The following is a 232,372-nucleotide window of genomic DNA, read 5'->3' as shown; positions in this document are numbered from 1 at the left end:
TTGGGAGATAAAAAGAAAAGACTGGTAGGAGAGTGGGAAAGTAAGACAGAGAAAGTAAGGCAACCAATATAGGGTGCATTTTCAATCCAGTTACCATTGTGTACAATTGGGACTTAATCCCATGGGAAACTCTGGGAGCCAGTATAGAACATGCATCATAGTTTTACTCCACTACAAGGAGTAAGGGAGCTGGGATGTTCACACATCAACTTCCATCAGTCATTGGTTGAGAGCAGCTTCCAGGGAGGAAGAAATGTTATTTCCTCTGCACTTCTTGCCTCCTGTGTAAGTGACAAAGACAGAGTAGGGAATAATCAGAGAAAGCCATTATGCAAGGAAGTGCACATGCTGGCAGCTGGAAGCCAGGTCAGTATGCCCAAAAGTGGTAAGGACAAGTGGATATGGGCAAGGCAGTGACAGCATCTGCTGCAAAAACGCAGAAGATTTCTCATCACTTGTGAGTTAGCCTCATTACCGTAAATGAGGACATTCATTTAAATTGTAAGCACATGGGGCACCTGGGTGGCTCAGTTGGTTGAGCATCCAACTCTTGATTTTGGCTCAGGTCATGATCCCAGGGTTGTGGGATGGAGCCCCATGTCAGACTTCATGCTGAGCATAGATGGAGTCTGCTTAAGATTCTGTCCCCCTCCCTCTGCCCCTCTCCCTGACTTGTGCTCTCTCTCTAAAAAAATTTTTTTAATTGTAGGCACATGTGTGTGAGTTAAAGAAGTAAAATGCAGACAATATCTCATTCTGCTTTTCAGAATCGCCCTTCTCCCATTGCATATGATTCTGGGGGACGGACCATCACTCAAAAGGTCCATCTCCTCTGTGTCAGGATATACAAATGACCCAAGCAGACCGATCACTGTAGTCATTGTAGTAGCTACTGTTGGTGCCCCAGTCAGATCCGCTTTACTGGTCCGTGCTCCCATCCTCCAATTCAAGTGAGTATTGCCCACTAGAGGCTCACAGCTGCATTTTTCTTCAGAGAATTGCCCTTAGGAGGAGGGGGCTAATTTGGCTGGGATAGCATACCCTCCCACCACAGGCATTCCACATCTAAAAGGAGATACAAAGACAGCTCCTCTGTCTCACAGGAAGGTGGGGAAGACAATTCTGCAGGGTAGTTTATGTATCAGAACTTCCCCAAGAAAGCAGCTGGATCCTCACCTTTGCCTAGTTTCTTCCCTGACACTGTCTTGCTTCCCTCATTCTCTAACAGGATTTTCCTAAGAACACTCCTCAATTATTAAGGTGCAGGTCTCAGGCTCTGCTTCTTAGATGCCCAGCTAGCACCCATTCAGTGGGACACAATGATGGATTGGCCCAGAGGGAGACACATGGCCTCAGCAGAGCTCGAGCCTTTGTGGGCATCTCAGAAAAAGCAGATCTGTTTTTCTCTAAGATTATGAGCTATATGTAAGAGCATTATAGTAGCTACATGTTCACTCCCTAAAATGTACTTCACTCTACTTCTTGGCTTTGGAGGAAGGGAGAAGGAACTACTTCTTTCTCTTATTCTCAGTTCTACTTTGGGTGAAGGTGACTTCTTTTTGAATCCATGGGTGGACAGATGACCCACTCTAACCAATCACATTCTATGGCCACAGAAATTGTGTGGGGAAGTCTTGTGACCCAGTCAGAGCTATTGAAACATGGGTTAAGACAGGAAAATCTCTTTTCCCCCTGGAATGAGAGCCTCAAGGATGAGGAGGACTTAGGGCTATGAGAGAAGGACCTGCGTATAAAACCAACACAGCAGAAGGCAGGACATTGCAGAAGGGTGAAATATGTCCTACTTTGACATTATTGGAGCTCTTGGTTCAAGCTTCACTCAAAGACCGTCTTACCTTAGATTTTACTTCTTTGATTTCACATGCTAATGAGTTCTCTTTTTTGTTTACACCACTTTGGGTTAGGTTTTATAACACTTAAAACCAAAGCAATGATGGGGCGCCTGGGTGGCTCAGTCAGTTAAGTGTCTGATTTCGGCTCAGGTCATGATCTCATGGTTCGTGGGTTCAAGCCCCCCAATGGGCTTTGTGTTGACAGCTTGGAGCCTGGAGCCTGCTTCAGATTCTGTGTGTGTGTCTCTCTCTGCCTCTCCCCTGCTCATGCTCTCTCTCTCAGAAATAAAAAAACATTAAAAAAATTAAAAACAAAAATAAACCAAAGCAATGATGAAGTGATGACAGATGCAATGATGGCAAGTCTGCAGTTGCAAGAAAATATATTGCTGCCATGTGAAGAGACCAATGGGTGACAATGAAATCTATATATAAAAAAGAAAGAACTAAGAGAGGGAGAGAGAACAAGCAATTGTTTTAGCAATAGCTAAGCACCAGGAACCTGCCATTCCTGAAGCATATTGCTCCTTTTGGTTCTCAGTTGTTTGAACCAACAAATTCCCCTTTTTGGTTAAAAGAATAAGAGTTAAGCTTTATCACTTTCGAAGGAAAGAGTTTTGACCGAGACCTTTTTCTCAATTTTCCTTTGAGTCATTTTATTTTTTCTTTAATGAGTTGTAGGCATTCTTTATATATTTTAGACATTGATCTTTTGCCCACTGTTTACTGTAAATAATTTAGACCAATCCACCACTTGTCTTTCACTTTATCTATGATATCTGTCATTATTTAGAAGATTATAATTTTATGGGATCTAGATCAACGAGCTTAACCTATATCATTTTTGGATTATTAGACATGGTTCTTCGGTTGAAAGTGATGGAAACCAAACTCAATTTAGTTCAAATAAAAAGACAGTTTATTGACTCACAAAATTGGGAATTCCAGATGTATTTGGTCCTGAGCCATGAGTAGAATCATCACTCCAACAGTATCATGAGGATAATTTTTCTCTTAGTATATGAGTTCTCTGGCCTTCTTTCTTTTGAAGCTTCCTCTGCCTTGTTGGAAACATGGCCCACTCTTACATTTGATGGTTCCAAAGGGAGAGAGAAGGACTGTATGATGGATCAGGCATAGCAATCCCAGGAGAGCCTGCTAACCTGTTATGAGCACTCTGACCAATATGTATTACATATTGATAGCCAGATTAGTCATTCCAAACTATTCACAATGTGCTCCCCACAGGTTGTAAGAGTTTTGTAATGGAAGAATGAAGGAAAGGAAAGCCTGATACATATGCAGTAGCTACCATACTTATCCTTGCCTCTGTGTCTTGTTTGTGAAAACCTATTTCTCCCCAAATTGTATTTGTGTGTATATATATATATATATATATATATATATATATACATATATATATGCATGTATATATATGTATAAGTGTGTATGTATTTATGCCTTTTTAATTCTCTTACTTTTTACTTCTAAAAAAATTTGTATTTTCATTTTAGATCTGTATTCCATCTGGAATGTATTTATATTGATGGCATGAGGTACAAACCTAATTTAGTTTTTTCCCATATGTAAACCCTATTATCCCCAAACCACATGTTGAATAGTGTCACCACCAGTCAGAAATGACACATTCATGGGGCGCCTGGGTAGCTCAGTTGGTTAAGCATCCAGCTTCGGCTCAGGTCATGATCTGCAGTTCATGGGTTTGAGCCCTATGTCAGGCTCTGTGCTAACAGTTCAGAGCTTGGAACCTGATTTAGATTCTGTGTCTCCTTCTCTCTCTGCCCCTCCCCTGTTCACACTCTGTCTCTCTCTGTCTCTCAAAAACAAATAAATGTTAAAAAAAAATTAAGATGTGACACATTCATTACAAATTAAATTCTATATTTATGTGAGTCTGTTTCCCGAGTATGCATTGCTCCATTGATCTGATCTTCTATTCCTATGACAATACCACGTTGTATAAACAACAGTTAGCTTCTTGGGGAAGCACTACTTTTTACTTGGTACTAAACTTCTTCTAACAGGCATATTTTGGGCTGTTCTCTTTGCTCCTATTCTCCCTTAATCTGACTCTGCCACATTTTTTAAATGTATTCAATGACTTAAAATTTTATTTTGAATTGTTAATTTTTACCAAAGCAACAGATGAAAATGGTTTAAAAGTTCGAATAGCATCACAGAGCTCATAATGAAAAGTGAATTCCCCTTGCCAATCCCACCTAACCTGAGTGCTAAAATTATTTTGCCTGGTATTTATATCCTTCTTTCTTCTTTTCTTTAAAAAAGATTTTATTGGGGCGCCTGGGTGGCGCAGTCGGTTAAGCGTCCGACTTCAGCCAGGTCACGATCTCGCGGTCCACGAGTTCGAGCCCCGCGTCAGGCTCTGGGCTGATGGCTCGGAGCCTGGAGCCTGTTTCCGATTCTGTGTCTCCCTCTCTCTCTGCCCCTCCCCCGTTCATGCTCTGTCTCTCTGTCCCAAAAATAAATTAAAAAAAAAAAAAGATTTTATTATCTTTTTGAGTAATCTCTGTACCCAACATGGGGCTCCAACTCAAAATCCCAAGATCAAGAGTCTCATGCTCCACTGACCAAACCAGCCAGGCACCTCTGCCCTTATTTCTAATCATGCTTCTAGTGCTAATTTTTGACTTTTTAATAAATTAACAAACCAGAAAGAAGGAAGAAAGAAAAGGCCAAAAAGCACACACTGATCTATTTTGTCTGTTGTATCAGTTCCTGAGAGAAGTATGGTAAAATGGCTCGTAATGATTGTGGGCACAGCTATTTTTCCTTCTAGTTCTATTTAGCTTTTTGCTTTTTTTTTTTTTTTACTTTTTTTAAGTTTATTTATTTATTTTGAGAGAGAGGGAGAGGGAGAGAGGGGATCCCAAGCAGGCTCTGCACTATCAGCGCAGAGCGCCTGACACAAGGCTCAAACTCAAGAACCATGAGATCATGACCTGAGCTTAAATCAAGTCAGATGCTTAACCGACTGTGGCACCCAGGCACCCCTATTTAGCTTTTCATGTTGAGAACTACATTTGAGAACTACAAATGTAGAATTTTTATATTTTCCTGGCAAATTGAACATTTCACCGTTATGAAAAGTCTCTATTTCTAGAAATACTGTTTGCCTTAAAGTCTGTTTTGTCTGGTATGAATATAAGTACACTAGCTTTCTTTTGGTTAGTATTTCCATGGTATGTATTTGACCTTTATCTTTGTGAAGAGTACTGGCTAGGTATTTTTCAGGATGTCCCTCAGTTTGGGTTTGCCTGATGTTTGCTATTTGGGGAAGGATAGCACAGAGGTGAAAGTCCTTCTGGTCACATGATATCAGGAGACACATAATATCAACACAACTTATTACTGATGATGTGAACCTGGATCATTTGGTTAAGGTGTTGTCAGGTTTCTCCATTGTAAGGTTACTATTTTTCTCCTTTCCATATTGTATTATTTGGAAGTGAGTCACGAAGTCAAAGGGGACAGGGAAAGGAAATAAACTCTACCTTCTGCAAAAGAGGGAGCATGTCTACTTCTATTATTTGAAATTCTTCTGTGAAGATTTGTTGCTTCTCCCCCATTTGTTTATTTATTCAACCAATTTATTTATACAAGTATAAATGTGTATTTATTTTACACTTTGTGTTATAATTCAATACCACATTATTTATTTTGTTTACCACTTTTTTTCAGCTTTGGCCATTGGGAACTCCTCCAAGTTGGGTCTGGTGTCCCTTTGACATGTCCCATCCTTTGTTGTTACTGTAGTTTTTGAGCACTTCCTTAATTTCTAGTACTACAAAATGTTCTGGGTTCATTTTGTATTTTCCTTGTCCCGGCCCTAAATTTGGTCATTTCTCCATAGAGCCTAGGTTCTTACTGGAGAACGGTATTAGAAAACAAGATCTGGGCACTGAGTGTACTTGTTTCTCTTGGGGTGTCACTGCTCTCAGGATCTCTCAGCAAGAGTTAGAAAATATGTGTATATATACTAACCTGTGTAGGCACATATTTATTTCTAAAGTTCATCTTTATATCTATCCATCTGTGTACATATTAAACTAAACATGAATTCATGTTGATTGTCTGTATTTATACTTTTAAGTTTACTCATTGTGTTGGGTTCCTGGTGAGACCTTTCCAACTAGAACCCTGTGTCCTTTGATTGTGGGAAGTTGGATTTTCTCCTTGACAATTTCCTTTCCTGAGTTTCTCATTTCAGCTCTCTTTCTCTATATCTCTGTATGTCTTTCTGTGTGTCTGTCTGTCCCTGTCTCTGTCTCCATCTCTGTTTCTGCCCTTCTGTTTTTGTCTGTCTCTCTGTCTCTGTCCCTATTTTGCTGTCCTCTCTCTTCCTTTGTCTGAATTTAGCTGGTGTTTCACAGGTGTACTGGGCAGGTGCTTATTTGCTCACACACCCATTCCCTGCCCACCCCTCCTATGTTTGTAGGAAGCTGACCCATGTAGCTTCTCAGGTTCCCTTGAGCTATGAGAGGCCATGGCAGGAAACTGGAAGGTAGGAACAGGGTATTTCTCCCTGTTTCTCTCTGCTTTGGGTATTGTCTTTGGCAAGGGCTGAATCTCCTTCTGGGGCACCCCTACCATGAGTTCAGTTTCTGCTGGCAAATTCCAGCTCCTGGAGTAACATCACCTCTAGTAACATCTCTTGATACCTTTCTCTTCCAGTTCTGGTGATGATGGCAGGTTTGTGCTGGGGCTAAACCTTGGGCATCTCATTTGGCTCTTGTAACTCTTCTGCCACTGTTGTGTTGAATTCTCTAAATTAATATTATTCTATTGAACTACATTGCCTGTGATTGATTTCCCTATCTACATTTTGATACAAAGGGAAGAGAGGAATTAGGCTTCCTGAACTGTTCTTCTAATCATCGTAATTATTTTTCTCCTGTTCTACTTGTCTTTTTGTACTTTCTAGGGAGATTTTTGCAATGTCATCTTTTAAACTTTTAATTTTTAAAAAGGTTTCTGCCATAACATGTTAACATCTAAAATCTTTTTTTATGCTCGTTAAATGTTCCTTTTTTATATATAGCATTCTAATCTTGTTTCATGGATATAAGATCTTCTCTAATCTCTCTGGGAATATTAATTACAGTAGATTTCTATAAGTTTTTTCCTGCTTTTTGTCATTTTCTCTGTTTTCTCAAGTTCCTTTTTTTGTTGTTTCAGGTCTCTGATTTTCATGTTAGCAACTTTCCATGTTAGGTGACCTATGTGTGCCCCTCTGTTCATATGCACAATAACTGGAGCTTTGTGTTTGTAGGTGTTTGTGGTCCCCCCCCCCCAATGTTAATTTCAGTAGGTACTTTTCTCTGGGCTGGTCAGTTTTTCTAACAAAGGCTCTTCCTATCTTTTGCCTGTTGGCAGGAAGCATATGTGTGAGTGGAAGAGAAAGAATGGAGAGTGGTGGAATCTGTCTGGCTCAGAGTAGGGTGGATGATGCCAGGCTCTCTCCATTCATAACGCAGACTTCACTCCATTCCCCAGTGTCCACTCTAGCAGCCTCACTCTCTGCTGTGCCTGATCTCCCTACGGTGAGAGCTTTGAGGTCTAACCTTTCCAAATGGGAATTTCTACTTTCCTGGTAGAAAAGGACCCAGATTTTCAACTATTTTTTCCCATTCTAGCTCCAACCCTCACTCATGATATCAAAGCTATGTGGTATTTCCAGTCTCTGAGCCTTTCTGGAGTACTGAAACACAAATTGGTTTTCTTCTTGTCTCACTACCATCTACCTGGCACAACTGAGAAACTGACAAACTTCTGAAACCAAGAGATTGTGAGCATATATCAAAATTTTATTTAACTCCTTTAAGGAAGGAATCAGCAGGTTTAAAAAAAAGTGGTTTGCCAATGCTTGAAAAACAGAGGGGTGTGTGTGTGTGTGTGTGTGTGTGTGTGTGTGTTGTGTGTGTGTACACAGAGTTAGATTTAATGAAAGGAATTCCAAAGACAATTTGCTAGGTAAGATTCAAGCCTGGTTAACTTTCTACTGGGCAATAAAATTCTGTGTTTAGCTACACAACAGCCTATAACACCGTAGAAGCTACTGGTTTCTAAAGTTTAACGTATAGGACCATAATAGCTGTGGATCAATTAGATACATTGTGGTAATGAATTACATTCCCAGGACACTAGGTTCTACTTTCATTAAGCAGGGTTTGTGAAGGTGTTTTCTCAAGGTACCAGGAAGCAGTCAACCATAACTTTGCCCCATTTTCTCTTTCTCCCTTATGTCAGGTAAGAACATCTAATATATTATTGACATTGCTAGCCTGGCCTTGCCTGCCTCAAAGCCTGTTCTTTTAATCTTTTTGGGGTTTGTGCTCTTTTTTTTTTCAATTTACTTTTATTTTAGTGAGGTTTGAAAAGGAAGCAGGCAAAAACGCTTCAGTACAACTCCCTTTTTTTGATCACACATTTCTTTCTGCTCTCTATCTTCCAAGACTTTCTTGAAACACCTGGCCTGTTGGTTTTTCAGTTTCCAGATGCTGCTGTAGACTTAATACTTTCCCTTTCTCATATCCTTTCTGGATTTTATTCGGAGTTTCCAGCAGGAATGACAGTGTGTATTCATATATTCTGTTTGCTGGCTTGATCTAGGCCTTTTTCTGATTATATCAATGTTTGGTTTCAAGTATCAAAGAGCTCCCCGCCTTTGTGGATGGAAGCAAATGGTTCCCATTATGCAGAAAAACACTGCTGTAACATTGCAAGAATTAGTAGGTATCTTGTCTCCCAACCTCTTCACCCTCTTCGTACTCATTCCTTCCCACCCGTGGAAGACAGACTTTTGTTTGCTGGTATTCTGGCCAGTTTTTGGCTCAGAAGAGTAGCGTTTTCAAGTTTTAAGTGTATTGCCTTGTGGGTGCGGGACCACTGTTAACATAAACTGCTCAGATGGTCCTTTGGAAGGGCTTCACCGCAGCTTTTCAAACTTTAATGGGCATAAGTAGCACTAGGGGGAGCCAGTTATAAATGTAGAATCCCAGACTCCACCCCCAGAAGATGGAGAAGGTAACTTGGAATCTACATTTTATTTTTTTATTTCTTTATGTTTGTTTACTTTTGAGAGAGAGAGAGAGAGCGCACCTGCGCGTGAGCAGGGTAGGCACTGAGAAGGGGAGACAGAGGGTCTGAAGCGGGCTCTGCGCTAACAGTAGAGAGCCCCAAAGCAGAGAGCCTGATGTGGAGCTTGAACTCCCCAACCGTAAGGTCATGAGCTGAGCTTAAGTAGGCTGCCTAACTGACTGAGCCACTCAGGTGCCTCTGGAATCTACATTTTAAAGAGGGCCCCATGTCAAACTTGGGGCAGTACTAGCCTCAAATAATGCACCAAATGGGTTATAATGTATTGAATGAAAATATATCTATTCATCTATATTAATATTAACACAAAACACTTTAGGGGCATAGAAAGTAGTTTTTCTTCATAGAAGAATGCCAACTAGCCAATGTAGGGGGTATGACAAAAATGGGAAAATCATTTTATAAACATTCTAGTAATATTTGGTTCAGACAGGAATCATCAATGAAAGATAAAACCATTGCAATGAAAGGAGATGAGAAAAAGGATATTCAAAAAGTCTAAAAGTATTATCTTAAGAATATTTAGTAATTGCAGAAAGGAAACTTTACCATGGAGAGATCTGGTGGTCACTATCTTGACCAGTGGGTTACACCTAGCATCATCACTAATGTGACAAACTGACAAATGTGATACACTGAGGTAGACACAGGTCACTTACTACATTTATCAAAAATGTGAACCCAGGTTTATTTTTAAGAAAATCAGGTAGGTGTGCCTGAATGGCTCAGTCAATAAAGCATCCGACTTTGGCTCAGGTCATGATCTCACAGCTCAGGAGTTTGAGCCCTGGTACAGAGACGGCTTGGGATTCTTTCTCTCCCTCTCTCTCTCTCTCTGCCCCTTCCCCATTTGTGCTCTCTCTCTCAAAATAAATAAATAAACTTAAAAAAAGAAAAAGAAAATCAGGTAATATCAGGGCCCTGTGCGATATGATGTCATAGTGATTTTATTTTTATTTTTTAATCCATTTTATTTATTTTTGGGAGTATGAGTGGGGGAGGGGCAGAGAGAGAGGGAGACAGAGGATCTGAAGTGGGCTCTGCACTAATAGCCATGAGCCTGATGTGGGGCTTGAACTCATGAACCATGAGATCATGCCTTGAGCCAAAGTCAGCTACTCAACTGACTGAGCCACCCAAATGCCCCTTAATGTCATAGTGATTTTAAACCCAATGGCTTATTTAATGGACATGATCAACACTTTGAAACTTTCAGTTTCCTTCTACCACAGCCTCCCTCATGTTCTGAAAGTGACCAGGGGAGACTTCTGTAGTCCCCTCAGCATCCTCCATTCTCCCTCTGGAAATGTCACCATCCAGGTGTCTGTAATATGAAAAGAGTGAGCATGGTCTCTGACCTATTTCTTATGTCTTTGTTAAGTGTGTCCGATGCCACCGTCACTCTGTGCGAAAGCTGCTGAAATATATCTAGAGGGCACTTTCTTACATTGTGGTCCTAAGGGGACCACTTTAGACTTGCAGCATCTCACCAAGATTTCCTAATATTTAACCATCATTATATTCCATAAACTTGCCTGCAGTGTGTAATTCTTTGATTTATGGCTGATTTTGTAAACCAGTTTTTATTGTGATAAAATATACATAACATAAAATTTACCAATTTTAAGTGCAGCTTAGTGGCCTTAAGCAATCACATTGTTGTGCAGCCATCACACTATCCATCTCCAGAATGTTTTTTATCTTCCCCAACTAAAACTCTACCTATTAAACAGTATCTTGTCATTTTCCCCTCTTTCCACACCCTGGAGAGACTCTCTGTCTCTATAAATATGACTACTTGGGATACCTCAGATAAGTAGAATCCTACAATCTTTGTTTTTGTGTGTGTGTGTCTGGCTTATTTCACGTGGCATAATGTCTTCAACATTCATCTATCTGCTATAGCAAATGTCAGAATTTCCTTCCTTTTTTTTTAATGTTGATTTATTTTTGAGAGAGAGAGAGAGAGAGACAGAGCACGAGTAGGGGAGGGGCAGAGAGAGAGAGGGATACACAGAATCCGAAGCAGGTTCCAGGCTCCGAGCTGTCAGCAAAGAGCCCACCATGGGGCTTGTACTCACAAACTGCGAGATCATGACCTGAGCTGAAGTTGGACCTTAAACCACCTGAACTACCCAGGCACCACAGAATTTCCTTACTTTTTGAGGCAGAATCATATTCCCTTGTATGTGTAAGGATCTTTATGTTGGGGCACATAAGTGACTCAGTTGGTTAAGCGTCTGACTTTGGCTCAGGTCATGATCTCCCGGTTTGTGAGTTCAAGCTCTGTATCAGGCTCACTGCTGTCAGCACAGAGCCTGCTTCAGATCCGTTGTCCCTCTCTCTCTGCCCATCCTCCTCTTGTGCTCTCTCTCTCTCAAAAATAAATAAACATTAAAAAAAAAAGAGTATCTTTATGTTCATCCCAGAGCGTCCATGTCATTAGGTTTGATTTAGATTCTGAGATGGAGTTGGGGTGAAGATATTTATTATGGGAAAGAAGGAGGCAGAAGCCAGAAAGGGAGGAGGAAGAAATCAAACTGTGACACAGGCCAAATGAAGCCTTGCTGAATGAGTACTGCCTGGTAGAATGTGTTGGTTTATAGCCTCCTCAGGAGTTTCCTGGGTGTGATCTGAAACTGGCCCCCAAACATAGAGGACAGGGAGAGACCAAAGAAAGAGGCAGGCCACTCCAGGTTGGTGGTGGCAATTGTTTGTGTGTGTGTGTGTGTGTGTGTGTGTGTGTGTGTGTGAGGTATCCTCTGATTTTTTTTTTAATTTAAATTCAAATTAGTTAACATACAGTGTAGTCTTGGCTTCAGGAGTGGAACCTAGTGATTCATCACTTTCATCACTTACATATAGCATCCAGTGCTCATCTCAAAAAGTGTCTTCCTTAATGCCCATCACCCATTTAACCCATCTCCCCACCCACCTCTCTACAACAACCCTCAGTTTAGGTGTCAGTTTTAATAAGCACAGGGAACTTACATACTGGGTTTGCCTTGAGCAGCAGCAAGACAAGTAGATCCCCACACCTGCCTACCAACTCTTGAACGTTTATACAGAGGCCTTAACTGGGTTCAGTCACATATACCATGTACATATTCTCAACACCAACCACATCACTGTCTCAAGGCTATGTCCTTGGAGCAATCTCTGGGAGCAAGAAAGGCAAGTAGAACCCATAGTACAAGGACAAGAGAGGGGGGTAGGGAGGAGGAGCTTCTGATTGCCCAGGTCCAGCTCACGGGTCAACTAGTGGTCGTATCTTTCCAATAACCTTTCCCAACAGAAGGGCCCACATTAGGCCAAAAAAGCCACGTCTTTATACCTCCACCTGACTCAGTCGTTAGGTAGGCTGCCTCAGAGGGGCGTGACCTTGGAAGAGTCAGCTGTCTATAGCTGAGGCAGACCCTGAAACGAGCTGATGGCTTGCTGCTGACCATGCTCTCTGCAGCTGGGCAGCAAATCCTTCCTTGAAAAGGGATCTGGGCAGCAAATCTCCATGTCTACCACAATTCATCCATCTTATTGGGGTGGTGATGAAGATTTGATTTATTGCAGGAAATAAGCAAAGAGGATTGTTTTCTTTTTTCAGCTTTGGACATTCACAATAGAGTTTTGCTGCAAATCAGTAGACTTCAAAGCAAGGCATCGTCAAAAGGGAAATAATTTTCTAAATTCCTGTAGCTCTCATTTGACATATCAATAGCTACCAGATTGAAGCTTTACTTCCATAGTGTGCTTTCAAAACCTAGGCCTTGGCCTGAAGGTATTATGGAGAGGAAGAGGAAGCAGAGAGAGAATATGGAATGCATGGGCCCTAGTCTCTCCATTGTAGACTTTAATCTGAAGGAAGAGAGACAGCTTGAAAATTCAGCTAGGCCCCAAATGCAGGAGGGATCACTCCATTCCACATTTGAGGTTCTAGGAGAAAGCCACCACGTAGGATAGGAGAGTGATGCTTGAACCTGCTTGTGTTGGAGAAGTGGATAAAGTACACCAAAGATGGCTGATTGGACTAAAACGAACACTGGTCTCTAGCTTAGAGACCCCTCCTCCAGTTTCTTCTTCCTTTGTTTGCTGTGTGCGCGAAAACCCCCACAGATTATGGAGGCTGTTGGCTATAAATTACTCTCCCCACTTGCATTCCGGGTTTAGACCTTTGGAGAAACAGTCTCCTCTGAGCCCGCCGGTGTAAAATAAAATCTCCAATCCACCAAGATCTCCGAGTGCCACCTGGTTTTTCCGCCAGCGTTCCAGCCTGGTTCTGTAACATACTTGGTTCCCCGACCGAGAAACCCAACCGCACTGGCCCATTGTTGCCACTGGTTTGGGAGAACATCGAGGCGGTGACGGAATGAGGGATCACAAGGGAGAGCGAACACCCTGCCTAAATTTCGGCAGTCTTCTCTGTCCCCTTCAGGCCGGCCCGCTCCACCGTTCCCGCCAGACTCGAGGAGACTTGGCAGGTGAGGACCTGGACCGGACGTCCGAACCAGTAAGGCTGGGGCCCAATCTAGCCAGGCCCGCTCGCAAGAGTGGAAGGGGGACCTGATCACTCCCGGAGACGTCAGAAGTCTCACAGGTAGGGATTCTATAGTAGGGAATATAATAACCTCTGGTGTGTATGTGAATGTGAATGTGCCACTCGGTCTAGCTTGCCTGCCGAGTTCTATTCTGTGCCTCCACAGGCAGGCACGATTGGGGTGCCCAGGGGGCCACGGAGTGTGAGTGGGCCCGTCTGCGATTCCATGATGGATGGCACTCGGTCTGTGGTGATATCAGAACGTTTCTGATCATGGGTCGCAGGGCTGTGACCTGTGGGGCTGAGTGTCGCCTGGGTTCCTGCAGGACACTGCCAGGTGGGCATCTGGCTAGTCTCCTCATTGGAGGGGGCGCCCCTGTCCCTCTGTCTTTGTGACTCCGCCTCACGGGAGCATTGTGGGGTCGGGATGGAGCCAGGAGAGCCAGGCAAAGGTTTTAGCCGCTTTATCCGGAGACTCACCCAGGGAGCCAAAGAAGCCACCCACTGTTCCCCTAATGTTCCCCTCTTGATGACTCTTTAGGCTCCCTCCCCTCTCCCCTGAGCTTGAAACTCCTCCCCTGGCGGACTGGTCTGGCTGCTGCCACCGCCTCCAGGACGCTGCCTCCGCCGCCCATTTCTCCTCCCCTTCCAGGCCAGAAAAGCCTCCCCCACAAGGCCCCGTGGGCAGATTGCGCCCTCACCACAGCCAGGGACCGGCCTCTCCAAATGCTGGTCCACATCCACTGATATCAGAGCTGGGGGCTGAGAAGGCCATAAATATGCCCAGTTGCAAGGGGGAAAGGACATTAAAAAGAACAAATGTTCCAACCAGGGAAAGTCCCAAAAACCCAGCTGAGATCAGGAGGAACCTGGAGAGGGGGACCCTATTGGTCTAGCTGAGATAGACCCAGACTAAAAGGGGACACTCTCTCTCTCCCTGTTTCTCTGCTTAATAGATGTGAGGGATTCTCCCTCATTTCCCAGGTTAACAGCTATTAATGGAGCCAACTGTGGTTAGTCTACCTCCGGACAGGGACTTTAAGGAATATTCCCAAGCAGTTGCTGCTTCTGCCTTCCCCTCCCCCTCACGTTTCTGCACCAACTTGGGTGTGGTCCTATACCATCCTCAGTGGCTCAGGCACCATTGGTTCCTCCTCCCACCCTCCAAGTCAAGGAGAAAAGTGCACGTCCCCTCCCCCCCACCTTGGACCACCCATTTCAGATATCTCCACTGGTGCCCCAAATGAAAATTGACAATGGGGAAAAATTGATTGGCTTTTAGGTGGATGCAGATGAAACATATTCGATGTTTAAACTAATTTAAGTTGGGGCACCTGGGTGGCTCAGTCAGTTGCGCCTCCAACTTCAGCTCAGGTCATGATCTTGCGGCCGTGGGTTCGAGCCCTGCATCGGGCTCTGTGCTGACAGCTCAGAGCCTAGAGCCTGCTTAGGATTCTTTGTCTCCCTCTCTCTGCCCCTCCCCTACTCATGCTCTGTCTCTTCCTCTGTCAAAAATAAATAAAATTTTTAAAAAATTAAACTAATTTAAGTTTGTTGGACCTGTCTTTAAAGTTATCAGCAAAGGTCAAATAAGCTCATGTTATCTCTGTTGCAATTTGTTGATGATAGTTAATTTTGTCTGTCTCAAAGTTTTCATGGGTAATTGTTAAGATAACTTTCAAGGTCCTTGGTAACCTGAAACTTTCCAAATAGGATGGAATGCTAAAGCTTTGATTATTGAACATAGGTTTGTGTTTTTAACTTCTTATTGCTGAGAAATTAAGGCTATTCAGACCTATTGGAAAACATGCTTTGTACTTAATTGGTTCATGAATTTACCATCTAAAAAAATTCTGATGTAAACACCTCTCCATTGGTTACTAAGTCCTCAATTGGAGACTAAGGTTTTCTGAGTTAAAATTCTGATAAATGTACTTAAGACTGATGAAAATCAAGAAAGCAACTCTGTATGTAGGAAAATAGGAGGTATATAAGAAAGATATAAGGAATGGAAATACAGTTTCTTTGAGGGTAGAAGAAAGTAATTTTGTCCTAAATGAGAGTGGTTATTTGGAAAGAAATGGCTTTGGGACAAAATTTAGAAACAAAAGAAAGTTATAGAAGGTTAAGATGAATGGAATTTTAAAAGTACACTAGTATAAGGTTGAAATCCTGCTTTTCTCTCTGCTCAAATGACAAAGTTTTCTTGAGCTGTTGATCTGCTCTTGATAAGACAATGAAAACAAAGGTTTGTCCTCCAGAAAAATCAAAGTTTTAGGTCTCATCTCTATCAGGTCTTTGATTAGTTAAAACTTCTGAATGTTAAAGGAGCTAGGGTTTGATAACAACTGTATAATGCTATACATTCACCTTTGGGATCTTTTATTGCCACTTTGGTTGAATATATAAAATTGTAAGATTTGTAATGATCTGTAATCCTATTTAGGATGCACTTATGACTTCTGGGGTTTTAACAAACTTCTCAGGATTTAAATTTTTTTTTAACGTTTATTTGTTTTTGAGACAGAGAGAGAGCATGAACAGGGGAGGGTCAGAGAGAGAGGGAGACACAGAATCCGAAACAGGCTCCAGGCTCTGAGCTGTCAGCACAGAGCCCAACGCAGGGCTCGAACTCACAGACTGTGAGATCATGACCTGAGCCGAAGTCGGACGCTTAACCAACTGAGCCACCCAGGCGCCCCGTCAGGCTTTAAATGGTAAATGAATTCTTCTTGACCAATTAGGTCCTTTTATTTGGGATGTTAAGTTATTTGTAAAAGCTCTGTCATACAATGGTAAACCTTAGATTGTATTGCACAGGTAAATGTTGTAACTGCCCGAATATATGCAATTCCTAAAATTTTAATGTCTTGATATAAGGTCATCATTTAATATTCTGAATACTTGAGATGTTATGTGTCACAGAAATAACCGAATTTCTTTGTCAATTGCATCATAATGAACTCTCATCAGATCTTTTTTTTTTTTTTTAATTTTTTTTTCCAACATTTTTATTTATTTTTGGGACAGAGAGAGACAGAGCATGAACGGGGGAGGGGCAGAGAGAGAGGGAGACACAGAATTGGAAACAGGCTCCAGGCTCCAAGCCATCAGCCCAGAGCCTGACGCGGGGCTCGAACTCACGGACCGCGAGATCGTGACCTGGCTGAAGTCGGACGCTTAACCGACTGCGCCACCCAGGCGCCCCACTCTCATCAGATCTTTAACGATGTCTATTTCTGAGATTTTGCCATTTATAATTGTTCTTATTCCCTCACAAAACGTGTTTCTTCTTCAAGGAGATTATAAAAAGGACGTTGGGGATAAATACAGGTATTTGACATCTTTAAGATTAATACTAAAATGGGTAAAAATTTCCAGAATTAAAAAGCTGCATTCAAATTGAACAAGAATTAAGAACATGGGATTAAATGAACTAAGGAAGATTATAGTTTTGTGATTCTTGTTGAAAATATTGCTAGTTCCCTAATGTTTCCTCTTCCAGATAAGGAAGTTTCTCTTAAGATATCTAGGATATACAAAAATGTCATAAAGTATGCATTTGTAAACTGAAGCATTTATCTTTTCTCTCTACATAATTCCCCTGAAATTCAAAACTCTCAATGAGTATTCTTTCTTTCATAGCAATTACAATTGTTTGCATAAATTCAATAAGAATCTGTTCATCTTATAACAGGTCACCATTTGGAAATACTGGTTATTTTACCAAGGCTTTGACTGGAATGTCATATTTGAGGATGACATTCATAGACTCAGATATGACCAGACAACTTTAAGGAATTAGGGTTGGCTTTATAAAACATGGAGCCATAAAGCCCCTTGGAAATGTTGGTGCCTTGCTTACAGAGTTCCCAGGAGCCTCATCAGGTAAGTAAAGAAAGTCACTTCCTGGCAGGTGCAGGAACCTCAGGATATCTTGGGGACCTCATGAAGAGGAATTTGCCCAATTCTACAGGTATTGCAGGCCTGTCTTATGGCAAGTATTTGGCTTGGCTTCTGGCTTGGAGAGGCTACTAAAAGTTCAACCCAGAGATTCCTTATCAAAGGTTCCAACAAAGCAAACTTTGAATGATCCCCATGATCAATCGCTATTCTTGCTGAGCTTATGTAAATAATTAGGCCAGATTTGTTAAGACTGGATTTGTTCTCCAAATGCACTTGTCTCAATTTGGCTGTCTCTGGAAAGGGTGGGGGGGGGGGGTTAGAGAAAACAACTATGTTTCAACAATGCACCGTTATGGATGTTAAATTCTAGTTATGATTGCCTTTAAATGTTTGTTGTTTGCCTAAACTAGACAACTTGAGATAAACTTCAGAAAATTGTCACAGTATTTCATATATAGGCAATCTTCTGTGCTTGTTATACTGTGGGGATAATAATAAGACCCCATGGGCGTATGATTATTTAAACAACTGGAAAACAGGATGGATCTCTAAATATGCAACCCATATGTTCCCTAAACCTGGTCTGACAGTTAGCAGAAACCCGCCCCTTTCGAAGACTTGGAGGTGGATTTTACAGACATACAACCAAATAGAGGATTCAGTTTCAGGTATCACCCCATGGGTCCATCACTCCAGAGCTAAGAAGGCCAACTCAGAGGAACCCTCAACCTGGCGCAGTGATCCAGATCCAGTCAACCTGCTTAAACTGACCCTCAAAAAGACACTGGCCCCTGAGATCTCCAGCCCTGCTCCAGCAACACCCTGGAAGCCGGCTGGCCTGAGCATGGCAGAAGCTTGAGGAATCAACAGGTGGACCAAGCCCAGGGGTTTGGATGCAATCTGCCAGCCCTTGTCCCTTACTGGTGTCGTAGCCCTCATCTTACTTCTTACTGTTGGGCTGATAGAGACTGCACGAACAAGCTGGACATGGGACAAAAGGTGCATGCCAGGTCTCACATACCTCCTCTGGATGGGAGGATTATTAAGTATTGCCTGTATATTATGATAACCTCTCTCACCCTCACGACTGCCGGTTACCCACTTTGCCCCCAGGATTGTTATATGACAATATGACAATAAGGCGTTCAGTGCCTTCACCTCCCTCCACAAAGATTGCTACAAGGGAAAAACACCCACTCTCTGTCAGTCACCCAATGCCCCGAGGACTAAGTATTGGACCATAGAGATAACCCAAAATGTCAGGAACCCATGTTACAACAAGGGCCTCCAGAGAGGGAAGCTTGCTACACTTACCTTCCTCAATGAGGGAATCTCGGGTGGGGAAGGGATGCAGGACAGGGCCCCTCAAAAGGTTAGAAAGGATACCCAGGACAGGGTAATATAAGCCATAAAGGTGACCACTCCCCCCCGTAGCCTACCAAGGTTTGAGCCTTTTAGCCCTCAATCAGATGCTTACCAATTCCCCACGCCAATGTTGGACTAACACTACTCTACCAGTCCTCCATAAAATAGATAATCACACCCAAACCTGCTGGATGTGCAGCCGGAGGGCTTACTTAGCCACTCCTATCCCTTTGACCTGGGAAGCTCCTGAAAATCTCAAAACCAACACTTCTGTCTTAATTGGACCCCTGGCCACTGGGATCCATCTCACAAATGCCAACAGTCTAATCTGTATAGTCCCTGAAGGTATGAATGGTACCTCTCTATGCGGAAGAAATAGAACCTTAAAGAGGAATGCAACCCTGTGTTCAACCCCTGGGGTGTTCTGTGTTCTAATTCGGCCTACCGATGCTCAGAGACCAACTGGACTCAGATATGTTATTCCATCTTCCTAACCCCAGAGATACCCATATACACTGAAGATCAGTTCCTAACAGCCTTTAGCCCCAAGTCCCGGGCTAAATGGGCAGTCCTGCTACCGGTTCTGATAGGAGCAGGAATTGCAACAGGAATAGGAACTGGAATAGGGGGCACAGGGTCATCCGTAGGACTATACCATAGACTATCTCAAGAGCTAAATGACATGGAACAGGTGGCAGATTCTTTGGTAACCTTACAAAGCCAAATAAACTCTCTGGTGAGAGTGACCCTCCAAAATAGGTGAGCCCTCGACCTCCTCACTTCAGAAAAAGGAGGGACTTGCATCTTTCTGGGGGAGGAATGTTGCTATTTCGGAAACCAGTCAGGAATAGTTACAACTAAGGTTAAGGAACTCAAGGAAAGAATTCAACATAGACAACAGGAAAATATCAATCGATGGAAAGGATGGGATCCCACGGATTGGGCATCCTGGCTTCCTGCCCTGGTGGGGCCCCTCCTCTCCATAATTTTACTTGTATCCATCTGCCCCTGCATACTGAATGCCGTGGTACATTTTAATAAACATCTTTGGACTCACTTCACATGTTCCCACGTGAAAGTTTCTTAAGGGGGCACCTCATTGGCCCAGTTGGAAGACCTTGTGTGACTCTTCGTCTTGGGGTTGTGGGTTTGAGACCCCACGTTGGGTGTAGAGATTACTAAAAATAAATAAATTTTTTTCAAAAAAGGAGGTTTTTTTTAGAACTGGAATTTCTGGCTCATAGGGACATGCAAGCTTCTTCTGCTTTATTAGGTATTACTAAATTGCTGTCCAAGGTGGTTATATTAATTTATACTCCCACCAGAAGTGTATGAGAGTTTCCATTTTCCCATATTCTGGCAACACTAAATAATGTCAAGCTTTTATATTTATTTATTTATTATTTTTAATAATGTCAAGCTTTTAAATGTTGTTTTCCAAATTAATGGGTGTGATGGTATCTCATTATTTTAATTTTCTTCTATCTCATTCCTAATATTGTGAGCACATTTATGTATGTTTACTGGGTTTATGCATCTTTTTTTTTTAACGTTTTTTAATTTATTTTTTGAGACAGAGAGAGACAGAGCATGAGCAGGGGAGGGGCAGAGAGGGAGGGAGACACAGAATCTGAAGCAGGCTCCAGGCTCTGAGCTGTCAGCACAGAGCCCGACGCGGGGCTCGAACTCACAGACCATGAGATCATGACCTGAGCTGAAGTTGGATGCCCAACCGACTGAGCCACCCAGGCGCCCCTGGGTTTCTGCATCTTTGAATTGCCAGTTCTTTGTGCATTTTCATATTGAGAGGTTTGTCATTTTTATTGCTTTACAGAATTGATATACTCTGTCAGTAATATTCATGGCAAATATCTTCTCCCAGTGGGTGTCTCGCCTTAAAAAAAAAGTTTTATTGAGAAATAATTCACATACCATAGAATTCACCCATTTAAAGTGTACAGTTCATTGGGTTTTAGTTATAGTCACAGATTTATGCAGCCATCACCACAGTCTAATTTTAGAGCATGTTCATCATCTCTTAAAGAGATCCTGCACTTATTAGCAGTCATTGTTCCTTCTCCCTCTCCTCCCAGCCCCTGGCAACTACCAATCTACCTTTTGTCTGTATCAGTTCGCTTATTTTGAGCCTTTCATAAAAATGGTATCATACAATGTGAGATCTTTTGCAACTGTCATCTTTCACTAAGCTTAATGCTTTCAAGTTACATCCGTATTATAGCATGGATGGTTAATTTGGTTGTTTATACCATGTGTTGTACATATGTTTCAAATTTTTTATTTTATCAAATACATCAATCTTCTTTAGATTTCTGATTTTTGTCTTGTTCAAGAAATCCTTCCCTTTCCTTGAGTTATAAAGATATTCTCAAATACTCCCGTCAGTTTTTCATATTTGAATTATCTGTTTATTTTGTATATTATGTCACATAGAAGTTTAATTCTTTTCACAAGGGAATTCAGTTGTTCAGTGCTGCTTATTGAACAGTCCACCAGCTCCCCCATAGTTTGTAATGCCCCGTTTATTATACAATGAGGTCTCATGTATGTTTAGGTCTGTTTGCCCCTCACCATGCCATTATGATAGTTTTAGAGTGAATGTTAACTACTAAAAGCTTTATAACATATCTAACTATTTGGTAGGGCAAGTTCCCTCTCCTTTTTTTTTTTTTCATAACCAACTTTGCTATTAATGACATAGGGATCAGTTAAGTTCCATTAAAAATATCCTGTTAGGATTTTGTTGGAAATTGCATTTAACTCATAAGAGTATTTGGGGAAGAATCAACATTTTAAGGAGCATTTGAATAAATGTGGGATATATTATCTTGTAATCCATGTTTCATTTTGCTACTTTGCTCAGAAGTAAATCCTGAGATAAGAATTTAAGTGCAAGTACCTATTTTGGGAAATAATCCCAGGAAGAACCAGCTGGAGAGTAGGGAAGAGATTCAGGGCAAGGAAAGCAGTTGAAGTGCATGATTTCCAGCAAGTTATCACTGGGCAGCTAGAGCTTATCCTACTGAGGAACCTTGAGAAACGCCATGGAGTGTGTGCTTCTGAGTCATCCTACCTGAGGAGGGATAAGTCGGGATATTCATATAGCAACTCCATTCAGTCATGGATTGAGGGCTTCCAGCCTGCTGACATGGAAGGTGGGCAGACATGCAGGGAAGTGGTTAAGTGCCAAGGAGCACCAACAGCGTCTGGGAAGCTACCAAAGGGTCTTTTGAAAACTCAGTCTCCGGGCACCTGAGTGGCTCCATTGGTTGAGTGCCTAACTTTGGCTCAGGTCATGCTCTCACAGTTAGTGAGCTCAAGCCCTGCATCAGGCTCTCTGCTGTCAGCATAGAGCTCCTTTTGGATCCTCTGTCCCTGTCTCACTGTGCCCCTCCCCTGCTGGCCCTCTCTATCTCAAAAAAATAAACATTAAAGACAATTTAATGTTTTTTATTTATTTTTGAGAGAGAGAGAGAGAGACAGACAGACACAGAGTGTGGGTGGGGGAGGGGCAGAGAGAGGGGGAGACACAGACTCCAAAGCAGGCTTCAGGCTCTGAGCTGTCACCAAGCAGAGAGCCGGATGCAGGGCCTGAAGCCACGAACGGTGAGATCGTGACCTGAGCCGAAGTTGGACGCTTAACTGACAGAGCCACTGGTGGACACCCTTAAATAAACATTAAAAAAAGAAAAGAAAAGAAAAGAAAAAAGCACGTTTCTCCCTGTCTAAAGTCGTTTACTGTAGAGAACTCCAAGTTGGCATGGTGTATAGGTTTCTCCACACCAACTACCAGTTCCTTTCCTGCCTCACCCCACCATCTCCTTTTCCAGGAGGTCTTTTCTCTAGCCACATTGAACCACTATCCATCCGTTCCCTCAGAAGCTGCTGGTTTCTGTCAAACCCTCACTTCTCTGCATTTGTTGTTTTCTCTGCCTCTAATGCCCTTCCCTTTTTCTCTTCCTAGAAAACTCTTCTAGAAGGCAGTGGTTGGGAAATGGGCATTGGGGAAAGATAGAGGTAGAATCAAGACTGAGTTCTAATGTAACCAGCATTTGCTTTGCTTAGTGAACACTGCCAGATGACAGGATATAGAGAGCAGAGTATGAAGTTGGGCAGGCTTGAGGGTTTGCAAGAAAAGATGATGGAACATTGGGGAAAAATAAAAGAGGTTCAGGGAAGGCTGATGAGATTTGCTATCTGAGCTATGATGTTTTTCTTTATTGTTTCTCCATTAAAATTGCAAAAAAAATTATTTGTCAAGGGAAAAACCTGCTCTGATACTTATTTGGGAAAGTCACTTAATCTTTCTGAACCTCAGTTTCTTTATTTGTGTATAAGAAATATCTCTAATTCTTACCTTATAGAACTATAGTGAGATATATTAGTTATCTCTTCCTGCATAACAAATTTATATAGATTTCAAGAGAGGACAATACTGATCTATGACCAGTAAGAGCTAATCAGTGTTTGTCTGGGGCAAGGGTGGCAGATTTGACTGCAAAGGGGCCCCAGGGAACTTTGTATGGTCATGGAAATTTCCTGTATCCTGACGGGTGGGGGGGGGGGGTTGGGCAATGATTTACAACTGTATACATTTGTTAAAACTCATTGAACTGTGCATTTAATTATCCATTTTATTCTAGGGAAACTGTACCCCCAAAACAAAAAGATTATTGGGGAAAAGCTTTTCAAAAGATCCTCATTAAATAGATTGCATATAGTACCTCAGATCTAGGAGGTACTATGAGGAGAATTGCCAGATTTAGGGGGGCCCTGTTAAATTTGAATCATATCTAATTGTTTATGCATATGTACAATGATATAAAAGAAAACTATTATATGGAATACATGCTAAAAAGTAATTGTTATTTAAATGAAATAAATTATAAGTATCTAAATTATATACTTCTTCCTTTAATTATATTTTTTTGACCTTTTGGTTCTTTTTTAATAGTTACTTGTTTTGTGGAATTTGCTTATGAAAGTCCTTGCAAATACCATCTAAGTTCATTTCCTTTGTATCATAGCTTCTACAGTGGTCACATCTAACTTCTTTAGTTCTTTTGTCTATTGATCATTCATTAATGGAAAATATGTTCAACATTAGCATCATGAGCCAGTACACCGAACATGTACTAGGATAAAGTTGACAACCTTGAAAACTGCTCTTTAAATTTGGTTTCTTGAAGCCAATACCATCTTTCATGGCATGACTTGCTTTTCCATTCCTCAGTATTATGTTGTATCTCTTACTCAATAACTTTTTTAAATGTCCACTAACAAAACACAGCATTATTAATTTTTATTCTTTTCTTCTTCACTACTACACAAGGCGATTCCACTTGTTCCCAGGCTGTCAGATATGAGTATTTAGCAATATCCATGTAAAAAAATCAAATTCTTTGTAAGATGAAATCCATTTCAAAAAGTAGTCATGACAGGTGCTGTAAGAATTATCCACTTCAAGTTAGAATTTCTTTTTCTTTTCATAAGTGGTGTTGTCCCTTTTAAGAACAGTCTTGATACTTAAAGGGATAAATTTTTCTTCATCAGTCTTTCCTTTAATACATACAACAGTTCCCTTAAGCAATGGGGTGTTGCAATAACACTTTTCTTTTCAGTTTGCATAATCCAATTGCTAAGAAGATATTGTAAACTATGAACAAGAAATAAATTGGTTTCCCTTAATGGATTGTTTTTATTATTTAAAAAAAATTTTTTTTAATGTTTATTCATTCTTGAGACAGAGAGAGAGACAGAGCATGAACGAGGGAGGGTCAGAGAGAGAGGGAGACACAGAATCAGAAGCAGGCTCCAGGCTCTGAGCTGTCAGCACAGAGCCCAACACGGGGCTCGAACTCACGGAGTGTGAGATCATGACCTGAGCCGAAGTCGGCCGCTCAACCGACTGAGACACCCAGGTGCCCCTAATGGATTGTTTTTAAAGCCAGTAAGAATTTTGGGAGCTTTTTTTTTTTTTTTTAAGAATGAAAGATTCCAGTGCTTCAAACAGAGAATTCTCTCAACTCCATTTGTTAAAGAGAGCTAACAAGAGAAATGAAAAATACAAAATGCCAGCAAAATCACAAAATCCCTTAATTGTTCAGTTTGAATTGTACAAATGCTGGCATAAGAGAACAATTAAAAAAAAATAACAATTTCATGACAATTACATCAAAGAAATGGAAGGACATGTACTGCCATTTTAGCAGCCTTATGCACAATATAAGCAGGACAGCCAACAGCTTCCATAGAATCTTTCATGCTTTACCTTCAGCTTTGAATAGACAATGTCTGCACTTCGTGCAAACATCTACCAACATTTGTATTTGTATGATTTCCACCAAAAGCAGTACAATTTTCTTCATTAACTCCTAACTCAATTAGAGTCTGAACAAAAATTTTCTCTTGTGTCTGAAGTCTCGTTTGGAAGGGATTTTCTCAAAATAGCCTTACAAATGAGCCTTTTCACAAGAAGAGTATTGCACAAAGGAAAAAGTTTTCTGCATTGTCAATCATTACTTGCATCCATGATAATGCCATAAAAAGATGAACCATTTAGAGCTTTAATAATCACTACAACAGCAAATGGAGTCATTTCATTTTCAATTACTGCAGTAGATTTTTTGTCCTGGCATTTGAAATTTTGCTTACAGTTTTGGATTAGAAAATACTTCAGGTAGGTCAACTAATCTTTGACAAAGCAAGAAACAATATCCGATGAAAAAAAGACAGTCTCTTCAATAAATGGTGTGGAGAAAACTGGAGTGACATATAGAAGAATGAAACTGGACCACTTTCTTACACCATACACAAAAATAAATTCAAAATGGATGAAAGACCTAAATGTGAGACGGGAAACCATCAAAATCCTAGAGGAGGAGAACACAGGCAGCAACCTCTTTGACCTCAGCCAGAGCAACTTCTTACTAGACATGTCACAGAAGGCAAAGGAAACAAAAGCAAACATGAACTGTTGGGACTCATCACGATAAAAAAGCTTCTGCACAGAGAGGGAAACAATCAACAAAACTAAAAGCCTATGGAATGGGAGAAGATATTTGTAAATGACCTGAGAAAGGATTGGTAACCAAAATCTATAAAGAATTGATCAAACTCAGCACCCAAAAAACCCAAACAACCCAGTTAAGAAATGGGCAGAAGGTGTGAACAGACATTTTCCGAAGAAGACATCCAGATGGCTAACAGCCACATGAAAACATGCTCAACGTGATTCATTATCAGGGAAATATAAATCAAAACAATGATGAGATATACCACCTCACCCCTGTCAGAATGGCTAAAATTAACAACACAGAAAACAACAGATGTTGGCAAGGATGCAGAGAAAGGGAAACCCTCTTGCACTGCTGATGGGAATGCAAACTGATGCAGCCACTCTGGAGAACAGCATGGAGGCTCCCCTCAAAAAAATAAAAATAGGGGTAGCTGGGTGGCTCAGTCGGTTAGGTGTCGACTTTAATTCAGATCATGATCCTACGGTTTTTGAGTTTGAGCCCCACTTTGGGCCCACTGCTGTCAGCACAGAGCCCTCTTGGAATCCTCTGTCCCCCTCACTCTCTGCCCCTTCCCTGCTCATGCTCTCTCTCAAAAATAAATAACTATTAAAAAAAAAAAAGAAATGATGCTGAGACAACTGGATAGCCACATGCAAAAGAATGAAGTTGGACCCTGTTACCTCACACCAAATATAAAAATTAACTCAAAATGTACCAAATGTACTCAAATGTGCCTAAATTTAAGAGCCAAAACTGTTAAACTCTTAGAAGAAAATGTGGGGGTAAATCCTTGTGACCTTGAATTAGGCACTGGTTTGTTAGATCTGACACCAAAACACAAGCAACAAAAAGAAAAAAGAGATAAATTTGGATATCATCAAAATTAAAAATTTTGTGCTTCAAAGGACACTATCAGGAATGTGAAAAGACAACCCACAGAATGGGAAAAATTTTTTTTGCAAACCATATAGCTGATAAGGGACTTTTATCTAGAATATATAAAGAACTATTATGGGGTGCCTGGGTGGCTCAGTAGGTTGGGCATCTAGCTTCGGCTCAGGTCGTGATCTCATGGTTCGCGAGTTCAAGCCCCACATCTAGCTCTGCAATGACAGTGCTGAGAGCCTACTTGGGATTCTCTTCCTCCCTCTCTGCCCCTTGCCCACTCATGCTTTTTTCTCTCAAAATAAATAAATTTTTTTTTAAAAAAAGAACTATTACAACTTTATAAAAATAACCAGATAAAAAAGAGGCAAAAGCTCTGAACAGACATTTCTCCAAATGGCTAATAAGTAGATGAAAAGATTCTCAACATCGTTAGCTATCAGGGAAATGTCGACCAAAACCTCAATGACATACCACTTCACACCCATTAAGATGGCTATAATAAAAATATACATAATAATAAATATTGCTGAGGATTTGGAGAAATTGAAACTTGCATATATTGCTAGTGAGAATGTAAATGGTGCAGCTGCTTTGAAAAATAGTTTGGAAGATCCTGAAAAGCTTAAAGAGTTACTATATGATCTAGTAATTTTAGGCCTAGGTAATACACCCAAGAGAACTGAAAACATATGTCTCACTAGAACTTGTACATTAATGTTTTCATAGCAGCATTAGCTAAAAAACATAGTAAAAATGTGGAAATAACGTCAATGTACATCAACTGATAAGTGGATAAGAAAGACGTGATTTATCCATGCAATGGAATATTATAACCATAAATGTGAAGTTTTAATACATGCTACAACATAGATAAATCTTGAAAACATTATGCTAAATGAAATGTCAGTCACGAAGGACCACATAGTTATAATTCCATTTGTAGGAAATGTTGAGAACGGACAAATCCATAGAGAGAGAGAAAGATTCATGGTTGCCTAAGGCTGGGACCATTGGAGAGAAATGGGGGAATGGCTGCTTTAAGGTGTAGGTTTTCTTGTTGGGGCGATGAAAATGTTCTAAGTTTGGTTGTGGTGGTGACTGTACAAATTTGTGAACGCACCCATAGAACTGCAAAAAAAAAAAAAAAAGTAAAGAAAAAGATAATAGCAACCATCGCAATAACTGAAAAGGTTGTATTTGATAAATCCCATGGCTGTGTCCTTGAATTTGTCACAAGTCCAAACTCCTATCACTAATGGTAGCTGGGAGTTGAATCTTGAAAGGATTGTGAACTTCAGATTAAAAAAAAGAAAATTGAACTCAGTATCTGATGCAGAAAAAGATGAACTTCTCTGCCTGCAAAGGAGCTGTACTTGTAAAGCACAGCCTCCCTGAACAAAGCCAGAGGTGATCTTACATGTTTTGGGAAGCCCCGCGTTCAGGGATTGGAGGTATTTCAGAAGCAGAAGCATCCAGCTCCCTATGAACTGACTTCCAGCAGTGTTAGTGTGGTCTCTAAGGCAGCTGGAGACCCGGGTAACTTCTGAAGCTTGGTCACCCGAGCGAGACACTTGCTGATTGGCTGATGTCTTGAAGCGTGGAGCTGCCAATGATTGGCTGACTTTCAGAAGCTAGGGGCTGTCATTGATTTACTAACTTTCAGATGCATAGTTACCGGAGTGAAGCTGTTGTTGACTGGCTGATTTTCAGAAGCACAGCCACTGGAGTGAAGCAGTCACTGATTGGCTGATTTTCAGAGCTTGTGTTTTGATGTGAAATTATCTCTAAATAATGGTAGTTACTTGCTCACGACTCGAAACTTGAGCCAAGAGAAGTCCTTTTTTGAATAGGAATACGTACTTTTAATTTCTAGTCCTTTCTTTTGGTCTTCCCTCAGCTAAACCTGCTGGAGGATCTATAGGTATTATCCAGATCTTTTTATTTGCAGAGGTAGGATATTTCAACTAGAGTTACCATTTAAGCGATTTAAGCTCCAATCACCTTGGCGGAAAAATTGTTCTAGTATTTTTGTAATTGATTGCAAAAAGATGGATACGGGGCACGTAAGGCATCCTGACAAGTCAATACGGGACGCAAAACAAAATCGAAATATGTCCTGCATAAGTGAAACTTCTGATAACCCTAACAATTAAGTATTTCCCCCATTTTACACACGAAAAGACTGAGTCTCGGTGCGTTAGGTTTCTCATAAGGACAGGTCGAGCCAGGATCTGAACAGAAAGGGCAGGGATCCTCTGAGAACCTATGAGCCCCTGACGCCCATGCCCTGCGCACGAGTGTGAGCACACTGCTAACCTGAGGTCGGCTAGGAATCGGCAGGATGTTTGAAGGGAGGGTGCGCAACTGATTAGCAGCAGGGAAGGAAAGAGAAGCGAGGCACCGGACTGGGACATCTGGAAGACCGGGAGGAGAACCCGGGTAGTGCTTTAGGTTCTCGCGGCGCCCCGGGACCTGGCTGCTACAGCGGAAGGCTTCGCTGGAGGCCGAAGCCGGCAGAGTGGGGCGGGACGCGGTAAGGCCCCGCCCCCGGGCGCGTCCGTGTGCGTGGCTGGGGGCGCAGCAGAGTCCCACTCCATGATGCGGGATCTGAGGACAGGGCAGAGCCCTGGCGTGGAAGTCCTCACCGTAGGGACCGGCATTCCCAACGTCCCGCCGGGCCGCCTCGCAGCTTAAGGAGGGCGCGGCCCTGCGGCGGTGCGCCCACCCTCATCCCAGCGGGTGCCGACGCCCCCATCCACGCTCTGTGCGCGCCTCCGGCCCCGCCCCCGCCTCGACGTGCCCCCCGCGCGCCGCGCCCCCCGCCCACCCGGCACGCCCAGCCGCCCCGCCCGGCAGCCGCGGGCCTGGAGCTGCCCCGCGGGCCTGAGCGACCCTCGCAGCCGCAGCGTCCTCCTCCGCCGCCATGGACGTGTATCCCCCGCACCGGCTGGGGCTACTCCGCGGGCGGTTCCCCGGCGGCCCCGGCCGCGGGTCGCCCTCCGTCAGGTACGCGGGCCGATGCCGCAGAGGGGAGGCCGGGCTGGGGGTTGCGGACTGTTGGGGTCTGGCGACGCCTCCCGCCGCAGGGCGTGGTCCGACATGGCTTCCTTGCAGATGGTTTTCCCTAAACGGCTGCCAGAGAAACGTTTCCCCAGGAACTGCGCCGTGTGTAGCGGCTCCCACAATGGCTCCCTGTAGACGACTCCACAGCGTCTCCTCTATAGAGACCCCCTACTATGACATCTCCGCCTCCGTAGGTTTCTCCCAGAAAAGATTTCCCTGTGGAGAACCTCCGCAATGGGTTCTCTATGCGTAACTCATTTGCCTTCCCCTTGGAATATTTCCCCCAGAAAAGGTTATCTGTGGAGACCCCCCCCCCACACAGTATTCCCCTGGATATAACCCCCAATTAGGTTCCCCCAGAAACGACTTCCATATAAATCTCTCATACAGTAGGTCTTCTCTAGAGCCTTTCCCTTGACAGCCGCGTCCCTAAAGAGTGCCCCCCTCCCGCCCCCTGCATATACACACGCTGACAGCATCTTCCTTATTGCGCATTCCCCCACCTCCCCATGCCCCAGACTGCATCGCGACGCTCTCTCATTCCACAATAGGGAGCTCAGGTTGGGGGAAGGTGGAGGTCATTAGGCTCGCAGGAGAGAAAACTAACCGGACAAATAGGAAAAAGAGGCCAGAACTCCCGAAATTAGCGGACCCCAACCCCTGAGGAGTTGGCAGACCCCAAGCCCCTGAGGTTAGAGACCGAGCCTCTGGGTGCTTCGGGATGGAGATATTGGGGAGGGTCCCCGCCCCCTTTCGTTAAAGGAAGATCCATTTCCGATTTCTGCTCCCAGTGCCTTTGGGGCTGACCTTGATAGTCTGGGCATTGTTTGCGATGGAGCTGTTATGGGGCCGCCCGCAGAGAACGGAGATTGGAATGAAGGAGCATTTGCGGCCGAGATCGTTGAGAGGGAAGAAAGGAGAGAGAGCGGAATGGGCTTTGGGACTGCTAAACTGTCATTAAACCAGAAGAGCGATTTTTTGTTTTCCTTTTTCTGTATTTTAGCAGTTTAGCAAAGAAAATATGTTCCCTTGAAAGGAAGCTGTTAACTTATATGTTAAAATGGCTTTTCTTGTATTCTTGTTACGGTACTTAAAGCATTGTATTTTTAACTTTTTGCTCGCCAATCTGTTTTGTTTTTGTTTTGTTTTAACAAGAACAAATTCACGGAGAGCAAGAACTAAATCTTAGAATCCTGTATCTCTCTTACTTCCTGGCATTCCTTCCCCCACCCCAGCAACTAATGCACATTTGTTGAGTGAATAAAGAATGGAGGAGGTAGGGCTCGATACCCATTTGCATTTGGGAGTCCTAATTTGCTTCAAATTTGGCAGGTGACATTGTTGGAACTCCTGCTCTGCCCTTCAGTGGAATTCCTTGTGTTCCAAGTGTTTAGCTGCTTATGGTAACCATCTCCAATCTGTCCTAACATTTCTGGCAGCCACTTTCACTGTTAGAAAATATTTGAACTCTGTACAGAATAGAAACTGTGGAGGATACTTTTTTTTTTTTTTTAAGTAGGCTCCATTCCGAACAGTGGGCTTGAACTAGTGACCCTGAGATCAAGAGTTGCATGCTCTACCTGCTAAACTAGACAGACACTCCTGCACAGAATACTTTAGAATTTAAAGCAGCCATCCATTAAATCTAAGCTCTGTGTAGACATGGGGTTGATCCTAGATCATCTTCAGCTTAGGAATCTTGAGTCTTTGAAACTTTTAGGAGAAAAAAGCTTCTCAGTGAGGGGCGCCTGGGTGGCTCAGTCAGTTGATCGACCGACTTCAGCTCAGGTCATGATCTCGCGGTTCGTGAGTTCAAGCCCCGAGTCGGGCTCTGTGCTGACAGCTCAGAGCCTGGAGCCTGTTTCGGATTCTGTGTCTCCCTCTCTCTCTCTCTCTGACCCTCCCTGTTCATGCTCTGTCTCTCTCTGTCTCAAAAATAAATAAACGTTAAAAAAAAAAAAAAGCTTCTCAGTGAAATCCATCTCTAACTGCTGCCTTTCTTGTTTCTAGGAGCATGACAGTGCACAGCATTTTTTTAAATTAGTATTTTTATGTTAGATTAATGTTGTTAATCATAAACTCTGAATCTTAAGTGGTTTGAGTGAAACTTGTTAGTCCTCAGACAAAGGATAGTGCAAGGAACTGCAAGGCCTGGCTGTTCTATATACCTTTGGTAAAAGAAATTTAGTCAAGGTTCCCCTCCTTTATCCTACCTCCACAGAACTGAACATGCTTTTCTTACTCATTTAAGCCTTTTCCTGACTTTGGGCACTGAATGGCAGGTATGGGCTTAGCACTTTCCTGTCACCCATATTTGGCTGCTTTGCTGCACTCTGACTCCTGACTGATGAGAGAGGCAGGCCTAACTGGTGAAGTCACATTCCTAAAGACCCATAGATAGTACTTTGCAAGTGTGTGGTTCTCTTCTAGCAATGGAGTTCATTTTCACAGATGGAGAATAGAGATCAGGAGTTAAAATGATACTTAGAACTAGAAGCTTCTTTATCAGGATATGGTAGTCATCATTGTTGCCCATCAACTATTTTTGGCTTCCACCTCCTGGGCATGTGCTGCAATTATACTTGCTTGCCCCCTTGAAGTTGGGTATGGCCTTATGAGTTGTCTTTGATGAGTGAAGTGTGCTCAGAAATGGCAAAGCTTCTGGTGTGTAATTTGCCACTATCTTTCCCTATCTTATGGTGACTGTTAGTGCTTCAGCTGGTGGCTTGTCCATTAGTCTGGTACCCCAGAGCAAACCTCCAGGTAACCTATGTTTGACATGTAGAGCAAGTAGTAAACCTTCATTGTTTGAAGCCACTGAGATTTTGGAGTTATTACCAAGCAACCATCTTGACTTGTACTAAGGAACCAGTGGAAATAGCTGAAATATGCTTTCCTCTTTCAAAAATCTTTTTCTGCAGGGGCGCCTGGGTGGCGCAGTCGGTTGAGCGTCCGACTTCAGCCAGGTCACGATCTCACGGTCTGTGAGTTCGAGCCCCACGTCGGGCTCTGGGCTGATGGCTCAGAGCCTGGAGCCTGTTTCCAATTCTGTGTCTCCCTCTCTCTCTGCCCCTCCCCCGTTCATGCTCTGTCTCTCTCTGTCCCAAAAATAAATAAACGTTAAAAAAAAAAAAAAAAAAAATCTTTTTCTGCAGAGGGACCTGATCCTGCTCAGGACTTGTTTATTAGTTTAAATTTTACTGGTCTTTATACACATATCACCTGTGCTAGGTGTTGTGGATTCAGACAAGGCAGGCCCTGCCCTCAAAGAGCTCCTTTATAAGTGGAAAGAGAAATAGCAAAAATCATAATAAAGAGTGTTGAGAAGAAAAAGGGCTGAAGGAACAATAATGTTGGAAGGCATAGTCGGTTTTGAGCTCAACTGTTGGAAGGATGAGGTTGCCATTACCTATACTGGAAACACTGGAATTAGAGCAGGTTTGTAGAGAAAATAGAGTTCAGTTTTGGCTTTATTCATTTTGAGTTGCCTAATAGATATCCAGATGGAGACATTAGATCTGGAGTTGAGGAGAAAGACTGGGACTGGAACTACCATGCTGATGACTCCCACATTTTTATTTTATCTATGAGACTGGGTAGAGATCCAGGGAGTAAATGTAGATAGAGAAGAAGACCAACATCCAAGCCCTGGGATATTCCATATAGGAAAGACAGTGTAGAAATGGTTTCCAGTTTGGAAACCATAATGGACAGTGGGTTCCTACTTTTGAGATAGGAAAAAAATACAGGACAATCATGGAAAGTCAAATGACGGATACTGTGGATGAGCTGGTGAGACTAAGAATAGATTATTAGATTTGTTAACATGGAGGTCATCTGTGACCTTGACAAGAACAGGTTTGGTGCAGCGGGTTTAAGAAAAAATGGGAGAAGAACTGAAGACAGTGAGTATAGATAGCCATAATGATGTTGTTTCAAGGATTGAAGAGCAGAGCCCTATGGGTATGGCTATGACAGACAGCAAAATAATAGGGTGTGGCTATAAGGGCAGAGTAATAGGGCTGTGGTTGGAAGAGTGGAAGTGTTAGAGTTCTTTTTGGTTTTAGGTGGGCAGACATTATAATCCATCTGAAAATGTTTGAAGTTGATTAGTAATGATGGCGTACAGAGAGGCAAATTGGTGATTAAAGAGAGAGAAGGGAAAATTGCAGGGGTGAAGTCCTTGAGCAGGTGAGAGGGAATAGGGTCTAGGACATAAATGGATACATTGGTCTCAGACTAGATAGGTACATGGACAGTTCATCTTTGGTGAGTGTATGGACCCAAATGCTGGTGGGTTGGTGATTGAGAAGCTAAAAATCTTTAGGGAATGTAGAGAACTGAATGACCCAGAGGTTTGTAGGTATTTATAACAAGAAGGGATAGTGGAAGAAGGGATAACGGGTAGTTATTGTTGGATGACATGGAGAATCAGCCAAAATAAAATATAGCAAAAAGTTTAATTAATTAATTTTCTCAAAACCAGAAGACATGAGTTTCCAGATTAAAAGGACTCACCATTAGTCCAGCACAACTAATTTAAAAATATCCATGCCAAGGTAGAACATCATGAAATTTTTGAGCACTATAAAGACAAATCACATAGATAGGGTCAGGAATCATAGTATTGTAGCAAAATTGGAAACTAGAAGCTAATGGAGAAGCAGTGCCTTCTGAAGGAAAATGGATTCCTACCTAGAATTCTGTATCCAGGCATACTCTCAGGCAGATGAAGGATGAAGACATTTCATACATGCAAATTCTCAAAGTTTGACCTTCCATGCACCCTTTATTAAGAAGCCACTGGCAGGGGGCACCTGGGTGGCTCAGTCAGTTGAGCATCCAAGTCGATTTCAGCTCAGGTCATGATCCCACAGTCGTGGGATTGAGCCCCGCGTTGAGTTCTGCACTGAGCGTGGAGCCTACTGGGGATTCTCTCCCCCTCATTCTGCCCCTCTCCACCCTTCATGCACACGTAGGTGCGCTGTCTCTCTCTTAAAACAAACAAACAAACAAACACTGGAAGATGTGCTCTAGCAAAGCAGTCTGATTAAGGGGTTCCTGTTCTGGGGATCCTCTATAAGGGACTCATAGGAAGGGCTTTCTTTGTTACCTCTGGAAATTACCAAAGGGCTGGGACCATTTTGTATTACCATTTCCCACATTGCTTACCCTGGTACTTATATCAGTGTCTGGCACATAGACAGCATTCACTAAATATGAATTGCTGTTGTAAGCTATTGTGAGATATTGCTTGCATGAATTATTTATTGAATGAATAGAGAGTAATTACAGTTGAAGCTGTGGGCTATGTTAAATTTCAGGAGTGTTCAGAGAATGAAGAATCATATGTGAGCTAGATGGTGAGAAGTGGTTCACCATAGTGATGCTGTATACAGTGCACTTTAGTAAAGTCTCACAGAAACAAGTTACTTCTTCAGGTGATACATAGTGGCCAGTGGCCAATACACATGGTACTCTTGTAGTTTACAGATCTACAGAAGGAATAATTACTATTGTACACATAATCCTGCCTTAAGGAAACTCAGAATGCAAAGCAAGGCTATGACTTTGTATATCTGAAAATGCAAAGCTTTACCTCCTATACTTAGATGCTGGCCAGGGAGGCTTGGTGTGGTGTCTATAGAAGCAAAGATGGTTGTCTTATTTCTGGCCCAGAGGTAGAGGTCTGAGTATCTGTCTTTTTACTTGTGTCTAGGATGACTGTGTACTGAGGACTCTTATTTAGTGAATACTGTGGCATTAATAGTGCACAGTATCTTGATAATGTTTCCTAACTCTTGGGTTGTCTATGATGTTCTGATTTTTAGAGAAGGGAGTGAATGAGATGCAGATGCCCTCCAGAGTTACACAGCTTAAATTATTGTTGTTTTTGCCCTGAAAGTTTAAAGAAAAAGAACAGAAAAAGCAGAGTCTGCAGCTGGGGTGTTTAAAAATTTTATATGTGGGTGTCTCAGTCGGTTAAGCATCCGACTCTTGATTTTGGCTCAGGTCATGTTTTCACGGTTTATGGGATCTAGGCCTGAGTTGGGCTCTGTGCTGGGAATGTGGAGCCTGCTTGGGATTCTGTCTCTCTCTCTGCCCCTCCCCTGCTCATTCTCTCTCTCTCTCTCTCTCTCTCTCTCTCTCTCTCTCTCTCTCTGTTCCTCCCCACCCCGGAAATAAATAAATATTGGGTGGCTCAGTTGGTTAAGTGTCCAACTTTGGCTTAGGTCATGATCTCATAGTTTGTGAGTTCGAGCCCTGCATTGGGCTCTGTGCTGACAGCTCAGCGCCTGGAGCCTGCTTCGGATTCTGTGTCTCCCTCTCTCTCTGCCCCTCCCCTACTCACACTCTTTTTCTCTTTCTCTCTCAAAAATAAACATTAAAAAAAAAATTTTTTTTAATAAATACTAAAAAAAGTTTTATCTGTGATTTTGAGCCCCGGTTTGAGGAAAAGTCAGCTCACTTGGTATGTTTTTTATTTTCAACTTCTTATTTTGAAATGATTTTAGATTTATAGATGAGTTGCAGATATGGTAGAGTGTTCCTATATAGCCCTTATCCAGCTTACTCTGATGTTAACATCTTATGTATAACCATTTTCATTTATCAAAATCCTGGTATAGTGCTTTAGTTTACTAAGTAACTTTTGTTTACTTGGCTTTTAGTATTCCAGACTATTTATTTGAGTTTCCCCAGTTTTCCCACTAATGTCTTTTTTCTACTCCAAGATCCAAAGATCCCACATTGCATTTAGATTTGGCATGCATTTAATAGTCAAAGAAGTGAGGGAAAATAATTGTGGATGCTTTCTGAATGAAGACTTGTGAAACTGACTTTACAAAGAGCAGATTGTGTGAGGAAATGCTCAGAGAAAGCCAGAGAAGAGGAAGAAAATGGAAAATAAGATGTTGTTCCACTAGAGTATCATGAGAACAGACTTCCAGATAACATTTTCCATGTGTGGTAGGTAGCATTTTATGAAGTCCTTGAATTTAGTTTGTGGAGTATTTTGTACACCCTAGTTTATGAAATATGTATAGACATGAATTGCAAATGGGCACCAGTTTTAACCATTTTAGATAATGTGGCCTATCAGGAACTATGTTTGCTAGCTGGTCAAAGATGCTTAACAATAATGACTTAACTTGGGGGGTTATTTTTTCTTAAAAAAGATGTTTGTCTAAGGAGTGTAGGCTAGTCCTGGTATAAAGTCATCAGGGAGGGAACCAGGCCTCTTCTGTGTATTTTGGTATTTTTAGCAAGTGGATTCCATGGCTTCATGGTCACAAAATCGCTGGAAGAACTCCAGCTATCATGTCTGTCAGGCAAGGGGAAAGAGAAAGGACAGCTCTCCTAGTTAAGTTGATTCTTTCTTTTCAGAGAGTTTCCCCAGAAGCTTCCACATGATAGCTTCTGCATGTCTCATTGGTCAGCCCTAGAAGCAGAGGAACTGCACCATTGCTTGCCCCAAATAAAATTGGGGTACTGTGAGTGAAAAAGAAGGGGAGAATGGATATGGATGAGGTGACTGTCTCTCCCTCAGTGAGGTAGCATCCTGGAATGAAAGTTACATTACTTAGGATTACTAACAGCTTTGGTGAGCTGCACCAAAGTGCTGGGAGAAAATGAAGGTCATTTAAATAGTTGATGATGCCAGTGCATTTCTCGTTCATATCTTATGTGTGTATCTCAGTTTATCAGTGTGTAAATCACTTTGAGTTTATATCACTTATAGTCAGTGGTTAATCATGTTTTGACCATGACAGTGGTAATGTTGGCTTTGCTTTTTCCATTGTAAGTTATTGCTACAGCAAAGATACCAGTAGGAAATGACGTTTCTTGCGTTGCTACACATCCTGTCTTCTTGCCTTTCTTCCAAGTCTCAAGTTTTTTGTTGTTGTTTTATTCTGTGTTTTTTTTTTAAGTTTATTTATTTATAATGTTTATTTATTGGCGGGGGGGAAGGGCAGAGAGAGAGGGAGACAGAATCCAAAGCAGCCTCCACGCTCTGAGCTGTCAGCACAGAGCCTGATGTGGGGCTTGAACCCACAAATCGTGAGATCATGACCTGAGCCGAAGTCAGACGCTTAACCGACTGAGCCACCCAGGCACCCATAAGTTTATTTTTTTAGTAATCTCTACACCCAACGTGGGGCTCAAACTCAAGACTCCTAGATCAGGAGTCATGTGCTGCACTACTGAGCCAGCCAGGTGCCCCCTCAAGTCTCTAGTTTTGCAAGGGGAGTAAATAATTGCCACTTTAACTCAGAGCCAAGTTTCTTAAACCCTGGAAGTCCTACAATAGCTTCTTTTGGGGCACCTGGGTGGCTCAGTCGGTTAAGCATCTGACTTCGGCTCAGGTCATGATTTCCTGATTCATGGGTTCATGGGTTCATGGGTTCAGGCCTGCGTCTGGCTGTGCTGACAGCTAGCTCAGAGTCTGGATCCTGTCTTCAGATTCTGGGTCTCCTCTCTCTGTCCCTCCCGTGTGCACACTCTCGCTCTCTCTCGCTCTCTCTCTCAAAAATAAATAAAACATTAAAAAAAATGTGAAGAATTAATGAGTTGGGATAAAAGCTGTAAGTATTGAAAAGAGATAAAATTGCTATGATTTACTATTTGGAAAACTATGGTAATAGGTAAAACTATTAGAACTAATAAGAGTTTATCAAATTGTTTGAAAAAGGTAATGGACTCAAGATCACATTCAAAATGGGAACAAAAGCTGTAAAATATCTAGGAGTCAACCTAATAAGGAATGTGTAAAACTTATATAAATAAAAATATAAAACTTGACAGAAGTACGTAAAACAGGAGAGGAATGAATGGAGAGATATATCATGTTCCTGAGTGGGGAGCTCAGTGCTGACCAGATTGTATGATCACAATATAAATTCTTAGTGGGAATTTTTCTGGAACTTGACAAGCTGATTTTATAATTCATCGTAAAGAGAAAATGTTTAATAAAAGCCATAGACTCTTTGAAACAATGATAGAAGGACGTGCACTGTCAGATAAAAATATCAGATAAAAATAATCTATTAACAAAGTTCAAGTAATAACATAAAACTCTGATTATTGTTTTAAATGTACTATTTCTGTGAGAATAGGTAAATAGATCAAATAAAGATTGAAAATGTGGATCCAGCTTTATATAATAATTTATCATACACTAAAAGTGTCATTCTAGATCAGAGGACTAAAAGGAATAATATGTAGTCTTGGGACAATCATTTATATTTTGGAGGAAAAATACAGTTATATTCCTGCTTCACAAAAGTAAAAAAGCAAATTTCATAGGAATAAAGAGATAAATGTTTAAAATACACACACAAATAAAATGGAAAAATTGGCATTTTATTATTTTTTTAAATAATAGTGAGTGGGGAAGACACAAAAGGAAGACATAAAACTCCTAAGCCTAAAAGTAGAGTTAGGCAGATTTAGTTCTGTAAAACTTGACAGCTCCTGTGTGAAAGATACCATAAACAAAGTCTAGAAGTTTAGAGAAAATACTTGCAACATATGACCAAAACACAATTTTTAAAATATGATGGAATATATAAATTATTCAGACCCCCCATGACTAAACAGAAAATGGGTAATGAACAAGAATGGGCATTCACAGGGGTGACTGGGTGGCTCAGCTGGTTGATTGAGCATCTGATTTAGGCTCTGGTCATGATCTCAAGGTTCTTGAGTTCGAGCCCACATTGAACTCTCTACTGTCAGCACAGAGCCTGCTTTGGATCCTCTTTCGCTCTCTGCCCCTCCCCCACACGTGCACACTCTGTCTCAAAAATAAACCTAAAAAAAAAAGTAGGCATTCATGGAAAAAGAAATATAGATGATCAGTAAAACATTTGACAGCCTCTCTAGTGATTAGGGAAAAATGTAAATTATGATAATAACTCTAACTATTAACATTAATTGAAAAGTGATAACACATGGTTTAGAAAGTTGTGGGGAACAGGTATTCCGGTATATGTAGGTGACTCCTTTTAGAAAACAATTTGGCAAGATCTATCAAAATTTTAAATGCGGATACCTCAACTTGCCAGTGCTACTTTTTAGGTCTCTACCTTGCAGAAACTTTTGTACTTATGCCAAAGATGGATATAGTTATTCTTTTTTTTAAATTTTTTTTTCAATGTTTATTTATTTTTGGGACAGAGAGAGACAGAGCATGAACGGGGGAGGGGTAGAGAGAGAGGGAGACACAGAATCGGAAGCAGGCTCCAGGCTCCGAGCCATCAGCCCAGAGCCTGACGCAGGGCTCGAACTCACGGACTGCAAGATCATGATCTGGCTGAAGTCGGACGCTTAACCGACTGCGCCACCCAGGCGCCCCGGATATAGTTATTCTTTGAAGCATTGTTGCTATTGCAAAAATAACAAATGTCCTGAATGTTCATAGTGGCTAAAAAAAAGAATACAGTACAGCACTTTTAAAAATGCAGTTGAGGGGCGCCTGGGTGGCTCAGTTGGTTGAGCGTCCAACTTCAGCTCAGGTCACGATCTCGCAGTCCGCGAGTTCGAGCCCCGTGTCGGGCTCTGGGCTGATGGCTCAGAGTCTGGAGCCTGCTTCCGATTCTGTGTCTCCCTCTCTCTCTGCCCCTCCCCCGTTCATGCTCTGTCTCTCTCTGTCTCAAAAATAAATAAAACGTTAAAAAAAATTAAAAAAATGCAGTTGAGTTCTATGTACTAACTTGGAAAGATCTTAATGTATAATGTTAAGTGAAAAAAGCATGTTGCAGAGCAGTTACATATCTCATGATTATGATTTCATGTAAAAACAGTCCACCTCTGAAAAAAGCCTCACCCAAACTATGTTACTGAGAGATTCACACCAAATTGTTCACAGCAGTTTTCTATTATAAGGTGAATCAGATTGGTGTGAGGATTCACTTTGTAAAACAATCCAAACACAAAGCATACAGAATATAAGGACAGTATATTCATTAATTGTTTAATTTTGAAAATAAAAAAGTTAACATAACTTATGGAGAAAAAATGGGCAAAAACAAAATTTTCAGGTTTTTTTCCCTTCACTTCCAGGGACCCAGGATAATGAAATATAAACAGGAAAATATACCTGGCCATGTATATGGTAACTTGTAAAAGCAGTGACCAGTGAATTAACTGTTACATATAAACCGAAGATGGGAAAAATAGATGACTTTAGAATTCAGAATTACTGTTTTGTGGCAAACTTTATTGTCAGGAAATCACTGAGGGGTAGCAGAAAGGAAAAGTTCAGACTTAGGGTATCTGATGGTGGCTCACGTTCTGGGGTTGCAAATCTTTACTCAGCCTTGTGATTTTGGGTAAACTGCTTCTGTTTGGGTCTTGGCTTCTTCACTTTGTCAACTATCATGTCTAGATTTTGAGTCTGAATCCAAGGAAAGTTAGAAATAAAGTATAGCATACAAGTGGCATATTTGACATAAACCTCATTATGTTTTTGACATAACCTTTGACATAACACATTTGACATAAACCTCAGCATCTGCTGAGACTACAAGTATTCTAAAAGAGGAACTTTGTAAAGTAGTGGTGACCACAGGCCATCTACCCAGGATGTGCCAGCTGTGCTCAGGTAGACCTAAAAGCTAGAGGGCAGTGCTCTTGCCGGACTTGGTATATGTTTGAAAGTTTCTATTAAAAAAAAGACTGGTGGATATACAGCAAGGTCAGTGGTGAATTCTGGGGGTGAGGAACAATGACAATTTTAGTTACTTTTGTAATATTCCATTTTTTTTCATCAAAAAAAAGATAATACGTATTTTACATGTGGTACTAAGGTAGATAAAAGCAAGTATACCAAAATGTTAATAATAGAGACTAACTCTGGGTGCTGGGAATCGGGTGATTGTGGTTTTCTCTATACTTAACTGGGTTTTTTTTTAATAGGTAAGTATTTCAATAAGTGACAAGTTTAATGGTTTAGTGACAAATAATAGGCTATGTTCTGGTTAAAAATTAAATTTGGGAAGCAGGAAAATGTGTGGAGGAAAGAACAATTTAGTTTTACTCATTTGACAAGAAAAGAGATACTAATTAGGAAAATGTCTTACTCTGGGAAAAGGAAGGTCTTTCTACATTTTATATGCTTCCACTTTATTTGGCCAAGCTACTTGTGGAAAAGAAATGCTTTTTGCTCCTGTTCTCAGTATTGTCTTGGCTTTCCACAGCAGTAGTTGGGGAGCTGTTTGTTTCCTGGTCACATGACCTATTCATGCTTTTTGTCACTGGCTCGTTGTTAGTTTGAAAATCAAAGAGCTCTTGGTACCCTTGGCAGTCAGTCGACTGCTGTTCATTTGGGTTAGGAAATGGGCCTGGAAGCCCACCAACTTGATGAAATTGGTGTAGAGAATGATTGCAAGATTGGTCTTGTATTAAATATGAAAAGGTGGGGGAGAGGCAGATAATTTCCCAAGGAAAGAAGCTTTCTTACCTTTAATCTTGATTATCTTGCAGTTTCTGTTGTGCTACTTCTAAAAGCCCTAAAGTTACTCCGTGTGACCCTCTTACCTCCATCCCCAGATTTTTATTAAGAAAATGTTCAAATAATACAGTAAAGGTAAAAGAGTAGTAGTACAGTGAATACTTGATATACCCACCACTTTGAGTCAATAATTTTTAACATTTTGCCATGTATGTTATCTTTATTTTTCTTTTCTTTTCCTCATTCTTGTTGTCTGTTAAACCCTTTTCAAGTGAGTTATAGACATCATGACACTTCTAAGTACTTTCTCATATATCTGCTTTAAAAAAAAGGGGGGGGGACATTCTAGGTATAACCACAATAACATCTCACCTAAAAAAATTAATAGTAATTCCTTACTACCATCAAATTTTCTCAGATGTCTCATGGCTCTTTCTCTGTGTTTGTTTTTGTTTTTAATGAAATTAAGGTTTTTACATTAGATTATTATTATTTAATCTCTCACATTAGAAGCATTCTCCCTCTCTGTTCTTTTTGTTTTACATGACATTGAGTTTTTTTTAACCTAAGTTAAAAAAAATTTTTTTTAATGTTTCTATTTATTTTGAGAGAGAGAGAGACAGACAGACAGTGAGTGGGGGAGGGGCAGAAAGAGAGAGAGAGAGAGAGAGACAGAGACAGAGACAGAGAGAGACAGAGACACAGAACCCGAAGCAGGCTCTAGGCTCTGAGCTGTCAGCACAGAGCCCAACGTGGGGCTTGAACTTGAGAGCTGTGAGATCATGACCTGAGCTGAAGTCAGTCACTTAACTGACTGAGCCACCCAGGCACCCCCAATTTTTTTTAATTGTGGTAAAATAACTATAACAAAATTTACCATCTTAACCATCTTTAAATGTACAATTTAGCAACATTAAGTAATTCATATTGTTGTGCTATAATCCCACTATTCACCCACAGAATTGTTTTCATCTTATAAAGCTCTATACCTGTTAAACAGTAACCCCACCTCTTTCCCCCAGCTCAACACTACCACTCTACTTTATGTCTCTATAAATTTGAATATAGTAAGTATATCTCATAAATGGAATCGTGATATTTGTCTTTTTATGGATGGCTTATTTTTCATTATTATAATGTCCTCAAGGTTCATCCATGTTTTAGCAAGTCTCAGAATTTCCTTCCTTTTAAGATTGAATAATATTCCACTGTATGTATATAGCAGAGTTTGTTTATTCATCTATTGATAGATATTTGCTTCTACCTTTCGACTGTAGTAAATAATGTTGCTCTGAACATGGGTATACAAATATTTCTTCAAATCCTTGTTTTCATTTTTTTTTTCTATATATTCCCAGAAGTGAAATTGCTGGATTACAGGGTAATTCTATTTTTCATTTTTCCCTCCCCCTGCCCCTCAATTTTTAATTTTTGAGGAATTGCCATATCATTTTCCATGGCGACTACACTGTTTTAGGTTCCCACCAACAATGCCCAAAGGTTCCAGTTTCCCCACCATCCTTGCTTGTTGTTTTCTTTTTAATAGTAACTATCCTAATTTGTGTGGGAATGGTATCTCTTTGTGGTTTTGATCTGCATTTCCTTTATGATTAGTGATGTTGAGCTTCTTTTCATGTGCTTATTGGCCATTTGTGTATCTTCTTTGGAGAAATGTATATTCAAGTCTTTTGCCCATTTTGAATGTTTTTGTTGTTTTTTTTGCATGTGTATGGTTGAATTGTAGGAGTGCTTTATATGTAAGAGGCTAATATCCGGAATTATATATATAGCTTAACAATATGAAGTCTTCCAGTGTATGAGCATGGATGTATTTCCGTTATTGGTGTCTTCTGTAATTTCCTTCGGAATTATATATTCTGGATATTAACCTTTTATCAGATACGTGATTTGCAAATATCTCCTCCCATTCTGCGGGCTTGCCTTTTCACTCTGTTGATTGTATCCTTTGATGAACATAGTTTTTAATTTTGATAAAATCTAATTTACATATTTTTTATTTTGTTGTGTGTACTTTTGGTGTCATAGCAATAAATTGTTGCCAAATCCAGTTTCATGAAGTTTTTCCCATATGTTTTCTTCTAAAAGTTTTATAGTTTCAGGTTAACATTTAGGTCTTTTTTTCTGTTTTGAGTTAAATTTTATTTATGATGTAAGGTAATGGTCCAGATTCATTCTTTTGCATGTGGATATACAGTGTCTCCAAAGCCATTTATTGAAAAAATTGTCCTTTCTCAGTGCATGGTCTTAGTACCCTTGTGAAAAATCATTTGACCATGAGGATATTATAGTGAGTGAAATAAGCCAGTCACAAAAGGAGTTTATTTTTGAGTTCTCTGTTCTATTCCATTGTCAATATGTCTATCTTGATGCCAGTACCACACTGTTTTGATTACCATAGCTTTGTAGTTACTTTTGTAATTGGGAATTGTGTCTTTCGGCTTTGTCCATTTCAATATGCTTTTGACTATTCTGGGTCCCTTGAATTTTAGGATAGATTTTTCCATTTCTACAAAAAGCATCATTAGGGTTTTGATAGGGATTATGCTGAATCTGTAGATCACTTTCTGTAGTATTGACAGTGTAACAATAAGAAGTCTTCCAGTGCATGAACATGGATGTATTTCCATTATTGGTATCTTCTTTAATTTCCTTCAGAAATGTATGGATGATCCAGTTTCTCTGAATCCTTCCCAGCGTTTTCCTATTGTCACTGTTTGTTATTTTAGCTTTTCTAGTAGATACATAGTAATATCTCATTGTGGTTTTAATTTGAATTTCCCTAATAGATAATGATGCAGAACATGTTTTCAGGTGTTTATCTGCCATCTCTGTATCCTCTTTGAGGAAATGTTTCTTCATACCTTTTGCCCATTTTCTAATTGGATTTTAATTTTTTTACTGTTGGAGTGTTCTTTATGTATTCTACTTTGTCAGATATGCGATATGCAAATACATTCTGCCAATCTGTACTTTGTCTTATTCTCTCAACAGGGTCTTTCACAAAGCAAAAGTTTACAATTTTCATGAAGTCAAATTTATTGATTTTTTTTTCTTTCATGCATTATACTTTTGGTATCAAGTCTAAGAATTTCATCAGATTTTAAGTTCTGAATATTTTCTACTGTTACCTTCTAAATATTTTATAATTTCACATTTAAAATTTTAAATCTGTGATTTATCTTGAGTTAATTTTTGTGTAAGGTACAAAATTTAGGTTGAGGTTCGTGTTTTTGTCCGTGGATATCCATTTGCTTTAACACCATTTATTGAAAAGACTATCCTTCTTCCATTGAATTGCTTTTGAACCTTTATCAAATAAAGTTAACTGGCTCTGTTGTGTAGGGCAATTTCTGGCAACTCTGTTCTGTTCCATTGATCCTGTCTCTCTCTTAGTACCACTCAGTCTTGATTACTTTAGCTATGTAGTAACTCTTAATATCAGAGTGATTCCTCTCCCTATTTTTTCTTCTTCAAAATTTTTTTAGCTATTCTAGTTCCTTTGCCTCTCTGTGTAAGTTTTGGATTGATCTTGTCTGCATCTACAGAAAAGCTTGCTAGGATTTTGAAGGAATTGTGTTAAACCTATACATTAATTTAGAGAGAATTGACATTTATACTATCTTGAGTCTTCCAATCCATGAACACAGTGTCTCTCCATTTACTTAGATCCTCTTTGGTTTCCTTTATTACTGTTTTGTAGTTTTTAACACGTAAATCCTATACATGTTTTGTTAAATTTATATTTTGGTCACATTGTATTTTTAATTTTGGTTTCCATGTCTTTGTTGCTTCAATATAGAAATAGAGTTCATTTGGGCTTTTATTGTAAACTAGTGCAGAAAATGATTTTTCTGCATCATTGTGTGGTTTTTTTCTTCTTTAGCCTGTTAATATGATTGACTGATTTATCAGTAATGAACCAGCCTTGTATCCCTAGGATAAACCCCTCTTGGTCATGGTGTATAACTCTTTTTATATGTTGTTGAATTCTAATTACTAATCATTTATTAAAGGTTTTTACAGCTATATTCATGATGATATTGGTCTGTAGCTCTCTTTTTTGGCAGTACTGTCTCTGGTTTTGATGTTAGGTGGTATATGTGAACATCTTGATAGAAGACAGTGATAATGACCGCTAAGTCATGGAATGGATGAGTTGAGGAGTGTAAACATCAGAAAGAATCCAGAGGGTGGAGGAAAGCATTCAGGGAAGAGAAGTAGTGTTGTTTGGCTGAATATGGTTGCTTGGGTGAGTATAGGACATGCAGTGGAGCAGATTCAGCAACGAGTGGGAATGAAATCTAATTGTCCTAGATGGAACGCTTAGTGTTGGTTTGTGGAGGATCTTAGTTAATAATGAGGTAAGGCTGGGAATATGCCGACTGTAGGGAAAAATTTAATGGGAGTGTTAGGGAATGAATAGTAGAGGCACATCCTGAACCTGGGGGTGACAGGGAGAGACCTAGTGGAAGGATCAGTTTGATCCTTGATCACGTGATCAGTCTTGAACAGAATCAGTCTTGAGCACCTTTTTCTGGGACTACTAGGAAGGAGGAGAGGTTGGTATGGAGAGCATGGAGTCCTTAGAAGTGATATTAATGTCTGGGAGTGCCTCTTCTTATACTTTGGGAGGAGGGGATATCCCTAAGTCCACGGGAATAGACTTGCACAGAAACGGGAACAAGTACCCTTTGCTAACATTCTCTTTGGGGGTAGTTGTGATGGTGACTCAGAGCTTCATTTAGGTCCTTAAACCAATTTTTTGGTTTTAATTGTTTTTCATTTTTGTTTTTGGCAAACGATGAGGACCACAGTTAGGGCAGATCAGTGTGGTAACTCTTCTTTGATAATCCTCAAAAATGAGAAGTCATTGGAGGGCCCTTGGTTAGCTGCTGAGTCCCAGTCCAGCGTTGGCTCCATCCTCTGGTGAGCCACAGAGCCATGGACTCTCCAGTTTGTAATCAACAGTTCAGATTTAGGCTTCAGACACATTCTGCATAATCTCTTCCAGAAAACAGAAGAGAAGGGAGTACTTCCCAGGTCATGTCACAGTTCTGATACCAAAACCAGGCAAGGGCCAGTTTCCATCCCTTTCCTTTTCCTCTTGCCTTCATGCGCTGGCACTCAGGAGCTTGTTTCTGTTCTTGTTGCAGCTGCAGCCGACTCCGCCAGGTTCAGAGCATCTTGACCCAGAGCAGCAAGTCTCAACCCGATGGGATCCTCTGCATCCTAGGTCAGTGCTTTTAACAAGCTGGGGCAACTGGGCTTCTGTTCAAGGAAGATATTAATAATAGTGTCATTGTGAGATAAGCTTGGGTTAGTGTCCTTCTTCCAGCTCTTGTTCCCTTGAAATCTGTTGCTGTTTTAATGAGGTCAGGTGAGATATCAGTGGGATAAGGACCCACAACCATGAGGCAGGCACTTTGTGCAGGTTATCTCATTTCCCCTCACAGCAACCTTAAAAGGGAGCAGTGTAGTCCCCTTTTTTATAGAGGGGGATACTGAGACTCAAGGAGATGGAACAGACTTGCCCAGGACCATAGAGTAGCAGAATTGGACACTTATTTGTTCTCTAAGTTTTTTTTATTATGAAAATGCATCATATAATTTAAAAATTAAGACAATCCTCAAATGAAAATGAACTGAGCTTCCCAACCAACCAGATACCCAGCTTCACTCCCCAGAGATAACATTGTCAATTGTATCTTTTTTTAACACAAATGGAAACATTTTGTTTATACTGTAATTAACCTAATTTTTAAATTTTCACTTGACAATATATTTTGGAGATTTTTCTATATCAGATTGATCTTCTTTGTCTCATTTTCACTTATATCCATTGAGTCATGGGATTGGAATTGTTAGGTCTGGTGGTTTGTCCATCTACCACCGCAGTTTCTTTCCTAGAAGCAAACTGCCATTAGTTTGTTGTTTGTCTCTCCTCATATATTCTGTGCATAATTTTGTATTTTCACTTAACAGCACTTGCCTTAGCCTTATGAGAAGTAGTGTGCAGAGTAGTTAAAAACATGCACTCTGGAGCCAGGTAGATTTGGGGTTTGAATCCTGGCTCCACTACTAAGCCCAGAGGTTGGCAAGTCTCTATAAAGACACACTTGTGGTGGACCTGGAATTCCTGCCAGAGGTTTCAAATGCTTAAACAACATTCATTGGATCGCCTCTCTAGCTGCAGCCCTCAAAAGGGTGGGGGCTGTCTTTGCCATGAATTTACCTATGAATAAAACCACCTGTTTGTTACTGTATTTATGCTCTTATTTCATTTGGCTTCTGTGTCTCTCCCTTTGACATACCATCCCATCAAAGTTTTGTTTGTTTAGCACTTATGTGCTTTCTGGCACTATAAGGTACTCTAGACTTATTTTGTGTATTTCCTCCTCCAGTCCTAGAATCAGCCATTTCTCCAGGGAGCACTGGGGTTCCTTTTATTGGAGAATGGTATTAGAAACCAAGATCTGGGCTTTGGATACACTCTCATTACTAGATGTCACTGCTGCTAAGCCCTGGCAGCTGACAGAGTAACAAGATACATATGTGTACATTAAATGCAAATGTTATGTACCCATATTAAACTAAACATGAATTCATATTAATGTCTCCAGCCTAACCAATTACCACATAGATTTTTCTAGCTTCCCCCTTTTGTTTACCTGTAAACTCCTACTTCATCAGTGAGAAACTTGGCACCCATTATCCACCATCAGTTTACTTAATTCTAGTGTACATATTCAGCAACATCAGAATTGTTAACCTATAATACCCCATGAGAAACAACATTATCAGCTTAAGCACAGTGCCTACATATAGTTTCATTTGCCTTTAATTTTACATAGTCTTTTTCATGTTAACAGTTTATGCGGCTGGAATCCTTAGAGGTAGACATGCTGAAGCTAGGTCTGCCCAGGGGCGCCTGGGTGGCTCCGTCGGTTAAGTGCCCGCTTCGGCTTCGGCTCAGGTCATGATCTCACGGTTTGTGAGTTCAAGTCCCGCATTGGGCTCTGTGTTGACAGTTCAGAGCCTGGAGCCTGCTTCGGATTCTGTGACTCCTTCCCTCTGCCCCTCCCCTCCTCGTGCTCTGTCTCTCTCTGTCTCTCAAAAATAAACATTGAAGCTAGGTCTGCCCAGCCCATGTTTGTTTTTAACTCTGTAGCCCTTTAAATGTTGGGCTGTAGATAGCAGTCCATTCTGACTTTGATTCTTTTTCACCCCTCCCTTGGCTGAAGTTGAATGAGATAAACAGGGAGGGCTGTTCTCTTATAATCTCAACTGAGATGGGAGTTCTCTTACATTAGAAGTCCTCTGCCACAAGCAGTCCTGGGCCCCTCTGGTATAAAGGACCGTTACTTTCTACCTTTCACTTGTCCCTTGTCCGGATGACCATTGACAGTCTTCTTTTCCAGGCTCCAGCCATGTTTCTATTCTTGGAGGTCTCTCTGCTGTAACTCCTTCCTCAGTCTCAACTAGACAGCTACTGCCTTGCCTGTGAGACATTCCTCTTGCCCAGAGCCATAGCTCTGGGCTTTCATAGATACTCAGGAACCAGGCAGTAGTGAAGGCAGTGTTGTTTAATTTCCTTTTGTCTCTGATCCAGCCCCACTAGACTGTAAGCATCTTGAGGGCCGTTTGCAGTCATGTTCACCACACATTCCAACATCCAGTGCAGTGTAGACCTTGAGCCTGATAAATATTTGTGAAATGATAGGTGTCTGTGGTTCCATTCACTTGTCCTCTTTTTCACTTCTTTTAATTCTTTTCAAACCACCTTAATCTGTCTTTATTTGATACCCCATGTTTTGTTAAAGCTCTCTTTGAAAAGTGAATATTTTCTATCCCCCTATTCCAGCTGAATAGTATTCCACAGTATTTAACCAGCCACCAAAGGACCTAGACCATATTTTCTGCTTCATTCTATACTCAAAAATTGCTTTTTGGAAATTAATAGCTTCAATAATGTATATGGTTTAATTGTCTCAACTATATAGATCTTGAAATCCAAGTAAGAGTACTTGATGCTTCTTTCATAGGGTTGTTCAATTTGGTTCCTGGCACAAAACTGGTATGAGCTTCTGCCTTTAATCTAACCATCAGGGTTCTGCTGAGCAGGGACAAATTACTGAGACTTATTTGCTTCCCATAGTACAGTACCACTGATCAGAGCCTTCTTTGCCTTGCAGGAATCGATAGCAGGTACAATGAAGGCTGCAGAGAGCTGGCAAATTATCTTCTGTTTGGTTTGTACAATCAGAATGCAAGTGATTTTGAGAAAACAGGGTTTTCTGAAGAAGTTCTAGATGGTAAGTATATATAGTAGTAAGTAGTGTGCTCCTGTTGGTCACCTGCTGGTTGATACAAGACTAGTGACCAGTAGTTTTCAGAATATGTTTAATGGGTAAATTAGTTTTAGGGGGAAAAATACATATCAGTTAGATTTTATATTTTCTTGGCAAAGCACTAGTTTTCCTCTGAATTGCCCACTGCCTCTGTGTGCTGGGAGGTTCAGATTATGTGCTGTTGTCCTGTGAAAGCACATTCACTTGTGGGTAAAGGATGAGCCTGCAGGCTACTCCTACAAGGAAGACTTCATGTGGATCTTCAGCTTAGGAACAAAGGCTCTTTGTCCTGCTCCCTCTTTGGGAATTGTTTTCTGTGTGACTTTAATTCATGACGATGCCCATGACTACAATGGAGGCTTTCTGCTTACATTCCCCTTTCTTTAGCTCTGAGACACTCTCCCTGTGTTGATGCTGTTGTGGGCTGATGCCCAGGAGCTGTCTCTTATATCACATACTTAGCATCATGACTTGTTTGCCAGATGGGTCAGGAGACACAGGAATAGACAAATCAAACTGGACAAGAGACAGGCAGCTCTTGTGAAGCAGCTGGGGAGTGCATGAAAGCAAACATCTGATATGAAAGTAATCTTGCAGTGGATGTAGTGCAGTGGTTTTAAAGTGGGGGCAGTTTTGGGGCACCTGGGTGGCTGGTTAGTTAAGTGTCTGGACTCTTGGTTTTGACTCAGATTATGATTTTGTGGTTCATGAGTTTGAGCCCCCCATTGGCTCTGTGCTGACAGTGCGGACCCTGCTTAGGATCCTCTATCTCACCCTCCCTCTGCCCCTCCTGTCTGCATGCTCTGTCTCTCTCTTGCTCTCAAATTAAACTTTCAAAAAAAATTATAAAGTGGAAGCAGTTTTATTCCCCAAGGGACATTTGGCACTATCTGAAGACATTTTCAGTTGTCCCAGCTATTGTTGATGAACTGATGTTCAGTGACTGCTGAACATCTACAATGCACAGGACAGCCTTCCACAACAAAGAATGATCTGGTCTGAACTGTCGATAGTACCAAGGTTACAGAACCCTGGTCTACTGTTGGTGAAAATTCTTCTGTGGTAAAATCCTTAATAGTGTGTATCCTTATAGATTGATTAAAGATTTCCTTTTTATTAGGAAGTGCAGACAGAGCAGGCTTCACTTCCATTAAATTTCTTTCAATTTGGGGCACCTAGGTGGCTCAGTCGGTTAAGCGTTCAGTTCTTGATTTTGGCCCAGGTCATGATCTCATGGTTTGTGAGTTCCAGCCCCATGTGGGGCTCTGTGGTGACAGTGTAGAGTGGGCTTTGGATTCTCTCTCTGCCCCTCCCCTGCTCCTCCTCTCTCTCTCAAAATAAATAAATAAAATTAAAAAAATAATTTCTTTTAATTCAAATTTAGTTTCAGATTTTGATTTTTGAAAATGTTTCTTCATGCTGGACAGCATCTACTGGTTTAGAAAGAATTCATCTTGGCAGCTCATTTAGAGTTATAAAAAGACAGGTACTCATACCAGCCATACATTTCACTGAAGCCAAGGTTGCTAAGGACAGTATGGTACTGAACTTAAGGAAAGTTTAAATCCTCAAAGGTGTGCTTTTTTGTTTATCATTGTCTTTATCCTGTCACCTGGCACAATGGGTATTTATGAAATGAGCATTTTCTTTGAAAGAATTCTTTGAAGAAAAATAAATCATTAATGAATTAAAAGTGAATTAGTAACTTCATGTTTTAAATTCTAATAATTGGCAAACTGAGATCACTGGATCTAAGCATCTACATTTTTTTTTTGAAGTTTAATTTTTTTAAAGTTTATTTATTTATTTTGAGAGAGAGAGCACACAAGCAGGGGTGGGATAGAGAGAGAGGGAGAGAGAGAGAATCCCAAGCAGGCTCTCCACTGTCAGTGCAGTGGGGCTCAAAGCCACCAACCAGATCATGATCTGAGCTAAAATCAAGAGTTGGACACTCAACCGACTGAGCCACCCAGGTGCCCCTACTTTCTTTCTTTTTTTTTTTTTTTTTTTCAATTAAGTAGGCTCCATACCCATCATGGGGCTTGAACTCATGACTCTGAGATCAAGCGTTCCATGCTCTGTTGACTGAGCCAGCCAGGTACCCCTGTGCATCTACATTTTGATCTCTGTGAGAGGAAAAGAGGCCAACATGAAGGATTTATTAAAAAACAAAAGCAAAAAATTTTAATGACATCAGAGTCCTATGAGATTCTGAAAATGCTTAATTAGGCTTAGTAGCTGTTGCATTATTTCTTTTATTGGATCCTAATTCCTTGTGGAGTGTTACACATTAGTGTAGTGCACAGTCTTAGGAAACCCTCAGGCTCTCCAGGTGATGTCAGTCTCTCTTCAGCACACGTTCTACAAGTAATTCAGGGCAAGGCTCTTATTAGAGGGCCTGTGTGAAGAAGACCAACAGGGTGAGAGAGTACCCTTTTCCCATCTCTTGCCACCTTTTGACTTTGGTGCTTAACTAAGAGTCAGCAGTGAATATGCTGCACCATACTGCATTCCCTAGGATACCTGGGTCTGGTCAGGTGTGGAGCACAGAGTGATTTTTGAAAAATCAAAGGCCAGCATCCTGGAGCTTTATTTCAAGAGGCCACCCATTGGTGTCATCGGCTGCAGTCAGTATTCATCGGGCTTAGGTTTTTGTAGAATATTGGCTGTCACACTGTGTTACTGTGTTGGCATTGTCCTAAACCTGCTGCTTCAGGTGTTCCCTGCCCCCACGCTTCTCTCACTTCCAGCCACCTCCTGCAGCAACTTCCCTCGCATCATCTTGTTAGAGAGATGCCTGAGATGGCTCTGAGGAGCCATGCAGTGAGCTCTGCTTTTCTTTTGGAAGTATGACTGCTTTCTCAGTCTTCAAACTGCTTTAATATTCCTGCCCCATTCCATGACTCTTCTGTTAATTTACCTAAATTTATTCGCACTCTTGGAATTGTTTTATTTATTTGACCCAGCAACATCTGTGATTACCCCTTAAGTCTGTGAGCTGCTGAACTATTTATAGCAGCTTTGTCCACTTGCCTCTACTTCCTTCCTCCCAGCTTTTCCTGTGTACAGAGTTCACCCCAGTACATAGTAATGCTTCCCAGAGCTGAACAGTGACATCCTCAGGCCCATGATTGCCTTGAGTCAACAGCCAAGGGCTTTAGACACTGATGTCTGCAGGAAAACCATCACTGGCCATCGTTGGTGATATTTCCTGCCTCAGTGGTAGGCTGTGGCACATCCATTTGGTGTTTATCTCTGCAGCAAAACACCCAGCTAAGTCTGATACCATAGATGTGACTGTGTTGAACTTTGCAAAAGCAGAACACTTTGAAGGCTCTTCTTTTGACTTATTCTGTGCCTGCATTGTCATAACCAGAGGGCCACAATGATTGGAGCATCGCATGGGAACTAGAAAATCCTTGCTGTCCACACGTGAGTGTTCCACAGTCACTTTGAGGCACGTTGTCTACTTAAAGAATTTTTAGTTTAGAGTTTTGTTACCTTTTCTCTGAAATAGTTTTTTAATGGTTTTATTAATTAGGTGGACAGAAAATGTGCAAAAGAAATGCCTTTGACAATCTTGTGTTTTAAATTTGTTTTCCTTACAGATGTAATTATATTGGTAAAATCAGATAGTGTCCATCTGTACTGTAATCCTGTAAACTATCGCTATCTCTTACCCTATGTGGCACATTGGAGAAATCTGCATTTCCATTGCATGACCGAAAATGAGGTAAGGAGAAAAGATAGAACAGGCACTTAGAGACACTCTAAGGATATTCTTCAAAAAAAGTGTAGATCTGGACCGGGAGGCCCCTTAAAAAAATCACTTTGCAGGATGTGGTTACACAAAAAAAGTTACTTGTTTTAGTGGAACTTCTCATAATTCATTATGAGGCTACCTTATAGATAAATTGTATGCCTGACAGAGACAAAAAGGACTCTTCAGATTGGGACCTAGTCGTAGGCTTGTGACCCTAGCTTCCCGTCCTACTTGTTCATCACCAGCCTGAGCCCATTCTCTCAGAGGACTAGTGCCACGGACTGCCTCAGGAGAGTTTGATAAGCTTTGTGACGTTTCTGTGTTTGGATTTCTTGGTATTTGTTTTTGGGTTCTTTTCAAGTGTTTGGCTGGAAATCAAATTGGGACTTGAGATTTAGGATTTCATAGAAATTGTGACCTGATGTGGGTTAAAAACTCTTCTTTCTTTTTTTTTTTTTTTTAACGTTAAAGATGTTTGTTATAAATTGTAAGCAATCACTAAAATAACACAACAGACTTCTAATACAAGAAGAAAAATAGGATGGAATTGCAAAATATACTGATGTACAGTTGGCCCTTAAACAACATGGGAAGCACCCTCCTTTCCATGTGAGCGTTTGGGGAATTTTGGAGGCAAATGTTATTTCTTGCATTTAGGTATCTGATCTATTTTGAGTTGGTTTTTATGTGTGGTGTAAGGCAACACAAGAAGTTGGCTTTGGAAACACCCTCTTGGGTGCAGTCCTCTATAAATGTCATTTGCCATAACTCTGATTGATAAAATACCGAGGAAATGGGGGATTTTGCATGATGTCACCTCAGAGCCTGTTTTCCTTTCAATTTCCCTCTTTAGTATGAAGATGAGGAAGCTGCAGAAGAATTTAAAATTGCCAGCTTTGTGGACATGGTTCGAGACTGTAGTAGAATTGGCATTCCTTACAGCTCCCAAGGTGAGTATCTGACAGCAAGCCCTATTAGAACTTTGCTTGGATGATGTGTGAATCCAGTGTTTCTACCTCCCCCTTCCATTGGAGGCATTCACCTGGGAAACCCATTGATCTATTTTTACTAAAGGCAGAGGATCAAACAGAATGAAATTTGGGGATTTTTCTGTGCAAGCTGGTTACTTATAACTGTAGTTTCTAAAAAACACAGCAGGCCATCTATTCAGAAGGAAGAACTGATAAGGGATTTACCACAGTTGCCGGCTAGCTGTGCCATTTGCTACTGTATGTAGAGTATAGCTGTGGAGCCTCTTGGTAATAAGAAATAGTAGCTGTTAAAAATATGCTGACAGAGAGGCTGAAAAATGTGTAAAAATAAAGGAAAAAGTCAACACATTTAGCAGTACTTACATCTTATTTTTTTCTTAAACTTTGCACATTGGAGCTATTGCTGCAAGAAAGGAAAATTTTTGATTTGGTAATTTTCCCTTAAGGAAGTTGATTGGCTATGTTTCTTAAGGGTGGGAAGAGCCGAGTTTGGGGCTGTTAATAATTATATCTGCTAAGTGATGCAAGTCAGATGTAATAGGCCACTATTTATTCGTTAACTTACTTGCTTACTTAGGAAACCAGAGTGTGCTATACTATAGAGAAATCTGAATTTATGTAGCTTGTTATGGTTTGCATTTTCTTTGACTTTCATTTTTAATTTCTAGTTTTAATATCTAAGCATTTTATCTGTTTTACTTTTATTCTGCTAAATGTGACCGTAATGAACTTGTGAGAGATGCCTGGGTAACCACTTAAGATCAGGTTTAGACTGTTATATCCAGGATGGTATTTGATACATGTTGTTGTATTTGATTCCTCTAGGTCACTTGCAGATATTTGATATGTTTGTAGTAGAGAAGTGGCCAATTGTACAGGCCTTTGCACTTGAGGGCATTGGAGGGGATGGATTTTTTACCATGAAATATGAGGTATGTATGAAAGACAGTATGCCTGGCTTTTATCTGCCACCTGCAATCTTTATGAAGGACCCCCACATTGTGATTGTGCATCATTATAACTGAAAACCTAATAGTGACCTCTCAAGAGTATGGAGCAAGTTAAAAGACTTGAAATGGAAAATAGTTGTTGTTTAAAGCTGGTCCCCAAACAGAACTCATATGTCCTTTCTTCTAGGAGTTTCTCTCTGTCCTCCTTTCTCTCTTTTCCCCATTCTGATACCATTGTTCTTCCAGTCTACTCTTGTAGCATCCTAGGCTGAATCCTCTTATAGCTTTTTTTTTTTTTTTTTTTGTCCTATGTTATACATTTTCCACACATCCCTGTTCATGTATCCACCTGCCCTTGGTCTCTGGACTGGAAGTTCCTTGAGAACAAAAATAGTCTTTTCATTGTTGTGGTTTGTATCTCAGAAATTCATATAACTTGAGAACTATTCAAGAGCAATGAAAAGGACAGTGCAAAACTTTGTCTAAGTACAATATACTAGAGGAATAAAAGGGTTATCTTTTGTGTTAAGAACAGTATCTTTTATTTCAATATTTCTTTTATCTAGGAGATGACCCATAAATATTTGTTAAGTGAATTGATGAATGAGTCTGGGAGAGGGGGTCATCCAGAGTGCATATTAAGGAGGATGGCCTGGTAGGTTAGCAGCATCCCCAGAAGCATCCACGGGCCTCTAAAAGATCCTCAGTGAGATGACCTGCCCCAGCACAGAAATAGGGAGTGAGTATTGACATGCTCAGAATGGGGACATACTTTTGGGTATAGAGTAAGTGGGACCTTTGGAAGCATGACCCAGGGCTAATTGCTACCCCTCCTTTCCAAGAAGTAGCAGAATCCCTAGGAAGTGAGTGGGTGCTTGCCTGGTAGACTCCCTAATATGGAAAAAACATGGGCTATAGGGTTGAAGAGAAGCACACCACTTTGACTCCCACTTTTCCTGCTCCAAAACTGTAGTATTCTCACATTGACTACAACAGCAGAAGTTATTAGTAAACAAGGCTGTGGAAGCTGCTCCCGCTAGGAAGTAATGCTCTCTAATTTAGAAGAGTAAGGGCTTGAAGGGGGCAAGCCATAGGAGGTAGAGAGGAAGCTTAAAATTTTTAGCAATAATGCTAATATTTATTTTTAATTAATTGTATAAACTGGGCATTTATAGTGTCTCCTATATGCCAGGCACTGTTCTAAGCACTTCATATGAGTTGACTGTAATTCTTACAAAAGAACCCTCTGAAGTAGGTACTATTAGTTCCTATCCTACAGAGAGGTTAAATGAATTTCCCAAAAGCACAGAGCTAGTAGCTGGTGAGGGGCAGGGGTGGGGCCAAATCCAGAGGGTCTGGCTTCAGAGCCTGTGCTCCTAAGCCCTGTGCTGTGGGTAGATTAGCATGAAAAAGCAGTACACTGGGAGGTCGCAGGGTTCTTGCAGACCACATGTGGCAGGCCTTTCTGGCTCCTGCCTTGAGGAGCATTACACTGTGCAGACACATCCAAAAGACACAAAATCCCCTTCTAAAAAACCTTTACGAGGTAATGTAGATCTTTTCTGTAGGGTGGAAGAAGCCACACACAGCATGTAGTCGGGCTACTATAAGTCTTCTCTCAAGATCCCTTTCTCCAGATTCTTCCCTTCTTTGTAGTTGCTAATTGTCATTCTCTCCAATACTTTTCCTGTTGTTGTCCATCTCGTTCTCTCCCCCACCCCCACCCCAGTTCTCTTCCTTATCGGCCTTTAGGATATGGAGCAGTACTCCACTCTGAGTCACATACCTAAGGCCTGATAACTGTCTGAGCCAGAAATACTTTTGCGTCTTTTGAAGGTCAAGAGAAGGAGAACTACGGACACTAGAAACTTAATTTTATTAAAAATTTTGTTTTGTTGTATGTCCACGCCCAGAACAAAGTCATTAACCAAGAGGTTGCTATGTCCCTGGTGTAGTAGGTGCCAGCATGAGAGAGGAAACCAGATCCACATAACTTATACTTGGCATTTAGGCTGGATCAAACTCAGTTATGAGATAGAGAACTCTTCCTGGGAAGCAGCACAGGGAAGTTCCTCTGCTGGGGCTTTCCCTGCCTTCGGCTTCCTCCTCCTTAACTCTCCAGCTGCTGGAGCTGTGACCTAGTAAAGTAAATTTACATCAGCTAGCTCCCAAGCAGAGGATTCTAATAGCAAACTTCTGAATAATGAGAGTAACCATAGAACAAACATTCATTTACCTTTTTATGGACAGACAGATGTTCGTATTGAAAGGTAGAATGAAACTTACGAATAAGATTCAACAAAATATAGGAAGGAAACCATAGCATATTAGATGCAGAGATAAGCGTGCTTTTTAAAAACGGTTTCTCCAGGAAATAAAATAAAAATGAGAAAAAAGATGATCTCTTTTGTACCTGTTAAGAATGGGTAAATTGTAAAGAGACGCCTGGGTGGCTCAGTTGGTTAAGCGTCTGACTTCTAATTTCCACTCAGTTCATGATCTCAAAGTTTGGTGAGTTCAAGCCCCATGTTGGGCTCTGTACTGACTCTGCAGAGCCTGCTGGGGATTCTCTCTCTCTCTCTCTCTCTCTCTCTCTGTCTCTGTCTCTCTGCCTTTCCCCTGCTCATACTCTGTCTCTCTCAAAATAAACTTTAAAAATTAAAAAAGAAAAAAAAGAATGGAATTTGTAAAAAGAGAAATGATAGGTTAGGACACACAGAATTAAAAAGGGAGATGGATGACATGAGGAAATGTTATGTCTCAAAATTAATAGTAGAGTTAACGTTTGCATTTAAAATTAGAAATTTAATTCAGCACCCTCAAAAAATCAAATCAGTTGACACTTGAAAAGCTGTTCCAGATTACAGAGAAAGGGGCCAAATATATTAAATCAGTCTATTGGGATTTAGAATGTAAGGGAGTAGGGATCCTGAATAACCACCTGCTGGCTGTCTGCTCTCCCTAAAAAAACTTTCTGGTAGTTGACCAGCTCTGCTGAAAGCATGAAGCTTCCAATTAGCCTTTCCATTTTGAAATAAAAACAGGCAACCAAAGATCACCAGACATTTGCTTTAAATACCTGTAACTTTAAAGGAAAAGATCAAGATTTTTTTTTTTAAGACATTGGATAAGATCCAAAGATAATTAAGATATAGAGGAAAATTTAAGACCTAAAACTTCACTTCGGATGCCCAGACAAGATTTGGTGACCATAGAACAAGTGTTATGTTGTCATAAATTAACATGACGAAAGTAAAGCTCTGGGAAATTATAATTAATAAAATTAATAGAGGGGCTGGGAGGTAAAGTTAGGAAATTTTCTAAAAATGTAAAATTTAAAAATCAAGGAGACAGAATATATGAGATAAAAATGAAAAGACATAGAGAACTGTTCCAAGAAGTCTGATATACAAGTTGGAGTTGCAGAAAGTTAGAGCAGAGGTATCAGGAGGGAGAAAATTTTTTTAAAAGAATAAACAATTTCCAGTGATAAAGAGAATACAACTTTTAAATTAAATGACTTAAATATAAATGAAGAAGAAAAAACCTTAAATCTATCTATTCCTTTTTTGAACAGTAAGAATAAAAGACTATCACAGCTTCCAGAAGAAAAAAATAAATCACCTACATAAGACAATAGGAACCAGATTTCTCTCCTTCCCAAAACAACCCAACCTAACCAAACCAAAAGAACAAACAAGAAACAAAATATGTTTTCAAGACACTAGACATCAGACACTGAGAAATAGTGATTCCCTGAGAAATAGAAATAAACAAGGTCAGGGGCACCTAGATGGCTCAGTCAGTTCAGCAAGCAACTCTTGATTTCAGCTCGGGTCATGATCTCATGGTTCATGAGCTCGAGCCCCTCATCAGGCTCTGTGCTGGCTGTGCAGAGCCTGCTTGGGATTCTCTTTCTTCCTCTCTTTGCCCCTCCCCTGCTCGAGCTCTTTCTCTCTCTCTCAAGATAAATAAATAAACATTTAAAAAAAAAAAAAAAGGCAAGCACAGCCCCATGATTTCACTAGCTTAGTAATTTGAGAAAAATTTTCAGGCCATGGCATTGGGAGGGGGATACCCATGTGAATCCTACTGTATTTCCTGAGGTGAGAAGATGCAGTGAAGAGTCTGGTAAGAGAGCAGCTAGAGTACTAAAAAAGAAAATGCCCAGAGAGAGAACACCAAAGATCTGCCAAGATTTCCCTGCCCCTCCCCCCATCTCAAGTATTCAAGAGTATTGATCAATTCATCCATGTGTCAGGTAACTACCAAAGGCAAGAGTTAAACAAAAGACATCTGGGGGTGCCTGGGTGGCTCAGTCTGTTAAGTGACCGACTTCGGCTCAGGTCATGATCTCACGGTTTGTGAGTTCGAGCCCCGCGTCGGGCTCTGTGCTGACAGCTCAGAGCCTGGAGCCTGCTTCTGATTCTGTGTCTCCCTCTCTCCCTGCCCCTCCCCCATTCATGCTCTGTCTTTCTCTGTCTCAGAAATAAATAAACATCAAAAAAAAAAAAAAAAAGACATCTGAAAAGTAATCCAGAACAGTGCCTGATACATGCTAAGGTCTGGGAACAGTTAGACTGGAAAAACACATAATTCAAAGGGCACTGAGTAGAGTCCTCAGAAGGGTTTTGTCTCAGTAATGGGGAATAGTCACTCCTAAACTGAGCACTGCTCTAGACCTCCTAAAAATTCATAAAAGCAAGATCTAAAGGGATCAAACTGTTTCCAAGTAAATTAGCTGCATTCCAGAACAAAGCACAAGAATATTTATAGGAATACAAAAATACGTAGTCTCCAACAAGGTGAAATTCACAATGTCTAGCATCCAAAGATTATCCGCTTTACAAAGAAGTGGGAAAACATGACTGATAATAAGGTAATCATTCAAAATTGACCTAGAAGTGACAGAAATGTTAGAATTAGCAAAGAACATTAAAATAGTTATTCTAACTGTATTTCATATTTTCAAGAAGCTAGGAGGAAAATTGAACTTGTTGAACAGAGAGAGAAAATTTTCAAAAGACCCAAATTGAGCTTCTGGAGGTGAAAACTACATTGTCTGAGATGGGAGAGGTTTTAACAATAGATTAGACACTGCAGAAGAAAAGATTAGTGAATTTGAAGCTACAGCTAACTATCAAGGTAAAGCATGGAGAGAGTGAAGAGTCCAAAAGAATGGAAAGAGCATTAATGAGCTGTCAGTCAGGCCTGAGGACAGAATAAAGACATTTTAAAACAAAAAATTTTGCCTTCTGAAAAGATATTGGAGGGGCACCTGGGTGGCTCAGTCGGTTGAGCGTCCGACTCTTGATTTCAGCTCAGCTCACGGTTCGTGAGATTGAGCCCTGTGTTGGGCTCTGCCATGACAATAGAGAACCTGCTTGGGATTCTCTCTCTGCCCTTCCCCGCCCCTCAAAAATAAATAAATAAATATTTTTAAAAAAGCTATTTGAGGATGTACTCCAGTAAACAAGTGAGTTAATCAAGAAAGAGAAAAGTAAGCCCTGGAACCAAATCCATCATCTGAAAGCTTCAGGATGATAGCAAAGAGAACTCTCAAAGCAAAAGTTGTAGTTGCACAGCAAGCTTACATAACAGCCAGACCAGAATGAGGTAAGAAAAAGAATTATTAGATTATCTGATATGTTTAAGCCATTGGTTATCAGTCAAGATGGTTTTGTTGCCGCTTCCCCAACATCCCACCTCTGAAACATTTTACAGTGTTTGGAATTACTTTTGGATTGTCTGGGGGTAGCAGTGTTATAGGCATCTAGTGAGTAAAAGGCAGCGATGCTGCTAAGCCTCCTACAATGCATAGGGAAGTGCCTCACAGCAAAGAAATATCTGGCCCCAAATGATAGTAGTGTTGATGTTTAGAAACCCTAGTGTAAACATAGCTAATTGGGTGGGACAATTAGAAAAAACTTCAGGGTTGATTTTTATTTTAATCGCACAAGTGAAAAAAAATGACTCTGTCAGTAGCCCTAAGAAAAATAAAATTGGTTTAAGAATGCAACTAGGAGTATAGCATACATGTTCCTATAGTAAATAATGTATATATGATCTTAATGTTATAAACAGTAATTACTGGTATAATTAAAAAATCATGATATTAGATGATGTTAGGGTATAGGTATGTGGACAAAAAGTGTGAGAATAGGGATGGTTAATATTTAATTTCTAAATTGAGAAATCAAATAGTGATAGAAGCATGTTATATCAAAATTTGGAGGTAACTACCAGAAAGAAAATGTTAAAAGACTTGTGAGTGATTGCCTCTGTGACAGTGGAGGTTTGGAGAAAGATTGGAGTAGGCGATTCCCATGTTTTATTCTAAGCCTTTAGTACTATTTGATGTTTTTTAAACCATGAGCATGTATTATTTTAATTAAAAAACTTAAGCAAAGGCAAATAAATGTGTGTATGTACATATATATGTACTCATCATTGAAGATAGTCAAAAGATGTACCAAAGTTTCTGTAACGTTAGTTTCCTTGAGTTGGATAGCATTTATTAATATGTATTGGTTCTAATATAATTGATAAAAGTTTGATTTATTAGTCTAATCACTTAGTTTTCACCAAGATAGTCATTTCTGATAAATCTGATTGTTGTAGTGATATTGACTCAGTTATTTCAATGTTTTTGCCCTATGTTGCAGCTGCAGGATGTGAGTTTGAATCTATGGAATGTCTACAGCAAGATGGATCCTATGTCTCTGGAGAGTTTGCTTTCAGAAGTAAGGAGCCTAACTATATATTTAACTTATAAATATTACAGCCAGCTCACTTATCCACTAACAGTATTTGAAGAAATGCAAGAGATATTTTTGTCTGAACAGTTTCTTCCCAGATTGTTATCTTGAACTCCTTGGGAGCAGAAGTGGACCTGGAAAAGTGATACTGCCTCTTTCGCTGTGAGGAAACCTCACCTGAGGCGAAGCCAAAGCTGCCTACCAGGGTTTACATTTCCACCTAAAGACATTCTCTCGGTTGGGCTGGACTTTAGAAAAACAATACAGAGGATATCTTTTTGTATTCTTTCTCTGTGACAAAAAGAAAGCAAAGATGGGGTTTGGCTTAAACAAATTAAGAATTAGAGCAGAGGTCAGCACATGTAGGCTTTGTGTGCCCTCCATCTCTGTTAGAACCACTCGGCAGTGCTATTGTAGCCTGAGAGCACCCGTGGACAGTGCTTAAATGAATGGGGTTGTCTGTGTTCCAAGGAGACTTTGTTTACAAAAATATGTGGGCTGCCCACAAGCCATAACTTGTTGATTCCTGGATTAGAGGGTCGGCCATTAACTGTTCATCTGAACTTGGAAGAAAACATGAAGTTGGGTGGAACACTTTGCAGTGAGGAGCAACGGATAAAACTAAGGCTCTGGGAATACTTCCTGTGGTGAAGCAGCTCAGCAGTATCTCTCAGTGGCCATGGCTAGATATGCATAGAAGAAGAACAGTGTGTAGCCTTTTAATTAGTTATATTATTAAAACCCAATGAAAATAACAAAAATGAAAACTACAGACCAGTCTCACTTATCCATGTTGATGCCTGTATTTTAAGTAAAATATTAGCAAATAGAATCCAGTACCATGTCAGAGTATTCCCTGATGAAATAGAGCTTAACAAGGGTACAATATTTAGTTTAGTGTCAGGAAACCTATTAGTGTAATCCCTATACTAATTTTTCTCCTTGGAATGATTTGTGATGATTCCATAGGTGTCTAAAAGGCATTTGATAAAATTGAACAGCCATTCTGTTTAAACATTTCTAATTAAACAAATATAAAAGAAAAATAAAACCTGAACTTTTTAAATTTTTTTTTTCAACGTTTATTTATTTTTGGGACAGAGAGAGACAGAGCATGAACGGGCGAGGGGCAGAGAGAGAGGGAGACAGAATCGGAAACAGGCTCCAGGCTCTGAGCCATCAGCCCAGAGCCCGACGCGGGGCTCGAACTCACAGACCGCGAGATCGTGACCTGGCTGAAGTCAGACGCTTAACCGACTGCGCCACCCAGGCGCCCCTAAAACCTGAACTTTTTATCCTTTGAAGAGACCTAATCATCATCATCATCGATCTATGGCTAGCCTAATTATGGAAAAAAGTGAAAATGCAAAAACATGTAACATAAGAATGCAAAAATGATAAAGAAAATTTAACCACAAAGAAAGAGAGATAAGTAGTTTAGGAGTTTCTACAACTGTCTGAGACCCATACCCAACTTGCCTGCAGTCATTTGAATGTGAGGATGCCATTATTCACACATGGAGGCTAAATGTAGCATTGTAGTTTGGAGAACATTGGAAGCATCTCTGGAGCCCATTGAGAGGGACCACACAGAAGGACATTTTTAAGTTTGTTTATTTATTTTGAGGTGTAGGGTCGGGGGGAGAGGGAGAGCAGAGAATCCCAAGTAGGCTCTACACTGTCAGCATGGAGCCTGAGGTGGGGCTCGAACTTATGAACCATGAGATCATGACCTGAGCCAAAATCCAGAGTCTGGGGCACCTGGGTGGTTCAGTCAGTTGAGCCTCCGACTTCAGCTCAGGTCATCTCACAGTTCTTGAGTTGGAGCCCCACATCGGGCTCTGTGCTGACAGTGCAGAGCCTGCTTCAGATCCTCTGTCCTCCTCCACTTGTACTCACTCTCTGTCTTTCTCTCTCTCTCTGTCTCTCTCTCAAAAATAAACATTAAAAAAAAAAAATCAAGAGTCAGCTGTTTAATTAACTGAGCCCCCCAGACACCCCAGAAGGATATTTAAAAAAAATTTTTTTTCTTTAACATTTATTATTGAGAGAGAGACACACAGAGCATGAGCAGGGGAGGGGTAGAGAGGGGGAGACACAGAATCTGAAGTAGGCTCCAGGCTCTGAGCTGTCAGCACAGAGCCCGATGCGGGGCTCGAACTCACAAACTGCGAGATCATGACCTGAGTCGAAGTCGATCGCTTAACCCACTGAGCCACCCAGGTGCCCCCCAGAAGGATATTTTTAATTGCACCTGAACAGATGATGACATTTTTGGCTGAAGGAGCAGTAGTGGTAATCACCATGGACTATAGACTAGGCCCTTCCCTGGTTTTCTGACTTCCCATGAGCAAAGTCTGCTGAAGTTCAGACCCTACCCTCAAAATATTTTAATTTAGTAATTAACAAATGCACTCAGACCCAGACTGTGATCAATTGTAGATCAAAATTCCTTGGATCCCTATTTTAATGACCTGATAAAAGAAAAGATATACTTTTGTAAAGGTAAATATTACCTGCTTCAGTTTTTACTGTTCTTTTATCACAAAATGGCTGGCATGTGGTAAAAAAAAAAAAAATTAGAAGAAAATTTTATTGTTATCAAGAAACAGTCAAGAGAGGGCACCTGACTGGCTCAGTCGGTAAAGCATGCAATTCTTGATCTCAGGGTTTTGAGTTCAAGCCCTGCACTGGGTGTAGAGATTACTTAAAAATAAAATCTTAGGGGTGACTGGGTGGCTCAGTTGGTTAAGCATCCAATTTCGGTTCAGGTCATGATCTCATGGTTCATGAGTTAGAGCCCTGCATTGGGCTCTGTGCTGACAGCTCAGAGCCTGGAGCCTACTTTGGATCCTGTGTCTCTGTCTCTGCCCCTCCCCAACTCGTGCTCTCTTTCTCTCTCTCTCTCTGTCTCTCAAAAATAAACATTATTAAAAATTTTTAAAAATAAAATCTTAAAAAAAAAAAAAAAACCAGTCAAGAGAATTAGATCCAGATATTGAAATTAACTAATGGAGAATTTTAAGTAGCTAATAAAAATGCTGAAGAATCACGGCCGCCTGAGTGGCTCAGTCAGTTAAGTGTCCAGCTTCAGCTCAGGTCATGATCCTGCAGTTCGTGAGTTTGAGCCCTACGTCAGGCTCTGTGCTGACAGCTCAGTGCCTGGAGCCTTCTTTGGATTCTGTGTCTCCCTCTCTCTCTCTGCCCCTCCCCCGCTCATGCTCTGTCTCTCTGTCTCTCTGTCTCTCTCTCTCAAGGATGAATAAACATTAAAATAAATGCTGAAGAATCTGAACAAAAAGAGAACAGCATATATGAAAAGATGAGAAATTTCAGCAGAGACTTGAAAAGTAGAAAAAGAACTAAATGGAAATGCTAGAAATGAAAATACTATATCTAAAATGAAGAATTCATTAGATTGTCTTAACAGCAGCCTAGATACAAATGAAGAAGTGTTCTGTAAACTTAAAGATATATCAAAGGCAATTTCTCAACTGAAGGACAAAGAGAAGAGCAGCAAGGGGAGTAGAACAGAGCATCCAGTACCTGTCAAACAATGTCAGATGATCTAACATAGTATAGTTAGAATCCCAAAAGGAGAGTAGAGAGAAAATGCAACAGGAAATCTGAGTTGATACTAAGAACTTTCCAAATTGATAAAATCAGTCCACAAATCCATGAAGCTCATTGAACCCCAAGTGGGATAAAAACTACTATAGATATGTATAAAAATGACAATAAATTTGTACAGGGATCTCTTGTGGTGAGTTTACAAATGTCCTTAATAAAATTCAAATTCAACAACCAAAAGTATTTAAAAATGCTATTCCAGTCTTTGAGTCTCTAGAAAATCACTGAAAAGGGTGTGATCCATACCTATATTACTTTTTAAAAATTTGCCTTATGCCCCCTTCTCTCAGCTATTTCATAGCTTCCAAACTTCTCTGAAACCCTCTTTTCTCTCCACCATCCAAATACTTTTTCTGCTCATATTTATTTCCCCCTTTGCCAAGATTGTAATCTTAAGCCAGGATTGACATCTGGGCTTTAATTTCCATTGGCCAATCATTGCTGGCAGCTCTTTGATGGCCAGAGAATGTACAGCTCCATGCTTCCTGGTCGGATCCCACAGATCTCAAGAGGGAGAGTGCATACTCCTCTGCGAAGTGTATTTTTTTCTTTCATTTTTTCCATGAAATATTCTTTTTTCTTTTAAAGGTTTTTTGTTTTTTGGTTTTTTTGAGATAGAGGTGACCAGCGGAGAAGGGGCAGAGAGAGAGGAGGACAGAGGATCCTAAGTAGGCTCTGCGCTGACAGCAGAGAGCCCAAGGCAGGGCTCAAACTCACGAACTATGAGATCATGGTCTGAGCCGAAGTCGGACGCTTAACCGACTGAGCCACCCAGACACCCCTCCATGAAATATTCTTTACAGATGAACTGCACCAGTTCTCACAAACACACTAATTAAACTACAAGGAGGTGCTACTTTTTCATCTACGAAAATGCTAGAAATTTCTAAAAGACTAGATTGAGTTGCCACTTGTCAGAGTAAGAGTGAGGCCTTCAACGGAATAGGTGAAATGCCTGTCTTGAGTGAACATTTGGCATCCCTATCCAGCAATTTCTTTTTTTTTTCTTTTTAATTTTTTTTAACATTTATTTATTTTTGAGAGACAGAGAGAGACAGAGCATGAGCGGGGGAGGGGCAGAGAGAGAGGGAGACACAGAATCTGAGGCAGACTCCAGGCTCCAAGCTGTCAGCACCAGAGCCCTATGTCGGAGACTTGAACTCACGAATCGCGAGATCGTGACCTAGGCTGAAGTCGGATGCTTAACCAACTGAGCTACCCAGGTGCCCCCAGCATTTTCTTTTTTATTTTTTTAAATGTTTGCTTGTTTTTGAAAGAGCATGCTGCACTAGCGGGGGAGGGGCAGAGAAAGAGGCGGCAGAGAATCTGAAGCAACTCCACGCTGACAGTGGAGAGCCTAATGCAGGGCTTGAATTCATGAACTGTGAGATCATGACCTGAGCAGAAGTTGGACATTCAACTGACTGAGCCACCCAGGTGACCCCCAGCAATTTCGATTTAGTAATTTATCCTAAGAAATTAAAGATGTCACTGAAGAATGTTCACTTGAAGTATTGTTTATAAAAACTGTAGACAAAGTAAATGTCCAACAATAGGAATTTGGTTAAATAAAACTATTCAGGGGGCACCTGGGTAGCTGTCAGTTGAGCAGCCAGCCCTTAATTTCGGCTTTGGTCATGATCTCACAGTTCATGGGATCGAGCCCCACATCTGGCTCTGTGCTGACAGTGCTTGGGGTACTCTTTCTCCCTCTTTCTCAAAATAAATAAACTTTAAAAAAAAAATTATTTTTCTCCCTCTCCGCCCCTCTCCCCCGCATGCATTCTCTAAAAAAAAAAAAAATCTCAGCGGCCCATTATACTGTCATTTGAAATGATGTTTTAGAATTGGATTTGATATAGGGGTGCCTGGGTGGCTCAGTCAGTTGACCGTGTAACTTTGGCTTAGGTCATGATCTCATGGTCCTTGAGTTCAAGCCCCATGTTGGGCTCTGTGCTGACAGCTTCGAGCCTGGAGCCTGCTTCAGATTCTGTGTCTGCCTCTCTCCACCCCTCACTCACACTCTGTCTCTTTCTGTCTCTGTTCCTCCCCTGCTCGTGCTCTGTCTCCCTCTCAAAAATAAACAAACACTAAAAAAGTTTTTTAAAAATTGAATTTGATATAGAAAGATGTTCAAAATATATTTAGCAAAAAAGTAAAAGGTATTCCATCTTTGTAAAGTTTGTATGTCTGTGTCTTAGAAACTTTAGGTGATAGTCTTATTGGTCACTTGTTTTCATTTTCCCATTTTTATTGCATTGTGTAATTCATAAAAATACTTTTAAATATTTAAATTGAGCTTTTTTCCCCTCTTGGTCAGTCAGTATAGTGCCTTTGAGGTTTTTTTTGTTTTTGTTTTTTTTTTTTGCTTGTTGATTTATTAAATACATAGTCCTTGATCCCTGCTATTTCTTGGATACTGTGCTTATGCTAAAGTCACAGAAACAGGTAGACCTGGCTCCCGCTCATAACTATTTAATGGGCTCTTAGGCCAATAATAGCAGCATACTTTGGTAACTGCTATAATTGCAGTGGAACATAAAGGGTAAGGAAAATCATTCTTCCTGGAATTGCTTCCCAGAGCATGTGTGGTGATCAGAGATTTTCCAGACCAAGGAGGAGGCGGTATGAGCATTCTAGCCACAGGGAAGGAACCTGTCTGAGGCCCAGAATCATCTCCTATTCAACATTGAGAGAAGTTGTTCAAATGTGGCTGCTGTCTCCTTGCCTAGTCCTTAAGCCAGCTCAGCTTACCGGTGGTGCCATGGATATGGACTTTGAGCCACCAGAGAGCAGGATGCCAGTGTAGGGCCAAGAGTTCTGACTAAAGTTCAGCATCTTTTGCCACCAGCCAAGAACGAAGGCACACTGACATAGTCTCAGCATTTTCTGACCTTTGCTGTGTATCTGACCTTGATATCTATCTGGGCCTGTCTTCTGGATTTGACTTCAAAGAGTCTGAGCAGATAAACTTTCCCTTCTTCCACATCAAATGCAACTGACCATTTCTACCTACATACACAGTATCCATTGGAAAAGTTGGAGAATACTGTGGTGGAAAAAACAGGCTCTGGGTATCTCCTGCCTAGATATATTTCCACTTCTGCTCCTCTTTAGTATTCTATCCTTAGGTAGATCACTTTACTCTGAAGTGTCTCAGTCTCCTCATGTTTATAGTGAGCATAGAGGAATATAAGGATGTTAGGGTGTTTTAAGACTCTGTGTGTGTGTGCGTGCGCGCGCTTTTATGTGGGCATTTCATGTATAATGCTAGTTATTTTTAATATGAGAATTCATTGCATCTTTCATTTCACTCCTAGCATGGAGCTGAAAGCAGTATTTAATGATTCATTCTATCTTATTCTGTAATTAGTACTAACACACCTGGCTCCCTCAGGGAAATTTTTTGGAACAGAGTGCCCCATCTTTTTTCGTGTATCGTCTAAAACACATAGACTATCTTGGACCCTGGATCAGGGGCACTGATTGGACCTGATAGCAGCAGGTCAGGATCCCAAACTCAGGAGGTCTGGTTTACTGGGCCAAGGCACAGAGGTGGTAGGGTAGGACAGTCTGACCCAGATAATTGTAGATTTCCAGTTACAAATAGGCACATATTTGGGGTTGCCTGGGTGGCATAGTCGGTTAAGCATCAGACTCTTGATCTCGGCTCAGGTCATGATCTCGCAGTTCCTAAGTTGGAGCCCCTCATTGGGCTCTGAGCTGATGGCGCAGGGCCTGCTTGGGATTCTGTCTCTCCTTCTTTCGGCCCTTCCCCCACTTGTGGTCGAGCTTGCTCTCTCTCAAAATAAACAAACTTAAAAAAATATATATGCACATATTTTGTATATATACATATATATAATACGTCTGTAAAAATAGAATGAGAACATTTTCCAAAATGTTTTTCCTTTTAATTTTTTTAATGTTTATTCCTTTTTTGAGAGAGAGAGAGAGAGAGAGAGAGAGAGAGAGAGAGAATATGCGAGTGGGGGAGGGGCAAAGAGAGAAGGAGACAGATTCTGAAGCAGGCTCCAGGCTCTGAGCTGTCAGCACAGAGGGCTGGAACTCATGAGCTGTGAGATCATGACCTGAGCCAAAGTCAGATGCTTAACTGACTGAGCCACCCAGGTGCCCCGTATTTTCCAAAATGTTAACAGTGATTTTTGTTCTAGATTTTCTGAGTTTCTGTAATGAATGTATATTACTTGTATGTCTGTTTTTAAAGACTTTTTATTAACACAGACTCAGAAAAGAACATAAAACTAATATGTAATTTAATAAGTCATTATAAAGCAAAGCAACAGAGTCTTGCCACCCCAGAAGCAGTCTGAGTGCTTTTTGCCAAACCCATCACCTCTTTCCTACTCCCCGAAGAATAACACTATCATGAATTCTATGGCAATGACCCCTACTTTTCTTTGCAATTTTATCATCAAAATGTGCTTCCAAATGTGCTTCATGTATAATGCTAGTTACACTTTGCATACTATGTATACTATATACATAGTTTAACTTTGCCTGTGTGTGTGTGTGTGTGTGTGTGTGTGTGTGTGTGTGTGTGTGTTTACGTTTCTTTTAATCTATAGGTTCTTTTTGTCCCTACCCCCACTTAACTATTTATTAAGGAAATCAGATCATTTATTTTATAGTTATCCTCATTGGGATTTGTTGATCACATTCCTATCATGTAGTTTAACATTTTCCCTGTCTTCTGTATTTCCATATTATTGGTAATTGAATCTAGAGGTTTAATCAGTGTCAGGAATGATTTTTGGAGGGAAAACTACTTCTGAGAGGGTATTCTTTACAAGAAGTATATATGTGTAATTGAATCTCTTAATTTTGTGAACAGTCGTTGATGTACGGTCCTTAGGTCTTTAATTGATTAATTAGATCCTTAATTCACCATTGTAAAATGGTAGTATTCCAATTCTATAATTCCTTCTTCATTTATATTCTCTAAAGAGAAATAATTCAGCTTGCTATTTGGTTATGCAGTGGTGGAGTTCATGTGGGAAGAACAGGATAATTGTTTGAATTCTTGCTTTTATTTATCAATTTTCAAAATAAAGTTGGTTCCCAACCATTCCCAAAAGTAACCAGTTAGTTCTTTTTAATATATCTCATTTTGAATTCATAGATTTAAACCTATTTGATGTGTTTTTATCCAGTGCAGTTACCATCTTTGCTGATGTTCAGCTTGTTTCATCTTTGGGTAGTAGCTCACTTAAAGTTGGTTACGAATTGTTTTGACACAACCCTAATAGTCCTTGATAACTTCCTTGCCATATACTACAATAAGAGATTCCTGGGTTCTCTTATACATTTCCTGTCCCAGGTCTGGAATCGTCATTTCTCTGATAAGTTCTAGTTTGTTTGGGGAGTGGTATTTTAGCACAACAGTGTAGGTGCTGCGAATGCTCATTGGTACTGGTTTGGTCATTGTTTCTATATCTCTTCAGTGGATAGAAGTAGGAAATTCTCTGTGTGTGTCTTTCTCTCCATATGTATATACAAATATTCTCACATGTATACCTGATTTTTTTATCCCAAATTATATATAAAACATATTCAGAAAGCAGTATCAGCACTGTCACCCATGTGATTACTTAAAATAATTTTAGATACATATACACATATACTTCTGTATTTATTTATAAATAAAATATAGATCATCTGGGCAACAAGCAGCGGAGCCATTAGTAAGAATGTTGTTTACACTAAGAATTCCCAGCAGGGGTCCATTGTGCTCTATGCCTAGGGCCAGTGGACTCAATACCTGGCTAACACGGAGCCCATAGGTCTGAGTACTTGCTTATCCCCGACTGGGAGAGAAGAATGGAGGAGAGCATAAATCCAGCTAGTAAGTTTTAATGCAGCAAACAGAATGCCTGCTGTGAGCAAGGCACTAGGCCAGCACCAACATACAGACACTTAAACTGTGAAATGGGCAGTGAAGATAACTTATCTCAGTACAAATTATCAGCAACTTAAGAATAAGACAAGGATACTATTTGAGTGTCTTAAGCAACTCATAGATGATTTTTTTTTTTTTTTTTTGGTTAACTGATGATGTTTTAAAGGAAAGCCAGTAGCACAAAGCAATGTGTGGTGACTGGGAACCAGAATGAGTTCAGAGAGGAGGCTGAAAAGTAGCTGGGATGGGGAAGGAAAGAGGTTGCACAAAGAGGAGAGTCAACTGGGAAGGGCACACAGTTTCACAATCCTCCCACTGCCACTGGGGGAGGGTGTAAGGGAGGAGAGGGCTCTGGGCCACCCATGGCACCACCCAACTTCTAACTAAGGTCATCTAACTTGTCCTTAAAGCTCCACTGATGTGACCCTTTTGGCACAGGATGTACCATCTTTAAGATACATCATAAATAGGTCCCTCTTTCCAACAAAGATTGCTAAAGGCATTGCTAAGGCATTGGAGTGGCCATTACTGCCCCCCCTTTTTTTAAACAATTTTATTATGCTATAATTTATATACCATAAAATTTGCCCATTTAAATGTACAATTCAGTAGTTTTTAGTGAAATTTACAGAGTTGTACAACCATCACCATAATCGAATTTTAGAATATTTTCATCAACCCAAAAAATTCCCTTGTGTTCACTTGCAGTCAGTCTCTGTTCCTCATTCAAATCACTGATCTACTTTCTGTCTCTATAGATTGGCCTTTTCTGTATGTTTCATATAAATGGAGAATACACCAGGTGGTCATTTATATCTGGCCTCTTTCACTTGACATAATGTTTTTGAGGTTCATCTATGTTGTAACATGTATCTGTAGTTTGCTGTTAACTTTTTAAAATGTTTATTTATTGAGAGAGAGGGCGAGTGGGGGAGGTGCAGAGAGAGATGGAGACAGAGGGTCTGAAGCAGGCTCTGTGCTGACAGCTCAAACCTGATGTGGGACTTGAACTCAAAAACCATGAGATCGTGACTTGGGTCGAAGTCTGATGCTTAACCAGCCGAGCCACAACAGGCTCCCCTGCTGTTAACTTTTAAAACATTTAAACAGTCTGGTATTTTGAGATCTGATTCATGATTCTAAAGTACTTGAGATCTGATTCATGTTTCTAAAGTACTTCTTAATATAACCAAATGCATTATCCTTTTCATTTTCTTCATAGGATTTGGTGGCTTTTGAACATCAGTGGACTAGCTTCTTTGCTAATTTTGATACAGAAATTCCTTTCCTGCTGGAACTTTCTGAATCTCAAGCGGGTGAGGTATGTAAGGGAAGGGTCAAAGAGAAAGAAAAACCTGATTAACTTATTGTTTCTATTTTTGTTTTGTTAATTTTTTCAGAATACAACACTACTGATCCTAATATGTTTATTCTTTCCTTATGCTTTGTTGTATGCTGTATAGAAGTCTTTAACCCCCATGCCAACCTACCAACATCTATAAGGAAGTTGGGTGTTTGGTACCAGCTCCTATATAAGATGGATAGTCATTTTTCAGTGTCATGATACCTCTGTCAGCAAGGAATTCTATTGGGCAGTAGTTGATAAGCCTAGACATAATTTTCCACATGTGAGTAGCACACCTTTGTCAGTTGAGTGTCTAGGTAAATTTTTTTTTCCACGCAAACAATGATGAAGTTACTAGATTCAGGGTAAGATTCACTCCAGGAGTAAACAGTGGTATCTAAATCAAGAACCGAGGCATAGGCCAGTGCCCAAAACTAGTCAGTAAGAAGGATCAGAAGACAAATCTTGAGCTTGCACTTGAGCCTACTTTGGTTTTGCACACCAGTCCTCAGCTCCCCTGTGCTACACTGACTCCTGATCTTTGGAGCTGGCATTGACCTTTGTTGTCATGCATCTCACTTTTACGTATGTTATAAACGCCACCAACACATTGCTATTATTTTTGTTTAAGCAGTCAGTTCTCCTTTTAATCTCATTTTAATCCTTTCTAAGAAGATTTAAGTAATAAAAAAAAATCTTATATATTTGCCCATGTAGTTACTGTTTTTGATGCTCTTCATTCCTTTGTGACGATCCAGATTTCCATTTGGTATGATTTCCTTCTCCCTGAAGTGTCCATTAATATGTTCCATAGTGAAAACCTTCTGATGATGAATTCTTCCAACTTGTATAGGTCTGAAAAAATATCTGTATTTCACCTTCATTTTTGGGAGACATTTTGCCACATATAGAATTCTTGGTTGACCGTTTTTTCCTTTTTGTACCTGGAAGATGCTGTTCCACTGTCTTCTCACTTGCATTGTTTCTGATGGTCTGTTCTTTCGTGTTTATCTTTGTTCCTCTCTGTATAACTGTTTTTTTTTTCTCCTCTAGCAGCTTTTAAATTTTTCTCTTTTTTTACTGGTTTTGAGTTGATTCTGATGTGTCTCACTATAATTTTCTTTATGTTTCTTGCGCTTGGCTCTTGTTGAGCTTCTTGGATCTGTGGATTCATAGTTTTCATCTAGTTTGGGAAGTTTTTGGCCATTATTTGTTCAGATATTTTTTCTGTCCATCTTTTTTTTCAGAGACTCTAGTTACCTCTATATTAGGCCACATGAAGTAGTCCCACATTTCACCAGTGCCCTTTTTAGTTTTCTGGATTATTTTTTCTCTCATTACTGTGGTTCCTAGAGTAAAAGATACTCAAAAAGGTATATTCTGTGACATGTCACTCCTTGTTTCCTATCACCTCCTTCTCATTCACTCCCTTACTCCACCATTTTCCACCTACTCTACTACCAGTAGATAACAAATCTCTTCATTTCTGATTTGTCTTTTTTTTTTCTTTTGCACACATGAGCAGATACATGTGTATTTTCTTATGTCCTCTTGTTTTTTTCATTGAAGGGCAACATACGTGTAGTCATTTTCACTTTTTCACTTAACAAGAAAATATCCTGCAACTTTCTCCAAGTCAGTTCATTGAGATCTTCTCATTCTTTGTTATGATTCATAGTTTACTACTGTGTGGATTTGTAATTTATTCAGCCGTTCTCTTATGTGTGCTTATTTAGGTTGTTTTCAATATTCTGCCATTGCAAACAGTGCCATAGTAAATAACTTTGTGCTTATGTATTTTCATATTGTTGGAGGTTTGTATACCTAGTAATGCGATTGCTGGGTCACAAGGTAAGTGCACATCTAGTTGTGTTAGCTATTGCCAAATTTCTCTTCAGAAGGGTTGACCAATTTGCATTCCCACCAGCTGTATATGAGAGTGCCTGTTACATCACAGCCTCACCACAGGATGTATTGTCACACTTTTTAATTTCTCACCATCTCGTAGATAAGAAATGGTATGTCAGTATTATTTTAATTTGTATTTTTCTAATAATGAGTAAGCTTGAACTTTTTTTCATGTTTGAAGGCCACTTTATATTTTATTTTCATATGTTTTTTTCCCGTTTTAGTATTAGAACGGAACTAGAGGAAATAGTGATCGAATGATCCTCATAGGTTATTAGGATTACTTGAGACAATACATTTAAGTGTCTATCACAGTAGAGGTAAACCTCAGTAAAATATAGCTATTATTATTTTTTTTTTTTAATTTTTTTTTTCAACGTTTATTTATTTTTGGGACAGAGAGAGACACAGCATGAATGGGGGAGGGGCAGAGAGAGAGGGAGACACAGAATCGGAAACAGGCTCCAGGCTCTGAGCCATCAGCCCAGAGCCTGACGCGGGGCTCGAACTCACGGACCACGAGATCGTGACCTGGCTGAAGTTGGATGCTTAACCGACTGCGCCACCCAGGTGCCCCGCTATTATTTTAATATAGAGAGAGTTTTTACAGATCAGTAAGATCTGTAAACACCAAAACTCAAATTGATGAACATCCAGAGGATGTAAACAGTTAATTACCAAAGGGAAATCCAGATAGCCATTGAACATATTTGAATATATACTCTATTTCATTAGAAATCAAAGGAATGTATAATACAGCTGCAGTGAGGTACCATTTTTCATTTATCGAGTTGGAAAAAAATATTTTTAAATGGACATTTAATCGACAGTGCTTATGAGTTTACCCTGAGATAGGCACACTCATGTATGGTACGTGGAAGTGTATATTGATAAAACTTTTTTGAAAAACAATTTGGCAATATAGTTTTGCCTTTTTACCGTATAATTTCATTTCCATATCTGCTTTAAGAAAATAAAGCTGCAAATAAAACTTATGAAAAGTTGCTTATTGTAGTATTATAAGAAACATAGATTTCTAAGAATAGAGGGCTATTTAATAAACTTTGGTACAGCCATATGCTATGGATGTACCATAGAAAAAAGATAGGAAGAAAATTTACCAGAAAGTTAACAGTTCTTAGATTGTTATATTTTAAAATAAGCATATATTACTTACATAATCAGAGCAAGAGGTAAACAATAGATGTTTTTTAAGAGGATTAAAATTGCATTTTGAAATTTTGACCCTTTTTTTTTTTTTTAATTTTTTTTTTTTCAACGCTTATTTATTTTTGGGACAGAGAGAGACAGAGCATGAACGGGGGAGGGGCAGAGAGAGAGGGAGACACAGAACCGGAAACAGGCTCCAGGCTCTGAGCCATCAGCCCAGAGCCTGACGCGGGGCTCGAACTCTGGGACCACGAGATCGTGACCCGGCTGAAGTCGGACGCTTAACCGACTGCGCCACCCAGGCGCCCCGAAATTTTGACCCTTTTGACATAGTCCCTGCGTATCAATTTTTGGTTAAGTGTTTAGCCTAGCACTTTACATACCAATGCTGAGAAATACTTCTGTGCTTTCCTGAGAAACTTCTTTCTGTGTATTTCTAAGTTCTGTGGATTCTCTCTTAATGCTGATTTTAAATTAGTATGTTAGAATTAATGTATATTCCCTTATTAGTAATGTAGAAAAACAGGGGTGCCTGGGTGGCTTAGTGGGTTCAGTGTCTGACCAGCTCAGGTGATGATCTCATGGTTCGTGGGTTCAAGCCCATGTTGGGCTCTCTGCTGTTGGCACAGAGTCTGCTTTGGATCTTCTGTCCTCCTGTCTCTGCCCCAGCGTGCGCTTGCTCACTTTCTCTTTCTCAAAAATAAACATTAAAAAAAAAGAAATGTAGAAAAAAACAAATTTTTAATAGAAGGGAAAATTCCTACATGATTAGTATCTTGGACCATAGATGATGGTTGGTCCAATTTTGTTTCAATAATTAAATCATAAAATTTGACAAGAATTTTTCCTTACCTTTCTTTTTCTCTTGCAGCCATTTGTCTATTTCTGTTGCTGTTTGTTAGTTACTTGTCCCCCAAATTCATGTTGCTTTCTACCACATATGTCCTTCCATGTTCTTACAATAATCTATAAACACATCTCTCTCTCTCTCTCTCATTCTCTCTTTCCAATACACACATACACACTCTATACCTACACACATACATATATGAGAGATTTGTGATTGTTTTATAAAATTGTGATATAATACAGTGTTGGCTTCTTTTTTAGCCATTCAGAAGTTACTTCAGTCATGGAATGATCTCCAGCCATATAACTGAAAACAGGTAGGTTTCTTGGGGAAGAAAGGTGAATGATGTTAGAGAAATGGGGTTTAACAAGGGAAGTGGATGTGAGGGAGCATCTAAGTCCAGAAGGTAGAGTCAGGAAAATATAGACTGACTTTGGTCATCATAGGTTAAGAAATGCATACTCTGAAAAATCGTCCATTTCACTGCTTTTGTGTATATGTGTGTATATGTATGTATGTGTGTGTGTGTGTGTGTGTGTATGTATATATATATATATTAATATAGATTTATAGCAAACTAGTTTTTAAAACATTGTAGCTTGCTGAAATCTTAAGAAAGGAATTTTATATTCCATCCCTACCCCAGGAAAGCTAGGAAGTAGGATGTCCATGGGCTGGGCAGGGATCCTCATTTGTGGAGAGTAAAAGGGCTCTGGCAATAAAGGTCCAGCCCCAGGAAGACAAGAGAGTATCAGGGTTGCTGCATTTTGTTTTCTTGTGGTTTTTCCTTTAGCACCTCTCTTTGTCATGGTAATCCGGAGGGCCCAGCCTGGGATGGGATCAAAGTAGATCAAAGTAGATTTTTCCTCTCTTTTATTTCCTAATTCCAATCCAATGTGAAATGAGACAGATTACACTGGTTGAAGAGTCACTTAACTTGAATTAAGCTTCAGAAGAAAAATCAGTTATGTTTACTTTTAAGAGCCCCTGTTTGCCTGAAGCTTAAGGAGGTATTTTTAAGAGTAATACAAAGAAATGTAAACACTTTTCCACATGACACACACTAAGGGCAATTTAAAGAAAGGATCAGGGATAAAGGAAACTGTCTTAATCTGTTTTAGCTACCATGACAAAAATTCCATAAACTGGGTGGCTTATAAACAAAAAAACATTTATTTCCCACAGTTTGGAGGCTAGGAAGTCCAAGATCATGGCACTGTGAGATCCAGTGTCTGATGAAGGCCTGCTTCCTCATTTCACTATAAACTCATATGGCAGAAAGGGCAAGGGATCTCTCAGACCTCTTTTATAAGAGCCTTTTTTATAATACCATTCATGTGGGATCTGCCCTTATGGCTTAATCACCTCCCAAAGGCTATACCTCCTAATACCATTGCTTTGGGGGTTAGGATTTTAACCTATGAATTTTGTGGGGATATATTCAATACATAGCAGAAACTATTTTTTAAAAATACCCTTGGGGCGCCTGAGTGGCTCAGTCAGTTAAGTGTCCCACAGTTCGGCTTAGGTAATGATCTCATGGTTCGTGAGTTGGAGCCCCAGGTCAGGCTCTGTGCTGACAGCTCAGAGCCTGGAGCCTGCTTCGGATTCTGTGTCTCCCTCTCTCTGCCCCTCCCCCACCTCAAAAATAAATAAACATTAAAAAAATAATAAAAGAAAATAAAAATACCCTTTAGTCACTGACTGTTGTTGAGAACATATGACATACTAAACAAGAGAAACATGGTTAAAAAGTAAACCAGCCACGGGGATGCCCAGCTGGCTCAGTTGGTAGAGCATGGTCATGATTTTGAGCCCCAAGTTGGGCATAGAGATTACATTTTTAAAAAATTAAAATTCAAAAATAAACTAGTCATGGTCTTTGCCCTCATGGAGTGAGTATATAGTGTGGTGGAGAAATAAGACCTTAATCAAGCAACCTCACAAAAAAATATAATTACAAACTCTGGTGCCATGAAGGAAAAAAGAACTTGGTACTGTGAAGACCATAGCTGGGAGCATGAACTCCTCTGGGAGGAAATCTGAATGATGAGCAAAGATAATTAAGGGAGGGGCTCCTGGGTTGGCTGTCAGTGGAGCGTGTGACTCTTCATCTTGGGGTTGTGAATTCAAGCCCCACATGAGGTGTAGAGATTACTTTAAAGTAAAATCTTTAAAAAAAAAAAAAAGGGAGAAAAGCACCCTGAGATGAGAACATAAGAAACATAAAAGAGGATGAGTTTGGTAGGACATAGGAGTTGGAGGAGAGTGGCCTTTCGTGGAGCCAAAGAAGTTGAATGTAGATCATCTTTCACCATGTGAAAGATTTCAGTCCTCCTGAAAGTAACATAAAGGCATTACAGTCTTTGCATGTGTAAAAGGTTGTGCTCTCTGCATTGTGGAGAAGAGACTGTAGGAGAGCGAGAGTGGAAGCAGGGTAGCTGTGCGGAAGCATTCTAGTTGTCTAGGGAGGAAATGATGGCAGCATGGACGAGGCTTGTAACCATGTGAATTGAGGGAAATGGACAACTAGTGAGTTGATTGATTGGATTTAGAGGGTTAAGGAGGCCTAAGGGGGCCTCTCAGGTCTGGCTCAGTCCCTGGATGGATACTGATTTCAGGGGAACAGGTATAGTGGGGTAGATCATGAAAGAGGAGAGGAGAGGCAGATAGCTGAAAGTAAAACCCTAGGAATATTCTGAGGCAGATAGAAGAGGAGAATGGCTGATGAAGGAGACTGAAAAGCAACAGCTTTTGCAGGGAAAGAGTGTCCGGTGCTTCTGAGAGACCAAGGAGGGGCAGGCTGAAGGCTGCCTAGTGGATTGGCTATTTGCTATGTGAAAGTCATTTGGTGACTTTTGCAAGAGTAATTTGAGTGAAGTGACTGAGGGGGTCAGTTGAAGTGGGCTGAGAAAAAAGAAAGTAACAGCAACAACAACAACAACAACAACAACAACAACAAAAAACCACAAAAAGACAAGTCTAACCAAGAGAGGAGACAGAAGAAGGGGACACATGCAAGTCAGGTGGATGTGGTAGTGATGACATTCGTAGCCCTACTCTCCTCTTCCCATCCTAAAAGCTACTCCAAATAGTTAATGCCTCTGTTGTCTGCCTACAGTCTATCACAACTGCTATCATCCTTTAAAATTTCTGTTTCCACTAAAATGCTATTGTGTGAAACTGGATTCTTGCTCCATCTCTGCACCATGGACAGCAGACTTACAGAACTTTCTCCTTAAGAAGTAGGACAAGCTGAAAATATAAACCTGGCTTGGATTTAGTTATGTCCCTAAATGATCTCTATGGGTCAGTAGGAGGAGTCAGACATCTGGCATCCATTCCCACCAAGTAGGGAGTGTTAGGGGGGCTGTATTGACCACTTTGTTCAGACCGCAGGACACCACTCTGAAAACCCCAAGAACCCACTCACTGGGAAATTGTCCTGGCCAGGAATCTCTTTTCTTTTTTTTTTGTTTTTTTTTATTTTTGGGACAGAGAGAGACAGAGCATGAACAGGGGAGGGGCAGAGAGAGAGGGAGACACAGAATCGGAAACAGGCTCCAGGCTCCAAGCCATCAGCCCAGAGCCCGACGCGGGGCTCGAACTCACGGACCGCGAGATCGTGACCTGGCTGAAGTCGGACGCTTAACCGACTGCGCCACCCAGGCGCCCCAGGAATCTCTTTTCTAATCACATTTCTGGTTTGCCACTCTAGCCCTAATAGGCAGCCATTCGTTCTCTTTGGTAATCACTCCACACGAGAAAACCTGAACGCTGGCAACTTTAACTTCCCTTCTGAAGGGCACCTGGTACGCAGCACTGGTCCCAGTGGGAGCTTTGCCAAACACATGGTGAGTGGCTTGACTACCTGGTGTTTAATTGGTTTTATTATTAAATAGGAAAGAGGGGAAGTTAAGGGTAACCTTTCTGGTTAGTGTATTGATTTAACCTTGAACTTGAAGTTGTTTTGGAGTGAAGTGATTGCAAACTGACTGTATTTATAGAAGTACTAGGTATAATTTGAAAACATCATAGTTAATTTTTAAATATTTGAAGGAAAAAGGTTAAAAAAATACTTCCACAGACCAAACTCTTTAAGTTGTCATAGTAGTATTGTCAGTAGAATAAGAATTTTAAATTAAATTGGAAATAGAGTCATCCAAGCCTAAGTTTGTTTTGTCTTAACTGTTACATTTCAGGACATAAACCTTGAGGGTCACTGTTCTTGTATTGAGGGTGCCAGGGAGAAGACTTTTGCATTTGGTGGTAAATTGTCTACTATGTTCTTTTAAAGGAAACATTAGACTGAATTGTGAGACTCTAGTGATTGTAAAAGTCCATGGAATTTTGATTATTTTCAGAATGTTCCTGACAATCAGGAAAGCTGGGGAGGTAGGTACTATTGTTTAGTTTTGACTGGAGAACATGAGACCTAGTCTCTCTGGACTGAAACCTCAAATCTGTCTCCAAGCCAGTCAGGAACATAGGGCTGCTCGAATAGATATGCTGTCAGGATCTTACTGCCCTGTAATGGGAGGGCTCAGGCCTCATTTCAACCTCCCCCCACCCAGAGCACCCTTGGAATATACAGAAAATGCCAAATGGCATAGGCTTCTTTGTGTAATCTTATTTGTTGACTCTACATGTTAAATTAAAACTTAAGGAGACTAGCTGATTTCTGCCTCTGGGAAGATGGAGTAGACCTACTTCTTCCTATTCCTTCTGCTAAGTACAACTAAAAACCCTGGACACTATATATAAAAGAAACATAGGAAGGTAGAAGAAGTAGGCTGGCTGAGGACCTTAGGACCAAAGGGACAACATGGCAGTGAGTTTTCTGGGCTTCCTTTTTGCCTATATATCCCAGACTGGATATTGGAAAGCTGACAACCCAGAAATGCCAATAGGCACAGACCTAGAAAGCCCTAAGTAAAGCCTCTTTTCTCTGGTGGAAGGACTAGGAAGGGGACAGCCTAACAAGACAGAAAACTTTCAGGGTGCCTGGGTGGCTCAGTCAGTTAAGCGTCTTACTTCGGCTCAGGTCATGATCTCGTGGTTTGTGGATTTGAGCCCCGTGTCAAGCTCTGTGCTGACAGCTTGGAGCCTGGAGCCTGCTTCAGATTCTGTGTCTCCCTCTCTCTGCCCCTCCCCCGCTCATGCTCGCACGCACGCTCGCTCTCTTTCTCTCTCAAAAAATAATAAACATTCAAAAAATTTAAAAAAAAATTTTAGATAACAGCTATTCTATTCCTGCCAAACCCCTCAGAAAATATTTCCATCTACCCCTGCCAACAAGAGCTGAGTGAAGAGCCTAGATATCCACCCTTGCCAGGCTGTAACAGGGCACCATTACCTTACCCCCACCCCTGTCAGTATTAGAGAAGGCCCAGTAGGGGGCCATGACTTTCATCCCCACTGGGCACCAGTGTACCCTCCCTCCCCCTGCAGTATCAGTGGAGACAGGGGAGTCTTGGATGTACACCACTATCCAGCAGTAACGAGGTGTTCTTCCTTGGGGTGGTATCATTGGAGGCCAGTGGAGAGTCAGGACTTCCACCACCACTCAGCTATAACAAGGCCATCACTTACCCATAGTGTCTGTGACTCTCCCAAGCCAGGGTGGTGTCACTAGAGGCATACTGGGGAACCTAAACTCCTATTCTGCCCAGCAGTAACAAGGAGCATGTGCTCTCGAGCGTGCGCATACACACACACACACACACACACACACACACACACACACACACATACTCTGGGTGTCAGTAGAGTCTGTGTGGAGAACCTGGACTTAACGCTCCTACCAGGCGGTAACAAAGCAATGTGCTCCCCTATTCACCCACAGAAGCAGTGTCAAAGAAGGGCTACTAAAGTGCAAGATTTCAGTAAGATCCAGGGCAGACTTCCACTTTCGGTGCTAACACATAAAGAGCTTAGAAATCATCTCTCCCATCCTTACAACAAGAAAGCTAAAAAACCTAAAACCAACAACTTTTCTTGGGCTCATCAAAGAACTGAAGTCTCAAGGCAAATACACTCCAAGATCTAGAGGGGTGAGTCGAGAGAGTCACAGCCAATGTCTGCTTACCTGGAGCAGAAGCCACATGTAAATAACAATTTTGATGAACTCCTGGAGGCTGCGTATGGACTAGAGTGAGAGAGGAAGACGACTGCAGAATGTAGGGAGGGCCACACACACCTGTGGGTTTAATTCTTTCTGTACACCTACACCTACAACTGCTCTTCAAAACAATCTATTAAGTTTTTTTTAATTTTCCAAGTTCTTTGTAGAACTTTTTATAATAATTGGGGATCTTTATTTTATAAACTCAGAAACTTAATGAGGTCAAGGAACTTATATGAGATTTGGTCCTGGGATGGAGGTGGGGGGTCTGAGATTATGACCTTTCATCTTCATTCATCTCTTTTTCAGTGTAACATACTTACCCTTTCCACTTCTGTGCCATTTATGAATAATTTACAGATTAATCAGTGACAGGTAAAACATGCAAATCCAGATTATCTGAGTAGTTGTACATTATATATGTAAATTCTCTTGTACTGATTTCTTTTAATGTATCAGTAAATTAGATGTGAAATTTACTTATACAAATTTATGATATAATCTCAGGAAGCTGGTTTGAAACACATGGCATCTTTAAAAAAAACTTGAGTTAGGAGAAATTTGGAGTCCAGGGAACATGTTTTATTGAGGAAATATGTCCATTAACCAACAATTAGAAATATGTACATGCATTTTTATTTAGGATCATGGTAATATTGATCATGTTCATGATGGTGAATTACAGAGTAGTCATAACAAGTCCTTAATACAAATCTTTGGATTCACGGTGTTCACAATATTACAGAAAAAAATGCCATGCATTCTCTTGTGACTTCCTTAAACATTGGAGTAGAAGGAATATTTGTGTCACATTTAGCTATTTTTTTAATATATTGTGCTAATTTCTTTTCCTTTAGCTCCTATAGTAGCATTTTTTTGTTGTTGTTTTATACCTGATATCCTGGGAACCCTGATGAGATGCTGGATTTTCACAAGAGAAAAGGACATCTTTATCTACTTTTATATAAATGAACTAAACAAAGAAGAATAAGAATTTTTAAATCTAGGAAACTTATTTTCTTTTCTCCAAGGCCTGTGTATAGAGATGAAATACAAATGAAGATGGGGACCTGGGGAGCACCCTCTTTGAATTTATAGCTCCCCCACACATCTGCCTGTCATGTTGGCCAAGGTCCTCACTGTGAAAGTTCTAGACTATTAATGGAAGTCAAAATCCAAGCATATTTCCTCTTTTCCTTCTAAGATGTGAATTCATTAGCATCATGGGCTGACCTGACAGCAACCTCACAATGTAGCCAAGGTTAAAAACACACACACACACACACACACACACAAAATACCATTGGAAAAACAACAGCTAAACGTGACCTTTTCCTCTGTGCCTTTAAAAAATAATAAATCAGCTGTTGGTGAAATAAAATTGATTTCCATTAACTATACACTTTTCGTTTCTCTAACAGTACACACCTAAGTCCCTGCTCCTTTTTTACTCTTACTTTTTTCTGACATCCAGGTAGTACAGTGCGTCTCACCGAAGGGGCCCCTTGCCTGTTCAAGAACATACTTTTTCGGAGCTACCCACGTTCCTTACTTGGGTAAGTTCTTGTAAGTTATCATCTCATCAACTTACCTAATGAGTACTTTCTCCCATGAACTAGATAAAAGTGGACTCACAGTTTACTGCTTTCCTCAGGAGCTTAAGATACCCACTTTGTCAGCCTCCAACTCCCTCTCTGATTCCAGAAGGAGAGTTGATGTGCCTAACACATTTCTCAAAGAATGTATTTCAGGAGGAACAATTATCAGCTCAGGATGTATATAGTCTAACCATATGTGAGACCATGTGCTCAGTGTCAGAGGGAAGGCAAAGATGAGTAAGTCCTAGTAGGGGATAGCAGGAGGTGTGGGCTACAGTGGGACTTTGGATGACTCAGCCAGATGCCTGCTGTTCTGTGAGGAAGGACCATGGTAGAAGGCTACCTGTGGACTGGGAACATTCACAGGAGCAAGTGTTCCATGCTGCAGGGCCATACAGAAAGGTTAGGCCCACTAGAGCTGCTCTCCTTGCTAGGGTAACTAGAAGTTGCAGACATCCAAAGAGGTATAGAGAAGAATCTCTAGAATGAATGAGGATCTCAGCACTGTTCCACAGAGGGTATAGCAGAAACCAGGTTTTTACCTGGGTGTTGCCGTATAAGCCAGAAGATTCTGAAAGAAGCATGATAATTAAGGGTCAGCTAATTAAGGAAACAATAAAAGAGTCAGAACTGAGCCTACTTAATTATACCTCTTAATTAAGAAAATTAAAAGCAAAGGCAAAAACATTCCAGAGCCTGAAATTCCCCATGTCTTCTCTGGTGTTTAGTGGTGACAAAATCAGCGTCAGGAGTGAAGGACTAGGAGGATACCGGGCGAAGCTGGGTTTCTCTCTTGTGTGTGCTTGTACTGTATTTAACCCAAAAGAAAAAAAAATGTAATTCTTGACATCTTCAAATTACGAAATTGTAGTCTCCTTGTGAAATGTTTGCATGTCTTGTGATCTTGTCACACTTAATTCATGGTTCTCTTTTCACAGGTGATGAGAGTAAGCTGCCCAAGAAAACTGAACAAATGTAAGTCTTCATTTCTATCTTCTTTTTTCTTTTTTTTTTTAATTTTTATTTATTTTTGAGAGAGAGAGATACAGAGCAAGCGGAGGAGGGGCAGAGGGAAAGGGAGACAGAATCCCAAGCAAGCTCCACGCTGCCAGTGCAGAGCCCGATGCGGGGCTTGAACTCACAAACCATGAGATCATGACCCGAGCCAAAATCAAGAGTCGGACACCCAACCAACTGAGCCACCCAAGTGTCCCTCTTATTTTTTCTTTCTCAAAGTTGAGTTACTCTGAAGAAGTGGCTGTCCCACTTTGAGATCAGCAATGGGTGGGAGTGAGCAGAGTGAAGTAGTGAGCAGAGCTTTAGTTCCCAGCCCCTGTCCCTCAGCATGGAGTCCTGCTGTCTTTGATATGTGCTTCTCTCTCCAGAACTCAGAGACTTCCTCTCTGCACACCTATGCATTTCAATGGCCTGACTCTTCTATGTCTTCTACATAGTACATTTTTTATCAGAGGCTTTCCCACAAATGAAACATCCTAAAATGCATTGGGAGAATCTGTGAAACCCCATCTGGTCTGAGCAGTGTTTCCTCTGGAGTTGACTCTCAGGCTTAGGGATCAGCACTAGGATCTGAACTTAGGCTGTGCAACTTTAGAAAGGTCCTAGTGTTAACTTCTCTCCCCCCACATATAACAGGAAACCGAAGATAAGAAATAAACTCATTAATGTTTGTGTTAGTCTGCTTGGGCTACCATAACAAAATATCAGAGATTGGGTCGCTTAAACAGCAGAAATGTATTTTCTCACAGTTCTGGAGGCTAAATGTCCAAGTTCTAGGTCCAGCAGTGTTGGTCTCTGGTGAGGCCATTCTCCTTGAGTTGCAGACCACCACTTTTTGCTGTGTCTTTACCTGGCCTGTCCTCTGTGCTCTAGTGGAGAAACAGAAGTCTTTGATGTCTCTTCCTCTTCTTATAAGGATACCAGTCCTACTGGATTAGTGCTCTACTCTTACGATCTCATTTAACTTTAATGACCTTCTTAAAGGTCCTATCTCCAAATACAATCACATTGAGGGTTAGAGCTTCAATATGAATTTTAGAAGGAAACAATTCAATCCATAACAATGCTGAAACTATTGAATTCCAAAAAGGAATTTTCCTTTAAAAATACAAACATAATAGAGTTCTGTTATTACCTAGTTAAATATTCCAACATAAACTACTATGGTCTAGACAAGTGCTTCCCAAAGGCCAATAGTGACAGGCCACAGAGAATCATCTAAGGATCTTTTTATAAATATATGATCCTCAGGCTATAGTAGTTCCCAGAATTACCCCTACCCCTCTGGGGTAGGAAACACTAAACTGTATTGGAAAAAGTATAATGTGAGGAATATAGTCAGACTACAGAATATTTGGAAAACTGAAAAGAAAGTAAGGAAAATAAGATCGGCTATAATTCCTCCTCTTTGGCACTACCCTTTAATATCTTACTGTGTATCTTTCTGGGTTTTTAAAAATTCTACATTTAGGTTTTGTATAGTGGTAATTAACGTGTGTGAAGTTCTTTATTTTTTATTTTATTTTTTGTTTTGTTTTTAAGAGAGAGTAAGAGCAGGGGGAGGGGCAGAAAGAGAGGGAGAGGAAGAGAATCCCAAGCAGACTCCACAATATCAGCACAAAGCCCGATGCGGGGCTCAAACTCACAAACCATGAGATCATGACCTGAACCAAAATCAAGAAGACACTCAACTGACTGAGCCACTCAGGCACCCCAATGTGTGTGCAGTTTAAAAAAAATTTTTTTATGTTTGTTTATTCTTTAAGGGTGGGGGGAGAGAGAGAGAGAGAGAGAGCATGAGCAGGAGAGGGGCAGAGAGAGGGAGACACATAAACTGAAGCAGGCTCCAGGCTCTGAGCTGTCAGCACAGAGCCTGACATGGGGCTCAAACTCACGAATCTTGAGACGATGACCTGAGCCGAAGTCAGATGCCCAATAGACCGAGCCACCCAGGAGCCCCTGTGCAGTTTTTAAATGTGTGGATTTTCTACACTTTAGCAGCAAGTCAACTGCATTCTCATACGTTGATGGGTATATATAGTCTTGCTTTGTATCTGCTGATACTTTTATGCCACTGTGCTTAGCCACTGGATCTTCATTCTGGATCTTTGGCGTTTTTCCTAAACAGGGTACATTGGTACCCTGTTTCAGGGACTGGTATTGAGGGTTGCATGGGCCCATATCAGGAGACTTACTGAATCACAGAGCTGGTAGAACTTGGGCCTTGTGGAGTCCTAGGGAAGGCAACAGCAGTGCCATCTAGGCATGGAGCACACTCTTCTCTTGTTATGAATCTCGGACCTCCCATTCAGGCCATTTTGAGTCCATAACCAGGTACCTTTGCATTCAGCTCTTATCTGAGGGTCTGTATAGGAGAAGGCCAAGAGTGGGGAGACCTGAACAGTGTTGGTACTGAATGATGTCTGAATCAAGCTGGGTGGGGAAAGGAGGAAGACATATATATGTCTTTGGTGTTGGTGTTTAGGTGTGGAGGATTGTGGTTTTACCTGGAAGTGGCCAAGCTCATTGTCAGTGTCCCTGCCAGGCCTACTTCATCCCAGGATGGACCCCTCTCTCATGGCCTGGCCAACAGTCCTCAGGATATGCTGATTCTTGGAGCTATCATTTTGTTATGTATACTTTTTCTGTCTTTTTTTTTTTTCTTCTTCTACCCAACTCAAATCCTTTACCTATAATATGGAGGTGTGGTGCAGGAGCCAAAGAGGAAATTAAAGAAGTTGGCAGTATGACATGGCACAGTAGAAAAGCACCAGGCTGGCATCAGACCTGAATTCAAGTCTGCCATTCGTTTTCTGTTGCATGGACAACTTATTCCACCTTCAGAGGCCCTACTTGCTTCTTCTGTCAGAGGAGTTAGATCAGATCATTTCTGTGTTCCTTCCTGCTTTCCAATTCCTGTCACCTTCCTTTACCTGTTAAGAGATTCTCAGGCATAAAAATAGACTTTTCTGTAGTAGTCTGAGGCAAGGCTTTATCACTTTCTTGCCAGGCACCTCCTTTGCTTTTCAGGGCCTTGTGAATGAACCCCTTCTGTCTGTAATTATCCTGATAAGATCCTGGATCTCCCTCCCCTAAAGCATGATTCTCAACCAAGGGCAATTTTACTGCTCCTCTTCCCCCAGTCCTACCCCCGACTCCCAGGGATGGTTGACAGTGCTGGAGACATTTTTGTTTTCCCAACTGGGGTACTACTGGCATCTAATGGATAGAGACCAGGGGTGCTGCTAAACATCCTGTAGTGCACAGGACTGATCCCATGACAAAGAATTATCTGGCCCAAAATACGGAGATTGAAAATTTTTGCTTAAGAGGAACCAGTGTCGGATTTTCTAGGGACCTTCATAGCAGTCCCAGTCTGGCAAAGGAAGAAACCTTCGTATAATCACTTTGGGAAAAAAACCGTATAATCACTTTGGGAAGTGAGGAGTCCAAGAGAAAGAACAAGATTGGCGGGCAGGGAGCAGGGAGGCTATAGGAAGAGAATGTTTCCCCTCAGAAACATTCTCTATTCTCTAGAGCAGGTAAGCTACTTGTAAAGTGGTCTGCAGCTCGGAATTTGAATTTAAGTGGAGCTTATCTTCTCTAGTAATCTCTCTTGCCCCTCACGTCTCCTACCCTGAGATTCCAGTAACAGCCAGCCCACAGCAGGCCTGGGAGGAGATGACATGAAGGTGTGGTGTGCTTGGTCCTGGAAAAGCAAAGTCTGTACCATGACACTGAAGGGGCTAGGGAGCCCACAGAGTTCTCTTCTGTTGGATCACAAACAGGGAAGGTTGGTCTTCTGAGCAGAATTAAGAAGAGTTGACTTTTCTGTCATGGTTTAGTAAGAGCAAAGTGTATCTCAGGTATGGGGCACATGGCTTAAAGGTTTAGAAATCAATGAGTTCCGTTTTTGTACTTTTCTCATTCAGTTCCTTAGGGAATGTCATTTATGTGCATGCAGTGTTTATTGAAACCTTATGATGCTGTAGTTAACCCATATTTTTTTGTTCTAAAGTAGGCTCTTGTCCCAGGTGTATGCTGCTGTTATTGAGGCTGTTTTGGCTGGCATTGCATGTTATGCTAAAACTTCCAGTCTAACAAAGGTAATTTAAATACCATGTTTCTCTTTCTTTAGTAGTTATTTCAATGTAAAACTTCCTATCCATCTGTTTTGGCTTTGGATACCTGGTACTACTCAGTTTTGTGCGAGCTTGGGCCTCGGTGGAGCTGGCACCAGACACAGATGCCTGAAGAGCACTGGGCTTCTGTTGCCTGTGACCGAAGTGTCGTTTGTCCTACGAAGGACCACTAATCAGCACTTCTTTGTAGAGCTTTGTAGATCTTTGTGTTAAAGAAAATCATTCTGTAGCATAGTGTTTTAATTAATAGCTTTTAAAAAATCCTTTTAAAAGTTAAAAATAAAGAAAAATATAAAGTTAGGTAAGTTTGATTCTTTAATGTTAGGGAGAGAGCATGCAAGTGGGGGAGAGGGACAGAGAGAGAGACTGACTCTCAAGCAGGCTCCATGCTCAGTGCAGAGCTGGATGCAGGGCTCGATCCCACAACCCTGGGATCATGACTTGAGATGAAATCAAGAGCCAGACGCTTAACTGACTGAGCCACCCAGGCTCCCCAAGTTTGTTTTGAACTATATAGTGTGATTTCCTATAATTTAGTGTTTAAAAAAAAAAAAAACCCTAAAGATTAGAAAATCTGACTTGCCTTTCCTAGACAAGCACATGTGTTCTCGTTCTCTGACCGTTCTCTTCCTTGCTGTTTTGCGGTTAACCTGCCCTGCTGAGTTGGATTCCTATATCTGACCCAGTAAGGAGATGAGAAGAGTCGGCTTGATGCCTCCCAATGCCAATAGGACCTTTCCTGAAGGAAGCCATTTGACATTGGAAAGGTTGTGTATGATGTAGATACCAGAGACACTGTAGCCGTAGTCACCAGCTCCCTGCTATCTCCCCTCCTCACTGAACTTGAATCCCTGGCACAACTTGGGATGTCTCAACCCTTTAGCTGAAAGTTTATGCACTATCAGTTCTCATACCTTTGTTTTTTTAACTGATCTTTTGTGAATCTAGGTATTTGAATATTCTTAGCATCTGACAGAAACTCCAAGGGCAGTAGTCTCTCCCTCAAGGCCAGGGGAGGGGGGGTGGGGGGGGGGGGGAGAAAACACTTTTCCAGACCTCACAATGGCATCATCTCAGCTGGTTACAGTTCCCAGCAGATCAAGTTCCAGTGCCCACCTGCCTGAATGAAGTGTTTCCTGTGAACCCAGCCCAAAGAAAGCAGGCACCTGTTTCCCTTAACACAATGTTTCCACTTTAATCTATTGTTGTATACAAAGCAGTCATGTAGAGGGGAGGGGCACAGTGTTCTCCTGACCAAATGTTAGAAGGGTACTTGCCATCAGTGATGTGTACTCTTTCCTGCTGTGAAAGCTAATTGTCTCTGTTTTGTGATTGGTTTTACAGGCCAAGGAGGTAGCTGAGCAGACCCTGGGATCCGGGTTAGATTCCTTTGATTTGACACAGTTTAAGGCAGGCCTACGGTAAGCAATGACTGCTATTTTATATAAGGAATTATTTTTTTTTTTTTAAATTATTTTTTAATGTTTATTTATTTTTGAGACGAGAGAGACAGAGTATGAATGGGGGAGGGTCAGAGAGAGAGAGGGAGACACAGAATCTGAAACAGGTTCCAGGCTCTGAGCTGTCAGCACAGAGCCCGACGCGGGGCTCGAACTCACGGACCGCGAGATCACGCCCTGAGCTGAAGTCGGATGCGTAACCGACTGAGCCACCCAGGCGCCCCTAAGGAATTATTTTTAATGTTCATTTTATAAAGACCCTCTTCTCCCTTGTATTTGACATTCCACCTTCTCTTTGAGCAACGTTCTAGTAAAATAAGGGGATGTGTGAAGGAGAAACTCAAGATCAGGGCTTTGAGAGGCCAAGGAGCCTAAGATGGAGGAACTGTATGAGAAAGAGTCAGACACATTCCTGATGACCGCAGGGGAGGCAGATCAATACCAGAGGTGTCGGAGACCTGAAGGACCCAGGTTCACAAGTTAGAAAGGTGAAGCTGGGGACGTGAGAGGTGAAGCTTGTTGGGTCAAGGTCCCTGGGCACGAGAAGGCAGTCACTGCTTAGAAGAGCCTGGCTCTGGGCCTCCATGCCCTCTCAGGTCATTGACACCCTGAGCCTGGCCCTGCCTCAGGGGCTAGATGCTGTGGGAATTGGGCTTGCTGGCAGTCTAATCATCACACATCTCCTGGCACATCACAGAGGCTCTCTGTGTGGTCTGTGTCCATAGCAAAACTTTCATGAACCCACTCCACCCAACCCTCTGTACCATATGAGGACCACTAGGTGCACTTTTTTGCAAAGGAGACCGAAGACCCCAACATTGGGGAATTTCTTTAAGAACTCTATGGGACATGCCCTGTGGTGCCTCATCTCTGTACCCCACATTTTCTTACATCTACAGCCCTGGGTAGTGAGAAGGAGTATTGACAACAATAAGTCAGTCAATTGATCTAACAAGAGTTCTATCGCTGTAACTCCAGGAGTGGAGGGAAGAGCCAGATCTCTTTGGTGCAAGGCTTAAGGTTCCTTTCCTGTGGGTCTTCTGGATCTTGTAGCTCAGGCCCTGAGAGGAAGGGGACAGAGGAAGTTCGTTCCCTTAAGGCCTTGCACTGGCCTGGATTGTCTGTTCCTGGAAGACCTGAATTTGAGAAAGCACCTTTGATTTCCAGCTCTGTGACTTTGGGCAAGACAAGGAGCTCTCTGAACATCTGTTTCCTCATGTTCCCACTGTGCTGAAAGACTAGGCATGTAAACGTTAGCTGCTGTTGCATGGGGCTCTTCTGTGTCACCATCAACACAGCTGGCCTATTCATTTTCTCCTTTCCTCAGGGCCTTGCATAGGCCACTCAGCCTCTCCAGGACAGGCTACCTTTCAACCCCAAGGCCTTTTAGCCCCGGGTATACCTCCCAGCTGGAGGAAGGATTGGCAAGGAACGAATACCGGGCAATAGGAGAAGCGTCTCCCATGGCCAGCCCTCCGTCTGGAGCCCCACTCCCTTCTTCTCTCCACAAGATCACTTTACTGAGTACCCTCACACTACATCAGATTAGCAAACCATCTCCCAAGAGGAACACAGGATTTGGCCTCTGCTTGGGCTCTGAGCAGAGATGGCAGCTTGACCCAAAAGTAGTAAAGAAGAGCAGGATTAGGACAATATGTCACAGCTGTCATAGCTATGGGGCAGGAGGCCGTGGGCCACTAGAGGGTCTTCCCAGTCTGCAATAGACCGTAGTTCTGTCACATGGTTCTCTTGTGCTCTGTCCAAGAGTCAAGGCAGCCCTGAGAATCTGCACAGAGGAAGAGCTATGACAAGTCAGACCCTGGCCCCACACTTGGGAAGGGTGCCATGAGGGCCCAGCACAGGTGCATTGCAGCTGTAGGTGTCTGGGGAGGGCACCAACGCTGTGGTCACCAGGAGCAGACTGACTTCTTTTGTTTTGGGCCTACAGCTCCAAGATGACTTTTCATATACATGCTGTGAATAATCACGGAAGGTAAGTGTATGTTTGTGGTGCATACTCATTTGGGGCAAGTTTTAGGAACAAAGAAGAAGAGAGAGGCTGTCTTGTAACTGCTGATGTGGGTGGTCTTCATAGAGTTCCACACCTGGCAACAGCATTATGCCAGGGTTGGGCTTGGGGCTGGCTACACTCATCTGAGACTTTCTGCCCTGAGTGCTTCCCACTGAAACATCGGGCATGGGGGTAGGAGGTGGACCTAATTCCCTCCAGCAGCCTATGTACTAATTCTACTTACATGCAACCCAGTGCCTTGAAAAGCCCTGAAAGAAATCTAGGTCTGTGGGTTGCCGCCAAGTTGAGAAAAGAGAACATTGTAAATGTAATATATATCTCTTTCCTCCTCTAGGATTGTGCCTCTGGACAGTGAAGATAGCTTATATTTCGTGAAGACGGTAAGCAGAGCTGTTTTAAGTCAGCTGGCAGAGAATGGCCTCTAGAGGGACATCTGCAAGGGGTGAGATAGGAGGATGTGGGATTCTTGGGCAGTCCGTCCCTTACCTGAGGAAACTGGTCTATTCGCAGGAGCATTTCAGCTGCAAAGAGAGTGGGGAGCCTGTGCTTTCTGAGGGTGCCCAGGCAGCTGTGCCAGGCCCACCACATCATACCCCCATGCCTAGGCTCCCAGGGCCCAGAGTCTTAGCTGGAGGCTAGGAGAGACACTTCTTCCTAAGGTTAGGAAGGCTTCCTCTAAGTGACTGTGATTGCTCTGACCTCATATGGAAATGTGAGCAGAGGACAAGCCTGCCTCAATACAGGCTGAGTTTTCAGTGGCTTCTCTGTGTTCCACAGCTTGTGCTGATGCCCTTATTAACAGGGGTCTGTGAAAATAAATAAAAACAAATAGATAACAACAACAACAACAACAACAAAATGGGGCCTAAGCCACCAGTGAAGAGGGTGGTCAGAGCAGAACTTTCAGACCCATGTGCTGGGAGCACAGTGATGGGCCATTTGGGTGGTTTACAGATGCAGAAATATAGGTCCCCAGGTCAGCTGACTGGCATGGCCTAGGGGAGCAGTTTCTAGATTAGTTGCTCCTGGTCACAAGCCAAGTCCTCCGTTTATCCCAGTGCATCCTGATGTGTAGATGATCGGCAAGCAACGCGTGAGAGGATAGTGGCCCATCCAGCCAAGAGTCTGGTTGAAATAGATATGGGCACAGATTATGCCTTGAGTCTGTTCTAGGGCTACTGCCTAAGCCTTAATTCCAGTGAGCTTTTAGTCACCAGGAACTTGATGCACAGGTGTGGATGATTCCGTGCAGATGCATGCCCACCACCATCACCAGTGGAAAACAGTCGTGTTATCTAAAGAAAGTAGTACATGGGGCGCCTGGGTGGCTCAGTTGGTTAAGCATCTGACTTTGGCTCAGGTCATGATCTCACGATTTATGGGTTCGAGCCCTGCATCGGGCTCTGCGCTGACAGCTCAGAGCCTGGAGCCTGCTTCAGATTCTGTGTCTCCTTCTCTCTGCCCCTCCCCCACTTCTGCTCTGTCTCTGTCTTTCAAAAATTAAAAAATTAAATTAAAAAAAGTAGTACAAGAGGGGTAACTTTAAGGTTGTAATTTCTCTTTTTATAATGTATCTGTTCCCTGTATCTGTCACCATTTCGTATTGATGTTTGTTTAGATTTTATTAATTGACATAATCAAGAAGCCAGGAAATGCTTTCTGATATTAAGTGATAGTACTTTATCTCCTTGCCAGAAATTAAGCCCTGACGTCTCTACTTAGGCTGTTGTGCAGTGCTTTGGAAGGTGCTTTGCACAATAGAAGGTAGTCGGGAGTCCAGTGGAATCATATTATTGTGTTAAGTATGCATTCAGCAGCCGCTAATGAAATAAGAAAGAAGAGAGAAGTTGTTGTTTTCAGTCCAAATCCTGTCCTCCCTTCCAGGCTGAGATGAGGTTCTGCCTTTTAATTTTCTCTCTCCCCTTCCTCAATATCAGAAGCCAAATATGAAAGTAAGGTATTGGGTATAACCCACAGGATTGTCTTCCTGATTGATCTAGGAACCAAAGTGGTATTCTCATTGCCACTTAAGAGAGACCACATAGCTCAGGAAGGTTTTGTATCTTTAGATGTTTAAAATTCTTTGGAGCAGATTAAGATAAAAAACCCCAGTTGTCAGACCTACTCAGAAAGCTAACTAAAACAGGGGCACCTGGCTGGCTTAGTGAAGTGTGTGACTCTTGATCTCAGGGTTGTGGATATGAGCCCAGTGTTGAGTGTAAAGATTACTTAAAAATAAATCTTAAAAAAAAAAAAAAAAAAAGAGGGGCACCTGGGTGGCTCAGTGGGTTGAGCATCCAGCTTCAGCTCAGGTCACGATCTCACGTTCCATGAGTTCAAGCCCCGTGTTGGGCTCTGTGCTGATAGCTCAGAGCCTGGAGCTGACTTCAGATTCTGTGTCTCCCTCTCTCTCTGCCCTTCCCCTTCTCTAGCTCTGTTTCTCTCTCTCTCTCTTTTTAAAAAATAAAATTATTTTAAACCAAAATTTATTTTAAGAAAGAAAAGTTAACTATAAAAGCCTACCTGTCATTTTTGTACATTCTTTTTTCATGATGACATGAGAAATTAACAACTTCGGCTTTAACTCTGTTTTTTTCCTCAACTCTTCTGCTTTTTTGTGTTTAGGGATCTAGCAATTTCTTCAAGAGCCCCAGGTCTCTTTTGTCTCTGTGCTGAGGGTGGTGCAGGGGTCCCAGGCAAGGACAAAGATGTGTGAAGGTGGGCTCTGCTTCAGGAGCTCTGCACCTGGGCATTCATTCAGCAACGTCAGACCAGGAGGAGACGGTACCTGAGAGGGCTCCTTGTGCCACTCATCATGTCCCTCACCAGATTTTCAATCTTTCTAGACCGTGGCTCTGGCTCATACTATTTTGTGCATTTCTTCTGCTAGATTCCTCCCTCCCCCTCCCCCCCACCCCCCAAATTGTTCCATTTTCATTAGTTTTAATATAAATTAGGACTTACTTACCAGATATTCAAGAACTCTGTTGCTCCAATTTTTTTCCAGCCTGCTGAAGGCTCTATTTTATCTTGCCATAAAAACTTATATAGTTTTCTCTTAATTTTCTTGGTAGTGAAAGAAGCATTTGCAGGTGTCAGTATATACCCAGAAATATCCATGAAGACTTATGTACTAAATGATTGACTACCTTTCTAGGCTTGTCCAGAACTTGAGCCCAAACCAAAAAAGGAGTTGGTGAGCATATTGATGTGCCAGGATGTGAAGAGTATGTGAGGGTACAAAAAAAACCCTGGAAGAAACGCCCTCAACTCTTGAGAGGCCAGGGCCTCATCACAATTAAGAAGGAAGGCTGTTATGTTTCTCTTAGGGAAGATAGACAATTTGAGGGACTTTATAGAAGAAGCATAAAAATACTCCACTGGCCCAGAGCTCCAGGATGGCTTATTCAGTTAAGCATCCAACTCTTGATTTCAGCTCAGGTCATGATCTCATAGTTTGTTAGTTCGAGCCCCACGTTGGGCTCTGTTTTCACAGTGCAGGGCCTCCTTGGGATTCTCTGTCTCCCTCTCTCTCTGCCCTTCCTGCTCACTCTTTCTCTTAAAATAAATAAATAAACTTTAAAAGAAAAATGCTCCTCTAGCCCAAGTGTGTCTCTGATGCAGCAGCAGTTGCAGAGATGCCTGGGTAATGCTGAGGTTCTCTCCCAGTTCTGAGATGTAGTTCAGGATAACTTTCGTTTTCCTTAGAAACTCTTGAGTATTCTTTTGAAATGTGCCTTAAAGCAGCATTTTGTGGTCTGTTTCTTAAAGGTCTCTCCCTGAAAGTTTAAGACTGACAACTGGCCTAACTCTGTTTTCTCATTTGATATAGGCTTGTATGACTGTCTATGACATTCCTGACTTGCTGGGAGGAAGGGGGTGTTTAGGGTCTGTGGTCTTCTCAGAATCCTTTTTGACATCTCAGATCTTGGTTAAAGAAAAGGGTAAGTGTTTATAAGAGGTCTTTAGAAAGCAAAACTTGAGTTTGTTTTGGCAAAATAAGTTATATATAATTTCATAGTACATATGTATATATAAATCATATATAATAATTATACATTATTGTATATTGTGATCTAATTATACATAATGTGTTATTAACATTAATATATAACATTATTTTCACATATACAGCCTTATTGGTAGTTAGGAAGAAGCAATTTTAAATAATAATTAGATCCTTTTTTTTAACCTTTGCATTACCTTGATAAAAATTAAAAGTGTAGATAAAAAGGACTCATTCCCAGGACTCTTCATTTAAATGTGTAATTCTATTTGTTGTAAGAAAAGTAATAGAGTTAATATCACAAGGAAAACTTTATTCCTCCCCTCTTAGTCTCCCTGTCCCCAGATGAGGAGGTTTTAAATTTCTGAGAGCATAAGATTTTGTATACTAATAAGAGGATCCCTCGCTCCTGAGAAGGGGAGGGGGTGTTAGCTGTTGGGCCTACAAGGTGCGCCAGGTAGTGAGCAGTAACTAGCATGTCTGTGGTCTTCCTGCAGATGGCACTGTTACCACAGAAACCAGCTCCATAGTCCTGACAGCCGCCATACCCAGATTCTGCTCCTGGCTGGTTAGTGTTATTCATCCAATGGAAGTGGACTTAAATGTGGAGAAATTGGGGAGAACATCTGAAGAAGAGCCTCTTCATTGGGTCCCCGGTGGGGTGTTAGATCCTAAACTAGCTGTTGTTCAGGAATGGAAGTTATTATCTGAGCTCTTTGTGTTTATGCAAACGAATCTAGTTTCTTTAACTCTCCCCTAATCTTGGGAAAGTGCCAAACGAAAGGAACTAAATGATTTCGGTCCCTGTTAAATTATTGAAAGAAAGACGTTAACACCTTCATGTTCCATATGAGGACACTGAGGCTAAGAAATTGACCAGCCTGTCTAAAGTCACACAGATAGTGCGGAATAGATCACATGGCTCCCTTCTCTGGTCAGAATGGTTGCTGCTGAGTTTTTACAGCAGTGATTTCTCTACATGTGGAAGGGTCCCATCTGCACCAGTGAGACTTGGTCTGAAACTATGGTGCCGTGGGACACAGAAAGTATGACAGTAATGAGTGAAGTAATGGTCTAAGTACCTATTTTAGACTCTGTTTATATTGTTCCTACAATTCTGACATGGAAAGGGAAGAATCAGCCTCAGAGATGAACACATTTAAAGGAGAATGCACTCAAAATATTTTAATATGTTCTCTTCCCTTCATCCTTACAAATAGTTGTTTTTCCCTAAAATATAATTGGAGACAAAGACATCATTTCCACATATTGTAGGCTCATTTAGCTGGACCTCAGGTCCCAGTGAGAGAACCCACCATGGCTTTGGGCTCTAAGACTTGATGACTGGCAGCCAGCCAACTCTGCCAGCCATCAGGGCCTGAGAGCATGGGATTTGGTCGAGGGGCTGCCCTGTCTCCTGGAAATATTTGAACATGGGGGAAACCTAGCAGAATTTTACCCTTGAAGTAGGAAACTGAAATTTGCACTCCTTTTGGATACAGGTAGAAGATAATGAAGTAAAATTGTCTGAGAAAACCCAGCAAGCAGTTAAGGTAAGCAGCCTTTTTATTCTTAATGTTAACATTGTATCAAAATGAAATGTAAACAATTTATGAAGATAATTTGGAATATTTCATTGTAGAGCTGATCTGAGGGATATGTTCCTCTCTGTCTCAATTCCTGCTTGCATTCTTCCCCTCCTGGCAAAGCTCTAGAAATAACCGTTTCTCTCTGTCACCCCTCCCCTGCTCTCACTGTGTGTCTCTCAAAAATAAAAAAACATTAAAAATTTAAAAAAAAAAAGTGGGGGGGTGTTGGCGCCTGGGTGGCTCAGTCAGTTGAGCATCTGACTTCAGCTCAGGTCATGATCTCGTGGTCCATGGGTTCAAGCCCCTTGTCGGACTCTGTGCAGACAGCTCAAAGCCTGGAATCTGCTTCAGATTCTGTGACTCCCTCTCTCTTTGCCCCTCCCCCACTCATGCTCTGTCTGTCTCTCTCAAAAATAAATAAAAATAAACCTTAAAAAATTTTTTTTAAATAACCATTTAATGGGATGCACAGTTAGAGGGGATTTGTTCCGCCATTTAGGCCTTTTGGTGTGTTGTGGGGTTTTTTTTTTAATGTTTATTTATTTATTTTGAGAGAGAGAGGAAGTGCGAGTGAGGGGAGGAGCAGAGGGAGAGAGAGAATCCAAGTAGGTTCTGCACTGTCAGTGCAGTGCCCAGCGTGGCCCTATCTCACGAACCACAAGATCATGACCTGAGCCAAAATCAAGAGTTGGACGCCCAGTTGACCAACCTATCCAGGTGCCTCTGGTGTGTTTTTTTTTAATCTCCCTGTACTATTACAAGCAGATCTCAGGTTGACCTAGACACACAGAACTGAGAGGTCAAGGCTTTGGGCCAAGGAGAACTGCTTCTAGTGGCTAGAAATCCACTGGAGCATGAACAAGCATAGCAGGCATTGGTGCCTGGACTCAGAGAGGACCTCACATTCTTTTCTTCGGCACAGGTCAAGAATGCCAGTAACATGACAAAGAGCCAGGCAGTGCCAGAGGTGTGGAAGAAATTGGGTATATCTGAGGCTACTAAGCAGCTTTGTAGATAGACAAATGGGCAAAACTTTTGATTCTGTGAATGTTTATGCTATAAATCATTTACTTTTTGTGATTGCTTGTTTTTAAAGGGGGATGCCTGTTTCCTGGGCACTTTTCTAACAGGAGGAGAAGGAGCATATCTTTATTCCAGCAACCCACACTCCTGGCCTGAGGAAGGTGAGCCAGCCGTTACTGTTCTCTTCCTGACTGTGTCTGGGTTCCTCTTCTGCAGGTATTGGCATGGGTGTTGTGAGAAATAATACATCAGATATTTGAAAAGATTTGTTGGCATAGAAGTATTTTCCTACAACCTTTCTCCTTTTATCCACCCATTTTGCAGATAGGAAACTTGTGCTCCGAAGGGATGGGCCCAGAACCACAATCTGGCCCTCTTGTTGCGTCCTGAGGATTGTTCTCAGAATGGGCTAGAGCAGTAGCATGTTCAGAAATGGAATCTGTGGACCAAAGTCTGGATTCGTTTTCCATTGCTGTATAACAAATCACCACAAATTTAGTAGCTCAAAACAATACATGTTTATGATCTCACAGTTCAGTAGGTCAGAAGGATTCATGTTGAGGGTCTCATAAGGCCGAAGTTAAGGCATCAGCTAGACTAGACTCTTGTCTGGAGACTCTGGGGAAGAATGTGCTCCCACGCTCATCTAGATTATCAATGGAATTCAGTTCCTTCAGACTGTAGGACTAAGGTCCCTGTCTTTTTGCCAGCTGACAGCCAGGACCATGCTTAGCTCCTTCTTGCAGAGGTCTCCACCCTGTGACAGCCCTCCCCCATCTCAGCAATGAGAACCTCCCTTGTGTTGTTGAATCTCTCTTATGCTTCTGTTCTGTATAAATTCCCTTTCTATACCAGCCAGAGAAAACTGCTTTTAAAGAGCTTGTTGTGATTAGAAGCCCACTCAGATAATTTCTCTTTTGCCATATAATGTTACATGAACACAGGAATAACATCAGGAGATGAAGGTCACAGGAGCCACAGTCTACCCTCTGGCCCCCCATTCATCCCTCCCACGTGCAAAATACAATCACCCCTTCCCAAGGGCCTCATTTCATTATGGTAATAGTTCAAAGTCCTAAATCTCACCAGGCTCACAAATCCAAAATCTCCTCATCAAGATCATGTAAATCAGGTGTAGATAAGCTCTGGCATGTAATCCAGTAAGTACAACTGAACACAAGTCCTCTCCAGCTGTGGCCCTGTCGAACTAAAGAGACCAGTTATCTGCCTCTGCCTTCCCAACACCCAAGGTGGCACTGGTATAGGATAACAGTTACAGACATTCAGCTTCAAAAATGGGGGAAATAGAAAATAAAAAGGAGTCATCAACCCAAGGTAGCTTTGAAATGCAGCTGGGCAAACTCCAGAGTCTGGATTAGGTTTCAAGGCCTGAGAATAGTCCTCCATAGCTCTGATCTCTGCCACCTGGGCTCTTGGTTTCAACTAAACCCTTAGTGTTCCCCTCTGGGCTTGTGGCTACACCTTGGTCATCCTTCCTTTTTCGTAAAGGTGGCACTTTGTAGCTGAGTTTTATCAGCCTGCTTCTTGCCAGTAGAATTTTGAGAATCCAGTAATCTCTTTTGATTTATACTCTCTCTGTCCCTTTCAGTCCAAGCTGGCAGTATTTTCTGCTGACCCAAGATTCTCAAGAACCTTGTTGGTTTTGCATGGATTTCATGGGGATTCATTCCATGCTCCTTTTTGGTTTCCCCAATAACATTTTCTTAGTCCTATTCTTTCTCTGGTTGATACATTTTGTAGAGGAAGAGTTGTGACTTACTCCACAAATTTCTCAACCTCTACTATGCAAATCCCCTTTCTGGATAATTTTTTCTCCTTGAAAATATTTTGTCCAGTGGCAAATTCCTCTCTCTGTTCTCAGATTACTGGCTCAGCTTCTGCTTCTCCATTCATGGAGGAGACAAAGCACAAGGAGTTTTGGTGTTCCACAAAATGCTGGGGGTAGTAAGTAATAGCATTTGCTGTCATGCCTGTACTACAGCCCCTGCTTGCACTTCTGCCTATCTAGATCTTGGTGCAGAAGACCGGTGTTAGGAACCCTTGTTGAGGGCAGCGGGTGCGTCACAGTGCCACTAGCCTTGGGGCAAGATTGCATAGTGTTTCAGAAGCAAGTTGTAGAGGCAACACAGAGGTGGTTGTGCTCTGTCATAGTTGAGCCAGTTATAATATTTATCAAGGATGTTTGCCAAAATTAGTTTGCACCTTCTTAGCAAAGGGCCTCGTTAGAAAAATAATTTTAAATTGTATTGAGTTTTCCTGCAAGATTCAGTGTATCCTGAGGTTTCCACATAAAGGGCACAGCCAGGGATTTCTGGAGCCCTATTAGTCACACTCTTTTGAGAGTGCACTCTTAGTTTCAGAGGGAAATGTAGTTTGAATTAGGTGATTTTCTGAGGCAGAAAAATTAAATAGGAGCAGAGAATTTAAACAGGAATCTCCTCTAGCTATCTGTTAAGCTTTTTGCCACTTTGGAGCTCAGGTCAAGTGGGGCTTCGAGTTTGTACCACTTAGGGCTCTCTTAAGGAAAGAGAACACAAAACATGTAGGGCTCTTCTCAGGCCTTGGAAGGGGGCTTGGGTAGGTGAGGGGTTCTGAAGCTTCGGTGTCATTAGGGTCTTGGTGAGTCTCTCTCTTCTTGAGACTATGATGAGCTTGAAATTTATCTGTTCCCATTCCCCAAAGGCATTTAAAAAGCTCTTCATGTGGGAGGGGGGATGGTCTAAAGGGGTAAGGGGCATTAAGGAATCTACTCCTGAAATCATTGTTGCACCATATGCTAACTAACTTGGATATAAATTAAACCATAAATAAATAAAAATAAATTTAAAAAGCTCTTCAGCATGCATTGTCTTAATTGAGCTTCTTGTCCTGAATCTCATAAGTGAAAACTTGACTGAGGTTACAACTGCAAGTTCAGGTAGCTCTGGAGGGTGGACTAGGTCTTTTTTTTTTTTCTTTTCTTTCCTTTTTTTAAAAGTATTTATTTTGAGAGAGAGATCGAGCAGGGGAGGGTCAGAGAGAGGGAGAGAGAATCACAAGCATTCTCTGTGCTGTCAGCACAGAGCTGAGCTGAACCCAAGAGTTAGACGCTTAACCCTGAGCCACCCAGGCGCCCCTCACAGTGTTTTTCTAAAATCTGGACCAGGTCTTCTGATTCTCAGTCCAGGGTTGGCATTTCGAACTACATATAGACAAGAATAGTACTTTCTTTACTTTGAAATGCTTCCAGCTTTGGAACCTTTTTCCTTCCCCAGTTAGTGACTTCTGCATCATAGCAGCTTCCTGTTCATTTATGTCCTTCATGTGTCCTTCTCTTCCCCACCCTCAGGGTGCCCAGCTCCTAATCCTCAGGAGCCTGCTTAGGGTTTTACCACATATGCCTATATCCCTAAACAAAGTCTTGTTTTTGAGTGTAACATATATAATCACACACTGTGTATTCTTCTGGGACTTGTTTTTTTTTTTTTTTTTCTCACTATTCTATTCCTGAGACTCCCCCAGATTATTATGGGTAGCCATATAGTTCATTGACTTTCATGGCTCCGTAGGATTCTTTTATATGAAAATGTGCTGTTTATTCTTTGACTGTTGATGGTTTTTGAGGTTATGGTTTTTTGCTATTGCAGACAGTCCTGTCATGAGCCTTCTTATACCTGTATCCTGGTGCACATGGCACCAGGAAGATACCTTAAAACACAGCTTCCTTGCTGTATAATCATTGATATATGTTGTCTCAGGCCGCTGACTTTCCTGTTAACATTCTGGCTGGTTGGTATGTTGGCATTCCTTGAATGTTTGCCACTTTGATTGCTATTGTTTTTTAACTTACCTAGCTGTAGAATTTTCTATGCTTTGCCTCATAAGATTTCTCTGCACCACGGAACTAGAGGGGAGGTCATGTTGATGTGGAATGTTGGGGTTTGGAAGTCAGTGGTCAAGAAAGAATTCTTGAGACATCTTCAGTGCAAAAAGGTGGTTTTATTAAAACACGGGGACAGGACCTGCGGCAGAAAGAGCTGCCTTGGGGTTGTGAGGAGTGGCTGATTATATACTTTCGAGTTGGGAGGGAGGTAGGGATAAAAGTAAGTCTTTGAGGAATTTGGAAGCAAGAATTCCAGGACCTTGAGGGGCTAGCTGTTGTTAGGATGAGGTCATTTACTACTGTCTAGTAAAACCTTAGTCATGAGACCCTTTAGGTATATATCAGTGGGCCATATGTTTGGAGGATGATTGTTAAACATATATCTTGGAGGAAGGTAGACATAAAGGAAGTTTCCAAAGGGATTTTTTACAGGATCCTAGAGGTCTGGCTAATGTCAAGCTAAGGTTGCCTTTTGCCTTTAGCAAAGTGTTAACATCGAGGCAGCTAAGCTCCTTGGGGAAGGTTACTCTGCCTGTTTCTTATACTTGTCACTGGGTTGTAAGTTATAAAGAAGTTTACTTTTTTTCTTTTGCCTTTATTCTCCACATCAGTGTGAATAGCCCCTGGCTGAAACACCACAGATTTCTCCTGTTCTCACCAAACTTCAGTAGAATTTCTCAAATAGATGCTTCTCAAGTTTTGTTATACAACTTTGGTCCATTAATAGAGTCCTTAAAAAGTTGTCTTAGCAATTAGTCCAGTTTCTTTCCCTCTCTGTTTCTCTGCCCAACATGGGACTTGAACTCACGAGCCCCCAGATCGAGTCGCATGCTCTACTGACTGAGTCAGCCAGGTGCCCTAACAGTTTCCTTCTTTCTGGAAAGGTGCTGCTCCACTTCACTGTCTTCTCACTTGCATCGTTCCTGACCAGAAATCCACCTCTTATCTTTGTTCCTTTTATAGAAGTTCTCTATTTTTCACTCCAACGGCTTTAGAAAGTCTTTCTTTTTATCACAGATTTTAAGCAATTTTATTTTTATGTGATTTCATGTGTTTTTTTTTTTTTTCCATCTTCCTTGTGCTTGGAAATCGTTTTGTGTCTTGACTGGATGGATTTAGTTTTCCTCAAATTGAGAGGGGTTTTTTGGCCTTTTTTTTTTTTTTGGCACCTCCTATTCTGGGGGTCAAGTTGCATATCTTTGCTGCCTGGAGTTGCCCCACAGGCCCCTATTGCTCTGTACAATTATTTTCAGTCTTTTTTCTCTTTGTGTTTCATTATGCATAGTTTCTATTTGTATGTATTCTAATTTACTAACTTTCTTTCCTGCACTGTTGTTTTGAGTTTATTAAATTAACATTTGTTAAGTGAAGCACGGAGTACCGAAGGGTGAGCCAAGTTCAACAAAAGACCATGAAAGAAATTGAAATAGAGAAGTTTATTACTCACAAATCTTGAAGGAAGTACACGCAGTGGCATACCTTATGCCTCCAAGAGCACATAGGAAGGACAAAGCAGAGTGCAGACAGAGAGGCAAGACCTGGGGCACATGCCTTTATTAGGGTAGAGTGCTTTGGGGTTCCCAGGCTAAGTCCAGATTGGTCAATTCAAACCAAGAAAGCAGGATTTTGGTAAGCACAAGGGGATAGCCCTAGAAGGGAGGGAAGACTTTTTTTTTTTTTTTTAACGTTTTATTTATTTTTGAGACAGAGAGACAGAGCATGAACGGGGGAGGGGCAGAGAGAGAGGGAGACGCAGAATCGGAAGCAGGCTCCAGGCTCTGAGCCATCAGCCCAGAGCCCAACGCAGGGCTCGAACTCACGGAGCGTGAGATCGTGAGATCGTGACCTGAGCTGAAGTCAGATGCCCAACCGACTGAGCCACCCAGGCGCCCCCAGGGGAGACTTAATAACAAGAGCTGTTGGGGAAGTCATGTCAGGAACTTAATCCTCTTGTGACTCTACGGGCTGCTACATAGGGCTTGCCTGATTTTAAGCCCCTTTTCCCCCAGGCCTCTTGGCCAAACAAAATGTATACGTAGGCGGCAATATCCTGGAGTAGCTTAGCTAAACTTTGACAACTATCTAATGTCATTAATCTCATTCAGTGTATTTTTCTTCTCAGACATTGTATTTTTCATCTCTAGAAGTTTGAGATATTTTTTACAGCTTTTCATATCTCAAGTTAACATGGTTCAGTCTTCTAGCTTCTTCAACATATAGGATACCGTTATATTAATTTTTTTAATGTTTATTTTTTGAGAGAGAGAGAGAGACAGAGCATGAGCAGCGGAGGGGCGGAGAGACAAGGAGACACAGAATCTGAAGCAGGCTTCAGGCTCTGAGCTGTCAACAGAGAGCCCGGTGTAGGGCTTAAATTCACAGACTGTGAGATCATGACCTGAGCCAAAGTCAGAAGCTTAACCAGGCAAGCCACCCAGCCCCTATAATAATTTTTTTAATATACTTTCTTCTAGTCTTATCTGGCCTTGCTTTTAAACTTTGATAGCCAGGTGGCAGAACAGCATTTAATTTAGGGCTAATTTTACCCCACTGCTGAGGCAGAGGCCTTCTGAGTACTCTACCAGACATCCCTGTGAAATACGAGGCTTTCTGCTGTGGCTGGTGGGAATAGGCAGAAAGTCTCATTTAAGGTATGGGTTGATGTTCATTGTTTTACATAGGAATATCCAGTTTTTCCAGTACCATTTATTGAAAAGACTCCTTTTTCCTCGATCTGTCTGTGTACCTTTGTTGAATATCAGTTGACTGTACGTATTTACTATTTCCTACAGGTCTCAGTGAGCCACTGAGGCTTGGCTCTCAGGCAGCTCCTTCATTGTCCCTGTAGGGCTTTAAAGAACACGGAGTGTTTTTTTCTACTGAGCAGAGATTGTTCAGCATTGAGGCACAGAGACGCCAGTCCCGTCGGCACATGGGGCAGCGGACACATCCTGAGAACTCTGATTCCCAAGCTGAGTCCCACCCTCCTATGCTGGGAAGACCTAGGCAGTGGGCAACTGCTAATCTGCTGACTTCATTCTGAACCCTCTTGTGTGTTCCCTTGTGTCCACATGAAGCTAGCCAGGGATGCCGTAGAGAGAATGTCCTCTGCAGCACTTAACGTGAATGGATTATATAGCTGCATATTACCTACAGCATAGATGACTCAGGAACAGATGTTGAGAGTAGTAAGCAAATCACAGAAGGACACATTTATTAAAATTCTCTTTACAAAGGGGCACCAGGGTGGCTCAGTTGGTTAAGCGTTCGACTTTGGCTCAGGTCAAGATCTCACGGTTCGTGAGTTCAAGCCCCACATCAGGCTCTCTGCTGTCAGTGTGGAGCCTGCTTCATATCTTCTGTCTCCCTCTCTCTGCCCCTCCCCCACACTCACTTGCTCTCTCTCTCTCTTAAAAATAAACATTTAAAAAAATTTTAATAAAAAAATAAAAGTAAAATTCTATTTATATGAAAGCAAAACAGATGAGACCAAATAATGAATAGTTTATAGATACACTGAAATACATTAAATTATATGGAATTCGGGGTGTTGGTTCCCTCTGGGTAGAAGAGAGAGAGCCATTGAGAAAGGACATTTGGGAGGCCTCAAAGGTACTAGCAATGCTGGATTTCTTAGTCTGAGTGGTGAGTGTACAGGCGTTGAGATTTTGTTGTTACTGATTTTCTTTAAACCATACGTTTACATTTCACACACTCTCACACAGAATGAAAGTTATCCAGCCATTGTATCATAGTTCCTCAGCAGTGATAGATGTTCCCTCTTCACACAGGCTGGACCACTGGAGGAGTTTTCTTTGTACAGCCAGTCTTCTAAAGGAGGAAAAGCCAAATTCTTCATTGGCACTTGGTCTCTTGTTTGCCTGAGGGCTCATCCTTCTGTTGGACTCCTGGTGATACAGAGGTCAATCAAAGACAGAGCCAGGCCTCAGTCCCCTGCTGCTTCTTGGGTAGTGAAGGGGAACTTGCTCTTACTTTGGGTTTTTAGACTCACAGAATGGAGAAGGAATGAGAGAGGCCATTCAGTAAGGGCACTGGGGATGAGACAAGGAGCCAAGGAGATCTCATCAGGAGTTGGCTCCCATGGTCACTGAGAAACCCCTACAAAGGCATTTCCCTTCAGACTGAAATCTGACAGTCATGAGTCCAGAGCAGATACTTGAAGTGTCTTTACTTCATGTGGATTAGGATCCAGAGACCAGGTAACAGGCACTCGGCCACCCAGTGAGTCACATTTCATGTGTGCTCTGAGGATAATGAAAGTTACTGCTCCCAGAGCCAGGCCGAGGGGTCGCTGCGACACAGGGCAATCTCTTTGCACCAGTACTAAAATCAGTTTCTGTTTACTGTGTTCTTGCCCTGGGCCAGGCCCCAAAATGAGTGCTTTTCCAACACTGCCTTATGAATTTCTGTCTTCGTCTTTTCCATTTTATTTCAAGCTTGAGTCTAGAGAGAAAGGAAATACTGGAGATGACCTCTCACATCTGTGCTCTTTTCTGGAAGCTTTGGAAGGATGTTGAGATTTGTCTAGGAGGCCTTTGAGTGGCACTGTTCTTGCTTCTGAGAAGCGTCTTGTTGGAGCTACACAGGTGGAGGGTGAGCCCAGAACCTGGAAGGGTACCGATACTAAGCAGTAGTAGGGGAGCAGTTCTTAACCTAATACCTGTTGACCTCTCTTTTCTCTGTAAACAGTAGGTAGAGTTATCTTGTGGCTAGAATCAGTGAGGTCATGACACGAGGAGAGTGCTGAAAATCTTGGCTGGGACTTGGGGGAGCTACTAGAGGAGCTGAGAGAGCAGAGGAAGGACTGCGGCAGCGCTGTGGGCCTCTTGAGGCTAAGAAGCAGAGAGAGCACATCGTCAGATCAGCCATAGGGAGCCATTTGGAGAGAGCCAAGTGGGGAGAAGCCGGGTAAGAACCAGAGGGGCCCAGGTGCCACAGTGCCTTGGCTACACTGCACATAGTTCTGTCACTCTGGGGAGAAACTTCTCTAACCTTGTGTCTCCCCATCAGTCCTGTAAGAAGAAGATTACTTGTTAAATTTGTTGGGACGATGGAAAACTATAATGTATATGATGTGCTTGGTGCAGTTAGTGTAATTAGTAAATACTGAGCAGAATCTGTTCCCATCCCCTTCCCTAAGAAAACAGAAGTTAAAGTATGCCCTGTCCTGGAAGATCTGCCCTAGATGTGGGTGAGAGGAAAGTCAGAAACTTCTGAGCAGTAGGGGAAAACTGGGGGCCTGAGGTTTCAAAGGCTCAGTGACATCACAGGATAAGATTTGGGAAGTGAGATAGCAAAAAGGATGATAGGATGTTGCACTCCAAGAGTAGGTTCTGGAGCTGAAGATTTCAGAGGTTAAGATGTTCTGGGTTCTGTTTTACTGCTGTGGCATTGGGATTGAGGAGTAGTGAGTCCAGAATGGGGTGTGGGTCATCCCCTGGATCTCTAAGAAGGGATGGAAGTCTTGGTTGTTTGAAACATTGTGGCATGATTAGGAGGGTAGTCATTGTGAGCATTGAAGGGAAGAAAGGGCTTGTGTGTCTGAGGGAATGAAAATATTGTGCCATCCTGGAAGGGAATGGTCTGGGAGCAGCCATGAAGAACCTTGGCACTGATACAGGATGAAGCTGGGTGGTGGGTGGCTTCTATTCAAGAAGCCTATAGGGCAAGCCTATGTGCAAAAGAGGTCAGGCTCTACTTGTTAGAGGTTGTGAGGCTTATAGGCCTTGAACCTGGATGCCTTAAACTGGGCAGCTGCTGCTGCCCCAGATGCTAAGGTTAGCACTATTTCCCTCTAACTGAGCATCTAGTTTGTCTATTGGTATTCAGGCTCCAAACCTTCCTCTTGTACCTAAAAGCTGCCTCTACCTCCCCTATTTCTTTTCATGCCCCATTAACATGCACACTCCAGCACACTTAACTCAGGCCTTTCTGCCTCCTGAAACCACACCTCCTCAGGAAAACTTGAAGTCTCCAAAATTCCTCACCTTTGCCTTTGTTCTTCTTGTCATTACAATCTCAAGCTTTGGGGCTGCGTTCCGAGAGCTACAGCTCAAGGAATCAGTCCCTCTTCTTTGTCTTCTGCCCTCTGTAGTCTTATGGGTGCTCTGGGTGCTTCATCTCAGTTTCCAAACCCAGCCTTAACACTTGTCATCTTAGCTCTCCATCCTTTCTTGGTCTGCCCCCTAGGGCCCATAGTGAATGATTCTGTATGACCTTGACCACCCAGAAAACAACAGTTCTCCTTAGACCTGAATCCTCGGAACTGAAGAAACCATCTCTAGTGTCTACATCCCACCCATCTTTTGTGAATATAGAACAACAGGTCTCTGGTGTGTATAGAATCCCCTTATTGCCTAACTCAAATATTCCTTTGCTGGCCACAGGGACCCTTAGGCATCCTTTACTGTCCTTCAGCTGAGACCCTACTGCTCTTGTTGGGCCTTAAGTGAGGGATGTGGTCTCTTTAGAGCCAAGCCACCTTCTGCCAAAATAGGAGGAAGCAGAGTTTATAAATTCAGCGGTAGAACAAACATACCCCGAAGTCTTTTTCAGTGTGTTCCCGTAGAAGACACCCACAAGTGAATGTGAATTTTGCCTCTCCCCCATCAGCTGATAACTTACTTGTTTTTTCTAATTTGTGTACAAAGACTGTGATGCCTCATTTCTCTCTGAAGCTCTAGGAGTGTACATCAGCTTCCCCAGAGCATGGGCTCAGCATAAAAATCATGTAACTTGGGGTGCTGGGTGGCTCAGTCAGTTAAGCGTCCAACTTCAGCTCAGGTCATGATATTGCAGTTCGTGGGTTTGAGCCCTGAATTGGGCTCTCTGCTATCAGCACAGAGCCCATTTCAGGTCCTCTGTCCTCCATCTCTCTCTGCCCCTCCCTGGCTCGTGCTCTCACTCTCTCAAAAATTAAATAAATAAATAAAAACATTTAAGAAAAATTGTGTAACTTAAGCATTACAGATACTAGTCTCTAGTTACCACTGTGGTTTGCCCTGGTACCTGTAAGGACATTGGGATCTAGCCCCCAAGATCCAACCCTCCAGCTCTGACCAGCTCTTTTTTTCCTTCCAGGGAAAGTGCATTTCTTCTCTAGTGGTCTTCTGTTTTCTCACCGTCATCACGGAAGTATCGTCCTTTCCAAGGATCACATGAATTCCATTTTATTCTATGATGGGGTAGGTGTTTTACCAGTCCATGGCTTTGATGTTCAGAAGGATACTCACACTTCTGAGGTGAAAACCAAATAACTCCCTGTCCCTGTTCCTCCACCATGGGGCAGGATTGCCAATAATTTAATTTATTGAAGTATACTTTAAATACAGTTAACTATATCCATTTAAAGTTTTGATAAATGTATATACTTGTGAAACCACTATCACAGTCAAGATACAGATGACTTCCATCACCCCTAAACTTTTTTAATGCTCTTTTGCAGTTCATCTTTCCCTCCACTTCTGGCTTCAGGCAACTACCAATTAGCTTTCTGTCACCATAGATCAGTTTGCAGTTCTAATATGGGCTCCTGGATGGCTTAGTCAGTTAAGCATCTGACTCTTTGTATCAGCTCAGGTCATGACCTCACAGTTGTGGGATCAAGCCTTACATTGGGCTCTGCACCGAGTGTGGAGCCTGCTTGGAATTCTCTCTCCCTCTCTCTTTGCCCCTCCCCTGCATGTGTGCACACACACTCACTTTCCCTCTCAAAGTAAGCAAATAAAATAAAATAAAATAAAATAAAATAAAATAAAATGTTACATAAATGGACATCATACATTCTGTACCCTTTTGAGTCTGGCATTTTTCATTCAGCATAATGATTTTTAGATTCACCCATGTTTGTATCAATAGTTTGTTCCTTCTTGTTGCTTTATTGCCGAATGGTATTTCATTATTTGGATATAACATAAAATTTATCAGACTAATTTATAATTTGAAACTCTAGAAAGTCTCAAGGAGAGAATTTACTAAAAAGTAAAAAAGTAAACTGGATAAAATGTTTTTGGTAATTAGAACAAATTATTTTCTATTAATAATTCTGTATTTATTAACATGAAGTTAGTTAGCAGATATATGGAAGTACATCAGAAACAGCCTCACACTACCATGTAAAATAGTAAATTGGCAAAGAATAAATAAAAGGTTCTATTGGCAAGGAGAAATGCAGTAAGTAATATGAATGCCCAGCCATAGGGGTGGCTTTAGAGGATAGTGGGATGCAATCTTTGAAAATATTCACAGATAGTTTGTAGCAACTTGGCAGGTGCTGATGGTAAATGAAGTTTTAAAAGCAGGGTCCTGGGGGGTGCCTGGCTGGCTCAGTCAGTCCAATATGTGCCTCTTGATCTCTGGATTGTAAATTGAGTCCCATGTTGGGTGTAAAGATTACTTCTCTCTCTCTCTCTCTTTCTCTCCTTTTTTTTTTTTTTTTAAGTTTATTTATTTTGAGAGAGAGTGCACATGCACAGGAGAGGCTGTCAGCATGGAGCCTGACTTGGGGCTCAAACTCACGAACCATGAGATCATAACCTGAGCTGAAATCAAGAGTCGGACTCTTAACCGACTGAGCTACCCTGGTAACCTTAAAGATAAAATCTTCAAAAAATAAAAAATAAAAAATAAAATAAAATAAAATAAAATAAAATAAAATAAAATAAAATAAAATAAAGTAAAGTAAAGTAAAGTAAAATAAAATCAAGGTATGGAATTAGAAAGATAAATACAATTTTGCACTGCCTGAAAAAGGCAAGTCAGTAAATGAATAGGAAAAAAGACTAGAAGGAAAATTACTAAGATGTTAGATGTGGTTGGGTTTATACTATGGAACTTTGGATTGACTTTTTTTTTTAACTTTCTCTATTCTATTTTTATATTCTTTCAAAACTTTAATTAGTGAACATGTTATTTTTATAATGAAAACAATTTTTTAAAGAAGATTTTCCCTAAGATCAGGACCAAGACAAGAATGCTCATTTTTGCCACTTCTGTTCAATATAGTATTGAAAGTTCTAGCTAGAGTGGTTAGGCAAGAAAAAGAATTACAAGGCATTTAAGTTGGAAAGGAAGAAGTAAAATTATCTCTCTTACAGATGGAATGATCTTATATGTAGTAAACACTAAAGATTCACACATAAAACCTGTTAGAATTAATAAATGAATTCATCAAAGTTGCAGGATACAAAATTGACACCAAAAAATCAGTTGTATTTGTATACCCTGGTAATGACCAGTCTGAAAAAGTTAGTAAAAAAAACAATTCCATTTACAATAACACCAAAAAGAATAAAATAAAATACTTAAGAATAGATTTACCCAAAGAGGTGGAGACTTATATGCTGAAAACTACAATGCATTGCTGAAATTAAAGAAGTTCTAAATAAATGGAAAGACATCCCATGTTCATGGGTAGGAAGACTTAACATTATTAAGACCACAATTCTACCTAAAGTGATCTACAGAGTCAGTGCAGTCCCTATCAAAATTCAATGGCATTTTTTGCAGAAATAGAAAAACCCACCCTGAAATTCATATGGAGCCTCAAGGTATGCCCAAACAACCAAAATAATCTTGAAAAGAGCAAAGTGGAAGGACTCACACTTCCTGAGTTCAGTACTTACTACAAAGCTACAGTAATCAAACAACCGTATGGTATTAGCATAAGGTCAGACCAATAGAATAAAATAGCCCAGAAATAAACTTTTGCATATATGGTCAAATGAGTTTTGACAAGGGTGCCAAGACCATTCAGTGGGGAGGGACAGCCTTTTCAACAAATGGTGCTGGGAAAATTAGATATCCACATGCAAAAGAATGAAGTTAGATCCTTACTTTATGCCATATACAAAAATCAACCAAAATGGAGCATAGACCTAAATGAAGAGCCAAAACTACTAAACTCTGAGTATAAAACACAGGAGCAAAATCCTCATGACTGACCTAAGAATAGGCAGTGATTTCTTGAATATGACACCAAAAGCCCAGACAACAAATGAAAAAATATATAAATTGGACTTCATCAAAATTGAAAACTTCTGTGCATCAAAGTACAAGTGCAAGAAAGTGAAAACAACCCACAAAATGAGAGAAAATATTTACAAATCGTGGGGTGCCTGGCTGGCTCAGTTGGTAGAGCATGCAACTCTTGATATTGGGATCATAAGTTTGAGCCCCACATTAAGTATAGAGATTGTTTTTAAAAAGATTGTAAATCTGATAAGGGATGAATACCATAGAAAGAGTTTTGAGGTGACGTTTTCAGTTTAGGAGAAAAGACCCTTGTACTTCCTGTATCTCCCATAACTGGGTATTGGAAAGCCAATACCGTAATTCCATAATTCCAGCCATCCATAATTGAACCCTAGTATATCACATAATGTGAAAATAATTGCAGTGAAATTCATTATATGTGTTCTGACAGTAATCATGAGGACTAGTGTCATGCAAATGGCTTTTCTCACTGATGCTCCCTCTTTTTTCTCTTTAGGATTCCACCAGTGTTGTTGCTGCCCTTCTGATAGAGTTCAAAAGTTCTCTGCTTCCTCATCTCCCAGTTCATTTCCATGGATCAAGCAATTTTCTGATGATTGCCCTTTTCCCCAGATCAAAGATATACCAAGCATTTTACTCAGAGGTAACACCAATCATTAGTCAGCAAAACAAATACTTTTCTTTTCCTTAGGAGTTTAGATGGTAAGGCCACATCACAGGGCTAACAGTGAGGTGATGAGAGGCAGAGCTGGGATGGTGGAAGTGGCTGCTTCTAATCCCTGTGGGTCCTGGAATGGTGCTTTTGCCATTGGGAGATGAGAACCTAAAAGAACCAAACAAAAGGCTTTTAGCTGCTGAGACAAATCTTCTTTGTCCCTTTAAATCCTAATTAGAGTCATTTTTCTTTTAGCTACTTTATTGAATTGTTGGGCCATACCTACTGGATAAAAGCTCTCTAGCCCTCCCCAGTCTCTGCCCATGGTTCACAAGCCCTGCCCTTGTGAATGGTCCCACCTGACAGTCTGCATGTTATAGGCACTCAGTACAGGTTGCATGAGTGAGAGAGCTTACCAAGAATTACACAACCCACTTAGAGACCATGCCGTAGCCAAAGTTAAACACATGGCCAGCCTCATGACTGGTGGAAGTGCTGGGAAAGGTCTGATTGCAGCAGCTTATAAGGGGACAGTGTCCCTCTCTCAGGACAGATTGACAGAACATGGAAGAGAGAAGGGTTGGCCTGGTTGCAGAGTGGCCTCTCAGGCTAGTCTATGTCTTACTGCCTGCTCATCTTTCCTACCTCCTTGTGCTTGTCCTTTCAATCCAGGGACATAGAGATAGCACTTCAGATTCTTCTCAGCTATCTCTGTGCCCCTAAACAGGACTTGCTTGAACTGCTCCTTCTGTCTGGCCCTATCACCAGGGAAGAACATGCCTATGCTGCCAGAACAGTGTTACCTGACACCTTCCTCCGTGCTTCCTGGCTTCTGAAGGAACAGAATCCCTGGGAGAGGAACCCAGAAAGAAATTCTAGTTTTGAAAAATACAGAACAAAATTGCTTCAGGCGTCTATTTTTGAAACAAACTTGTTTGTTATGATGGTTTTTCTCTGTCCTGACAGTCTAGATTTTCAACAACCATCAAATCCCCATGTGGATTCCATATCCTGTTGTTGGGTTTAAAGTGTTCTTTGCTCAAATTCTGTTTTGTTTAGGTCTTCTCCCCCTGGCAACAGCAGGCTAACTCAGGGCTGTCTTTAAAAGTGATCCAGGAAGATGGATTATCTGTGGAACAAAAGAGATTGTAAGTGGCTGCCTTCAGTGTTTATGCTTGTTTCCCTAAGCTGTGTGTGTCTGCTCTCTCTGCAGGACGACTTACGTTATGTAACACAGGGGTCTTGGCTTCTGAAAGGGCCAGCACAGTCATTTCAGTGCTGCCACTTGCAGGTAGCCAGTGCCCTTGGGGAAACAGAAGTCAAGAGAGATGAAATCCACCAAGAATCAGAAACCTGTAATATTACCAAGGGTTTCAGGCAAGCCTTCCTCTCTGGGTACACCAGTTGTCACACACTAATACCGCACTATGTTTAAGTCATTGAGATGCTTATTTTGGAAGTGTTGACTCTGTCACAAGACTCTGGCTTGAAAGCATCAAGTTATGTAAAGTGTGGTGCTATAGGGAGATGGAGTTCTAATCTGTGAGCTTTTGATATTCCAGACACTCCAGTGCGCAGAAGCTCTTCAGTGTCCTGAGCCATTCTGCTGGGGAGAAACGGAGTCCTCTAAAGCTACTCCCAGCCAAACTCCCAGAGCTGGACTGGTGAGCTCTGGTTTTCTGTTTATAGATGTTTCATGGTCTGGCTTTTGAAATGTCAGAGACCCCAGCGTTGGTCCTTTCTAAGCTGCTCTTTCCAGGGGCGCCTGGGTGGCTCAGTCGGTCAAGCGTCCATCTTCGGCTCAGGTCATGATCTCACGGTTCGTGGGTTCGAGCCCCGCGTCGGGCTCTGTGCTGACAGCTCAGAGCCTGGAGCCTGTTTCAGATTCCGTGTCTTCCTCTCTCTCTGCCCTTCCCCCACTCGCGCTCTGTCTCTCTCTGTCTCAAAAATAAATAAACATTAAAAAAAAATTTAAGCTGCTTTTTCTTTGTAGCTTCTTAGGGATCAGTGTAAACAGTAGTAGTGACACACCATATAGTTTTATTCTCTAGAGAGTATCTGTCTAAGGTTTCTTTTTTAGCAGTTAGATAAGGCGTTTCTCATGTGAAGGAGCACATTCAGGCAAGGCTGGCAGTGGTAACATTAGCATTGTCTTTGTTTTTCTAGGTTTCTTCAGCATTTTGCCATCAGCAGCATTAGTCGAGAGCCTGTGATGAGGACCCATCTCCCAGTCCTGCTACAGCAAGCTGAAATCAACCCTTCTCACCGAGTAGAAAATGACAAGGTACAGCAGCTCAGCAAATATGCTGGGAATTCACAGGAAGATAAGCCCGATAGCCTGCCCTTTGATCTTCTGTGTCAGTTAACAAAAAGAGCTCAAGCAGGGCAGGGTCCCTTTTGAAAGACTCTCCACCTCCTAGGATACTGATGTAATGATATACAGGAAACCTACTCTGTACAGTGACTGTGTACAGGTGTCTGTACTGACCCCAGCCAAGCCCTGTGGCAGCCATAAAGCCCTAGCACCTTGCCATGCCCTCCCCTGGCTTCTCCACGTCTTTCAGATTCTTGCTCAGTGCTCTCATCCCATCAGCCTTTTCTGTTTGTGACAAGGACTTACCTGGAAGTGGGTGACACATTGAGCTTAATAAGAGGAAGGGCCTTATTGGGCCTTGCTGGCATCACTAGGGTAAGGTGATACTTTATAAACACTATCTTCCCAAGAGTGGATTTTAATCCGCTCCCACCTCACATGCCCCTCCTTTCGACCCCTCCCACCATTTCTCTGGAACCAGAAGTCATAATATACTCCAAGAGGGCATTTATTTATACATAAATCTAGAAGACACTCACCTGCAAAAGAAAATAGGAGTACCAAGCAGTTAGAAGCCTGGTTTTTCCCTAAGGCAAGAGTTTAAAATGAAAATGCCTACTCATTAAAAGGGCCCTATAGGACTGGCCTTAAAGTAAGACGATGTCTGGCTATAAGCACATGTGCTGTGATTTGAGAGCCAGGGACTTGGGCGCTGAGGAATAGGACCAGGGTGGGGAGGAGGATAAACAAGAAGTTGCATGGAATACTGCCCACAGGGACAGTAAGGGATATAGAGTAGGAGCCTGGTTGGAAGGGAGGAGGGAAAACTTCTGGTTCCCACAAAAGAAGAGAGATCCACAGCCATCTTTGTGCTGATGTGACCAACTAGAGTGGTAACTGCCACCAGCTAAGCTTTAATCTAACTCATCTGTGACCAGGCCCATCCCAGTGAGTCCTGTGAAATAAAAATTTACATCGAGGGGTGCCTGGGTGGCTCAGCCGGTTAAGCATCCAACTTCGGCTCAGGTCATGATCTCGTGGTTTGTGGGTTCAGGCCCCACGTTGGGCTTTGTGCTGACAGGTCGGAGTCTGGACCCTGCTTCGGATTCTGTGTCTTCCTCTCTCTCTGGCCCTCCCCCACTTGCACTCTGTGTCTCTATATCAAAAAATAAATACACATTAAAAAATCGTTTTAAAAATTTACATTGATACTGTTCAGTAGGTGTATGGTTCCTTTCCTCCCCTGCTCCACCTCTTCTCTGTCACTGGATTTCTTTAAGTTGCTTCAGAATACATGCCTGCAGAGGGCCCTGTTTTCATCTGGTTGTGTGTTAAGGCTAAGACAGTCCAACCTGCTCTTCACCTAGTCAAGATTCAGACGTACTTCCTACATTCTGTTTGCTTCCTTAGCTCAGGCCATTTGGCTTGGGTAGATTGGGCAGCCAGACAGAAACATCCCCATGCCACTCCTCTTCCTTGGCTGAGCTTACTTACCACACCAGTTTAGCCTGTGGCACTTTATCTCAGACCTCCTTTCTGCCCAGTGTTTTCCATGGTATTTTAACTGATCTAGTCAAGCCTGCTGCATAGAAATTATATTAGTAACACTACATTTTACGTGGTGTTTGCTATGTCCCACACACACTGTTCTAAACACTTTACATATATTAACTCAGTTAATCATCACACCCACCTGCAAGATAGGTTCTGTTATTAGCCCAAGGACATATATCTAGGTGAGTGCTGGTGCTGAGGTTCAAACCCACAGAACTTGGTTCCAGAAATCATTTCTCTTAACCTGTTACAACAACGCTGCCTCCCTGTTGAATGACAAACTCACATGACTTTTCTTTCATGTAGGTAACTATCAGCATTGTAACTGGCCTCCCAGGCTGTCATGCTAGCGAGCTCTGTGCCTTCCTGGTCACTCTGCATAAGGAATATGGCAGGTTAGTACGGCTGCTGCCTTTGCTTTGGGGAAAGGGATTCTATGCCTGGGCCCACATAGGCACTGGGAAACCTTCAACATGTACTGGCCTTTGGTGTGATTGGTATTAGCACAGGAGCCATCCATCCATTCATTTAACACATTTATACTGAACTCGTCCTGTATGCCAGACATTGTTCTAAGTGTGGGCGACAAATGAAAAAAAAAACCAGACTAAAAATGTCTCTGCCTTCGTGGACCTTACATTCTAGTTTAGGAAGACAATTAACCAGACAAGGAAAGTAGTATATTAGCTAGTGAAAAGTGCCATAGAGATAACAAAGTAGAGAAGGGTATAGGGATTGCCAAGCTGGGAGGGAGGTCCCAGTTTTAAATTGGGTGCTCAGGGAAGACCTCACTGAGAAGCTGGCATTTGAGCAGAGGCCTGAGGAGATGAGAGGAGTGAGTCTTTGGAAATCTGGAGACAAGCACTGTAGCAGCAGAACTAGCACAGGCAAAGGCCAGGGAGTGTGCCTGGTTAACAGGGCAACTCAGGACCAGGGTGATTAGAACTTGGGAGCTGGTGGGTGTGATCCGTCCCTGACCACAAGGGGACTGCATCCGTTCCAGTGCATCTGGGACACATTGGCTTAGGGGAAATTGGGAAGATCATTCATCCATCACTTTCATATGGCTGGCAGATTACTAAACATCCCTGGCTAACTGAACAGGCATTTAATATCTAGTCAGTCTACCTCGAAGTAAGGCATCCTGCAGGAGGCCATAAGGAAGATGGAAAAGATGGAGAAGATGGAAATCACCTAGAAGTTTGAGAGTTTAGGGAGATGTGGGAGGTTGGACAAGTTTTACAGAGATGCTCCAGAAATATTGGTCTTCTTACAAGTACTAAGTAGCTAGCCAGTTCCTCCCTTATTTCCATTTCTTTTGTTGTAGAAATAGTCTGAATTCTTCACCCTGCTCACTTCGTAGCAAAAATTTTACTCAGCACCAGACTGAAGCCATTTTATTGGATGGTCCTTCAGGAAATGACTGCCCAGTCATAAGGAGTCTTTCTCAATTCTGAAGTCTGATTAATGGTCATGTGCTTACCTGACCTTTTCCCCTGTGGCAAGGCATTTCCTGTCAAAAGTTCCAGTGATAGTGGTTTCAGGATACGGAGCTCCCCAGGCCTCCTGTGCGGGGTCACTGGGCAGAATGTCTGTGGAAGTACTGGTCACATTTGGATCCACTGGCTGAGTCGGTGGGGCCCGGCCATCAGGCAGCCCCCATGCTGAGATTATACTTGCCGTTTCCAGGTGGATGGTATACCGCCAAATCATGGACAGCTCCGAATGTTTTCATGCTGCCCACTTCCAGAGATACCTTTCCAGTGTCCTGGAGGCCCAGCAGAACCGCTCTGCCCGCCAGTCAGCCTACATCCGCAAGAAGATTCGACTGCTAGTGGTGTTGCAAGGGTGAGCACTGGAAGTCTTCCGGGGACAATGGGAATGGTGATGACCTTGCCATTACTGTTGTATTTTGTGTGTGGCTAGCCTGGGACACAGAATGACCTCCACATTTGCATGAGCAGAGTCTGCACTACCCAGAGAGGCCTCAGACAAGCAAGGACTCCGGTTACCATCTTGTGGCCCAGAGAGCTGCTGTAGCTTGCCCACAAGTTTTAAGTTTGGTTTCAGCACGATGGTATCCTCAAAATTCTCTATCCTCACGGTAGAGAATTAGGGAAGAGATTCTCTGGGCAAGATTCTTTGATAATTCTTGTAACAGTAGTGGCCCTGAGGTCTCTTCCTTTGCTGTCTGTTTCAGTTCTCCCTCATGTGGAGTTGCAGAGGCAGCCTCTATCCTCTGCGTTCTCGACCCCCACCATTCCCAGGATGGCTGGTCCAGGAGGTTTTCCTGGGACCCTCAGTGGGGAACATGAATAGTCCAGTTGGGCAGGAAGCGCCCTGTGAGGATAGGTTGGACAGAGTGAGTACCACTGCTTCAGTGACCCTAGGTGAAAGGAGTTTACCTCGACCTGTTTGTTCTAAGGCCTTCCAGGGAGGAGCCCTATGCAGGCCCACCACCCCCCAGGCCCAGAAGAGAGCATGCCAGGTCAGGGAAAACATAGTCTGTGGTCTTGATGATGGCTGGTAATACGGAAGCTTTTGGCAGTTCTCACAAAGCGCTTTTGTGCTATGCTATGTTTTTTGTGCTCGTAATAATTACTGTTTGCAATTGGCTAATTGTTTCCAGTAGAGAGCAGGCCCAGATCCAAAGCTCTGTTGGGTTTCCTGGGCGGATGGGTGGTGAGAAGTGGAGAAAAGCTGGGCTGGTGGTCCTGAGTCAGGAGGTGGACAGCATTGTGCACTCCACCAAGCCGTCGTTCCTCTTCTTCAGGCCTTGTTCTCACACCTGCCCTGGCCTTCCCTTCTGTCAGCCCTTTTGTCCTGTTTGTGGGCTGAGGTCATGAAAGCCACAGAGCAAGAGTCTAGGCTTGAAACCACTTGTTTTCTTCTGGCTTTCCATCACTTCTGATGGTCAGAGGAATGGATTGGTCCCTGCCAGAGTTGAGAGTCATTGGGAGTGTGGACCTGGAGTCAAATTCAGCAGTTTGCCGTTGTGCAGCTGAGGGCATTTCCATCTTCCATCACTTGACAAAGCATTGTTGACTCCTTGTCTCTGGCAGTACAGGTCTGCAAAAGTGTCAGCTGCCCTGGTTGTGCTGGACTGCAGTGACCGTGTATGGCCAGCCCACTCTCAGACCCAGCCTTTGTGCAGTCGAAGTCCCAGGATGCTAGGGATCTCAGCTTTCCTGAGGGACTCAGTGGAAATACCAGCAAAATGCTATGGCTCTCGCTAAGACATGGTTCTTATGGGCCAGGCCCATTCTCTTGAGGCTCAGCAAGGAACTCATGGCTGCCTCCTTTTTGCATGACCATCTCCTTGGGACTGGACCTTCATGCCCAGTATTGAGTTTGCCAGTGAAGGGAGACTCCAGAGGTTTCTCAAATTGAGATTTATAGTCCCTGGATATGGCTTTTATCTTCATTTATAGGGTTCATGGGGGAACACTGTGGTCTAGGGCAGTTTTCTTTTGTCCCCAGAGTGGCCTGGTTCCATTTGACTTCCTACAGCAGTGGGGCAGTGGTGTTGAGCTTTGACATCCACTGGAGCTGTTAATTGTTCTTTTAAAAATTAATGTATTTTGAAATGATAAAATTTTAGAAATAGAGGACAGATTGGTGGTTGCTGGGACTTAGGGATGGGAGTGGGAGGTAGGAACAAGGTGGGTGTGGCCATAAAAAGACAACACAAGGGAAGCGAGTGGTGGTGGAACTGTTCAGTGTCTTGACGGTGGTGGTAGATACAGGAACCTATGCAGGTAATAAAATTGTCTAGAACTTACAGACAGACACATAAAACTGGAGAAATCTGAATTAAAAAAAAATAATTTTAAGGAATTTGAGAGATTATATTTGTTTATACTCCAGAATATTGTAAAAAATTATTCTTTAAATTATCTACACTTAAAGTCTCTCTCAAAACAAAAATTGAATTATTAATCTAAAACACATGCCCAAATTGTAGGCTTAAGTTGCAAACATAAAACAGAGGCCAAAGGACAGTTGAATGGGGTATGTTGTTTCAGAATAAAGAAAGTAAAAATCCTGCTGGGGTTTTGTTTTGTTTCTTTGTTTTGCTTTTATTTTTAATAAAGAGAGAACTGACAAGAAAGAGGCAGACATGAAGAACCGGGGGTTTTTGTGTGTGTTTGTTTTTGTTTTTTTGGTTTTTTTTTTTCCTTCATCATGCATTTGAGGCAGTTTATTAGCCAAAGTGATCGAGTTTGGGCTCTGGTAGCTGGAGCAGTGTGCTTCCTTCCGTAGTGAAGCCTGCCTCCTCCTGTTGGGAGGCCCTGGCCAGGATGATTACAGGGCAAGGGCTGAGGAGGGAGGGAGAGCCTAGCAGCCTCCTCCCCACAACAAGTACAGTGAGTGACAGACACCAAGGGCCTCCTGTCTTGCCACAGCAGTTCCTGGCTGCAGTGCCCACATTCATCACCTCGATAACACTGCTCCCACCAAGGATTTTGGGGCCTGTTTTCATTCCAACCTTGTTTCCATTAAATGGAATGCTCTGAAAACCTGGGAATTACCAGCCACCCTCTCTGAAGGAAAACCCAGGATATTAAAATGACCAAAATGACCAGGATTTGGTAAATCTTTCAGTTCTTTTCTGCCCTCAGAAAGGATTCTCTAGGCTCATACCAGACATGGAAAATAAAAAGCTTCCGAAACTTATTTTTAGAAGAGAGAGAAAACTGATGCTTAGGAGCAAGGCTGGGGCACTTAACCAGGAGGGTTAAATCTGGTAAACATGAACACAAAGAGATTTGGGGCAGTGTGCAAGCATCAGTCAGTCCTACTTAACAGGGGTGCAGAACGCCTGGCAATGCAGGCAGTGTGGGGTGCTCTCTTGCATCCAGGCCTAACTAGACACTGCAGAACCAGGAGAAGGAACCCCATGTGGACATCCACACGTGTGCCCAGGCAGGGGGAGAAACCGGGGAGCAGAGGGCTCACTCTAACAGCTCTCTGGCTACCAGGCACTCGTGGGGAAGCTCTAAAACCAGGCACACCCTGTTCTTGATTGAAGTACTGCTAGTTCGTCAGGACAGAGGCAGACCTGGGGATTGGGATGTGAATGTTACAGTCTGGGATAAAGCCAAGTGCCATTTTGCAGATGAATTATTTGTAGAAACTCAGGGAGTGGCTCAGGCAGGCTATACCTTTCCCCCCAGCCACCATCACTGGCTTCCCAAGGGCCCAGGCTAGGACCCAGGCCCATATGATCAGTAAGGATGCCTTCTGATTTCCCTTCCCTCTATAGGAACTGACCTTTTGGTGATAGGCTGGGAAAATGTTCTCTACAAGGTAAAGAGGGAAGGCCCCTTCTTGGAGTGGCCATGGGTCTACCCATGATTGAACATCCAGTTCCTTCATCTATCCTGCTTAGGCACCATAGAGTACACCATTCAGTCACTTTACATTATTATTGCAGAAACAGACTAAAAACAAATAAATGAGAAAATAACAATGTAGCTGATGTTCAGTGCTGTAGGGAAGAATTTCGTGGGGACCGGTGGTGCCAAAAGGAAGGTTGCTGTGTCACATAGGCTGCAGGAAGTCAGAAGATCCCTCTCTCATAAGATGCCATTTGAGCAGAGACCTGAAGGGAACAAGGAAGCAAGCCTGGCAGATATCTGAGGAAAAGAGCACCACAGGAAGGGACCGAGAATGCCAGGGTGGAAATATGCCTGGCATGTTCAGGGAAGAACCAGGAGGTCAGGATGGGTAGATTGAGGTAAGGGAAGGAATAGTAGGAGGAGAAAGTCCTTGCAGTGTGGGAGTCAGATCATAGACCACCGCGGGGGCTGAGGTAAGGGCTTTAGCTTTTTTATTTTCTTTAATTTTATTTAAATTTAATTTTTTTAATATTTTTGAGAAAGAGAGCATGAGTGGGGGAGGGGCAGAGAGAGAGGGAGACACAGAATCTGAAGCAGGTTCCAGGCTCTGAGCCATCAGCACAGAGCCTGATGTGGGGCTCAAACTCACGAGCTGCGAGACCATGACCTGAGCCGAAGTTGGACACTTAACCAACTGACCCACCCAGGCGCCCTGTAAGGACTTGGGCTTTGACTCTGAGTGGGATGAAGCCACTCCGTGGCTTAGCACAGTGGGGTCAGCACGATCCTTCTAGCTTCTGTGTTGAAGACAGGTCGGGCAGGGCCAGGGACAGAAGTAGGGAGGTCTGTGAGGGGTACCTGGATGGCTCAGTCGGTTAAGTGTCCGACTTCGGCTCTGGTCATGATCTCGCAGTTTGTGAGTTTGAGCCCCACATTGGACTCTTTGCTATCAGTGTGGAGCCTGCGTCAGATCCTCTGCCTCCCTCTCTCTGCCCCTGCCCCGCATGCGTGTGCATATGTGTACGGGTGCACGCACTCTCCCTCCCTCCCTCTCTCTCTCTCTCTCTCTCTCTGAAAAATAAACATTAAAAAAAAAAAGTAGGGAGGCCAGTGAGGAAGCTGTGGGGTGATCTGTGCAAGAAATGGTGACAGTCCTGGCCCAGTAGCAGTGTGAGAATGTGAGCAGCCATCTTATTCTAGTTATAGTTTAAAAATTGAGAAAAAATGGAGTCAGTGACGACGCAACAAATTTTTTGGCCTAGCAGCTAAAAGAATGGAGTCCCCTCTGCTGAGAAGAACAAGGCCTTGGGAGGAGCGTGCATGGGAGAGTTAAATGATTGATAAACATATTACATTCTAACTAAAAATAATTAAAGTTGGCTCTGGAAGTTGTAGTTTAGAGGGAGTTCCCAGCAGGAAAGACAAATGCAAGCGGGGTTTGACATGTATCTGCTGACCTACAGAGGTACCTGATGATCCCCATTCTCTCTTGTCTGCATGTTCTGTGAAGCAGAAGGAGAGGGGAAAGCTATTAAAGGAAATAGACCAACATCGGAGCTCCTAGGTTGATTGGAAAACAGGCCTAAGGACACCAATCCCACCTTCAGAGCGCCAAGGTCATCTGCAGGCTTCCCTTCACTCCTAGAAGTGATGGGTTCTTCTTCCACTCACTCTTGCACAGTTAGGAGTACTAATAGGGTTTGGGAATGCAGAAACACTGTGGGATGCAGGGACGGGCTCTGAATCATGAAGTGGGATGACCCCAAGGAACCTAGTCACAGGTACCTCCTCGTGGTTTTCCTTCCACTCTTGCTCACTCAGCCCCTCAGTGTGCCCCTCTTCCCCCATTCTGCGGCCCCAGTCGGTAAACTAATCTTTCTCTTTTTTTCCCCCAGCTACACAGATGTCATTGATGTTGTCCAGGCCCTGCAGACCCATCCAGACTCAAATGTCAAGTCCTCCTTCACCATTGGTGCCATCACGGTGTGTGTGGAGCCCCTGAGCTGCTACATGGACCACAGGTACATACTTTGGATTATCTCCAGCCCACAAGACGTGATGGGTTTAAGTGTACAGAAAGCGATTTTCTCCCACCCACCAGAAGGAGACACATCTTTACGTGTTACTGTCTTTTGGAATGCATTAGTCTACCTTATATATAATGAATGCTCAGTTATTGCTTGATTTGTGCTAGGTTCTCAGGAGATGCCTATACACTGGCAGCCTCTCACCCCTTTTTTTTTGCACTGAAAAGTTGCCCATCTAGAGTAGTGGGACTTGAAATGGCTTCTCCCATAAAAAAAGGATGCCCATGGGGCACCTGGGTGGCTCAGTCAGTTAAGCGTCCGACTTCAGCTCAGGTCATGATCTCACGGTTTGTGGGTTCAAGCCCCATGTCAGGCTTTGTGCTGACAGCTTGGAGCCTGGGACCTGCTTCGGATTCTGTGCCTCCCTCTCTGTCTGCCCCTTCCCTGCTGCCCCTCCCCCACACACTCTCACTCGCGCATGCGTGCTCTCTCTCTCTCTTTCAAATAAATAAACATTAAAAAAAAAAAAAAAAAAGAATGCCCGTGGCAGCCTTTCTTTTCCTCTTTACTACAGGGGAGGTGATTTGTTTCCCAAGGTACTTGGAGTATCTTATAGATAATTTTTCCTATGCTTAAGCCACCTTAACCTCGGTTAATGACATTCATTCTTGCTACTAATAGGTGAACTATTTTTTTCTCTAGACATTGGAAGTAATATAACAACAATGAAAATTGGATAATTATTTACCCATAATCTCACTAACTCAGTGGTTTAAGTATTATAATTTTTGTGAATTCCTTGCCTTTTTTGTCTGCATGTCTTCACAGTTGCAGTCTACATATAACTTTATATGTTTCTTAGATTAGCATACACTATATAAGTTAACATATGTTCCAGTATCACAGTGGTAATTGTGCATATGGCTGGATATGATTGTCTTAACAGTTTCTCCACAGTTAGTCACATAGGATGTCTCCAACTTTTCACTATTATAAATAATGCTATAGGAACATTTTTATCCATATAAATTTCTCAAATTTGAGATAATTTCCTTAGAATCTTCAAAGAGATATTATTAATTAATTTTTATTACTCTTCATTCACAGCTGAAAATTGCTTTCCGAGTGGGTTTTGTGGTTTATACCTCTCCAGTGGTGTCTGGAAGTATCTGTTTCATCATCAGAGCACTCCTTACTGGGGAGAGATTCAAACATTACATTGTCCCTTCAGAGAGCTATTTGACTTCCTGTCCCTTTAGCCTAGTGGCATGTATCCCAGGTCTGTAACCACGTGTTCTTTCTGACTAGTCCAAATTACTGTTCTCTCCTGGAAACTAATTGATCTACCCTTCAACCTTCATCTGAAAGAGCTCCCTTCCTATTTAAGTCCCAAGTTGATATCTTCAGATGTCTCTTATAAATTATATTGGAGGTTACTTCCCTTATCACCTCGACTGATTTCAAGAAATGTCTTCGCCATATCTCTTCTCTTTAGCTGTGACTTAGGTTCTGCTCTCCCATAAAAAAGCCAAGGTGGTCTGTTTTCCTTTTGTCCTAGGTTATTATGGTGAATGCTGAGCATCACCACTGTACTTTGGACTACTGTATTGACTCTTACATGCCACCTTTCTATCAGTCGTGTTTCTTATTTTCCTCAAGTTTTCATTTAAAGATAAACTAAAGGGGCGCCTGCCTGGCTCAGTTGAAGGAGCATATGACGCTTGATCTCAGGGTTGTGACTTCCAAGTCCCATGTTGGGTATAGAGATTACTTAAAAATAAAATCTTAAAATAAATAAATAAATAAATAAAGATGCACTAAAGCAGAAGGAGATTTAATGTGAGACAGATAATACCATTTTTAAAAGGTAGGAAAAGATAGTAATAAGTAAACGACAGATGGGGATTATACTTCAGAAGAATTAGCCTAGACGAGTACTCTTCTGCACTGTCAAAAAAAAAAAAAGAAGAGAAGTTAATAGGGTGAGGTGGGAAGAGCTCAGAGAAGTTATATAAAAGGTCCGGGGAAGTGGGCAGGAGGGATCTTCTTGGGGTGATACAAATGTTCTAAAATTGAATTGTGGTGATAGTTGCATACTGCTGTAAATTTATGTTAAAAATCATCACACTGTACACGTAAAATGAATGAATGTTATATGCAAGTTATATCTCAGTAAAACTCTTAAATAGAAAAGATCAGGGAGACCAGGGAGTTTAGTTAGCAAATGCAGATAGAAAATGAACTGCTAGAGCCCTAGAAAGAAAATGAAGACAATAATAAAACCACCATCACAATAAAAAATCTCAATCAAAGCAGTGAGAAGTAGAATAGACACTGCTAAAACTTAAGTCTGTTCAGAGAGCCTCAAGCTTGATAAAATAACAAAGTGAAGAGGAAAAATAGACAAATTAAGATCATTAGAGAAAAGAGAGGAACTGTAGAACATAGACTTAGCTTTTGTGAGTGCCGAAACCATTTCTGTTTAATGCTTAATGCAAGTAAGTGCTCACGAAATATCTGGTGAATAAATGGGTGTGCCAGCATGTGAGGACTAAAGGTCCTTAAGAGAATTCAGATATATGAGAAGTATATAAAAGGACCAAAGATGAGCATGTAATCTATTTAAGAATAGAATAAGGCTATATCATGTGTGAATTATGGTCATGGAATATAAAAATACAAGTAACAAAATCATGCATGTTAGTATGAGTATACTAATTTCCTCTTTTTTTCATATCAGGACATCAAAAGTATTAAGTCAGTAAGTCAAAGTTACTGATTGGCTAATTTTTTTTAGAAATTAGAAATTTCCAAATTTACCTTTGAATTCCTTCCAGAAAGTAATTTACTGTAGTGGTCTACTGATGCTCTGTTGGAAAACTAATGATTAGTCCATGCATATGGGCTATGGGGCTATTCTATTCCATGTGCATGTTATGCACATGGAATAGAATAAGAGAATTATGGCACACATGATCAAGAATAGAAACTTACTAAAGTTAAACCCGGGGCACCTAGGTGGCTCAGTTAAGCATCAGACTTCGGCTCAGGTCATGATCTCACAGTTTGTGAGTTCGAGCCCCATGTTGGTCTCTGTGTTGACAGCTCAGAGCCTGGAGCCTGCTTTGGATTCTGTGTCTCCTCTCTCTCTACCCCTTCCCCACTCAGTCTGTCTGTCTGTCTCTCTCTCTCAGGAGTAAACATTAAAAAAATTTTTAAATAAGAAATAAAGTTAAACCCATTCCATTAAAAAAATAGTAAGTGGCCAGTGTTAAGCCCACCAATTTTAAAAAAAGAAAATTTTTTTACGTGGCCAGCTGTGGAAGATTTAAAATATGCCCACAGCAAAAACAGCCCCTTCCATCAAGAGTTGAAGAGTTGTGGGGCGCCTGGGTGGCGCAGTCGGTTAAGCGTCTGACTTCAGCCAGGTCACGATCTCGCGGTCCGTGAGTTCGAGCCCCGCGTCGGGCTCTGGGCTGATGGCTCAGAGCCTGGAGCCTGTTTCCGATTCTGTGTCTCCCTCTCTCTCTGCCCCTCCCCCGTTCATGCTCTGTCTCTCTCTGTCCCAAAAATAAATAAACGTTGAAAAAAAAAAATTAAAAAAAAAAAAAAAAAAAAGAGAGTTGAAGAGTTGTATCTAGTTCTTATACTTGGAATTTGGGCTTGGGTATGTGACTTGTTTTGGTCAATGGGACATCAAGAAGCAAGAAATAAGCAGAAGCTTAAAAAGCATTTACACATTGGGGCTTGCCCTCTCTTGCCTCTGGGAGCTGAGACTACCATGTGAAGAAGCCTGGGCTAGGCTGGTAGAGGATGAGAGATCATGTGGAGAGATAGGCCTAGTCATCCCATTCCTCCCATCTGAGCTTGAGACCCCAGTTGGATGTGAATGACACCATCTTAGACCATCAGCCCCAGCTGAGCTGTTCCAAGCCAAAACAACTGCCCATCTAATCCACAGAATCATGAGGGATAATACGTCATCATTATTTGAAACCGCTTAGTTTTGGGGTGGCTTATTACATAGCAACAGTGTAGGAAAATAGGTACATTCAAAAGCAGTGTTGATAGGAATATAAAATGATATAATCTGTTTGAAGACAAATTTGGCCATTCCATTGCTAAAATTTCATATAATTATAAAATTTCATATAATTATATTTGTATATTTGTTTCATATAGAATTCTTAATTCCAAACAGGAGAGCCTACTCCAGTATGTTTCAATGGAAAGAGATTTACTAAAGGACATTACAGCTTGCAGAGTCTCCAAGAGGGCCAGGATGTATTGGCTAGGCAGCCAGGAGCAATCAAACCTCTTAGGGCTGCCCTGGTAGGGGGGATATCTCAACCACTTCCTTCACCAGAAAATGGGATCTGCTTAGCATACATCCCCTCACTCACCTGACTCACTGCCTGTGAGAGTCTTGTAGTACATTTGGTTGGTGGAACTTAGGTCACATGCCTACCCCAGACTGCAAGAAAGGCTGGAAAGGTAGTTTGTGCTGTTTAAAAAAAAAAGTTGGACTTCATAAGTTCAAGCCTAGGAAAGTTGTTTAGAAGGTACTGAGTAGTCTGAAACATGACAGATGTGCTCTGCAGTGTTCAAAACAGCACTGTTTATAAAATCAGGACGCCTGGCTGGCTTAGTAGAGTATGTGACTCTTGGCGTCGGAGTTGTAAGTTCGAGCCCTACTTTGTTTGTAGAGATTACTTAAAAAATAAAAAATCTTTATTTAAAAAAAACACTGTTCATAATATCAAAGAATTGGAAATAATCCAAATGCTCATTAGTAAGAGACTGGTTAAATTTTGGGATATTCATACAATGGAATACTAGGCAGGGATTTAAAACAATTAAGTAGATTTTAACATGTAAAACTGTCCACAGTATTTTGTGAACTGAGAAAAGTAAATTGCCAAAACAATATGTATTTTTTAAATGTTTATTCCTATGTATATAGGAAATATCTAAAAGGATACATACCGAGGATACCTGCGTGGCTCAGTGGGTTGAGCATCCGACCCTTGATTTTGGCTCAGGTCATGATCCCAGGGTTGTGGATCGAGCCCTGCTTCGGTCTCTGAGCCAAAATCAAGCGTCAGTCGCTCAACCCACTGAGCCACCCAAGCACCCCCTACTTTTTTTTGTTAAGTAATCTCTGTGCCCAATGTGGGGCTTGAACTCAAGACCCTGAGATCAAGGATTGCATGCTCTACCAATTGAGCCAGCCAGGCTCCCCAGGTTGTCTCCTTTTGAGTTGCAAGAGTACTTCATATTTTCTGAATCCAGGTCCTTTATCAGATATTTGATTTGCAAAAAATTTCTCCCATGGGTTATCTTTTTATTTTTTAGATGGTATCCTCTAAATCATAAAAGCTTTTAAATTTTAATGAAGTCCAGTTTATTTTTTCTTTTGTTGCTTGTATGTATGGTGTGATATCTAAGAAAGCATTGCCTAGGGGTGCCTGGGTGGCTCAGTAGGTTAAGCGTCTGACTTCAGCTCAGGTCATGATCTCACGGTCCATGAGTTCCGGCCCCACGTCGGGCTCTGTGCTGCCAGTTCAGAGCCTGAACCCCGCTTCAGATTCTGTCTCCCCTTCTCTCTGCCCCTCCCCTACTCATGCTCTGTCTCTCTCTGTCTCAAAAATAAATAAAAGCATTAAAAAAAATTTTTTTAAAGCATTGCCTAATCCAAGGTCACAAAGATTTATTCCAGTGTTTTCTTCTGTTTTATAGTTTTAGCTCTTACATGTAGACCTGTGTTCTATCTTGAGTTAATTTTTACATATAGCATGAAGTAGGAGTCTGACTTCGTTGTTTCACGTGTTGATATCCAGTTCTCTCAGCACCTTTTGTTGAAAAGACTTATTCTTTCTCCATTGAATTGTCTTGGCACTTTTGTAAAAAACCGATTGACTGTCAATGTGAAGGCTTATTTTCTGGGCTGTCAGTTGTGTTCCACTGATAGATATGTCTATCATCATGCCAGTACCACATTGTTTTGATTATTGTAGCTTTGTAGTAAGCTTTGAAATTGAGAAGTGAGAGTCCTTCAATTTGTTCTTTTTCAAGATTGTTTTGACTATTCTGAGTTCTTTGCATTCCCATGTAAACTTAAGGATCAGCTTGTCAGTTTTCTGCCAGAAAAGACAACTGAGATTTTAGTAGGAATTGTATTGAATTTATAGATCTGTTTGAGAAGTATTGCCATCTTAAAAATACTAAGCCTCACAATCCATGAACCTGGCTGTCTTTCCATTTATTGAGGTCTTAAATTTCTTTCAGCAATGTTTTAGTTTTCAGTGTACAGCTCTTATGCTTTCTTTGTTTAATTTATTCCTAAATATTTTTGTTCTTTGTGGTGTTATTATAAATGAAATTGTTCTTTGCATATCATCTTTGGATTGTTCATTGCTTTGTTTTGTATGACTCTGTGATTTTTCTATATACAAAAGTGTGTCATGAGTACACAGAGATAGCTTTACTTTTTTCTTTCCAATCTGGAGGCTTTGTATTTGGTTTTTTTTGGTTTTTTGGGGTTGTTGGGTTTTTTTTTTTGTTTTGTTTTTTGTTGTTGTTTTTTTTTTTTTGCCTAAATGTCCTTACTAGAACCTCCAGTATAATGTTGAGTAGAAGTAGCAAGAGCGGACATTGTATCTTATTCCCGATCTGAAAGGGAAAGCATCTAGTCTTTAACCATTAAATATGATGTTAGCTATGGATTATATATTGCTTTTATCATAAACGATTTTTTTGAGAATCAAGTTTTTGTAAAGTGGCTACCTTAGCAAAGATAAAATTTACATCATTGTTTCTAGATCATGGTTAAAAAAAAAAACAGCTGGGGGCAGAGCATAATAGGGCTTCTTCTTCCATTCTGTGAAGTGGAGGTTAGTGTGTCTACTTTAACTTAAGGATGGGCTCAGTTTGGATTCAGAATGGGTGTATGTGAGATTTACCTGGTGTCTTTTTTCTAGAGGATTTCATTCAGTGAGTGTCTTGTGTCTGCTGTGTGCCAGGAACTATTCTAATCATTGAGAGGGCCGCAAGGAATAAGTCGTCCCACATCTGCCTGTGTGACAGCTACATTTTTGTGAATATGCATGTAGGAATTGTGGGGCCCATGTTTTAGGGCAGATTGGATCAGTATCATCATTTCTTGATTTACTAGAATTTTATTTAAATCAGGTACTTGGTTGGCACACTACAAAATGCACAATACCATACCTATGTGAGGCTTAGGAATATATATCACACTTGCTTTTGTTACTTAGAGGAAGAGCTGGTCAATAACCTGTACATACATTATTTTAATGTTTGTTGGCACAAAACTTGTCTGCTCTGTTTAAGAGTCATGTCTGCTAGGAATTTACCCAAGGGATACAGGAGTACTTACTGATGCATAGGGGCACTTGTACCCCAATCTTTATAGCAGCACTCTCAACAATAGCCAAATTATGGAAAGAGCCTAAATGTCCATCAACTGATGAATGGATAAAGAAATTGTGGTTTACATACACAGTGGAGTACTATGTGGCAATGAGAAAGAATGAAATATGGCCCTTTGTAGCAACGTGGTTGGAACTGGAGAGTGTTGTGCTAAGTGAAATAAGCCATACAGAGAAAGACAGATACCATATGGTTTCACTCTTATGTGGATCCTGAGAAACTTAACAGAAACCCATGGGGGAGGGGAAGGAAAAAAAAAAAAAGAGGTTAGAGTGGGAGAGAGCCAAAGCATAAGAGACTTAAAAACTGAGAACAAACTGAGAGTTGATGGGGGGTGGGAGGTAGGGGTGGGTGGGTGATGGGTATTGAGGAAGGCACCTTTTGGGATGAGCACTGGGTGTTGTATGGAAACCAGTTTGACAATAAATTTCATATATTGAAAAAAATAAAATAATAAAATAATAAAAAAAAGTCATGCTATGCCAGGCACTCTTCAAAAATGTTACAGTTTGGGGGGGGGATGGGCTAAATGGATAAGGGGCACTAAGGAATCTACTCGTGAAATCATTGTTGCACTATATGATAACTAATTTGGATGTAAATTTTAAAAATTAAAAAATAAAAAAAAACGTTAGAGTTTGGTAAGGAGAATGATATGTAGAGAAGGAAAGCAGGGAGCCAACATTTATTTTGTGCTATTTGTCTCGCACTGTGATGCTTTACCCTCTCTTGATCCTCAAAATCCCTCTTTAAGGTAGGCATCATTACCATGTTTTACCTTGAGGGAGCTAATGCTCAGAAAAGTTCAATAATTTTCCAAATGCCACACCAATGAAGGTACACAATCAATCGTGTTATAGATAGGAAGTCCTATAATAAAATATAATGCAATTTTATAAGAATTATAAAGAAGCAGTGGTAACTCCTAGTTGGATTAGGAAAGAAAGCTAACATGAATTTGAAGGACAGATGCCAAAGATGCCAAGATAAGAGAAATTGCATTCCAGTTTTAGGGAGTCATATATATGTGCAAGTCTATGTTTTCTTTGCAGCTGTCAGAGATTTAAAGCATGAGCATCCAGCCTGTGATTGGATAAAATGCCTTGAGGGGGAGCTTTGCTTGTCTTGTCTAAGATGTCTTTGGTGTGAATTGCTGTGGGCTGCTGTGAGGGAGCTAGCAGGGTGCTGAGAAGGCCTTTAAGAGCATGTACTCTAAAGTGACAGGCACTGATGGGGACAGACACTTTCTAAGAATGTATTTGCTATTGTGTCAGGCCATTCAGTAGACTGAGTGCAGTGAAGTCAGTGAGTTCTGTTCTTGGGGAAACTCCAGTGTGGAAGGATGTCTCTTCCCTGTTCCATGACTCTTGATCTTGCCCAGAGCACGTAGGGGTTCCTCCTTGGAATTCCTCAGAAACCATGAGGGAGTCAGGCAAGAGAACCTCATCAACAGTCAAAAGTGGTATTCATCCAGCTCACTTGCCCACCAAATTTGGTTCCAAATAGTGTTTTCAGAAAGCAAATAGAATGATGAAGACTTGCCACCACTAAGGAGATTGCAAGAGAGAAATTCTCCCCGGTGTTTTGAACATCATTACCACGTGCCACCTAGACCAACAACAATTCAGAAGCGTGGCTTCAGCAAGCATCTCATTTGTAGGGAGAGAAAACATGGGAGCTCTGTGGTGCTAAACAGACCTGGGTCCCTGCATAAGCCCTCCCACTGTCTAGCTTTGTCTGAGGCATGGGCAAAGTGCTTAGACTGTTCAGCTGTTACAAACCCACCTGCTCTTCTCAGCTTGTGAGTACCCAAGGCATGGAGTAGACATGAGGACAGAGCAAGACCATACATGTGAACTGCTTGCATGGTACCCAGGCCATAGGAAGAACTTTGATAAAAGGCAGCTATTCTCACTAGTGTTAGCTCTCTTCCCTGAGAAGGGTACTGTGATGTTTTAGGAGTTTTAAAGCACTGACAGAGTGGGTTTTTCTCTTAGTTAACAAGCTCACACTTTGAATCAGTCACCTTCACCTGCTTCATCTGTGATCCAGTCAGTTTCCTGCTATTCATTCACCATTAGAGCTCAGAATAGTGTTAAAGGAGAACCAGGATTCTAGCGTGCACAGGAAGGGAAGTGTGGCAGCTTTAGTACTGAAGACCCAAACAGGGGAAGGTAATTCTCATTTTCCCATGAAATTTCCCTTCACTATCAGGACAGTGTCTCTTTCAAAGAAAAAAAAAAAAAACATCAACTTTCTTTCTCTGTTTCCTATTGTCTATAGAGAACAGGCCCTATATCCCCTCTTCAACAGTATCCCCTCTTCAACATTCCATCAGGAGTTGGCCACATAAGAGCTATTTCTGTGGGGTTCCTTGGTTTTCCTGTGAAAACCTTTTGCAGAGCCATGGCTATTCTTGGTACTTAGTACTGCCTGCCACTTGCCTTATTGAATAAGTCAGCTTGGATAGTCACAGTTTAGTGGGAAATAACCAGTGACAGTCCTAACATTAATGTTTTTAAATATTTCTCTTTTTTCCTCTCCATAGATTTCTCTTTCCTAAATGTCTTGACCAGTGTTCACAAGGTAAGCAATATGTTTTACTTCTTGCTTTTGCATGCCTTTCAAATTGTGTTTAGATGCAACAGACTTCTCTCTTCATGCTCTTTCTTACCATTCTAAAATCTAAAATGAACAGGAGCACCAGGGTCGCTCTGTCAGTTAAACCTCTGACTCTTGGTTTTGGCTCAGGTCATGATCTCATGATTCATGGGTTTGAGCCCCACGTAGTGCTCTGCACTGGCAGTGTGGAGGCTGGTTGGGATTCTCTCTCTCTCTCCATCCCTTCCCTGCTCGCTCTCTCTCTTTCTCAAAATAAATATTTTAAGTCTAAAACAAACAAAATTGGTCCAGGGAAATTTTGACATCTTTTTCTTTTATCATATTTGATAGGCATATTTCTTCCCAAGTTTATCTCTTAAGATGATAAGTTGCCATAACAGCACCTCCCTTGAGCACTTCCCTTATTAAGCCTTCCCTGGCCTTCCAACTAATATCAATGGACTAAAAAGGTATCAGGTATTCCTAGCCTCTGGATCAACATGATCTTGATGCACTTCTCCTGTCCCATGAGTATATAGTATATAGTATATAGTATATAGTATATAGTATATAGTATGGCCCCTTCCTGCATACACTGGAATTTTCCACACCTCCTTGATAACATTTAGAAAAGTCCACCCATCCTGTAGGTTACACTCAACTTCACATTGTCCTATCATTTGGCAACCCTGGAAGCAGCACTTTTTAGTCATGTTAACTATGGTGCCTGGAGACCCAGAATAAACTCTAAATTTCCTGTAGTGATGATAAAATGCTCATTGTTGTCAGAAGACCTGGGGTCTGAGCTTCCTGAGCCAGCCCAGCAAGTAGAAATCAGATAGAAGGAAATAACTCAGTGTCCCCAGCACAGTTTTGCCTTGCTGATCCCATTGCCAGTCCACAGGGAGCGGAGACAACCAAGCATACCAGAGCTATTGTCTTGGGAAACAGCTGAGCTGGGTGCAGTGCAGGGCAGGAGCCAGGTCACTGGAGGGAAGGATGTGTGTATTGCGCTGCTGCACTAGGGCGTCTCAAGTCCAGCTTTTAGAGGCCCTTGTTGCTTTCCAGGCACTGTACCCCAGAAGCAGAGGGAAATAGAGGTGGCTGGGTCTTCCCACAGTATCCACTCCAGACAGATGAAAGAGATTTTATGGAGGTTGGATCAGTAGAATCTGGTGGCAAACTAGATATGGGGCATGAGTTGGAGAAGGAAGTATCTAGGATGAACCCCTCTAAGTTTCTAGGTTGGAAGATCAGGAAGGTTGTCAGTATCTGTCCTGGGAATAGAAAGCATAGGCAAAAACATAGGTCCAGGAGATAACCAAGGATCACTGTCTGGTCCTCAGATACATGTTTGTAACTTACGGCCAAAGCCAAGGGTGTGGGCTATCATTATCCCCTGTCCACCACATGATTACTGCCACCCTAATGCACCTTGACTCATTGGTACTTTCTCCCTCAGTGCCCCTCTGCTTTTTTTGCACACAAAGCACAGATGAGCCTTGGGGAGGAGCTGTGTCTTCAATGTCCATGAACCTGGGCCACTATTGTAGGAGGAAAGTCCTTTTAGGCCGAGACAGACTGGATTCTCTCTGGCACTTGGTAGACACATTTTAACATGTTTCCTCACTCAGAGTCCAAAGGCAACTTGTGTCAAGCTCTGTGCATGTGTAAAGATAGGGATGTGACCACATGTGGGCAGATGACCTTGAGGCCATATATGCTGTTTTTCTAAACTTGGAAGGGCTTGTAGAGTAACAGTGTCTTAGTAATTATCTTCCTCTTATATATGGGCCTAAGGGACCCTATGAACTGATCTGACCTGGCTCACCATGGGCATGGGCTGTCCAGGGAGGGAGGAAATAAAAGGCAAGTATTTCTTTTATCCTCAGAGATTTGGTGGCTAGCTTGGCGGTAGGATCTGCCACCAGTAGACAAACACTTCATGTCCTGAGGGAGCATATTGCCTCCCTTTGCTCCTGAGCATGAGTCAGGTTCCCTGTTTGATTGCTTTTACAACAAAGGATTGTTTTACAACAAGAAAAGGACTATATTGCAGCCCCAAGATAATGGGTGTTACAGAAATCCAAGAATTAGGAAATAATCTCAATGCTTAAACAGCAAACAAGATTCATTATAATGCTGATTTGAAAGCAAAGCAAAGACATTTTACTACCACTTTTGGAAGTATCTACAGATAGATAAAAGAAGTAAACTTTTTTTCTGGGCCATTGGAAGCTTTTAGCTCAGACCAGTGCAGTCAGACCTCAGAGGGGTTTCTCCATTCTGGGGAGTGGTCATATCAGGCTGCCCGCTCACTCACAGCCCAGACTGGTAATACCTTGGTCAAATGTGGGTATCCACTCCTTGATACAGAACAGAAGGAAGCTCCTGGCCCAAGCAAGATGAAACCGCCCACAGTGGCCTCTTCACCCTGTGCTCCAGATAACTGCTGTACCTGCCCTCACAGATGGCATTTCCTCTTGGCAGGTGGTAGTTTGCATAGCTGGCCTAAGGAATGCAGAGGATAATCCTTTTGCTTGTTTCCCTATAAAGCAAAGCCCCTTTTCTGTGTCCAATTCCTGACCTAAAATCCCAACGCCACAAGGTTTATCTACATGACACTCATGAGGCAGACAGAACTTTGGGCAAGGTATCTGTCAGAGGTCTTTTCTGGCCTTTTTCTGAACAGGCCTGGCCTATGTTTGTGACCCTGGCACATGCCACTTGGGTTGGCACATTTACACTAGTCCCAACTCTTCAGTTTCTTTTGCCCAAGAAGATACCAAACAGAATCTAGGGCCTTTATAGGTCTTCACTCAGCCTTTGCTGGCCCCTCCCTGCAAGATCCACCACAGCTATTCTTGTCTTCTGCTGGAAATCTCATGGGCCTCTTGCAAGATCCAGCTCCCATGTCTGTCATCTCCGGAATGTGCTGAGCCCTCTAGAACCCAGTTTGCTTCCCCACTATGCCCCATTCTGGGCCTGGCATGCCATGAGCCTCTGGGCTCAGGGTGCCAGAGGAGGAGGGAGGAAGAAGCTTGGTTTGAGTACCCTTTTGTACTTTATGAATTTTCTACCAAAACCATAGATAGATAGATAGATAGATAGATAGATAGATAGATAGATAGATCGATCAGTAAGTCTTAGAAAGCTTTCAGATGGTTGTCTGATGAATGGGATTTGCTCAGACTTATAAATGAGGAAAACTCTGACACATGGGTACCCACAACTTAACTGCTTAGGCAGCTGCCCTGGAGATCAGGTTGCATGTATCTTTTATTATACTTGATTCATTCACTCATTTATTCAACAAATCTGTATCTGGCGCCTGCTCCAACCCAGTCCTTGGGGATTAGGGAAGCCTTCTGGAAGAGATGCTATTCACATTGTCTATAGCCTGAAAGAGGAGTTGGGCCAACAAAAAGGAAAGAACAGATGGTTCCAGGCAGAAGGAACAATAAGAGTAAAGGCCTGATGGTGACCAGAGCATACCCAGGCCACTGAGGAAGCACAGCATGGCAGATAGGTCAGGCAGGCCAAGAAGTTTGCAGTCCCTGGAATGCATTGAAATATTTTAAGTAGGGAAGTGATAAGATCAGATTTTCTGGTTTTGAAAGATAACTCTTTTGAAAGATAGTAGTTAAAATGAATTGTAGTAAAAACAGCCTGGAAGTGCACAAAGTAAGCAGTGACCTAATGAAGAAAGTGGTAGACTGCACTAGACAAACAGTAGCCAGGCTTGAGAGTGGATGATGGATCCAGGAGCTACTTGGCACTCACCAGGCCTAGAGGAGGATTCTGGTGCCTGCATGGCCCACATTTGGGGAACCAGGAAGCCTTTCACCAAGAGACCAGAGGAGGAGGCAGAGCTGCCCTCACCACTTAGATTTTAAGGAAAGCCATTGAGGAAACTCACCCTTGAATCCTTAGAGGTCCCTCAAGCACTGTGCAGAGGCATAAGGTCAACTTAATAGCTGAGCACTAAACAGATACGTGAGAAGAGTAGGACCTGCATCTTAGAATCAAGGAACTGATAGATCCCTAAACTATACATAAGCACTTAGGAAGAAGGTTCTGTGCTTGGCAGGTCAGCTGTAAGTCCTGGCTTCTGTGGTCCCGGGCATGATACATAACCTTTGTGCTTCGTGTGTGCCCTTTTCCCCGTGTTAACATGTGACCATTGGCATGAAGTTCCTAATCCCTGCTCCCTAGTCATGAATGGAATGCATCCAGACAATTTGTGAGGTTAGATTCAGTCTTTAGCAATTTTGGAACACTTTTCTCATTAGTATGAGTAGTGAGAGGAAGGAAGTATAATTTACTTCTGCCACAGACTAGAGGCAGGGGCCAAGGATCCTGGAAGTTGCCTTTGATCTAGTGTTGGCCACTCATTTACCTTCCTGTTGGTTGCTATGGCTGAGGCCCACCTGCCACAGCCACCCTGTTGGTCTGAGAAATGGATTAGTCCAAGCCCCTCAGTGTACACATAGAGGTCCCATTTTAAGCTGTTGCTGCGCTGGTAATGAGGATGGTGGTAGCGGTGGTGGCCATAAGTTGCATTTAATGAGTTCTTTCTATCTGCAGGCCCTGTGAAAACTATTTACTGATAACCTGCAGGTATGTGTTATTGTTCCCATCTAACAGAGGAGGAAATTTGGCTCAGAGAGAGGAGTTTGCCCCTGATGTCACTCATTAGCAGTTAGTGGAACCCTACATTCAAACTCAGGGTCTGCCTGGCTCTAAAACCCATGCTTGAATCTTTACATCATGCTGTCTTTTTACATATATGAAGAAGATAAATAAGAATATGAGTCTTGTATTTTAAACACCACCTGTGTTATTTATAGGAAGGAACTTTTATAGTTTAGAGAAGAGGAGGAGGAGAGTGGAATGAGGGAAGGATTGAAATGGTAAGATACTAGGGAAAATTTTAATGAAGAAGTAAGCTTTACCAAAATTAAAAGGTTAAAAAACTTAAAAAAACAAGGTGCAGAACCGTATAACATGCCACTGTTTGTGGGGGGAGAAAAGCATACACACATTTACTTGTGCATACTTAGCACATCCTGGAAGAAGAGCTGAGAATCTGATAATGGTGATTGCCTTCAGGGAAGAGAACTAGGTGGCTGGGGAGGAAGGGAATTTATTTTATCTGTAAACCCTTCTTTACCTTGTTTGAGTTTTGCCCTCAGAAACTAAATATAACTAATTTTTTTGAACTAAACACCCAGCTGAACTAAATCAGTACATAGTCCTCTATACTGAGTGTTCATTATTCAGGATCCTACAATTACAAGGTTACATAGGAAAGCTGACGTCTCTGTAATTTAGAAATAATTGCTTATGAACTAATCATTTATCAAAGCTAGTCTTGGAGTGCCTAGGTGGCTCATTCAAGGTTAGGCATCTGACTCTTGATCTCAGCTCAGCTCCTGATCTCATGGTTTGTGAGATCGAGCCCCATGTCGGGCTCTGTGCTGACAGTGCAGAGCCTGCTTGGGATTCTCTCTCTCTGCTCTTCCCCTGCTCGTGCTCTCTTTCTCTCAAAATAAAATAAATAGGGGCGCCTGGGTGGCGCAGTCGGTTAAGCGTCCGACTTCAGCCAGGTCACGATCTCGCGGTCCGTGAGTTCGAGCCCCGCGTCAGGCTCTGGGCTGATGCCTCAGAGCCTGGAGCCTGCTTCCGATTCTGTGTCTCCCTCTCTCTGCCCCTCCCCCATTCATGCTGTCTCTCTCTGTCTTAAAAAAATAAATAAACGTTGAAAAAAAAAATTTAAAAAAAAAAAAAAAATAAAAAAAAAAAAAAAATAAAATAAAATAAAATAAATAAACTTAAAAAAAACAAGATTGATGATGAGAATTGATCCTTAGATATGGAATTAATGATAATACCCATGAAAATTCTATTTCAAAACAGAATATAGGGGCACCTGGATGGCTCAGTTGGTTAAGCGTCCAAGTCTTGGTTTCAGATCAGGTCACGATCTCACAGTTTGTGAGTTTGAGCCCTGCATTGGGCTCTGTGTTGACAGTGCAGAGCCTGCTTGGGATTCTCTCTCTCTCCCCCACCCCTGCCCCTCCCCCACTTGCTCTCTGTCTCTCAAAATAAATAAACTTAAAAATTTTCAAAAAAAAGTAGAATATAAATGTTGAAAATCTTGAAGACTTATGAAATTATATTTAACAAAGAATTACAAGGCAGCAGGAAATAACTCTGTCTGTGTGTTCCAAAGTGGGAGATCAATAAAGTTTAGAGCAGTAAAATCAGTTATAAAGAGTTAAATTCTTAGTATATAGTTTTAAAGATATAAGAACATTCACTGGAGAAACTAAATAATATAACCAACCAGAAAGTGACGGTGGAAATGGGAAGAACACTTACCAGCTTCCACATCAGTCACGTAGAAAAGCCAGTAGACATTGTCTAAAAGGGACATTATAAGAAACAGTGATTTAGATCTATTAAAAAGTGTCTCAGTCAGTTAAGCGTCTGACTCTCGATTTCAGCTCAGGTCATGATCTCCTGGTTCATGAGTTCAAGCCCCAAGTCGGGCTCTTTGCTGACAGCATGGAGCTTGCTTGGGATATTCTCTCTCTCTCTCTCTCTCTCTCTCTCTCTCTCTCTCTCCCCCCCTCCCCCCTCCCCCTCTCCCCCTCCCTCTCTATGTGCCCCTCCCTTGCTTTCTATCGCTCTCAAAACAAATAAATAAACTTCAAAAAAATTTTTAAAGCTGTAAGGATAGCCATTGTAAGAACTAAAAACAGACTATAAGCCCACCACTTATCAGAAGAAAACAAAAAATAAGGAATGCAGAGATAATACTGCTAAAGATTTAAAAAAAAAAAAAGACTTTTAAACGGATCCAATATAACCAAGGTGAAAGAACCAAAGTGTCAGTAAATGTAAATGGGATAAACACATATTAAAAGGAAAAGTATCTCAGATTAAACCAAAAAACAAAACCTAATTCTGTGATGCTGTATACAAGAGAAGCATACAAATCTAAATAAGGATGATGATAAAAGAATGGGAAAAAACATAGCAGACAAATATAGACAAAAAGGAAAGAGGTGACCCTAACAGCAAAGTTAAATTCAAACCAAAAAGCTGAAAAGTTTCAAAGGCAGTTTTTCATGATAAAGGATACCATCTATACAACCTGTTATGAGTATTTCTATGCCAAATAATTCAAAAGAAAGCATGTACCCTTAAGTTATGACATTACTAAACAAGAAATAACTTTTTTAAATGTTTATTTATTTATTTTGAGGGAGAGAGAGAGAGCAGAGCATAGGAGGGGCAGAAAGAGAGAAGGAAAGAGAATCCCAAGCAGGCTCCACACTGTCAACACAGAGCCTGACTCGGGCCTCAATCTCAGGAACCATGAAATTAAGACCTGAGACAAAATCAAAAATCAGACACTTCACCAACTAAGCCACCCAGGTGCCCCAAGACATAACTTTTTAAAATAATGAATTAAGCATTCAACTTAAGTTGGAAAAAGAACAAGAAATTCTTTTAATAATTTATATTTAAAAAGATTGAATCTATAAAAGAGATCTAGCTACTAGTATGTTAAGCAACATAACATGGAAATAAGGAGACACTACAGATTGAAAGAGAATTAGGAGATGTATCCGTGAAATACAGTGTGTGGACTTTGGTTCCTGATTCAAAAAAATTAACTCTAGAAAAACATTCATGAGGCAGAGAAGTTTGAACATGGACTATATTATTTTTTATATTGAAGAATTTGTTGTTAATTTTTAACTTTTTAAAGGGTCATCTTATGGAGATATATATACTAAAATATTTTTGGATAAAATAATAGGATGTCTGAGATTGGCTTCAAAATCATCCAGGGGGAAAGGGGAAAAGGCTGGCATATGGTATGGAAGAATTAGCCAAGTGTTGTTAATTCTTTTTTCTTTTTTAAGTTTACTTATTTATTTTGAGAGAGAGAAATGGAACACACAGGCCAGAGGGGAGGGGGCAGAGAGAGATGGAGAGAAAGAATCCCAAGCAGGCTTTGTGCTGTCAGCTTGGAGCCCTAACTGGCACTCCATCCCACGAACCATGAGATAGTGACCTGAGCTAACACCAAGAGTCGGACATTTAACCAACCGAGCCACTCAGGCGCCCCATATGTTGTTAATTCTTAAAGCCAGATGATGGGCACATGGGAGTTCGTTATACTATTATACTATTATTTTTTAATATTTATCTTGAGAGAGAGCATGAATAGGGGAAGGGCAGAGAGAGAGAGAGAGTGAGAATCCCAAACAGGCTCCACGCTGTCAGCATAGAGCCTGAAGCAGGGCTCAATCCCATAAACCATGAGAATATGACCTGAACCGAAACCAAGAGTCAGGTACTTAACTGACTGAGCCACCTAGGTGCCCCCATTATACTACTTCGAAAATTTTTGTATATGTTGAGGCACCTGGGTGGCTCAGTTGGTTAAGCGTCCCGACTTCAGCTCAGGTCATGATCTCACGGTTTGTGGGTTCTAGCCCTGCATCAGGCTCTGTGCTAACAGCTCACAGCCTGGAGCCTGCTTCAGATTCTGTGTCTCTTTCTGTCTCTCTGCCCCTCCCCTGCTTGTACGCGTGCTCTCTCACTCAAAAATAAATAAACATTTCAAATTAAAATTTTTGTATACGTTTGAAATTTTCACAGTAATATTAAGTGAATGAAAATGGTTGAATAACAAAAATGCAAGTGATCTTATAGTAGAAATGGTGTGTGTGCTATGATCATAACTATGTCAAAACAGGAATGAGTATGGAAGAGGTATTATAATTACACTGGTATGGTGGGATAAGGTAGCTTCCCTGATTTCCAGATTCTCTATAGCATAGATTTTCCTTCTGTATTTTTATGGAAGTTTGGGAGGTATTGTGACCCACTTCACAATCCCTCATTACATGTGCCACTCTTCTTATTGTATGACTGTGAATGCCTGTGTTAGCACTTATCTTGGAATTAGGTGCATGTAAGTGACTCCTTGGCTGGGCACTCTTTGAGAATCTAACGGTTAGTGCCTGATGTATGGTTAGTGCTTGGTAAATGTCTGTGGTCTCAACTGGTGAAGGTGTGTGGCACAGTTTCCTGAAGAGGTTAAGGATAAAAGGGGTGTGGAATGGGCCCTTCGATAAAGAAGCTCCAGGTGTCAGCTGGAAAGCAGAATTGAGAAGATAGAGAAGGTTAAGAAGTAAGGCAGTTCCAGGGTTGAGGCCATTCACCGCAAGAAGTGGCAATGACAGAAAGGGGAACAGGTGTTGGGGGGTCAGGGGCATCTACATAAGACCCCTATTAGAAGGGATGATCAGGGAGGGAGCAAGGGCCCACATTTGTGTGAGCCCTCAGCCCCAGTAAGGACTCTGAAGCCTGAACCGTTCTTGGTTTTATTCCCCAGGCCTGGTGAGTAATGTGGTATTCACCAGTCACACCATGGAGCAGAGGCACCCTCTCCTTGTCCAGCTGCAGACCCTCATCAGGGCTGCCAATCCTACTGCAGCCTTCATTCTTGCAGAAAATGGGATTGTCACCAGGTAAACTTACCAAGTTCACTTCACCCTATAGGAGCAGCCACTTTCTCAGACATCACACTCTGGCTATGTCCCACAGGGTCTTTGTACTGTATCTAAGACCTGGGCATTTATAGAAGTGCTTTTGGTGTTGCGTAAAAATCAGCAAGACAACTCCATGTGTCAGTATCCTGTACTGTTTTGAGAGATTTTGTCTTGATGGATTCACATTTTCATCCATTAAAGAATGAAGTCAAGACTCTCAGTATTACTTGTATGAAGATGTGAAAGAAATGGGATAGAGAACATAGAGAAATGAGCTTTTTACTTCATGGACTTGGGTCCAAATTACAAACTAAAAATAGAGAATTGATGACTCTGTGTGTGTGTCTGTGTGTGTGTGTGTGTGTGTGTGTGTGTGTGTGTGTGTGTGAAGAGGAAACATCTGGTCATAAAGCACATTTATTTGCTCAATAAAGATATACTAAAAGGTACATACTTTTTATATAATTTTGACTTTGAGCAATGTAAATATTTTACATATTCAGAAATTAAATTGACAAAGAGGGATAAAACTAAATGAAAAAGTGAATTCATTTGTATATCAAAGTAATAACGACCACACACAAAACAATTAATTCAAATAACTTTTAAACATAAACATTGGAGGGGTGCCTGGGTGACTCAGCTAGTTAAGCATCCCGACTTCAGCTCAGGTCATGATCTCACGGTTTGTGGGTTCTAGCACCACATCAGGCTCTGTGCTGACATCTCAGAGCCTGGAGCCTGCTTCAGATTCTGTGTCTCCCTATCTCTCTGCCCTTCCCCTGCTCACACTCGGTCTCTCTCCAAAATAAATAAACATTTAAAAAAAAATTTTTAATAAACATAAACATTGGACATCACTTGTTAGATAAGGAAGATAATAAATATGAAGTGGGAAAAGGGAAGAGAAACCCTGTGAATGGACTCAATATAAGTTCAGTATTTCAATTAAAAAATGTATATTTTCTAGCTCTTCCCATTGAAAGGGACCAGAAATACTAATACCACAGTAGAATAAATACCCCTACCTTTAGGTCCTGGTTTCTACATATACCAGTTCCCAATTAAAGTTATCAGCACTCCTTAGAGAATTGGCTGATTATAGGTCTAGGGCAGGGAAAGTACAAGGTGAACCTGGTACATTTTGTGCTAAAAAAAAAAAAAAAGCAAGGAGACACTCAGAGATTAGTAGAGATGTGCCAAAAGGATGCAGGAGGTAGCTCAAGAAGCTCTCACTGGCCACACTGGGACACGTGGAGCATAAGAGAAAACAAATGTAATAACAGAATATAGCACATGGAGTAAAATGAGTCCATGGTGATACTAAAAAAATGGGAGGGCAGGATAGTAAATCTCCTTTAACACTAATAAGGATTTTTAGAACTAGCAAGTCACCATTTTATAACAGTTACTATAGCACTTGATTTAGGCAAGAATCATCATTGAATACTAAGAACGGGTGGGTGACAGATTGTTGATGAAAAGGATATTAACTGTTCTCAAAGTATCACTCCATGGACTACTTACTGCTTACAGTGAGGGGAAAGTACCTTCACCGTGAGAGATGTAGTAGACCTGACGTTAACTAAATGATTAAACTTAGCAAGGCCATTATTTGCACAGATTGACATCACATGCTTCCTTCATGTGATGCTCTGGGAAGGACACAACATCACCTAGGTATTAATATGACCAAAAATATTTAATGGATTCTAATCATAAGGAAACAACCAGGTAAATCCAGATTGTGGGACACAAGACAGCCGGCAGGTACTCTTCAAAAATGTCTAGTCCGTGAGAAACAACAGCAAAGTTAGAAGAATTATTCCAGATTAAAGGAAAATAAAATTTTTTTTAATGTTTATTTTTGAGAGAGAGACAGAGTGCAAGCAAGGAGGGACAGAGAGAGAGGGAGACACAGAATCTGAAGGAGGCTCCAGGCTCTGAGCTATCAGCACAGAGTCTGATGCGGCGCTCGAACGCACTGACTGCGAGATCAAGACGAAGTCAGACGCCTAACCGACTGAGCCACCCAGGGGCCCCAAGATTGAAGGAAAATAAAGATTGTAAATTCAGTGAGCAATCTTTGATTGGTGTAGATCCCGGGTCCCAGACCTCTCCTGCAAAAAAGGGAAAATTTGAAAATGGATTAGATCAGTACTTCTCCAACTTTAATCTGCATATAGATCTCTTAGGGATCTTCTTAAAATGAGAGTTCTGATTCAGCGGGTCTGGAGTGGGACCTGGGATTTTGTTTCTTGTGAGCTTGCAGGTGATACTAGTACTGCTGGTCCACAGTATTGTATTCCTTGGATGTGATAATAGTATTGTGCTTCTGAAAGAGAATGTGCTTGTTCTTGGGAGAGGTGTACTGAAGGACTTAGGTGTGAAGTAACAGAAATAAATGTATGCATATGTGCTTGTGTGTCTGTGGAGACAAAGGGGAGGAAGCAAAATGGGCAGATTAAGATTGATCATCCTAATTAACGTGGGTTTTTCTGTATGTTTTCAAAGGAATGAAGACATTGAGCTGATTCTCTCAGAAAATAGTTTTTCAAGTCCTCAGATGCTGCGATCTCGATATTTAATGTACCCCGGCTGGCAAGTATCATCATTGAAAAGTAGCTAAGGTTTCTTTGTAAACACAATGATATATTTACAGAAAAAAAAAAAAAAGAAAGTGAAATTTCAAGTGTTCTGCCAGGGTGACAGTGGCCGCTGGGATGGCCTGCCATGTCCCAACAGCTGCTGGTCGTGCCAGGAGCCCAGTGCCCCACACATGTTGGGCTCCAACTTGGGGGCCTTGCTGGATGTTGAGACTTAGGGAGTGGCTCTGTGGGCACCAAGCACACGGTGTCCTTTGTCTCCTCTAGCCTCTAGTGAGGGTGAGGTGGCTGGCACAGAACCAAGGAGTGACAACCTTACCACGAGAGAGTCATTCCTAAGAATACAGTCCTCTAAGGGATCCCACCTGACAGGTAGGTTCCCTGCTGTTGTGGCCCAAGGGATGTTTATTCTCTCTTGGCAGCCTCTCAGCCTATGAACCTCTCCTCTGAGGGGAGAAGGAAAGAGAGTGCCAAGGGCGCTGTAGTGACACTAGGGCCAACATCACTTGAGCACTCACTGTGTACTACACATTGTTCTAAGCTTTCCAGGACAGTAGCCACCAGCCACATTTGGCTATTTAGTAAAATGTAAATTAATAAAAATTAAATAAAATGTAAAATTCAGTCTCTCAGTCATACAAGCCACATTTCAAGTGCTCAGTAGCTACCTGTGGCCAGCAGCTACCACGTTGGGCTGTGCAGATCCAGAATATTTGCATCGTCACAGAAAGTTCTGTTGGACAGTGCTACCCTAAGAGCTCTACCTGTTATCGCATGAATCCTCAAGCCAAGCCTGTGAGGTAGGCTGTATTATTTTCCACATTTTAAGGATAAGGTAAGTGAGGCAGCAAGGAGTTAAAGGCATGTTCACATTCATACAGCCAGTAAGCGAAAGGGCTGTGGCTTTCACACCCAGGGTGTGCGGCTCCAGAGCCGGTACATGCAACCATCATGCTGTGCTTGTCCCTGTATAGAACGGTTAACTGGGTTCTGCCCTGGTGATGGTTCAGGGGAAGACAATTACTAAAGCTTGGCCAAAAGTATTCTCTCGTGTTAATTTGGATTATCTTTGTTATCCTTACTCACTTCCCCCAGACACCTCTCTGCATTCTCCACACCACCCCTTGCGTCACCAGTATCTTTTTAGACCAGCAGAAAAATGATTGTGCTGTGCTGTTAAAATAACAAGTCCAGGAGCACCTGGGTGGCTCAGTCAGTTGAGGATCTGACCCTTGGTTTCTGCTCAAATCATTATCTCAGTTCATGGGTTCGAGCCCCGTGTTGGACTCTGTGCTGACAGCCAGCACAGGGCCGGCTTGGGATTCTCTCCCTCTTTCTCTGCCCCTCCCCTGCTTGCACGCTCTCGCTCTTGCTCTCCCTCTCTCTCCCTTTCTCTCTCTCTCTCTCTCTCTCTCTCTCTCTCTCTCTCTCAAAATAAATAAACTTTAAAAAATCCAATGTGTGAAATTGAAGGCTGTTAGGCATATTCTTAGAAGGAATCTCTGATTTGAGCTACATACTTGCTTAAACAGTGGGTAAGTGGATCACTCCTCATGCCTGAACAAGACAATTCCATCCTAGCTAAAAAGAAACAGATGGAGCATCTGAGCATCTGAGGTGAAACCCTCCTCTCCAGTGACTACAGCTACTCACCCTTTTCCTGCCACACCTCTGGGCCTGGTGCTGAAATTCCTGCTTTTTCCACTTAGTGCCTAGGGAAGCACCCATTCTCTAATCCATGGTGACTCATTCTGGGAATTGTTCACATGAACCTAGCTCCAGGTACAGACTTTCCTGCAGACAGTGATCCAGGAAAAAGCCAGGTGTAAAGGATTCATTAGAATGCTCTGTGGGGGCGCCTGGGTAGCTCAGTCAGTTAAGCATCCGACTTCAGCTCAGGTCATGATCTCATGGTTTGGGAGTTTGAGCCCCACATCGGGCTCTGTGCTAACAGCATGGAGCCTGCTTCAGATTCTGTGTCTCCCTCTCTACGCCTCTCTCTCTCTCTAAAATAAACAATCATATTTAAACAGTTAAAAAAAAAAGTCTCTCTGTGAACCTTTAGCCTGAAGCCTTCCCTCGATCAGCCCTTGTAGAGAATCAATGATGGAGGGGGTCTCAGAAATCACCCTTCAGCACCTTCCCCTTCTGAGTCCCTTCCTAGGAATCGGGTAATTTAGTCTTTTAGCAAGATGGCAGCCATCAGACTCCTGCACATCTGTATATTTTCCCCCTTCCTCATTGGGTCAGGGTCACCACCTCAGAGGGACTAGGCTTTAGCTCTAGGATATGCTCAGCTCTGTGCTGTACAGATTCTCAACATCCCCTACCACAACCTTCTCTGTGCTCATTGACCCTGCCCACATCTCTCCTAGGCTTATTTCTAGTCTGGGAGGATACCTGTTCTCTTCCCTTAGCCCCTCCCAATTTCACTATGGATTCGGGCTCTGAATAAAGAAGCCAGAGAGGCCCATGGTCTCCCATGACTTGTTTGGATGGGGAGAGGGCAAAAAGAATATGTCAGTATTACAAAAATGTTATGCCACTGCCTTACTTTAAAGAAAGCACAAAGAGTAAGATAATTTTCAACAATATATATGATATAAAATTCAAACCTGTAGTGCTATTTTATTTAAAAAATTTTTAATGTTTATTTTTGAGAGAGAGAGATAGCATGAGTTGGGAAGGGGCAGAGAGGCAGGGGTGGACAGAGGACCCAGAGTGGACTCTGAGCTGACAGCAGAGAGCCCAGTGCGGGGCTCAAACTCATGAACCATGAGATCATGACCTGAGGCAAAGTCGGATGCTTAACCGACTGAGCCACCCAGGTGCCCCTGTAGTGCTATTTTAGAGCAAAGGAAACTAATAAAATATAATAGATTGGAAGAAGATGTTTGCATCATATGTGGCAAAGAGTTAATATAATATTTGAGAAGTTTATTTTGATACTGAAAAGTAACCTAGTCCGTGTAGACGTGGACAGTTCAGTTTAAAGCAAGTATAAGTGGCAGCCGTGGTAACAGAATTCCATTTTAGTAATATTCAGAAATGTAAAATGATGCCTCACTGTTGTTTTGATTGACATCTATTACATTTAACCAAAAATATCTGTAAGAATCATTGCTGGGGGCCCTGTGAAACTGAGACACTCGTGTGCTACTGGGAGTGGTATAAATTATAACCCAGGAGATGGTTACACCCTTTACTGCATTGATTCCATCATGGGGATCCTTCTCAAGGAATTCCTTCAGCAGAAGGAATGACAATTCCATAACTTTGGAAGCTGGGTAATGGGGGTTTATTGCAATGTCTTTGCACGTGTTTTAAATTTTCCATAACAAAAACTTAAACTTTTTAAGTGCTCTGAATGTGGCATGTTCTTTTAGTGTTGTTTTTTTTTTCTAAATTTTTTTTTCAATGTTTTTATTTATTTTGGGGACAGAGAGAGACAGAGCATGAACGGGGGAGGGGCAGAGAGAGAGGGAGACACAGAATGTTGTGTTTTTTTTTAAGATTTTTTTCAATTTTTAAGCAATCTCTACACCCAGTGTGGGGCTTGAACTCACAACCCTGAGATCAAGAGTCGCATGCTCCACTGACTGAGTCAGCCAGGCACGCTTGAATATGGCATGTTTTTAATGAGTTTGTGGTTGGCATTATGTCTGCTGAATTCAAAACTGAGAAAATAGAGCAGAGATGCCCCAGCCCTTTAGTTCCTTCTGGGGAGTATACACATCCAAATGTACAGTCTGTTAAGTTGCCCTCAACAAGGGTGGGGTACAGTTAAGGCCCTGAGGAAGAGCTCCAGGAGTGCCAGGGAGGACCCCCAACCTCAGGTGGCATACTGGTAGGCTTCAAAGGTAGATGGGGTCTTGGGCTTCAGGGAACTGCTTGTCTGCAGAGGTGAGACCTCCCTGCTCTAATGGGGCAACATGCTTCCCAATCTCAAGATGAAAAAGACATACACATATTTAAAACAAGTGTTTTATACATAAAATGGCACATAAGTAAGAAGGAACTCAAAGTAGTTCATCCCAGAGTAGCATATAATAACACTCAAAGCCCCAATTACTCGTACTTACAATTTTTTAAACCTTTTAAGGTATGAAGGTAAATTTGATGCTGGATCGGTCTTTCCACTAATGGTTCAGATCTGCGTATGGTTTGGTCGTCCTTTGGAGAAGACTCGTTTTGTGGCCAAGTGTAAAGGTAAGCCTTGGTTAGGACATGTCCCAGACCCTAATAAAAGAATACCCAGAGTTGTCCCTGCTTCCTGGCACCATTTTAGTATTATGTGTGTTGTCATGTCTCCTCACTATTGGGGTCTGAAAACAGAGGGATTTGAGGACCCAGGAGTACCCCCACCCTGGGAAGAGTGGCAGAGCCACTGGGGAGGGTGTGGTGGAGGGAGGACTTATAAGCCCTGGTCCCTCAAGTGGGGATCCCTCCCAGACCCTAACTCTCTCCCAGCTGTGTGCCCTGAACTTGGCCTCTGCCCCAGGGTGGGTGACAGCCCTGTCCTCTTCTTCCACCAGCAATTCAGTCTTCCATCAAGCCAAGTCCCTTCTCTGGAAACATCTACCACATCCTGGGCAAAGTGAAGTTTTCAGGTAACTGGGGAGTTGGATTTGGGAGTCCTGCACTATGGAATGCTTACATCTCATGATGTGGGTTCATAGTTTCTACTGATGCTCTGCAGAGCACAGATGCCTCTCAGACTCTGGAAAACCCTCCCATGTGGGCCTGACACCAGTAGCTCTTCTAGTTCCCCCACCTTGCTACAGGTGCTGCTCCACAGTGGAAGATGTGTTCTCTCTTCCCCCAGATGTCCTTCCCAGTGCCTCTCCTCACAGCTCTTTGACTTCCTTGTTCCAGAGACTCACACACCCCTTTCAAGCCATCCGTGGCCTCCTAGACCTGTCACCAGGAGTTGCCCCAGTGCCGAGCTCTCCAGCTCCACATCCATTTCTGCCAAAGTCTTCAAGCTTTTAGCCTTCCTTCTCCCTTCTGTCCACTAGTTCTGTTTATCAGCCATAGACCTCTGGAGCCCTCATGACCTGAAGTCTGTCCATCCTGGCTGGAGGTGATTAGTCAGTCAACTCAACATTGAGAAAGGGGAGAATATTCCAGGGAAAAGGCATAGCATGTGCTTTGGAACCAAGCAAAAAAGGCACATTTCAGGAACCAAAAAAGGTTCACTGTGGCAGGGACCTAGTGGGACTGTCTGTTAGGGTGTTTGTAGCTGTCACAACAGCAAACACCAACTCAGCTAGCAGGTGTTAGCTACATAATGAGAAGTCGAGAGGTCAAGCAGCATAGCAAGGCCATGGAGGACACAGGTAACGTGGGTCCTTCCAGTCTTAGTGTGTCAGGTCCCCACCCCTCGTTGTTACAGGTCTAGGTGTCACACCCAGACACAACATCCAGCTGATAAGAGAGGCTCTTCCTGTGGGTGGCTTTATCAATGCACACAGCTTCTACTGAGGCATCTCCTGCCAGTTCCTCAGCAGACTTCTCCTCTCATTGGCCAGGATTGAGTTGCTGTGCCTTCCAGGACCCATCACCCATGGGGAATTGGTATTGGCGAAAGGGGGAGGCTGGACAGGCAACAATCAGTGTCTGCCGTAAGGAGCCACTGAGAGTTGTAAGCATGGGACCATCTGGGTTTGGATGGGAGAATTAGATGACATCACCTATATAAAAGAATCTCTCAAGGTCCTGAACCCATACTTTTGGCCTAATTTATGTTATTGAATCTGAAACTTTGGCCCCTTACTCAAGCCCACTTCCCTCAGGCTCCAACAGACCTGCTTCAGAGGTCATAATGCCTCCACCTTTCCTCTCACCTTGTTTTCTTCTTTATTTAGACCTTCTCTTGACCTTTTTGTTATTCAAGGTTAACCTCTCTGTGTTCTGGATCCCTTTTTTCATCCTGCTTTTTAGGGGGACCTTGCCATTTTCTTGGGTCACCACTACTAGCCCCCAGCTTCTTGGTCTGTAAACCCAATCTTTCCTGTTCCTATCATGTGACCTTCCTGCCGAACTTGTGTGTTGGTTGACACACCCTCTTCCCTTGGCTTCTCAGGGCTCTGCTGAGACCAAAAGGGCTCTCTTGTATTCCCTTTCTGGGTTAGTGGTTTCTACCTGATTACCAAATCAGCCAAGCCAGAAACTGACATTGCTCCTCCCTCGCTTATTTCATGCTTTCTAGCTTGCCACCAATCAGTTCTCCCTCCTGCGTGTCACAGGAATCTGTCCCCAGCCATCTGCATGTTACAATCTTAGTGTAGCTTTATCTTTTTGGGGCTCAGGGCCTACGTGTGTTCTCCCTGCAGACTCTGAGAGGACCATGGAGGTCTGCCACAACACTCTGGCCAATTCCTTGAGCATCGTCCCAGTTTTAGAAGGACCCTCGCCACCACCCGATTCCCGAAGCACACCTCAGGACAGCAACGGGCAGCAGGAAAGCTACCTCGTGTTCATTGGCTGCTCCCTGAAGGAAGAAAGCATCAAGGACTGGCTGCGGCAGTCAGCTAAGCAGGTGGTTTCCAAAGCCCAGACACACTGGGCACAGATGTGAGCAGCACACCTCGGAGCTGCTCCTGGCTGTGGGGTAGAAGCCCCTTCATGACCTCCCTCCCGGTCCGCCCTTCACAGGCTCAGCCAGCACTTTCAGGGATGCTTTGTGATTGGGAGGAAGCCACCCAGGGCAGCCTCAAGGCAGACCTGGTCTTACAGCCATTTCTAATTCTACTGCCAAGGCAAACCGCAGTTATTAGGTGGTTTAACTAGGTCCTGGGTGAAACCTGGCTGTTCCATGTGGATCCTGGATCAGCCTGGCAGTCTAAACGCAAACTCAAAATGTCTTTTCTTAGCTGAACCTAATTCAAGGGCTGTCCTGTGTTCTAAGCCCAGAATCCTTTTAAATTTGGTTCTCTCTCTAGAAAAGAGAAACGACAAAGATACGCTTATAGCTATTTGCAAACCAAGACTTCAAGCACTGATAGCAGTGAGCCCAGGGCCCTGGAAACAGGTGCAAGGGAAGAGGACGCTTGCCTGTAGAGGCACACAAGCATCTTTAGCCCAGTACTGCAAAGAAAAATAAAACCCAGATGAAACCCAGTTAAAATCCTCTAATATGATGCAAGCTTTGGGTACTAGGCCTCTTAGCACAGCCTCAGGGTTTTAGCCTGAGTTAGAACCCTGGAAATAGAGTTGGCTGGGTTCTGGCTCCTTTGCAGATGCTTAGTTGGAACCTGTCTTTTATACTGAGGAATGGCTGCCTGTGGGCTGTGTCTTTCTCATATAAACTGGTGCTTGACTAGGGGACTTCATGTTGTCCCTTTGTCTGCATATCTGTCACTGGTTGGGCTTAGAGTTGAGGATCTGCACAGACAGGAACGTGCCTATTTGCAAAAAGCACCGGTGTTTCCTCTGCTGCTTGCTTCCCCTGGCATACAGGGTTCTATGTTGGGAGGGTGGTCTCCTTGAGCACACAGGCAGGATATTGTGTCCAGGCCATGACCGTGCTTGTGCTTTCCCTGCTGCTGGGATCTTAGTCCCATAACTAGCTCCCAGAGCCCTCACCCGCCACATACTCTATCAGCTCTTTGGAGACCTGACCCCTCCCTTCCTTCCTTCATCTCTGCACAGAAGCCTCAGAGGAAAGCCCTGAAGACCAGGGGGATGCTGACCCAGCAGGAGATCAGGAACATCCATGTGAGTCCCCTAAGAGCCCAAGGGTATCCTTCTGGGCTGGCACAGCTCCATCCTTTCGGACTCCCTGAGTGAGGAGCCTATTTGTAGGGCATGCTGGATGTTGTGCTTCTCTCAGACCACAGAGGGAAGCTGGGCACAGAGAAACCTCAGCCCAGCCAGCCTTGTAGCCTGAAAGAGGAAGAGGGTACCAGGTGACCTCTGATGTGACCTGGGCATGAGACTGAGAAGCAGTGCCTGTAGGAGGAAGGGATGACAGGGAGCCCTGTTTTGTCACACTGTTGAATCTGCCACAGAAGTCCTTTTCTCCTCCCATCCCTCCCTGCTAGATAAACCACAGTTAAAATAACAAGGGCCCAGAAAAAACTGTCTAGATCCAGAAGCTACTGATAGGCAGATGGCGGAATCCTGGGACCAGCATGAGAGGCTCTTTGATGAACCCCCCAACCTGTAAGCTGACCCCCAGCCTGTGCCCCAGTTCCCACCTCCACTGAGGAGGGGCTTGGGGACAAAGGCTAAAAGGGACACAGAATCCAGGCCCCATAACAGGCTGTGTTGCTGTTCCCTGTAATGAGTGGGTGGGAGAGAATCTGGGACCTCAGGAGCCCTTGCTTTGGACTTGAAGAGGCCCGTTCATTTCCAGCCCCTGTTCTTGGAAACCCTGGGTGCTTCTGAAGAAGACACCCAGAAGGCAGTCCTTATAGTATTTGTTCCCCCAGAAGCAGACCTTGAACATGGATTTGAGTGCAGGTAGCTTATTCTGGAAGTGCTTCTTAGGAGTCACTAGCAGTAGGAAAGTAAGGGGGAGAAAGAAGGGGAGACAGCTAGGGGTGCCTGCGTGGCTTAGTTGGTTAAGCATCTGACTCTTGGTTTTGGCTCAGGTCATGAACTCATGGTTCATGAGTTCGAGCCCTGCATCAGGCTCCATCCACACTGACCATCTGGGGCCTGCTTGGGATTTTCTCTCTGCCCATCTCCTACTCACATTCTCTCTCAAAATAAGTAAATAAAACTTAAAAAAAAAAGAGGGGGTGGGGAGACAGCTAAAAAGACTGTGTTATCAAACCAGTGCCACTGAGGACAAATGGAGTTTAATCCCATGAGGGGCTCCTAGAGTTCTTCCTTGAGAGCTGGGGAACCTTCATCAGTCACTATTTGAGGACTGCTGAGGGGAAGTGTTAATTCCCTGACATGTCTAGCCTTCCATGGGGCAGAGTAGGCTCTCTTGCTAGGGAAATAGGCATGTTTATTTGTTTCTAATGAATAAGAAATGATAACAAAGTGGTCAAATAATTTTAACAGGACTCTTGTTTCCTACAGGTGAAACGCCACCTGGACCCCCTGCCTGCAGGCTACTTTTACAATGGCACCCAGTTTGTCAACTTCTTTGGTGACAAGACTGATTTTCACCCACGTATCCTTAGAATCAGGGGCAGTAACTTTGGGGGCATGTGAAAGCCTGATTGTAAAGAGGGTGTGTGTTAGAGCCAACACAGCCAAGCCCCTAGAGCAAGCTGGGTTCGGGGAACACACAGCAAGCCACAGAGGCAGACTTTTCATTGTGGCCTTTTAACATCATCAAAATTAATTTCGCCTTCATTCAGTGATTGCTGATGCAACTGTGGGTTGTAGTTTAAATGTAACTGTGGTGACATCCTGACTTCTGTGGTCATCAGGGGTCCTAATTTACAAGTTGGAGACTAGACGTGATTACAGTAGTTAATCTGTGAGAAGGCAGACAGGAGTCCTCATGAAAGCTGAAGGGCTCAGCTCTAGGACTGTGCCAACCCCAGTCCCTTCTCTGTAGCTGTGGTGCTGCCAATATAAAAGAGTCATGTACCCTTTGTGTGAGCTGGACGCTCATTACATCAGTGTCCCCCACCTCACCTGCCCACAGATCCCTCTGAGCTGGGACAGGCTCCCTTATCCTCCAGTATCAGGGCTCTCTTCCTTAATGAAATGCCAGTCATGGACCAGTTCATGAATGACTACGTGGAAGAAGCCAACCGGGAAATCGAGAAGTATAACCGGGAGCTGGAGCAGCAGGAGTACCACGACCTCTTTGAGCAGAGGCCCTAGGGGAAGGCTGTGCCGTGCATCCTGCAGAACGTCCACCCTGGAGGTGGATGTTTAGAAATGGGGTTACTTAACCTCAGCTCTCCCAGAGGCCCCTCCCTAAAGGGGCTGTCTTTGTTCTCCTTGGCCTTTGTGTGCTGGCTTGAGTGCATGTTGTCTTTATTCTCTATACAGCGCTGAAGAGCATCACCTGCACCGCTAATGGGGGGGAGGGGGGTACTTGTGGAGCAAGAGCCGATAGGGACTGCCCTGCCCTGCCCTGCCCTGTGTGTGGGGCTGGCAGTGCAAAACCTCTGGGTCTTTGGTAACAGTATCTCCTATGGGCTGCTGAGACACTGTGACAGTGGGGAGAAGCATTTGGGTTACACAAAGGAGCTGTTGGGATGCAGAAGGAACCCTGGCTGCCCAAACTGTGGCCATGCCTGGGGGCCAAGCCACCACAGGCCTCACACACTGCCCCAGGAGAGCCTGTCCCCAGTGGAGTGCCTGCCTTTCTGGTTAGGCCACTTGCATTGGAGGAGCTGGCCTTGTTGGCCCTGGGCCCAGTCCTGGGGGGAGCAGCCCAAGCTCTGCTCAAGCTCAGCCCACTGAGCCAGCAGCTTGGCTGAGATCAACAGTCTGTTCTAAGATAAGGGGATGTCCCTTACAGACTAAACTGAGGGGAAAGGCATGTTGCTTTCCAGAAGCATGTGGCTTTTGAATTCACAAGCAGTTTCCCTGGAGGTCGGTGCTCAGCTCCCCTCGTGGTATCCCTCTACTTTGCCTCATTCGGGGGCAAGAGCAAACCTGCTGCTTCAGCCTCCCTGCTGATGCTTTGCCTCACTTTTGAGGAGAGCATCCTGCATGCAACTGCTTTGTCTTGGCCCCAGAGCTATGATCATTTATGGGGCATCCCCGAAGGGGGCTCACTCTCCAGACCTAGCCCTCTCCTCAGCCATGCCAGGGAAGGCCTGGTTTTCAGCCACAAACTTCAGGAAACTTATGTCCCCAAGCATTGTTGCTGGCCCTGGACTTGCTGGGTTCCTGAGGACCAGGAGTTTCAAAGAGTTCCAATATCCAACTTAGAATTTCTTCCGGTGGCTTTGTTTTCAGCTGGACCACAAAGCAGAGGGGTATTACAAATGCATCCCATGCCTAACTTCCAGAATTAGTATGTGGGAGGGGGGCGGTCACAGGCACTGATGTTTGGGTGATGTCTTTTAGGACTTCAGCGCCTCAGCTGCCTAGATTGTAAATGCTTTCTGAGTTTCACATTTTTTTTTTTTTTGCATGCCTTAGGAAGAAGCACATAGACGAAACCAGCAAAGTTTCCAGTAATGTATAGGGGTTTTTGATAAAGGCCCCTGGCCCAGAGGAGAGACAGAGAAAGGATGGAGCACATGTGGTCTGTGTGCCTGATCACTCAGAGGCCTCCATGCAAGTAGCAAAGCAAGTGTTAAGGGCTTGTCAGTAAAATGTACTTGTATTAGAAAAAAAATAATCTGAAGCCAAATGAACAAAACTCCAAATACCACTGAATAAGAACTCTTGCATGAAGAAAGCCTTCTGAAAAGGCCTGTGTGCTCCAGTCCCAGCTCCCAAAGCTGGTGGTGACAAGGGCCCAGATGTGGAGCCCAAGTCAGGGAGCACCTCACTTCTGGTTGGCCAGAGGCTGGGGTCCACAATCGACCTGCCTCTGCTTCAGAATCAATAACATAGATCTTAAGTGCAATTGATGAAATAAGCAATGAGTTACTGTAGCTTCTTTTAGCTCTACCGAGCTCTTTTTAAAAACTCAAACTTGAGCAGCCTTAGAAAAGGGAGAGGTGGGGTGGGTGGGTGGGGTGGGGGAACCAGAGGCCATTTACTCCAGGTGGGTTGCTGTGAATTTATAAATGAAAGCTCTAGATTGAGGAGCTCGAGCCATTTCCTGGCTGCTGCACAAAAGAGTTTTTAAAGAGGGCTCGGAGCCCGCCCATAAAAGCGGGTCTTCCCACTGCGTGGGGCTGTAGTACTACGTGGTGGTCTTGGTTTCTGACCATTGTCCACAGAAATGCTCTCTCACCAACTCGCCCCGCTGTCCCAATCCCTCTGCTGTTAGAGGGAAAACTGTGATTACCTCAACTTGAATATGAAACTGTGATTGAAAAAAGTCAAAACGTTAAGAAGTTCCAAAGCCAAAAAGGCAGAACTGGCTGAGGCCTCTGTTGACACTCCTCAGCCTGCTAGGGGGTGTGAAGGGGCACACTGGCGAAAGGGCATTCCTTGCGGCACACTCGCTGTGCCCTGGCAAAGAGGCACACTAGCTGTGTGAGCTCTTCGAGGACTGAGGCAGGGGGATGCCTCCTCCCCCACACTGCCCCTTCTGGAACCTGCCAGGCGACTCTGGGTTCTGACTGTGAAGTTGAATATCCACTTGATTGCTCCAGGCAGAGGGACAGGGTCTTAGGCTTTCTCCAGAGGAAGGGCCATGACACTGTGTTGTAGATTTTGGCCTCAGGAGTGGATGCCAGGAACCCAGCGGGGACATCAGAAGTAGTAGGTTTCTTAGGGGCAGGCAGAAGTCCTCCAGGGGCTTACATGCTTTTTGCCAACTTTCCTATTAGCAGCTTCAGTTTTATACCACCCAGAGTGAGTGTGATAATGTTGAAGTCGCTGAAGTTATAGGTTATTTTACGTTTTGATGTGGGATTTTTCCTTTTTTTGATTGGAAGGAGGCAGAAATTGGAGAAAAGGGATCACCCTAGGAAGGGGCTGCTGGCAAGGAGTCCAGGTGGACCTGTCCGAGCCCTGGGGGCTCTCTGACCTGAGGCCAAGACACGTGGCCCCGCAGGTCACAAGAAAAAGTTCCCTCCTAAATTCTATTAGGATTTTGGAGAATTTTTGCACAGTAATAAGCTCTGGGTTGCTCTTTGGGCTTCTCAAAAGGGAAAAGTTAACTCAAAGATTGTAAACTATTAAGTATTCCAGCGTGTTGCTGGCCTCGTTGGATAGTTGTACCTCAAAAAGTAGGTGAGAAAAGGCTTCCTCATTGTCCCAGGTTGTCGAATACTAATGACAGAAGAGCTCACTTACGTGCCAAAATTCACTTTTATACTAGTTTTTCAGTGCTTTAATATTTGTAACTTAAATTTTAAAACTCATATTTACAGATACTACTGTAACTTCAGTGAAACTGAATTGTGTGATTGAAGCTTTTTGCTTATAGTATTTATTACACTACTTAATTCAGTAAATATATAAAAGTAGCCTTCAATTTATTTTTATATTATTTTACATGTTTTTACCTGCAGTCGTGTATGTGAATTTACCTTGGTAACTGAGACGTCATGCTAAGGACCAATAAACTCACTGAACAAGCAAGACCTGGCGCAGTTGGTTGTCACTGTGACCTCAGCCCCAAGGTTGAGAAGGCCCGGCCCCTGGGACAAGGCGGGGGATTCTCTTGGGGCCTCTTGGGGAAGTGCTTTGTGGGGGTAGCTGGGGAGGAGCCCTTGGGGTGCACACTTCCATCCCCAGATCCCAGAGGGCCCACAGAGAGTAAGGTTCATGAGGATACCACCCTGCGTGGGGATGGGCACTCTCAGGACTCCCAGGACCCAGAGAGAGGCTCGAGGAAGCCAGTTGTGGACACAGGGGTTCCCCAGGACCCCAGAGAAAAGCCATCCTGTCCCCACCCTCACCCTCATGTGGCCCGGGAGAAGCCACATCCACCAGTAACCTCTCACTCGTCCCGGATGGCGGGGCTCGGGTGTGGGTTCGCGACCCTACACCCCGCCTCAGCCTGGGTGCTTTACAAAGCTTGTTGGCCATCTAACCATGACCAAAACTCCATGAGTGGCCCTCGGTCCTACTTTACAAATGGGAACCACCGAGACACGCCCAAGGAGCAGAGCCCGTGCCCTGGCTCCCAGTCCATCCGAGATGCCTCTCCGGCACTGCCCCACAGAGCGGGCCTGGGAGCCGCACGCTCCAAGGGAGAAGCCACCCAAAGGCTCACATCTCTGGTGGAACAGTCACCAGTGCCCCTTCCCACGTGTGGCAGGGTTTTGGGCTGGGGGCGGGCCTGGCTGGCATAGGGCTGCTGTCATTTCAGGGCAGGAGCTCGTTGCTGAGGTGCCATGCTTCCATGGAGACCCTGCCTTCTGTCCCCCTCTCAAGGAAGGAGCCTCCGGACAAGGGAAGTGCTCTGCTGGGAAGATGGAGAGCTGACCCAAGGGGGAGGAGGCAGCCCCCCTCAGATGGTGGGGAAGATGGTCTTGGGTTTGGAGGTCCTGTGTGCTCAATTAGGTACAAACCAAAGCAAAACTGCATGTGAGGGGCCCAAAGAATTGGGGATGAGGGGGCAGCAGTATCACCTTCCTCACAACCCCTCCCCCCAGAGTCTCATGCCACCCCCTCCTGCAGGGCCATGTGACGGAGCTCCTGTGCTTTCAATTCCCAGGAAACCATCAGGATTTGAAGATCACCCTCCACAGTTGTCAGGGAGATGGGGGAGACAGGATATATCAAAGGGCTTCTGGGTGGGATGATCTTTGAGAGCCAGACGGTCTTAGAGGCCAGGAAACCTAGGGCCAGGAAGGGGGCCTGTCCCCACCTGGAGTGCACAGTAGGGCAGTCGGTCTACCAAAAGCTGAGAGCAGGCTTGACAGAGCAGAAGCCTCAGAATTAGAGAATTCTGGCCCATAGGTGGGAAAGGGACTTGGAGTAGAGGGTTTCAGATAGGGCTGCTGAACATCACAGAGCTCTCTCAGAAGCACAGAGAAATAACCAGGTATTCATTTCTATCATACAATCTAGGAAAGTGATGCCCCAGGGAAACCTGACTATATGCCCCGCTTATAGCCTGTGATGGAAAGGGAATGGCTTGGTTGCTGTAAGAAAAGTCTAGGGTGGTACCAGCTTCAAGTTGGACCTAGGCACTCAGATGTCATCAGAGCCCTCTCTCCGCAATTGGTGGCCTTCTTCTCCCCGGGTGGTAAGCTTCCTTTACGCCACCAGCAGCCCCAGCACCCCAAAGGGAAGACCCAGCCTCCTTCTCCAGAAGCAGCACCAAAGTCTGGGGTCACATTCCCATCCCTGAACCAGTCACAACGATCAGGAATATTCTGACCAGCTTGGCCAAGGGTCACTGTGCACTTCCAAAGGCCCCCCATATCAGGCCCACTGGGGATCTCAGTCCCCCAGAATAGGGCTTGCTCCCTTAGACCACCATGGTCTAGGCCGTTTCTGAGCATTTCTGTTAAAATCAGATATATAGTTGATTTTTTAAATTTTGCTTTATGATAATCTTTTCCGTTACAAGAGATAGCAAGCACAAAGTTGTTCTGTTGGGGTGATAGTGACTTTTAACCAAGGGAAAAACATGTTTTTAATTGAAAACATCCTATGCAGTAGGACCATTTTGCCCTGCAGACTGAGAGAAAAGGCCACCATTTTTTGGCTGTCTGGTGCCTCAGCGCGCCGGTATTCTGGGACTAAGGGACACCAGTATTCTGTGGGAGCCTGTTTTGAGAATCTTTGTCCCCCCTAAATAAGAGAGATGGTGTAAACTGTAGTGTAGGGGTGGACAGCTGCTCCATATTGCTGGAGATGAGAAGAGGACTAACTGGAGAATGATTTTGAAGGAACAATTGACAAGGCAAAATGACTAATTAGACAGGAGCAAAGGGGTGACCTCCAGGTAGAAGTGGAAAAAAACCAAAGTGGAAAAAAACCTAATGTGAAACAATTCCAAAAACTTTGTTGTTTCATTATCCAAAAATTTGGAGAAAAATAAATTCATCCACAAATTATTCCTGCTCTTTCCAGGCTTTGGTTAAAAAAAAGAAGAAAGAAAGAAAGAAAAAAATCAGTGTCAATAAATTTTATGTCACACTAATAAATGACTATGAATCTGTTTTTTTAAAGTGCTAATCAAATAAAATGTGAGTAAATATCCATTTTATCCTACAATTACTCCTGCTTTTACCATACCCTTAAAGAAGTTTAATTTTTTTTCCTCACATGGGCTTCAGATTTTTAAGAAACTTTACATATTTACTCAGAAGTTTCATGCCTGGATGAATGTACAAATAATAGCAAAATAAGGACAACAGGAAGAGGAAAGATGATTTGATAACCAAACCTTCATGGAATTTTCTAGCTAAAAAAAAACTCCATTTCAATCTCTAGATTCTGACTGTGAGTTGACGGGAGGGGAGGAGGGCACAAAGAAATGTTCCCCTAAGGGGAGCAGGTCCTTGTTGGCCCTCCACAGGGCTTCTTGCCCTCCTGTCTCCCCTCAGAGGAGCCTAGATCTTTCAGCATGGATAAATAGAACTGGGAGAGGGCTCAATGCTGTGTTCGTTGGGCACCAAAAGCTCTTCCTCACACCCACCTGTGGGGCTTGGACACGTGCCCCAGGAGAGGAGGGTCAATGGAGGCCATGTTCCCTCCCCCAGGCCACCAGCATCACCAGAGGGATAATGTGGGAACAGCATCTCCCCTCCCAGGACCATGAGGGACTGTACAGCTGTAACCAGAGAAGGGCTGTGAGGGGTTGGGAAGGCTGGTCAAAGCAGCAGGAGCCCCAAAAGGCTTGTAAAACCCCAGGTGTCTCGAGGGAAGCCTGACAACTGCAAGGTGTGCAAAGCCACACTTGCCAGGAGTCCAAGGAAGGGGCAGGCAGAGGGATGGGACAGGGCAGACCAGAAGCTGAAATTAAAGGACTCAGTGCCGACTGAGGAGTTTGGGGCGAGAGGAAGGGAGTCTGGGGAAATCAGGGGTATCCGGCTGGGTCCCCATTAGGTGCAGCTGGAAAACCAGAGTGGGAGGGGAGGATGGAGGGCTTCCCTGGCTCGTAAGCCTCTGGAAACTCTATGTGGAGACGTCAGTCATGTCAGGTTTATTGAACCCTACTACCCTGGGTGCTGTGCTGGTGAAGGACACACAGACTTGCTCTTAGGGAGCTAAGGCCATGCTGCAGTTAGGGGGCATGGGGGTCTGTGAGGAAAAGACGGGAACTGCTAGAGGCCGTGTGAGCAGGGAAGGGCGCCCTGAGAGCTGAAGGATGGAATGAGCAGTTCAAGGCAGCAGACACACCTTTCTGGCACCCAGACTATCAGGGCCTCGGGTGGAGGCTGGTATTGGAGGAACAGCTGGCAGCCACTGTGGCTGGAGCAGCACTCTCCCGGGAGCAGGAGGCACAGGATGAGGTGGGGAATAGGGACCAGGTTGTATAGCACCCTCTACCCCACACCCCTACGTCCCTAGGCCACAGCAGGAGATTGCCGTATTTATTTATTCGTTTGTTTTTCAAAAAACCACGAGAAGCCACTGTTGGTGGAGAATGGATGGGGGTGGGGGCAAGTCAGAAGGCTAGAGGATGGACCAGGCTGGAGGTAAAAGTGGGCAGAACTGTGCTCCGTTCTGAAGGTAAACCCAACAAAATTTGCGCATGGATTGGGTGTGGAGGCACTGGGGCGACTCCCAGGTCCAGAGCAGCCAGGTGGATGGTGGACTTGGGAGTTCCGTTTAGCCTGGATTTCCTCAGAATTGCCTATCAGCCATCCAGGTTGGGGGGAAGGGGTAGGTAAGTTGTGACCTGTTGAAGTCAGGAACACAATGACAGGAGTCATGAAATCTGTGGCTGGTAGAGAGCCCCAGGGAGAGATCCAAAGATCCAGGCAGGCCCACGCTGAGAACTGGGTCAGAGGAGGAGGAGGAGGAGGAAAAAGGAGGGATGGATGATGCTGGGCACTGCTGGGGGCGGGGGACAGGCAGGGGAGCTGAGGCGGTTTGAGTGCAGGGGTGAGGACAAAAGACAGACGTATCACGGAGTTGAAGAGAAGTAGGGAGAGGGTGTGGAGACAGAGCAGCAGAGATCCTTCTGGAGATTGGATGGTACCTGGAGGAGGGAGTTCAAGGGAGTGGCTTTGTTTTTATTTTGTGTTTTAATTTTTTAAAGATTTTATGTTTAAGTAATCTGTCCACCCAACTTAGGACTCAAACTCAAAACCTCAAGATCAAGAGTTGCGTGCTCCACCGACTGAGACAAACAGGCACCCCTATTTTGTGTTTTTAAATGAGATACTATAGAGTTACTTCTCCAGATTCTAAAATCTATAGGCCTTATAGGCTTATGGGGGAAATGGAGTTGAAAGCCTTTGGAAAGCCATTAAGTGCCTTGTGGAACCCAGTGTTCACATCCACAGCCCAGTAAGGTCTGAGACCCCAAGGGAGAGAATCAGAGGAAATGTGTATGCCCATGTTTGGATCCCTAGCTGCCTGCCTGTGTAAGGACCCGACGGGGCACAGGCTGGGAGACCTGCGGCACCTGTGTTTGCCCTCAGCCTCTGATGCACAGAGGGCAGGTGATGGGGGGGGAGGGTTAAAGTAAACAGCTTCTCATGCTGGGGTATGGGGGGGGGGGGTGCTGGGGGGTCTGGGGCCTCTCTCCAGAGCAACCAGAGGAACAGAACCTGCAGGGGCAGAGGGCAGGAAGCAGGGAAGGGCTCAGTGGCAGTTTCTCTGAGAGTCAGGTCCATCCACCCCTGAGGGAGGCCTTGGCTGTGGGCTCCTGCTTCCTCAGTGAGCCAAGTGGTGAGGTCCCAGATCCAGGAGGAGGTTGCCCTTCCAATCCAGGGTGGCTTCCTGGAAGGTGGGTTGGAAGGTCTGGGTGTTTGGGAGCTGTTGCTGACACAGGGAGACAGATGCAGAAGCCTAAGCATTCCCAGACAGGGGCCAAAATGGGTGGCTTTTCAGGGGTCCAACCCTGGCACCCACCCACCCCATCCAGCCTTATTCTCTGGGCAGTCAGCCTATCTGTCCTTCAGCTCCTCCTCAACCTCCATTCTCCACCTGTAGGACTCTGGAAGTCGGTAAAATAGGCTGAGGGTCTAGCTAAAGAAGATCCCATGGGTGGAGTGCAGGGGTTCCCCAGGAATACCCCGTGTCTATCCTCCCAGGCCCTGCTCAGCCCCACAGAACACATGCAGCCAGCCCCCAGCCAGTCCTGAGTCTGGTAGATTTCCGCGTCTCCTCTGGTAGTAAAGAGCAGGGTGCTCAGAGCCCTCCCGACTCCGGGGCCATTCATGTGCAGAGGAATGCCCCCATGGCTTCCCTCCCAATGCACACGGTCTTGTTGGGAGGGGAAACCGGCCGCCCGGCTTACCCGGTCTGTGACAAGGGCTCCCCCAACGCACCAGGAGCCCTTGGGGGCTTCAGAGCAACCCCTCCGCAGAGGTGGCCTCACACTCTGCTTGCCCGGCCCCCTCTCTTCCATGCTTGGGGGACCGTGGCTGAGGACTCATTTCCAGCAGGAAGCTGGGCGGGGGTTGGGGCGGGGGGGGGGGGTGCGGGGGGCGTCGCTGCTAGTCCTCGGGTTGGCAGCCGGAGTGTGAAGAGATGGGGTAAACACTGTGGTGGGGAGAGTTCCAGAGTCAAAGTGGGGCGCAAGGGCTGGAGAATCGTTTGCTGAGAAGCCACCGAGGATCAAGCCAGGGATTCATCGTATGGGCTGGATTTGCCTAACCTGTGGCAGCGCACGCGGGCCTGCCCGCGCGCAACACCGCCTCCCTACACAAACGCACGCGCTCGCGCGCGCGCGCGCGCACACACACACACACACACACACACACACACTCACACACACTCGACTCTCAGAAGACCAGGCGCTGGCGGATGTACGTCCCCAGGTCGGGCTCCCTCCTGTTCGGGAAGGAAAACCGGACGGCAGGGCCACCTCGAATAATGGAAGAATAGAAGCCACGAGTCAAGACCTTGACCCAAGAGACCGCTGGGGATGCGACGAGGCCAGAAGAGGAACCGCGAGGCGCGCAGAAAGTAAATCCGACGCCGCCGAACCGGGAGCGCCGCTGGCCCTTGCGGACTAGGGCGTAGCCCAGGGAACGCTCGCCGGCCCTTCTAGTTAGTCAGGGTGCGCTTCCTGGAGGAGGAGGAGGGTTTACCGCTCGAGCGACTAGGATGAATGGAGGGGGCGGGGCAGCTGGCGGGCTGGGCCCCGACGAGGCCCCCTGCCGAGGGTGGGGCGGGGGCCGGCTGCGTGCATAAAGCCGACTGTGGAGAAGCCCTCCCACGACCCGCCACAGAGGCACAACACCTTGGATCCCTGGGCCCGTCGAGCTTCTTCCCAGAAACTTCCCAGCCCCGCCCAGCTCCTAATCCGGCAACGCCTGGGAGGGCACGCGGGCTCGAGGAAGCCCGATCTACACGTTCTGGCTGAGTTGCTCCGGGCTCCCGGGAAGAGCCTGCTGGGGACTGGCAGGAGCGCGGGTGAGGGCGCGGGGCCGGCGGACGGGACCCCGCCCAGGGCGGCACCAGGGCGGGGCGTGGAGCGGCATTAGGACCCAGACGCGGCGCGGGGGTGTGTCGCCGGCTCCCGCCGCTGGCCCGCCCGAAATGCCAAATTCGGGGTCCCGGAGATCCCGGGTGAGGAGTCCGGGCGTGCGCGCGTGTGTGCAGCCGTCCGGCGGCCTACCGCCGGGCCATGGCCGCGGCCACCCGGCGCCTGTTCCATCTACAGCCATGCGGTGGGTGCCTGAGCCGGCGGAGCCGGCGGGCGCGACAGGGGCGCGGCGGGAGGGCCGTTCGGTCTCCGCCGCGAAGGGCTGCTAGGAAGGGACGCGGAGCCGTCGGAGCACCGGGGAGAACGCGGATGCTGCCGGCTTGCACAGGCCCCGGGCCACGGTGGGCGAGGGGGTCGTGGAGGCGCCCCAGCCCTGGGGGGTCAGGTGTGAGTTCGGCCCGAGGGGGAGTGGGAGCCCGAGCCCGAGCCCGGGGGATTACGCGGGTGGTGGAGGGAGGCCCAGGGGGCCTCGTGGACACTGCGCGCTTGATTTAATGCTCTATTGCAGGCTTGAAATTCTTAGTCTTTGAACCAGTGGAGGGGTGGGGGCGTGGAAGCGGTTGGGACGGAACTGTGGAGTCCCTAGCACCCCGAGCGCCGGCCTCTTCCCAGCGGGCACGCTGCCACCTCTGGTTACGTTCTGCCAGGGACACCTTCTCGCCCCCGGCGCTGCGGAGAAGCCTGCCCATTCTGGGGGATCCCGGGGCCTCCGACTGTCCCCTGTGAGACCACAGCACTCTTTACGTCGCGGCTCTGATACCTGAGGGCCAGCCTGGGGCTTATAGGACTATTTACCTGCACTTGGGGCTCCCGGTATGGGAGTAAGGTGTGCACCACCCCCACCCTTCCAAACCCTCGTCACCCTCGTCCTCTGGCCATCCCTGCGGCCTCGGATGCTAGCTTTACTGCCCCCGCCCCTCCCTTCTGGATGCAGACCCGGCTCCCGTCCCGCGCGTCCGTCCGCATCCTGCTCCCCCCACCCCCCCCCCCCCGGCCCCCAGGGTCTCCGAGTCTGGAAGCGCTTTCCTCTCATGCACGCGGCCCCCCCGTCGCTTCCTTCCTCGCACAGAGCGGCACAAACAGCCGGGACCATCCGGGGCCCTGTGCGGTGAGCGCGCACAGAGCCCCCTTCCCCCGCGCAACCCCCCGCCCCGCGCCTTCTCCTTGGAGGACCAACGGCTCCGCCTCCCAGGAGGGCCGGGCCGTGGGGGGCACAGAGGGGAGGAGGCCGTTGCCATGTCGCCCCCCGGTGACCCCAGGCGTGTGCGGTTGGGGGCGACTGCACGTGTGATGGGTGTTGATGGCCCCTGGGTGCGAAGAAAGAGTAGGAGGCGCCGCGATGTGCCGCCAGGAAGGCCCCCGCCCAGGTGCTGGGCTTGGCCGCGAAACAGCGCAAGCGGGAGGCCAGGGAGGCCGGCTACTGCAAGGAGGGTGGAGGGACGGGCCCCCTCCCAACAGTCCCAGCGGCCTGTGCTGAGTAGCAAAAGCAGCGAATCCTGCGAGGGTACTGTTAAACTCCTAGAGGAAACATGCTGAGAACATTTCCCCTTTCCCACCTGGGCAGACCCTAGCAGATTGGCTGAAGAATAACAGGCTTGGCTTCCTCTTAAGGGGCTCCTGCCTAGTACTACCCCCTACACTTTTTGTCCCCAGGTTGGCTTGGGTTGGGTACCTGGGAAGGGGTAAGGAGTCAGCAGAGTTGGTGTGGGGAGGGGAGCAGTTGGACACGGGACACTGTCCAGGGCTCGTTCGTGTAGCTGGTAACAATTCTTGGGTTTCCCTTGCAGAGTCCTCTTCCGAAATGTCCCAGAATGGATTCGTTGAGGATGTAGTAGGTGAGTACATCTGTGTGTGTGGGGGGGGGGGGGGTGTCTAAGAGAGCTCCTTGGTCAAAAGTCACAAGAGACCTAGTTCCTCCACTGGGGCACCCATGGCATTGATCACCCATCTGTGGCCCTCTGTTGGTGCTGGATGCTTTTAGATCCTCTCCTCCGGGAGATCGTGATAAGGTGGAGGGGGCAGCTAACACTGCCTCGGACACTGACAGGCTCTCTGGTGGTCTCGTGGATCTGGGAAGGCAGGCGGTTCCCCCTCTTGGGCTGTGATGAGCGCCCTTGGTTCACTGTTGGAATGCTCTGGTCAGGCCATGTTGTATCTGCCCACATCCCTCAGTCCCCGCCCAGCCCTGTGAGGCAAGGGCTGCCATTGTCCCTCTAACGAAATGTAATCTAACCTTTCTGGGCTTCAGCTTTGCTGCTTCCTTCAGACCAGCTCTCCCGCTCTCCACGTCTCTGGGCTCTCCTGTGCCCAGACCTGGGGGGCTGGCCTGGCCATCAGAGGGTTGTTCAGTGGGACAGTGCTTGGATAGGGTGGAGTGATGATATGCTCTTACCCAGGGTCCCCAGGGCACGGTGATTGCATGTGCCAGGCTGTTGGTAGGCAGGTTAGGTGTGTGGTTCAGCTTATAGGTGGGGACATGGCCTCCTAGGAGTGTCTCAGGGACTGGGTAGTATCAGCTGGGCAGGTCCTAGGCAGAACCCAGAGTAGGGGAGAAGGGGACAGCATGATGGTGTAGTGCCCAGAAATAATGGGTGCTGATGGGGGTGCCAGAAGGGAGATGAGGGCAGGTTGGGGCTGGGGCACCAGGTAGTCTAAGCAAAACAGGTCCGGGACTGGGGAGGAAGGAGGTTTTCATGGACGTTGGGGCCAGCTCTGCTACCCCTGCCCTGACCCCTGGCCCCTCAGGCAGGGACCCTCCATAACTCCATAACAAAGGAGGGAAGGACATTTTTCGACTCTGGGCTCTGAGTACAGTGTAGACCTAGAGCTAGGGGGCCCTCCTAGGGAAGGCCTAGCACCTCCTGCCCAAAAGGGCCCAGGCTGAGCACAGGACACTGGGGGGAACGGGGCCTGGGATGTGCAGAGGAAACCGACGGGCTAGAGTGGAAGTGAGTCAGGGTGAGTCACTGCCTGGCAGGTGTAGGCGTGCTGCTGACCCTTCCCCGTCCCAGCACAGGTGTTTGTCAGGCATTGGTGGGGTCTGGGCTACAAGAGCCCCTTTTCTGGAGCACTCGCACATGTTGAACCACAGGGGAACAGGGCAGTCAGGAAGGGGTGCTGGCAGGGACCTAGGAGGACTTGCCAAAAGAGGAGGCTTCCTCTGAGCCTTGAAGAAGGCCCTCGGGGGAGGGGAGCCCTCTGCTCGTAGGACAGGCGCCGGCATGCCTGGGGCGTTGGCCAACTGGCCTCAGGAGTGAGATCAGAAGTGGGGGGTAGGACCGGGCCTGAGGGACCAGGGGTCAGGGCAGGGGTAGCAGAGCTGGCCCCAACTGTCATCCCAGAGGTCTTGAGGAGCAAGAGTGGAACACTCGCGTGTCACCAGGAAGCGGGTGTGGGCTGTGAGCAGTTGTAGGCACTAAGACCAGGCTCTGCACTGGGAGTCCCAAGGTGCCACGACACCCCTGTTGCCCTCCATTGGGTCTCTCCTGGGGGGGGGGGGTCCCCTTCTCTGTCAGTCCCTGACTGTATCTCTGGCTCCCCTGCTTCCTGGGCCTTGTCTGGTGTCTGGACCGGGTCTCTCAGCCTTGATGCTTCGACCCACATGCCCCCCCCCCCCGAAAGAAGCGCCCTAAAACCCTGTGCCAGTAAGGTGGAGAGGGGGCTGGCTGCCGCAGCAGTTCCGGCTTCCCTTGGGTCCCCCCTAGAGAGCCAGACAGGTCGAGGTCCTGTAATCTGGGGGTTCTGGGAGGGCAGGGGCCAGGCTTGCCTGCATCATTGCACCAGGTGCCTGGCCCAGAGTTTGCGAAATGACCATACTTTTCTCTAGCTGAAGGATGCACGTGGGTCAGAGCAGTGCAGGGCCCTGGTTCCCCGCAGCTGAAGAATGTTGGAGAAAGCAGTTGGGTCGGGCCGCCAGCTGGCTGCCATACTTTGATTGGGGCTGGGCGGGGACTAGATAGTCTGCCTCCCGGGCCTACAGGAGGCCTCCCTCAGCGTTCACGGAGAGTGCACCAAGTGGGACAGCCTAGGGGCCCCTGCTCCTCGGGCCCGGAGTCCCTCCCTCTGGTGTGTGTAGCACTGACGTCCGGGTCCTCTCTGGGGGGGTCTCTCTCGGTGGTGGTTGGGCCTCTAGGCTACCTCAAGTGTGACATGGACGATGCCTCGGAAACCCGTGAGGAGAACCTGGGGGATGAGGCCTTCGACACGGTCACCTCCTCCATTGTGTCTGGCGAGAGCATCCGTTTTTTTGTCAACGTCAACCTGGAGGTGCAGCCCGCCCAGGCTGGTATGGGGGTCGTAGCAGGGCCAGGCTGGGGGAGGGCAGGGCACTGGGGACCGGGCAGACACGGCCGCGCTCCGCCAAGAGTCCCGAGGAAGCGGGGCGGCCCCCTGAGCCCTCCCGCTTTCCTCTAGCCGAGAGTGAGTCGCCGGGCGGCTGCGGGCTCCTACACACCTCCCGCAAGGTGAGTGGCCCGTCTGCAGGACAGGGGACACTTGGTCCTGGGCCACTGATCGAAGGGGGGGGTGGGGCGGGGGGAGGTGGCTGCTCCCCGTCACACTCAACAGGGGTCTCACACCGGCCCTTGGCCTGGCTGCGGGGGCCCGCCATGCCGGGCTGTCCCTCTTGGAAGGGATGTTGGTCTCGGTGGGCAGGGGCAGCCAGGGGACCAGCACAGAGGAGAGGGCCCAGGGGGCGACGGCGGATCGCACTCACGGGCCTCCGTGGTTCTGTGCGTGGGGGTCCCCACAGTACCTGAAGTTAAAGAACTTTGAGGAAGAGGTACGTGCACACCGGGACCTCGACGGCTTCCTGGCACGGGCCAGCATCATCCTGAACGAGACGGCTACCTCGCTGGATGATGTGCTGCGGGCCATGCTGTCCCGCTTAGCCCACGACCCCCACAACACCGAGCCCGACTGCAATTTGCGCCTGTTCATGGCCATGCTCTTCACGGATGCCGGGGCTCCCATGGAGGGTAAAGGTGAGGCCCAGCTGCCCGACTGGGCAGGGGCGGTCAGGGAGGCGGGCTGGCAGACCCTCTTACCCCTTTCACTCCGGCCTCAGCCCACCTGCTGTCAGACACCATCCAAGGGGTCACTGCCACGGCCACAGGGGTGCAATACCAGCAGTCCTGGATCTGCATCATGTGAGTTGCCAGGACACCACAGCCGGCCTCCCTGCGGCTCAGCCTGACCCCCCCGGGTCTGAGGGCAGAGGGTGTGGGCACTCTGTCCCGTTTGGTCTCTTTCTCTCCCTAAGAGAGGTCACTGGGGGGGTCAGAGTTAGGGGTTCCGGGAGCCCGGCTCCCAAGGTGACAACCAACTGTGTGCTGCGTGCCCTCCCCACCCCGGCAGCTGTACCTCCAAGGCCCTGCAGAAGCGGCACGTGTGCATCAGCCGGCTGGTTCGCCCACAGAACTGGGGGGAGAACTCGTGTGAGGTGCGATTCGTCATCCTGGTGCTGGCCCCGCCCAAGATGGTGAGTAGGGGGTCTCGCGGTGGCTCCTGGGAAGGCTCCTGGGAAGGTCTTGCGGAGGCTCCAGGTTACCTGGCCCTCTTCTTGGAGGCATCTCTTCCATGTGCCGGAGAACCCCACAGTCCGGGGCTCATGCTCACACTGTCCGTCACATCCGCCCTACTGAGTTTCTCTGAAGCGTCCTTGCTGGGTCCTCGTCAAGCCCTAATTTCCCCCAGACGTTGCCCGGGAAGTTGTATTTCCTTCTTGACTGAAAAGAGATACTTGTTAAAATTCATATCCCTCAAATACGGGAGCTTGTCATTGGCCTCCCCCCACCCCAGTCCTTCTTTGAGTTGGTCGCTTTTGTGATTTGCTGGCCAAGGATCCCTGCTTCTGCCTGGGCCATACACACCCCCTGGTCAGGGGCACCTTGCTTTTGTGGGAGCTGAGGCTGATATAGTTTGAGGAGTCTTTTTTCAAGGAAAATGATTTTTTTTTTAATTTTATTTATTTATTTTGAGAGAGAGAGAGAGAGAAAGAGAGAGCGCACAGGGGAGGGGTGGAGAGAGAGAATCCCAAGCAGGCTCCACGCTGTCGGCATGGAGCCCAACGTGGGGCTCGATTTCAGTAATCTCAACATCATGACCCGAGCTGAAATCAAGAGTCAGACGCTTAACTGAGCCACCCAGGAGTCCCTCAAGGAAAAAGATTTCCAAATCATAAATAGAAAATGGCTAAGGCTGCTGCCCAGGACTGAGAAGGGCCTTCATGCTTCAACTTCCACTAGCTTCTTGATGATTCTGCCCTTGCCTCTGGTACAGACTCAAGCTTGGCATGGCCCTCCTCTGTAGGCTTTCTGTAGGAAAAGTGGGTGCCCCCCAGCAATTTCACAGACGTGCTGTGAGCCTCCCCGAATGCTACTCTGCTGGTGAGAGGGAAAGAGAATTTAGGGAAGTGGGCAGCTCATGGGTCAGAGAGGGCCACAGCTGGCCAGGTGGCCAGAGCAGTGGAAGAGACAGTATCCCCAGGGCTGAGCGGCTAGACTGGTGCCTCGTGACAGGCCAACCAGCCCGACGCCTGGCTCCTCCTCGGGAGAACGAGACTGTTCTAAAGCTAACGGGAGCAGAGTGTGGGCTGGTCGGCCCTGGGACTACTGCTTTGGGGCAGCCTGAAGGGGCAGATACTGCTCTCAGGGGACAGGTTGCCATGGTAGAGGCTGGACCCTAAGTTCATGGACAAAGTTGACTTTAGTCAGGAAAGGGGAAGGCTTGACAGGCCTGGAGCCCCCTCTGAAAATCAAATAAACCAGAGGCACCTGGGTGGCTCAGTTGGTTAAGTGTCCAACTCTTGATGTCAGCTCAGGTGTCGATTTCAAGGTTGGGAGTTCAAGCCACACATTGGGCTCTGCGCTGGGCATCGAGCCTACATACATACGTACGTACATAGATACCTGCAGACTGTACGAATACCACTAGTGAAACGGAGCTGGGTGAACGTTCTTCTCCATCGCTGTGATTTCATCATCCATGATTATACAGATTTATGTTCCTTGGGACAATACCACTACCTCAGTTTATAAGAACTCATGAGGGTTTTTTATTTATTTATTTATTTATTTTTATTTTTTTAATTTTTTTTTTCAACGTTTATTTATTTTTGGGACAGAGAGAGACAGAGCATGAACGGGCGAGGGGCAGAGAGAGAGGGAGACACAGAATTGGAAACAGGCTCCAGGCTCTGAGCCATCAGCCCAGAGCCCGACGCGGGGCTCGAACTCATAGACCGTGAGATCGTGACCTGGCTGAAGTCGGACGCTTAACCGACTGCGCCACCCAGGCGCCCCGAGGTTTTTGTTTTTAATTATTTTAATGTTTATTTATTTTTGAGACAGAGCATGAGCAGGGGAGAGGTAGAGAGAGAGAGGGAGACACAGAGTCCGAAGCAGGCTCCAGGCTCTGAGCTGTCAGCACAGAGCCCGACGCGGGGCTCGAACTCACAAGCCGTGAGATCATGCCCTGAGCCAAAGTCGGACGCTTAACCGACCGAGCCGCCCAGGCGCCCCATAACTCGTGATTTTTTTTTTAATGTTTTTATTTATTTTTGAAGGAGAGAGAGAGACAGAGCATGAGTGGGGGAAAGGTAGAGAGAGAGGGGGAGACACAGAATCTGAAGCAAGCTCCAGGCTTTGAGCTGTCAGCACAGAAACCGATGCGGGACTTGAACTCACAAACCGCGAGATCATGACCTGAGCCGAAGTCGGACGCTTAACCGACTGAGCCACCCAGGCGCCCCGTATAGGAATTTTTTTTTTAATGTTTTATTTATTTTTGAGACAGAGAGAGATGAGCGTGAGCAGGGGAGAGGCAGAGAGAGAGAGAGACAGAATCTGAAGCAGGCTCCAGGCTTTGAGCTGTCAGCACAGAAACCGACGCGGGGCTCGAACTCACAAACCGCGAGATCATGACCTGAGCCGAAGTCGGACGCTTAACCGACCGAGCCGCCCAGGCGCCCCACTCATGAGTTTTTTAAGGAAGTTCTGAGACTGCCTGTGGTTCTAGTGATCTGCTGACCTGGTGGGAATCATGGTAGAGTCCACTAACACTTGACCTTTGGGGGACAAAACTTGCTGCCAGCTCACAGTGGGGGGCACTTGCCACATGCTTCGGACTGTCAGTGATGGGCAGGGCAGGGTGCCCCCCACTCTTGAGCTGCAGATGTGATTCTCCTGTCCTCTGCCCCCAGAAAAGCACCAAGACTGCAGCTGAGGTGGGGCGCACATTCGCCACCATGTTCTTGGACATCACCTTCCGCCAGAAGCTCCTGAACACCCGCACGGAGGAAGAATTCAAGGAGGCTCTGGTGCATCAGAGACAGCTGCTCACCATGGAGAGGCAGCGTTCATCCATCGGGACAAAGGGTTACATGAACTCCATCAGCATACACAAATCCCCACAGGTACAGGGGAGAGGAGGGTGTGGGCGAGTGGCCTGTGGCATGGGCCATGGGCCTCAGGGCTGACGGACATCTGTCCTCTTGCCCAGCCTCCGAAGCACAAGGACTTTCTCCCTATGGGGAAGGGCATCCGGGAGGACATTGCCCGCAGATTCCCTGTGTATCCACTGGACTTCACTGACGGTAGGTGGCCCTGTCGTCCCCGCGAGAGCTCAGCCTACGGCTTAGGTCCCAGGACGACACATGTGCCTGTCTTGCATCCCCAACACACTTTCTGTCCTGTCCCATTCCCAGGCATTATCGGCAAGAATAAGGCTGTGGGCAAATACATCACCACCACCCTGTTCCTCTACTTTGCCTGCCTCCTGCCTACCATCGCTTTTGGGTCCCTCAACGATGAGAACACCAACGGGGCCATCGGTGAGGGGCTAGAGGCCAGTGAGGGTGTGGCGGGGGGCCGAGCACTACGGCACCTGCCTGACCTCCCCTTCCCCCACTTCTCAGATGTGCAGAAAACCATAGCAGGGCAGAGCATTGGAGGCCTCTTGTACGCACTCTTCTCTGGGCAGCCGCTGGTGGTACTGCTGACCACTGCGCCCCTGGCCCTCTACATCCAAGGTGCAGTGGCCCTTCCGGTGGGAAGGTGGTTCCCACGGTCCCTGGCCCCAGCCTGGCCCTGACCTCCCACCCCTGCCCTGCTGCCTGCAGTAATTTCTGGCATCTGTGACGACTACGATCTGGACTTCAACACCTTCTACGCGTGGACGGGCCTGTGGAACAGTTTCTTTCTCGCGCTTTATTCCCTCTTCAACCTCAGCCTGCTCATGAGTCTCTTCAAGAGGTGACAGAGCCTTCCCCGAGCTGCTGGGACCCTCAAGCAGGAGGGCGACGAAGGCCGGGGAGCTTGGTCAGCCTCCATGCTGGCCTCTGAGGTCCTGTAGCTCTGCAGTGGATGGGGTGCCCCCACCATATCACTGCCCCAGGAGAGAAGCATGCGACCCTGGTCTCCATGGCAGGAGGATGGGGGGCTGTGCAGAGGCTCAGGGAAGCCTACCCTGTGGCCCCCTGACGACTCACCCCCATTTGCTGAGGCATTATCACCCCCTGGCAGGTCAACAGAAGAGATCATTGCCCTGTTCATTTCCATCACGTTCATGCTGGATGCTGTCAAGGGCATGGTTAAAAGTGAGTGTCTGCTGGTGGCTACCTGCTGCAGGGGGAGCTCAGTTGAGCAGGGGGACTGTGGGCTGTGACCAGGGCAGCCAAGCAGCCTGCAAGCTGAGGCTACTGCCACAGTCCAGGGTGCTCTGGGGACCTGTGACTACCAGAGAGCAGCAGCCCCATGTAATGGAGGGTGACCGGGCTGCCTCAGGCAGGATCAGAGGCGCCGGGCCATGCGTGAGCCACTGTCAGAGATGGGGGTGGGGGGTGGACAGGCAGGTCAAGGGGGTCCTGGCTGACAGAGAAAGGCAGTCCCCTCCCTTCCCCCCTGCCCCCAGAAGCCTTTTCTCCCCTCAGGGCCCCCTCCACCCTACATCCAGGAGGAAGCTGGGCCTCAGTCTCCCAGAGCCCTGATGGCTGAGGCCTGCTGGCCTGTATAGTCTTCCAGAAGTACTACTATGACAACTTTGGGAACCACCACGAAGACAACACTTCTATGGTGAGCCTGCTGGGCCTCGGCACCAGCCTCAACACCAGCCTCAACACCAGCCTCCACACCGCCCTCAACACCAGCCTCCTGGCGAGCCCCCTGGAGTTGACCTCCGTAAGCGGCCCTGGTACTGAGCACCCGGGCCGGGAGACTGCTGTACTGAGCCTCCTGATCATGCTGGGCACGCTGTGGCTGAGCTACACCCTCTACCAGTTCAAGAAGAGGTGAGGGGGGCCTCGGGGTGAGGGGAAGGAGGCACCGGCCCCCAGGCCGCGCTCATACACCCGCCTGCATCCCCAGCCCCTACCTGCACCCCTACATGAGGGAGATCCTGTCAGACTGTGCCTTGCCCATCTCGGTGCTCACCTTCTCCCTCATCTGCTCCTACGGCTTCCGGGAAATTAAAAGTGAGTTGGGCTCAGGCAGGGGCCGAGGTGGGGTGGGCTTGCTCCTCGGGGCTGCAGGCTTGAGCAGGGGCCTGTACCCTGCTGCAGTGAGCCAGTTCCGCTACAACCCCAGCAAGAGCCTGTTTGAGGTAGCCGAGATGCACTCCCTGTCCCTGGGCGCCGTCACCAGTGCCATGGGCCTGGGCTTCCTGCTCTCCTTGCTCTTCTTCATTGAGCAGAACCTGGTGGCTGCCTTGGCTAATGCCCCAGAGAACAGGTTTGCGGGGCTGGGTGGGGAGGGGCGAGTGCGTGCCCGGCCCTCCGAGGGGCCACGGGTGTCCCGCCACACGTGCCCCTGTCCGCTGCAGGCTGGTGAAGGGCACCGCCTACCACTGGGACCTCCTGCTCATCGCCATCATCAACAGTGGGCTGTCTCTGTTTGGGCTGCCCTGGATCCATGCCGCCTACCCCCACTCCCCACTGCACGTGCGGGCATTGGCCATGGTGGAGGAGCGTGTGGAGAACGGGCACATTTACGAGACGTGAGTGTGAGAGTGGTCCCTGGAGGCCGGAGGCAAGTCATGTGGACCCTGAGGTGGGGGTAACCCTGGGCCACCTGTGACCTAGGAAGGGATACGGCTCAGGAGACCCCAGAAGTGAAAGAGCCCAGGGCCCCACGTGTGACCTGAGGCGGGGGTGGGGGGGCGCGTGCCCCGCACACCAGGGCCGGAGGTGATCTGGCACTCTGGGACCGCACAGGATCGTGAATGTGAAGGAGACACGGCTGACTACGCTGGGTGCCAGCATCCTGGTGGGCTTCTCCCTCCTGCTGCTGCCCTTCCCCCTGCAGTGGATCCCCAAGCCGGTGCTCTACGGCCTCTTCCTCTACATCGCGCTCACCTCCATTGACGGCAACCAGCTCTTTGAGCGCGTGGCCCTGCTGCTCAAGGACCAGGTGAGTGTCCGGCCTGGAGAATGAGGGGTGGGGGAGGGAGGTCCAGTTCCAGACCGGCCCACACCTGGCCCCTGCCGCCCCGCAGACCTCGTACCCGCCCACCCACTACATCCGGAGGGTGCCCCAGCGGAAGATCCACTACTTCACGGGCCTGCAGGTCATGCAGCTGCTGCTGCTCTGTGCCTTTGGCATGAGCAACCTGCCCTACATGAAGATGATCTTCCCCCTCATCATGATCGTCATGATCCCCATCCGGTACGGGACGGCGGGCAGAGGCAGCAGAGACCCCACTGGGTGGGAGACAATGGGTTAGGGTGGGCGGTGGGCCAGAGGGGCCCAGCCTGGCCCCGTGGGGGGTTGCGGGGAGTGGCCTCCGCCTTCTCCTCTCTGACCCAGTGCTCATCTTGCGGTCTGTTCGCTGTCCCCGCAGCTACAACCTGCTGCCCCGAATCATTGAAGCCAAGTACCTGGACGTCATGGATGCTGAACACTGAGGCCCTGGCCGTGTCCCATTCACCTGTCCCTTTGGCTCTTCCCAGGCTGACTGTAGCCATGTGGGGAGAGGTACGGGTGTCTTTTGGGGTGTTCCTGTGTGCTGCACTCCCTCCCAGCTGTCCCAACAGGCCTAGGACATATGGGCATCAAGGTGGGGGGGGTGTTCCGTGGCGTGTGCCCATCCCTGTCCCCATTAGCCTTTCGCTTGGGTCAGTAACACTGCTCAGGACAACTTCTGCCCAGAGTGGAACTAAAGCCGGATTTTCTTTTGATAAAAGAGTCAGATGTCTGAAAGAGAAACCATTTCCTTGATTGTATAAGGAATTTGCTGTGTGTACATTAGAGAATAAAGCTCCCGTTTCTACGCTTCCATCTCTGTTGTCCCACCCTGCCCCGGCCTCAGAAGGCCACCTGAGAATAAAAGAATGTGAAGGGGAGGTGGAATGAAAAGGACCAGTGTTTGTGAAGCGCCGTCTGTGGACTGTCCCCTCCGACCCCGCACAGTGGATGCTGGTCCAACAGGGAAATGCGGAAAGATCCAGGCCTCGGTGCTGCTGTGTTGCCAGGAAACTGCAGGGGAAGTATTCTGGGAACAGCATGTGCGAGGGCCCTGAGGAGGGCCCTCGGGGCCAGTGAAGGGCCATGGCTGGTGGAGAGAGCAGGGCTGATGGCCATGAGCCTGGGTTCCCAGAGGCAGCTGCAGAGCAGCCCAACAGATTGAAAAACAGGCGCACGTAGGTCAGAGCTGCAGTTGCAACGTGTCCCCTCTGCTGAGTGGGTACAGATTTTATACGTTGGGGGGGAGGGGTACGGGGGGGGAGGGGCAGGGGCTGCACTTTGCACCAGGGCCCTGAGAGTGGGGATGAACTGAAGTGGGAAGAATCCAAATGGCAGGATGCAGGGATTGGTTTGCCGGAGGGGAGAAGGTGCCGTGTTTCTGGTTTGGTCATTTGGTGGTTGGCCAGAGTCCGTGGCGGACGGATCTGAGACTCTGGCCATATCGGGGGCACCGGCAGTGGTAGAGCACCTGGCTCACGGACCCCATCACACACCTTACAGGACTTTGGCTTGACAAATACACCACAGACCAAGGGAGACATCTGCTACCTCTAATAACTAGGTATGCTAAGAATTTCTGCAAACCAACAAAAAAAGACCATGACTCCCAACCCCCAATAGAAAAGAGGAAAACCTGCGGTGGGGGGCACCCAAACGGTAACAGGCGGCGAGAATGCCCTTGGGTACCTGAGAAATGCAACCCGACGGTGAGATGGTATCTTCCACTTATAACTGGCAACAATGACCCTGCCCTGGCTGGATGGACGGCAGAGCAGGAGAGGTGTATCCCCTGGCTCGATGACTGGAGGAACGGGGACCAGCACAATCAAGACCCGTCTTCCAACTGCGCGACTGCTCCTGGGCAGGTGGCGTGGGTCCGAACACTCACGGCGCTGTGTGCAGGGATGGGTAGCTCAAGGTTAACAAAGGGGGACAGTATCCTGTGGACCCAGGACATCACTTTAAGAGTTGAGTAGCAAGCACAGAGGGCTGCCCTGCCCTAAGCCCCAGGTCCCCACTCCATCCATGTGGCTCATGATCCTTTGGGGCCCCCTCCCCAGGGGCCTAGGTGTCCCCTGCAGGTAGGGCCTTATCCAGAATCACCAGGCCAGGAGCAGACAGGTCCCCAGTACCCCATGCCTGAGCCCAGTCAGACGTCACTCACTACCAAGGAGACAACTAGGCAAGGCTGGGTCTGGCCCTGGCACTTCCTGGGGAGATAAGCCAGCTGAGCCTCACAGGCAAGTGGGGAGCAAAGGAATGCTGTTCTGTCCTCACCCACACACAATGATGCAGTTTCAGGGAGGAAACAACAGTTAAACTCAGGCCCTGGGTCATGCTGCCAGGACTGAGGAACAGTGACTGGAAGTGACATTCTCCAGAGCTGCCTGTGAGCACAGAAATAAGCCCGGGAGGGACTCCCAGCATTATGTTCTCCCCTCCCCCATTGCACACAACAGGCTTTTCTGAATATCCTCAGGGTGGGCACCTCCTCCTTATCAGAGAAACCTGCAGGGAAGGAAAGGGAGCCACCCCAGGCCCCTTAAAGTCCCATCCAGAAAATGGCTTCACTGGGTCACAGCGAGGACCTGGGGCAGCTGAGACAAGCTTCCCGAAAAGCTTGGAGGCCCCAGGCTGAACCATGTCATGTCATCCCACTGGGATCAAGCTTCCACCCTGTTCCCCTGCCATACAAATGAACTTGGCATTATAATCACAAACCAACACTTTGGCTGCTCTAACGCCATAGTGAAATACTGCAACAGCACTCAACATTCTGCATTGCCTGCCCCCAACCCAGCAAACACCATGGAGGCCAGCTGGGTGGTGGCATCCCACAATGGGTGGGTGGGCGGTGTGGATCTGGCCAAGAAAAGATCAGCTTGTGATCAGAGACTTCAAGAACGAAAGGAAAGATGCGCTACTCCAGCACCCTCAGCTGCCGCCCTTGTCCCACCATCACCCCCAACCTGAGAGGTTTCCTGCTCCTGCCAAAAGGGACTCGGGAGACAGACAACTGCCCAGGGCAGGTTTCAAAATGGACGTATCGTTTATTTTGCAGACAAGTGTCCTCCAGTACTCTTGTTGCATTTTTTACACATCTAGGGCTATTTGTGTGGTTCTTCCCGAAACCTCCATCCTGATGTGGCCAGGATACCATCCAAGGTCCTTTTAGGATCCTAAGCCAGGGGCTGCAGGAGGGACCACTGAATCCCTGAGGGCAAGAAAATGGTGTCCCTGCCCAAAGTTTCTCCAAGCAGAGCCAGCTGCTCCTCCAAGCAGGGCTGGTGAGGTGGTCTCAACACCCCTAGCAAGTGGGAACCCTGAAGGAAGTACTTGGAGGGGTGCCTGATGGGGGAGGTTTCGGGCTAGCTTTCCCCAGATCCCCCGCCAGGGCGACTGTCACCGGCTACCGGAGGACTCAGGCTGCCAAAGTATTTCTGCAGCTCAAGCAGGGCCCGGAAGCGATGGGAGATGGTGTTCTTCTCAGCTTTGGGCATCTCTGCGTACCTAAGGGGCAACAGCAGCAGTTCAGAGGAGCCCGGATTCAGGGGGTGTGCATCCCTCACCTGCCTCGGAGCCCCAAGCTCAAGGAGTCACCAGGAAAGGGTGGCGGGGCCACCAGCTCCTGACAGCCAGGGTTAATTTTTTAAAAAACTGGAGAGAGTTTTAAATTCCCCTGTAGCTGGAAACCCATATTAATGAGTGCAGAAAGATGTTAGATTTGCTCTACTGTCCAAAAGTCATTAAGGGAAGCCAGGGACTGGGGGATAAGCTGCATATTTGATCAGCTTTGTCATCTGTTGACAGGAAGCAGTGGGGCCTGACAGAGCAAATACGACAGTCTCCTCTCATGTACTGCGGGGGTGGCACGGGACAGCCGGCCAGTGGCCACTCCTCCACATCAGGACTCTAGTGAGGTGAGAATCCACACCCCACTTGGGTACTTTAGAGCCGTGCTGTCCGCTATGTGGCCACCAGCCACAAGCGGCCATTTGAATTGAAATCTACCACAATGGAGTAAAAATAATTTCAGTACCTCAGTCACCCTAACCATGTGTTGGACTGAACAGAGCGGACATAGAGCATTTCTGTCCCTTGCATTCTTGGGACGGTGGGGCTTCATGTTGTCCTCAGCCCTGTTTGGCTATTGTGAGGCCCCAGGTCACAATCCCTAAGGGCCCCTCTAGCCTGGAACACTTGACTCCAATAATGGCCAACATGTCCAGTGTAAATAAAGGGGGTGGGTTCCCGTGACACACTGAGAACGCTTGGCACCGTGGGGGTTTCATGCGGTGCCCACCAGAGGCTATAAATATTAATGCTTTTCCAAACCAGATAGGGAAGTCGAATCATCCCACAGAACTGTCAGGGCAGAAAGGGGAAAGCACTGCAGTCCGGCAGCTGCTCCATGGCGAGCTGGAGCCCGGGCGCCCAGGACTCCCAGCTCCGCCCGGCTGCCCCTACGCTGGAGACTGGCCCACTCGGATTCCTTGAGTCCACCCCAGCGGAGCTGCCTTCAGCTGGAACGGCAGCCCGTGGCCTGGCCCCGCCCATGCCTGCGTGCCTGCACTGAGGCGGGGCGCTGACCCAACCCAGACTGTGGCTATCCTGACCCCACATCCCTGGGAGAAAATGGAGCTCCTTACGTCTGCTCGTATCCATCAGGCTGAAAACAAGGATCCCAGCCGAAGTCCCGGCAGCCTCGGGGCACCACAATCCGGCCCTGCCAGACGAAAGGGAGGGACAGGTATGTCACGGGCCATAGAGGAGATGCACTAGGAGAAGGGTAGTAGCCAGTGTGAGTTCAGTTTGGTTAAGCCCCATTTACTCAAAAGATACGGTTTCAAGGGGTCCATGGTACCTGCAAATGTTTGCTGAATACACAAATAATATGCAGTGGGGCAGCTCTCCCTTCTCTCTCTCTCTCTCTCTCTCTCTCTCTCTCTCTCTCACACACACACACACACACACACACACAGACACACACAGACACACACACAGACACACGGAAGAATGACAAACTTGAGCCCACAGATACACTGATACCCCTGGGGCCACCTGCCCTCCCTAGCTTTCACAAACTGTGACCTCAATAAAGAAGAAAGTCAACTTGGAAAAACTGACAGAAAACATTTTCTCTTAATAGAAGTTATAAGGTGCCAAACTATGCAAAGTAGCCCTCTGCCTGCTACTCAATTTTTTTAAACAAATGTTTTATTTTTAGTGAGAGAGCGAGCACGAGCAGGGGAGAGGTAGAGAGAGGGAGAGAGAGAATCCCAAGCAGGCTCTGCACTGTCCCTTGACGTGGGGCTCGATCTCACAATAGTGAAATCATGACCTGAGCTGAAATCAGGAATTGGATGCTTGACCAACTGAGCCACCCAGGCGCTCATTTTTATTATGCTAAGTGAAATAAATTGCTGCATTTCTCAAAATACAAAGGAGGCCCTAATAATTAAATGAAGAAACAGAAATCACTTAGCACAGTGTCCAGTACACAAATGAGTTCAGTAAATACTGGCTGTAATAGGCAAATTCCAACAGAATAATGTTAACAAAGAACAATTTAACTCAGCATCATGAGCTGTCATGTTGCCATAAAAGTTAAAAAATAATAAGGGGCTCCTGGGTGGCTCAGTCAGTTAAGCTCTTGATTTCGGATTCTTGATTTCGGCTCAGATCACAATCTCACGGTTTGTGAGCTCGAGCCCCGCACTGGGCTCTACACTGAAAGCGTGAAGCCTGTTGGAGATTCTCTCCCTCTCTTTCTGCCCCTTCCCTGCTCATGCTCTGTCTCTCTCAAAATAAATTTAAAAACTTAAAAATAATAACAATAATAATAATCTTAAAAATACAAGGGAAGGGGTGCCTGCGTGGCTCAGTCAGTGAAGCATCCATCTAGGTTTCTGCTGGAGTTGTGATTTCACAGTTCAGGAGTTTGAGCCTTGCATAAGGCTCTGTGCTTACAGCTTCAGATCCTCCCTCTCCCTCTCCCTCTCCTCCTCCTCTACTTGCTCTCTTGGTCTTTCTCTCTCTCTCTCAAAGTAAATAAACTTAAAAAAAAAATAAATACAACGGAAGCGGTAGAGGATGAGGATGCGCCAGTAGCCATAACTGCCAAACTGTTCAGACCAAAGGCAAATTCTGCTACCGCTAGTGGGGAGCTATGTGACCAAGGCCCACAGCTGACCACTCTGAACCTCACCCACACCACGAACGGTGGGGCAGGCAGTGTTCTCAGCACTGGGGTAATAGCAGGCCCAGCCTTGCCCTCATAGAATGGGTCTCTTACGCAAAACAGGCTTTCCACCAGTCAACAGATTACCAAACGCAAAGTGCCTTTGAGGGAATAGACAGGAAGCTGGGCTCAAGAACAACAGCATGGAGTAACCTAGATGAGGAACTCCATGAGGAGACACTTTAGCCACATACAGTGCTGGGCAAGAACACTCCAGGTGGTAGACACAGCCAGTGTCAGGACCCAAGATGGGGAAGGGCTTGGCACGGGCGTTGCAGAAAAGACAACGTGACTGGGTTTACAAAGCTCGAGTGAGACCAAAACCAGAAGAAACAAAGCCACCTCAGCGAAAGCAGAGGCTGGCCAGCAACAAAGTGCGTGAAGCAGCCAGAGCTGCGGAGACAACAGGAAATAGGGAACGGGGACCCCAGGGAGCAAGCCCCATCAGCAGGGCCTGCAGTCATTCATACTTCTGATTTTCTAGAGAACATTTCTGTGAAAGTAGCAGACAACTACGACTAATTTTTCCCAGCAATTATGATCCAGCAATCCTGGCTCTGTTCAGCCAAAAGAACTGAACACAAGATCTCAAGAGGTATCTGCACACCCATGTTCATAGCAGCATTATTCACAATAGCCGAATGTGGAGGCAATTGAAACGCCCATTGATGGATAAATGGACAAAACAAATGTGAATATACATACAATGGATATTATTCAGCCTCAATAAAAAGGAGGAATTCTATCACATGCTACAACACAAATGATCCATGACGACATTATACTAAGAAATAAGCCAGCCACAAAAAAGACAAATACTGTACGTAGGATTCCACTTATAGGAGGGGCCTGAAGTTGCCAAACTCTTAGAAACAAAAGTGGAATACCAGTTTCCAGGGTTTAGTGGGGAGGGGAAAAGGGGAGTTTTTGCTCAATGGGTATAGTTTCAATTTTGCAGGATGAAAAAGTTCTAGAGATCTGTTGTACAACAGGGCACACATTCTCTCTCTCCCTCTGCCCCTTCTCCCCTGCACACACTCTCTCTAAAATTAAAAAAAAAAAAAAAAAAATATGTAACCAGCAGGGCATGATGAGATGTCTGTGGGCAGCCCCCAGAGGAGCCTCTGGGGTATGGCTCTGCGGGCCACAGGAGACTCTGGATTTTATCATGAGAAGGGACTGGCAGAGGAGTGATGTGCCAGAATGCATCCTCCCGACACAAGGATGGAACAGCCGCACTGTCAGGGGAGCAGGCCAGCCCAGAAGGTGGTCTGGATCCTGTGAGAAGCACAGGGGTGTGTTTCTGAACGCAAGGGTGTGCTAGGCAGGCATGGGTGTGTTCGAGGGCAGCCAAGGAAGGAATGAGCTAGGGGAAGAAGATTGCACAGGAACATGAAAAGTTGGAAAGGCTGTGAGATGCTCAAGGGAAGCTATAGCCTCAGCAGTTGGATAAAAAGACTTGAGCTGGAAGCAACTGGGGTTGTCCATGTAGCTCTGGGAGTTGTCACCTTCAGTTCCATATCTGCTTCCTAGAAGGGCACACAGTGCAGAGCTCTAGGTATACCAGGCCTCAACAGCCATGAGCCACTGTGTGTATCCCAGAAACAACAGTCTCAGAGGTCAAATAGATTTGGGGATTGACAGCACTTCTGGTTGTCATGCCCAGGGGCATGCCTGGGCAAAGCTCTGGGAACTAACTGGCCAGGAGGGCCCTTCCCACCACCCTCCTGCATTAGACCCTGGGCCATCGGCTCAAGCCACAGCACCCTCTGGCGGCACATGGGGGAACTATTATTCGTACGCACCGAGGTCCGGCCCCTGAACAGGCGCACTGGCTCGCTGGGGTCCCCGGTGCTGAGTGCAAACGTGCAGAGCGCATAGGCTGACTTGTCCTCAAACCCAGCCAGGAGCTGGTGGAGACCTGGGGGGGGGGGGGGGGGGGGCGGGGAATACAGTGATGGCTGTGCAGCTCAGCTCCCAGCCTTACTCCCCATCCCTGAGTCCCTGGATGGGGGAGCCACCAAATTTGGAGAGCTTATACATGTCGTCAGATAGGTTCCGTGCTTATAACCCTGGAAATTGGGTGACGGGCACATGGAGCTCATTATTCTATTCTACTACTGTATATGTTTGAAATGCTCCATAATATAAAGTGTTTTTAAAGCACCTAAGGAGGGAACATCTTGGCCCACAACGTGACAGGGTATGCAAGGGGCGGCCAGTCCCCCAGCCCCCAGCCCAGGCCCTCGCTAAGGCAAGGACAGGCCAGCAGTCAATAGGGCCAGCTCTCTCAGCCAGAATAAACTGCAGCGCCTTTGTCTCCAAAACTCACAGCACCCCCACTCCCACTCCCATCTTCTCGGAGCTCCCTGGAGCTGGGTGTGTAGGGAGAGTGGCAGCTGCTCCTTATAGATAGTGAAACAGATGAACACAGGCTCCATGGTGAGGGCTAGAACCTGAGATTCCTGATTACTAGTTGGGATTCCTCCACTGGACCACCTCCAGATTCTCAATTCCCAATAGATAAAAGAAGAGATAATAAAGGAGATTAATACCTTCAGGCTTTAACTTCTCCAGAAACCACTTTCTGCAAGAGAAACGAAGGTGAATCAGACAACAGGAGCAGCTGGAGCTTCCCACCATCTTCTCTGGGCTGCACTCCCCAGGGAGTAGAGCCCTGGGACGGCCATATGACAGGACAGAAAATGCCATCATTCAAAATGAAGAGAAGTAATAGGAAAAAGGATGGAGGCATACAGGCAATGCACAGATCAATAAACCTATGAAGACTTCAACCTCACTGGTAATTAGAAAAATGCAAACTAAAACCAAATGTGGTTAACACTTCACATCCCCCACACTGCAAAACACTGAAGCCCTAATAAGCGCTGGTGAGGGAATGGTGCAATATACGTAAGGTGCAGCTGCCCTGGCAGACATACTGGCGATCCAACATAAGTTGGATCCAAAAGTTCAACATATACAGATCCAAAACCCAGCAAAAGCACTTCTGTGCGTATGTCCTCCAACCCCGGCCAAGGGTATTCAAATCGGGGTATTTGTATCCTAGAGATACACAAGGACCATCTGAGGGTGTCCGGGGCACTGGATAGTTTTAAGGAAATCCATTTTCAGATCTCAACTTCCTTATTTCCTTTTTCCTGAAATCGATCTGCCACGAATGTACCTCTCCAGCGGGTGGGTTCCTCTTGCCCATCTCCACTTACACAATCACATTCTCACACTTTACAAAAGAAAGAAAGGCATGCCTCTCCCCCATCCCTAATCCCTTCTCGGGACAATGTGAAATATTGGTGCTGACACCAAGACAGTGAATGACCCACAGTATTAGGTAACCAATCATTTCAAAGTTCAGGTGGTTTTGTGGCCAGGCGCCTGCAAGGGGAGCACTCACATGTAGGGGCCAGGGAGGCCCCCAAGGGCGTTGAAGCACAGACAGGTGTCCTCCACCAGTACGGGCCCCTGCACCTGCAGCACATGGAAATGGAGCCCTGAGACCTGTGACCAGGAGTGGGCCCTGTCCCTAGCCTGAATTCCTAGGCCACCCTGGCTGGGGCCAGACACACAGCTAGTTGTGATCTGTAGCAGCAGGAAACAGCTACAGGAAACAGCCCTTGGGTAATCTCTTATCTTCACTTTAGAGATAGGAACACCAAAAACTTGGCAGGTTGTAAAGCTTATTCCAGGCACAGCAACAGGAGAGCTGAAAGCTGAGATTCACACTCAGGCTCTTCATAAAGTGCTCTTTCTCAATTCCACAGAGATGTGTGAGTGCAGCGGTAGATAGATATGTGTGGGGACAATGTAGGGATTGGAATGTATGTATCTGAAAATCAGAGAGAGAAGTGTGTGTGTGCGTGTGTGTGCGTGGTGGTCTGGGAGATACTATGCAGTCAATGTTGAGAAGAAAGAAACATTAATTGGCCCCACTCTAGCTGGCCTGGGCAGGTCCTTGAAGTTTTGACCAACTGTGCCCACCCTATTATTCTCTGCCTGAGCCCAGCAGGCACAGCCCCCAGGAGCCCCCAGGACAAGAGGAACAAGTATGGGACACGCGAGGAACAAGCACCTGGCGAGCTGCCTCCTGACACTTCTGTATGGAAATCTCATCAGGCTCTCCCTGGTACTCTGGCACTTATTGGAGAAACAGACACATAGAGAGTCAGGTCACAGGGAGACAGAGAAATGGAACGAGTTTTCAAAAATAAAACAAAACAGAGACATACGGTCAATTTTCTGTGCCACCAAAGTGCATGGAAACTTATCTCCCAGAATCTGAATGACCTGTTCCAAAATGAAAGAACATTTATCACCATTTGTTAACAATTTCCCCATACTACACAAGCTGTCGTCCACTTTTCTCTTCAGGTAATTCTCGGGCCAGTCCCCTCAGGCTTACCAAATTAGGCCCATGAGCCTCACTCCAGACTTCAGGGCCCCACTCCAGCAGGTCAGCTTCCCCATCTGCTCAGCCTCCTACCCCTCCTACTTCAGGTCTCTCTGTTCATGTTAACCAGCTACCCGGAATACCCTCTCCCCTTCTCCCTGCTCCCTGCAACTCTACCTAGCCTCCTATTCCAGTTCTCAATCAGGGGTTACCCAGAATTCAAGAAGCCTGTAAACCTGGATGGGAAAAAATACCTTTTTATTTTCACTACTCCCTAGCTGAAATTTAGCCTCTTTTCCAATTGTGAATATAGAAAACCAAAACAGCATCAGCAGTTCCTGTGACCTTTAAATCTATTAAAATCACACATGTGGGGTTGAGCATCCATTTCAGCTCAGGTCATGATCCCAGGGTTGTGGGATTGAGCCCTGCATCAGGCTCCATAGTAAGTGCGAAGCCTGCTTAGGATTCTCTCCCTCTGCCCTCTCTTCTGCTCACTCTCTCTCTAAAAATAAAAAATAAAATCACACATGTTGTCATGTTCCATTATAGCTATAGCAGAATCTCACAATATTTACAATACTCTTTTAAAATTATGGTAACAGGGGCGCCTGGGTGGCTCTATCGGTTAAGCCTCCAACTTCAGTGCAGGTCATGATCTCACGATTAAGTGAGTTTGAGCCCCGAGTTGGGCTCTGTGCTGACAGCTCAGAGCCTGGAGCCTGCTTTGGATTCTGTGTCTCCTTCTCTCTACCCCCCCACCACCCCGTTCGTGCTCTGTCACTCTCTATCTCAAAAATAAATAAACATTAAAAAAGTAATAAATGAATAAAATAAAAGTATGGTAATTACACACTGCTAGATTGAATCCTTTAATGCGTTAATAAAGTATATGTTAACTAGATCACAAACATTTATATTTTGAACTTTCTTTCCTTTTTTTTTTAAGTTTATTTATTTGTTTTGAGAGAGAGAGCGCACAAGCTGGGGAGCGGCAGAGAGAGGGAGAGACAGAATCCCAAGCAGGTTCCATGCCATCAGCACACAGCCTGATGCAGGGCTCGAACTCACCAACTGTGAGATCATGACCTGAGCCAAGCTCAAAAGTTAGACACTTAACCAACTGCGCCACCCAGGCGCCCCTACAAATATTTATATTTTGAGAATTGTACAACAGAATTTCCTTTGTGATGGTGCTCTGTTCAGCGTGTCACTACTTGTCTGTTTGGTCTGGCCTCAAGATCCCAAACTTTTCATTAGCACAGGGCTCTGGCTCCTGAGTAGGACACCCTGTACTGGTACAGAAGTGCTATCATTCTCTATACTGCAGACAAATGAAGGGGCCCCTAATGACTGCATCCCACTCGTCTGCCTCAGACGTATCTAGCGGATGTCACCGATTTTGCACCATGACTCACCTCCTTGGCCATGGCTGACTGAGCAGGGGCAAACCCTTGACCAAAGCAAAGTTAACCAGAGCTAATGTATGGCAGAAGCCTCACTGCCCCCTCCAGCAGGAGGGAAGGAAGCAGAAAAACACCAGCAGGAAAGGGATGAGCATCCAGAGAGAACTACAAGGACTAGATAGGCCCTTGAGTGGCTCAAGTCTTGTGAGACATCACATTGTAACATTGTATTACTAGGAAAAGTCACCTGGTGGTTTATATAAACTTCTGGTGTCCCTATTACTTGCTGCCAAAGGCTATCCGTCCACCCGCAGAATCCTCACAGCTAGCCACAAATTCCCAGAGGCAGGAACTCTGGATCCATTGCCTCTCTCACTCCTCCACCCAACTGGTTTGTCAAACAGACCTCTCAAATCATCCCCATTTCACAGAGAAGGAAACAGGCTTGGAGAGGCTGAGGACCACATTTCTGAACCGTGGTGGGGCGTGGACGGCTCAGTTTGGATGCCTGCCCCACGCGTTGTCTGGCACTCCTGGGTCCGCAGGGCGGCCTGGATCAGCTCCAGAGGGGTGTCAAGAGGCACGGTTTGGGGTCTAGCTTAATAGGTGACCACTGGGACAGGTACTATGGACCCGGCACTCCTTTGGCTCCTGCAACCCCGAGCTCACAAGCCCGGATCTGTCAACGCCATCATTCTATCAAGGCCAACCACCGGCCGCCCCACTCCGCACACAAGGCTGTTTCACTCCACGAGGCCCAGCCCGTTCCACACGCCCGGGTCCGCCTCTCCGTGCCCCCTCCACCTGGAGACCGCTTCTCTCCGCCCTATCCTCAGCGGGCCCTGCCACACGCTACCCCCCAGCCGCCTACTGGTCGGCCTCCCGCGCCCTCCCGGCACCTCCTCCAGCTTCTTGGCGTTCCCCGTGACAAACACGATCTTCTTCCCGGCTAAGGGGGCCGCCATGCCGAACTGCATGCATGACCCACAGGAAGCCCCTTTGCCTCGGGTCCCAGGCACTTCCGGCTGGCGCACGGAAGCGGGCGGCACGGCTTCCGGCTTAGCGTCCCGGACAAAGCAGCTTTAGGCTCTCGGGAAGCGCGTCCTCTGTGAGCCGCAGCCTAGCTGCCTTTGGGGCGAGAAGTCCGCGCTGGGGGCCCGGCTTCCTTGCTCAGGTTCCGGGAGCAGAGCGCCTCTTATCTGGTTGAGCAGCCTGGGGCCCCCGGCGCTAGAAGGGGGGAAAATGGCGCGGCCCGTCTGCGCCGGAATTGCGAGGTCTTCCAGAGACTGGCGGTCGAGACCAGGCCCTCCCGCCAAGGGGCGCTCTTTTCGAGGACCAGGAGAGACCATTGCAACCACCGCCCCCTACCCTGCTTTCTCCCCACTCTGGGAAGGGGAGAGGGAAGGGGGCACCGAGGGAGGCTAAGAACCTTCACGGTAATGAGCTGCAGTCTTGTGCTCTGGGCGGTTCGCGTTCTCCGCGGGCGCCTCCAAATCTGCCTCTGAGAGCTGTTTCCTTCTGGGCAAGGGCTGCAAACCTGGGTCTTTATCCTGACCTCATCTTCAGCCCCACTCCCGTCTCTCCTTTCCCGTCAAGTCTGACCGTGGGTTAAAAACAAAAACAAAAACAAAACTTGTTTTAAATTAAGATATAATTAACATGTAATACGGTATCAGTTTCAGGTGTACAACTAATGGCTTGATCTTTGTATACATTTGGAAGCGTTCACCTCCGTAAGTCTGGTTAACATCGATCACCTTACGTATTTTTTCTTGTGATGAGAACTTTTTGGATTGACTCTCACTAACTTTAAAATATGCAGGACGTAGTCAACGTGCTACCATGCTGTACACCTGCAGGATTATTTATTTTACAACTGGAAGTTTGTACCTGTCAACCCCCTTCACCCATTCTCCAGTCACCCAACTACCAGTCTGTTCTCGTTAACTATGAGTTTGTTTGTTTGTTTTAAATATTTATTTTTGAGAGAGCGTCAGCGGGGGAAGGGCAGAGAAAGAGAGGGAGACGGAGGATCCCAAGTGGGCTTTGCACTGACAGCAGCGAGTCGGATGTGGGGCTCGAACTTACCCTGAGATCATGACCTGAGCTGAAGTTGAGGGTCAACCGACTGAGCCACCCAGGCGCCCCTGTTTTCATTTTTTTAGATCCCGCTACTTGCCTTTGAATTTAAATTTGGCATAGCCTAAAATAAACCTGGTCTTTTCACCTGTCTCCCAGGCTTGAGACCTCCGTGTTTTGACTCCCTCATTCCCTCATCCCTACAGCCTCTCAGATCCATCATGCCTTCTCCATGCCCACTGCCTCAGCCAGTTCTTTGCATCCCGAAAACAGTGAAGGGGTACAGGATGAGATGCCCCAAAATGTGCCACTGTGGCACAAAGATTATTCCGAGTTAAAAGTAATGAAAACGCAATCGATGCAGGAAACGCTATCTCCCCGCCCCCCCCCCCAACTGCCTAAATTTACATTGGAAAGGAGAGCCTGCAACAGGAAGAGAAGTATTAATTAACAGAGACCCCCCTCCCTTTATGAAGGAATTTATCTGCATAATAGAGCAACCTTGTTTTTTCCAAATATCTCTTTTCACCTTGCTAATGAGTTTTCTTCCCTCTGTATCCTCAGTCCCCTACCCCTTCTCCTCCTAGTGAGCCTCACATTGCCCCTTTGTCTTATTGGAGGCAGCAATTTCATTGTCTTGGAATGTCTTGTCTATGTGGATTCCCTGTACACATGCCTTTTAAATGTGATTTTTCTCGGGGCGCCTGGGTGGCTCAGCCAGTTGAACGTCCGACTTCGTCCCAGGTCACAATCTTGCGGTTTGTGAGTTTAAGCCCCGCATCAGGCTCTGTGCTTGGAGCCTGCTTCTGATTCTGTGTCTCCCTGTCTGTCTGCTCCTCCCCTGTTCACGCTCTGTCTCTGTCTCTCTTTATCTCTCAAAAACACTAAAAAAAACTTTTTTAATGTGGTTTTCTCCTCTTAATCTCTCATGTCAGTTTGCTTCTAAATCCTTCTAGGAGGACTGTAGGTCAGAGGAAGTTCTTTCTCCCTGACAGTACAAAGAGTAGGGAGTGCCCCCAGCAGACCCACCTGTACCACAGGCCTTGACCCACTGCTAACATCCCCAGTGAACAAATCACCTGTCTCCTTCCTCCAGGGACTCAGCGAGGGCAGATTCAGGGTGGTTCTTTCCTGGTGAGGAAACTCCTGACAGAGCATCAGAAGTCAGAGGTCTGTCAGTGCCTGGATGAGTTATTTTGCTTAATGTTCTTGTCCTCTGATAATCCCTTTTTTTTTTTTTTTTAGACCCTCAAATTTGTCAGGGAATATCGAAAAATTCCCATGTTCTCTAAAAACCTTTGCTCAATGACGTTACCATAGCAGGAATGTTGCAGAGGCCAAAAGGCATTACTGTGCCCTGTGGTGGTGGGGGGGATGGGGGTCTGAAGTTTCCTGTTTAGGCAATTTGATGAGGCAATGAACGAGGGTCCTTGGAGTTCGTCTGAACATAGTGGGTTAGATTCAGGGAGTGAGTGGCCCTTCCTTTGTGTCATCTGTCTTCCTTCTTCATGACGTCATCGGGAATCCCCAGGGGAGCTCTCCCCAGGGAGCAAAGCTGAGCTCCTGGTTGTGGAAAGCTTCAGCTACAGCCTCAGGCAAGAAGCTCTTCACCTGGGACGTGTGTCCCTGTACCACACAAACAAATACCATGCAATATGGTCAGTGGAAGGACCCTGGGAGCACTGGGTGCTAGGGGAATCATCACTGAGGTTGGAGAGGTGTGGACAGTCACCCAGCAAACCGCTGGAGCCCATAAAGGGTTATTAAGCAGGGGATATTGTGAGTGGGTATTCGCTTTAGCTACACCTCACTCTAAAGCTGAAGTATAAACTCACTCTAAAGCTGAAGTATATACTCCTAAAGCTAGGAGTATAAGAGCTTGTGGGGAGAGAGGAGATACATGAATACCTGTAATTCATCCAAAAGTTTGTGTATATGTAATCTAGTCAGGACTCTTGGTTGCAATGACAGAGATCCTCCTAGTCAACAACAAAACGAAAAAGAAATGTACTGATTTAACTGATAAGCGAAGGTATAAAGAGACAGTCAAGTTCATAGTTAGAAGAGAGCGAAAGGGGATTGCAGTAGTTCATTAAACGAACTATGCTTGAGTTCAACTATGTGAATTTTTACCTCCTAAAATTTAGTAAGGAATTCCCAAGAGATAAGGAATCTCTTTGGAATCACACACCCTTCCGTTGTGAGGGAAATCCCATTAAGCAAAGAAGGATGATTCTTGCTCTCAAAGGAGCTCGTGAGGTCCTGTCAATTCTACCTCTGAAATAGTTCTTCAGTCAGTCCCCTCCTCTCTACCCCCACTGCTACTGTCATGAACCCGGCCCTATTTTGTTCATACCTAGACCCTGGCGGCAGCAGCTGTCTCCCCGTTCTCCCTGCTGTCTTCCACCCCCTCCACAAATCTTAATGACATGCTTGGGCTCCAGGATTCTGAGAACCTGAGAACTAAATGAAAGCTGTAAAAATTATATCTGTTTGAGGCAGCGAGGAAGAGTTCTCTCTATTGACTGTTGCTTTGCCCTTCCAGAAACTTTCTGTGCATGTGCAAATTACACACAAAAATATATGAAGTTTTAATTTTTAGGTTTTAGAGGAAGTTTATGTATTTTATTAATCTCTACATCCAATGTGGGGCTCAAACCTATGACCTTGAGATCAATTGAGCCAGCTACATGCCCTGTGTATTTTTTAGTGTTTTGTTGTTGTTGTTAGTTTGTTTTGTTTTTGAGAGAGCGAGTGAGCAAGGAGGAGAGGGGCAAAGGAAGACAGAAGGAATCTCAAGCAGGCTTCCTGCTTGGTGTGGAGCCTGAAGTGGGGCTCCATTCCACGGACCCTGGGATCAAGACCTGAGCTGAACTCAAGAGTTGGGTATTCAACCAACTGAGCCATCCAGGCGCTGCCATAATTTTTAATTTTCAATAAAACTTTTTTTATGGGAAATTTCAACTTATGCAAAAATGTCAAACTTCGCAAAATATGAAAAAAAGCCCCATTACCCAACTTTAACAATTTTAAACATTTGCTATTTTTATTTCACCTATCCTGGCCTGTTTGCTTGCTTAAAATTTAAAGATGTGAATTATGAAATTTCCAAAGTTACAGAAAATAATAAAATAGATGCTGAAGTTCCCAATATTCCAACTTAACAGATGTTAAAATTTTAACATGGTACCATCTTTTTTCAAATCTTACACATACCATTGGTCCTTTGATCTTTGTGTTATTACACACACAAAAACTTCATATTGCTGTTACAGCAAATTCCCAGCAGTTGCTATTTGCTTGTTAAAAAATCTTGAAGAGTGCCTGGTTGGCTCAATTGGTTAAACATCTGACTCTTGGTTTTGGGTCAGGACATGACTTCACAGTTTGTGGGATCAAGCCCCATGTGGGGCTCTGCACTGTCAGCTTGGTATTCTCTCTCTCCTCTCTCTGCCCCTTTGCCCACTCTTGCACGCTCTCCCAAAATAAATAAATAAACATTAAAAAAAATTCTTGAGTTCACATCCTGTCCCCCGTTTTTTTTTCCAAACAACTTTATTGAAGTATAATTTTTTCCTAGTTTTTAAGTAATTCTTTTTTTTTTTAATTTTTAATTTTATTTTAGAGAGGGAGGGAGAGAGCACAAGCAGGGGAGAGGGACAGAGGGAGAGAGAGAATTTTAAACAGGCTTCACTCTCAGCGCAGACCCCAACAAGGGGCTTGATCCCACAACCCTGGAATCATGCATGATCTGAGCCAAAATCAAGAGTCAGGTGCTCAACCAACTAAACCACCCAGGCAGCCCTTTAAATAATTCTTAAGAATTAAATGGAAATTTAAATCTCCTCTGGGTATTTAAATTTTGAGTGCTCGCTATGGAAAACTGGGTCACTAATTTTCATATTAGTCTAATAAAGCTAATTTAAAATAATAAAGCTAATGTTAAAATAGGTATAAAACTGCAGGTCTGGGTACCAAAATGTATCACTAAATAGGAGATTTAGTCTCTGCTCCTCCCCTCTCCCCTTTTAATGAAATTATATGTCACAGATAATAGGCAAATCTCTGCCCTTAATCCGATCCGTGGCTTTCCCTCAAAGGTAACCTCTATCCTGAAGTTGGTGTGTATCATTGCTAAGCATCTTATTGTACTTTTTCCACATATGTATGTTTTCATAAACACTGTGTGGTATTGCTCAGTGCTTTTAAAACATATATAAATGTCGCACTGCACAAAACCGTTTGCAATAATTTCCACCTGAAGGAATGGGTATTTTTATGCTTCCCAAATTCCTTAGGGTAAAATAATGAGGCCTCCACACGAAGTGTGCGGCCTGGGCGGAGACCCGGGTGGTGGGCGGAGTCTAGAGGGGGATAGGAGGGGCCATGTGGACGTTGGGCGGGGCCCGGGAGATCCGGGCCTCAGGGTGGACGAGCTTGTTCCGCCTGAAAGCTTTCGTCATGGTGGGCCCCGTGGTGTACCTGGTGGCAGCGGCTCTGCTTGTCGGCCTTATCTTTTTCCTGACTCGCAGCAGGAGCCGGGCAACAGCAGGTAAGAGATACCGCCGCTCCAGGACAGGTGGGGACGCGTTCTCTGGCCTGAGCCTTTGTAGGCCATCGCACCGCGGCTTCTGCGCATGCGCTGGCCTTGCTTGCCTGGACCGACGAGTTGCTCCGCGCCGGCTGGCGCTCGTCGCGCTTCAGGCCAGCTGCACGCATGCGTATTCCTGCGCGTCGGGGAGCGGGCGGAGACGTAGTGCTCTAACCCTACTCGCCGAGTGGATGGCAGTGCTCTACACCTCTCTCCTAGCCTCAGAGACAGCTTCTCTCAATTCCTCTCCTCGCCTTCCGACACTCCAGACCCAGAGGGGCCAGGCCCTGGCGGACACACTCCCTTCCCTCATTGGGGCACCCAACGGAGAGGCCGCAGGGGTTTCCCGTCCCACCCAGGCCGGCTCCAGAGTGGATGCCAAGAAGGGGGCACTTGAGTGTTTTGTGCTTACCTACGAGCTGTAACTACCTGAGCCTCTGTCCTTCCCCTTCAAAGAGAGCACCTTCCCTGTTCTGTACCCCGACCATGAGGCCATGTCATCTGCCAGGGTACAGTTCAGATACTCCTATCATTCTCTTCCTCTCGTCATTTCCCATTTCCTGTCGTTATGTGGATTTGTGTATATATAGTCTCTTCCCCTCCCTGGGACCACAAGTTACTTCAGAGCACCTACATGCTCCAAGGGCAGGAGAGAGAAAGCTGAGGTAAAGCAGATAGCCAAGAAGTCTTCCTGGAAGGAAACACACAGCCCCCGGGAGCAGGTGTGCTCCTGGTTGGCATGCCTTATAAAACTATGGCAGGTGGTGTTGAGGCAAGCAATAAATGCAGTCCTGCAGTGGGCATTCACATGAAGTCTGGAGAGGTCAGGGTGAGCTTCCTGGAGGAGGTAGGGCTTCATCTCTGTCTTGCAGGGTGGCAGTATCCAGACAGACCAGATGGAAAGGTATTGACAAAGGCAAGAGGGAACGGATGATCTTGCTGCATAGGACCAAGGTGTGGGTCTGGGTTATAAAGGCCTTAATATCTGAGAAAATTGGGGCTTTGTGCTTTGGGCAGCAGGAGCCTGGAGAACGTTAAGTGGAGGGTGAGACATCCGGGGTTCTCCCCTGCTTTCAGGTGGATTGGGTTGCTAGACAGTGTTGTGGTTCCTCTCTTCCTTACAGCTGGCCAGGAGTCGTTGCACAATGAGGAGCAGCCTGTAGTAGCAGGCTCAGTGGCCCAGCCTCAGCCCCTGGACCCCGAGGAGCAGAGAGCAGGGGGCAGGCCCCGGCGCCGGAGGGACCTGGGCAGCCGCCTGCAGGCCCAGCGTCGAGCTCAGCGTATTGCCTGGGCAGAGGTGGATGAGAATGAGGAGGAGGCCATCATCCCAGGTGAGAGGGGCCCAGCCTGGAGGGGAAAGGGGCTGTTTAAGGGCATAAGGGGACCTCCAAAGCTGGATGGAAGAGTGGAGTGTGAAGCTAGAGTATAGGAGATATGTCTGGGAGCCACAAGATAAAGTTGGAGTAGGGAATACTTGAGACCCATCCTTTGGTCCCAGAAACCAGCAGTTCTGGACCCTGACCCCTATTCTATTAGGCCAGCCCCCTCTTCCTTTATCTTGGTTTTCAGTGTCTAAGCAAGAGGGCAGAGATCTTCAGATTGACCCAGAAAGTTCCTTAGTCTACTTCTCATATCCCAGCACCTTAGTAGTTTCGGCACACTCATTTTCTGAGAACCTCATTCTAGGGCCAGAGTGCCTAGCCAAGAGCTTCTGTAGTTCCTGAAGTGAGATCACCTGTGTTTGAGGTTGGAGAAATTTGTTGACAGAAGCGTCTGTATCCCTGGGAGACCAACAGAGCCCATGGGATTGTGGGAAAAAATATCTCTTCTCCAGTGCTGAAATCTGGTGTGAGCCTGAGGAAGAGGCATTTGGGGCTTTTGCCCTTGTACTTCTGGGAATTAGCCCCTTTTGACTCAAAAAAGACTCTGTGGTACCATCCCCCTTGTCTCAGACTTGGGATCAGACATTCCTGCTGCCCCAGCATCAACAGCTAACCTTTAGCTGGCCTTAACTTTAGGTAGTCTTGGGGTTGGAGCTATCTTTTTTGGCCAGGCGTTGAGCCCAGAACCCTCAGCCGTTCCTGACCACAGTGAGGACAATTTCAGATATGAGGTGGGGATACATTTCCCCATGGGGCCATCCTTCCCTGGAGGTTTGGCTCAGAAACAAACCAGAGAACTCTGCAAGCCCAGATATGCCTGACTGGGATTTTCAGACACTCAGATATTGGAACCCAGCACCTCCCTTTTTGTGGCTATGCAGCATCTAAAGTTATCATCTGTTCCTTTGCCCCATCATTCTCTCACCCTTACCCCACCTTATCTGCTATCCTCAACACACACTCTACACACACTTTCTGGCATACACGCACTCAGAGTGTGAATTTCTATGTTCACGACAGATGTCTTTGGAGGGCAGAACTGGGCTAGTGACATTTACAGGTGGGAGGAAGGGGTTCCCATCCCCTCCCCCCGCAATGTGGAGAGGAACAAGGAGTAGGATGGACTCATCCTCATTGGTCCTCTCCAGGAGCTGAAATGTCTTTCTTTGACTGTTCTCAGCCCAAGAGGAAGAAGGTATCGAGAAGCCGGTGGAAAGTCACCTGTCAGGGAAAATTGGAGCCAAGAAACTACGGAAGTTAGAGGAGAAACAGGCGCGAAAAGCCCAGCGTGAGGCAAGCAGGAGGGATGGGGTGCAGCTCTGGGAAATGGGAAAGGGTCCTGCCTTTCTTGTCCCCCATGTCAGAACCTTACCTTGGGCTCTTTGCACACTGCTTGCCTGGCTCTGTCTCCTGCAGCTTGGGTCTGTGGTCCGGCCCAGTCATTACCTTCCCTGGCCTGTTTGTGAGGTGGGCAAACTCTAGTTGGGAGTGGGAATATGCCCCCTACAAAGGCCTCTCTCCAGGCAGAGGAGGCTGAACGTGAGGAGCGGAAACGCCTTGAGTCCCAGCGTGAGGCAGAATGGAAGAAAGAGGAGGAGCGCCTTCGCCTGGAGGAGGAACAAAAGGTGAGGCAGACCCCCCCCCCCAACTTCTGAGCCCTGACCAGGCAGCCTTGCTTCCTGTGCAGCTCCCCACACCTAACCTAGAAGATGGGCCATGGACTGGGTTCAGGAGCAGGCCCTGGTTTATTTGGCCCTGGACTCTAAACACAACCTATATAAAGCTGCTACTGAAAAGCAGAGCCTGAGATGGGGATTTTTTTTTTTTTTTCAATGTTTATTTATTTTTTGGGGACAGAGAGAGACAGAGCATGAACGGGGGAGGGGCAGAGAGAGAGGGAGACACAGAATTGGAAACAGGCTCCAGGCTCTGAGCCATCAGCCCAGAGCCTGACGCGGGGCTCGAACTCACGGACTGCGAGATCGTGACCTGGCTGAAGTCGGACGCTTAACCGACTGCGCCACCCAGGCGCCCCGAGATTTTTTTTTTTAATGTTTATTTTTGACAGAGAGAGAGACAGAGCATGGGTGGGGGAGGGGAAGAGAGAGAGGGAGACACAGAATCTTAGTATATGTGCTGCCGAAGCGAGCACGGGAGACACAGAATCTGAAACAGGCTCCAGGCTCTGAGCTGTCAGCACAGAGCCCAATGCAGGGCTCAAACTCACAGCGAGATCATAACCTGAACTGAAGTTGGATGCTCAACTGACTGAGCCACCCAGGTGCCCCTGAGATGGGGATTTTTGTTCATTTGGCTTATTGAGCATACCATTTAAAGGCAAGTGAGCATTTAAAGAAAATTGAGATGGCTAGAGTGGCTGGAACAGGTAAGCAAGAAGGGGTCAGAGAGGGGGTGGGGTCTGGACCCTAAGGGCCTTGAAATTGTTAGAGGTCATTGTAAGAGTTGGTGGATCCTGCCTGATCCAGGTCCTGTTTAGGGCCTGCCATGGAGAAGATAGATGCCCAGAGAATGGGGGCCTCTGCATAAAGGTGGTTAATGAGCATTTGTTTGCCAGTGGCTCCCTTTCTGAGTATGAGTGCTTGAGAAAAGGAACATCACAAAGCTGTGGTGTGTATATAGAGTGAGAGCTAGGGCTTCCCAGCTGGGGGAAGCTGGCCCTTGGCCTCTGACTGGTCCTATTGTCCAGGGACCCTGGATGGCAGAAAGCCTGGCTGTGGGTGCCATAGCAGATGGGCCAGACCACGGCAGAGAGGAGGCATTAGTGGAAAGGGTTTTTTTACCTTTTTGAATATTGATATTGTGTAATGGACCCTAAATGACCTTTAGGAAAGGATTCTCCTTTCCTGCACCTAGTTTCCCGTTATTAGCATCTTATCTTAATGTGGTATATTTCTCACAATCAGTACTGACACATTGTTTGTTGATGTTTATTTTTGAGAGAGAGCAAGAGAGCACATGCGAGTGGGGGAGAGGCAAAGAAAGAGGGGAACAGAAGATCCGAAGTGGGCTCTGCGCTGGCAGCAGAGAGCTTGATTTGGGACTTGAACTCATGAACCGTGAGATCATGACCTGAGCCAAAGTTGGATGCGTAACCAACTGAGCCACCCAGGCGCCCCATTACATTTAGTTACCATGTCTCCTTAGGCTTCTCTGGGTTGTGACATTTTCTCAGGTTTTCCTTGCTTTTGATGACGTTGATAGTTTTGAGGAATATCAGGCAAGTATTATAGAACATTCCTCAGTTTGCCTTCAGCTGATGGGTTTTTTTCTCATAATTGGACTGGGCTTATGGATTTCTGGGAGGAAGGTCACAGGTGAAGTGCCATTCTCATTGTATCAAAGATACATGTTGTCAACTTGTCTTTACTGATGTTAACCTTGATTGCTTGGCTCAGGTTGTATTTGCCAGATTTCTGCACTGGAATGTTAACTCCTTCCTTGCTGTACTTCTTTGGAAACAAGTCACTGTGCACAGCCCACACTTAAGGGGTGGGTAGAGTTATTCTCCACCTCTTTCAGAGGAAACTATCTACACAAAGTATTGGGAATTTTTTTGTTCCAGAGCTATACTTTTTCTTTTTTATTTATATAATTGTTTGTTTATATCTACACAGACTAGAGGATATTTATTTTGTATGTTGTGTTAGAGTCCAATACTGTCTTGCTTATCTTATTATATAGACCATTGGGAGCTCTCGCAATTGGCTCCCATGTACCTTTGACGTAACTTCATTGTTTGGTTTCCTGAGTACTTTCTTTCTGGCACCACAAGATGCACCAGGTTCATTTTATATGTTCTTTGCCCCAACTTTAGCTATGTGTTTTAAAAAGATCTTTTTGAGAGCTGTGAAAAATAGGATGACTTGGGAGGAGGCTATGGCACTAGGTGGTGGTGGTGATTGAGCAACACGGATGGACTGAGAAGTTTTCCGGAAGTTGAAGGCAGAAGTGGTAGATAGGACTTTATTTCTGACCAGGTGGCCAGATGGCTGTGTGACTCACTGAGCCAGGGACCCAGGAGGAGGACCGGACGTGTGGGGAGTAGATCACAGGGTCTTTCTGGGACATATGCAATTTGAAGTGCCTGTGAGATGGCCCAGTGGATGTGTCACGTGGGAGGAAAGATCTGGGCAGGGGTACAACTGTGGCAGTCACTGGCGAGGAGATGGTTGTTGATGCTGTGGGCATGGCAAGGTGACCCGAGGAAGTGGGGGGGGGGGGGGGTGACAGGGCTGAGCAAGGAGCAGGAGGAAGTCCTGGAGAGGGTGGGGTCTGCAAGCCAAGCAAGGGAAGAGGAAATGGTCAGCTCTCCTGGCACCACTAAGAGGCTGTGAGGCTGATGGTTGTCCCTTGGATTTGGTGGGATGGAGGGCAGGGGTGGGACTGTAGCACTTGTTTTGGTGAAGAAGTCAGACTGGAGTAGGCAGGAGGGGTGAAAGGGTGATGAGGAAATGGAGCCTGGGCGTTTGTCCACAAAGTTCAGACATGACAGGAAGAGAAGGAGGGGGGGTGATTGCAAGGTACTGTGGGGTGGGGTCATGGAAGGATTTTCAAGGAGAGGGGGCTGAGCAGCATGTGTCTGGGAGGTAATGAAACTGGTGAGAAGAGGGGCCCCTGCCTGCAGCTCAGCTTGAGGTTGAGAGAGCAGAGTCTTGAAGGAACTGAGAGAGGGCTGGACTGTGTGCCCTGGTGCGCTGTGGGGGCAGCAGAGCCCAGAATAGGGATGGGGTGGGCATCTGCCCCACAGTACCTGACTCTTGTCCACAGGAGGAGGAAGAGAGGAAGGCCCGGGAGGAGCAGGCCCAGCGGGAACATGAGGAGTACCTGAAACTGAAGGAGGCCTTCGTGGTGGAGGAGGAAGGTGTGGGTGAGACCATGACTGAGGAACAGGTGGGTCCACACTGCCCCTGGGAAGCCCCTCCCCATGCCCACCAAGCCCACCACCCCATCCCAGATGCCCCATTGCTCCTCGCCTGCCGCCCTTGTCAGGCAGTGAGAAGTGGGTGGGCATCAGGCTGAGCAGCCTCTAGCGGCCAGAGGCCTCGTCCTCAGGAGAGGTGGTGCCTCCCACCCCTCGCTCTGGGAGGCTCTGCTCACACAGGCTAGTGGGTGGGCGTAGACCCCTGTGGCCCCTGCAGGGGGGACATTCACCCTGATTTCTCTGCCCCTCTAGTCCCACAGCTTCCTGACAGAGTTCATCAACTACATAAAGGTAAGAAGCCACCGGACAGAGCCTGGGTGTCTGCCCCCTGCCTCACGCGTGTGTGTCACGTGTGAGTCTGTGTGTGTGTGTGTGTGTGTGTGTGACATGTGCTCTCTCGGCCTGGAGGGAGCAGACTGGAGCCAGGGTACGGGCAGCTTATTCAAGCTTGTGCAGGCATGGGTGGGGGACAGGAGAGTCTGAGCTGCCCGCTCCTGGCAGACCTCGCTCTCCTCTGACAGTGGAGAGGGACCCGGTCTGTGTGGGAGGCCTGAGCCTTCAATCACTTCCTCACAGTCAGGGTTTGACAGTCTCCCTGCTCCTCAGACCCCACGCTCAGTGAGTCACTGTGTTTTCAGGTTTCTTCACATGTGTTTTCTGTCAGTTCTGTCACACTGAGCCTCCACTGAGTTGAAACAAGTATCTCTTGCCATGTGTTCCTGACCGGGAACTTGGGTCTTCAGGGAAACAGGATGATGTTTCCTTTGGAATCGAGGGCGGGGCGGCACGTGTGCCCCACTCTGTCTGTAGCCGCACCGGGTACTGCTCCGGGTTGCATAAGCACGTCCTGCTCTGCTTTGCTGCTAAGCAACTTCTCTCCCACGAAGGATGCGACAAGGGGAGAGGTTTTCAAGTGCAGCTCACAGGTGCAGAGGCGGCTGAGGGAAGGGGTACAGAGGGAGTGGGGGCGGCAGTGGGGGTGCTACTAGGGGGTGCCAAGGAGCCAGGCCTTGCATAATCCTCCCCCCCACCTCTTCCAAAGGGAACAGGGTTCAGACTCCTCCCAGCGGCGAGGAGCCGTGCTCACAGCCTGGGGGCCTGGTGTTACTGGAAGGCAGAGAGCGCCATTCCCCTCTGATGCAGCCCATTCTCTGCCGGTTCTCCACGCTGGCACCTTCGAGGGCCAGCAAGACCTCTCTCACACTTTCCTGCTGCTGTTTGGAACCTGCCGTCCCCACCTACCCAGCGGACAGCAACATGGTCTTGAGTCTCCTTCAGGAAAGCTTTGATCGCTAGCGTTAGCTCCCCCTCTCCTCTGCAGAGACCTGAGTAAGGGCCCACCCCCCCGCAGCAGTTGCAGCGCTTGCTTGCAGAGGCTGTCTGCAGAGGCCATTTTCCGGGGGTTCTCCAGACTCCTCTGGACCCTGGAGGTCTTTCCGGCCCGTGCCGGCTGATCCTCCCAGCGCTATTGTCGGCAGGGAGAAGGACTTCTGGAATACAGCCCACCTGCCTTCCTCCAGGCTCCTCCAGGTTGTCAGTCCCCTCTCTTCCCTGACCAGGGCTGAGTGGGTTGGTTGGTTTTTCTAAACATACTTTTGACCCCAGCAGCCTCTCGGGCCGGGTCTTAAGAGACACCTGGGGTGACTCCACGTTCACACTGTGAGCTGTCACTGAGAACCCCGCGCCTGCTCCCTGCTTTGTAGGTAGAGGTCAGCTGGCCAGGTCACTTTGTGCTCGCCACCCCCTGGCCCAACTGCCACTCACTTGCCCACCCGCCTGAACGTTCAGTTTGGCATTTTGAACAGTCACATGCCATCTGCAGCTGAGGAGGTGTCACCGTGTCACTCCTCCCCCAGCTGATTCGCTATGGAAGATTCCTGGAAACGCAAAAGACCGCCTTCTCTCGAGTCACATGCTATGCTGTCTGGAGGGGAGGCAGGGGCAGATGCATGTGTAGGACCCAGAGGTAGAGCCTCGGCAGCACCTCCACTCCCCCTTCCCCCTGCCCCCTGCCCCGGGAACTAAACTTTCTACTGAGGGTGAGAGGGAAGCACACACAGCATGGTAGTGCATGGAAAGCACTGAGAAAATTTAGCCATAGTTATTTTAAGGGTGAGCACAGTGCCTCAGCAGTGTGAAGGGGATGGTGAAAAGTGTGGCATGTCATAGTCGCAGGGATCTCTAGGCCAGGGGCAGTGAACAAAGGTGAGACAAGCCGAGCTATACTGCTTCTGCCAATACCTTGGCTCATCCGGGCTTCTCATCTGCTTTCACCTGTCTACTCGGCCAGCCTTGAGCTCAGGCAGGGGATGTGTCTTTTGCACCTCTGCACCCTCCTTCCCACATACATACACCTCAGTTCCTTGGCCTTGTGTTCAGCATACACAGGTCCTAGTGAGTTTTTTAGTCAGCTTCTGGCAATTGTCAGCCCCTGGCTTCATCTCTGTGGTGCTTCCCTTTTTGGCCTGTACATGATGTTGAAATGATATTGCCGGATGCAGAGGAGAAGGTAGCAGCGGCACTCAGCTCTTCATGTGTGTCTGTCCCAGGGTAGTCCCCAGGCCAGGAGGTGGCTCATGGGGCAGGTGGTGGTTTGGGTAGATCCCTCCCTGCAAGCAGGGCCATAAGAGAATTTATGAGTGCGTGTGTGCCTGTGTACAGGCAACTGGGAGAGCGTGTGAGTAGTGTGTGTGAGCGGAACAAGGCTGTCCCATGGGAGTATGTAGCCTGCTTAGCCAGCCACCAGAGCAGACCAGGTGGGCATGCCAACCTCAGAGGGCTTCTATGCCGAATGGCTTTGCCCAAGGTCCCCCTCTCTCTCCTCTCCCCTCTTTGCAGCAGTCCAAGGTCGTGCTCTTGGAAGACCTGGCTTCCCAGGTGGGCCTACGGACTCAGGTAAGCTCTTGAAGGTGGGTGGCCTGCTACGTGGAATGTGGCCACGGGGCCCGTATGGCTGTCAGAGGGGGCCCGCCTGAAAGATGGGGTGTTGATGTCCCCGAGCAAGAGTAGACTGTAGGAATCTTTGGCACCCCAGGAATCCTGTGTTTCTACTCGATGAAGGAAAAAGAAAAAAGCCCAAACCCCATCACTCCAGCAGCCCCTGTAACTGAGGCAGCCCAAACCCAGTTACCTTGATAACTGTCTTGCAAACAGGCTATGCCAGCCTTCGTGGCCAAACATCCCCACCTCTCCTCTCCTGCCTTGAAGTGAGCCTCAGGGGTCTTACAGGGCCCCAAGACCAGAGTCCTGTCTCCCCTAGGCCCCTCCAAAGGAGAAGCACAGAGTCACGTGGGGGGCGGCCATGAAAAGGACAGGAGGAGAGTCGGCTGTGGTCGGAGGGCGATTGTGACTGTCTTCTGGGGATGGCAGTGCCCGTCTCTGCTCTGAGACTTGTTCTTCTCGTAGGACACCATAAACCGCATCCAAGACCTGCTGGCTGAGGGGGCTCTGACAGGTGAGGGGATGAGAATCATTCGCCATAGACCCTGGCCTGGGAGGGGGGTGGGTGTCTAGCCACAGGGGGCCTGGCAGGGACTTGTTCCAGAGGCCAGATGACTCCCCACTCCCAGCCCTGGATAGGGAAGTGGTGTGCATGCAGGAAGGGCGCAGAGCAGAGGGATATGCCCAGGCCTGGGAGTGGCTCAGGGTGACAGGGACAGCCTGATTTGACTCACCTAGCCACCATTGGATGCAGCCAGGGGAGGCCAGGCAGGCAGGCAAGCCTGGAGGGCTCTGAGCCAGAAAGGGGTGGCTGGGTGGGCATTCTTATGCAGTGGTGGGGAGGGGGGCTTAGAGGGCTGGGCTCAGCCCCACAACCCTCCTGTCTCCACAGGTGTGATTGACGACAGGGGCAAGTTCATCTACATAACCCCCGAGGAACTGACTGCTGTGGCTAACTTCATCCGACAGCGGGGCCGGGTGTCCATCACCGAACTTGCGCAGGCCAGCAACTCCCTCATCGCCTGGGGCCAGGAGCCCCCTGTCCAGGCCCCAGCTTGACCTAGCCCTTCCCTTTTGGACTGGGAGCTGGTACAGCCTACCTGGCCATACATCTTGGTCCCTCCCCACCATCCTGGGGGAGAGATGGAATGTGGCCAGGCAGTTATAGATTAAAGACCTGTGAGCACTGCTGAGCTTGGTGTGGCTTGGTATGACAAAAGGCCTGGCCTGAGATCCCAGATGAGCAAGTGAAGCCTAGTCCTCAAATTATATCCAGGGTGGGTGGGGGTGGGAGGAGCCCTGTGGTGAAAGTCCCATTCTTATGCATTCATTCATTTAAAAAGAATATTGAGCATTTACTGTGTTCCTTTGTACCCTACAAAGATAAGTTCTTTCTCTTCCTGCCTCAGAGCAACCTTCCCAGAGCAAAAGTGAGTAACCTTAGGGCCACATCTCCCCTAACTGGGGAGGAAGGTCTCACTGTTGCTTACATGGATGGATTCAGGAGCCCTACAGAGTACTGAGAGCCCTTAAGGAGAAGAGTGAAGTGCCAAGGATAGAATCCTAAGGGACATCGGCCTTTAAGAGGGAGGGAAGGGCAGTCAGGGAGGGAGAGAGGCTGGGCAGGTGGAAGGAAGCGGGGAACCTACTTGAGCTGGAAGGAATTGTACAGTGGAGAGATGTGCTTCCTACAGTCCATCGCATGAATTTAGCTCTGCATCCTCAACAAAGTTTAAATGGTGTGGGCGATTCCACCCACCGGTGGATGTAAGGACCATATGCTCAGGAGTGGGTGTGAGATGGGAGATGTGTGTCTCCTGTAGGGTCAGTCACTCTAGTTCCTGTAGGCTGTTCATGGCGTGTGCATCCTGCTGTGCTGAGGGTGAGGCATGTATTTAAAGGTGTATTTTTTATGCAACATTGCCCCTAAACATAAACCACCTACTTCCTCTCGTGCCTGGTAGAGGAGGCAGCTTTCTGTTCTCACCCTGAAGGAAACCGTGTGGATGATTATGGGGAGACAGGACATTAGACTTTAGGGTGGAGCCTTCCTGAGTGTTGTCAAGGATGATTTTGACTCATTTGGTGCCATAAGCATTAACTATAGTACCTAAATTCCAAGTGAGGTCTGACTCTGCTGCTTCCATCAGCAGCAGGCACTTGGGAGTTGCCTGGAGCTAGGAAGGGCCACGTGCACTGCCTGGGAGCCCGTAATCCAGTAGGAGAGAGAAGGAACAGATATAGGTACCATTAGTGTCAGAACGAAACATAAAATTACAAAGGGAAAAGGGGGCTTACAGTCTGAGTGATGGATGGTTCTGGGCCCTGGTTGCCCATTGGAAACACCTGGGGAGTTGTGAACAGTCTCATGCCAGATTGCATTCTGGACTAGGGGAATCAGAATAAGACCCCACCAGAAAGGGCTTCTTACAGAGCAAGGTCTCTTCCGTCCTTTCCCTCACTTGTCCTTAGTCACTGCCATCCAGGTGGCAGGATGACTAGGAGTCTTAGCACCTGCATTCCACCCTCAGGACACAGTCCACAGGCCAAGAGTGAGGAAAATGAAATTCCCTTTCTCACATCCTGGAAGCTTTCGAAAACCCTTTATGTCCCACTTAGTGTGGAGGAAAAAAACCTGTGACCCTGTGTGCATTATTTAGTGATCAACCTACTAATCTAATAAATTTATCAAATGGGCAGTTCTTGAAATAGTGATTAACATGTTTCTAAATATGTATAAAGCGCTTTCACAATTAGTACATGAAAACTTTCAGGTTTAACCACTTGTAATTTCTCAAGCATTTAAACAATTATTACTTAAATACTTCTAAGCATTTAAATCCCCCAAATTTAATACATGAAATTATTTTAAATGCTTTTACATCTCAAAAAGTAGACCTGGTGTTAAAACAATGACATTACTGATCTATGTGTGTGATACTGAAACTGATTATAAACATTTCAATATCATGATTTACATTTGCTTATTCACTAGCTCTGCTTTTATTTCTTTTGCTTCCTGAGGGTAGTTTTCACTTCTCCTGGAGCCCCAGCATGATTATCTCGGATGGCTGAGGATGCATATATATGAAGGATGGTGGTTCAGAAGCAGGGACCCAGGACTTTACTGTGACCCTGAGTCCTTTAGTTGTGTGGCCCCTTTTTCATCATGAGGTCCCCCCTCCACATCAGAAACACTTGACTGTTGGCTCCAGCTCATCAGGTAAATTCTGATTTTGGAGTTCCCAAGTTACAAAACGCTCATTATGCTTGTTCTGAGTGCCTTATCTTTATAGCCCAGTTCGACAGGCCTGTTTTGATGCCACTTGCTCCCAGTAGAGTCCAGTTCAGTTTTGTTCTATCACAACTTCTCTTTTTCATGGACCTTCAAGGCCTGCTATTTTTTTTTTAATGCTTATTTATTTGAGAGAGACAGAGACTGTGAGTGGGGGAAGGGCAGAGAGAGAGGGAGACACAGAATCCGAAGCTGTCAGCACAGAGCCCAACATGGAGCTTGAGCCCACAAACTGTGAGATCATGACCCGAGCTGAAGTTGGACGCCCAACCGACGGAGCCAGCCAGGCACCCCAAGGCCTATTATTGACAAGCCCGTGGTGGGAGAGCCATATAATACAACTTGTCTTTTCAAAAATGGTTAAAAGATTGGCCGTAAGTTGAAAAATTGTAAAAACTGGGTAATGGGTACATGTAGGTTATACTCCTATTTTTATATTGAAAGTTTCTCGCAGGGGCGCCTGGGTGGCGCAGTCGGTTAAGCGTCCGACTTCAGCCAGGTCACGATCTCGCGGTCCGTGAGTTCGAGCCCCGCGTCAGGCTCTGGGCTGATGGCTCGGAGCCTGGAGCCTGTTTCCGATTCTGTGTCTCCCTCTCTCTCTGCCCCTCCCCCGTTCATGCTCTGTCTCTCTCTGTCCCAAAAAAATAAATTAAAAAAAAAAAAAAAAAAACGTTGAAAGTTTCTCGTAAAAAAAAAAAAAGCTTAAAATTAAACAATAAGGGGCGCCTGGCTGGCTCAGTGGGTGGGGCATGCCAGTCTTGATCTCAGGATTGTAAATTCAAGTTCCACAATGGGTGTAGAGATTACTTAAAAGTAAGTAATCTCTGGGGAGGGCCAGAGAGAGAGGGAAAGAGAATCCCAAGTGGTCTCTGCATTGTAAGCACAGAGCCCAATGTGTGCTCAAACTCAGGAACTGTGAGATCATGACTTGAACCAAAATCGGGTTGGATGCTTAACTGACTGAGCCACCCAGGTGTCCCTGAAAGTAGTTGTTTATTAACTGACCAGATTACAGAAATTACTGTGGTAGATCCCTTAGTTCATCCTTCTAATAAGCCTGTTGATCTTGTCTTCCTTGTTGCCAACACATCTACCTTCTACAAAATGGGTGGTCTTTTTTTTCATTCCTTCTTGTGGAGAAGATAATTTTAAAGGCGTAAAAATAATTATTTCTTAAATAAATGTTTATTTATTTAAAAAAATTTTTTTTAATGTTTATTTATTTTTGAGACAGAGAGAGACAGAGCATGAACAGGGGAAGGTCAGAGAGAGGGAGACACAGAATCTGAAACAGGCTCCAGGCTCTGAGCTGTCAGCACACAGCCCGACGCGGGGCTTGAACTCAGGGACCGCGAGATCATGACCTGAGCCTAAGTCGGCCGTTTAACCGACTGAGCCACCCAGGCACCCCAATAAATGTTTATTTTTGAGAGAGAGAGAGTGCGAGCTGGTGTGGGGCAGAGAGGGGGACAGATGATCTAAAGTAGGCTACGCACTGACAGCACAGAGCTTGATGTGGGTGGGACTCGAACTCACGAACCCCTGAAAAATCATGAAATCATGACCTGAGCCAAAGTTGAACCAACTGAGCCACCCAGGTGCCAGTAAAAGTAAAATATTTTTAAAAATAACACAATGAGCCCCAGATGGCTTCATGATCCTTGGCTCAAGATAAGCTTCAGAAAAGGGGCTAAAAAAGCTGGACCCTGTGAGGCTGCCAGTAGTCCCTCCATCAACCTGGCAATTGGCCCCCAGGCTACACAGTGGCACCAGTCAGTTCAGGATGCATGTTGGATCTCTGTAACACAAAACTTATTTAACACATTCAAAGTGTGTGTCAAAAAACAAAACTAATAAACTATGGAGAGCCTACTGAGTATGAGGCGAGATGCTAAGCACCCCAGGGAACTGCATTGAGCAAAACCTGGCCCCATCCACAAGTGGATGGGGCAGTGGTGCTAATCCACCAGGGAGGCCAGTCAGCCAGCCAGCAGGTGCATGGCCAAATCCTGTGATATGCAAAAGGGACCAGTAGCTTACAAGCAAGGCCTTCTGGGCTGAGTGGAGGACAGGTGTGGGAATGTAATGAGCTGTCAGCACAGAACCTGATGCAGGGCTCGAACTCACAAGCCATGAGATCATGACCTGAGCCAAAGTCGGATGCCTAACTGATTGAGCCACCCAGACACTCCCAGTAACTCATTTCTTAGCCCTTCTTTGCAGTCATCTCATCCCACAAATCATCGTTACTCCCATCAACCCCTCCCTGTACCAACTCCACTCTTCACAAGTGCTTGCCCCAGACATCTCTAATCCCAAGTCCCAGGCCCAAGATTGGAGATGACTATTCCACTGAGGCTGTGTTTCTCAAACTTATTTGACAGTATCTCTTAGTAAGAAATCCATTTCTCATTAAGTACATGTTTGTATGCACATGATAGACCTGAAGCTAAGGTGTCCTAGCAGTGCTTTGCTTAGTGTGGTTGATGCATGTTGATATTTGCTTCTCTATTCTGTACCACTGCTGATGCTGACTCCATTGATTTCTTAACCCACTAACTGATTTGAAAAATAGGGTTCTAAGGAGCCTGTTTCTTTTACATTGAGGACAAGGGAAAGGATCAATATCTGGGTGAAGAGTTGTGTAATATATATAACTTGATAATCACAGGGTTGTACCAAAAGCAATTTAGACTACAGTAGTGACATTGAAAAATAGTTTTACTTGGTTTATCCTGACACCATACATAATTTTTGGCTTATTATATACTACCTTATTTTGTTACGCATTACAGCAAAAATGTGTAAGAGAATGTTATGAGAACCTATTAAATACCAATACTGTAACATTAACTTTGTTTAAATATAATCTTTTGCACATAACATGCTAAATTTATTGGCTGGTTGTAGTCATTTTAACTTAACTTTCTTGACTTCTATTCCTAACCTGTACAAAAACACATCCATCATCATCATCATCATAATGCAAAAACTAAAACTAGTAATGCTCCAACTGTATTGTAACTGAGTAACTGAGATTTAATACTTCTGTTACTTTATTTTCCTTTAACTATTTCTCATCAATGAGGTACTTCATGCCATTTTGTTGTTGAGCTAAACCCTACAGTTTACAGAACAATGCAGTTGGGTGGATACATGCTTGATGTCTACTCTGGCAGTTGTCTTTATGTATTTTTTTTTTTTTTAGTTCGTGCATATTGCCTCATATCAAAATAGACAATAATAACAAATATGAATATATGAAAAATTATTGAACATATAATCCATCATTGCTGGGAAACTCATTTTTCCACGTCTCAGCTACTGTCCCTGCTGGATTGTAGTAACTCAAGAGAGGAAAAGTTGACAAATGGTAAGGGAAGAACACATGGGAAGTTTGGGCCCCAAAGACAGGTAGTATAAATTTTACCTAGCCATCTCATCTAGTCTGCAACCATATCTGCAAATGTAAAAAGTTTACAAAGAAGGCTTTCTGCCAGACACATGGACCCCAGCTTTTACAAAAATTCTATCTGGTAACATTTTTGGAGTCTGCATGTTTCCATAAAATTGATTAAAGTTTGGGATATAATTATAATTCCATGATGCAATAATCATTATTATTCTGCTTGGGACTTTAAGAACAACATTCTTCACAAATAGATGTGAATTCATAAAACTCACAATGGTGGGTGGTAGGGGCAGTGGCTTATATTGGTTTATGCTTTGTTTCTAAATATCTTGCAATGAGGTTTACACTGTTTAGATACAGATAAGTCTCTTTGTTAGTACTATATAAACAAAGTATCAATTATGTAAAAACAAAAGAAAATGTCAGGGACCCTTGTGAACATAAAAGCAAAAACCATCTTCTATTGGGAAAAATGGGCAATGAGTAAAGAATAGTGGTTTTAACGGTCTAATAAGTTTTTAATATTTTTCCCTTTAACTTTTATTTTTCAAGGGTCCAGTGTGTGTGTGTGTGTGTGTGTGTGTGTGTGTGTGTGTGTGTGTGTAAACATCAGCTTATAAAACCACATGTTAAAGACCCCAGCATATTTGGATCATAAACATTTCAGTTAGTTTTATATTGGTCTGGATAACCCCCAAGACCTTTACTAGTCATTCTCAGGAATTTTTGGCCCAATTCCAGAGGTTCTTATTTCCTCATAAAGCAAGCAATAGCTGTGAAAAACTTTAGTGCCAACATCCAAACTTAAACATGGATTTAAGTGCTTTGTCTGCCCCCCAGTTCGGCATTTGGAGGTCACTGCCCAGTCACCCCTAAGAAGCCCCAAGTCCCCTTCTGGATAACTTGGTGGGTAGGACCCCAAAGGGTCACAACAGTCTATTAATTGGTAGGTTTTTATTTGCATCTCTTCAGTATCAGCAGGGCTGCAGATGTTTTCAATTGCTTGTTGGCCATTTGTATTCCGTGAATGATCTATTTCTCTTTTATCCATTTATCTGTAGACCCAGGGTTTTTGCAGTTTCATTCACCATTCAACAAATGAATGTTAAGTATCTATGATGTGCTTGCACTCATTTTCTAGTACTGCTGTAACGTCCACACATTTAGTGACATAACACACACTTACTATCCTCTAGTTCTGTAGAAGTTCAACATGGGTCTTACTGGGCTGACATCGACCTGGAGTTGTTTCTTTCTGGAGGCTCTATTCTGTCTTCTCCTTGGCTATGGTCCTTTTCCTCCGTCTGTAAAGCCAGCTATGTTGCATCTCTAGCCTTTTTCCACAGTCATATGCCCCCCGCCCCTACTTCTGCCTTCCTCATCCACTTTTAAGGATCCTTATGATTACACTGGGCCCACCTGGATAATCCAGGATAATCTCCTTATTTTATAAAGATTTTTGAGTAATCGCAACACTCACATGGGGCTCGAACTCACAACCCCGAGAACAAGAGTCACATGCTCTACCAACTGAGCCAGCCATGCACTCCTAATCTCCCTATTTTACGGTTAGCTGATTAGAAACCTTAATTCTATCTATAACCTTAATTCTCCTTGGCCATGTAACCTGACATGTTTACAGATTCAGGGGATTAGGACTTGGATATCTTCGGGGGTCCATTAATTCTCCTTACCAGAGTATTAAGATGGGGATATGGAATTTTTTTAAAGTATCCTGTCAAAAAACAAAACAAAAAAAAGTATCCTAACATGCTAAAAGTTAGTGGGGAAGACAGATGATTAATCAATCACAATGTTCTTCTTTTATGTTATTTGTCAGATTTTGGCATTAAGATTATTCTACCTTTATAAGATGAATTAGGGAGCTTTTCATCTTTTCCTAGGATTTAGAATGATCTCTTAATAGATTGGGTAGAACTCAGCTATAAAACAGTCTAAGGCTAGTGCCATTTAAAAGGGTAAATCTTGAACAATGTTTAATTCCTTTTGTAGTTACTGATCTTCCTAAAACCATAATTAAAATCATGTTTAAGTAGCTTTTTCTTTTTGGAAGCTTTAGTTGGTGCATAAAAACACAAATACTGAAAAAGAGCTCAGTTTATTGTAGATAAAATGATCGCATCCTGGAAATCTCTAGATTTATGCTTGGCTTGCTCCCCTACCTCCAAATCTTTAACTTGTCACTTCCTGAGGGAGGCCTTCTACCCTATTCAGAATTGGGATTCCCCAGCAATCTCAACTTCTCCTTAGTATTTGCCACTTTCTAACCCACTGTATATTTTACTTACTGTCTCCTCCCTCTTCAAATGCAAAATCCCATGGGGGTAGGGGTTTTTGAGCAAATATTTAGTATATTAATAGCCTGCTGTTGCTACATTTTCAGAGCTTATTCACCTGTTTATTCTTCCAAGCAAACTGCATTATTTTTTAAAATATTTTTTTTTACAAAAGCAATACATGCTTGTTGTTTTTCAAAAAATTCAAACATTACAGAAGTGCCTGGAATCTTCTCTCTGCCCTCCCCCCTGCAATCCCACCATCTCAAAGTAGCCACTGTTAATAGTTTGATGTGCATTTTTTTTTTTTTTACTTTTCTGTGCATGTATATATATATTCTTACTAGAAGAATACAAGAATCAGAATACGCATACGTAAGATTCTGCCCCATTTTCACTTAATGTAGTCATCTTTCTATGTCCATACATAGACACCCATTGCACTGGATGCACTCTGATTCATGTACTCAGTCTTCTATAAATAGATTGATGTATTTAGGTTTAAATTTATTTTTTCTATTGCAGTCAGTGCATCAGTGACCACCTTTGAACATCTATCATATTACTTGTGATGGCATTTCTTTCCAGAATGGAATTACTAGGTCCAAGGATCTATATATTTCACATTTTTATAGATTACCCAATTGTCCTCCCAAAAGGTTGTACCAATTTATACTCCCCAAAACATCATGAGTTCCTGTTTCCTACAGCCACACCAACATGGGATATCATCAGTTTTTAATTTTTGTCAGTCTGATACATACATATTTTTTTATTTTCCCATCTTTATTGAGATAATACACTCTTGTTTTAACCGCCTTCGCTTTGTCCCACTGGTGAGGGAGGGGTTCCCACCCTTGGGTTATGGGGATGGTCAAACACAGTACCTGACACTGGACAGGGGAGATTGACAGCAGTTTATTGGGCACCTATATCCTCACAGCTCAGCGAAGGACACCACAGGTCACACAGGACCATCCAGGTGTTGCACTCAGAAATACAGTGTACAACCAGAAGCTGGGCAGGACAGGCTTTGTAGCAGCAAGAGGGTGAGGTGAGCCCATCATTCCTGCAGGGAACGTGATTGGCTTGTTTGAATGATTCCACAGGCTGACAGAGAACTGAAGCCTGCTACTCAGAGATAAGTCAAAATTGCACCTGGTCGATTTGATAAGGAGGCTTGTTTGGTGAGGGCAATGTTCACTTAGGCCATTTGAGGCACTCCTGATTTTACCACCTGTTGAAGCACAAAATATTGAATCTTAGTTTCAACTCTTCCTGGTTAATTATGAGGGTTCTTTTTGGGTACCGATTTTTGAATGACTTTTTGGCATATATGATAATGATTGTTTTCCCATTTAACAAACAGGGATCAATATCCTATACAAGAATACTTAATTGTATTTCCTTGAGTTGTAGTTAAGAATTTTTTCCCCATGAATTGATAAGTATTGATTGGTTTGCAGTTTTCCTTTTTATGCTATATTAGGAATTAAGGATAATTGTAGCTTTCATAACATGAAATTGCTTTCTAACTTTTCTGGAGTGTAATGCAGATTTACTGGGTAAGGACTATCTACTTGCTGAAAGTTTGAGAGAATTCTTCCATTTAACCACCTGAGCCCAGAGCCTTTTTTGGACATGTTTCTTAGATAATGTTTTCAACATCTTTCTTATTTTTGTAATTTTATTTCTCAGAAAATGGTGCACGTTATCAAGGTTTTCATATGCATTACAGCAGAGTCAGCTATGGTATTCCCTTGTTTTCCTGTTGTTCTTCTTAAAATGCAAAACTACATTCTCTATGATTTGGAACAGAAACTAAAAAGAGATTAAGGCTGAGATCAAGACACAGGTAGGGTGGAAACTGGCTAAAATCAAAGGAAGATAAAACAAGCAGAATTAAATATCTTACTGGAGAAAAAGAGTTTTCTTTGACCTTGACTCTCAAGAAAATTAAATCTGTGATGTGGAGGAAACATGAGATACTCTCCCAGGACGCAGAGAAAAAGGACAAAGATTTCATTGACAGTGGTGATCCAATGTGATAATTTTAGGGGAGAAGAAAAAAAAACCAAAGCAACCCTGTTCAAGAAATGGACAGGAACATTAGAAGAAAGCCTTTCTAAGCTGAAAAGACCACTTCTTTTCTGGAAAATTAATACTTATACTTGCAAAATATTTGACTTTTAAGGATGAAGAAAATCCCAACAAGCACATTGCTCACCTAACACACATCAGACCAGCTTTCCTACCTTTTTTTTTTTTGGGGGGGGGGGGAAGGATATATAATTGACATATTAACATTATATTAGTTTCAGGTGTACTTGCTACTATCTTGAGAGCCAAAGACAATGGGATAAGGACAAGAGAGCCTTGAGGGGTACAGTTTGAAACTCAAGAATTCCATAAACAGTCAAGCCACAACATTACATTAGTGTGTGAAGACAGTAAGTAGAAAGGCATTCTCGCCTAGGGCAAAGGCTTAGGAAAAAAACATTCAGTGGTCCTCCCTGAAATCACCTGTAAAATGAGAGATGAGTCTGAATGAGAAATAGAAAAATTAGAGCATAAAAAACTGGCAGGACATTGATACCAATTAAACAAAGAGTTGGCAAAAGCCTCTTTTCCAAGAGGATTTTGTGGCTTGAAAAAAAAAAAAAGACTGGGTCTATCATCCTGGATTAAATGGACAGATATAAGTAGGTGTGAGGGCAAGAGGCCTAGAGATGGAAAGGCACATTAAATTTTTCATTACATAAAGAGGAATATAAAAATGAATGATTTGTCATTGATTTTAATATTTGTGAAATGAAAACTGTATTTTTACTTGATGAACTCAAAGGCAACCACTAGGAGACTTTAAAACAGAATTTCTATCTTGCAGAACACTATAGAAGATAAAAGCAAATATGGAAAAATACAGAAAACAAGAAATAGCAAGTAATATATACTATAAAACAGGATGTCTAATGACTAATCAGCTCTAACAGCAAAGATACAATGGGTTACATTCAACTAGACTGGAGGCGCTGCAGTTTTTAGGACAGACCCTTTGTAGCTCCAGGCTTTTACTAATGCTGAACCCTAGGCCTGGCTTGCTTCCCCACCATATTCGCAGTATTCGAGGCTAAGACCTCCAGTACAAGCCGGCTTCCTCCCGGCAGTCCTCCAGGGCCAAATCCCGGCGCAGAACGCAGCACGCGCGTGCAAAGCTGATACTTCGAGTGAGGGACGAAGTCCTGACCTCACTCCCTCTCACCCCCTAATGCGGCGTGGGGGTCGGGCCGGACTTCGTGCCCAGTGCAGGACACCGAGTGAGAAAGCACTCTCACCCTGCACGATTGTAATGTAGATCTTTTTCCTCGTCGCCCTCCTTCCCCCCACCCCGCCCCCCCGCGGGCAGTGCGCCTCTGCGAACAGCAAGTTTCAAACGGGCTCTGTTTGCTGCCGGACGTAGTCGCTGCCCCTCGAAGCCTCCCACACGCCGGCCTGCGGGCCGCTTGGATATACCCTCAGCGCCGTCGGATCCACCTGGGACAACTCGCCCTGCCCCCCCACCTTGCAGACTTGCAGTCTCAAGCCCTCCGCTGGGAGGCCGCGTCCGGAAGAGCAGGAGTGGGAGAGGAATGGGGCTGGGGTCGGCATCTGGGACCCCTTCCCCAAACCCGAGGGTCTCCTCCCAGTCGCCAAAGATGTGGTGGAGGGCGCGGTCCCACCGCATTGGTTACAGATCAGAGCCTAAGGGCCGAGCCCAAGGGGCTTGGGGGGTGGCAGGAGACGAGCAGAGGGGCTCGGGACCGACTTACGCAGCCTTGGAGAAGGCGAGATAGAGGGGTCCCAAGCGCGAACCTGGACGCAGCTACAAAGGGGTTAAGGCATTGCGCCCCGCCCCAGCCTGGGGATTGGCGGCCCCGGGGGGCGTGGCCGGAGGGCGGGCCCGCGTTTGCCGCAGCCGCGGGTGGGCGGGGCCCAGGCGGGGAGCGGGAGGGGCGCGGAGCGGAGCCGGGCCCGCGCCGCGCGCCCCGCCGGGCGGGCTTCGGGCTGCGCCAGCGAGCCGGGCCGGTGGCGCCCGCGCCGAGGACCCCGCGCTGGAACCCGAGGCAGCGAGTAAGTGAGGCCAGCCCACCCCGGCACCCCTCCCGGCTCCGACCTATCGCCGTGCCCGCTGCACCTAGATGCTCGTCCGGCCGGACCCGGAGCTGGGGAGGGGGCGCGTCCCGCTGCTGGGGTCCCAGGGCGGGGGAGGGGAGTGGAGATAAGGCCGATGATGTCATGGATGCTTCACCAGGCCTGGGGGGAGGTGGCGGCCGGAGGGGGTGCGGCCCGGATTATGTCACCTCTTCCCTCTGCGCCCCGCCCCCCGGGGCCACACGCGCTGGTAGGGAGCAAGGGGAGGTGCGAGAGGGATTTCCTGCACCACAGAGACCCTAAGGCACCTCTTCGGGACAGCCTGTGGCCGGGGTCTCCGAGCTGGCGCTGCGGGCCGTGGTCTGCTGGTGAATGGCGAACACCCCCACTTCCCTGCGCGGAAGCTCGTGTGTGCGCGCGTGTGTGTGCTGGGGTGGGGGGGGGGCTCTGTCAGCCCCCTCAGTCCTTAAACACCAGCTTCACCAGAGCCAGGATCTAGGAGATGGTTCCCTTCCCCCGTTTGTGCCAAGGGAAGGTGGGTCTCTCCTCACACATCCCAAAGAAGTTCTGAAGACCTCTGCACCCCAAAACCCTTACAGTGCCCCTAATCCCCTTTCTCCCTCAGTCCTTCTTCCCAGAAGCCCTTCCTGATTTTTCTGTTCGGATTCATTGCCTCTCTGCATTGCTCATAACATGCATTCCAACATGCACTCTCTCTGCATCTCCTCAGGGTCAGGGCCCGGAGACCCCCAAGACTCTGCCATCTGTGCCCCAGGGCACCCACAGGCCAGTCCTGGGGGTAAGCCTCAGAGTGAAATCTCCCTGGAGTAGCCTGAGCCAAGTGCCCCAAGGCCCCTGCTCCCCTGGGATGATCAGGGATGCTGTCCTGGGAGGCAGCATTTGGATTGGTCCTTGAAGGATGCAGGGTGGGCATAGAGATCTGGGAAGAGATTTTGTGTGGAGTGGAGAGGGGCTCCGGTTAGGGGGAATAGGATGAGCAGTAGGAGATGCCTTGGAGGCCCTGCCGCAAGCTCTGCTCTGGTTCTGGGGACTGAGAGAAATGCCAGGCCTTTTACCCATAATACATTTACTTCTTAAGATTCCTGTAAGGTAGGTGTGAAAACCCGAGGTGAAATAACCTGCATGCATTCATCCCTAATCAGTTCAGCTGGGATTTACACTTGAGCTGATGCCTCCAGAACTCCTTCGACTGTTCTTGGTGCTGCTCTTGGAAGAATTTAGGCAGAGCGGGGACAAGATCAGTTTTGCCCTTTAGAAAGAGTCCTCTGGCAGCTGTGTGTAGGAGGGAGTGCAGGGGGAAAAGGCCAGTGAGGAGCCCCCAGCAAGGGTGCTGGCAAGAGGGGCTACTGAAAGCCTTAGGGGGTAAATGGGTTGCTATAGGAGCCTCTGAGACCACAAGAGAAGGGTGGAGTGTTCTTAGCTTTAGGAAGGACATAGGTAGGGAGGGGTTGAGTGGTCATGGGGTTGGAGGGACCTGCCCATGCAAACCCCAGATATAGTTCATTTGGCCCCTTTGCGACCATCAATACTGTGCATAATGCCCCAGGCACTGAAGGTTGATGGTACAGAGAGGCAGAATTGGGCAACCTGTCATCTCAGGTGCTCGAGCTGATGCCATGAGGCTGCCTATGCAGACCACACTCAGCTACCTGGGCCAGTTCAGGACCCGGACCCATACACGAAGCTCAAACCCTTCCTCTGGGCTCAGTTTCTGCCTGTCAGGGAAACGTATGCCCCTCTTTGTCCTGCCAGCTCCCTGCTGGGGTTTTGAGAAAAGAAGCTGCAGCAGCCCAAACTTGGGAGAGGCAAGGGGCAGGGAACATTTGCATGAGGTTGATCATGACAGGTTAGAAATGGCAATTCCCTCTTTGGGGAACGAGGCCCCAGGGAGAGCTGCTGTGAGTTGACAATCAAAGATTCCCCAGGTAGAGCAGGAGATGGTCCCGGGAGACAGTCCTGGGAACACCTCATTTCCAACTAGGTCTCTGGGCATTGAGCTTGTCTGGAGACCACACACATTCCAGGGAAATAGTGGGGCAGAGTGGCATACAATCAGCCCCAACCTATGGTAGGTTCTTCTTCCCTGAATCTCAGAGAAGGTAGTACTGCATGTTTGTAATGCACCGTACAGCTCATAAAGCACCTTCGCAAACATTATCCTCTGTCACTGTCATGATCAATGTGATCACTTCTGAAGTTTGCGCCTGCCCACATCCAGGCATCTGGATCTCTAATCTCGCTATTGGCACCTTCCTTCACCATATCAACATACTCAGGTTTCTACCATGCTTAATTTAAAATTAGAAAAGAGCCTTTGGATCCCAAACCACCTTAAATTACTGTCTTCTCTGACCTTGTCTTTTAGCAGAGAACTCTCCCGTCTTTCCCTCCAGATCCGTCTACTCCTCTAGTCTGGCTTTTCTATTCACCACTTTTCTGAAGCCATTCTCTCATAGACACCAGTGAGGTTTCCACCTGCCAAATCCAGGATACACCTCCCAATCCCAATTTTACCTGGCCTCTTTTTACTACTGGGAGCTGCTCCCACATTCTCGAAGCCCCCCAGCTTGGTTTGCAGGACCTGCCTTCTTCTGGCCTCCGTCTTGAGTCCACACTGCCTCCCAGACTTCTGGGGCTCTGCCCCCCCCCCCCCCCAGTCGATGCTGGGCTCCACCCACACCACCCTTGAATACTGACCACCCCAGTCTCTCTTTCCATCCAGTAGGTGAGAGAGATCTTTCTCTGGTCCTTCCCAAAGTACCTGTTTCCCCAAACAGTCTCCCTCTGTTTTGTTAAGGGTGTCACATCCACCCTGATGCCCCAGCTGAGATTCCTCCCTTGCCCCCACCATTGAACCCCATCTCCATGAAGTTTTGCCTTTTCTTCCTCCCAACCCTGCCCAGGCCTTCCCACTGGTTTCAGGCTTCAGGCTACTCAGCCTTCATCCTTCTAGTCCCCAGCTGCTCCCTACACTGGACCCAAGGATGCTGAGAAGGGGGTCATGCTTAGGGTGGGAGGGGGATTTTTGAGTTGAAGGGTAGCTGGGCTGGAGTATGTGGGGAGTGGGGGCAGTGCAGGAACTAGAGTCAGACATGAGAGGTAAGAAGGCACTCACTCTCAGGGTCCTGCATTTACTGATACTGCACTTAAATTACTAGGTGCATCCCTGGCCTCACCCTAGTCTCAGCCCTGCATGTGGGGACAGACTGGCTCTAGGGAGGGAGGTGGTACAGTACTCTCCTCCACCCCTGGGGGGCAGATGCTGAGAGAATGGAATTTTACAAAGGCAGTGGGGACTGGCTTGGAGGTGAACTTCCCAACCACTTAAAGCTGTAATTCCAGGTGTGGTAGCCAAAAGACTCCTGAAGGGCAAGATTTTTGTCAGGATCCCCTGGTCTGGGGCCTAATAGCAAGGCCACGGCATGAGAATAGGCATCTGGGTAGAAGACAGTCTGAGGGGCACTGAGGTGCCACCTGGACCCCTTCGTCTTCGTAGAGAAGGAGGGCTCCTTGCCTGGTTTCTCATGGGAGTAGAGGGTAAAAGCCTGAAGGGTGCCCCTGCCACCTCTGACAAACGTATTTGAGGGTCTACATCCACGGCTGGCACTGCCTGGTGCCTTTGCCTCGCTAGATTATGCGGATCTCTGGGGCAGGTGTTTCCAGGTGTGGATTTGAGACAAAAGAACCAGGAAGCGGGGCCTCCCAGAGCACAGGTAACCCGAGGCCCTGTCGCCCTGCTTGCGCTGCTCCCCCTGCTCTTGTGGGCTGGCCTTAGGGGAGGGAGGGGGGGCGCACGCTCACGGAAGGGCTCAGAGAACTTCGCAGTTCAGGGTCCATAGAGAACGGGGGGAGGCAGTAATCCAGGAAGTCTTCCCGGTGGCAGTGAATTCTTAGTGGGGGATCGGCCGCGCGGAATCCCTTGCGGGCGCAGCTGGGTGCAGAAGCCCCGCCCCTCGCCCCGCCCACCTGTGGGAAACGCTGGCCGGGAGGGAGGCAAGGCCCGCGCCCGCAGCTGGCTGCACCTCGTCCTCTGCCCCGGCCTCAGCCAGCGCCCGGGCTTCTGCAGAGGTACTGACCGTGGCAAAGGGGCCCCTCGTGCGGCCGAGTTGGGGAGACCTCGGGAAGATCCCTTTGCCAAGCGCGACTGCCGCGGTCCCCGGCCGTCTGCGGGGGGTGGGGCGTGCCTGAGGTGGCGCCCACAGGCGACCCACGGGCGCGCGGCAGCTGCAGCTCCCGCCTTCCCGCACCGAGACCTCGGTCCTCTCCAGCGCCCGCCGCCTCGGGGCGCCTGACACGCGGCAGCTCCACGAGGTAGGTCCTTCATTCCTCCCATTTCGCAGAGGAGAAAACTGCAGTCCGGGATGGCTCAGTCGGCCCGTCCAAAGTCGCACAGCTGGTTCGGGCCGAGCCCCGACTGCGAGAGTGAGGCACATGGCCCCTGCAGACCGGGCCTCGGAGGGTCCCAGGCTTGAGGACCCGTCGGCCCCCCACCCCCTTGGAAAGGCAAGGAGAGGAGCCTGCGCTGGTAGTGAGCCTCCACTTCTTCCCTTGACTGCAACACCCTAGGTTAGGGGCCGGGGAAGGACCTCCCCCCCACCCACACACACAATATTTGGATAGGGATGGGTTCTCTCCCTCTCTTACTTTCTGAGGGTCCCTGTTGAATTCGGGTATTATTGTCCCCTTCCAGCCTCCTATCCCCAGCCCATGCGGTTGGGTCGTAAGTGCCCAGACCCAAGGTCAAGAACACCTAAATTCTGAGGGCTGCAGTGAAGAACTAGGGCTCATGGAGGACGTGGGGTTAAGGCAGGAGCTGAGGAGAGGAAAGCAAAGCTGGGGGGGGATGTGCATGGTGCCCTGGGGCCTGGGCTTCATCAGGTGGGCAACAGGCACCCCGTTACCAAGCTGTCCTCTTACCCCGGCCCCACTCCTTCACACTGGGTGTCTGGGAACCCTTGTGCCCATTAGAGGGAAGGGGACACCAGAGGGTGGGGTGCAGGTGGTGCTGGGGCTGACTTGGCTGGGGTGGTGGGAGTGGGGGTGGGACTGACCTATCTTTGCCTTCCCACCTGTGCCCACAGTGCCCCCTTGGCTTAGTCATGGCGAAGCTGGAGACACTGCCTGTGCGTGCTGACCCAGGGCGGGATCCTCTCCTGGCCTTTGCCCCTCGGCCCTCTGAGCTCGGACCCCCAGACCCTCGCCTGGCCATGGGCAGTGTGGGCAGTGGGGTGGCCCATGCCCAGGAGTTCGCCATGAAGAGTGTGGGCACCCGCACAGGGGGTGGGGGCAGCCAGGGCAGTTTCCCCGGCCCCCGCAGCAGTGGTGGTGGGGCGAGCAGGGAGAGGCCAGGCCGCTACCCCTCAGAAGACAAGGCTCTCGCCAACTCCCTCTACCTCAACGGCGAGCTGCGGGGCAGTGACCACACTGATGTCTGCGGCAATGTGGTGGGCAGCAGTGGTGGCAGTAGCAGCAGCGGTGGCAGTGACAAGGCCCCACCACAGTATCGTGAGCCCAGCCATCCGCCCAAGCTCCTGGCCACCTCTGGCAAGCTAGACCAGGTCAGTCCCCAGGGCCCTTTTCTGGGAGATGGGAGGCCGTCCAGAGAGGAGGATCAAGTGGGCCCTGGAGGTGGGGTTGTGGGGGCCAGAGGTTGGGCTAAGAAGCCATGGGGAGGGGTCTTGAGGGCCAAGTCTAGCTGGTGGTCCCAGGGCAGAGACTTGGTTTTCAGGTAGTGTGAGGTGGAGACCCAGCTTCAAGGGACCCTGAGGATGGAGATTAATTGGGGGCGGGGCTGAACGTGTCTCAGAGGGAAGAGGCTGGAGCCAGGGCTAAGGCCCCATTCTGATGCCCACTCCCCCTTGCTTGCTTTTACTCAGTGCTCAGAGCCGCTAGTTCGGCCTTCAGCCTTCAAGCCCGTTGTACCCAAGAACTTCCACTCCATGCAGAACTTGTGCCCCCCGCAAACCAATGGTACTCCTGAGGGGCGACAGGGTCCTGGTGGTCTCAAGGGCGGACTAGACAAGTCTCGGACCATGACCCCAGCGGGCGGGGGTGGGGGCGGCCTCTCAGACTCCGGCCGGAACTCACTCACAAGCCTGCCCACCTACAGCTCCAGCTATAGCCAGCACCTGGCGCCCCTCAGTGCCTCCACCAGCCACATCAACCGCATCGGCACTGCCAGCTATGGTGGTGGCAGCGGCGGCAGCAGCGGTGGTGGCTCGGGCTACCAGGACCTGGGAACCTCCGACAGTGGGCGGGCCTCCAGCAAGAGTGGGTCGTCCTCCTCCATGGGTCGGCCAGGCCACCTGGGGTCTGGGGAGGGCGGAGGTGGAGGCCTGCCCTTCGCGGCCTGCTCACCACCCTCGCCCAGTGCTCTGATCCAGGAGCTAGAGGAGCGGCTGTGGGAGAAGGAGCAGGAGGTGGCAGCCCTGCGGCGGAGCCTGGAACAGAGCGAGGCTGCGGTGGCCCAGGTGCTGGAGGAGCGGCAGAAGGCGTGGGAGCGCGAGCTGGCTGAGCTGCGGCAGGGCTGCAGTGGGAAGCTGCAGCAGGTGGCCCGCCGCGCCCAGCGCGCCCAGCAGGGCCTACAGCTGCAGGTGCTGCGGCTGCAGCAGGACAAGAAGCAGCTGCAGGAGGAGGCAGCCCGGCTGATGCGGCAGCGGGAAGAGCTTGAGGACAAGGTGGCCGCCTGCCAGAAGGAGCAGGCTGACTTCCTGCCCCGGATGGAGGAAACTAAGTGGGAGGTGCGGGCAGGGGGCTTGGGCTTTCCCCCTCTGAGTCTCCTTCCTTCTGTCCCTCCAGAGAAACCCAGAGCTGTGGCCCACTGTCACAGGGGAGTGAAGGGGAGGGAGACAAAAACGATTAGGAATGTCTTTGGGCACCAGAGCGGGCCCAGGGCTGTGTGAGCTGAGCCAGGTGTGTCCTGAGTCCGAGGAGGGCCCGGTGTGTCCTTCCTGAATGTCCCATGAGCTGACACTGTGTCTGGGCATGCTGTGTGCCTCTGGGGCTGAATGTGGTGGCTGTGGTGCCAGACAACAGGGCTCTGCCTTGACCCTGGCCCTCCTCGCCTCTGCCCCTGTGCAGGTGTGCCAGAAGGCAGGGGAGATCTCCCTCCTGAAGCAGCAGCTGAAGGACTCGCAGGCCGACGTGTCCCAGAAGCTGAGCGAGATCGTGGGGCTGCGCTCGCAGCTGCGGGAGGGCCGGGCCTCGCTGCGGGAGAAGGAGGAGCAGCTGCTCAGCCTGAGGGACTCCTTCGGCAGCAAACAGGCCAGCCTGGAGCTGGGTGAGGCCGAGCTGCCCGCGGCCTGCCTCAAACCTGCGCTGACCCCTGTGGACCCGGCGGAGCCCCAGGATGCCCTGGCCACGTGCGAGAGCGACGAGGCCAAGATGCGCCGGCAGGCCGGGGTGGCCGCCGCCGCCTCGTTGGTTTCCTTGGACGGGGAGGCGGATGCTGGCGGGGAGAGCGGGACGCGGGCCCTGCGGCGGGAGGTGGGGAGGCTGCAGGCCGAGCTGGCGGCCGAGAGGCGAGCCCGGGAGCGCCAGGGAGCCAGCTTCGCGGAGGAGCGCCGCGTGTGGCTGGAGGAGAAGGAGAAGGTCATCGAGTACCAGAAGCAGCTGCAGCTGAGTTACGTGGAGATGTACCAGCGCAACCAGCAGCTGGAGCGGCGGCTGCGGGAGCGCGGGGCTGCGGGGGGTGCCAGCACACCCACCCCGCAACACGGGGAGGAGAAGAAAGCCTGGACGCCCTCCCGCCTCGAGCGCATTGAGTCCACAGAAATCTGACCCCCCCCCCACCACCAACATGGGCATGTGGCCTTTTGACAAATGCCCTGTCAAAGGCCAGAGTCCACAGTGTCTCCTCCCCACCTTCTCTCTTCCCCATGTCCCCCATGTCCCCAGACCAAAGAGGTTCTCAAAGCAGCTGTGACCAGACCCCTCCCCTCCCCCCACTGGGGGCCCTCCAGGGCCTATGGCTGGGCAACCCACTCGGACCCTCCTCCCAAGGAGGGGATAGAGGGAGGCAGAATGAGTGGGGGTTGAGGGGCCCAGGCAGCAGGGGAGCCCATGCTCCCCTTATTAGTGCTGCTTTGTTAGAGATGGAGATAGCAGGCCTGAAGTGCCATGAGGTGCCCCAGCCCCTTGGTAGGTCTGGGCTCCTACTGTTGGCCACCCCGGTGTCCAGTGATGCTCTCTGTGGTCACCTCCTAGGCCATGTAGCCTGAGAGGGCCTGCATGGGATCTGCTGAAGCTGACAGACCTTGGGCTCCTGGCCTCTCTCCTTCCTGCTCTATTACCCCTCCCTGGGCAGATTGGCAGGACAAGTGGGAGCAGATGGCCTGTCTGTGGTTGAGAGGGCTACTTGCCCAGCCCCTCCCCCGCCAAGGTCTCTTGGGCTTAGGCCTCAGAGCCTGGCCTGGTCCTGAGTGTATGTCCGTATGTGCGTATCAGGCCGGAGGGGAGGCTGGGGTGGAGGTTCAGTGCCCGGGGAAGATCTGCCCTCCTGTACTTGGGAAGGTTCACCTGGAGGCTTTTTAGCTCTACCCCACCCTTCCGGCCAGGATCCCACAGGGTGATAGCCCCATCTGCTTGGCTCACCCCACACCCAGGGCCACTGTCCGGCTCTAACTACAGCTAGTAAGTGCTACCTGCCTCTCAGGCACTCCCCTCACCCAGTTTCTGAGGTCATATGAGTGTCTGTGATGTCTTCCTGTGTCTTCTCCCACTCGATTCCCCCAGCCTCCCTCTGCTTTCACGCTCAGAACATCATTGTCCTAGGCCGCCTCTTCCCCCAAACCTCACCTTTTCTTCCAGTAGAAAATTCTGCTTGATCTTTGGTGCACTGCCCACTTCCAAGCTCCAATGGGCCCAAGCCTGAGCCAGAGGCCTTTGTTTTGGGGGGCGAGGGGGATGGTTGTGATTGCCCTTGAAGGACAAAGCTGACCTGAGAGGAATACTGACCCCTGAGTTCCCAGGACCCTGGGTTTGCCCAGGGTAGGCCTGCATGGCCATCAGTGGGGGCTGGGACAGCAATGTCACTTCCCTCTCGGTATCCTCTCAGAGTCTATCTCGGTAAGACAGGAAGGGAAAGGCAAATTTCTAATTCACCAGCAATAAAAATTAGAGGAGGCTTGGCCCTCAACCCTTGTATTTCTCTCTTTTCACTCTCTTCCTCCCACCCCAAGACTGGGTTTGGAGGGCAGGGTGGAGAGAGCTGGCAACTACTGTGAGCAAGTTCCCCAACCCCTGACCAGCCTCCTCCCATGACTGGTGACTGTTTAATGAGCTGTGCGTCCCCCACAAAAACAAGAGTGCCCCTCTGTGTGGCCTCTGTCCCTCTGCACAGCCCCTTCCCCGTGACCCTCACCAGATCTCTGAACTGGTTGGGGGAGCCATCCTGGTAATCACTGCCCATTCCACTCACCCCTCACTGCACCTGCCCCAGAACCTGGGCCTAGGCCAGAGGGGCAGGGGGAAGAGAAGGCATTAGTAGGAAAAAAATAGAAAAAAAAAAAAAAAAAAAAAAAGAACAGACTCAGCTTTGGGACTTCCAACCACAAAAGAAATTATATATAAATATATATAAATATATATCTCTACCATATGTGATGGAAAGACTTCGTTTTCTTTTCCCAAAGAAATAAAATGGAGAAAGCCTCTTGAGTGGCATTCTTTGGCCTGCTTGTGTCTTTGCAGGTTTGGGAGGTGAAGCTGGGTTAGGGGGGGTGTGGAGGGCAAAGCTGGAGTAAACGGATTTCCCAGAGGAGGCCTAAGTCCGGAGGTGCTCACTGGGCCATGCCAGAAGGTTGGCCCAAAGCCCAAGCTCCTCCATGTTGCCCAGGAGGAGTCGTGGTTCCAAGTTTCTGCCCGTGGCTTTCTCTTCGGCTAGGATTGTCACCCTGAAGGGTTTCTAGGTGGGTCCAACTCAGCATCTGGACACCAGGCTGCTGCTTGGAAGGTAGGTGATGCAGGACAGCTAGATGTAGTATCCTGAGCCATGTTACAGCGGCTGGCCAAAGTTTGAGGGCAGAATACAAAAACACGAAGGCTGAGAACAGACTTGTAATCAGTGGTGAGGCCCCAAAGACAGAATGGACCCAAGGGTGCTGCGAGCATGGAGCTGTCCTTTGCGGGTAAGTGCTGTCCTTTATAATTGCTTCTGTCATCTTTACAGAGCACCCCCCCCGCCCCCCCAGTCAAGAATGCATCCTGCTCCAAGTAACAACTTGATTTACAAGAATTTAAAGGCTGGTTTATTTTTCCTTACCTGACAATTCTGGTCACAAGCATCCTGTCATAAGTATTGTTTCAAGGACATAAGACTTAATGTTCCCACTCTCCCATCCATAGTATGTAGTTCTCTCCATGCCACAAAGTGGCTGCCACAGCTCCACGAAAGGATTGAGGCAGTACTACTTTATCATGAAGATAAAAGTTTTCCAGAATCCTGCCAGTAAATTTCCCTTTACATGTTGATGGGCAGAACTGAGCAGCATCCTCTTCTCACTTCAAGGGAGGCTGGGAAACTGAGTATTTGGCAAAGAAGAACAGGACCGTCATGGCTGCACTGGAGCAATCTGGTTCATCCCCTGGGCATGGGCCCTCTGCTCTCTCTGGGTTCTTCTGGCAAAGAGAGTCCTAATCAGCAAGAAGGAATATTTGCTCTGGTCTGGCCCTAGTGAGAAAACCAGGCAAACAGTGCCCTCCGCAGAGCTCCAGAGTTGGGTTGCCAGGCTTGCCCCTCCTTGCAGT

General features: G+C 45.5%; 5 protein-coding genes across 31 annotated transcripts; 4 read left to right on the top strand and 1 right to left on the bottom strand.

Annotated features, from left to right (window-relative positions):
* Positions 1-29,163: 29,163 nt before the first annotated feature.
* On the top strand, positions 29,164-160,502 carry DNAAF9 (dynein axonemal assembly factor 9). 4 transcript variants are annotated; one of them, XM_047852348.1, is made up of 38 exons: positions 29,164-29,723; positions 47,409-47,488; positions 50,448-50,567; positions 54,212-54,336; positions 55,220-55,316; positions 56,184-56,290; positions 62,974-63,051; positions 73,839-73,937; positions 78,150-78,205; positions 81,608-81,743; positions 85,488-85,569; positions 86,550-86,586; positions 90,647-90,734; positions 92,115-92,191; positions 94,179-94,223; positions 94,597-94,642; positions 98,095-98,206; positions 98,766-98,836; positions 99,771-99,821; positions 100,954-101,041; positions 111,865-111,968; positions 115,274-115,420; positions 116,492-116,580; positions 116,995-117,096; positions 117,599-117,716; positions 119,607-119,695; positions 120,990-121,148; positions 126,538-126,663; positions 136,670-136,707; positions 146,144-146,279; positions 148,815-148,901; positions 153,009-153,115; positions 153,442-153,516; positions 155,242-155,447; positions 156,560-156,625; positions 157,943-158,036; positions 158,589-158,744; positions 159,977-160,502. In XM_047852348.1, the coding sequence occupies exons 1-37, from the start codon at positions 29,641-29,643 to the stop codon at positions 158,699-158,701; spliced, it is 3,534 nt and encodes a 1,177-aa protein (XP_047708304.1). In that variant the 5' UTR covers positions 29,164-29,640; the 3' UTR covers positions 158,702-158,744; positions 159,977-160,502. The 4 variants fall into 4 exon arrangements, with proteins under 4 accessions (XP_047708304.1, XP_047708305.1, XP_047708302.1 ...); XM_047852349.1 differs by lacking the exon at positions 159,977-160,502 and having other exon boundaries at positions 90,650-90,734; positions 158,589-158,824; XM_047852346.1 differs by lacking the exon at positions 159,977-160,502 and having other exon boundaries at positions 29,165-29,723; positions 158,589-158,824.
* Positions 160,503-168,378: 7,876 nt separating this feature from the next.
* Positions 168,379-181,294, top strand: SLC4A11 (solute carrier family 4 member 11). 10 transcript variants are annotated; one of them, XM_047852810.1, is made up of 21 exons: positions 169,090-169,209; positions 170,813-170,853; positions 172,874-172,877; positions 173,158-173,310; positions 173,439-173,488; positions 173,776-174,007; positions 174,091-174,172; positions 174,381-174,504; positions 177,226-177,438; positions 177,525-177,618; positions 177,730-177,855; positions 177,940-178,053; positions 178,144-178,276; positions 178,547-178,620; positions 179,037-179,310; positions 179,387-179,493; positions 179,581-179,749; positions 179,841-180,014; positions 180,232-180,427; positions 180,513-180,682; positions 180,858-181,294. In XM_047852810.1, exons 1-21 carry the CDS (start codon positions 169,167-169,169, stop codon positions 180,919-180,921), a joined length of 2,637 nt encoding a protein of 878 aa, XP_047708766.1. In that variant the 5' UTR covers positions 169,090-169,166; the 3' UTR covers positions 180,922-181,294. The 10 variants fall into 10 exon arrangements, with proteins under 10 accessions (XP_047708761.1, XP_047708765.1, XP_047708766.1 ...); XM_047852801.1 differs by lacking the exons at positions 169,090-169,209; positions 172,874-172,877 and adding an exon at positions 170,202-170,529 and having other exon boundaries at positions 170,813-170,860; XM_047852805.1 differs by lacking the exons at positions 169,090-169,209; positions 172,874-172,877 and adding an exon at positions 168,379-168,502 and having other exon boundaries at positions 170,813-170,860; positions 179,387-179,749.
* A 723-nt stretch (positions 181,295-182,017) lies between these two features.
* Positions 182,018-193,894, bottom strand: ITPA (inosine triphosphatase). 6 transcript variants are annotated; one of them, XM_047852830.1, is made up of 8 exons: positions 193,436-193,894; positions 190,970-191,027; positions 190,813-190,877; positions 190,138-190,211; positions 189,278-189,399; positions 188,528-188,643; positions 185,131-185,207; positions 182,018-182,373 (listed from the first exon to the last, which is right to left on the bottom strand). In XM_047852830.1, exons 1-8 carry the CDS (start codon positions 193,511-193,513, stop codon positions 182,307-182,309), a joined length of 657 nt encoding a protein of 218 aa, XP_047708786.1. In that variant the 5' UTR covers positions 193,514-193,894; the 3' UTR covers positions 182,018-182,306. The 6 variants fall into 6 exon arrangements, with proteins under 6 accessions (XP_047708786.1, XP_047708784.1, XP_047708788.1 ...); XM_047852828.1 differs by lacking the exon at positions 182,018-182,373 and adding an exon at positions 183,512-183,991 and having other exon boundaries at positions 193,436-193,865; XM_047852832.1 differs by lacking the exon at positions 182,018-182,373 and adding an exon at positions 183,512-183,991 and having other exon boundaries at positions 189,278-189,309; positions 193,436-193,825.
* A 5,097-nt stretch (positions 193,895-198,991) lies between these two features.
* On the top strand, positions 198,992-211,443 carry DDRGK1 (DDRGK domain containing 1). The gene is made up of 9 exons (XM_047852827.1): positions 198,992-199,167; positions 200,331-200,537; positions 201,769-201,881; positions 202,112-202,213; positions 205,377-205,499; positions 205,783-205,821; positions 208,369-208,425; positions 208,936-208,984; positions 209,363-211,443. Exons 1-9 carry the CDS (start codon positions 199,002-199,004, stop codon positions 209,527-209,529), a joined length of 1,023 nt encoding a protein of 340 aa, XP_047708783.1. The 5' UTR covers positions 198,992-199,001; the 3' UTR covers positions 209,530-211,443.
* Positions 211,444-219,317: 7,874 nt separating this feature from the next.
* On the top strand, positions 219,318-231,289 carry LZTS3 (leucine zipper tumor suppressor family member 3). 10 transcript variants are annotated; one of them, XM_047852817.1, is made up of 6 exons: positions 221,470-221,584; positions 225,258-225,339; positions 225,967-226,129; positions 226,708-227,184; positions 227,503-228,366; positions 228,707-231,289. In XM_047852817.1, exons 3-6 carry the CDS (start codon positions 226,058-226,060, stop codon positions 229,403-229,405), a joined length of 2,112 nt encoding a protein of 703 aa, XP_047708773.1. In that variant the 5' UTR covers positions 221,470-221,584; positions 225,258-225,339; positions 225,967-226,057; the 3' UTR covers positions 229,406-231,289. The 10 variants fall into 10 exon arrangements, with proteins under 10 accessions (XP_047708769.1, XP_047708771.1, XP_047708773.1 ...); XM_047852813.1 differs by lacking the exon at positions 221,470-221,584 and adding an exon at positions 219,318-219,329 and having other exon boundaries at positions 223,659-226,129; XM_047852815.1 differs by lacking the exon at positions 225,258-225,339 and having other exon boundaries at positions 221,442-221,584.
* The last annotated feature ends 1,083 nt before the right edge of the window (positions 231,290-232,372 follow it).

Source organism: Prionailurus viverrinus, chromosome A3 (genome assembly GCF_022837055.1).
Source record: "Prionailurus viverrinus isolate Anna chromosome A3, UM_Priviv_1.0, whole genome shotgun sequence".
NCBI classification, from domain to species: Eukaryota; Metazoa; Chordata; class Mammalia; order Carnivora; family Felidae; genus Prionailurus; species Prionailurus viverrinus.
The sequence above is the reverse complement of the archived record's forward strand: the minus strand, read 5'-3'. Positions and strand labels throughout refer to the sequence as shown.

Bases quoted from the DNA above. Each gene is read 5' to 3' on its own strand.
- DNAAF9 (XM_047852348.1), top strand. From the start codon at position 29,641: ATGGACGTGTATCCCCCGCACCGGCTGGGGCTACTCCGCGGGCGGTTC. The intron at 55,317-56,183 runs GTGAGTATCTGA...TGATTCCTCTAG, and splicing joins CATTCCTTACAGCTCCCAAG to GTCACTTGCAGATATTTGAT. The intron at 56,291-62,973 runs GTATGTATGAAA...CCTATGTTGCAG, and splicing joins TTTTTACCATGAAATATGAG to CTGCAGGATGTGAGTTTGAA.
- SLC4A11 (XM_047852800.1), top strand. From the start codon at position 170,262: ATGTCGCCCCCCGGTGACCCCAGGCGTGTGCGGTTGGGGGCGACTGCA. The intron at 173,489-173,775 runs GTGAGTGGCCCG...GGGTCCCCACAG, and splicing joins TCCTACACACCTCCCGCAAG to TACCTGAAGTTAAAGAACTT. The intron at 177,856-177,939 runs GTGAGGGGCTAG...CCCACTTCTCAG, and splicing joins GAACACCAACGGGGCCATCG to ATGTGCAGAAAACCATAGCA.
- ITPA (XM_047852828.1), bottom strand. From the start codon at position 193,513: ATGCAGTTCGGCATGGCGGCCCCCTTAGCCGGGAAGAAGATCGTGTTT. The intron at 191,028-193,435 runs GTGCCGGGAGGG...ATTTTGGAACAG, and splicing joins ACGCCAAGAAGCTGGAGGAG to GTCATTCAGATTCTGGGAGA. The intron at 185,208-188,527 runs GTGCGTACGAAT...TTCGTCTGGCAG, and splicing joins TGTTCAGGGGCCGGACCTCG to GGCCGGATTGTGGTGCCCCG.
- DDRGK1 (XM_047852827.1), top strand. From the start codon at position 199,002: ATGTGGACGTTGGGCGGGGCCCGGGAGATCCGGGCCTCAGGGTGGACG. The intron at 200,538-201,768 runs GTGAGAGGGGCC...GACTGTTCTCAG, and splicing joins GGAGGAGGCCATCATCCCAG to CCCAAGAGGAAGAAGGTATC. The intron at 208,426-208,935 runs GTAAGCTCTTGA...TTCTTCTCGTAG, and splicing joins AGGTGGGCCTACGGACTCAG to GACACCATAAACCGCATCCA.
- LZTS3 (XM_047852813.1), top strand. From the start codon at position 226,058: ATGGCCCCTGCAGACCGGGCCTCGGAGGGTCCCAGGCTTGAGGACCCG. The intron at 226,130-226,707 runs GCAAGGAGAGGA...CTGTGCCCACAG, and splicing joins CCCCCCACCCCCTTGGAAAG to TGCCCCCTTGGCTTAGTCAT. The intron at 228,367-228,706 runs GTGCGGGCAGGG...GCCCCTGTGCAG, and splicing joins TGGAGGAAACTAAGTGGGAG to GTGTGCCAGAAGGCAGGGGA.